Source organism: Hetaerina americana, unplaced genomic scaffold (assembly GCF_022747635.1).
Source record: "Hetaerina americana unplaced genomic scaffold, ioHetAmer1.1.p SCAF_10, whole genome shotgun sequence".
Lineage (NCBI taxonomy): Eukaryota > Metazoa > Arthropoda > Insecta > Odonata > Calopterygidae > Hetaerina > Hetaerina americana.
Genome location: NW_027286070.1, coordinates 20,227,634 through 20,471,022, shown reverse-complemented (window position 1 = coordinate 20,471,022; position 243,389 = coordinate 20,227,634). Strand labels below are relative to the sequence as shown.

The window sequence follows — 243,389 nt, the reverse complement described above, 5'->3', positions numbered from 1 at the left end:
CACTCGACAATGAGATAAAAAGGGCATTAAGGTAGATGATATTAAATGAAGCTGTGACGGTAGATGACAATCCTGCGGAACTATTAAAAGGTTTAGGAAAATGTGGGAGGAAGAGGCTATATGGAGTGATTTGTAGTATCTATGAGGAATAAATCTGGCCGGAAGATTTTTTGAGATCATTTTTAGTGCCTATTCCGAAAAAGGTAAAGGCTACATCATGTGAGGACTTAAGGTCAATACGTTTGATATCCCACGCAGCTAAAGCTGTTCTCAGGATCATCAACAAAAGGATAGAGAGTAAGGTAAATGATTACTTAGGGGATGTTCAGTTTGGGTTTAGGAAAGGGAGAGGCACGCGTGATGCCATTCCAGTAAATCGAGAGGAATATAGAATATAATCAGAACGTATTTGCTTGTTTCGTAGATTTTGAAAAAGGGTTTGATAGAGTGAATTGGGAAAAACTAATGTGTATATTGAAGAAAATGGGAATAAATTAAGGGACAGGAGGCTAATGTATATGGCTCAGACTGCGCAGGTGCGAGTTGGGAACGGAGAGTCCGGATGGGCAGTGTTAGAAAGAGGTGTAAGGTAGGGTTGTCCGTTATCACTAGTGCTGTTCAACCTATATGTGGAGGAAATGATTGAAGAGGCATAGGAAGAATTGGGAGAAGGAATGAAAGTCGGTGGGGAATTAGTAAAATCAGTTATGTTTGCTGATGTCCTAGCTCTAGTTTGTCAGTCAGCCAAGGGGTTGCAAGCATTGCTGAATTAATTGGAAACTCAGTGCGATAGATATGGGATGAGAATCAATATTAATAAAATAAAGGTTATGTAATTTTCCAGGAGAAAAGGCGAAGCTAACATTGAAATACGAAGGTAAAAACTAGAGCAGGTAGAACAGTTTACGTATCTCGGTAGTGTTTTGTATTTGCATGGTCAAAGTAGTAAGGACGTAAGGAGAAGAATTGCGCTAGGCAAGGAGGCTTTTACAAGGAGGAGGGAGTTGATGACAGGGACGTTGAGTAAAGATATTAAGAGAAGACCCGTAAAAACTTTGATATGGAGCGTAGCTATGTACGGCGCGGAAACGTGGTAATTGAAGCAGATGGATGGACGTAGACTGGAGGCTTTTGAAATGTGGGTTGTGGAGAAGGTTGGAGAAGGTGAAGTGGGCAGAAAGGAAAACGAATGAGGAAGTGTTAAGTATGTTGAGAGAGGAGAGAGGGTTATTTGGAGAAATAATGAAGCAGAAAAAATGGATGAAAATCATATTGATCGGTAGTATAATGCTGAAGACTGTAATAGAGGGCAGAATGTTAGGCAAACGGAGAAAGGGCAGGTACAGGATTGGTATGTTGGACGGGATGTAGGGAGGAAGGAAGTACTCAGAGATGGAGAGGGACTTCATGAAGAGTGGGTTGCTGGATTGTGTTTGTTAGGAGTCACAAAATATTTATTTGGTAGTTATGTCCATCCAAAACCTACCTTAACCGATATATATATATATATATATATATATATATATATATATATATATATATATATATATACACAAACACACACATCACACATTCAGACACGAAAAACCGCGAAATGGCAAACAAATATTCATTCACATGAGCATTCACAAGGAAAAGAGATGGAAACACACTCAGGAGCGGTGGGGAAAAATATTTATTATTTATAGTGAAGAAATTAAGTATGTGCTAGCTTGCACATGACCAAATAGAAAAATGCAATACATGGCGACACCTTAGTTCCAATCACATTTGATTGATAGACAAGAAGTGCATTAAGGGAAAAGAAATTCAATAAGGCCGTTGGGTTAGATAACACTCCCGTGGAACTGCTTAATCGTTTCGGAAAACATGGGAGAGTTTTTATGGGTAAATCGTAGGAGCATTCATGAAGGCAGGAAGATTTCATCAGCGTTAGTTCTACCTTGAAAAAGGGAAAGGCAGTCTTATTTGGGAGTTATAGAACAATTAATTTGAATCCGCACGCAGCTAAAGTGATTCACAGGATTATACACAAGAGAATTGAGAGTCGGAAAAATAATTACTTAGGCAATGATCGGTTTGAATTGAGGAAGGGGAGAAGTACGCGTGTTTACGTGGCAGTAATCATATCACTAATAAAGAAAAATATAGAATAAAATTATGGTGTTTGTCTGTCTATTAGATTTTTAGAAAGGATTCGAGGGAGGATTAGAGAAAGGCAAGCGAGGAAGGGATAGGAAAAACAATTGCATATTCTACGGAAAGAAGGGAGAAAGAAAGGATACGGAATTTATGAAGAGTTAATTGTAATGCCGGATGTCAGGTTGTGTTTTGTCAGAAGATACAGAGAAATGTTTCGTTGATCAGTATTTACCCGTTCAAATCTAACAATAATGGAGACTAACAAATAATAATAATAAAAACAACATAAAAATGTCATTCTAAGATGATATCGTACCCCTAATTATAATGACACAACCATGTTATATATATTAATGAACAAAACTCGACCGACAGCTTGCATTGTTCAGAATATTTAAGTGCTTTGAATGAAATGAAACTTTCATGTTTTCAAGAAATAACGCAAATGTTTACTTTATAATAATTTTCCATTTTTTCTCAAATATATATGAGGACCGCAGTTTACGGTATGCTTATAATTAACAAATACTTTACAAATGTTTTGTGATAAACGCGTCATTTGACACATAAATGTCATATCAATATACTTTTTTCTATCATTATGTATTACAATGAAATAATATCAGAGTATAAAAATCTTTCGCCATGACCAGGACTTTTCGGATAACTCCATTAAACGTTACTGCTGCGGCATCTCTCGCAGTTTTTTGGAATTAATAATTATGCATTGAAATGAAATGAAATTACTGACCTCGTAATTCCACACTATTTACTTAAAAACAAGACTCAGGTTTTGACGTTGAAAGTAATCATTAGGGCTGATGATGACGCTCAACGTCGAAACCTGGATCGTGTTTTTAAATAAAGTGTGTGAAATTTCAAAGCCAATTTTTTCATTTCATTTCGATATGTTAGGCAAATTCCATGAAGTTGCGCCGGAGACGACAAAAAATAATAATGTAGTTTTGTTGAAATGTTTTTGCACCTTACTTTTACTAATGCAATTCTTATTATTTCCTTGAAGACAGAAATATTTCTACGATTGACTTTGGTCGGAAAATTTACAATCAAACAAATTATTCACGGATTATGACATCATTTATGAAAACAGACACCTTTCCCGAAGTTAAATCATAATACAAAATATATTGACAGAATTGCAAACAAACATCTAATGACGAAGAGCAACGGGAAATCATGTAGCAGTAAATGACATCAGTCGGGGGTGAAAACTAAATAATATTACATTCTGGTTAAAGATTAGAATACAGGTAGGCTTTCATGACAGCTTAAAATCTGGTAGAAGGTGTCAAGTCCGTAGAGGAAAATTATGGAACACAAGCAGAAGTTTAGTGAGGTCAAAATGGCAGATTTATAATAATTGTTAGAGACCATTCATATATAATTTTAGTGAGGAGACTATCTATGATGATTAAGGGACTACAATAGATATCCTGAAGTGCTCAGAGCATAGAAGGACAAACTGTGTACCTCGGAGATAGGAAAAGGGTAAATGGACAAACACATAGGACCTGGAAAACAAAATTGCAATGACATAAATTTTATTTTTTTAATTAAAAAACGATTTTACTGCCCACAAGTTAATTTTATTCAAACCACATAACGGATTTTTACGTTAAACGTCCTTTTCAAAAGAGATGAACTCAAAAATGGCGTTTTGTGGTTTATATAAAATGAAGCTGTGGATAGTACGAATAAAAATGTTTCCAACTTCTTAAAAATGTCGAAATTTTCCCACAAAATTATGCTGACACCAATGAAATAAATATAAATGGATAGCTTCACCGATAATTATATAAATACCATGTTCTTTACATTTAGCGCAGTTCCATGTGGCTTTTAAATTTTCTAAATGTTAGGATTCAATTATTTGATAACATTGTGAACATACTCAAAGACCAAATAAAGTTTTCACAAAATTTTTCACTTTCTCATCTTACTCAATCATTTCCTTATGTTTCAGTACCCTCTTTTCAACGCTGCTTCGAATTTTAGTAATTAATAAACAGAGGCTTTTAAAAACTTACAATTAAGGTGTTTCATCGTACGATCACTAAAATGAGTGTCACCACTGAACAGAGATCAGTTTCCAAAGTATGAAATGGCATTCAATAAGAACTTCCAGTTTATAAAGATAAACTTATGACTCTGAGTTTTAAAACTGGGGCATTGACATTATATTTTGTCGCCACTCTTTTCGTTGTCACCCCCCCCGTTCATAAACTCGCTGTCCCACATTATCATTCAACAATCGATCACCACCCCCATCCCAAATAAGTTCCCAATAATTCAGAGAGAGAGAGCGCCGATAAGTCCACTACCAAGTTATTACAGCGAGTCCTATCGTTTCATTGGGTATTTTATTTGAGGAAATGTCCGCAACACGGAAGTAGGCTTTTGGGCTTTCGCTATTGATTTTTCCACGTTTCCCGTTCCACATAAAATTCATCCCTTATACCAAAACCTAAATATAGAATACTATCAGCGAACATAACAAAAATACTCCCAATGAGAGGAAAAGGGTAGTTCTCCTACGCTTTACGTCAGTTGCTAAATTTTCAAAAATGGCTGCTTCGACACCAACGGCAGTGAAATTCAAGCGATATACTGCTTATATCATTACGGTTTTAAAGAGAATTTCAGCCAGAGTATTTCTTGATAGCTCAAACTTAGTTCTTCCCACCGGGCAAGTTTACAGTATTGAATGCATAAATCCTTTCTTCCGCTCAAAATATGCCAAAGAGATCATTTTGATAATACTTCTTTCACATTTGCACAATACCAGAGCTTCGTTGGTGGTCCGAAGGAGTTTCAAATTACAATTAGCTCCTCTTACAAATTAATTCAATATCACTTACAATATCAATATTAATTTTCCTACCCCCTATAAATATTAATAATGCTACTAAGAACCCCCTGTCGGATCCACTCGTCCAAATGAATATGATCCTATGGTGTTTATTCACATATTCAAAGAAATTCAATATCATCAATCACCCCATTAGTATTAGTATTATTATTATTACTAGAAGTAAGCTAATTTCATTTATTTATTATTGGTAGTTAGCCCCGATTAAGGCAGATTTTGGATGACCGAACAACGACAAATACCTCAGCCTCTCCTAACAAAACACAACATGTCATCCAAAACTACAATAAACCCCTCTTCATCTCCGTACACTTCCTTCATCCCTTCCAGCATGTCTGCCCTTTTCCTCTCCCTACCTCGTTAGCTCAAGGTTTTCCTCTCTATTACAGTCTACCACATCCCACCGCTAAAATGCTCTGCATTCACCTTTCATGTCTCCTTTGGATCTCTGCCAACAATTCTCCCTCTTTTCTCACCAAGCCTAGCTCTTCGTTTGCTTTCTTTTTTTTCATTTCATCTCACCCATGCTTCTCCACAGAGACATATTTCAAAAGCGTATAATCTTAGCCTCTCGTCCTGTTTCAACGACCATACCATAGTAACTATAGTTATGTTTAAGATATAATTTTCACACGGCCTGATGTCATCATTTCAGAACCTTGTCGACTCAGACATTTAAGTTATCCTTTACTAATTACCTTTCAGACTTCGTACTGAGCGGTCTTCCAAAACACCATGTTAATTCTCGTGATCTGATACTACCGATGAAGCAAAACATGTTCAAGTGCGAAAAATTCGTCAATTGGCAGCCGCATCTAGAGTAGCGAGAAACTCACCTGTTCCTGAGCGTTGGAGGACCTTCCGGGGCTTCTTTGTAAACTGAAATATGCGCTCCCGCGGTGGGCATCAGAGGAGACTCGCTCCGGTTGATGGAGTAGTTACCGCGGGACATCGCTGACCCTGAGCTAATGGACCCTGTTCCAGCCAGGATCCAATCCACATCGGCACCTGTTTGAGAAGCATTTTTGACGTCAAACGAATCATCGAACCTTTTTCTTAACTGATAATTCCCTTAGTTTCAACTAGGGCATACGGCACCACTTCCATAGTTTTGTCGATGCAGACCAAAGCCAGTTATTAATATTATTTTTTTAACAGACAAGAAAATGGCAGAAAATAGACTCGGTTACAAGTATAACGAAATTAATAAATTATGCACAATTATTGCTGTGATTATATTACTTTAATAAAACTTTTGACTAGTTTTGCAACATTTAATTAACCAAACTTTGCACAATGTATCAGTTTAAAAACATGAAAGGGTTGCATAAAGGCCGAAGGACATTACGTGATTCACAAAGGTACAGTAGTACCTTTATTCCATCTATTTAAGCAAGAACATTCGAAATCGATTAGAAAACTAGTTGAATTATTTACAAATATGAAGACAGCATAGAACATAGAAGATAAGAAACACATGGTTGAATTTTAAATATCTTGGTCTGCATGCTGATGAATAACTGGGAGCTTTATCAACCATTGCAAGCAAATTTAATTCACCAGTTAATAAAAATTTGAGGTTAGATAAAAATTGAATCGAACAATTGCCGAAAATAGCATTTAAAATGATATTGTTAAGAAATATTTCCTACACATGCATGCTTTTATCTCCTACGGTCATCAGTGATACTATCAGACCCCTTTCAAGAATTAATAGATACAAAATGAATACAGTGAAAGGTCACAAATCACGAATCTATCTTTCGAATACTTTTCTTGGCTCAAACCTTCCCATTCAGCCACATTACTCCTTTACAATTTCAACGTTACAACACACATCATCAAGATAATGGGCAGCGATAACATTTAATAGCAGTACATAATACGTCAGCACCTGCAAATTGTGAGTCATATTCCTTAAATATTATTTTTCTCTCACATGCTTAAAAATTGTCAGATATATTTGAAATTCTTTTGTGGCCATTGTGATTAAAATGTGATTAATCCGAAAGATATAATAAGACCAATGAATTTTATCGCGTAAATAATTATAAATAGTAAGCAATTTAAATTCTCATGAAATGAGTTATACTTTATGAGTGATAGTGAGCATAATATTAATATTTAATCCATTCATTTTAGGTATGTAGGAGTCTCTACACTATTTAAGATGATGAGGGCAAAAAATAGGAACTTTACATTTCCACAGTAACTTTATTGTGAAAATGTAAAGTTTCTTTTTTACCTTCATCGTATAGGAATTCCACAAAGTTAAACCTGAAACTATTTAAGATGTTAATATAAATTACTGACACCGTTGAGCATACTATCATATGGAGACAATGTGATAGTGAGAACACAGAGTGATTAACTTTCAACGCTTGAATAATAGACTGGCTGTCAACTGACCTCAAGTCAATTTCTTCATTTATAACTTGGGCGTGTGACAGCTACCATTTGGACACCACAGGCATTTACTATGTCAACGATTCATTGGCTGACAGTTATATCAATAAAAAGTATTCATGTGCCAAGATATGCGTAAAGAGGATAATCAAATGCTAGCATTTTGATCACTTAGTGGGCTTCTTAACAAGATAAATTTTTGTTTGCAGGAAATATGTATTTTCTCCGAAAAGAGTCCAGTGACTAATCACGAATCAAAGTTAGTCAAATTTTCAGAGATTAAATTCGAGGTGCGCATCAGTATAGACTTCTTTACAGAAACGATACGCCTTTCAGGCACAAAGTGTCTCTGTGCCTGAAGGTATTAATGCCTGAAAGTAGTTCAGTGCATTGAAAGTTTTCCTTGACTGAAAATATCAGCACAGATTTGGAAATGTGTTTTTATCCCAATGGAGTGATACCAACAAATGGAAACCCAATGAAAACACAATAATTGACCCGGAGATCAGTTTGATAGGCGATGGTATAGAGGGTAAAATTACTAATCTCGTGCTAGTCATTACAAGGCGTGAGAATTTACACATCATTGTGGGGGAGTAATTCATTATCCTGTTCCGCCTGCGACTTCCCAGCGAGATCAATCCTGTGAGAAGTCCCACATGGATGTGTCAAGGGTGGATGTGAGGGTGCTCAGTGGTACACTACGGAATTGAACCCGGGTCATCAGCTCAGTAACCGAACCCTCAACCCACTGAACTATCACGCTATCGAAAACAGCATATCTAATATTAGGTATTGATTATTCTCTTTGCAAATGCATTGGCTTAAGATATCTTCTATTAATATCGCTGGAGTTATCAATCCCTAATGTAAGTTCGCAACACCAAAGAGCCCACCTGTCGGAGTACCCGGCATCCCCCTCGAAGCAGTCGGGGGTATCTGGAGGGCGTAGAGGATCAGTCCGTCCGTGGTGACCACTGGCAGTCTCCGCCTTGATAGCCTGGCGGCCACTCCCAGCTCCATTGCCCTCCGTGCCTTCCGCGACCTCAGCCTCTCGGTCGCCAGCGACAGAGGCAGTGCCTCCTGAGCCACGAACTGTGCCAGGACGGCCATACATTCCAGGGCGGCCTGCCGCACCCTCCTCTTCGGGTCAGCCAGAGCGGGTGCGGTGCGGCGGGCCACGTCCAGCGCGTCGAAGTCTCCGCTCGGGAAGGCAAGTAGGGCGTGTAGCGTCAGCACCAGGGCGCTCTCCCGGACGCGATGTCCCGGAGCCCTCGGCGCGACGGCGAGGGTGAGCAGGGGTGGGAGGACCGTCCTGGGGCCCGCGGCTCTCATGAGGGCCTTGGCGGCGGACGCGGCGGCGGCCCTTATTGCCACGTGTGTATGCGCCGCTCGCCGGCAGAGAGAGGCCGTCAGCCTCCGTAGGATGGCAGGGGACGATAGTTTGGGCCGCAGGGCCGGGGCGGAGGAGACGTTACGAACGGCTCCGAGGGCAGCCGTCACGACCGGAATGCTCCTGTCCTCCAGCAGTGGCTCGATGAAGAGAAGGAACTCCGGGAGGTGGTGGTACAGCATGCCGGACACGGCAGGGTCGCGGAGGGCGGTCTTCAGGATGTTGGTACCGCGGCCTCTGGCCTGCCAATCCTCCTAGACGCAACGGATGCGCAATACATATAGTACGGGCCACAACGGTGATAAGTTTTTAAATATATCTGAGCTCGAGAAGAAATACAAATGAGATACTTCGAAGCTTGCAGAATGGTTCGACATTATAGATCACCCGGCATTATGGTGACTGTAAAAATTGCTATTCTGATAAATTGAAAAATGATGGTTTACAATGGCAAATTGGATGTGATATCCATACTGAAATCAAATAAAACGCTAATCAGAAGAGCATCTTTTGATTTTTTGTACAGTAGTTTATATCTTTTGATGACATTTAATGTAATTCTATAGTATACTCTTAAACATAAAATCCCATGTCTGTTTTTCACTGATAAAATTGAAATAAATTAACTTATGTAGCACTAAAATTGTTGACAGTTTTCGTAATTTTTAAATTGATAGAGGCAGTTAAAATGTTTCAAATAATAATATAAGTCAGGTGCAGTAAAAAATATTTCATAAAACTTTTGGATTCACTCTGTGAGCTAAGCATTTCCTCTTCATGTAAACATGTATACACGCAAATTCACTATGCCAATGAACATGAAAAGTGAAGCGCCCAAAGTATTCATTGAATGTATTTCATTTGCCCTTTATTTTGTCCCAAATATGTTGTACCAAGGTATAGATACACCGAGGAGTGATTTAATTACTTGATGGTCTCATTCAAACTACATCGCCCAATTAAAAAGGAAAATCCAATCAGAACAATGGAGGAATTGAAATTTTCAGTCAGAGGTATAATTTATGAGCCAGAGGTATAATATATTTTACTTCCTACAATATTATTTAATGAAAACAAAAGAGTAATATTCTACACCCAATAGCCTCATCTAATGTTTTAAACTATTACCATTGGTAGATAAATTTTAAAAACACCCTTACGACATTAGAAGTAGTAAAGTATTACCCTCTTGATAAACTTGATAAAGATCTTACTTATCTTGAAGAAAGACTCGACATAAAAAGCCATTCAATTGAATTGCAGTGAATAAAATTAAATTTATTGTTTCAATTATGAAATTCTGCAATACGAAGGATGAATTAAGTACCCACTCATTTCTCTCAAACCGTAAATATCACTCTCAGTCATAAACAATCATTTACTTAGAATGTTAAAATTGTATTAACTCTTGCATGTCAAATGTTCGCTTTAGGATTTCTTAGGTTGATAGACTTAATATAACATGACGCACTGACCTTTTCTCTTTGCGTGAATTCAGACTGGTGGGAAACTATTGTTTTGATATCACGCAATATTTTAAGGAGTTGGTTTAATAAATGCAGCTTTCAGTAGAAGCGCCCAATAAAAAGGTAACTTAAAATTTCTTTGGTCATGGTCAACTTTCTGAATTCAACATTTTCAGGTAAGAATACAACGGAACTTTACATGAGTAAAATATTCGAATTCACTCATACACAACTTTATATTTTTTGCAAAACCGTCTTATAAATAGACCAAAATTTTAAATCCTTGGATAATTAAATGCATGTCATATTTTCTTGGCCATATTGTACCCCAATTTGTGTGTGTATGAATAAAATTAATGTTTCCGAACTGCTCGCATGTTTGGGTTTACAGGAGACTCCTATAAGAATACTTTATATTGCGTAATCTTTCGGAGGACGACAAATATATCGTCCTGTGAATAAAGATTCCAAATTAAATAAGCAACGTATTTTTCTAAAATATTCTAATTTTAACTTCTGAATAATTTCTATAGATGATGTGAATAATTGCTCTTGGAGAAAAGTAATGATACCATTTCACGTTATAGCGTGTATTTTTTTTAAATATTAAAGTGATCCAATAGCATGTCCTTGAATCTACAGAATAAACTCTCATAGGGATTCGTTGATATAAAAACTGCCATCAGAGGATGTTGGAACAGGAGGCTAGATAATGGCTTCAGTAGACAGAAACCATATGTTTTGGAATCAACGAATGCATTTCGTTACTTTCATAGCCAACCTCTTCATCTCTGACTAAATTAACTTAGCTGGCTGATAAACATGAAATATTTCCAAAGCTAGATTTGCTTTCCGGGTTACGGTATAATTATAATTTATTTATAATTTTAACCCATAATCGCAATGAAAATGCGTGGCGGAAAATATGACCTATACGATTTTACAGATAGCAGATTTGATAATTCGATGAGGCAGAATAGCAACGTTGAATGGCAATATTTATAGCATAAATAAATGAAAAACAATTATCAAGAAATGTATAGCAAAATTTATAAAAGAAAACTTAACCTTGGCAAAATATGTTCACAATCAACCCAAAGGATTAAAAAAATCATAGGTGAAATTAATAAAAATGTTCAGGCCAAGCAAATAATCAGTTTTGGTGGCACATATGGTATTTTAGAATGACAAGGAAGCAGACATTTTCCGTAAGTTAAATGTCTTTGAATTCGAACCACTGCATGAGAAACCAAAAACCTTCGTCTGATAAAAAGAAGACGTGACGTAGCCAACCCGGAAGAAAGTTTGGAGCTGTATCACGAATAAACAGGAAGTTGCGGAGATCGTAAAATTGGTCGCGGAGCGTGAAAAATAAAACCAACCCCTCGACGGGGGAAATTTCTGTCTCCGAATACATTCGATTGCAAGGAATTCCTCCGACAATTGAGAGGGTGACGAAATTGAAACGCTATGAACAATCCCCATTCACGCGTGTAAAAAGTGCCAGTGGGGATCTCTCTGCACGCCTTGCTGAGATCTCAGAAGCCACTTATCTGGGAGGTGGGGAGGGCCCGCTATGGCACGCTACGGGCTAAACAGAAATTCCCAAAAATTCCCACCCATCTCATCTTTCCAGGCCATCAATTGATTTTATGGAAATGCGGAACCGCGACGCGGGTGTGGCTACGAACCCTACTCCCCCCCCCCTCTATCCCCCTCCCCCCTTTCCCCCAAGCCGAACGGAAAAGACATTGCCGCTTGCAAGGGAAGGCTGTGGGAACAGGCGAACGGCGACGCGAGGTTAGGATCAAGAGTGGAATTTTTTTTTAAATCGCCATCACTTATGAGCGAAGCAAAATTCTGCGGATGGAACTGTCAGCGACCTTCTATTGAAAATAAAATCCTGTGCCCATTTATATTGATATGATATATGATGAAAGTGATACCTAACTCAGAATAATAGTCCTGTGTTATAAAGTAGATAAAGTAGTATGTGTGTGTGTGTGAAACACCGGTGGGTCCCGTTCCTCCAATAAATTACAAACGTGGGACGGATGAAATGGCTCGACTGCGCAATCAATTTTGATAAAATAAACATTTATCATTTCTCCATTTAATGACACTATGCAAATTTCAAAACAATATGAAAACTGTATTGATATTAATTGAAAATAGTCAAAATAAAACGACTTAATTTAATTTAAAAATTAATCGGTTGATGTGAAGGAAACACTCGAGAAATTATAACACGAAATCAATTAGCACCGAATATTTGATAAAGCATACAAATAAACAGTCATCTAAGGAAAAAATAGCAAAAAACAAAGACACTTCCATTTATTTGTACAAAAATAATTCCCAGAAGTTAGATGAGAAAGGGTAACTAGATCCGTGTATGATATTTTGGTTAGAGCTGAGGGATCCAATTGAGAAGCAAATGCTATCATTTAAGGCGAACGTTTGATCCTGGGAAGAGAACCATTATCACATGTGACATCCAAATGACATTTTAAAGTAAGATAAATCATTTGACCAATTAAATAACTTATGAATTCTGCTTAAATTGAACATCAGATTGTAATAAATTTTGTATCCTGAAATTAAATGTCTTTTCTTTGTAATATCGGTAGCTAAAATGTCAATTCAAAAGATTAATGATTAGGTTCGTTATCGCGTTAATTAATTTCACGGTCGTCACGGCTGATTCGCGCAATAATGATCGATTGCAAATTGACACCGGCTAGATGGAACGAAGTTATAGTTGATATTTGAGATTTATAGTAATATCGTTTACAAATTCCACTCAATTGCTGTTTTTCAGATTCCAGGCGAAAGCGAGGCGATTCCGGGAGAGCTCTCGGGAAAACACCACGAGTAAGCGTATGAGCTGGAGAGAAGGTGAAAGGGGTAGGGGATTGGAGATAGAGAGACAGAAGGGGTGTACATGTATCTAAGGAAGTTATGCAGGAGTTCAAAGCACAGAAGGTTTTGAGAAAGGACAGTTAATTTTCGTTCCCAATTTCAGGGAAAAGGGTACTATGGGAGCACAAGCGGCCGTAACATTCCTGAGCTAAATTATGTTAGAAACCTTCCTCCATAAACTGTAAATTATAATCTTCAATGCTACCCTACGCCTCCTAATAAAAATTATCCGTCCTTAACTCATATCTTTTTAACGTTTTACTAATCAAGATAATAAATAAAATTAATTATATCGGTTAATGGCCTCGCTAAAAAAATATATGCTAATTTCCTTTCAATCCAAGTTCATTAAACAGATTAACAGCATCTGGCGTCCCTTGGTGAGGATTTCTTCATGTTAAATAAGAATACAACACTCACTTTGTTTCCCACAATACTTAAAATTTTGCTCGACGCAAAATCTTCAGGCTACCTGATGACGTTGTGTCGCTATGAAACCTACAGGTTTGTAGATTGAACAAAACTGTAGATTGAACAAAATTCAAATAACTCTGGAAAATCGACTGAGTTTCTTGCTTATTTAATTAAACAGGGTTGAGTATAAATGAATAAATAAACTTAGCAACCATGAAAAACTATTATTTTCGCATATGAATTCTTCCAAAAAATGACAAATCTTATAATATAAGATTTCTTATTCTTCTATATATATATACTATAAAACTTCTCTTCTTAAGATAAGAAGAGAAGTTTTGGTATAAAACATAACCCTCCACAATGGAAAACAGAATTAAAGAAAGCTCAATTTTAACACAATTAAAATGTAAAATTTGCATTAACCAAAAACGAATACTACGAGAAGTTCTTCAGCAAAATAGATTCCAGGATTAACTCAATGAACAATACATATTAACAATTTCAAATGTACTACTTGGGACACCCAACCATCATTTACTCGGCTGTCCATTCCTCATATTATTTATAAACAGTATGCCTTAACATTCAAGGCAGGCCATTTTGCGTAACTGAGTAGAAAATAAATGGCCGTGAAAACTAAAGTTGATGGGGGTGCAAATTAAGAATACCGTAGGCATTTTAAGCGAACTGACAGAAATATTTGAATTTGGTCTTGGTGGGCTAAGAATCACAACATTGCTGTTTCTTGCTCTAATGATAAACCTTGGAAAGTATCGGCGCACCTTTGATACTAATTGATATCTAATTAATTAATTATAAAGTATGATAATCAATGATGATCAACCCTTCTAGGAGAGGAAAACTAGAACAGGTGAGGCATTTCAATCAACTTCTAATAGTTTAGGACCAACATAAACCCAAAGTATTGAGGACTTAAGAAGAAGAACTGCGGTACACAAAGATGTTTTCAGAAGGAGGATGGAACTGATGGCAGGGACGTTCATAGGAGATGTTAAGAGATCTTCATTGAAAATTTAAATACAGAGTGTGGTTTTTATGGCGCGGAAACATGATCATTGAAGCAAGATGATGGCCCTCAGGTTGGAGGATTTTTTTGGATGTGGGTATGGAGACGGATGGAGAAGATAAGATGGAAGACAAACCATCTTACCACATCGTTTTGTGGCACACAAAAATAAAGGTACAGGCAACGGTGGAGAAAGAGATAGTACTACTGAAATAAGCCCAAAGAGGCAGGAAAGGTGAATGCACAGCATATTGATAGGTGACAGTTAGTGTCTTCATTTCAAAGATTTCGAAGTTCCTCTCATCTCCAGTTACATCAGAATTACACGTATTTCATTCGTGGATAACTGTCAGAAATATTAATGTTCTTTATATCTTCTACTGTTAGCTATGTTTGAATAATGAGTTCATAATACCTTCCAATTCAATCGAAAAAAATGATGTGCTTAATTTTAAGTTTACGACTCCCTGTCAAATATATGTTTCCATAGTTACATTTCAATGGAACAACATACGGCAATATATGTACAATGGATTCAACTCTTTAATTTTAAAACTGAAATCATTATGAATTAATCCAGATCATTCAAACGAAAAAGCAAGCGGTGAACAACTGGTTCAAAAAGAATTCAAATCACCTTGATGCCTAATAAACCAATGCTCAATCGAGAAGAGAGTTCCAGTGAAGTGCTTAAAAGGATAGCGGCGGATTTGTTGGGACATGGGAGCCGTATATCTTCAAGGTAAACTCCTGCATGGCGAGGTCGCGAGGATCGGGGGGATGGGGGAAGTGCGGTCATCTCGGAGGGGTGGAAGGAGGGGACGGGCGGAAGTAGCCATACGATCGCGAGGGTTAGTTGTATTCACCGCCGAGGTTCATTAGCACCCGGGAGACACGGAAGAAAGGGGAGGGGGAGAAGAAGGGGCGTGGGAGGGAGAGGGAGGATATGGAGGAAGGAATCAGCCGTCAGTGCACGGTCGCGGAAGCACGCCGAAAACTCCAAGCTTCTGGACTCCGGCTGACCCGCTCGCCACTGTTCTCCTCCTCTCGTTTACGGACATACGTAGGTCTAGGAAACCAAAGCAATGCTTCCATCTGCATTATATGTTGTTTTCACTTTGGAATATTCTCGAATTACATTTTTTTAACTAAGTAATGAGCACTTTTCTCTATTTTGGGCAACGCAGTCTCCAGACACTTCAGTGTGTCCCAGCCAGTTACTAGGATTCCGTGGTTTCTTTAGGCGATACAGCAGCGGTTTTTGAAGCATTTCAAAGAAACATTATTAATGATTGAATTATAATCTACCACTAACTAGTGAGAATACCGTTGGAATTGGGTGATCCACCGGAGCCAGGTCCAAAACTATTGTATTTCACTGTATTAATGAACAAAAAGACGCGTAACTGCTTCTACAACTAGGGAAAGAACTTAATGTACCAATGTACTACCCCGGTGGTGTATTGGGGGTTTTAACCTTTGACTTCGGTAGGGAGCTGGCTCTGTCCGCTTTTCATATCCTATATGTGTGATTCGCTCTTTATTATAGGATACGACTGAAAAACTTGTTTAGCTTAGAATACTTCCTCTTCTGGGTTTATGAAAACTTGAAGAAGTAAATTGTTGTCTTATTTTTAATTTAAATACACATAGCATTTTCCGTGCCATGCTACGTTCAATAAGAGCGGTCACTTAAAAAGGATTGGGAGGATTGAAGTAGGAGGGCTTGCACGTAATTGCACGATCCGACAATAGTAAACTATATATCATCTCCAGGAACTAAAGTATGACTCAACCCAGTACCTGTATGACTCAATTTTTTTCAATTTATCCATTTTATTGCAATTTTAAAAGCGTTTTATATTTAAAAGGCCAGCTGTATTTTATTGCAACTTTCAAATATCCTTCAATTGCAAGCAAAAAATAGTATTTATTGAATGAACTCTCTTATTTTTAAGGAGTAATTGCAAAATAATTGATTTAAAAAATCCAATTTCGTTACTACAATTCGTTTATAATAAGAGTTTATTGATCAAATCCTTTTGAATTTTCAGAAGTTAATTCATAACTTTTAATAAAATTACTTATATAGCAGTATTCAAAATATTCTCAATTTGAAAGTTTGACAATCTTAGCACCTCTATGTACAGAAAAATAAACGGAAAGTAAAATATGAACGGAAAGATACGCAGAAAAACGCGTTGGTAGGTATCTTTACAATAATAACGTATAACGCATTAACTTGCAACGTTTTTTTTTAATTTCCAGTACTCGTTTAACAATACCAAGAGAGAACGCAATATTTAGAACAATAAATGTCGCATTTCCAAAGAAAAATGGTTTTAAAATTTCCACATTTTCCTAATCAACGGATCAGCCGCCATTCATTGTCAACATCTTCTATAAATGAATTTAATAAAGGTACCTTTCATATATGACTCACCATACTAGTTGTTAAAATTGATAGTTTAAAAAAACTCGTTTGTTGTCGAAATATTGGAGTCAATATTTCCAACTTTGAGTTGCAATGCTGTTGGTATGCAATTTAACTTTTCATGAACCTGATATGAACACGAGAGGCTAAGGCTTCTATTAAGAATCTTTTGGTTTGCAAGTTTAGAATGAAATGGTGTCATTGTCCAATGCTGCACTTATGACACATATCTTAATAATATCAGCGCTTATGAAGAAATTCAAACACAGTCGACTCCATTTCACTCGACGCCAGCCGAAAGAAAAGTTATGCAATGGACACCCAGGATTACGAGCCACTTCATGCAATTCCAGGGAGGAAATTCGTCTTTTTTTCTGCTCCACGTTTGCCTTGTCATTTGGGCTTCCTGGGCATAAAAAATTTGCATACTCCCCATTACAAGTTAACCGCAAAGAAAAAGTCCCAGAACGATTCTTTATCTTCTCTTTCGTCGTCCATCTCCCTTTCTCCCGCACTTTCCCCTTTCCCTACCGCTGCCTTCTTCTCCAATCTTCCGTCTACATTCTTAGTTCCCGCACCTTTTGCAACTTTTTTCGCTCCATCTGGATGTTTCTCTCTCCTTCAATTTGCTCGTCCAAACTTTTCACGGTGTCGCCCCCCCTTAAACCGATTCCACCCACCCCATCACGCCTCGCGACCTCTCTTAACCTCTCGCCGTCCACTCCTCAACAGCGGCAGCGAACACAATCGAAGAGGGAAGTGGTGGGGAGGGAGTGGCTGAGGTCTAAGGAGGATAATGGGTAAGAAGGTGGGAACTCTCCCCCTTCTCCTGCCCTCCCCTCCGCAGTAGTACGATAAAGGGAGGTAAACGCAAAGAGAAGGGGGAGAGCGAGAAAGAGAGGGACACACTTCCGCGTTGGCCGAGTGGCCGACCGCCGGTCGATTCTCGAATGTGGGCCAGGGAGGCGCCAGTCCAGAGAGCCAAACCCCCCCCCATACACACAAACACACACCACCGCGCCTATGTTAAGCCCCCCCGCGGGACCGATTCAACCAGCCGCTGAGGGCCGAAACCCCACTTCCCCCCCATGTAACCCACCCCCTTTATCAAGCCGCCCACTTTGCGCGTCACGCAATCCGCACGGCTCGTGGACAGAAACCTTCCCCCAAACGAAGGGAGCACCGTCACCCCCTTCTTCTACTAATACCACCCCTTTCTCTCTCTCTCTCTCCCTGGACAGCTGAGCAACCGAAATCGCCGCCGGCTCCGTATGCTAACGCTTCCTCCTCCCCTCCCACGTGGAGTCCCAGCGGGTGATTGTTTGAGCGAGGGTCGGGGAGTATCGATGGGGGCGTTGGGAGGTGGAAGTGGTATAGGAATTGATGGCACGACAATGGTTATGGAGTTTTTCAGATTCCGATCCTCACTCTTTCGTAGACAGAATATTAATCACGCGAGCAATAACAGCTCCTCCTATTCCACCCCTCAACCCTCTCCCCCGTGTTACCGCCCACTCACCCGATCCCCGCCTCGAAATCCCGAAATCCAGCCGATTTCTTTCCCTCGACTTTTTTTGAGACCAGCTGACGCACCATGCCAACTCCACACTTCACTTCCTCCACAATGCTCTCCACCCACCCCTTGTCATTTTCCCTCGAGTCGATGGCGTTATGAGAAAGGAATTTGATATTAGCATTTCATCCCCCTCCAGTGCTTCTACGTATAGTGTCCTAGTGGGTTAGAACGAGAGTTATGATGTGTTTACAGTGTTCGTCCTCCGCACCTTACCCCCCTCCGTTCTACCCCTCCCCTCTCTCTTTCTCCACTCCCGTTCAATCCTCCCCAAGGAACTCGACTCGCATGACTGGACGATATTCCTCACTTTCCCGTCTCTGTTTGCCGAGCCATGATTTTTTTACTGATTTTGTGTGTGTGTGTGTACATAAGAATGTTTATTTTCCTTTCGTTTTTCATGAAGGATGCTTTTGTCCCCGAATCTTTACCCTTTCTTGAATCAGTGTCACATAACTCATTCAAGCGTTAAAAAAACTCAGGGCTAATCTACTCCGTTGACGGAACAATATGAATAGTGGCTTGCGTAACTACATCGTTCGATAATCAAACCTAAATACCGGCTACTGAAGTGTCAGTAAACTTTATCGGGTAATGGGAGACCTAAATGGAATTCGGAAGTAGTAGTAGTTTTGAGGGGGGGCGACCGACAGCTAAGGTCATTTGCGCCATAGGGGATGGATAGGAAAGGATGAAGGGTGGAGAGAAACCCGGCGTCGGCATTAGCCTACTCTTTACGAAAGGCGCCAAGGGGTCCACAGTTTAACGTCCCATCCGACGGACGGCGTACTCACTCAAAGTGCCCTCCACAAAGCACCTCAAGTAGGGATCGAGATACCTCTGAAAAATATTCAACACCACCGGGATTTGAACCCGCGCCCTCAGGGTGGGAAGCCAGTACGTTAGCCCCCGCACCATCTCGATCCCCTGGAATTCGGAGCTGGAAAAAAATTTCAATTCAGGGACTCTATCAATAGATGGGTAAATATTCCTAAGTTGACAATATCACCAGAACAATAATTGACGTTCTATACATTGCATGCAGTGTTGATAGATTAACTATGTGAAACCAACACTTCAAAATACACTCGTACTTACATTCAATTCCTATGTTAAAAGTAGGATGTGTTATCATAGCACCATGCATATACTATATGAATGCATTAATAGATAGCTACAGAAAATTATTTCAATAACAACTAGATATGGAATCTGCTCTAAATCATATAATTATACGTCTAGATCCACTTATATCTAAACAGTCTGTAATCACTTTGAGTTTAGTGAGGTAAGAAATAATGGAAACAATTATCTCAAAATGGTTCCAATATTTCCGCAATTGTCTTCCAAAATTCAGAAAAGTGATGACTAAGCCATATGGAAGTCTATGTCAATTACAATTTCGCTATAATATTCCATGATTGAAAAACATATATTTGTATTTTGTGATTTTTCCTACCTTTATGATTAAGTATTCAAAAATTATAACCTTTCTATGAATATGAACTCTTTCGCGGTAACTCGACAGCGTTTCTAGCTACCATAAAGGCAATGAGCATTATTTTATTGTTATCGATAGTTATCGAAGGACTAGGGCCAGTACTCGAATTCACGAGATCCCTTTTTAAATCTACTCCAGCAAAATGCATTAAGCATGAAACCCATACTTGTTGTTTGGGAAATAACAAATTTGTTGTTTCCAAGATCTCATTTCATGAGATAAGGTCAAAATTTACTTAAAGGCATAAAATAATATAAGAAGTAAAATTGCAATTCATTTATATCTACATGTGACCTTTTTTGCGCCATGCAGAGAATTTTTCTCAAGAAATACATTTGGTCAAAAATAAAATGCGAATTTACCACTTATTTCTCTAAAGCTGCTTCTGTTGTGGTACATGTATCTATTGTTAGACCATGAAAATTATCTGCTGCAATACACTTACCCATTGCTAGACCAATAAAATGATCGTTTCTCATTTAAAGTGTATTTTATATTGAGTATTTAACATGCACTAATTTGAGTGAGACCCATACATTCAAGATACGAGGGTCGTATATTCAGGAGTGCTCCTCCCTGCCTCATTTTAAACCGCATTATTTTCACTCAAGGAAGATAAAAGGCTTGTATATGCTACTAACATGGTCGAAATTGTCTTTTTTGTGACTTAACCCTTCTTTAACTTTGTTGCGCTCTTTTTTTTAATATGCACAACACGGAATTGGTTCCTGCGGGAGCTGGAGAGAGATATTTTGAATAACCCATTGACCCGGTGATTGGTCGTGCACAACGTCAAGAGGGTTTATATCTAATCTTTAAATCGCATCTTACCAACATGACGTCACACTTTAACATCCCATGAAAAACCTCGAAAGAAGTAATACTCTCGAGAAAGGCAAAATTTTGACATTTTGATAAAAATTAACGGTGCACGAGTGCAGATATTTGAATGTATTTTCAAAATGTGCATGTAATTCAAAATTGTAAAAAGGCAGCAACAAAAATTTGCAGATTAATATTTTTTCGAATAGATTTCTTTTTCTGCTGATTTTTAGCACATGCTTCAAATTAACAGTAATTAGTTCCTTTCGAAAATAATGTATAGAAATATTAACTTCATCCTGGTATATAAATGTGCCACGTGGACCTAACCAAACAAATGCACATCGTAGAGCGAGAGATTTGAGAGGAATGGACTGACCGACTCACGAAATTCTCATCACAAGAGAAAAATACATAGTTCCGTATCTGACGGAATAAGATAAAGAAAACAAAGCCTGAATGTGGAGGAGGCAAAATTAATGTAAAGAGATAGAATATTCGGGCGTATATTAGTGAAAGGGAGTATTTTACCTCAGTAAGATCAAATTTTAAGCTTTCTCATTTCGTTATCTCCGGCGTAACCTTATGAAATTTGCATAACAAATTGAAATGAAATGAAAGAATTGACTTTGTGATTCCACACACTTTGTTAAAAAAACCAGGTTCAAACATTGAACCTGATGATGACGTTTAACGTCGTAACCTGGCTCGCGTTTTTAAATAAAGTGTGTGGAATTACGAAGTCAATAATTTCATTTCATTTCAATATCTTTCTCGTTTTGCCTGACCCGAAAGGATACGGCGTGATGCATATGTATACACGAAAACTACAGTTGAAATATATACACTCCTACATCTACCTGCGGTAACTCTTAAGATTAAGAGCACATAGGAGCCATTAAAATATTAATTCTAATCACGGTGCCTACAGTTCAGTAAAATGAGTTATAGGAAACTTTGATAAGCTTTCAGAGCGTTTTTTGATACTATTTGGAGGAAAGAGCTTGCATTTAATCTACTGAGTTTTTATAACTATTCAAGCTAAAGACTTGGATTTTATTTTATTGTATTAGAGTTAAATCAAATTTTTACGAGTAAAAATGAAATAGCTAAAATATACAGCAAATAAAATCAATTCTAAATTTGGATTGCCGAAGTTCCCATTCCCGGAACCACATAAGGCCGAAAAACACAAAGAGAAATTTACATCTATGAAATACCTTTTAAAATATTTGTTAAATTATATTTTGGTCTTTGTAGGAGAGAGATATATAGTGAATTAGACGATAATAGTAGTGGAACGGTAAGTGAAAATTTTAAATAACCGGCCATATTTTATGTTCGCCTCTTTCAATCCAAATGGACTATACCTTTTTGCAGTTTTCCATGTAACAAAAACCAAATTTTGCAAATACCCTTTATTTTTTTACTCTTTAAAGTAGGTTGTTCAACATTACCTCTAAGTAGGACTGATTTTATTTTAGAATCCTTAAGAAGGTACATGTAATTAAAATCTTTACATTTATCCTAATTTGATTTTTATCGCACCACATTTCAGATGATAACATTAATCCAATGTTTGGAGGTATATAAGTTCCCAAAGAGTAAATATATCAGCAAATAATAATATAAGCAAGGTCTGTAAATTATATGCACTATGAATCTTGTGGTTCCTATCTTATAAATCACTGCTGTGCCCGAGTGCACAAAATTAAAAGAAATGTGCATGGGTTATGACAATCAAATCACTGTTATTTTACTTCCATTTTTAATATGAGGTGATTTTCCATTAACCTATGAATGTCTAATTAGGTTAAAAGGCTAAACTAAGATAATTATTCTTCTAAACCTCGTATGCATACTAGATACCTCAAGCAACCATGTAAAAATTGACATCTTCAATGCAAAAAGAGCAAATATTCTTGTAAATTCAAATTATTATGATTTCCTTATCATTTTTTGAGTAATGGTAGGATGAATAGGCAAATATTATTTAAATTGCAATTTTATTTCGATACATCGATCTGTAGAAGTACATCGACAATACTCTCAACGGCAATGAGTCATTGAATCACCGCGAAAGAAAGACATCACTGAAAGACTAATTCATATTTTGAACTTTTTATTTGCCGATTTGACTGAAACGGGGTGCGCAAAATTTTCCCAAGGTTGAACATCGACTAAATTCATGACGCATGCTGTGACGAACAAAAAACCTTGGTCAAATTTTTAATCCGTATCTCGCGAAGTGAATCGGGTATCAATTACGTGTTCCTACGGTATGTCATAAAGATATCTTCTAGAGACGTTTAATAAAATATCTATCAATGATTTTTTTTTAAATTTATGTATCTCCTGCCGTTTCGATAATAGTCGGAACCAATCTCACAAAAAAGGGCTTATCTCAGTTCATGTCGTTCTTTATTCCACCATCTTAAAGGCCGTATTTTTTCCTCTCTACACTCTTCCAAGGTAAGAGACGAGGCATACAGATTGCGGGTGGCTTTTTGATGGGCCTGTCGGCTCACTCGGCTATTAGTCAAAATAAAAGCTAATTGGCTAATTGACTCCCGCGTCTCACTATAACTGCCAAATGCTTTAATAGGAGATACTCTCAGGTCAATTAACAATAATTGTGAAGAATAAGTACAAATTATCTTTTATTAAATTTCAATAAAAATCCTTTTCTTTATTAAACATTCCTTTGTAAAAAATCGCGATTTCGCAATTGAACGCGAAAAATTCACATTCAAAACAACACAAAAGAAAAAATTATGCTCAATCCAGAGTTATTTTCCCTATTATTACATTTTCAATCATGATGCATTATTTTATATGCCTTTAGCATGTCTTGAATACTCGTGTTGGTCCTTGAAAAATATCACGACACATTTCATTTTGGCCCAGGGTATAAAAATTTACATCTATGGTTAGAAAGACCCTGATCATTAAAGAAAATATCACTACTGTGCATTTGAATAACAGCGGACCGCCTTTTACAAACATTTATGATTCACTTGATAAAGATACTTTGTGATCTTAGAGTAAATGCTCTGTTCCTCAAAATATTGTGGATAAAATTCTTTGATTCAATCGCTCGGAACACAGCTGTATGGCATTACCATAATTAAATATTCTTCCCACAATATGGAAAAAGCGTTCGTATAATGCAAAGTCTCCAACATTTAATTCGCTTCAAGTAAAATTATGAAGAGTCACTCTAACTAGTCTTCGCAGTAATTGACATCTCCGGAATCTCAGAACAGAATCACTATTTCCTAAAACCTATGAGTTGCCTGGCGTAATTATTTTGTGCTATCATAAAATTAATGAACAATAAGGAAATCACAGTTAAATTTTAAGATTTGATACGCCATTTAAAACGTGAGTGTCCAGATATAATTCCATAAGGCGGTGAGTACTCCGATATTACCCCAATGCGTTGGTGTGTTAAGCTCATATCAATTTCAGTACCCCAATCTTCGACTGGCTGGTTTTACGATAAGCTCCTTTGTGTTTTACATTAAGATCATAAAACTTAGGGCTTGTTACACTGCATTTTTTCCAACCCATATTTCCAGTCTCAATTACCCTTCATACAGTATGACTCTGACTGTGAAAATAAATGCTGCTTATTATTTTCAATGCATGGTGGATACACTCAACTCCCTCGTCAGTTAAATGAAATCGATTATCCTTGATTAAACTGACATTCCCCCAAAAACCCGTGTTCCAAACAAAGGTTTTAAAAGCTCCTCTTTATTTAAAAAACATAAAAAAATTCAAAGAACTTCAGTTCAATATTGAGTTTAAACATCCTGCAATTGGATACAAAATTATGATTTAGGGGAATCTTGACGATATTTTCTCGTAACTAATGGCAGAATTTCTACAAAAAAGCTATTATATTGAGCATAGTCGAGCAATGTAATGAGAAATCTATATTTAAAATTTCTGGTACAATTCAGTTAAAAATATTTCTTGGTCATTGAAATTCGTTTAAAAAAAACTCAATGGTGGAATTCCTGATGAGGGTATATTATTTAGGTTTCATTTTTAATGTATCAGTGCTTCTGAAAAAATTCAGCTGAATTCACCGAACACAGGAAGGGGTAAGACTAAATGCTACAAAAAAGTCCAAAACTCTGGTGCAGTCACTGAACAAATTTCGAGGAATCGAGCGTAGGTCACGCTAATGAACTTCAGATGATAATATCTTCCTCTCCTTGGTGAAATCGATTTTTCACTCGAGAATTTAGCAAAATAAGGACGTCTGTTGTACAGATTTTACTTATAATTTTATTCCATAAATTTTTAGGCATATTGGAAAAGACCCTAATGCCATTGTATAATTAATATTCAATAAAAGCCTTAATACATTACTAAACTCTCAGTCCAATTACTCTCTACTTTTCAAAATAATTTTACTTTAAACTCAATTGATGATTTAATTAATCAAAGTGATAGGAGTAGGTCGGAATAGATACTTATCATCGTATACCACTAATAAATGGCGATTGCCACCGTTACTACCTTTTAAATTAGGGACGCTCCTAACAAAACCACCTGATATTTTCGTATCGTATCTTTAATTAACTTTTATAAACCACAATTGTCAACCAGAAAGTTCATTTGATAAGTGAGGGCAGAGTTCCCCAAGTACTTAGTCCGACGGCGTTTGAAATTCACACATCACGGTTGGAGAGGGACAACTCCTTTCCATGTGTCGTCTATGGTTTCCCAGCAAGATTTGGTACACGGAAAACTAAATTTTGGGAGAAGCTTAGGGTACCCAAAGGCGTTCCTGGGAACGAACCTGGGCCCTTCGATCTGTAATCATATGCTCTACTCAGTGCACTAATACACATTAAGTTTCCCCATTAACTTTTATAACCTTGTAAAATTTCAATTAATTATTATTTTGCACTAATAATTTTTTATTGGGCCAGAAGACAAAATTCCTACAAAATTTTACCTTATGTCACTTATAATTTACGGTATGTTTACATTACAACTGTAAAACTTTTACTTGAGTAACCTTTATTATATTCAAACTAGGGTTTGTATACGTCATAGGAAATTAGTGACGATGAAGGACCAAAGATTATATGCGTTTAAAACATGTATTTAAAAAATATTCTTAGGGTTCAAAAATACATAGCTCAACTTCTGAAAACTAATAGTAATATCAGTCACATTCATAGCAAACTTCGTCGATCTTAATGGAGATCAATAACTCTATTTTTATAATAGAGTAAACAATTTGTAGCAACACTCACACCTTAAATGACTGTCTAAAATATACACTCTGCTCTGATAAAATGTGAATACCAAAAACCCCTTGGAAAAACAGAACTCTCCCTCCTTCCACCGAGTATACTCCATGCCCCAGTGCCCGTGCTCGATAAACTCCGCAGTGTAATCTACTCTCCTGGTCAAATTGAGTAGTTTCAGGGGTAATGGGGTGGAAATCGAACACAATGAATAGTGGCACTTTTCTACTGAATAGCCAGTGGAAAAGTGCCATTATAAGTTATTCATACTCCTCTAATATACGAAAAATCTTTTCTCAAGGAATTGAGCCTAATGTAAAAAAGAACATCTTCCTCTCAACCCTTCAATATGCTTTAAAAGTTCCTCAATCCAAATAGGTATTCTAAATTCTAACAGCGGTTTGACCTTCCCTCTCGTGATCATAACTATACAACATACGTCACCAGACTACTCCGCTCGTATTTGAGAAATTTAATTTACGTAAATTTTCAATTACATCCTATGCCTCTTCATCTTGATGGGGACTACATGATTTTTCACTTACTCTGCATGCTGCATAATAATCACTTTTCTACCCCATGTGTTTCCCTGCCCACTCACACTTCCCATATCTACATATATCATATCGTTTCCCATAACTTCGTCGGTCACTAAAAACTCTTTTTAAATCATAAAAACTGCACCAGAGTTGTAATAAAGACTCATGAGCCAGGATATATGCGGCGTTCAAACCTACAGAGATGAACAAATAGAGTAATTTTAGGCATGATGTGGTGGAATTCGGCCATAATAAAGAACAGATAGTAGACATTTTCCATTAGATAAGATATTTTGTACGACCGGATGTCGATTGTTTTCGATACATTATCGAAAACTATCGAAATAACATATCAATTGGAAAATTCCGTCCTTACTACAGAGATTAATACTATTCATTATATTTCGCATCTTATTAACACTCTTTTCCTTACCCTCCTGCCTTCTGAATCCTTTTTCTAACTTCTCGCATCCCGTTCCAATTTCTTTCTGTCAGCTAAGGCTGACGGTAGCTACCGAAACAATAATGTTTTATATTTTTCAGAACCAGTCGAGTAAAAACTGACAAAATGCTCAAAAAACATAATTTTCTATTAGAAATTCAGGCAATACTTAAAAATATTTGTTCATCATAAACCATTAACATGGGTATCAACCAGAAGGTCGGTTTTAAAAGTGTTGCTAGAGTTCAGCCAATACAACGATGAGCTCAACGGCGTGTGAAATTTACACATCATGGTAGGACGGCCGGATCCTTTTCCTATGCACCTATGGTGTCCCAAGAAGTTCTGGTACCCAAACAAATAACCAGCTTCAGTGAAGCTAAGGGTATCGAGAGAGGTGTGCCCGGGAATCGTATTCGGACCCTCAGGTCATGGCTCCAATCCTCTACCCCTAGAATACCACGTCCTTTTATTCATTTTAAAACGCCAAAATTATTCAAATTCGTTGACTTTGAAGCCTCCGTTTGGCCTTGTCTCTCTTACGAGTAGCTTATGAAATATATAAGTTCTTAATCTTGCAAAAGTTTCCCGTGATATTCAATAATCCTATCTGTAACCCAACTGCTGGCCTTCAGCAGGGCATACCGGTATAGGGACCGGTCCGCGGATCCGCCAAACGTGAGCTGTGGAGAGGGTGAAGGGCAGATCGCAAAGAATAAAAAGAGGGTGGGGGGTAAGTGGTGCTGCTTGCGTGAGTTGAGAGCTCGAAGCGCGTGTGAGCGTGGTATGTTCTTGGAAAGAAGGGGAGAAACGAGGTCAAAACTACTAACTTTAAAACCAAGGCGTTTGTGGGGAGAAATCAGAAGGTACGGATATGTCACCGTAGAGAGGATTTAAAGTTTGAGTAATCCATAAAAGCTTGAGCACATTTTCACCGTTTGTGCTCTCCACGCCGACCAATTCAAACTTCATAAGTTTCTATTTACTATCATCTGCGAGTGAAATGTGGGTTGCCTCCCTTCCAGGATGTGGCAATTTTCAAGAAATTTTCGAGAAATTTTCAAGAAATTTTCGAGAACTTTTCTAGAAATTTTCGACAAATTTACAAGAAAGAGTTATTTCTCCACAGTGGATCAAGGAAAACAATCATCTCGAATGATAATTTCCACCAACTTTGATTTTTATAATGAATCAATAATACTATATCATGTTTTGGATGCTGTGAAGACAAAATATAATTGTTAAAATACGTCAGCCCTTCTTTTTAAATACTCGGTTATTCTTACTGCAAAATGAAATTACTAAAAATCGTCATATTTTCCTTTAAATTTCTCAATAATTATTATGAATTAACATCATTGACGCTCTACTACATTCTACGTATGTTAAATTGCCACGGAGTACTAATTTAGTCCTAAAAATGTCGGAAAATAACGACGCGTACCCAACTTGCTTCTGCAGATCCTCAATATTTTCTTCTACCCTTCACCTATTTTAAATTTACTTTCTTTTACTCCCCTTTTTCCCGTAAATATATCTTTTAAAAATTATATATATTTTATACAAAAATGTTTTGTTTCCTACAGTGAATTAACTGCTTACGTTAATCTTATTTTCCGTTTAGTTGAGATAATTTACTATAATTCGTACTCAGCGCTTACAGCGGATCAAATGCCGTAAGGGGGGGGAGGTTCGTAAATCAGGAAAGCTTTTGTTGACAGAAGAGATATTTTCCAAATTTAAATCATAAGTTAGTTTAGGATTTCTTGTAAAATGTTTTACAGAGAAATATCTATTTTTCACTTTGAAAATTGGTAGTGAAAGAAGTAATTTCTCTGTCCTTTAAAACCAATAAAATGTTAAACTCATCTTTAACTTCTATGATATCTGTTTTTAGAGTTGTTCCTATTCGCTTTACTACAGTTAACCTGTAACCATGTAATGATTTAAATGTTATAATACTTCATCTTTACACTTATTGTAATTTTAATTCTAAACGTTTAGATTTTATCTTTTTATATCATTGAATTTACATGATATTCTGTCGGTCTGCAAAACGTGGTAAAGCGTTACTTTTTATTTACTCCATACTGTGGCAGAACTAAAATATTTATAGCATTAAATCATGGTACAGACTTTGTACGATAATGAGTTAAATTATCGTTATTTATTCACCGGAGATTTAATTAATTATACTTATTAATGAAAATAATAGGATATCAATCTCTTTAGTACCTCAGCGATATAATAAGAAAAAACTAGAAGTTAAAGGGAAAATACTATTAATATATTTTTGAAGCAATTATTGTACATGTCTATTGCCTTTTACCACAACAATTCCTTTAAAGCTTTATTAAAAACAGTATTGAAGTAGACAATGTCAAAAAACCCAAAGCTTGAATGTCTTGAATGAATAAAAGATTCAAAATTTGAAGAAATGCGAAATCAAACTGGGTATTTCAACTATATTTCCATTAAAACTTAATGCACATCTCTGGCATTAATAAAACCAACGTGATGGTATTTGCAGGAACAAAAGCGGGCATATAAAATTATGCAAAAAATCGAAATAAGATGGAAGCTAGGCACTGATAATTTAAAAGAACTGAGATTTATCACCTACACGGAAATTATCTAACATTATTTTCACGCGATTTAGGAAGAAAGCACTTTGATGAATTAGCCCAAGTGAACATTATCTGAACTAGATTAGGAAAATAAATTTTTCTCAACTTCTGAAATTTGTACCGGCTCAGGTAATAACTAAATGATTATTAATTAAGAAATATCTAGATTAACGCACCTTAACGCTAAACAAACAAGTCCACCATCACCACCTTCTCTTCTGCTAAAAGTATCCATATCCTATCGCTACCCAGAAAAACAGATATCATCCCCATTTATCCTCTTCCTTCCCCCATCCTCTCCCGTCTTAAAAACTTCTTTCTTTCACCCATATTTGATGCAGAACATTTCCTAAAGTAGGAAATGTTCTGCATCAAACGGTGTTATAACGTGATTCATTGTAGAGAATTTATAATTTAAATGATTCTACATTACATTTGTCTGTTTTTAATTAACGTCCTTCAACAAAGACGTTAATAATATAATTCTATCAAGTGCTGTGATCAAAATTGCCTATTCCAATAAGATTGCCAAGTATTTTACAGTCCAGGAAAAGTTTTCGAAAGCTCAACAACAAAATCTTCGATTAGAGGGCATGACATAATTTATCTACTGAAACCTGATTGCTTATCAAAGTTAATCACCAAATACGAGTAAGAATATGTATCTGTTGCATAGATGCGCTAATCTCAGGCACCGTCAGGGACTATCTTCCAACGGGCAATCGAGCCCTGACGAGGTTAATTACTTTCTCATTCCATCGATACTGAGTGGAACCTGTAAAACGTTCTGAAATTAAATCTATGAATAGTGAATTTTGTCTATTCTATTTTTATAAGCATTCCGGGCAATTTACTTCCAATAAATAGTCTTATTTGTTTTTGATTTATTTTCTTCACCGTTTTTTAATGTTTTTGAAATATCATTCATCTCCATTAATTATTCGTATGCTTTGGACATGGCCACGCGCCGACTAACGAACAGGAACTCAAAAGGGGCAAGAAAGCATTGCACAGTGCGGAGCATTTTGGTTGGGGATGGAAAGTTGTAGACTATGACAGAGGTGAGAGCATTATTAAAACGAGGTAGGAGAGGAAAAGAATAGGCACGTTAGAAGGAATGAATAGATGTAGAAAATATGCGCAATTGAAGAACAGTTTAGTCTAGTGTGGTGGTTGATGGGATGTCTAGTTTGATGAAGTCAAGAAATGTAGTGGTTTTTGACCTATGTTCAACCCAAAACCTACCATAAACGGTAGTGAGCAAAATAATAGCATGCAAATAAAACTTATGAAATAACAATAATAAAAACTTCGTTGCAATTTTTCACAATTAAAACTTTATTTCGACCATGGTTTCGACACACTGTTCATCATCACCTGATGATATGTTTATACAGTGTATCGAAACCATGGTCGAAATAAAGTTTTAATTGTGGAAAATTGCAACGAAGTTTTATTTATGTCTCGATTCCACAACATCATGTCAGACTCTTCACTTTTCGTTATGAAATATCATTGACACTTCATAAGGAGTAACGAAAAATTCATTAATATATTCATTAAATTTCATCGTGCTTCGTGTCTTCTCTGACAAATTAACTACATGCATTCTTATATATCCAGAAAGATTTATGCAAGAAAATTAATGAAAATAATATTGTTTTGCATCATGAAAGAATATTTCCTATTTTAAAGTAATTTTTCATGCTATGACTTGTATTGATTAAAAATTTTTTCACAGTTTTTCGTTTGAAAATATACGTTCCTCCACTTCCGGAATGAGATCAATGTTCCAAATCGATAATTGAATTCCACTTATCGTTTTCATAAAGTTTGTAAGTCACCAGACGCTTTCAACCGGAGAAATATTATGTTTTGTTTGCCAAGAAACGCAAGCAAGGAATGGGAGGAGGAAGCGATAATGAATCAAGAGGAATTTTGACTTTGCTAAATCTCCTTCTAGAGGCAGCGCGACCATTGGGATTAATGGCTCTTAAATATTCCCTCTCCTCCGACTGCCCGTTCCCTTCCGCCTGCGTCTTTGGTCACCCAAACTTTTCCGGTTTCCTGAATCATTTTCGAAGATAAGAAAACTCAATTCAAATCAATATTTTACCTACATAGACGGAAAGAAAATGTTATCAAATACAAACTTTTGACCCAGTCTACGGGCGATAGCAGAAATAACGTATTTTGTCTCAAAAACAAGTATCTTTACCAACTCTTTAAGAAAACCACTTCATGCTCACATATTACAGTAAAAAAAGGGTCACCCAAAAATTTGCCTCGCGTTCTGTTTCGGGAGAATACAATTTAACACAATTTATCGTGAACATAGTTTACACACATGCACTGAAAACTCTGCGTCTGAAAACAGGTTTCATGGCGTATTACTCTGAATGTGAATAGTTTACACACATGCACTGAAAACAGGTTTCATGGCTTATTACTCCGAATGTGAATTGCTTTACACATTCAAGGGTGGCATCATAACATAGGATGTAACATGATAATTTTAACGCCAAATGTGATTCGAAGATACGAGACATGGTTTCACATATAGTCATTTTCTACTCCATACGTTCAAACAGGATCATAGATTTAAACACCATCAAGATGCATGTAATTTTATAGTTTTTTTGAGATATTATATTCATTATATCCTTATAATACCAGAAATAAATATTTGCTGCTCAATTATTCGAAGTAAAAAGGTCAGCCTAATAAGGTACAATATTTAAATATCTTATATTCTTTGAATTCACTACAAATAATTCACGACTCCTAAGGTATCACGTAGAGATTTTTCAATTTTTTCTGGTCTATTCCATTTGAGTATTGGAGAAATAATATTGTAGCTAAATACAAGAGGGCAAGGTAATAGATAGCACAGTTTTATTTTACTGATGAATAAATGATGAAGTGTTTGCATTAAATCTTAGCTCTTTTCCCCGAAAACAACCTCGAAAGCTTAAACGGCAATCATTGGGAGCTATTCTAAATAATATTTTTTTAAAACACTGTAAACTAATGGAAATTTAAATTCTGACATTAATTTTACTGCCTTTGCGTAAATCTTTACTATATTACCGAAGAGATAGCAGCACTGAAGAGTCATCATCAAATTTGATATTACAAAATTGGATTTCCATTGTCAATTGTATCGTTTTATGGAGAATGACAGCAAAATATTCGTACCTTTTCTAAGTTAATGTAGTTGAATTTCCGAGATCACTTGAATTTGCAGTGTAGCTGGTAGTTAGTGTAGTTTTTCTGTTAGCAATAATAGCACCGATGTGGTTTTACATTGATGAGAGAGGCAATAAAGAGCGACCGAAAAAATGAAGTGAAAATTTGGATAAATAGCTCTTCGTAAAGTTATCTTTCAATACTAGTTTATTTTCCTGTTCTGTGACATCGGCGAAGATCAATTTATGTGAATTAAGTTAACTTTTTTTTTTGGAAAAAATTAACAAATTAATTTGATGACCATGCATTCTCAATCTTGCTCTTGGGAAAAATTGTCATCTTTCCCTCTCCAGCTGGTTATGCCGCTAAGCGTACAGCGCCACGGTAGCGTTGTATTCTTTGAGGCTTCTTCATTAATCGCTCCGGGCAACTCATTCATTTACTTTCCCCCTTCGCTCCACGCGGAACTGGTTAATCACCACTCCCATCCTTCCGCCCGCATCTTAATGAATCCACCGCGCATCTCTTCCCCTTCTCCTTTTTCCTCCTCCACCCCCCCCCCACCCCCAACCTCCACTATCTCTCTCCTTCCATCTATGGAATCCCAAGGTCAATGGATACTTAACGAAATGCAGGAAAAAATCCCAGCGCGGATGCCGAACCCGGAAGCCCCCCCGATTCCCTAGGTAACCCCTCCCTTAAACAGTCCCCTTTGGCCAACCATAAAACCACGTACGAAATGTATTGATTCTCTTTCTTTCCCCACAAAATAATTCAGTTTCCCCGTAGTTGAACAAGCAGTTATCGTTGCTCTAACTCAATTCCAATAGTTTTGTAAAGGTATTTTCCGGTTGATTACTTCCACGGTTCGATTTGTACTGTCTCAAGGTATCGTTCCACCATCAAGAATAATATCGAACTCGTTTGGGAATTTTTTTTCTCCCCTTCGCAGACCTAAGCAGAAAAAAATATCAAAAATCCCCAATATTCCCAAGCATTTTAGACAAATTTAAAATCATTATAATGTAAATTACGTCAACTACGATTTCCGATTTCGATGCAATTTAACTGGAATCCATTTATTTATAAAAGAAATGCTAAATTTATAAATGCGTTAAAAAGCTGTAATTTAGCACGTAGAACCTTAACACGTTAATACTGAACTCAGAAAGACCTTATATGCTTGATATTTTGCTGAAATCTAATTTATTTAAAAAAATTTAATATTCAATTAATTTCTATTAACGATAAAGAAAACTATTTTTCTCTTTCCTAAAAGCGCAAAGCAAGCTAGTTTACGTTTCTCGAAAAATTAGAGCTGTGAGTCAAATTGTCGTACTAAAGTGAAATACATTTCCTCCACCTGAATACCAATTGGACATTTATACAAGTTTTAAGAGTTAGATGAACATAATTAGTGGCATAAATATTAACATCAGTATAAAAATTACATCAACGGCCACTAGTTCCGTGCTGAAATGGACATAATTCTACTTGAAATGCATGAATACAATGTAGTTTCATTTGCCCTTGATCCAGTTGGAATGAAAAGTAAACATGGATACGGTCGTACACGTTCATGTACATAAGCACACTGGAAATAGTGCAGAAGAAGAAATAATAAGAAAATAAAATAGGCACAGTAAAAAATTCCTCCAAACAGTAAAGAAACTCATAGCTTCAGCGTTTATAGAATTACTTGCATGGGAAATAGGCCACGAGAAGCCTAGGATTCAGGAAAAATACAACCAGCCCATTAAAATAAAATACGATCACACTGTTGCTGCCCATTGGTTGCCACTGACATCCAAAATGCATGCAAACGTGAAGACCTTGGAAGTTTATTGCTTTGACGGACCCATACTAGCCCATTTCCAGCGGTGCAATTACGAAATAAAGATAGCCAAAACTCATGACCATAAGAACGTTATGAATTTCCTTCCCATGCGTGTATATCTCAGATTCAAAGTTTGGGAAGCGGTCTCTCAATCAATAGATATGTGTTTTCAAAGAAGGTGTTTACTTTTTTCATTTGGAAATAAGTATTTCAAGTAGACATGTAAGGCTCAAAAGGCATCATGGTCGCCAACCCAAAAATAATTGTGTCTAAATTATTTCGGCCATGGACGTAGTTCTACGGCTGAAATAGCAAGTAATTTTGAATAGCAAGTTGGAATATTACCACCTTAACTGTCAAAATAGAGGAAATTCAAGCGATACAGAGAATGCCAAAGTTGGACCCATAGCAATCGTTTCATACACGTGAAACGTTTTTAGTTAAGTTTTTAGAGCTTTTAACCAATCTTTACTAACAGCTGCCATTTATATATTTGTATTTGAGTTCAGGTTTCTTCAAATTTCAAATCAAAGATTATTGCCGACACATTATCAATGTTTTTAACAACTAAATACATGACCATGACCATGATGGATTTAACAGATGGGCTGAGGATGCGATAAACATGTAAAGTATCAAATGCTCTTTAGTATACTAAGCCTGAGTAGCAACCGCAGATATAACAATTAAAGAAAACAAAAAGTTATGACCGATTGGTAAATTTCAATTGATCTTTTATTTTTCTAGGCCTTGTTATTATTTAATTTCTACTTATTGCTGCAAGTTCGATGACTAATACATTACTCTTAAGTTAAAGCGACATATATGATAAATCATTTTTTTATTTATTTTATAAACTAATTAAATTGAAACCCAAAAGACACAAACAAAACTTGGTTCGATTTTTTAAATTTCATCTGATGAATCCAATAAATTTTCATGCATGAATTCAATAATTTAAGAAGACATGGTACAAGCTCAAATTTTCTAAGAATACCATATATAAAACGTTTTTTATCCAAATAGGTACACTATACTTACTTATACTTATTGTCTTAATTTTACCTAATACAAGTTATGGTGATTTTTATATTTATGTTATTTAGTGTTTTAAAAACCCAAAACAAACTGAAATCAGTACACGAAAAATCATCATCACTAGTAGAATATAAACCTAACTACTACTGAAGTGATTTCTTAAATCGAAAGACACATGACCTTTCTCAGTGGTTCCTTCAGCTATTCCCAGAGGTTTATAATACGTTGGACAGCTTTATGTCACTAATTTTATTTATAAATACTCGAGTTTAATCTTTCAACTCTCCCATGAGACCAATAATTTCCACAAGAGAAACATTCAGTATAAAATCGAAAATATTGCCTTCATAGCACAAAATTCCCTCAGCAGTCCGCAATCGACCCATGCGAATATCAGTGCTACGTTGTAAAAATGTCACCTCGTTGAAGCAAAAGTCTACGGGCGTAATATCCTGAGCGTCTTGTATATCAGTCCAATCTCCCCTACTCTCTCCCTACTCTCCTCCACCAGCACCCTTTAACACCCCGCGCGGGGCAGTCCCCCGCCCACCCACTCAAACTCTCAGCCTCTCACTCAACTCCCATTAAACCCTAAGCCTCTTGGATCGAAGCCTTCTGTCCGCCCTGCTCTCCCCCGCCCACCCCAGACGGCACACGCGATTCCTTCTCGCCCGGCCTCGCCAGTAATTCCCTTCGGTACTGTGCCCCAGCCGCCCGGTGTCCGCCCGCGAGAGTCCCTAAAAGGTGGGGGGGGGGGGGTTGAGGGAAAGAGAGAGGGGGCTGGAGGGAGATAGGAAGTCACGCCAGAGTCGCCCTACCCCTCCAATTTCCCACTCCGCCTTTTCTTCACCTTTTTGCGTCACCACCGCTTTCCAGCAAGAGGTCAGCGTGACAACAATCTAACTCGGGCAATACACCTCGTATCTCTCTCCCTATCTCTCTCTTTCTCTATCCTCACGCCATAATTGCAAGGTGTAAACCCTGTGTTCTTGCCACATCTCCCCTTCTCATTCCTAGGCAACGACGTGTGCTCCGCTAAGAGGCGTCAAATGGGAGCGCCACTTCCTTGGACCGAAAAGGGGAAGACGCAAACTTTTCGTTTCGTTTGGAGTGAAGTCATGGCGGAGGAGTTACTAAATCGAGTGTCTCAAGAGATAAAGACAGGAACAAATGACGAGAGAGCGACTGCAGTCGTCATTCTTGGTAAACAACGGAGCTTTGAAGGAAAATTATCCTATCTGGGAACATACCTCCATGAGAAACTGTTTGGCTCTTTAAGGGAACTGTCTTGATCTGACAAGAATATGTGGATGGTGTGGATTTACTTTCGTGGTTTTTCAAAGGCGATCTGAGTGCTTCTTCCTCAAATTCAACCAATAAAATGATTTGGTGCAAAACCGAAGGAGATATTCGATAGGAAATATTCGATAGTAGAACTTTATCAAGCGTTTCTGGAGCTCATTGTTCCGTCACACATGTGACATACTCATATTTTAGATCTCTTACATCTGATGAAAATGTTTTAACACATTAAGGTTTAGTGAACTCTACAAGGTATATTTTCTTATTCTTTGGAATTTAACTTATTTATTTATCAGAGTTTTTTAAAGACTAATGCTCGAGAAATTATTTTTATTAGCACCAAGTAATGAAGGAATTCATGTTTGGGGTCTGTTTCAATTATACCAATGGAATGGTTTTACTAATATTTCGCAAGAATGATTACAGATTACGGTCAAAGAACAAGAAAAATGTCTATCATACCACGATTACTCTAGTATTAAAGTACATACCAGAAGATACTAGTTATTTTAGCATTAACACTCGGGAAAATATTTTTAAACGTTTTAAAATATTTAAAATAATATCCCGAGAAAATTTAAATAAAGTATTTCAATTGATTTATTTTCATTTCTAGTGTTGAGAAAACAAAAATGCTTTGAAAAATAATATGGAAATATCATAGTAATTTAAAAACTGATTTATATTTTTCTTAAGCTTTAAAATTATCATGGAAAAGAAATTACGAAATTTAATGTGAAAATAGTGTCCTTCCTTGCGAAATATTACCAATATCCCAATAATAAAAAGGTTATTTGAGAAAATAAGGCCTAAGAGTTGTGTTAGAAAGTCGTTCCTCGAGAATACAAAATTTAGCAACGCATTAAAATAAGGTAAATGACAAACTGGAAAAACTTAGGAAGCCGAGAATATATTTCCCAACAAATTTGGTTGAAATTAGAAGCATTTGATGCAATTGAAGACCTTGTGTAATTGAATTTGTAGTTTTCTTCGAAGTATGGCTGATACTGTTATATATATTCGGGTCTGCGAAATATAGAACTTCAAACTATTCAGTTTATGAAAAATTATGGTAATCCTAAGATGCATTCCTTCTAATTATAAACATTGAGAGGAGGATTTTCGCAATTTTCACATTAATCTTTTTCATCATAAAATGTACAGTATCCTCATGTATCTAAGATTTTTCATATAACAAATATAATATTCCTTCTAAGTACTCTAAATCTTATTTAATGCTTAAACAAGTGCAGGGAAATAAATGTGAACGAAAAATATTTTATTTTAATTGTATACTAATTACTGCATGATCATTCTCCCATACTAGGCAAACGAACTTACGTTGAAACTGACGTAATGGTAACACTGAATGAATATGATTTTATCACGAGAGACCTACGTCATCATTTCCTTGACAGCAAGGAGATGATGACGTAGGTGTGTAAATATCTGCATTCGATCGATAAAACCAATTAAGGATCGGATGGGATTCTCCAGGGAGACACCAAAGGGTCTAGGTATTTACATAATTACACTGCTTTAAAATTACTTATTATTTTATTTACTCATCTCATAAATTAACGCTCAGATATGTATAAACAATCGTACAGTATACCTATCAAATTCCATTTCTAGTACGATGCCACATAACGTAATTTCTCTGGTAACGTTAAAGAGCAATCTCTGTTGTTTTGAATTCCACTTTCATAATGTCCTCAGATACTGTAAAACGGGTTATGAACTGTTTAATTACTCAATTATGACAGATTGCAAGAAAATGAATGCCTTTTTATTCGATTTACAGCCTGCTGTCTAAAAGTATTTATTGCTGGGCAGACTTCTCACGCCACTCTCTCATTTTTTCCACAGATTCTATGCCAGAACAGCGGTCGGCAAAAAGCAGCATGCACCCGGGCACGTCCTTGGGAAATACCGTGAAAAGGAGTTCGTCATATATCCTTTTCGTCAATAAAAAAATAATGTTTTTTGCGGGTGGAAAACGTATCTTGAATGCCTCAAAAGGTCAAACACGCAAAACGACTGCTGTAATACAAGACAATTAAATATCTATAGCTACGTCAGCACTCGATCTTGAGTCTCGAAAAATTTAACTCTCTTATCGCGGATAAATGCGTAATTTTTACTCTTATTAAATGGAGCGCATGCAATATTTCTTTTCGCAAAATCGAAAAAAATTGTTATCAAACGTGATGCACAAATCGACCGATTAGTGACAAATCTGCGGCCTTGATTTATTTCGACCATAATAATATATCTATGATTCATAATGTAAATTAAATGCTAACTGAACACCAACGTGATTAATTACACATTAAAAATGAATCCTCTGTAATAAATAGCATATATTTTTGCCGTAAGAGTAATGAATTGGTGACTCTCAATTGCGCGTATATTGTAAATGCTATTCACGCTATTAATTAAATTTTTAAGCTTTTCAGGATGCTATTCGGGTATTCAGGATAGACTTGCCATAAAATTGGTAGTGTCAATCCAATAGCTCAAAAAAATTCCATCTTTAATACGGAATTTTTGAGACTTCACAATGGTTGGTAGGCATATTTGACTGGTAATACCGGCTTATTATTGCATCGGTATAGCAAAATGACCAAGCCATGATAATTTTTTTTATATTTTCAAATATTTTCAGATATTTCAAATAACAGTGAATGACAAAAAATCAAATTAAGAATCATACCACTTATCCCAATTATGTTAATGAAAAATATAAATATTCTGATTATAAACGAGCATTACCAATTGGAAGGACATAAATAATTAATATATTTGTTCCAATGATATTTAAAATATACCATGTATCACATACAAAAGAATACATTGCACCGGAGTTCAATTGAGCAACGTATATGGAATATTTGGATTAAGTTCAAGGCAAGACATTAGATTGTTCAATGACTGCCTTATTTTATTCCAGCATAAAATTTGTCTCAAAGTGTCAGCTTTTAAGAATAATTAATTTTCTATTCCGAATTCCCTCTCATAGATAATCATTTGCATCACTTCGTCCGAACAAGTGTCGTTAAAAAAATAAATTTTTATTAAAAAAATACAGTTAACTGATTATATCGATTTAACACAAATAATCGGAATGAGAATTATAGTATAGCGGGATTCCCCGGTGACTCAATTATATCAAGACATCAATGAATCAGTAGGAAGTAACTGGGATAAGAGCTTAGATCTAAAGATCCTCCCTTAAGGCATCAAAATTAAACTATATTTTATTCTTGTTTCCCATAATACTATAATCACCCTAAACATTTGGATCTCTGAATATTGTTTGGTGTTATTATATTTTTTATAGAAATAAAAACATTTTTGAAGCTCAATGCTCCTTTTCAGAGAAACGACGATGATTTGTGCTCTCCTCATCTAACGCAAAGCTACTCTTGGCGTCCATTTCAGTTTCGGTCGTAGATGTTGCGCTTTCATGTAATGAATGATATTTCTTGGATTGTGCCAATAACAACTCGATTGATCTTTTTTAGTAATACAAAATAAATGTCTTCACGCTTAAAGACTATTTTGACATGCACAACTATGAATACAAATAATCACATTTGTAAGCTATGCTGAATAAAAATACAAATTCGCTTCCGCGTCTTAGGTGTAACAATAAATTTTACTTTGAATTTTAATTAAAATTAAAATTAAAGCATGATAATTTTAATTTCCAAAACGCACTTCCAGATAATGTCAAAATTTACCGCCCGGAAAAATATTAGAAAACTTTGCGTTGAACGAACACACTTTCGATAGGTTAAAAATCTCATTTAATTAAAGATATTTTTTTCTCACAGTTCTTTGAATTTCTATCATTTTCAATTTACTTCGATGCATAGTTTTATTTTTCTATGCATCTGATTGGAGGATACTTTTCTAAAATTATGTTCTCTTTGCATAAATTCAATAATGGATCTCAAACTTTATCATGAGCATTGTAAATTTTCAATTGACAATATTATTTTTCAATTTTAATTTTAATTTTAATTCAATGACAAATTTATTACTTTTGTCAAACATATTAATTTTTAAGGTTTGTAATACCACCACCAGACCTCTTTTTCTGTTGATTACAATAATAGACATGCATCATACGATGTCTAGAGATGTATTCGTCCCTTCAAGATATTTATGAATAACTGTTTACCTCTTCAATGACGCATTGTTACTTTTGAATATGTGGGGTGTAAAATAAACTTGTGAAATAGTAATTCAAAGATTATAGACGTGAATGCCAATTCTTAGCAAAATATTACGAAATTTAATTCTTTCCTGAGACTCCATTACTAAGTATTTTTACATTGAACTTAAAATTAAACCTCTTGGCTCGTCCACATAGAACTATGTGGGAATGCCAAGTGGTTTAATTTTAAGTTAAATATGAAGAATTTCCACCAAGTGACGCCAGAAACTGTTTTATTTTTTTTATTTTGGTAGGAATAATAATTTTTCATACAGTTCTAGGCCTCAGAATACAGCCACTTCCGTGTCTTTGTTCTGTCAACTCAAGAGACTCGTGAAAGAGAATCACCAATGCTCTTAGACTATTGAGGATTGTTTAAAATGCTTTTTTAGCGATGACCGAGCGATTCAATGGGAGAAGTTGCCGCTGTAACGGTGAAAGTCAAGTCCTACTGACTCAACGAAGCATCAATGTCTTCCTTCACGTGCTTTAATGTAAGCTTTCCCTTTCCTAAGATTTTTTTCTCTTCTTCACTCCGCTGATGGCATATTATATGTGCACCTGTGCACGTCAATTCCACTTCACTTTGTCACCCCGAAGGTCGCAGCAAGTTCTCTTCAAAAACGCACCGTGTAAGAACCATTTATCGATTTGCTCTAATTCGAATTTTCAACGAACCCTCTTCTATGCATATAAGCACTACATCACTGTCACGATCTCCCAAGAGACCACTACAATGATCCTCTTGAAACCAATTAATCAGCAAGGTTGAAAGTTTCAAAGAATCTCAAGGATGTAAAGCAAAAATAAGCCATCACTTTTGCGATTCAGAATGAAAACTGAAAAATGATTCGACACTTTTTGAGCTGTGATGGATATCGTGAACGAGTTTGCACGCATTGAAGTACGCATTAAGTATTTCCTCGATTTTGTGACTGAGTAACATATTTCCTTCTGAGCGGCACTTGATGAAGTTGATGGAAAATGGCGTTTCTTTTCGAAACTCAATCGCTTTAGCAACATAATACACACTTGGTAGGTACCATACTTTTTAGTTTCAAAACGTCGCTGCACCTGAACATTCCAAATATGGTTAAATCGGTAGCATTTTTGGGAGTTGCGAATTTAGTTTTCATTTTGTCATGTGTCCTTTTACAACTTAAATGATCAGAGAATAGGAGAGAATTGCATTTTAAAAAGAGAGGTTATGGGAAGTTAGAGCAATAAATCACTAGGATATTTTTAAAGCACAACCTACGCAGAAAAAAGTTCATATATTGGACTTGTTGCCGGTTGTGGTTGCACCTCACTGATTTCTACAGTCTGGTAAATTTTAATATTTAGGGTAAATATAATAATGGTAACTCTTTTGCTTATATGGCCTGTGTTTTTTTAAGTATTCCAAAGTAGCTGGATAGATTCTGGGGGTGTCTGGCATCACCTTGGTTTGAATCCGGCACACCTAATGTATACACCTTATGAAAAAATATCAATGAACTCAATTAATGTTCCTAATGATGAACGATGTCTACATGTATGATAAAAAAAGGCTCTATAGGAAGACTTTTGCATGACCTAACCTCAGGCCTGAATTCACGTTTCTGGACAGTTCAAAATGAATTTATGGAAATTACTTCTCCCGCAAGAATTTTTATGCCCTCGCCATAATGGGCCAAAGGACCAAACGCCAAAGGGATGGCCGAAACCCTATAAGCACGGACGAGAGGGAAGTCGTCCTTGCCCTACATTGCATTTATAAACGCAGAAATAGATGTCGAAGATGAAGAGAGGGCAAGGTGATACATTTGTCCTTGTGTGCAAACACGGCATATCCAAGGGGGAGAGGGTCGGTGGCAAAAAAAATGCGGGCATAAGGGGTGAGAGAAGACGCAAGAAAACAGATTTTGATGAGGTGGAGAGGGAGAACCAGATCAATTTGAGCATTCCGCAGCGCCTACAAATGTGTAAAACTCGATGTCATCCACCATCAACTATATAGCGTGTTTTCATAAAACCGACAGGGCATCATTAAATCCAATATAATGATAAATAAGAAAATCCCTACTAAGCATCGATGGGCTAAATTGGATCGATGCAATCTGAGATTTTACCGCGAACGCTTGTTTCACCGATGTACCATTTGCTGCAAGAGCATGGCACTTATTATTACAAGCCTTATGATAGTAACGGTGAAATTTCGCCCTTGGGTCCGGGTAGGCTTAGCTGGCACCTTAGAAATTTCCAGATATTGGCGCCGGAGTTTCCCTATACAAGATGGGACGAGCTTCTTTCCCTCCTTGACCTGAGGACGCCATCAGGATGGCTGGCGAAACTGTTGTGAATTTAAACGACATTCGCGGACGCAGCCCGAAAAAATTTGGAAATCATATGTATATAATATACATAAAGTTAATATGTTTAGTAATATATTTGTAAGTAGCAATGTAAACATAATTTGTTTATTGATATAAATGAACGTTTTATGTTAATTTAGACAATTTATTATTTTATATTTGAAATTAAACTGTGCGTGCTAGTACGCTATACAGAAACTAGCTATAAGGCTATATAATATTTAAAAATCTTTATGCATTAAAATCTGTAGCAATACAGTGACTGTTCATATAGTTTCTTAATACTCATTGTTTGATTAAATGTACCACATTTTTTTTATTTTCATTTCCCGTTTTCATCCTTTCCTATCACCGTTTAATATAATCTCATTAACAAACCAAACTAATAGTATTAAATCATTTTCAACTTGAAAATGGTGTAGTACACCGATACTAGTCGTTGCTAAAAAATCTAAAAAGTGGAAAATTGAAAGTTTTTTCTCCGTGTCTGTCATTAACTACGCTTACATTTATTCAGATTTAAAATTGGGATATATCATTTATACGTGTACATACATACATATTATATATATATATATATATATATATATATATATATATAAGTACACGTATAAATGTTATATCCACGTGTACATATATATATAAATAAATATATAATATTATAAATATAATATCATGCATATAATGAATTAAAAATTATCTCTGGGATTTAAAATTAAGGTAGGTGGACATAGATTACTTTTGAGTCTGACTCATCATGATTTCTACAAAAACATGTATAACAGTAGTACAAGCCATACCAATAGACAATGCTATAGACCGATAGACAATGGTGTGTCGTTTTTTTCATGAAAACACTACCCTTTCAGAAACGTGTCATGATTTTTGTGCCTTAGCTTTTATATTTATGAGTTCTTTAGCTACTGTTTGCTATTTTTCCAGATATTTTCTCTTAAATATTTATCAAAGATGAAACTAAACGTATCGATTAACCTTGACGTAGGTTGTTACTTTTTTATTTCATTAATTCACCCTTATCTTTGAAAACAAATATGATATATATCAAAAACACTGAAAGTAAACTAATTTTGAACTCAAATGTCGTTGTATTATTTTTCAATCCTTATTTTTCTTCTACGGACATATTTATTCACCCATTTATCTTAAGGGTCCTTTTCCTCCAACTTACTTAACATAAACTGATACTAAAAACCAATTCATAAAATTTTAATTAATCAAAAAGCCATTTGGATAAGAATGAATCACTACACATGGTGATTCAGGGACAACACTTCACTGGTAATAACTTTTTCATTGGAAATTGTAGAATTTTCGAGTGCTCCCAAATTCTTAAAAGATTTCTTTGACTACATCAAGCTTTTAAAAATTTATAACTCAGTGGGAATTTATATTTACTTTAAAATATATATAAATAATGAGATTTCACTGCTCTATAAATTATAAAATAAGTGCAAACACTATGCCCAAAGTCTGAAATATTTCAAACCACTGATGTTCCTCCATAAAGATTCAATTGTAAAAATATTTTTTGAGAATTGAAAATTAGTATTTCGTTCAAATATAATAAATAATAATAACAAGCAACCAATTATAGCATTTTATTATTAATATAAATGGTTAAAACAAACATTTTAAATTTAATTAATGCAGAAAGCAGAAATAAGTTTTAAAATTCTGTCATCAATGATGTTACACAAATAATGAAATATTAATGCTAAAAACTGGGAGGCAAACAACGAAATTAAAAAGCAGGCTTAATGGCTTATGGAAAATAATAATTAAAACTAATGATTTCAGGCACGTATGATCAATGCAGAAGCAGAAAGTGTGAATAATGTAGATTTAGCTGCTAAGGGAACTGAAAAAAGTGTTTCTATTGAGTAGAAAACATCCTTATTGCATTTATGAAATCATGAATCTGTCAGAAATGCAGTAGTATATAATGTGTGGTAATTAATACCGCATTAGTATGCCACGTTATTACAAATAAAATGGGGAATATTTTAAGGGTGATCTTCAATGAATAGTAGATGGTACCTTTGAACGAAGGCATTTGATTAATGCGTCACTTTCCTAAACACCAAAATCCAATTCATGATTTCAATTTCAAGCAAAAATTACTACATTTATTCGTCCAACCAATTCAGGGGATTTCAATGCCAAATTTTTGCCGTTTGACTTCTACTTTCCCGGTGATAAAACGCTTTTCATTGTTGACTTCAAAATCTTCTGATCCCAATTGCCATTTGAAAAAAAAGAGAAAAAATCATCAATTTGATCGATGGAACGTACCTCTATCGTCGTCATCGGTTCCATGGGCACTAATTCTGTTCGATAGTAGTGATTGATGAGGACTACAACCTTCACTGGGGTGTCGTGCGAATTAGATTATCGGGATGACAAGTTGGTGCCTAACAAGTTGGCTGGTTCTGACATAATAAACCTACTTGGAAGGTTTTCACCAACGACTGTTAGACGTCACAGATTGAGCTTTTTCTTTCCTCTTGCCGGTTTGCGGTCGCTAAGCAATATTATGCCAATTCCGAGGCAAAAGGATGTTAAAATTATCTTAGAAATGGGGAAAAATAGACGAAGTTACTAAGTTTCTGCAAAAGAAACACCTTTAAAAATACTTAACAATCTTCCAATACAAAATCAATCCGTGTTTATTAAAATAGTCTCTTTATATAACGTCATGAACTTTATTGGAGGAAACGTGTCTAAAGATAGGCTCACCTTAATATAATTTTGAATTAAGACTCTATAATTGTAATTATAATCCCCTGTAAACCTATTCTCATGTTCGTTCATCCGATTTCCATCCCCTGAATAATCTTAATGAGAAGTTTAAAATCAACACGGAATACGTCATGAACAGCGATCTTATTCGTGGATTCAAATGCTATAACTTGAAAACTCACCAATTACGGAACGGTTCTGTAAAATATTCATTCAGACAAGGGCAATATTCTAACACCAAGCAAATTCACAAGACCGTGATTCATTTGAAAAATTGTCAAAATAAAAATTTGTAAATCCACTTGAAAAATAAACTTTATTTCGATCCATATTTCACTGCGGTGCAGCATCATGAAGGCAAGCCAAATGCCTATATCGGTCTGACGATACCGCACTGCAATGAAGTTTATTTTTCATGTGGATTAACAAACCTTTATTTTGTCACCTTTCCTCATTGAACAATTCCACAAAGTTTCGCTTGAAATGATTAATTATATAATGTTCCGTTTGCACAAATATTTCTCTCAAATGTTTATATTTCTTACTTTTGCAAGCTACCTTAGGACAATTAGTAACCGTACGTGATATTGGGATACATTTAATGATTCGTAATTCAATAATTAATGCTTCTTTATGAGGAAAACCATTTTTCTCGTTTCAAAAATTTCACGCAATGAGATCTTTTATTGAAAATAAAATAATGCTCTTAAATTCTGTCTATTAAAAATCCGCAATATCCTCTCTTTTACCTCCATCAATTTTGCGGGAGCATTCACCTCAACCGACGAGTCTGATTCAAATACAAATTTCCTTTCTTCATTACTTCTAGCACTAGATTGCATTGCTTTTATGATCTATTTCCGGCCACAAAGTAGAATAGCAGCGCGAGTCTTTGGATGAAATAGAGCAATTTAAGTTTGAATGAGTTTCTGCTAGATTGATATGAATAATTTCAATTTTCTTTCCCCTCCATTTGATACCTCTCATTCACGGATTTTCAAGATTTCAAGCTTATAATCGAAAATCTTATCCAATTGTCCCGAAGAATTTTCCAGCAACTTTTTCCCTCGACGGTTGGAATGTATTTATCCTGACTGACCCGCTCTCCTACTCCCTCTCCCTTCTCTCAAGAGGTCAAACAGGGACTGCCCAAGATTTTCACAGTCATGGGATTTCCTTATTTATCTTCACATTCGCTAGAATAAATCTGAGAGAGTGTACGAATGAAGTAATACTCGTAATATCAAGTTAGCATTGTAATAATAGCCTTGCTTATTCACAGTCGTGTATGTTCTATATATTTTCAAAATTCCTCCAAAAAATTAGTAGATCAGCATCAGCTAATCCTTTTAAACAGATAACCATTTCCAGAAACTATCAATTAATTTTACCCCAGTATCAACTTTCAAAAATAATTTTATTTCTGAAATCATCAAATATATAGGCAATAGTTTCATCTATTTTTTCTAACACAGTAGTCTTTGTCATCCAAAAATTTATCATATCAAATATAAATTAATAAATGTATTATTATACAATAATACATTTATAATATACTTAACTCTCTACCAAAAAATATGATAAAATAATTTATTTCAAAAAGATTACTTTATAACAACTTCATTATGAACCTTTATGTTTTTCAGGTCGGTCTATTTTTATGATATTCTCATACTTTTTAGCTTAGGAAGTCTTTTCCTGAAAAAAACTAAATTTTATCAACTAAATATAATCAAACACATGCGAAATATTCAGCATATATGATAGATTCAAATTTCTTGCAGTCTCTCTTATATCACAAGCTTAATTAAGTAGATAATACCCAGTCTTTTATGGACTTGAACCATGGTTTCCGTTAATATTGAAGTATTTACAAATAATGCATCAGCATGTATTATTTAATTAAGAACGTGGTGTTTCAGTGCATAGCGCGTGGGACTAATGGGGTCCGGGTTCAATCTCCGGGAATGCCTCTGAGCACACTCAGCTTCATCCAAGATGTGTGATTTTTCGAGTACCAGATCTTCCTGGGAAACCATAGATTGTTCACGGAAAGGGCTTACCACCTCCGATAATATGTGACTTTTACACATTATAGTAAGGTTTTTAACATCTTGGATTCAGTATTAGTAGATTACTACCATAACCTATCAGAACAGCCTTTGGGTTGATAACTGTGGTGATATTCAATTAAAAGGTATTCTCATGTAGAATAAAACTTATACTAATTTAAAAGTTAATCAAAGACGCTCATGCCGAAACTTTCAAATCGAAATATTTATGTCGTTAGTAACCCAAAAATTTGCCTCCCTTCAATGTGATGCGTGATTTTCAGGATATCTTTTACACCCCCATCACAGATGAGCGCAAAAAAAATCTGCCATAGGAAAAAATCAACCCCCTCTAGCCATTAATTCAGAGTTTTCCCACCCATAGCAAGGGTCTCGACCTCGGCTTCCTTCCTTCCTCTCGCCTCCACCATTTAAACCGTACCACAGCCACGTCCAACCTCTCTACCCTCTCGAGCACCGTTGCTACCCGGCCATTCATATTCCTCCCTGCTCCCACTCCCGCCCCCTATCACGGCTGCTCTCACAACCCCCCCCCAACTAACCCCTCCGTCTCCTCGTCTTTGAAACATCCGTTCCCCCGCAATTCACCGAAATTCTTAACCTCGCCTTTCCCTCTCTCTCCCCACCTTCCCGTTTTCTCCCCGCGCCTCACCCCATAGACCTGGCCTCAAGCAATTCGCTTTCTCCCCATCCCTCCGACACCCTCAGTTCCTGCGGCGTCAGACACGACCAAGGCCCATCGGGGTGACCTTGAAATTCCCCACGAAACACAAACACACGCATACACACACACACACACACTGGCGAGCAAATGCTTGCATTTACACACACAAAACTTCCCCCTTAGAAAAAAATCCTCACCCCTAACCCCGACCCCACATTTCACCTCCCCTCCGAGAGAAAAATATCGATTGGTCTCACTACGCCGCGGCAACACAATGCATCTCCCCTTCCCCCCCGCACAATTCCAATTATGAATTTCCCCTCCTCCACGCTCACTCTCGTCAATTCCTCACACATACTCATTTATCTACACTTTCTTTCTCCTTTTTCACTTCCCCTAGTCCAAAAAATCACCTCCGATCATCCCAAGCAACCCAATTCCCCTCCCCTTCCCCCCCACGAGGAACTTCCCCCCAAACATCCTCCTCGACCTTTGTTCTCCACTACTTAACGCCCTCCACCATCCAACATCGTCAATCTCGCCCCCTCACGTCCATTATCCTCATCTACTCCCAACATGCCCGGACGGTGATTAAACAAATCGCTTTGCCCTTTCATCTCAACCCTCGGTGGCATTCACTTTCGCTTCCCCTCGGGAAATAAATGCAAGAATTGCTGTGCAAAGTGGTAGGAATATTGTGAACTTCCTATCCCCCTCCTATCGTAAACGTTTCGGTAAAATGGATATTTCAATATACCTGTATTTGCTCTCCTCTGTATTTTATTGATTCAAATAATTCATCATTACAAACACATACTTAAAAAGCCTGTAAATAAGCCATAAAATCAAGTAATTTCACCAGATGTTTGTTATGTTGTGCGCGCCTAAGTCCATTTTTGATTAATTATGTATGTTAAAAGTAAATAAACAAAAAAATGTTCGTATTTTTCTGCTTTTTTGCAATTTTATGAAACAATTAGCACAAATTTTCTTTATTTTCTCTATGAACTTTTTCTCTCTTCGCTGCAGTTTCCTTATGGCATCTTTTTCTGAAAAATTGCACGGTTGTATACGCAGCATATTTATAAATTGCATTTATCGCTCGTTTTTAATAAAATGATAGGAAGAAAAACTTAAGTTTCCTTTTCACGATCTATTAAATACCGTAATTAACATCCTTCAAGCTCGGGTGGGATAGATTTTTTCATCCCTAAAAAATGAACTCTATAAAAAAAAATATAAGTAACATCATATCGAATTCTCCACTATTAAGAACCTATTCCCTTCTTTCGGTTTTCAAGGAGGCGATCTGGTGGTTTTTCGTCTCCCAAGCTAACACGTCAAGTTTATTAGGACAGACAATGATTATTAACCTCGAGGAGAACCCGTTACCTCTATCGCACTGCAGTCATGAAATTCCAAACGTTTTAAGCATACTAGTGCACGAAAATGAGTATAATATGCATGAAATTTTTTCATGACCTTATAAACCCGTAATGACATTTTTCGTAAAAAAAAGACTATCAAATGAAAAAAGCCAAAGGTTTGACGTAAAACGCTGTTTTAAAGGAGAGTGAAATAGGCTTATTATCAAGTGAATATCCAGCCCTCTCTCGATCTAATAAAATATTCTCGTAAAGGGTTTAATTCTACCCCTAATCAATAGGAAAGAATTTGATGGATATTTTTTTAAGTATCCGAATATTAACATCTTGTCGTTAAAAAGGTGCCGCCGAAAACTTTTTTCTTAATGAGCAAAAAGTGCAATTCAACGTATTTTCAAAAGTGAAATAATGATTTTTTATTGTAAAATAAATTTAGTTTACTTTCATTTGATTATTTTACAAAAAATATTTTATTCGATGGTGAAAGTAAGAGTGTAACGCTCTATTCATAGAATTAATAAAAACCAATTGTTTTTGCCCACCTACGATGCGCACATTATAATTAACTAAACGTTTTGATATTTTTACAGATTATAGGGTTTCCATTTCAAAGATAATCATTATCAAACTAAATTTCCAGGCATAAATCCTCAGTATCTCGCATCTCAGGATTATTTGTAAGAAACTTTCACTTATGAATTTAAGAAAAATTTATTTTCATTGTTCATTCATCCCAAGTAATTAAATAAAATGAGAATATTTTCACTTCACGGAAATAAAAGTCCATAGTCAGTATTATGCATTGTGTAAAGTTTTGGGTGAAGTATGTGTCCTTACTGATTCAACCTGAATACTCTGCTTACAAAATACAGGCATATTAAGGATGCTTACTGTTAATTTAACTTTTGAAAAGATTTTCAGGCATGGATGATAATTTTTCAATGACATGGGATAATAGAAACGATTGTAATAACAAAAAAGTGTTTTACTAATTATAATTTTACCCAGTGTGCGTTTTAAATCCTTGCAGATATATTTTCGTAATTGTCAATACTCTAAATACATAGAACCGCACTATTAAAGTTAGCTAATATAAGTAAGAATATCATTTCATCATTAATCATTATCCGAGTAAAAAGTTGCGCAAAATTGGAAAAACGATATTTATTTTCTTCTTCTATGAAGTACCATTTACTCTTCCAGAATTATTTTCTTCATTGTGTTATCGAATATTTCTAATGAAGTGCTATTTACTAATTTGAAAATAAGTTATGTAAAAACCTAAACTGATAAGTCTATTAAGTACGTGTGGTGTGTAATTACAATGGTCTATCAAAAATAGCATACTCCTACGCATTTATGATTTTCAATTGAAAATTTTGTTATTCGATGTTGAAGGAACGAGAACCACATAAACTTGCAACAAATGATAAAAAATAATTATCAAAATTTATCAGTTGGAAATAATTATTTTATTTTATGCACGTCAAATTCACCCAGTGGTGAGTCATTGTCCCTTCAAAGCCCACCCCCTTCCTTCCTCCGTCCCATGCCCCTGACCGCCTCGCAACACCCCTCACACCGAGGCAGTGCTCCGCTAGGAACAGGAAAGGCGAAATGCAAACGAAACCTATCTCGATTGAGAGTTGAGATATGAGTTGATCACGTGACGGTCCCTTGAATCCCCTGAACCTTTGATTGTTAGAAACGAAGCGAAAGGAAGAAAAAAATCAGAGCATGCTCAAGGACATCGGGAGACCTCGAACAATTTATCAGTGCGAAATTTTAATAATCATTTCTTCACATTTCCAAACTAGATACAACAATCGATCTCCCATAAATTTCGCAGCCACCTTTTTTTAATTTATATACGATTGAACATTTGGGTTTTATAATGACACAGTCTGAAATCTACATTGAAATAGCAAACAACCTCATTATCAAAGGTCATCTTTGGCAGTGTTGTATTTTGCGTTTGATTAAGAGACAAAGTGTGATGGAAAGATGATAAAAAATGAACCAGCATTATTTTTTATAAATAATACCCTTGGTTTGATCACTGCGTGTGATTAATCACACCCAGAGTTCACTCGTTAATAGCGCCATCTTTAAGCTCACATAAATTACTCCTTTGTCGATGAAAGGATAACGGTATAATTTGAAAAAATATGGTGCTTCAAAATTGCCAAATAACTATTGAACTTTTAATTCTCGTAAAAATAATCATTTCTCCCTCCATAGGCAATTAATTTTATTACAATCAAAAACTGCACTGGAAATATGGGAAAACCTGGGAATAAACCGACCTCGTGGTTTTCAAATTAAAATTACTAATTTTATTTGAGGATAAAAACTCAGTAATACGTCCATCCGCACTTTCAATTGTTAACTCGTAATACTGTCAATATATCTTTAAAGGTTTAGAATCTCCGTGTATCGCGGGATACCCGGTGATTGCGAGTTCGATTCCCACCTAGGTGGGTTTATTTCAACTTAGAACTTTGGTGTTTATTATTATTTTCAACTTTAAATATCTTATTTAAATGCCAAAATTTACGGATTAATGAAAAATTAATATTAATTTATGATCTATTATATCTGTTTGTTTATAATTCAACTAATTATAGCATTTTCATTTTTTATGACTCGAATTAGTTCAAATAACGTCTTTAAATTACTCAAATTTAGAAATCAAGACATATTTTGTAATTGCATAATCAGCATCTAACCAAAATATTCTACCCTTTCGTATATATACGCTCTCAATATCTGTCAAACATAGAATAATATTATTTAAAAACAATGTAAACCAAATATATTTCATTAATAGTAAATTGGGCAAGATAAAATATTTTTAATTCTTCAAATCAAGGTGAAACTGTTAGACTAGAGACATGAACTTATTAAAATGTAAAATTTTAGAAGTTATTTTTCCTATTTTTATTTTACATGTATTTTAATACAGATTCCTAATACTCCTTGGAGGTTAATCCAGACCATTGATTTTTTTTTGTTTTTACTGTAAGCCCCACCTTAATTCATAAGGTCTAAAGGAATGACATAGTCGAAAGATCCGTGATTCAAACTCGCGTCAAGGAAACTTTTTTACGCTTGTGATCTCCTCGATTCCCCCTTCCCCCAATTCCTGTGTTTGTCTTTTATATGTATTCCTAACCCGTTTCCTTATATCTTCAAGTATATGTGAATGAATATATAAATATATATATATAATTATTGTTAAATACTTGATAAACTATACGAGCATAACTCGTATATGTATAGTTTATCAATGTATTTGCCCATCAAACTGTGTGTGTCAATATACATATATATATACATATATACTCGTATATGTGTAGTTTATCAATGTATTTGCCCATCAAACTGTGTGTGTCAATATATTAATATATATATACATATATATACATACATATGTACGCATACATATATATATATACATATACAAACACAGGTACACCTATACACTAGCTGACTGTAGATGTTTGCATCAAAGGCATTAATTATTCCGCGGCAATCAAATGTCTGCGAAAATCGAGACAGGAGTGAAGCTTGATCACGCAATGCACTCTGAGGATCACTAGAACAGGCTGAAGTGTAAATCCATATTATCGCGAAACATTAAAGCACTGCTTTCGAGAGTGCATTACTCACTATATTGAAGGGTGGGAAAATTATAATCACCGCCATTAGCTGCCAAAACAATAGTAATATCCCAAGGAACAAAAACATAATTAAATCCTATTTTAGTATTACGAATATGTAACTGTTTATAAATATTATCGGTTAAATAAAATATAGGTTAAACACAAATAGGTTCGAATAGTTTTTGGGTAAAATATTCGAACTTAACGCAATTTACACGTATTATCACTATCTACAGTGATCTAAGTAGCTATCTGCCCGATATTCCCTATCAAAATATAATTAAAATTATTATAGTTAGAAAAAGTGTGTTTTTTCAATATCTAAAACTATATCAAAAATTTTTAAGACCAAAACACTTAATGAGACGGCTCGGGTAGCGAACTGTTTCTTGGAAAGATTGGGGGAAAGAATAAATGTATATTCAATGTATTTACGTAGGGTGCGTGTCTATGTTCTAATATAATACTTTCTACAGCTACAGAATTATAAAGTGTCATTAATTCGTAAAGCACTTAACACTATATCAAGACCCACCATGGCAATGTTTAATAATTTCCACTATCATGCTAAGTCAGCCTAAGAATGATTCATCTCATATCCAGACACAGCACTTCATTCTCAAGACACTTCCATTGGAATCAAACGATTTCTCTTATTTTTTCTTCGGGTCATTATCGATTTTCAGGGTGAATGACGTGAAAGCGCGCCATTACTATTCTTAGTTTGCGATTTCAAATCCTTTTCGCCTGAACGCTTCACCAAACTTAAGAAAACATAGGAATGACGCAAATAAATTGCGTATTTATGACGCTTAAACCATCCATGTCCATCGCAATATGACTGAAAATTGGGAACCTAATTTCACCATACACATCCTCAGCATCAAATATGTGGAAGCAGTTGATAAAACTGATCTCTCTCACAGTACACATTTTACGAAAAAGAAAATGTCCTTGACATCTAAAATGGAGCGTTAACACCAAAACTTCTCCAATATGCTGCCCCCCTCAGAACAACTCAATAACCTCTCAGTACTTTCAACCAAAAAAACCCTGATTTTTATTGATCTCCCTATTCTCCTGAAGAGGCATGCAATTCCCCTACTTAATCTCGTAATTGTACGCATCAAAGTGTTTTATCACACTTATGTCATTATATATAGATATAAATATATATATATATATATATATATATATATATATATGTTGGAAAGATACAAAGTTTGTATAAAAAGTATCGGGAAATATTTTGGGAAAAATGGATTTATTTCATATATTGCTTCAGTGCCTCAAAATTCTTTAAAGCACATCGCTTGACGTCAACTCACTCTTTCCAGCAGATTTACCACGACTTGATGGATCCCCGGGAGGCTGATTCCGGAAGAAACTTCCGAAATCCGCCTACCAGGAAGCCTTCTAGTACGTGTGGGAACTTAAGGGTACGCGTGCAAGTTTCTTTGACGGTACTTAGGGTCCCATGGTGGTGCCTTTTGAGGGAGGATTTCTATTTCGGGAATAGGAAATTGTCTTCTAGTGCCAATTCAGAACTGTAAGGGTGTAGGGGAATCGTCGCGATGTCGTCGCAGAAGGATTTCGCAAGCAGACACTCGACTCTGCTCTTGGTTGTCCGTCGAGACCTTCGGGACGAGTTTAGTGCAGACGTTTCGTATCGCCAAATTTACAGTGATAATGGTGTGCACAGTCATTTTATGAATGCCAATACGATCCGCGATCATGCGTACACTTAATCGACGGTCTGAATTCAGCTCTTTACGTACACGTCAGGAAAAAATGCCACCGATACTGTTTATACAAACCTAGTATGTACTGAGAGTACTTAATAATCACAGTAATATGCCATAATTTTTATGATTTTAGTAATACTTGCCGCAGCAAACAATATTAGAATGAAGAACTCTTCATTTCCTGGATATAACTTCCTCCGTTTCCGAGTTTTTAAGCGACCGACGATCGTGTGAAACAAGTTTTCGCCATTACTCTTCGTCCCCCGACCATTCCAAGGAAATAAAAACCATTCCCTTCCCCCTCCTTCCCATCCCTCCAGTCCTCTTCACCCTCTCCCCCTGAATATCCAGTCAGGCTTCCCCGTCGTAGGAAGCCGCTTCGGGCGGCAGAGGATGCGCCAACCGAGTCCAGTGCGAAAATTGTTCGATTGGAAGAGGAGGTTAACGACCCTTGGGAGCGAGGGGGTGAGTCCCCCCTTTCTCTCTCTCTCTCTCTATCTCTGAGCTCCCTCCATCCCATTCCCTCCGTCCTCACCAACACACACCTACCCTCACCCCTCCTCCCTATGTCTTTGCATCAGAGTCCCTCTCGTGCACTGTCCGCCTAACATCATCCTCCTCCTCCTCTTTATGTGCTTGTGCATAACCGGGGTTAATCAGATGCGTATCGACCAACGAAATGCACCACGTGTAGCGTGGCTGCAGAAAGTTGTCCCGTTCGAATAAAGAGCATCGAAAGTTTGATCACGTTCGCTGTTATTACTTAAAACACATGACGTTTATTTATAAATTTAAATATAAAATCTACACAATGAATTTGACTAAAGGGTTAGTCGATGGAATACGTTGGTCTCGGCTTCAATTTTGGTGTGTACCGCGCGACGCTATTGCATTCATGAAATAATTATCTTCCGTGTTTTATTTATAAAAGCTCTTTATTTCAATCCCCTGTTTTAATTTGAATAATAGTGGGGGGGAGTGGATGAGGGAGAGAGAGAAATAATTAGGTATGTTAGCTGGCAGCCGTTTTAAATGAAAGCCAATCGATCGTATTCCAAAAGTAATTGGCCATCCCTGATTTTAACAACATAGTAAAATTAATCTTCGGCCGAATAATTGGCCTGTGTTTTGTCATGTTTGGAATTTAAAATAATTATATGCTTTCTTTAGTAAAAAATATTGTAAAATTTTGTTAAGAGCCGACAGTTTCGATGCGAGCAGCTAAAAACATGCAAAAGCGTTTTGGACAAACATTCTCCAACAAATTAATCTTTATTGCTGGAGGCTAAAAACTTATTTCATAACATTTTCTATTGAAATGTAGAAATATTGTTCTACTATGTATCGTCTGGAAAGAATATTAGATAAAATGAAATCCATTTCTTTTTTTACACTATTCGTACCGATGGAAAGGTTAAAAAGTCAAAATCTATTAAACTATGTCGCTAAATAAGTAACTGCAACCATTTTGTTTACTCTATTTATATTTTTTCCTTCAAGTAAAAAGAAATTTCTCTAATATCCCCTCAATCGCTCATTTTTATTTTGTAAACATTCAAATCTAAGCAGTTTCTAAACTTAACAAGTAACATTAAATCTGGAGGTGTGAGAACCTAAGCTATGAAAGGTAGAGGAGAAAATATTTTAACAATTTAAGAAAGGTTATTAATTTTTTTAACTGGAATATGTTAGTTTGGTCTCAAACTGCATGAAATACAGACACATACTCAAAGATTGGGTCGAGACTTCTAATATTTTGAGATGAAGGCATGCCAAACTTGCTGGAGGTTTTATACAAAAAACAGCAAAGTTTACGCAATTTCACCCACAACTTAACATAAAGCCGAGGTATAGTAAGCAGGAAAAATATATTCCTAGCTCTGCAACGCTACTTATTACATTAAAAAACACCGTAAAGAGTTTCATTAAATTTATAATTATGACATATGAGTATTAGTGTAAAACTGGATTTAATTTGCAGACACATCCGGCAAAGTTTGGTCGCTGAATCATAATTATCGAGGAGGCTGTGAAGATAAATCCTAAATTTTTGTCTATTTGTTATGAATTTTCCAAATAGTTTGGAATTCAAAATTTCCATTTTGTTTGAAATGTTAGATGGCTACTCTGTACAACAAACATTTCCTCCCGATCCTCCTCTCTATACTACCCCGTCTGTCTATCATCTCCGTATTGCCGCGGCCCTGCCGTACGCCTTATTGGTACGGCTAAGCCTAATTTAGTACCAAAACGATTTGCTGTACATTACTTATTCCGCTAAAAATATTACCATTGCAATGACTCGATTTCAGACGGTCTACCTCTGAAGTGGCGTTCATGCTATGTTTCATTCATCTCCTTTCTACTTGCCACGCAGTGCAATAGAGGAAAAATGATAGCTCTGTTTAACTATTCGACCCACTTTCCACAACTTCGAATACATTCTTGTTCATCGTTCATTACTGGATTTTTTCATTTATTCCCACCGGAAAAATTAGATGGACTTAAGTTAACGTCTACAATATCTATTATATGTATAATCTAGCACCCATTAATAGCCTATAAGTGATGTGGCCAAGTACAGAAGCATTTTAATTTCAAAATATTTGAAAGGGCATTTAATGTGATTTTATTTGAGGTCGCAGGTCTACATTGGAGACGTGGTGGCCTAGAGGGCACTGACTTAGTCCCGCTTCAATTCCCGGGCAAAACCTTCGAATCCGCCCCCATGCAAAATACCAAAGAGAAGCAATTTCCTTTTTTGACTAGCGAATCGTGGGAATCCTGGGTGTTGCGGAGGTCATTAAACTGGCCTCGCTACCAATAATGGGTATATTTTACAAGTCGTATGACTTCATTATGTGGTAAGATTAATTTTGCCTTACCATCCTCACCCATTATCAAAACCAATCCTATGGGTTGATTGCTATGGATAGATGGAGTAGAGGCCTCCATTATTGATTCATATGCGTCTTTCGATTAACGATTTTTTATCATATTCATACTACTTCATTTTTCTCCCTTGCTCTATGGGTGTTTGAAATTAGCGTTAAGGAACATCATAGGTTTAATTAATGCTACCCTTCAGTATCGTCCCACGAACCAGAAGGTAGAGTCCATTTAACGGTAGGGGATAAAGCACTAGGTGCACAATAAATGTATTCGTTCAGTAAACTTGGGGCGTGCTTTAACAGATTAAATATCGGACGGAACACCAAGGGTCGATATTTAAACATCTAACGATCATGTGAGGTAATTGGTCGAGTTGAAGAAATACTTTGCTTCAATATGTAAATGATTGAATCTCGTAGCGAATGATTATCAATGCTCCATCAATTATCAAATTCTGTGGCAATCGAACTGGATCTTGATCTGATCGAATTTTATGCAGACAACGATCATAATACATTTTTATATAAATCGGCGAGGGAGATTATGTTCAAATGATTCTATCAGTCCGATAAGTTAAATTTTGATCCTGGAAGAAATGAAGAAAGGGAGAAATGAAGAGAACTTTGTGCCTAGTATTTGTGCTAAATTTAGGGCAACTTTGCGAAAGGAGCCAATAGACCGAAAATTAAATTGCCCAACATCATTCTGTACTCGTTGGACTTCCCCAACATCCCACTTGTTATCTCAACGAAATCAATGCCATTGTTCCACTCCATGAAAATATTGTCTCAACTGAAATCCATTTGTTTTTTTACCATAATCAATTTGACCATTGCAATTATCTTAATGCGAAACATTAAATTGGACCATAATTTAATAATTTCGCTAGGTTGCCATTTATTAAAGCAAGAAATGTTTCGATTTAACCATACTTCATGGACGTGAAATGCAGAAAAAGACGCAATTAATAAAATAATAAAAATGTTAAATGCAATGTTAATCACGTAAAAAAGACATTTTTTGTGGTCTTTTGACAGTAATTAGGTATTTTAAAATCCAAATTGGTTGTAAGGGCTGCATGACATTGGAGGGCTCGCCGTTTCATTTCCTACGCATTCTCATGAGGATTCTGTTTTCTTTTCTCTTGGGAGCAAAGGGGATACATTATGGCGCTTCGAAAAGATTTTTTGGACTTTTTTACGTGTAGAGATATGTACGTGTGTTTCAATGCTTAAGACTGCACCTCACCTTAAAAAAACATAGTGGGTACATCTCTGATTGGATGTCGGAAAAATGGTAACGTTGGTTTACAATAAATATTGAATTGATTTGAAGGAATTTCACGAGTTGAATTCATTAAGTTTTTTTCAAAGGTGTCCGATATTTATTAGGATATGAAAAGTTTCTTCGCGGTTGCCTTCCCAAATTTTGATATAAAATTATACTCCTTTTCTTCACTCTTCTTTCAATTGTATTCTCACCTCAAACACAGCCGATTCAATCCCTCTTCCACTTTCTCTATCCCCTCCCTTGGGTCTGCCTTTGATTTCCGTATTCACTCATCCCTCGAGGAGAGTTGAGATGGTGGGATATCCTCAAGCCATGGTTTTAAGTAAGACTATAGCGATGACGCCCGTAAACGTTTGGAATCACGCACTCATCTGTTATCCGCCACCCGGTTTGGAAAAAGCGGCGGAATGGCGACCTCAGTCGAACATGATTTTCGTTACTCTGACTGTTTACAAATACGATTGAGTCTTTAAATTAACAAATTTTGAGAAATTCCAAATTCTTTTGAGTTAGGAAGGCAAAGCAAAAATGAAAAATGTTGCATTTAAAAATTTCTGTAAAAATTACTATTTGGTCTTTCAGCCATAATTTATTCGACATCTAGTTTCAATAGGTCACGTTATCCCGTTTTAAAGACGTAAAGTGTCCTACCTCGAATCGATCCCCACAGTTTGGGACATAATTAAGTTTTATAGGTGTAAAATCAAGCATCAAAACATTTTTTCCAATGCTAAAATTTTATTCAGGTGGCTATGTGACATTTCCCGCCTATCTTCCTAATTTTTAACTTTGATGCCACCTGAAATTGTCTGTCAGTTGAATTAGGGACTCACAGTTTCCTAAAAGACAAGATAAAGAAATGGGAACGAGCGGGAAATATTTGTTATTTATTAACCATTTTGGGTATCTTAATTAAATTTTTTGTTTTTCTATTTCGTTTAAAATATTTTACATATTCCTTGATCGATTTTCTCCACGTGTGAGCTTAAGTATTTTGAACAAAATTTTAATTATTTACCTAAATTATATCCTGTCATTAAATCTTAATTCCTTTTCTTTTGACCTCCCTTGACATCGACACATGTGATACTATTACTTGTATACAACTACTGTGTATAATTTTATGGTTCCATGGGCTCCAATGCTTTCCTACACAATTTTTCGTTCATAATGTTTCCGCTGATAACCAGCATAGGGTTATCAACTCAAATAGGAACTAAATTTTCGCTTAGGTGGGTTTGCTAAAATTAAAATTGTCATAGTAATGAAGCGATATTAACTAAGACATCAACTATTTTTCATTAGGTAATAAAATTATGAATACGCATTTATATTGGAAAAAATGTTTTATTACCAGAGACTTTCCTGAGGAAACAATTGTTAATGAAATTAATATGCAATTTAACGTCATTACCGGTAGTAAAATATTCTAGTAAAAATATGTTGGCTATATACCCGCGGGTTAAATACCATATCATCGATAATGGGTACAAGATGGCTGCTTTTTAAGTTTTAGGCTGCATTGGAATTTACTAATTAATAATTATTGGCTATTCATTTATTTTTAAAGCAATGAAACACATGGTCATTTTTTCCCGATCATCAATATTAAAGTTTGACCGTTAATTTTTTTTTGTTTTCTGTTACATGTTCTGATATAAATAATAAATGAAACATCTCAATTCCAGCACATTTACAAAATTTTCGACCATTATATAAATAGAGACGGAGGCAGCTACCCTTAGCTTCTGCGGATTCGATTTCAACGTAATATCCTCTTTGCTAACGCTAACGCTCATCGTGCACTCGTAATGTCAATTACCTCCAATCTGTGTTGCTGTTGATGATAAAACCAATATAAGGCCAGGAGAAAAGAATTGTACAAAAACAAATATAAAATATTTAATGGTTTGGAATCAGAGGCTGATCCTGGTAGAAAAGAGGATTTTGTATTAGGAAAGAGAATGACGTGCTTCACTGCGACGGAGGGAGTTATTTTGAATCTAATTATATCCTGATCCCGTCAGCTCAAGTCAAGGCTCAGCTCGAGGGCGTATCTATTTGCATAATGCTCGATCCCCGATTCTAATAATATGCATAAAAGATAAAATATTAATCAACAAATCAATTTTGAGAATTATTACAGCTATTTTTTCAATACAAAAAAATTAAGTAAATTGGCACTTTCGTGTTTTAAACTTATGGATGGCTACTGCAAGGAGGATTACTCGCACTAAACAATATTTGTTGCGATTTCATCAAAATTTAAAATATCCACAAAAAGAAAGGTGACAAGCATAATTGGAGTATTAATGAGTATATTGTGGTTAAGAGATACTGAAACTGTCATCAAAAAATATAGTTTGATATTTCGTATGCATCAAAAGTACTACAAAGCTTTACGATATTTTACCAGATGTCAGCAGTCTCTTAGCATTGAAGCTGAGGGTTAGTGCACGAAAATATTGACAAGTATTTGCTTACATTATTAATACGACAAGGATCCCAACATTCAGTTTTCGCAAACACAAGACCAATGAATATTAATTGACATAATATATCTTCTACTGCCAATTAGCCTGTAGTAAATAGTCTAGCCAGTTTTTTAGCATTAGCCAAAACGTATGTTAACTGGAGCGATGTCCTTGCTTTGTTTGTATTTAGCATAGTTAGGAATTAAATGGAAAACGCTAAAATTATGAATAAGGAAATTGCTGAAAAAATATGAAATTATTATAATTTCACCTGTGCATTATTAAGGCGAAATATTCTGTGGTTGTTGATTTAAACATATATCGCTTAAGATGTCAATGTAAAACAGTCAAACCGTATATTCTGTCGAGGTTTTATTGCTTTCGTGAATCTCGGACACATGGATAGATACTTTTTAGCATTCAAATATTCGCACGCATACTGCTAGCCTGAGCAATTTTATAATAACCCCGGAAGTAAAATATACTTGATAAGAACTTATCGTAGGTCCCAGCGTGATAAAACATACTTCACCTCACGCCGTATCTTCCAGCAATAAATAGCAGATATCCATTTCCAGATATCCAATTTCATACTATATTCTCGCCTATGCACCACACGGAGGGGCGTGGTAGTCCAGTTGTTAGACACTGTTACAATGACCGTAGGAACTGGGTTCGATCCCGTATGTAGCCATCTGGGTAATCTCAGTTTCAAACGAGTGGTGTGATTTTTTCGGGTGCCAGATCTTCCTCGAAAAAAGCAGACGATACAGGGGAAAGGTCTGGCCACCCCCTCTCCCAAATCACTGATGCACAGTTGGCCTTAGTAATGTGTGAGCTCTATCGTTTTCTATCAAACCAACCTTCGAGTTGATGCCTGTGGTTTGGTTTACGTACCACAACGCACTATCGTCCGCACGATTTTGGATGGCATTACATTCCCCATATGGAGCAGTATAGTTTTTCTCAAATCAGAGAGAAAAATATTGGCTTTCGATTGAGAATCCTGAGAGAGTTTCTATTGGACACAACCTTCGATTCATGTATAAAACTCTTAATTATCGAATAAATCACGCGAAACATTCACCTCATCACAGTATTCATGCAAAACTTTACATTAATGCACTTGCGCATTTGCCCACGCAACTAATATTTACTCTTTATTTTTCCTTCGGTAACTCCACTCATTTTCATTTAAGATAAAATCAATTTTCCTTATACTTCCAATAATAGGGATCAAATTTTTTTTAAGGCACGAAAAATGACCGGGAGCGCCGAGCATCGAGAACATGTCCTTAGCATGAGATAAAGTGACTGTTAGGAATGAGGTCAGTCGCGGGATTTCCATGAATAATCCGAATCGATACTAGCGGCTAGCGGCTTAACTTTTTAAATTGTTCCTCCGTATCGATATCAACGGATTCACGATAATAAACATAATGCCTCTCAGGAAGAACAGAAAATAACTTTCCATGGCGTTTACGGCACGCTTTATCCTTCCTTCCCCTATATAACGTTTGTGATGCAGATAACTTGTAGAGCATTCGTTAAATACGATCTTATTTTTCTATAACATCCACATTATAGTTTCTCAGTTTTTATATTTATTTATTTCCTAAGACCTATGATTGGTCATTGATATTACCTATGATTGGTCAGCTACAAGTGATTTATCTATGGTCTAATAAGCTACAATACTAGGATGTATGTAACCAAACGATTTTGAGCATTAAAATATAATTTTGTTTCTCTCTACTAATGCGCTCTAATTTTCTACACACAATAAATAAATGCAAATTTTCTGATGGATTTTTACATAAAAATAATATCCTCGGTTGCAATTTAATTTAAAATACAATTATTTGACGAGTTTGTACATATTACATATATAACATGATTTACCAATTATTTTTATTTGAAAAATAAATAGAAATTTGGTTCAAAGGATCCAAGTTCAATAGAATCACTAACAATCTCTGAGATTAATAATGGATCACAAACCTGATAAAAACTTACGAGTTATAAAATTTTATGCACCACTTAGGAAAGAAAAATTAGTTTTGGAATTTATCATCTCAGCATAAATTTCGTCAGAATGCCAAGTCACCTCATTTGCCAAACTTATACATTCACGTACACTTAAGTTTTCGACAGTTACTATAAAAATAAATACTGATCAGATATTTTTAAAAATAAATATTTTAGTCACAGCGTCTTGTGTTTTCAAATCTTGTTGTAGTGTGAATCTAAAATTTATATTCAGTATTGATCTAACATATCTATAATGCGGATAATAGGGTTTCTAGGGATTTCCAATGATGTTTCACCAATTTCCAATGATGTCTAATCATGGCAAATCAGATAAAATGGCACATATTAAACCATGCAGAATATACCCCTACTTTGTCTCTCTCAGAAAACTAGTAAGCGGCCCAGGAAAATTCAGTATAGTTGCTACTAACCTCTCTATATCCAATGTACATTATGCACATAAATAAAAAAATGAAAGTAAATACATGTACACATAATTAAATGGGTTCCCAGATAATGGTATACTAGCGTTGCTAAATTAAGGAAATGCGAAGCCATTCCTTAAAAACTGGATTGTATTGAAGAGAAGCTGGAGTAATACTTCTACCACTACATTTAAAACTAATGAAATCGCCGCAAAAATTACTCGTGGAAAAAATCAATCCCTCTAAATGTTTATCTCCGCCATATTTTGAAATAAAAAATAATAATAAACTTTATCAAGGTCCGAGTATGATATGAAAAAACCTTAAGAACGAGAAAGAAACTCAGCGTCAACTTTCGCTCGCTGACTTCTCGAATTTCCGCTTTTCTTTTTATAATCGCCAAAAAAAACTCCATGAACGTGAAACAAATAGCCCTCAGGCAACTTTAGGGCGAAATGATATGACGTAAGATAAACATCTCCCACACAACAAGAGAACGGGGTATCAATTTAGTCAATATTTACGTTAAGGACGTCAGATGGAAATGGTTGCTAGCGAAAAGTTGAAACGGTGGCTTTCTGAAAACATATACCTTCAGTCGCTTTATAATACATTTAAAATCACTGTATCTAATCTATGCGATAGTGCTTGATTCATTATGGTCTTCGTGTCTTTCAGTTTCAGCGTAGTTCAGACTAACTGGTTGTACAACGGACTGGTTACCGTAGGCGTAAATTGTTCAAAGCTACAAAATAAAGGACGTCGATGGTGCACAAAAAATAAGAACATAACCGATAGAAAAATGGATGCTTAAAAAATACATTATTAAAACAAAATGAATCAGTTGGAATGACTAATATGCGTGTGGTCATCTGCTACTCGTATTATCGATTTACAACACTGACAGTCCCGAGGGAATATTAAGCACACGTTCATTCACACACAAGCTAGCTAGTCGAGTGGCGCTTTCCCAAGCGGCTGCGCATTGCCATCCACAGCAGCAAACTAGCAAATTTAAAAATGCCTACTGCGCAAGAGCCGCGAGGCATCATATCGCAAAGCCAAATTCCAAAAGTTCTGTGCATATTTGAAGAGCATATAATTATGATCAAACCAACCGCCAAAAACTGTTAGAATTTTAATTTTTAAGCATAATCTAATTGCTGAACGTAGAATAAAATATTGGACCAGAAATATTTTATTAAAAATTCAAATTATTTCAACCAAGGAAGAAAGGTACAAAATTTTTGTTGAAATTCCTACATTTGTTATCTAAAACTTTGTCTTACGACAAAATGGGTATGCCAAGTGGGAATTCAGACACAAATTAATTATCCTCTAAATGGTCACTGGCTTTTAAGAAAATTGTTCGATAGTTAGTTCCGAACTTATTTCGCATTCAAATTGCAGAAAAATGAGAAGTAGAGAAAATAGCCACATTACAAAATATATCCCCTCCTTCTTTTGCCAAAAAAAATATTACTCTTTTCTCTGTTTAACATATGAGCAATTAATATCTCGAAATAGTGTAGAACGAGTGCTATTTTATACATATAAGATTCACGAATATGAAATAAATTATTTTAAAAAATTAACCGACATGTTTATTTTTTGCGCGCCAACAACTCAACAACAAATTCCCTAAGAAATAACTCCATCAGTATGTCTTAGCAAGCATTAAAAACGCGGAGAGTATAAACCAAGGGTACGCGGAACATTCACCAACTATTACTTCTCCCACCTTATTCCGTATGTCCACAAGTATCTGTTTGTCGACGATGCCGAGGTCCTCCCAGCTGTGCACCCGACTCGACGACATGGGCAATACAATGGGCAACTCCTGCTTCATTTCCGGCACCGCCGCATTCTGCGCCCCCTCGCCTCCGCCGACCACCTTCACCACAAGCTCCACCTCTGTCCCTTCCGCCTCCAACTTCACCTGCGCCGAGTCCTCGGTGGTCACCTCGACCCTCGTCCCCTCCCTCTCCACTTCCACCACTGAGCCTACTGTGGCAACCTCCTCGGCCACCTCCGCCTCATCCTCTGCCGCTGGAGGTTCTGGAGCAGATGGAGGCGGGGGAGCAGGGTTCCCATGCTTCGACTTCCCCTGTTCCCCCCCACCGTCGCCTCCGGTCTTTTGCTGGCGCTTCGAGGGATCCACCCTAACAGGTATATGGCTGACGAATGGCCCGCTTCCCGTTTGCTTCATCGATTGGTTCTCGGTGGCCTTGGACTGTTTCTGGTTAGGAGATGCCTCCTGATCCTCGGAGGAATTAGTCATGGACTCGTCCTCCTTCTTCTTGGGCACGTCCGGAGTCTCCGCGGAACTGTCCGGCGTCTGCAGAACCATCTCCCCGCCAAATCTCACCCTTCTACCGGCACTGGCCCTCCCAACTTCCCTTATTTTCCCCATTCCTTCCTCCTCGGAGGAATCTAGCACCCTTATGGCGACGTCTGGGTCAAATTCTTCATCCACCAGCGCTCGCCTGCCTCCCCCTCCCCTGCAGCGTCCGTGGATCCTTCCAGGATCCCCATCTTTGGAGGCTACGTCGGCTTCCTCGAGGATGGTCATCGTGATGGCGGTGGCCTCGCTGAACTGTATCTCCGTCTCCAGGAGGACCCTCCCGGCGACCGCAGGGGCGTGCTGCGGGGGAGGCGAGGTGGTTCCCGCCTCGTTCCCTTCCTCACCCCTACCCCCGCTGCCCTCCACGCCCGAGTCCTCGTCGTCCTCCAGCTCACCACCCTCTTCGTCGGTCACGTTCCCTGCTTCACCCTTACCGACGTTCTCCACAGAAGCCTTATCGTTCTCGCTGGTAGAGGGATCGTCTTCCTCCCTCTCCGGGACCTTTAGAAGGGCCTCCGCCTTGCTGGCATCGGCCCCCTTCTCAGACACGCTATGCTCCTCAGTCCTCGTCTCTGCACTTGCCGGGCGGGAACCATTGGCCGAGTCTATCTCCTCCTCCTCGGCCACCGCCTCCACTTTTACGGCACTGGCGGAACCCTTGTTGGACTGCTTCCCGGATTTGACGACGGCGGGGCCCGAGGCCGCAGTCGGCTGAGTCTTTCCTTCCTTCGACGGCTTTCCCTGACCGCTAGCGTTGTTGGTAACACCGGGCTCGATTTTCACCCTCTTGGTGTCCTGTCCCTCAACCTCCTTCAGTATCCCATTGGCCAGCATCTCCTTCACCCTTGCCCTCGTCTCGGCACTCGAGTCTTCATTGTCAGTCCTCATGTCGTGGGCTCTGAACAGGGCCCTGAAGTCCCTCCTGTACTTCGGGGGGAACCCAACGAGGAAACGGTCAAATTGTCCCTCTCCGACCAGCGAACGGATCTTTGACAGCGTGTCCAAGGCCTCCTCGTGGAACGCCGAATGGATGACCTTCCTCGCCAGGGCCGATACCAGTCGACTCATCCCTTGGTGGGGAAGACGGGGCGACAACAGCGCCGGGATTCCCAATATGACCCCCATTGCCACATCGGAATCCGTCCCATCCAATCCGTGGAGCACCAGTGCGTCGACGACGAGATCCGGGTCCTCGGAGGCCACCAGGAGGGCCCTGAGTGCATCCAGCGCGGCCCGCCTCACGGCAGCCGAGGGGTGACCCAAACAGTTGACAGTCGCGGGGAGCAAGAGCGGGGAGCCCAATGCGGCGGATACGTCCGCGGCAGGCAAGATGGGCGCTATGTCCGCCAGGACCCTCAGGGCGTGCTGCCTCACCTCCCATTCTGGGTATCCCATCCTCGAGGACAGCTCCCTGAAGAGGGCATTCCTGTCCAGGCCACCGGGTAACCTCCTCATCTTCAACACCTGCTCCCATAGTGAAGTAAGTTCTATCGGTCTCCCGTCGCCGAAGTTGTCGAATCGGTAGGGTTCGTTGGCGAAGCACGTCCTCACCTCGAAAGCGGGGGACTTCTTCACGTCAGAGGAACGCGAGTAAGCCCTCGGTCCCTCAGCCATGTCCCTCGGTAGGGAGCCGCTCCGGCTCCCCTTTTTACTGGTTCAACCTCGCGGCGAGTTGAGCGTGGCCTCACACGCGACGGTCGCCTGTTTCTCCGAACGGCGTGCCTCTCTATCTCTCCCTCTCTGTTCCCCGTCCCTCCACAACACAACAAAGCGGGCGTCTGAGCTATGGAGCGCCAGAATGAACCGACTTCCAAGGGTTATGGGGTGGAGGGTCGGAGGAGGTGTTTTAGGGGGTAGGGAGAGAGAGAGACAGAGGGAGAAAGAAAAGGAGGAAGGGGTAGTGTTGTGGAGTGCACGTGGGTAGGTCTCCTTCGACCAATCCGAGTGCCGCATCGACCGTCGGGACTCGGACCGGCACGTAGGTAGGTAGCATTGGGTCATTGAGGGTGGTTGGGGTGGGGAGCGTGCGAAGGTAAGATTCCCATTCTACATTTCTCTTTCTTTCCCTCTTACTCTCCCCCTCCTTCAACTTTCCTCAGGTATAAATGTGGGCGACATCGATACAATGGACTTTGCGATTTATCCTCTCATTGTTATTTATCCCTTTTATTCATTTTTAAATTATATAGCGACATACCACGCTTTGTATTTTTTCGCGTAATGCAAGATTGTATGGACACATTTTTGATTTTTAACCTCAATGTGTTTTTACTAATCTCTCGTTACATGTATTCATGTAAAACAAGAATATCGACGAAGTGTTTCTCCTCAGAATGCAAAATTAACTTAAAAATACCTTCCGCGGCCATAATATTGACATATCTCTTATTACTTTAATAAATAAATATATAACAAATTTAATAGTGATAAGTTAAGCGACAAATGTTATTACGAAGCAAAAATATGACACCAAACACCTGCTATATTCCTAGGAAGTGATAATTGTACACCAAATCAGAAGGCCATTCAGCAGGTAAACAGGTAAATTTTGAAATTTTCCTATTCATAATTTCCCTACCTCCGAAGAGTCGTTAGCTAAGAATACACATTATTAATTCATGATTAATTAATGTATCATTATATTTGCCGGAAGCCTGCGAAATTCATACTAATGCATTAAGTTATGATTAAAGCCAAATTTGCGAATTCCGGCTTTAATATTATAAAATAATCAACGCCTTGAGATTTGACGGTGGTTTAGAAATTCCAAAACTACTTAAATTTTAACCGGAAATTCACTTTGTAACTATTGTTTTAGCTAAATGTTACTGATCTAGTTATGAATATTTCACTCTCCTCGGCATACGCAAGAAAAAAGAGAGGCACTCATTTAATCCCTCTTAATTTGATGTATCGATGTTTTTACCAACACCACCAACTATGACCAAGGCGCGAATCGGGAGGTGAAGGTGGTGGACAGTCAGCCTTGCTTGTGCGTGTTCAACGGAATGTTCGGCAAACGGCGCAGCCGGCGGAGATCAATGGTGTTCTTCCGGCGCCTTCTTTCGAGGCAGCAGCAAATCGCCGAGGGCAATCTTCTCATGCATCAGCGCCACTGGAATGTTTTCATGTAGCGAGGGAATGGGAGATAGAGTTACTATCAGGAAAGTTTTCGAACCTTTTCCTCAACAGCCTTTGACTATCGATAACGTCAACTTTAGGACCCAAAAAGATATTCTAGCTTTTAAAGCAACTATCCATCAATGATTGGTCAATCGAACGGTATGATAATGATAGCATTCCAACCCTTTTTTTTAAATCTCCCCATTTCTTTGGTAATTTTTTTAATGCAGACATAAATTCAAAAGGTATTTCAGGCCATTGTTCCTATCCTGGCAAATCGAATGTCCCTGGAATCGTAGACGCTACTTAAACCCTTTTGGTGGCATGGAGAAAAGTACACAAACTGATTTTCACGCAAGTCTGCGCGATATTTCATCACGAGGGAAGCGATTGGTGAGAAAATTAAAATTTGGCTATTTGGCCATAATTCACTCCAAGTCTCAAAGCTATAGGTCGATTTTATTGCAATTTAAAAGAGTAAAGTAAAATTCCCTACCAGGAATTTCTTATTGATCCACGAGATATTCATATTGAGACGAATTTATTTCCATTTTTTTCTCTGAATTCGATGACGGGCGATTTATTTATTTTATTCCGGTGGGTATAGGATACTGTCCACCCACCCTCCGGATTTCTAACTTTTGTACCGCCTGGGATTGGGTCGAATGAGAAAATATCAGTTTCAATTACTAGGGAAAGACGAATGGAAACTAGTCACAAATGTTTGTTATTTAAGCAAAAAGATTGTTTGTTTTTTTCCAAGTAGAATACATTAAACGGAATAGTTACTGCGAAAAATACTTTCTGCGTGTATTAACAATATTAGCATCTAATAGATAAAGTTCAGACACAAGAAGGTAATTCGCTAAAAAATCATATATGGATTCTACTACCCGAAGCCTGTGAGACAGGGATGATGGCATGAGAGTACTCGTAGAAGATAACTGCAAGGGATAGAAATGTGCTGCTAGTGCATAATTATTGATTGGATGAATAGAATAACAAATAAAGAAGTATTTCGCAGAGAGCCTAAAGATAATCCTACAAAGGGAACTTAGAAAAAGAAGAGAAAACCTAATTGAACAAATGCTGACGGCAGATATTTTCCTGAACAATTAAAAAATCATACCCAAAGGTCGCTTTGATCGGTAGTGGTAGACTTCACCTAGTACTAATCTCAGCTATAACATATTCACACATCATAGTTGGATGTGGCAGTTTCAACCCATGTGCCGCCTTTGGTTTCCCAGGAAGTTCTGGTATCCGAAAAATCACACATATACCTGAAGGTATCCAGATGTGTGCTAGAGGATCAAACCCAGACTCTCCGGTAAAAGTTCAAAACTAATACTGGGGACGCCCACATCCAGAGGATATAATCGTGTGTGTTTCTGAAAGGAAACCTTTGATAGTTATGGGGGATTGGAATTTGATGGGTGTGTGTGTGTATATATATATATATATATATATATATATATATATATATATATATATATATATATATATATATAGGGACCTGATATAGAGTAGGATGCTGGATTTTGTGTTTTGTTAGGAGTCACAAAATGTTTTATTTAGTAGCTGTGTCCATCCAAAAACCTACCTTAACCGGTAGATTACCTTATAATAATAATAATATATATATGTATATAATTATATATGTGGGTGTGTATGTATGTGTAGATATATATGTATATACAGACATACACATTTATATAACTGCAGAATATCTATGTATATATATACATAGCTATATGGAGAGAGCAAGAGCCATTTCGACGATAACGTGTTAAGTTCCACACAAAAAATTGTGAATAATGCATTGACTGGGGTGGTTATGTCGTGAGCTTTCGTCCAAATTTTCCTTCTTTTGTCGTTCTTTCAAGAGAGAAAGCAACTCAAAAGGAGCATTCGACACTCACTAAATTTTGTTGCAGTCACCATCATACTTAATGGTATTGGCAAAGAGAAGTGCCACAACGAGCGAATGTTTTCCATTCTCACTCAAGAGGAAAGATGAAGTTAAACTCAAAATGTGCGACGCGTCCCACCTGTACCCTAGCAGCTACGTCTCACGTAGTCACCGGAAACGTTCAAGAGCAACAGGTATCGAAAGTTAACACCACTGATTCTATCTTTTAATGATTACCTCTTTGAATTGAACATTGGAGGGCTATAGAACAATTATTTTATTTCGTACAGCTCGCTAATGAGGCAATTAGGATTATTAACAAGATCATCGACAGGATAGCTAATAAATTTTCGAGTGATGATCGGTTTAGATTTAAAAAAAAGGGAGCTAAGAGTGTAGCCATAGTATTAATGAGTTCACTAATGGAAAGAATCATCGAGTAAAATCATGATATATTTCTTTGTTTCGTAGATTGATGGGAGTAACTGTATGGTAAAGACCTTAGGCCATCAATCTTAGACAGAAATAGAATATGGCGTAGATGATGTAGGCTTATGTGCAGGTATATTTGATAGTGAGATAGAAAGGGCATTAAGGGAATTAATGGTAGAAAAAAGTCCCGCGGAACAACTAAAGAGTATAGGAAGTCGTAGGGGGAAGAGTTATTATGGACTAATTCGTATTATTTACAGAATATCTGAGCATAAACGAACAGGATTTCAGCTGAGGGTACTTTTAAATGGGAAAGTCTATTAAATGAATGAAAAACTCCAATAGCCGTAAACAGTTTACCTTTCTAAACAAAGTACAAATGAGATTAGTTGGCAAACGCCACAAGTCAGGAAGGGGTAAAAAGGAAAGGGATAAGAAAGGTGAATACGAATACGCGTATTTCGGCCACAAAGTAGCCCTCTTCAACGTACTGAAGGGTAATCGTCACGACAACACAAGTCGAAGTGAGTCTATGTTGTGGTCACAGCACTTTTCCCTTTGCCGAATATTTAGGATACACAAATCTTTAAATTCGAAGGCCCGCACAGATTCGACTACTCGGATACAGAGATCTGGATCAACCAGGTAAACCACGTGTTCAGATTGATTTTTGGACATTAGTTCGTTTTTCTTATCCGGATAGAATAAATCTGATATTTTAGGCCCTATAACTCAGAGTGCCTATATTTGAAGCTATGAATATAATATCATCAACACAAATCGAATTTAATATAATAGGTTTACAACGCATATTTGAAAAGTGACGACGTCTCATAAAAAACACTTTAGAGATACCATTAGTGAAGACTCAAATAAAAATGACTGACGGAATCTTTAACGTGAAGCGTAACAGTACAGCTGGGAAACTTGATTATTGAAGCAGGAAGATAATCTTAAATTGGAGAATTTTGAGATGGTTAGAAGAGGTTAAGAAAAGGTGAAATGAATGTAAAAAAAAACAAACCAAATTTTAGGCGAGGTAGGAGGAGAGAGAAGGTAGTTGGGAGATATTATAAAAAAAGGCAAAATAGGTTATATTTAGTGGTCTTGGAATGTCGGAGACTGGAATATGAGGCGACGGGAAACTGCCGCGTACAGAAGATAGTATGAGATTAGACATAAGGAATCCATTGAAAAGCATGCATAATATACACTTTTCTACGGATACGAGACGTGGGTGATAGGAGTAGGCGGGAAAAGAAGTTTGAAGGTGAAGAAAATGTGGCTCAACAGACGATTGATGAAAATAAAATGGTTAGTCAGAGTAACAAATGAAGACATATAGAATTTTTGGTGAAGAGCGGTCTATGGTGGGTACTTAGAAGAAGAAGTGAGTAACTGATTGGAAATATCCTGAGGAATGAGAGTTAACTGAAGATCATGACTGAAGGAAACATAAGATGGGATCAATTGCAGAAGAAGGCTGAGGATTAACTTATAAAAGGCGATAGAAAATGTTTGCGCTAAGAGCTATGAGGCGATGAAATGATCGACAGATAATAGGAGAGTCTGCAAAGCTGCAACTACCCAATCCCCGGATCGACAACCCATAATGATGATGATGAGAAGGAGACTGTCGCTAGGATGCTCAATGGTACGCCTGTACACTCCAGTCATATGGGTATGCCGTTGTGAACAGGCCGTTGCACAACAGTGCAGCTGTACCGTTACTTGATGATAGGTAGGTTTATAAGTAGATTATAGAGAAATGATGGATTAAAACGAGCAACGGTAGGGGGCGGAGACCATTGTATGTCGCATGCGGTAGTGGAATTTCACCTTCTTACTTTTCAAATTGTAGTTTCCACGTTATTGGATAAATATTTAATACATTCTAAGGTGGATGTGTTTATCAGTGGATATTATATTTATTTGTATGCGTGTAAGCTAAAAAAGATTTTTGCATGAATGTATACACCAATATGGGTGTAGGTTTGCATAAATATGTTGATATTTGCATGTGATTTTGTTCTCTTTTGCAGGTGGCGACCTAACACCCCCCGCCACAAGCCCTATGTAGGGGTATTATGTAGATGCCATTAACGGAAGTCGTCTAAGGGTCAAACAATTTAACAGACAGACGGAGTATTGCCCAAGAGGTTATCTCCAAACTGAATACAATAAGAGATCCGAAATACCTAACTGGGCTACCATTGAAGAGCACTGCAGGTTTATATTCGACCGATGTTTTGTACTAAAAGTAAAAATTATTTTTTTGAAAATCCGGTAATCAAAGGTCAGAGCGAAAAAATCTACGCGGTAAGCATTTCAACCCGTTCTGTTTAGGAGTCCTGTGAAATGAGCCATACTGAACAAGTATTGTCGAATGACAACTCACGCGGTATCATTTGTGCACGTGAAACTACAATTTCACGAAGGCCAAGTGCGGATTAATTCTACAATTGCCCTTTTCTTCCAACCTCCGTCGGCATTTGTTCATTACGCTCGCGTGACGAGATGGCGAAGAGTTCGGAGAGTCGGAGGCGTTGAGGGCTTGAAAATGCACCCGTGTTGTGGGTGGGAAGGATATGTATTTCAAAGGAGGTGCCGCATCGTGGGGAGGGATTGCGGGCGTACAGGTAGAATGCGTCTCGCCCCGACGAAATTCCACGGTGTTAAGGACACGAGCCGCCGGCAAATCGTAGGACTACTTGTATCGCATCTCTTTGATTTGACTTAATCACCATGGCGAACGCATATTTTTTTCCCTCTAGCATTGCACGTCAAAATTATAAGGGTGGAACGTGTGCGACCCGAACAACGGGCGGCGACACCCTTCCTTGTAAGTTCCTCGTGTTTCAGAATGTTCACTTCCCGATTTCAGGCATTGCTAAGCGCCTCCTCAAATTTTATAAGTGACCTCAGTGCGTTTCGAATCTTTTTCTCAGATTTTCTACCATAATATTAAAATTTTCATCCGTATGGACGCATTTTTTGGCATATATCTATGAAGAATATGTTTAGTATTTGAAATATCTTAACTCCACTTTTGCGGAAAATAAGTGGAATCAACGACTAAGCAGGATTTATGCATTCAGGAGGAAATTTTTGCGTTTTGATAACATTTGGGAGACCGGGTTTACGATAATGCTGTCCCAAAATTTCCAATTCATTGTAATCAATTTGAAATACTCCAATGTTTCTAAATGCATGTTTTGAGACTAGAACTAATAAATAAATATGAATATTGTTTCTCTTAGTAGCAGCGTTGTTTGCTGAATGAGTTTCTGTTAGATGATACAGCCGTACAGAAAAATCCACAGTTTCCCATACGATTTGCTTAGTGCACTGCACTTTGTATGAAAATGCTAATCGTGTACTGTTCTCCCTTTATTGTGATCTAACTTTTTGCTTAATAATTTCGTAAAGACTTTCATTATCATTTAACCGCTCGTTTATCAAATGAAAAACATTTCAAAACTTAAAATAATCGAGTTTTATAAGCTGAAAATCAGGAATGCATTCAAACGCTTATGATCCTAAATATTTGTTTGATATGAATTTATCATTTCAAAAGCTGAGAAAACGTTTTTAGAGTCCAACTTTTTGCAATAATAACTGCATAAACCATTGTCGAGGTAGCGTGTATGCATTTTAATTAGTAAGCTTTGAACAAACATCATGACGTATTAAACGTATTTCTAGATGTATTGCGGAAATTATGCTCACGATATTGGATCATAAAAGTGAGTGGAACCACTATCACGAACTTTTAATCTCTGCAGAGATACTTCCATAACTCGTAAGTAATGCACTCACATATTGCACTACGTATGTCAAATTTACAGAAGCAATAATGATTAAAGTTTAATTTACATAAATGATTGCACATACCCCAATTAAAATTTTAGTATTTCTAATTGAAATTTTCCGGAATTTATAATTTTTACATCAAGATGGAACTTGATTATCATCATTATTCAAATTTTTAAATAGGTTACGAGTCTTGATTGGTGATAAAGAAGCAATTTATGTATTGTGTCCAATGTACTCATCTCAATCCAAAATACTCACCCCAAAGATAACGTTTTGATCCCTCATCATCGGCAAAACAAATATTGACTGCTAGCTGAGAGAACTAACTTGTCTTCCTAAGTTTCCTCGAGCCATTCTCAAGCTTCGCGAGAGGCACGTCAAGTTGTCCGATTTCGAGGAGAGCGTCTGAAATTTTCTGCCCTTCTTCGGTGATAAGAGATGGCATTCGTTCGTAGGTAAATCCTTACCCTTTTTTAGTTCTTTAGTCATTAATTATTCATTATTATCCGATATCAATGTTCGAATAGTGTTGCATATCGAGACGTCCGCAAGTAAAAAAAAATGTAAATATCCAAGGCCTGCCTGAATTCCAACTAACACTGCTGTATTCAAATCATCATTTCTCGAAACCCTCTGTCATAATATACATATAGCTCACACAAGTTGCTTCTAAAAAACTAGCATTTCAGATAAAATTGGCTGAGAATAAGGGACTGAGTGAATGAAAAATTTCGTATCGGCATACATTTTCACATCTATGTTGACATGCAAGTTTTTCCTCTAATATGGCTATATTTTTATCAGAATAAGGTCAAAAATACCGAAATATATTGTAGTGTTCAAATATATAGCATGCCCAAAATGGTTCCAGTCGACTTTAGTTTCAATTTTAATACCATAATACCGTTCCACTGCCCAAAGATCATGGACATCTGATGTGCATTGCCTCCTAATTACGCGCACCATGCGGCGTGAAAAATTAGTTGAAGTTAGCCAAGAAAATTTCAAAGCTTAATTAAAAAACAGCGCTATTTTTTGTCAATTATGATCAATCAAGGTTCTTTAAAGAAATTAGTAGGCGTAGATTTCTTGAACAAGAACCGTGGTACAATTTTCTATAGATATTAAATTAATACTGTGTTGACTACAGCGAGATTGCAATTATGATTAATAATATGATTTTTAATTATGTATGGGTGAAACTTCTAATTTACCCTGGAAGCCGGCAAGATGGAGTGCGACGGAAAGAAGGGGTTGTGATAGAGTTTGATAGGGGTAATTTGCAAAACGAAAATTGAAAATAATCGTGAGAGTTTTCATTATAACACCCTATAAATTGAATTATTAATCGAAATTTTCAATGAAGGTGCAAGAAATTCCAAATCCCAAGAAGACCATCATGACGAGATGCAAAACGATTTCACGTTATCAAGATAATTAATCAGTGGGAGCATTAATAGATAAACGTTTTTGAAACTTTATCAGTAAAATAACTAAAGAGCACTGAAATGATTCCCCCTCGGTGAATCAAAATCGAGGGCACTTAATTTGTGAAAATTCACATGGAGAAATGTATCATACTCATCATTTTTTAATTGATATATTTTCACCAAATTATCGAATTTGGAAAAAATCAAAATACCGTAAAATCTTCATGAAGTTTTGTGCTCAATCTCTCCGAAGAGATTGACAACAACGCGTAATAAAAAACAGACGAACAGTCTCTCTGAAAACACCGCAACGCCCCAGGCAATCATTCACTGCCACGTGAAAAAAAAACGAAATACATGCCAAAACCTTTCCAAAACTCTCTCGTTAAAAAAAAAAGAAACATTCAGTCTTATCGCTGAAGAGCTCGTTTGTTTCGTTCCATAGTAAATTGTGTTTATTCGTCGATCCGAAGAGTGATTTGTATCAATGGACGCAGACGGGAGACTAATCTGCACACGGTCCAAAAATGTAGCAAGGCCACGCGGTAAGAGTCTAAAAAACAACACACTCCGCCATCAAATGTCAATGAATTCATTGATATAAAAACCTTAAAATACTTAATGTCGCAGGGGAATAAGTCGCAAATTATAACTGTATCCATAACTTTAACTGCCATAAATGCATGAATGGAGGAAATACGAGTGAAGTTTCACGCTAAGAATCACCAATGCATAGTGGCAGTTACAATGAGGAGTATATGGCGTTCAGATTTCAATAAAGCAGCTCACCTATATCATATCCTGCAGTTCATCGTAATACTCGTGCGAGTACAATAATCATGAGTGAAACCTACAGGGGTCATCATGAATATAGTAAGATATTCCTAGTACCTGCAGTAGTTATTAGAGGAGATGACCGACAGCTGTAGCTGTTTTCCATTAAGGAGAGGTGGGTCATTTGATCCGGGTGGGATATCAGGGAATAAGGAATGGGTGGATGAGAAAAGTGCGTCGGGATCAGCCCACTCGTAACGGAAGACGTCAAGGAGGCACAATATTTAACGTCCCTTTTCCGGCGGAGAGGGTACTCTACTTGAAGTGATTATACCAAGTAAAATTAAAGACCAACATCCTGGTTTTTACAAGGATTATATTGATATGGTCGCTATGCATCAATAGCATGTCTAACCTTACCACTTCAGCCGCATATGTCACAAATATGATTTGCAAGATGGTCTTCTAATTTTAATGTTATCACTTTGAGTTTGAGTTTTACCCACATGATCTCCCTTGGTCCATGTGGGAAATCACCGTGAATTCATCTCATCAAGACCCTACATGCTAGGCAACTGGTCAAGGAAGAATGGAATGACACGTTAATCCTTGACGTTCCTTTCTCCTTAATTATTCCATGACGCTCTTAATTTTGTACCGTTCGAATGCGAAAAAGGCCGTCTAAAATTCCGCTTTTATATATAGCGATTTCCCCAGTGGTGACATTTCTGTCAGATAAACGTAAACACTTCTGATGCACCGATTGATTATAGAACAATAGACGTCACTCGAGAGGGGAGTCACGGTTCACGCTCACATACCCGCGTCACAATCAGAGCGCGCCGGTTTCATCCACGTTACCTTGGATTTCGATTCCGAACCTCAGCTAACAATAACGGCCGATGGGCCGGAGTCAGACAAGTGGAGGTGACCAGGGTACGCTCGATTTTCTCTAGTCTCCAATACTAAATCAATACTAAGGGCATAAGGACTATTTCAAATAAGGATGCCTCTTCAATCACCCAAATTTTTGTTTACCAGATCGACAGTACCTAAGTCTCGACCATGGCTATGCTATATGAAGAATACTCACTTTAGTATTTCTCAAGTCTCCTTGTGGTCGCAGTCTCTCTTAATTTTCGTTGCCAGCTATCAGAATTTAAATCCTATATTTTTGGAGAAGAGGATCCGTAAACAAATTCCAAAGGGGTTATCTAAATAAACAAGAAAGATGCCACAGTGTCAACAGCTTTTATTGTATCAAGCCAATTCTTATATAACTGCTGGAATTTAATTATTTTAATCTTAAATATAAGGGTATTAACGCTCGGGTAACTCCGTGTTTATGTACCCGCAAGACTGACCGTGACTTGGGGACAATTATGCCTTTGAAAAGCGTTGAGTTTCAAATGTATTATTCGTTGTATCAATCGTTAATTTTGATTTTTTCATTTCCTGAGGCTACAGTCGGGATAGTACAATCGAGTAACACTCGAGAAATGAGAGGATAGGAAAATGTTTAAAGACATCGGAGTGATATTTTCTTGTCTGTAGTTCTGACACAACGTCTTGTTTGTGACATGTGTTTGCAGAGAAAATTACGTGGAAAAGCCATTTAGAGTGAGAAATTCTTTTCTTTTTTCCTAAAATTTGTCTAATGACTACTCTACACAATTTACACACAATTGGAATTTTTTCAAGCTTAAAACCAATAAGCTGAGGATCAAACAGTAAATTCAATAGGTTACCCATATAAGTATGGGCATCTCCGGGTAATGCCACAACCATATGCCATGTCAAATCATGAAAGCCCTTGAAAAACACCCAGCTTAAAAATTTACATTTTGAGTATGAGCTACCAAAACTCAGTCATTCATTGAAGGTCGCCGAGGCTAGTTATAATAATTGCCAGTCAAGAAAGCCGGTCACGTTACTTCGAAAATGTCTCGATAGCTTTCATTTAAGCATCAAAATATATTCTCACACATCTTGAAGGAAGTGTAAATTTGAGAATCATTTGCACAACTTCATTTCATGAACCTGTCTGTCAAGTCTCTTTTGACGCTTATGTTCTTACCCATATAATTGGCTTTCTTTTGGAATTTTCCCCCTCCTGCAAAAGTCAATGGGACACGTAAATTTATACTCTAATTAAAATTTAATTTCTCACAGGACCAATGAACTTCGGATCAATACACATGGATAATAAGTGCCTTGTGAGCAATTTCCTATTAAGTCGCCTGTGTGCTATTGCTTTCAATATAATATCGTTATAAAGCATGATTATCAAAATACCTTGTGATTCAAATGTTGATAATCCGAATGAAGGAAATATTAATGCAATTCGTCATCAACTTAAACTTGAACTTTTCTCCAAACTTATAACCATGGCAATTGAGAGAAAAAAGGACTTGTATTTAGGAATGATAAGAGCGAAGAGGTATTTTCTGGGAGATATTTTCAACATTTTCAAGTAAGGAAGAAGGTGAGAGGTACGAGACAACAAACCATTGCTGATAAGCTATTCCGCGTTATCTTATCGGTGAAACAACGGAACGATTCATTGCGTATAGAACTACAGTAAAGGACAGTCATCCATTCACATGGGAGCCCGTTGAGAATAAAAGTGATTTCATTGAGTTAAGTGCATTTACGATTTCGATATGATCCCTGAAAGTAAAAATCCTTGATCGGCACGACCCTACACTCGAAGCTCCGAGAGGTACGTGGACAATTTCACCAATGCTCTCATTTTGAAAACTTAATGCTTGCCTGGAAATGTTTCGATACCTATACATATATTCACAGCAAAGATAATTGCTTGTTTTTCTTGTTGCGAATGTTTTTTTTAATCGCACATTTAAAATTAATGAAAATAGAAAAAAATAAACCTTTTGGGAGTAAATCTTTATCAAAAGTATTTAGTGCATTGTTAAATATTCAATTTAACTTGGTATTTTCATTTTCAAACTGTCAATTATATATTTTTATATTTCATCGAATCGCAATACAAATTTTCTCATGACGGGTAATTAAGTTAAGTATGCATTTCGTAATTCAATCAAGACATCTAAAAGAAATTGGCCCCTGGGTGACATCATGAGTAAAATCAAATATCTGTAATTGAGTATCTAAATGTTACAGGAAATAAATCATGAAATTAAAATCAGCCTTTGCAAATAAAACAATAAGCAAACTGGATCTCTTTGACTAATTTGATTTTGAAAAGAGCCAGTTTCACAGGCAATTGTTATCCGTATTTTTTTAAATCTTATAACTGGAAAAAAATGAGCTTGATATTTTAAAAAATTACATGATGTCATTTAAATAATAGTAAAAGCTATCTCCCTTCCCTCTATATCAGACCACTTTCTACTTCGTCACGTTTCTCAAAGTTAAGAGTCAATTTACAATCTTTCTGAAAACAGTCGTAAATGTAATATAAAACTTTCTAAATTTAATTTCAATGGCTATAGACAAGTCATAAGCGTTCCATTTGATTGAATGGCATTGTAAAGTTTTATATCGTTAATCTGCAGAGATATAAAATGAGCTCTAGAATAGAGAAGCAGGAATCTGATAATGAATTTGCACATATAGTAGTTTGCATTTTTCAAATTATGTCACTATTTTATTGCCTGGCGTCATTTCAATCCGCTTCACCGAATTTTAGAATTAAAAATCGATATAACCTTAGTAAATCACAGGGTTTCACATAAGTGTTGTTCAACCAATGTATTGGCTAGTAGAGTCTGGTAGCAAGCGCTGTCGCTAGCCATCTCTGCTGATTTCAATCATAGTCAACAAAAGGTTCATATTTTGTCTAAAATAGGTGGATTACTTTCGATGGTAAATTTTTATTTACTTCTGGAGAGAGGAATTGCGAAACAAATACTTATAATTTACGTGCCATGGAGAATACGTATTGCATGAGATAACAATCTACTCTTTTTTCCTTTCTTGTTATGACTAAATGAGACGAAACGAGAAGACTAGACCTTTCAATATTCTATCAATTTACATTTAATAAAAGAGTTATAATCTAAGATTTACATGATAAACACGGTTATTAGTGAATCAGATAAAGTCTCATTTTTTTTAAAGCTGAGGAAAGTAATTTTAGTTACATTTTCAATCAACCCAATAATTAAGATGAGAACGATTTTTAAGTGGTAATCATATGTTATGATATGTTGCTCACCATATGTAATATGTTTTCAAATTTTAAATTTTAAAAACGAGGACACATAAAGCAAAAGCCCAGCATAAATAACATTTAACAACGTTCCAAAATTAAACAGGAAATGAATCAATTTGATTAACTACAAAGATGTTACGCCGAAAGTATAAAATATTATGAAGACTTTTTCATCTGTCGCATGGCAGAAAGCCTCTCGTCACGTTAAGCTTGTGAGAATAGTCCTCATATTTCCTTTTTTTAAGGTAATCTATTGTTTGAAGTAGGTTTCGTATGGACACAGACTAACGGTCACTAAGTTTCTAAGCCTCGCCTAAAGAGATAAAACTAAGTAGTAATCTACGCTACATCAAACCATTTATCATTTCTGCATATTTTCTATCTGCTTTCATTCCGTCCAAAATTCATATCCTTTTCCTCCCCATATCTCTCCTACTACACGTTCTCCCTTCTACCGCGGTCTTCAATACTCCACTTACTGTCAATCAAAAAGCTGTTTATCTACTTTCCTTGCTCCTTTGGATTTCTCCCAATTATCTTCCTTCCACCATACCTAGCAATTTGTTTGTTTTCCTTTCCTTCGAGTTTACATTTTCCATCTTCCTCCACAGTAACATCTCAGAAGTATCCACTATACAACTATCATCTTGCCTCCGTGACCAATACTCCTTGCCGTAGAAAACTACACTCCACATCAACGTTTTGGCTAACCCTTTCCTAACATCCTTACAAAACTTCCCTCTCATCAAATCCCGCCCCCTTTTAAACCTTTCCGTGCCTAACGTAACCCTGCGAATCGCAATACAGATTTTCTAGTTTGTGGCACACGATCCAAAACTCTTCGAAGATAGGTAAACCATTCATTCTATATGCTCTAGTTTAACTTTCAGGTTTACTTGTATTCTCCCTCTTTCTCGAAAATCTCATAACCTTTGTTTTTTCTTATTCCGTACCCATTCGAATAAGGACAGAATACCCGTTTACTCATTTCATTCCATAGGGCATTAATTCCCGAAACAAGTGATTGGGAAGAGGGCGTCTCTCTTTTTCATGACAATTTGGTTTTCGTCAAGCATTGCTTTCAAATTCCCACATTAGTCCGAATGGTAATCAAGCGGTCGTGATTTCACTCGCTCCGCTTCCTCTTATTGTCCCACGCGCTCTTTTGTTTTTTTAACCCATTTCTCTCTCTCTCTCTTTCTCTCTCCCTCTTCTGCTCGCTAGCGTGGTCTCCCGAGCGTAGAACTCGCTCGAGCGGTAAGTCGGGTTCCCAGCCTCCCCCACCCGCAAACTCGTTAGCATGTGTGTGTGTACGTAAAACGCTCTGCCTTCTTCGCCGGCTCTTGAGGCCGCTGCCCTTGGAGGTTTCGGAAGCCCAGCGGTTGGCGGGGGTGAAGTTTGGAGAATGTAGTAAATCAAGTAGGTACAGAAAAGTCGGGATAATTTCGTCCTAATGTGCAAATCTAAGAGGTGAAATCTTGGTAAAGGGTGAGAAGGTGATAAATATTCAGAGTGCCAGTCTGGATATTCAGTTACCACCCTATTACAGAAAAATCGAGTGATCGCGAGGAGTACAAATTTTGGATGCGATGTATCGCTATCGATCAAAAAGGATACGATTCCAAACCCGGCTGAAAATGCGAGGCTGTGTGCTTATTAGTGCGAGCGCTCATAAGATAAAATTTATTCTATCTAAGCAATTTTGCCATTAGTTCCTATTCAAATGACTGCTCATAATCTCCCTAGTGAATCTTGTATAATTCTAATCCTCATAGTACAATAAAACTTTTAAATTTTGGCATCTTCATCCTTAGACTCAATTTAAACGTTTTGATTCAAGTAAATTTGAAATAATTTTTAGACTTTGGATTAGTACCTACAATGCCTAATGGGTGATATAATAGATATATAAAGTAGCAAACGTAAAGCTTAAAGAGCAATATTCTAAAGCATATTTTCTGATTATCCATGACCTTTAATGATTACGTGTGTGATGAATATATCTCCATCAGAAATTCATGGCTCATTTTATTCTTTCGATTTCTCCAGTAAACCTGAAAGACATGCTTGTTAGAATTAAATCCTTTCGTGTGATTTATTTGAACGCTATTAATGTCATTCAAAATGGAAACTTTTTGTTCAATACCAGTGATCGCCGTGGTTATCATTCTGGCGATCGGTAAAGGTATTCTAACCGTAAATGTTTTCTTTTTTCAACAAATATATCGTTTGGAAACAACTAATGTTGATAGCCGCCGTAAAAATTATTAACAAATTAATTTGTAATTATCAATATTGATGAATATTTTCTTTTGAAGCTAAAAATAATTTGCATTCTCCAGCAGGGCGATACATATATTGCATGAATGACACGCTACATTAACTTCCTTGGACCTGCTTATCTTGATGTATTTTGAATAACTGACATATTCATACCAGATCATGAAGCCTAGTGACATCCTTCAACGAAAAAGATGGTTCTTCCCAAATTCCAACCCTGTTCCAGTGGATCTCTTTTCAAGGAAATTTGAACGACACTATAAATTGTGGAAACGTAGTGAAAAAAGTCGATTAATAAAATATTCAACACATATCAGCGGTCATATGGAGACAGAAATGGGTGGAGACTTGTCATTTAAAATCAAAAGTGTACATATGTTTGTTGAGCCGACCATGATCGACTTGCGTATGTTTAGGCTTGAAATGATGGAATTGGAACATTAATTAATGGCCTAATAGCAACATGTTTCCAATACTTGGTATCTAAAGATGATGCAGTATATCAAAACTTGGTCGGTGATAGTAAAAATATTAAATAATGGAAAATTCGTCACTCACTCAATGTTCCATCACTAGAGTGAACAGAATGAATAGAGCTCCCGCTACGTTATCAGAACCTTGGATGGCCTGCCCAGTCAATGTTGCGGTTGAATGGAGAGGCAGTGGAGGCTTATTCATCAATATTATTCTGAATAATGACAGAGACGAAAACTCTTGCAATTTTCCATTTAATAAAGGTTAATTTTTGACCAGCTTCGATTTCCTTCATCATTTTCAAGTCTTCAAGGACTTGAAGATGACGTGGTGCATCGAAACTAGTCGAAAATAAATCTTTATTAATTGGAAAATTGCAAGAGGTTTCGTCTCTGCTGTTATGGAATAGTTCCACCAAATCAAACCTGAATCTGTAAAGTATATTATTCTGCCTAGGAAAAGTACTCCAGTAAGTAAAACCAGCCGCTCCATATTCCGCATCCCTTTCACGTGGATATGTACTCCTACCATCGGTGGAAGAGGGAAGGAATGGACTTGGAAGAAAATGGACTATCAAAAAGATTAGTGGGCATGGTAGGCTAGTAAGGTAGAGTATTCGGCTCCTCATCTCAGGACCATGCTTCGAGACCCAGTGACCGTGGATACCCATATTGTGATTTTTATGGTGCCAGATCTGGGAAACCGCTGGCGGTAAGGGACGAAGAACCACCCTTCCCTCATGCGTGGAACGAAATTTCCGTAAGGTTAAGTACTACGCGGAACCCTACCCTCAGCTATCAGACCATCGTTTCAACACTATTGTTTTCTGAGAAAAAAATAGTTAAAATATTTACTCATGCCAATCCGACCTTGAGATTGTACGTTCGATAACCATGCAATGTTTTCCTAGCTCACGATGTTAATTGGCCTCATAAATTAGAACCCTAAAGTCATTTTTACATTTGATATTACTACCCTACGAGTTAGATGAGTATAACCAGGATACCATTGGGCCCATAATCCATAAATATAACCAACTGATTTCAATGCAACAGTTTCAGAGTGTAAAAATCATTCGCCTTGACTGGGATCCCAGTCAAGGCGAATGATTTTTACACTCTGAAAGTGTTACATTGAAATGCACATTAGCGGATGACTCCGTTAAAAGTTACTGTTGCGGCATCTTCCGCAGTTTCTTTGGAATTTGTCAAAGTGAAAACACCATAAGTGTTTAAAGTTGGCTTTAACCTCGTGGACTGTGGCGCCTTGCGCACGACTACGAATGCCTGTGACATTGTATGTACGGTATTTCGTCACAACATCTAGTTCCTTTAAAAGCCCCAAAATTTCAGAGTTTAAGAGGACGCCTCGGTAGCTTAAGTGGCTAAAGCACTCGACCGGATATTGAAGGATCTGGGTTCGTATCCCAGTCAAGGCGAATGATTTTTACACTCTGAAACTGTTTCATTGAAATGCACATTAGCGGATGACTCCGTTAAAAGTTACTGCTGCGACATCTCCCGCAGTTTCTTTGGAATAACCAACTGAATTCTTACGAGAGGAATTATAATGCTAAATTATCCTCCGGCCAGCAGCACAATCAGAAATACATTCCAAAGAAACTGCGGGAGATGCCGCAACAGTAACTTTTAACGGAGTCATCCGCTAATGTGCATTTTAATGCAACAATTTCAGAGCGTAAAAATCATTCGCCTTGACTGGGACTCGAACCCAGATCCCTCAATATCCGGTCGAGTGCTTTAGCCACTTAAGCTACCGAGGCGTCCTCTTAAACTCTGAAATTTTGGGGCTTTTAAAGGAACTAGATGTTATGACGAAATACCGTACATACAATGTCACATGCATTCATTAATGTAGAAATACATTAATTCGTATCCAAACAGATTTGCATCGGCATATCCAATATCCAATTACTCGTATGTTGGGAAAATCCATATTTGAACTTCGAATTTGATCCTCTTTGTAGTTGGTATACTCAACAAAGGACTACATTCGAGTGAACCAGGCAGAGAAATGAGAGGAAAGCATCCTTGGATCTCCTCTCTTCAAAGCAAAGGAAAATTCATTCACTCCAAGGGTGGAAAATTAAATTAAGCGATTTCCCGAACCATCGAAAAGGAGACGGCACGTATCGAATTCACCCGAGTGGATCAATGAATGGACTGTTGAGAGAGTTCGACGCTTGTTTTGCTGGCGTTATACGTAGAACTCGCCCACCATTGAGAATCGCGAGTTCATCTCGGCCCTGCTACCCCCTTCTGCACACCAAACTTCCCCCAATTCCGACTCCTAAATCCTAGAATGACAAAGAGAGGAATCAAAACAGAGGTGTGGCAGCGCTCGAACTGATCCCGTGGCGGTGGAGGAAGGAGAGAGAGGGAGAGCGTGCGGAGGGAGAGGGTCAGTGGCCCGCGCCGTCCTCAGCTCGGGAGTTAGGAACCCATCCCAACCCCACCCTCCCCTTCCATCTTGCCTCTTAGGTCTTCCCACCCCGCCCTCCCATGCACCCCCCCCCCCGCCCACCTCCTCCCTCCGGAGACCTCCACGCCTCCACCTTCCACCCCTCCATCGCCCCTCTCGGCCCGCAAGTCCCGACTCCCTCACGTTGAAGTCTCTCCCGCCAGTCGCACGGTACGCACAGTTGAGTCAAACCTTTACTCCCGTTTCGTCCTCCGGATTTGACCGGGAAGAGATCTCTCGCCCATTATTGACTATGCTCTGAAGAATGGGAAGAAAACCGTCAGGGACCCGAGATACAGTGCAAAGGGAAAGTCAGGAGGTGAGTTTCCTTTTTACGTCTTTGATTCGATCCAGGAATGATTCGAGTGGGGGTAAATCCAAGAGCAGTCGATGAAAATCGCAATATCACGGCGTAGAAATCACAGTACCGATATTCGTAACCTCAATGAACTTTGGACTTAAATTTCTTCAATCATTAGAATGAATCTTTAGCAATATCCTTTTAAATTACATCCAAATAAGCCCTGTGATTAATATTTACGAGCGAGAACCACAATACCACCTTAGTTCTGAGGAGAAAAAACGCTCCTTGGGTGAAATTTTAGCTCACAGGTAATTTTTTTCAGAATTCGAATTAAAATATCTAAGAATTCTCTTCAGTATTTTGTTTGTTTTTTTTCTGAGTGTTGATAATTCAATTAATGGTGAACACGGTTATATGATACGTAAACTGCTTGTTGATTGTATTGACCGGGAATATTTTTTTGGATTGTCGAAAATCTACAAATTTCCATTTCATTTTATTCGCACTAGCCGGTACAGTGGTCTGCTTGTCCACCGAACTGGTTTTTTGCACTATTGGGCCTTGTCAACCGGCTTCGCCTCCTCGACTGGCTTCCCTCCCGATTTAAATCCCCACTTCTTGAGGAGGCGTGCGTTGCTCGTCCAAGGTCTCCAAAGGGTGACTTCGCCGGAAAGAAAACGCAACAGTCGGGAAACTCTCTCGAGTCAGTTATGAGATTCGACAGGTAATAGGGGGGAGAAGATACCGCTTTACACGATTTTCCTTAGAGTGGGCGTAACAGGAGACTCGTTGCGTTAGATCAGCTGGCGGTTGATTGGTATGCGCGTACTTGCATGGTGTCCTGAGAGAGTAAGATTCATAGGAGAAAATGTCGGCGATTGCTTGGTCAGCCAAACTAAGCCAAGAGAAACGCTAAAGCGAGATTCCGTAACATTCATTCCTAACCAGTGAAAAAACGTGATTGAGTCACTAATGAACTCTGTGAAAATGCTTGGTGCCGTTGTGAAAGGCCTTATCTAATATGTGACAATCTCAGCATTACATGGTTAGCGCTTTATCGAAATACTTTTCAATTTTTTTGATCAATTACATACTCCTAAACCAGCAAGGGGCGGCATGGTAACCTAATAAATGCGTTCAACTGCTGTCGAAATATCCCATTTTAAAATTAGGGTGATGACTCTGCCTCAAAGTTAGTGAAGTTTTGTGCATAAAAAGTTTTTTGAAACTGAAGGCGTGTGTGAAGGAGAATCCGCTACCATGCAAATTCGTGAATTTGAGACATTACATGTCTTAGTGACACAAATGCAACTATCATTTAATAAACATCTCCCTTTTAAAAACTGGTTTTGAAACCAATCAAATATATTTTGTAAATGTAAAACTACATAAAATCCTCTAATATCACTGACCAAGAAAAACGATGTAAAAATATATTTGTAACGCATTACATTTCCGTACTACAATTAACACAATAATTAGATTCCTGCAGTCAGATAGGTTAAATATTTTCAGTCAAATCTGTGTATCGATTTAAACAATCATATCGTATGTTTTAGCATAAAATGCAATTCCGTTACCTTTTTCCTAAGAGCTCTGAGCCCTTCACGTTGATTTTCAGAAAGTCATTCATTCATGCACGTTCACAATGTTTAAGTTTTATAACATCTATTGCTCTCCAGACATCTACGGTACCTGACCTTACCCTGTAAATCTCGAAAGGCACTCTTGGCTGCCTTGTGATTAGATTTCCCTGGGGTTTGGCCAACTGAGTTTCGCACTGCACTGGAATATGGAAACTATCTATAAGTGAAATGTTTACTATTTTGGTTTGCAACAAGATTTGGCGCTGTCCTTACAAATAAAGGAGTAAACACGAAAACTGAGACACGGTGGGAAATTTTTACCTGTGTTTTCGTGGTGTGCAAGTTGGGTCTACGTAGATTTACTCTCTCTACTACGTAGATTACTTTCTAGCATTATACTCTGCCCAAAGGAAAAATCACGAATCACTTACGGTACCTCAATAGTATCAGGTAGGAAAGCTATGAATGATGATGCCGAAAGTGTTACGTGTTACCCTTCTTCTAATTTAAAGTAAGGGTTAACATCGACGTTAAAGGATGCATTTATTTGACCATTATTCTAAACTTTTAAACTTCTATTAACTCTTAAATCAAGATCGGCGTGGACTGATGAGAGGCCTGTACAGATCTACGACTAGATGTTTTTTCGCAAGGTGATGATGGGAGCGAGCAGAGACTTAGGGGACCTCTTATGCTGGGGGCGTAGGAGGAACCGGGGTCTCTGCACCCTGCTGGCCGCTGCCTCCGCCACGGCTTGCTGCCTGCTCTTCCTGACGGCAGTCTCCGTGCCTACTACCTGGGACACACCGGGGGAGCAGATTGTGGATCCCGTTAAAGTCAACGCGTGGAACGATGTGGAAACGCGGCACAGAATGGTGGGCCTAATTAGCGCCATCTCCCTACTTATTTCATGCATGTCTTCTTACGAAACATACCATATTACCTATTCTACTCTTCTCAGGCGCGAAGAAAAATCTTTCCGACTGCCCTTAGCCTAACGAAGCGGAAGCCATTTAGTTTTGGCTTATTGACCCAAGTAAAGAGTATTTTTAATGAAACCAAGTCCACTTTGTGTTACTGTTTTGGATATTATATTTCGTCATGGTACAATAAAGGTGTAAGGACCGTTTGGAGTCCCTTATACTTAGCTAGTTTTTAGGATTGCTTGAGGAAGGCAATTTCCGGATAATGGAAAACGAGCCTTAGGTCTACGTATTACATTATATTAGAATCATTACAATCCACTCAAACAAATGGATCTCATTTATATCACAACATACAAGGTTTAATGACACATTTAAAAATGCATAGTTAGTTACTTATTTACCATTTTTACACCATCTAAATATATTGACTAGTATAGGTAGTTCAACAAAATATTATAAACAATCAGAAGTCATGGATTGCATAGCGTATTCTATAGGTAATTGGCGACATGAACATTTTGTTTCAGTAGTATTTCCTTCGGACATATCATTACTTACTTAGACATACTATGTGTGTACCTATCAATTAGGTTTCTCAAAGAAAACGTAAGGATTCCAAACTCACGTATCTGAAATATATCTATAAACTTCCCTCTCATGATTACTGGTACTTCTCGATGTGTATTACAAATAAAAAAGTAAAAAGAAATTATACAGTTTGTTACATTTCCTTGGATTCTATTGCATTAACATTAAATTTCGATAACCAATCTGTGGTAATCCAAACAAATGAAATTTAACGCCAATAATAGCTGTTACTGAGCTGATAATCAAATTATAACGAGTTTAGCGACTTCATTTTGTTAAATTGAATGTCGGGCGATTAAGCTGAAAAGAGACAAGAAACATTAATTTCACTAAACGTTGAGCGTATGCAAAAATAAAACTGTCTACCAGGTAACTTTGGACTGACGATGTCTGAATGTTTGCAAAGTAAAGAAGAAGAACTTTAGCGTTTTGGCATCATAGACTAAAATAGAGATATCTGGGAGATGAAGAGAATGAATCACATTCACTTTCAATGGATGTACGGATGTAGCTAGTTTGTTAAATACGGAAGAAAGTTGATCGGCGATGTGGAAGGCGAGGCATGAGAATCAGCATTTGCGATAACTAGCCTCATGAATAGAGATGTCACGGGAGGATGGCAGGAAAAGAGAAAGGTGGAAAAAATAGAATAGATGACAAAATATGCGTGAATACAGGGTGAGAGTTGGCGCACTGAATTGTGAACTATGGCTTTTATTTGCTTGGCACATTCCAAATATTTCGCAATATTGATGCAAATAAAAAATAATAAAAAAGCGACAAATATCCATTGAAAATATCGCTTAATTGTTTATTATTCTGGGTGAAGATGGAGTCATTTTTTTCAATTTTACTCGCTTATAATTTTTATTTTGAACTATTTCTACTTGTAATGAGGAGTGATTTCATGACCAATTCTTGATTTCTCCAATAATGAAACATAGTACCTTACAATAAGTATAAGAAAGTGTATTTCCGTATCTGTTCTACTTACTGCGCTCGGAGAAAATTAATGCATTGAGTTGCACCAAATTTCTGCAGTCATCATTATTCAAATTAGGAGAAATGGCAAGGCTTAAATATAAAATCTATATAATTTCCATTAGCAAACGCCATCTTCTCAAATCAAAAAACAGGAGCTATTATGGGTCACTATTACGATATACCATATGCACTTCACAATAAATGAGTGTTATCATAATGCAGGTGGAAAAACTTTTAATCTGTAATGGACGTAACTGAATTGAAATCAATGAAACGAACAATGTCGGGCGTTAATTAGTGGTATTTTTTTATTAATAAAAAAGAAAATAAAAACACTTTGCTAAGCCCTAATAATTGCTAATAATGATTTATAATGGCTAGATCTGAATATGAAAAAAGCGAGCTTCGATAAAACATAACCATATCCTAAAGGTATATAATATTTCTTCATAAACCCTATACTATCACAATTACGTAAAAATGGGCACGTATTTTTTTAACACGGTATAGAATATTTCGGTGGACGACAAAATTCAATAAAAATGCGCTAATACAGTAATTAGAAATACACTCATTCGTACCTACGTGCTGATTGCAAAGGGAGTATTTTTCTACAGGCCACAAATACCGTGAATTATGTTTAAAAAATTATTATCAACCCTCTAAACAAAAAATCTTGGTCACTTTCTCTAGTACTACCAATTCCTATCAGAACGGAAGGTGGTCTGAAGATTTTTTTATGGACTGCGGGTTTCGACCTCGAACTGGGTCACTTTTGTTTCCGGGTTGGGGACACACGGAACAATGAAATCTTGATAAGAATAAACGTTTCTTTTTAATGCGGTGTATCTAAAACGTGAAAAATATGACGCAATCCAAAATTGCTGCTTTTACCTATTGATTTTTCTTCAATAAATTAAATAAAAACTTATCGTGGCGCAAAATCCTTTCAATTTTAAATCGAAATTTGTGTGCCCATAGAGGTTAAAGAATTACGTTCATGTCAGAATGCGGATTTTCCTCTCTTAAACTTCCGGAAAAAGTGGGTCGCCGTTGTATTTGCAACATGTGAATTTTATGTTTGGCTATCTCTCCAGCCAATGACCGCCAGCTTGAAGAACGATATGATTAGAATTTTTCTAATTTTCTCAAAACGGTACAGGAGGACCTCCAGTGCTAAAAAAAATGAATCGAAAATTTTCTACATAACTCTAGGAAACAACCGCTCCGGATATATTTTTTAGTCACTCACATTGTCGAAAGAGCGAAATTCCCATTATGGATATTTTTCAAATGCCGCCCCAGAAATCAGGCATCATTTTAAATTCCATGTTAACGTATTGAACCGTGTCCGGATAGAGGTACATATTTATCTCCATCGTTTGAAAAAGTGAGCTCATCAACCCATTACATACGTTGCTCGTAGCAAAACGATTACCTACTTAATTCTCCACACCAAAATAAATCATTTCTACACGTAAATGATTATCAGAGGAAACCATCAAAGATTCACTAAATTTCACTATCAAATCCGGGATCTCTCGACCAACGGTGAAGTAGACAACCTATTCAGACATCAGACCGTCATTGATTTTTCTCAACTCGCGTGATTAGTTTCATGTAAAGTCTCATGCATGGTAGAGGTAATATGTAAGTCCAATATGCCAAATTCTAAAAGACGGAGATCCACTTACCAACTAACGCTGCGGCAGTGTTTCGTTTTGATATCGTTCACTAATAGAATGAACCTTGAAGCAATGCCTTCCACTTACGAGTGCATACATATTTGGAAAGAGCTTGAGCTGAACAAAACCAAAAGTTGTAGCGAACACGAGCATTCATAACTTTCACGGTCAGTATGAGACCGTGGGAAACGCAAAGCTTCAATTTACGACGGGAAGTGAGGTTAGGGAAGAAGGTATTTGTTATATGAAACCAAGGCCTTGAATGAGTCCATACTAAAACAATTTGCAGTATTAACGGTAATATCCTAGTTTTAATATGTATGTAGATACTAGAAATGAATAACTATCAGGTAATGAAAACAGAGGCGGAAAATGAGTGAATGTTTCGAACCACAAATCGTCAATAAAGTATTTAATGTTGCCAGTGAAAATGTGCCCAGATAACAGAATAAACTCCTTAATTTGACGGGTAAATTTAAAAAAAATCAATCAAGATAATTAGAAAAGGTTTTAATTTCTGAAAACTAAATTCAATGTCATTTTTTTAATTATGTTTAAAAAATTGTTTCATCCTAATGAAGATTTTGGTGAGCGATGCACGTATTGAGTCGTTCGAAAAGGTTTTCCAAAAGTCTTTTCAGCATATCTGGCGTTATTCCAGCAATGACGTCTGTAATATTCTCCTTAAGAGCTTATAAGGTCTTAGGTCGATTTTTGTAAACCTCAGCTTTGAGATATTCCCAAAGAAAAAAATCACATGGGCTCAAACCAGGGAGCGAGGGGAGCATGGAACATCCCCTCATAAGGAGATCAAACGCCCGGGAAATTGTTTTTGCCGGATTTCGCGTGAACGACGGGCGGTATGAGCCGTGGTTACCACCCTGCTGAAACCAAAAGGCTTTTGTGTCATATTATGTACTACACTCTTCCATTTTGTGAAGGAAAAGTTCTCCAGCATCTCACTATAGTGCGCAGAGCTCACAGTAACAGTTGAACCTCAAGATTCAAAACACTAAGGCCCAATAATGCCTATGGAGGACACAGCGCACCAAACTGTCACTTTGATGCAATGAAGAGGTCTTGGATGAAGTTCGCGAGGGTCGTCAGTCGCCCAATTACGAAAATTTTGCTTATTTACTGAGCCGGAGAGGTGAAAATGCGCTTCATCGCTAGACCACAGTGCCCTCTGCGTCGCCACCACACTATTACTGTTCTTAAAGAACGTTTCTACGATAAAGCCTCGATGCTCATCAGACCATTGCATAATAATCTAAAAAAGGCGTAATTTTAAACAGCTGACGTCACTGCTCTTACTCAGCTAATTTACCTGCGCGCTCTTCAGTTATTTTGTTAAACTAGAGAGTTCATTTTGCTTCACCCTGTACGAGGGATTAAAATACGCCTTACTTAGCGTGTCTGTCAAAATTCCCTCGATTATTGATTTTTAAGTAAGCATAGGATTATGAACGTTCATTCAGGAGGCTAGAGAAGGTAGGCGAGGACTGAATTTATAAACTTCAATAATACTTCATCCAAGAAGCTGAAAATATCGCATCTGTTATCGCCGCACAAGCAAGTAAAATCGGTAGATACAGGATACAGAACACAATAAATTGCAGATGGTTGAATTAGCATACAAGAAATAACATCATTTGACTATTGCTTCAATGAAGCATATTCTTCAGGTGTTGAGAAAATTTTGAAATGTATACCCATTGGCTTTTTTATATGTCCAGAATGTCAGTAACACTCAATTCATCCAAATTGACGAGTGGCATGGCCCAGATAACTTAATTAGAAATGAACCGCATGTACTTAAATAGACGATTTCTTATCAATATTTAACCAGTTAAGGTAACAGTGATCAATCAGGATTGCATGATAATAAAAAATGATTCCTTGTGAAGTATATAAGTGAAAAAATTGCTAGGATCTACTGATCTGCTGGACATGAAATTTACTCAATTTCGGTTTGTTGAATTGTGAAATGTTCGCAATTTTTTTTGTCAACAAATTGGCATGAGCGTGATTCTTTTGGGTCATATATACTCTCCAGGCCATTCCATTTCGGGGGAGTCAAAGATTCTTCATTTAAGTTACCTCAGTTAACTTATTCCCCTTTACTAATATCTTCAATTCTACCCTTTCATTGAATGTTTCATTCGCCTATGCCACATTAATGGGTTGTTTCAAACAGTAACTTCTGTTCTAGAGAATTTTAGTATATTGGGAGCCTATTCGTTTATTTCCGCTCATTCATTCAATCAATTTTTGATGCGCCCTTTCCTCTCAAACCAAAACTTTTCCCTCATGCATGTTTGGTGACTCAATTGTTATCCATTCTCTCACAGAGACCAAGTTAGCGCAGCCAACTCTTTTCCTACTCATCCAGTATCGGTGCACTCAATGCACTTGAGTTCAAGATGCAATCATGTTGTTTTTCATTCCACCTAATTTTAAGAGTCACCCACTTATCCTGTTTTTACCACAGACACTCCTCAAGTACCCCATATTAAAAGTATTTATCTGATAGCCATGCTCTGGCACACCCACGATTCACTTACATCCAACAATGTTAGGAGTACACTTCAGAAGCGACCATTCTTGCTTTCATGTCGGGCATTCATTTCTTTCACACACAAAACATGTTCCTGAAAGCCTCTCTGCTGGGATTCCCTTATTTTTTTAATTTTTCATATATCCTACCATCTTACACAAACATTCCGCCATATTAAAGAAACTTTGCTCAATTATTTCTTTACACAGATGATTTTTAGAAGCATACTTCTTAAGATCGCGAGTCTAAATCGCCCTTGACGGAACAGTTTATTTCAGTGCAATGCAGCGAACCATGCTAAACGAACAGGAAAACCTATTTGAGTCACCAAGGGATAGAGAATATAATAAAGTACGTAGCAGTAGTATGCAATCTACCAATGTTCCAAGGATATACGGTCGAATCCCCGACCCTCACCCACACTATCTAAGATGAAGCCTATCTTTCAATCGTCCACCTTTATGGGGTGGCTTCTCGGGTAAGTGAGATCCGAAACCCCCAACCCAGAGTAGGTCGGTTCAACCCTTTGGATCCAGCCTTCGAAATCAAAGGTGGGTCACACAAAGTAACCTTCCCCGATCCCTTCTCACTAAATGACCTTCCCTTCCTTCCCTAACAATCCCTAATCCCCGCTCCCCGCCGACCCACTCCTGCGGCTAGCTAGGACAGCCTGAGGACTAACCGAACGCGTCTCCTTCAGACACGATACTATCACCTCTTAATTTCCAATGTCAACCGTTTTAGCCACCGCATGAGCCCTATGTGGAATCATATTTCATTAACCGGCAATAAATCAACACTTTGGTATATGGCACTTCAATGCTGAAACAGCTAATTTCATCAGTCCTTTTGGCATCCTTATAATTCAGTTGCGAAATTTAATTGCCGTCACGACCGCTCAGTTTATATGTCGTCCGTCCTCGGACTGTCGCTGATAGCCTCTAGGTGGTTAGATGGGGGGTGAGGCCCGAGATTCCGCCCAGATTAGTCGAAACTAAACGTGAAAATCCCAAACTGCCCCTCACGATGCCTTATAGAATTGCCAACTAAATTGTAGGTTGTAGAATTATCCATATGAAAAAAATGCGATCGCTAAAGTTTGACTGCATTAGGTGTTGACACTCTTACATGCACAACCAGAGCCCCCAATTTGGATATGAGACCTAAAAATTAAAATCTTCCTATATTAATCTTGATCAAGTTCAAGTACATATTCGAACATAATATTTTGGGATATTTTTAATCACCATTTTTAAAATCAATCTATATGGGATCACAAGTTCCTGAAAATAATCGATATCTCTCGAATTTCGAAAACTTGGGAGGTTAGAACACCATAGTGGTATTCGAACCTCCAAGTTTTCGACCCTCCGATCAAATATCTCGATCCTCAGAATTTCCTTAAAACAACTTGGAGGTAGATTCTATATTTCTAGATTTTAAAAAAGCAGAATAACCCCTAAAAGGCTGGCCCCGACTTACTATGGTAGATCAGATCACCAACGTAAAATCAGGCAGATTTTAAAATTTCGTTTTTTCCTCGTATCATTAGAGATCAAAATGGATATGACAGCAATCACGTAGGAGATAATTATAATTGGTAGTATATGTATATATATAAAAAAATATTGATATCCTTCATTTTATTCTTTTTATTCAATGGACTCATCTTTTAACAGTTATACAGCATGATGTGAATGTATATATCCTGTTATTGAATATTGTTGCATGTGAGTGCTTTCTTTCGTGTGATTAAGGACTGTCGAGTGTATGAACAAACTAATATTTATGTAGAGGTAACATGATTTGGTTTTGCATATGATTTTATTCCATTTTACTGGTGGTGGCCTAAAATCCCCCGCCACACGCCTTAGCGGCGGCTTGCGGGGTATTGTGTAGATGTATATATGGCTTGCACTCCCGTAAGATGTAAATGCGCCGACGTATCTCCTTTCCCTTGGCATATTCTATGCCCTCCCCTTCTCTTTCCCCTTATAAGTCTCCCGCTCCTGTCGAAGAAATTCCCCTGAAAACCTATCGCTCTTTTTCAACAGCCTTTCTTCCATTCGGATATATTATAAGGATTTGACCTATTTAAGAGCCTGAGAAAAAGAGCATCGCTTTTGTCTTGGAATATAAAATGCCTAGAGGATTTGCGGAGTCGAGACGATCTTCCTTTACTTGTTCTTACACGGCATCAATGTTTTCTGGCACAACAACTGATTTTGGACGACCTTCACGACTTTCGTCGCTTAGCGAACGGCGGCCATGATAGAATTCGTTATACCAGCGTTTCACAGTGGCAAAGGATGGGGCTTTGTCGCCAAAAGTGGAAGTAAGTTGATCGATACACTCCCGTCTTGATAATCCACGTCGAAAGTCATAAAAAATCATCACACGAAACTGGTTACGAATTAACTCCATTTTTCGCTGAGACAAAATTTTCAAGTCACTGTAAACAACACAATTTACGATCAAATGACAAAATTTTCTGAAGAAAGTTAACGTGAAAAGGGTCAAAACTTCCGATGGAAGCGTCGGATGGCGTTTGGAGCACTTAGTGTTGCCAAGGCTCAAAATATAAATAGCAGCTCTCTTACAGACCGCCTTGCACATCATACAAAGTGTAATGGCTGTTGCGAAGGACTCTAGATACTATGAGTTATTTGTGTCAATGAAGAACAGCACGTAATTTTCTATTTTATAAATGAGAAAGATTTCTTTTCGTTATGTATTCGGTAGAAAATTGGACAAACATGATGACTCCAGTTATGGAATAGTGTATACAATAAAATTTTCACGTGATACAGTTTTTAAAAAGAATCCCATTTGGATAATCGTCTGAGTGCTCTTCACTTTAATTATAGGAGAGCACTCTTATCGCTATATGCGCAATTTGTCAATCGGAATATCATTTCAACAGCCTATCCTTCGATAATTTAACGTGATCGTTAGAGTTGGAGACATCCGTAGATACTAACAGAATTCCTGTCAAAATCAGAAGCTAATAAAATGCAGTAATCAATCAAAACATTATTGTGATCATTGAGGACAGAGTTCACCTTGCCTTAGACCCTACATGGCTTCTGAAATTCACACATTATTTTCATCGCTGTTATCAGTATTTCAATCCTAGGATTAATTTACAGCAGCCCTTTATTCTTCTCCGTTCAGTATAAATCCCACACACACTAATAATTTTTCTGTTTTATATCATTCTTGAATTATAATTTGTACGTGTCTCTTGGTCTTCTTTCCTTTCCTTCCTTCCCTTCATCTTTATTATGTTCCTAACTCATCAATTGTGCATCAAGAAATCTAGTTCTTCTCTTTCTTTGTTACCTTTCCTCTCCTGCTCATCTATACATATACTTCCTCGTTCTTCACTTTTTTATCAATTTAATCTTCGGTATTTCCTTCACTTAAAGTTAAGGACGTCAATATCTTCCTCCCGGCCATCTCGTTTCCCGAGAAGATACATGGTTCATAAAATCACCCAGCTCGGCTAAATATGAGTCCAGATTCACCCGAATCTGAACCCAGAACTCTTTCCGAGTAGTGGTCGAGCGTCTTATTCACTGAATAATACCATGGCCCCAAATTTACCAACTAAATCTTTCTACTGAATATCATTATTTGGCAGTTTATCATTCAAGGGCGGTTTTGGATGGACACAGGCTTAACATGGCCACATTCCTTGGCTTCACGCAACAAGACACAATCAAGCACCCCTAACTAGAATAAACTATTCACCATTCCACAGACATTCTATTTCCATATTTTCTATCCAACATTCCCATATTATGCTTCTCCTTACATCTCTTGCCAAACATTTCCCCGTCAGTCTCCGGTAATTCATCGGCAATCAAAATATGCTGCACCCATCATTCCTGCCTCCTTAAGAATTTTTAAGTAAACCCTTTCTTTCCTACCTCATCTTGCCTAGAATTTCATATGTTTTCCTTTGAGTCCATTTTAGCTTTTCCATACTCCTCCATACCTCATATATCTCAAAAACCTACAATACACGCCTTTTATCTTGCTATTGCGACCAAGTTTCCGCACCGTACCAACCTATAAATGTATACTTGGATGTTTATATGGCGGCATAATGATTATGATGATTGCTTATTTTGTTTGCTTTTTCATATTCTCTCTTCCGTCTGATGATCTCCACCAGAGAGAAGCAAGACTGGACAACGACAAACGCCTTAGGCAAGTGGAAGAGGTCTGCAGGAGGCACAACCTTGGACTCTATCGTCAGTCAGCCGGGACCTCCAGCATCAAGCATCCTCCGACGCCGCAGTACTCTGTCTTTTACATAGACAAGTCAGTGTTTAAAAATAATAACGCTAAATTATCTAATAAATTAAAATATATCTACCATGTGAAATAATATAAACTATAAATATGGTTTATCCCATGCAAATATTTGTTGATTTACGCAATATCAGAAATCACGGAGATGTATTTAAATGTTAAACCTCGAACAAGCCATTATCTTCTGCCTCTTTTACCTAAAATAATTATCATACCTTGCGGTACACAACTCCATAGGTGCCTTCCTGGTATTTGAAACCAAACTTTCTTTTTTTTTGCTTCTGGTTTGGTTTTCCTTCGGCAAGTGCTCTGAAATGTATGCGAAAAAATCCCGATGATAATTATTATTATTATTATAGCTGCGCGCTCGAAGAAAAGAGATAATTACACTTTTCATGGAATGTCTTGACTTTGTTCCGAAATGAACGCATTTTTCAGCAAGTTTTAAGATGCTTCCAAGTTTGTCGAGGCAAAATCCTGATGACTGCAAATTAAAAAGTCCTATTCAAAGCTATCTTTCCTAAATAGTTTAGAGAGTGGATCATCCATCTATTTTTAAGCTTTTCCAGTACTTAGAATTCAGGAGTGAACGTTACATATTTTGAAATTTAAAAAAAACATCCCTAAAATTTTAAATTTGTATTGAAAAATCTGGAAATTTGCATGTATAACAGAAACTAAGAAGTTCCACAGTAAATATTTATTGACGACCATGGTTTCGCAACTGATGATGTCACACTGGCGAAATCATAATCGTCAATAAATATTAATTGTGGAAAATAGTGTTATATCTGGATATTCATTGAAACTTTCAAAATAACATTCACTCTCACTCTCTCTATCTACATGTTTATGACATTCTTAAGGTAATCTACCGGCTGAGGTAAGTTGTGGATGGACACAACTACCAAATAACATTTTGTTTCTCCTAGCGAAAAAATCCCAACATCCTACTCCACAACAAGTCCCCCTTTACCTCTGTGTATTTAGTTCCTCCCTTCATCCCTTCCAACATTCCAATCCTATTCTTGCCCTTTCCTCGTTTGCCTAACATTCTCCCCTCTATTACAGTCTTTAATATCCCACTGCTGAACGCCCTTCATCCATTTTTCCTGCCTCCTTATTATTTCTCCCAGCAATCTCTCTCCTCGCCCACCATTCCTAGCACTTCCTCATTTGTTTTCCTTTCGGTCCATTTCACTTTCTCCATTCTTCTTCACATCCACATTTCAAAAGCCTCCAATTTATTTCTATCCCCCTGATTCAGTGACCACGTTTCCTTGCCGTACACTCCTACTACGCTCCATACCAAAGTTTTTACGAGCCTTTTCTTAACACCCTTACTCAACGTCCCTGTCATCAACTCCCTCCTCCTTGTGAAAGCCTCTTTGCCTAGCGCAATTCTTCTCCTTACGTCCCTACCACTTTGACCGTGTTGGTCTAAAACACTTCCGGGATACGTAAACTGTTCTACCTGCTCTAGTTTTTGCCCTCCTATTTTAATGTTAACCTTAGCCTTTCTCTTTCTCAAAAATCGCATAACTTTTGTTTTATTTATATTGATTCTCATCCCATATCTATAGCACTGAATTTCCAATTCACTCAGCAATGCTTGCAACCCCTTGGCTGACTAACAAACTAAAGCTTGGTCATCAGCAAACCTAACTGAATTTACGAATTCCCCGCCCACTTTCATTCCTACCTCCAGTTTTTCCCATGCCTCTTTGATCATTTCCTCTGCATACAGGTTGAACAGCAACGGTGATAATAGACAACCGTGCCTTACACCTCTTCCTATCACTGCCCATCCAGACTCTCCGTTTCCCACAAGACGCTTAACCTTACGTTAACCACTGAACGGCTGCCAAAGAAAAATAACCTTAACAAGCGCTGATGATCCCTAACAGAATGTATAATTTTTTTAACATCAAGAGCTCAATCAATAGCGTCGAAACTAGTCGTACCTGAAATAAAGTGGTGGATTGGAACAAAGTTTTTCTTTTTCATTTATTAAAATGAACTTCCACAAAGTTGAGGCTGAAACTATTGAGATAAGAGCTCAATTATTAAAAATACTGACACAATTCATCCAGATTCACGATTCTGAAACAAATAGCCGCACAAGGGCAAGCAAACTCCCGAAAATGGAAAATGGCAGCGTGGAGTTCACAGAAGTTAAAAAAATTGAAATAACAAACTGAGTATCAGCGGGAGTGCAAAGTCAGATTGTTGCCTTGACGTTTCATAACTTACGGTACGTACTCAACTTGAAACTCCTCGCACTTTTTAATTTATGACACCATATTGGCATTATTACAATATCCATATGACAGATGACGCTAGTGATCGATGCATTACCAAAGTTGGAATAATGCTGGAATGCTTACCACTCAGGCCGTGGTAGCTAAGAATAGCTGTCGTCGTCTCTAATTATTTATTCCTTGAAGTACAAAACGATGAATAATTAGGCACTTGTAAGAACCCTTTCCTATTTTAGTTTATTGTCAATGTGTTTCGTGTTAAATAGGCATAAAATAAAATGTCTTGCGTAATGGCCAGAATACCTACAATCCCCCGAATCGATATATTTTGCATGCGAGGCAAATATTGACAAGGGTTATGTTCCTTTAATGGGATAACGGTTCGTGCTACGTAATTTTTAAATATATTCTTATCATGAGTTATTTATGCATCGAATATCAATAAGGTGGCTCAAGGTGTCGCCAATAGAAAAATATAAGAGGCCCAGACGGAGTGAAATCGGGCAGGGTCAACAGAATTTCGATGCATATTCAATGCGTTTGGAATGTCTTAACAATCATTCAAAGTTATTAATTCGTACCTAAATACATGGGACAATGCAAGTGCAATGTGTAGCAATGGATGAACATATTTCGGGATAACTTTTAATAATTGGCGTACGATCTCTTCGGTTCTCAGGCCCCACAAAATATCTTGGTGCCCCATCTACAAAGCTGCCTCATCGACGTGGCTGTACAACTTCCTCATCTTAGGTGGAGTACCAGAGGCGTCTTTGCAGGCGCCGAAAGAGCAGCTGAGTGTGCTTGCCCGCAGAATTTTTCCGGAGCCAGAGTTCAAAGAAGCTGAAGAGGTGAGGGAGGAATCGATATGGATAATTTTCACTTAGACTGTTTTCTTTGTCTTCCACTCAAATAACAACAGATACGACACGTATGGCTCTGAGATCGCTATAGGGTTAGCGATCATGGCTGGTGAGAACCCTAAATTTAAATGTATCCTCCGAATTTTTTGGGGCTTTAGATTGACATCCCTGATTTGACGCACAAAACACTCATTAGAAAAGTCCAAAGGGCCGTTTATTTCAATGATCTATTTCAATTCCTAAAGTAGCTATGGCTAATACCAGAGTCGTGACGACTGGAACATAAATTTGGAATGCTGATTTTTTTTATGTTCTTACCATAATGAAGACAAATAAAAAGGGAGAGCAAAATAATAATTTGCCATAAAGTCTCGATTCTCTATCGAAAGTATTTCAATCAAAGACTTTTCCAATATTGACACGTCAGTTTTAATAAATCTGGCCTCCTTTCCTGGATGGCGTGACTGCTGACTGGGAACGGCTATTGACTGGAAGCTTAAAAAAGGTAATTGTTGTCCAATGATAGAGCGAAGAAAGCGCGCAATCAATTTCGAATGACGTCGTGGGAAGGATTCTAAACTGTGCAATTACTCAGATTAGTCAGATCATGAACTAATGTATTCATATCGAACGTCGGTGATCTTTAAAAAAAAATTCAGCCACCGTCCATATCGATTACCAAAGCAGGGAGGAACCAGAGAGTGAGATGTACAGGATATAGGATAGCAGATATATAAAATCGTCCATCCCCTTCATTCTTAGCTACATCCCAAAGCAAACTCACTTAATTCTAACATATGTGAGTGGGATTGGGAGTATACGGGACTTTTGGGATCATGAGTTGTTTTAAAGAAAACTGTGGAAGCAAGGATATTTTTTTAGTTTAAATGTAGGCCCTGCTAAACAACTTTACTCCTAAAAGTCATAGAATAGATTCCTTAATTCACGAAGTTAGATTGATTGCCAAATTGAATCGCGCAAAGCGTAGAGAAGCTAGATTTGTAAAACGTTGTTTTGATAAACTTAGTAGCGTATCCAAAATATTAGAGCAGCTAGGCTGGGAATCACTCACGGAGCTTAAGTTAAATTACTGATTAAAGCTCTTGCATTATTAGAAGGATGTTTAGCAGTAATGTTGAAAATGTATTATTACCCCCATCGTACTACGGTAGGAGAGATCTTGTCAATAAAATTAGAGACATCAAGGGTAGAAAACATAGATTTAAGATGTCATTTTTTTCAACGAACGATAAGGGATTAGAATAACTTCGTCCGACCGCGGTAGGGTCATATTCGGGTCAAAATTAGTCTAGTGTGTATTCACCCCCTGCCACAAACCCTAGCGGTGGCTTGCAGAATACTAAAATATCAAATAACTTTTTTATATTTTTGTCTCCCTGACTTGTCTGGTGACTAATAAAGGTAACCCTAAGGGTCCAATTCCCCCCTTGAAAATTAGAGCAGAGTCAATTCTGGTGACTTGCCCCTGGGAAACCTGATGACAAGTCAAGAGTACCTAATCTCGATCTCAGGGAAAACACGGGCTTACGGACATGTCCGGAAGTAAGAAAAAGTGAAAATAGCATGCTATCGATTTTGAGGAAATGTTATTCATACAACCGAATTCGATTTCCAAATACTGAATTTAAAATTTTCAAAAAACTTCCGAAATTCTTTAATCTTCACGCGTCATGGCAACCAACTTTTCAGGGTAAAAATTTAATTAACTTCGTCCAATCAAATAATATCATTTGAATGCCCTTTCGGCTAGAATTAGTAATACCTCATCCATATCGCTTTCAGTCATAACGTGACACTTTACGTCTTTGTCCCTCTGAGATCCGATAACTATCTAATCACTCTCTCTTTTTTTCCCATCCAGGCCTTTCGTAGCACATTCAAATTCATGGTCGTCCGCCACCCTTTCGAGAGGTTGCTGTCAGCATACAGGGACAAACTTGAGAATTCCAAGGTGGGCCTTGAGCACGGAGTGCTCCACTTCTACCGGAAATACGGACGCCACATAGTCTCCAAGTACAGGTTCAACCGGACGCTGCCGAGGGACACGAAAGTGGACGAGAATGAGGAGAGGATCGAACCCACGTTCCGAGAGTTCGTGAGATATCTGATCGACGAGGATCCGACGCGCGCTGACGACCACTGGATACCTTACTACCTCTTCTGCACGCCATGTCTTCTCCGCTATGACGCCATAGCCAAAGTGAGTGAGAAATCTCCTTGGGCCATTAAGTAAATCAGGCGTCGATTTTATGTAGAATGGACTCGAAAATAGTCGAACCTCGACAGAGGTGGAACTGCGACGTCACAGTCTTGACAAATCTAGATCAGTGTAAGTAAAAATCGCAACTGAACCAAGATTTGACGTTTAAATCTTCGTCGACGTCGAGATTCGATAATCTCACATCTTTCCTTAATTAATTCCTACGATTTTATTAAAATGGACAGAAAAGTGTCTAATGGTCAGTCTCCGATCACCTGATTCTCATCCAATCACCCTAATCCAATCACAAATTATATATTTTTCTTCTGCTTAGCCAGGCGCTTTCAAATTCAGCCAAGAAGTTATTCGTTAGACACATCTACAGTAAATTAATAAAACAGCAACCAGTGTACACATTGCATAGCAACCACCTAATACGTTGGCAATGGTGTTTCAATGCCTTTTATTTTCACGGTGAAGAAGTAATTTCTAAATATATCGCTCGAAAATTAACCTGATTAATATTGTAACCTCTTCATCAATCTAGATTTTTAGACTTGACACTTAAATATCCATAATGCCATGCATCCATAAGTGATCAACTGCGATCCGCGACTTAATCCTATTTCCGAATCCGTTGGCCTCAAGGAAAGCCATCTTCACTTGCTCATAAATGTGAAAATGTTTATTCCACTCTTAAGCCAAAGCAACAAGTAATTAATAGATGAAATATGAATTTTCTACAGGCATATATGGGCACATTCTTCAACACACTGGCATATTAAAATTTTAATTTTTGGAATTGGTTCGAACCCAGAATTTTTTTACCTTCAATAGACCGTCAGTCGACACAGAAAATTCAATACTAGAATTAGATCAGCAAATAAAAGGTTTTTCATCCCAACGCAATTATCGCGACGTTATAATCTGTGGAGATTTTAATGTCCCATCTATTGACTGGAGCATATTTAGTTTTAAAACGGGCGGTAAAGACAAAGATTTCTGCGCATCGCTATTGATCTCTTTTACGTCGAACTCATTCAATCAATTTGTCACTTCACCAACTAGGGATGATAATATTCTGGATTTGTGGGACTATATGGGGACTATAATGGCCTAAAGTGCGCGCTATAGAATCAATTAGCTAGTTTTAAGAAATACAGTAATCACCGAAAAACTGAGGATACGTGGGATCACTTCCTTGAGATAACGCTCTCAGTAGTCAACAAGTTCATTCTTAGTAAATTTGGAAAAGATAACACGGAAACTAGATGGTGCAACGCGGGTGTTAGAAAGGCATTACGACGTCTAAGGCTATGGCACGCCAAGGTGAAAAATATTATGGATGATACCTCCAGCGACATAAAGAATGAGATCACTTGTGAAAATAAGATATCTAGGGCGAATGCCAAGAATAAATTTCGGAAAGCGTTAAGGTAATTCAAAATGAAAAGGTAAGCGGAAAATTTGAAAGAGAATCCAAAAGCATTTTGGTCATGTGTCAGAGAAGCTCAGGGAAATAAGTCAACTGTTAATTCACTCAAAAATAATAACGGAGAAAGAGTAACCAGCAGTTTGGAAAACGCCAACTTATTAAATTCCTTCTTTCAAAGCGTCTTCACTTCGGGAGACACCTCGCTAATCAGGAGTTATCAATGAAAAATTAGCACGGTTTCCGAAAATGTGGATTTTTTGAGACAAAAGTTGCACTTTTTTCATGATATTCTTCTTTGGGTGAGAGCAATGTTCCAGTGGACGTGGTTTTTCTCAATTTTTTTAGAAAACCTTCGATAAAGTACTTCATAGTAAACTACTCGCAAGGCTAGAAGCATATGGTGTAGAGAAAAATATCCAGGGTGGGATTAAGACTTTTTGAATGGTCAGGTCAGGTAAATAGCATGTGTTAAAGAAATGAATTTTTTTACAATTTTTAAATAGGATATTACACCTAACATATAATTGAGACGCTCATGAGCGAAGGGAAAAGTGGAATTTTGATATACGAGTAGGAGTATGGAATACTAAAATTGTCAAAATTCAGCTGGACGAATAAAATGATATAAGTGATTTAAAAAATTGACAGAAATGAAGAGGTATATGTTAATAGTAAATGAATCCATTGATTTAAGAAGAGGGAAAACAGAAGACTTTGACGAATTTATCTAGCCAACGGTGCATTCTGCAGTAAAAAAACTAGTATTAATCTAGTTATTGAGGCCCACTGTTACCTCTGTACTGATTCGTCCTCTCTTCTTTCTCATTAGGTGGAAACAATGCAGAGGGACCAGGAATACATAATACGTTCGTCCGGCTTGCTGGGTGAGAAGGGCATCCAACCTCGCTGGCGACACCAGACGCGGGGAGGGAGAAGTGCTGGCAGCAAGGCCAAAGCCTACTTCTCGCAGTTGACCGCACATGAGGTTATGGCCCTATACAACAAATACAGTCTGGACTTCGAACTTTTTGGTTACAATCCTGCGGAATACTTGCGCTACGCGAGTGGCGAGTGAGCACAATGCGAGGACAAAGATGAAGGAATGAATTGAGTGAAACATGGAATCAGTCGGATCCCGTGTGAGTGGCGAGAGTGAATTTTCTGGAACCGCCAGTTTAGATTGAAGACAGGAAATAGCCAAGAAGGCAATAATCGGAAATAACTGTTGCAGTTTAATGGATTGTGAAGGGAAATGAAAACTTTCCCGGCGCACCGATTAGAAATGAATTTCTAATTTCCATGTGTCATGTTTTTTCACCACACTCCTCACCTTAGTCGATGGCAAATAGCGAAGTTTTGCAATCCCTAGATATGTGGATTACCCATTAAAAGGATTTCAGTTATCACGCAAAAAAACTGTAATCAATGGGATGGAAGATATCTTTCTTCTGTGGTAACATAAAAAAACACCAAGATCTTCGTAAAAATAAGTGAAAATATTGGCATTTATTACTCTACCTAGAAGCATCCCAGAGGTATATATCCTCTATAAAAAAAGATGTTTTTCTGAGTTTAACAGGAATGTCGTTTATGAAAAGTGATTGTAAAAACAATAACGTTAGCAGGATGCGGATAAGAATTAATTTATTCCAAGGCATTATTCTCAGTTCGCTGACAAGGGTGCAGCTCCCCAAGTGACACACATCTATGACAAACTAAAAGTACCTTTTTGAAATCTTAGATAAGTATGTACTCGTACCACTCCGTTCGTTCAACAGGACGTTGAACTAAGGACTCCTCGATAACCAGAGCTGAAGTTGATTTTCTCCACCTTTCTTATTCTTCCTTAAATCTCACCCACCCTCCACGACAAATTACTAATGCTAAATTTATTTCAGGAAAGACGCATTGTTTTGAAAATAAATATAAATTGTCTCTTAAAAAGGTTCTTATGAAAGGTGAGCCAAAGCAATAAATTATTATAACAACACACATTATTTGTGATAGCTTCAATTGCAAGCTTTACAGTAAGACAATCAACCATGATTATTCTGCGAACATGAATACATTAAATTCACATAGAATTTATTTATTATCCACTGATAAGCCCGTCCATAATCTCAACCTCCACGGTATACACAATAAGAATATTATCTGTTGTTTCTTCTGATGACGCCATATGACAACCTCGAACTATATTCTTTAACTAATCCTCCGGTTATGCAGGGAGTTATTTGATTTTGCTGCACCAATGACGGAATTGGTGTTGCAGCAAACAAAACTGCTTTTGCATGCTAACTTGGTTCACTATGATTCTAGATTCTAGACGAAATAATGACAATATATCCCAAAAGTAATCAGAGGAGAAGAGTGGAGCCCATCTACTAATTGAACAGAAGAAAAGTGCACAAATAGCTCCAATTGAAAAAAACATTAAAGTGTGATGTAGATACAGCATTTCCTGTGAGAAGATGCTTGGCCACAGTTTACAGCAGCTGCAGAGGTTTATGGAAATCTTTGCAAAATTTAATTCAACTTTTCTATCACAAATACTCATGATACCCAGCCAAAAATCTACTATAGAATGATCGCCCAGGTTTTCAAAAGGTCGACAAAAAAGGGCAGTCAAGGTCTTTTTTACTCAATGACCCCCTTTTGTAGGAAATACTAAAGGAAGTATTAGCAAAAGGTGACGAGGTCTGTTAAAAAAGTATCACGACTTTTGTGTTTTTTCTAAAAGTATTTATTTATTCATGAATATCTATTTTGTCCACTTCAAAGTAATCCCTATTAGATGTTATACACTTGTGCCAACGTTTTTTTCCAATCCTCTAAGCACTTCAGAGAATCATTTTTGTGATATTGTTCAGCTCCTCCTTTGATGCAGTCTTTATCTTGTCAATCGTAGCGTAGTGTCGTTCTTTCAATGGCCTCTTCAGTTTCTGTAACAAGAAAAAGTCACTGGGGGCCAGATCTGGGGAATACGGTGGCTGTGGCATCATTCGTAGGTTGTTTTTGGCCAAAAATTCGCGCACAAGTAACAATGAGTGAGCAGGGGCGTTGTCATGGTGCAAGAGCAAATTTTTGTTCTTCCACAAATCCGGGCGTTTGTGGCGGATTGCTTCGTGCAAATGCGCATAACTTGCAGGTAATATTCCTTATTTACCGTTCTACCCTGTGGCAAGAACTCATGATGCACCACGCCCATGCAATCAAAGAATACTGTTACCAAAACTTTCACATTCGACGGAACTTGGCGCGCTTTTTTCGGTCTTGGCTCGTGCTGCAGCTTCCATTGGGATGATTGAGTTTGGGAGTTTCCACATCATAACCATAAACCCATGATTTGTCACCAGTTATGACCCTCTGGAGCAAATTTGGGTCGTCGCGTGCACAATAATTGAATTACCGCATTAGCAGTTCAAGCATTGCTGTTTTTGTTCGAAATTGAGCGATTTTGGTGAGAATTTCGCGGCGACCCGTGTCATGCCAAAATCATTGGTAAAAATCGAGTGGCAAGAGCCAATCGATATGTTTAGGTTCTCAGCAACTTCTCTAACAGTGATTCGATGATTGTCCAGCACTATTTTCTTCGCTTCATCAATGTTTTCGTCTGTCGTTGATGTGCTCGGGTGTTCGGCACGCTCTTCGTCGTTCACGTCTCCTCGGCCCACTGAGAACATTTTCTACCACCGATAAACGTTGCTTCGGTCCAAGGTAGCTTCTCCATATACCACAGTCAACATTCGGAATGCGTCCGTGCACTTCATTTGGTTTTTCACGCAAAATTTGATTCAGATTCTTTGATCCATTTTTTGGGAAAGGCAAAAATCGAAGACAAGCCAAAACACGTCCAAGCAAAACAGTTGTCAACGATTAACTGAACATTCAAAATGCCGAACTTTTCGGCATAAGTGAGAGACATAAGTACCAACATCACGCCACAAAAAAAATCGAAAATCAAATACATGTAACTCGCGAAAATTCAAAATTCGCGATACTTTTTGAACAGACCTCGTACATTATTACGAATGAATTATTTGGTTGATGATGTCCATCCAAAGCCTATCTTAACCAGTGGATTACGTATAATGACATGAATATGAACCAAATCAGTTCTGGTCGGCCTAAGGGTGTCAAATGTTATAGGCGACTAACGTCATCAATAAAGAATTATGGTCGCACTTTTTTCATAGCACCCTATTCTTCTATTATTATTTAATTTAGACATTAATAATTAATCTTAAAAACATTAGCACTTCAATTATCAAGTAGATACTATTTACATTAACGACATTGACTCTATAGTCACTAGCAAGTTACGATTTGCTGACAATGAAGTGGTTTACAATGACATCCGTAATCCTAAGGACATCTTTATCAGATGACCTAAATGCTATATAATGCTGGTGTGACAATTGGCAATTAGGATTAAACTTAAAAAAGTGCTTCATGATAAATTTTTGGAAAAAGAATGATTGCCTCCCCAATGCCCACTGCATTGGGGATGGAATTGCTTCGGGAACACGAAAATAATATGTGCTGACTCCATTAATACCTAAGTGTTACCCTCACTCACCACTTCTCCTGGATGAAACACACAGGGAATATGTGGACAATCTAACAATAAATTAGGATTTATTAGAAGAGACCTTGATTAATGAGATGAAAAGGTCAAAGAGAAATGTTATCTGTTGTTGGTTAGGTCTCATGTAGAATATGCTGATAGTATATGGGATCCTCGCAAAGTTGGATTAATTGCTGCGTTTGGCACAGCGGAGCAAAATTTGGGAAAGGTTGTTATGATAAACTTAGTGGCGTATCCATAATATTAGAGCAGCTAGGCTGGGAATCACTAACGGAAGGAACGTTGAATTACAGATTAAATCCCTCGCATAAATTGGGAGTCTATTTTAAAGTGATGTTGAAAATATCATATTCACCCCATCGCAATATAGTAGGAGGGATCATGTCAATCAAATAAGAGACAGCAAGTGTAGAACACATAGATTTAAGATGTCATTTTTTCTAACGAACGATAACTGACTAGAATAACTTTGTCCGACCATGGTATGGTCATGTTCGGGTAAAATTATTCTAGCATGCATTCACCACCTACCACACACCCTAGTGGTGGCTTGCAGGGTACTAAAATAACTAAATATCACCATACTGTGTACATCCCTGGTGGCACAATTAGCTATCAGGGCTATACAAATTATGGGTGATATTAATTATTTTCTTCTAATTCATGTCTCTTGATACCAAACACCAAAGGTTGCATCAGAAATAATAAAAATTCATTAAAAGTTATTGCACTAAAGATACATTCAAAATGCAAAAAGAAACAGGTTTCTTTTTTTACTGTCAATTTAATTCACTCAGAAAAAAGTACACATTTCACATCACAGGGGGATAGTGTTATTCTGAAAACAATATAGAACAGCAGCAAAAGCGTGCACTTTAATGCAAGGGAAGTTATAGCCACTAAAATATACAAATTTTCTGAATTATATTTTTTGTGACATTAGACATGTGAAAAAGCCTGATTGGAAAAAAACTTGTCTGTGATAAAATTTCATTAATTTTAATAGAAACTGACAACATTGAATAAATAGACATATACAATATGAAGTCATTGAATATAACCAAGAAATAAAAATTTCCATAAATATTAATATGCTAAATGAAACAATTACAATCTTTAAAGGTAAATCTTTTGCCTTTTGGCTCAAGATCAATTTTTTAATTTTTTTCTGGTGAATATTCCTATCATGTGGTTACTGACCGCTTAAAGCTATTCATGCCTTTTAAATAGTTAAATACTTTTAACAACATCAGCAAGGGATGGTATCCAATTCTGACTAATTTTGCTTCACTGGTAAGTCTATTATCTCAACATCACTTAGACTAAACCATTGGCAGAGGAGAACGATAACATTACAGAGCAAGTCAGTAGATACACTTCAAGAAATACTTCCCCTACACTGGCTGTTTCTTGGTAATGTTGTAATTTCACAATATATATTTCTCATGCATATATAACTGATTCTGTGAACAAGATGCACACAGTTCACATTTCAAACTTGAAAATTTTAACTGGTCTCATATCCCACCCATTCCTCAATATCATATACCTCTTACAGACATTAGTCATCAGTTGTAACCCTGACTGATTTGCATCTAAAATATTAACAGAGTTCAACCCTTATAGTCGTAAATCAAAATCAATGTGTTTCCATTACATCAATAACTTAAAATATTCCATTTACATGAATAATAGCTTATATGTCCCTCCATTTCAGTTCTTCTACTAATGGAGGAAAATGTTTCAAGCTTGTCCTGTTGGAAGTTATACATCACAAAGAAAATTAGAAGTTTGAGAAATCTATTTCATGACTTTTATTGATATGATCTAGCTTTCAACACCTTATGTCATCTTTGGTCTAAACATTCAGATTACATCTAAAGGTCAAAACCTAAATTACATCAATAAAAATCATTAAGTTGATTTCACAAAGTTTTTTCTATTTCCCTCCCCATGCTTTTAGCTGGAAGAGAGTCATTCAGGTCGCAAGAAATTAATATAACCTTCATCCAAGTTCCCTAGGAATTTTCAGATGGAAGAGAAACATTCCGCACTAATACTGCACAAATTCACCTTGAAAGACTATTGATTAGAGTATTGGTTAAAGAGTATTGATTTTTTCCATTTGAAACATCTTAAATTATGCTGAATGGACTTGGGCCCCTTCAAATTTTAAAACGAATCTGGTTGTTAATTTTGAAAGTGGCCTAACTCCATTCTTGATAAAAAGCCGCATATTATTCACTTTACAATTGTTATTATTTCAATAGGGACCATAAATTTAACACCTTTAGATACACTTAAGCAGTATGACTCATTAGCATCCTGTATGTATATTTTTAATTGCATTGAAACTCAAACTCTAATTAATAACACAAATCACTGGTTAACAAGTTTCTGTGCCAGCTATCTTTTTTAGCAAAAAATGATGCATTTACAAAGTGCAAATGATTTCATGCAGTGATAGTAAATAAATTTCACCGAAACTCATTGTTTAGTTTGGGGGTCTGAGGAAACAAATACATCCAACCACAAAGTTATTCCTGACTAAAATAATAATACCATTCTGTGGACAACAGTATGAAACACCGCTCATTCTGATTAAAATTCAAGAGAATTAATACTTCCAGTGCTTCAACTATAGCACTTACAGCTACTAAGGTTGGTATCATATGGATGCATCCTAAAATTTTAAATATGGCATTACATGCCTTTGATTTAAGTGTGTCTTCTTGTGGAAGAGGATTTATACAATATGCATTATTGAGGTCTTATTTTTATCCAAATTATATTTATTGGCATACATTTTTTTGCTCATGTAAACCATAGCTGATCTAAAAGTGTAAATACAAGAAATCACATTAACTACCCCTCATTATTTCTGGTATAATTTGAGACGAAAATATCAAAATTTCCTGGTCAAAGCACCCACCAAACTAAATTACCTATACCTCATACAGAGGAGTACCATTTGAAATTTTCACAACCCTATCACAACGCAAAACCTGCACAAAAAAAGTTGAACTGAGTTCTGAATTTATAGTAAGGCCATTCTGCTAGCACAGTTATGCTATGTCAGATCACCATTATAATACGTTGGGTCATTTACAAAAATTACTTAAATCACCCTGTCTGTCACCATTGTGTGATAACTTCAATAGACACCCTTTCCCTTCGTGTACCATTGCAGAGGCAGCGTCAAGGGCACGTGACCAGTGTTTTTGAAAAACTTGAATAAATGGCAACAAGACTCCAGAAAATCATTTGTAACACATAACAAATCACTAAATTTGGCATAAAAATTCAATAAAATGACACACTTTTCAATCCCATTGTGATGATTATACAAGTATCCCATTGTGATGATTGTATTATGACTTTTAGAAGCCATAGTACAATCATCGTAATGATCATCATGACATGATATGATGATCAGAAGAACTCACACCAGTTTACAAAATTGTTCGGCAAAAGAAAATGTTCAAAAGAAATTCTCAATTGAAGATTCCATAGACTTCAATGAACATGATCACAGGAAATTGCATATTAAACACCCCAATGCTTTTCTAATTCAAAACATTTCCACATTTCGAATTAAATGAAAATATGAAAAGTATTTAATAATACAGTATCAAAGCTATTCCGGAATTTCTAATGGAATGCATTGCATCAGTTTCCAACTGGCATATTACTGCTCATGAAATATTAATTTTATATTTGATGCTCAAGCACATTTGTAGCATTATATATCACAGCCCATTAGTTAGAGGGTTCCATTGTAGAAAATAATTTGGAAAATTTCTTTTACTAGGACCATTACCGCCCCCATGCCTATGCTACTACTGTGATTGATTTTCATATCTTTTCTTCTATGTCTATCTTCAAGCAAAAAACTTGAGACTTGCATAAAAGTTTTAAAATGAAGCTTCCCAAATTAGCATGGTATAAAAATCTTCATAAAAATTGGCACTACAGGACCTGGTAAGTAAAATACTGCCAAACAAAAACGCAATGCATGACAAGATTTTAAAAAAGTTTAATTTCAAACGGGATAAAGTAGCTTAAAAATAATACTCAAAAGGCAAGAGATTTGTTTATTCAAAACAATTACTGAATAAAAATTGAATACAAGTAAAGTACACATTTGTACTCAATATTAATAAATGTATGTTACCAACCATGGAACTTATAAAATATAATTCCAGCATTATCTTTTTTGCATTATTTGTGCCATCTGTGCAAATATGCAACAGAAAACATAATAATAATGTACATTTTTTTAATTAGGAACAATTTAAACTATTTCTGAACAACTAGGAGACCTATGAAAAATATTCTTTATTATTCATGTTATACTAGGTATTTTTTTCATGAGTGTGTTAGAAATACACAATTGAAAGAGACTAGGTGAAAAGTGCAGAAGCAAGTAAACTTGTCACTTTCACACGGTAGAGGATAAGCATTGTAATAATAAATATCAACAGAGTTAGTTCATCATTTGATCCACAGTAGGTTTTCATAAAATTCAGGATTTTAGAAAACTTTTAAACCCCTATGTACACATAACTCTACTATAAATTAACTGAATACTGTCCAATCAAGTCATGCATAAGAGTAATATCCTTTTCAAGGATGGAAATACAAAATTAAAAAATTATAACATGCTCCACCTCACACTGTTATAAAGGTAAAAAATATGTATACCAAAATTTTCCTGAGAGGAAAAAATTTACATGGAATGCAAAGCACTACCTTCCATTCAATGACCAACACTTTGTGTCCATTCCAATAGTTTCCATCACCAGAAATAGCAGCTTGACCCATTTTTTTTTAGATTAAAACGAACTACAGAAACACAAGCAATGAGTTTCTCATCTCTGATTTAAGAATGTTTTTAAGCCTGACTTTCATGATGCTTTAAATAAAACTGCTTGATATTATAAATGGAAGCATCTCTTAACCATACAATTGAGGAAAAAGGAGGTGTATCCTAGAGGCTGAAATTAGGATCTCACGAGAGGATGAAATCATGGTACATAATATTGAAAATAATGAACACAACACTTTCTACGCTCTATTCTGACTAATACAGAAACTGAAGAATTTTAATTGTGAAAAAAATTGTCACAGACATATTTCCCCACCAGATTTCCTTCATTATTATAATGTCAAGTGTAGTTGATATATTACTCTAGGCATCTCCCGTCCTTAAATCTGACTTAATATTTGAATATGCCATGAGCCAGTAACTTTTTTTTTTAAACATAAGTCATGGCACACATTAATATTTTATTTCCTTGCTTACTTTAGATTCATCACCAATTAATATTTTACTACCAGTGAACTATTTTTATCAAACTTTACTTTATTTAACTGTTTTTTATTAATGAATTATTTGATTAATGTCACCACTGAACATACTCTGGCATAAATTTATACATCACCGTAAAGTGAGCATTAATTTTGGTTCCCATCATCAGTCTCGCCAAGAAATATTGTGAAGAACCATAAGATTGAAGAGGGGTGGTAAAAAATTCTGCTCTAAAAAGCTAGCTTCATGTGACTAAAAGATGCTCCATAAATAACGATGGAAAACATAAGACTTACTAAAGCATTTATATTACCTTTACATTGGTTACATGGTTTGTTTGGTAAGATATACCTAATGTTATATCTGTGCTTAGAGCATAAAAATACCTGATTTCACTCTTGATAAAAGTCATTAAAAGTAGTCAAAAATGTGTAGTAGAATTCAACATTGCTTACCCCAACAGAATGCAATGGAGCTTTATTAACAAAGGTATCACTTTGAACCAAATAAATCCTCGTAAGTGACTCTTAACCTTCCAATAACATCATTTAATGATTCATAAACATAATGGCCTTTTATAACATTTTCATGATACACTGGACTCATTCAAAAGGCAAAAGAATAACAAATGAGCATATGGACGCTGAAGCTTGGCATTCATGTGAAAAATAATTAATTCTTTTGATGATAAAAATAAAATCTATAAAGGAATGAAATTAAATTTTAACCCATGCAATCAACATTAACAATGGCAAGCAATATGCCTCCTCCTGACCTAGATGCAACGAAAAGGTAACTCTCAAATATGTTTACGAGTGATATTTTTTGCATAGGGTTTTTTCAAACTAAAATCACCATTGGCAGTCAGTAAGCTTATACAATTAAAGCAACGTCACCAATTTAATTTCCAACAAAACACCTACACTTCTTAAAACCAGTCAATTTTTCACCAGGATACATTAAATGGAACCTTTTTAACATTGACTGATTGATTTTAACCTCTTGCGAGAACCATCATGAATTAAAAAATAGCAGTTTATAGTAAAATTCTCTTTCCAAATTTTTTTTTAAAAAACAAACAGCTAAGCACATTAAAACAATAAAATTTTTGAATTACCTCCAAACAAACATGTTCACATTCTTAATGCAAAATTTTCAAGTTACTTAAATACTATAAATTTGCATAAATCCATGGGCCCCTTAAGCTCAAAAGGTGATGACATTTTTCATTTTGCATATGAAAATATCAAATACCTCATCAAAAGTGCATCTCCTGAGAAATAACTTTCTATTTCAGTCTATATTTGCCAAACGGCAAACACAGGACTAGAAAATAACAAGTCATTTTTGAATCAACACCACTGTGATGTGATTTATGCTTAAAGGAAAAATAATTTCAATAGGAAAATTCCCACCTTTGGAACGTTTCAGTCTTTGAGCATTACCAAGGAATAATGCACCAAAGATGTCTCATAGAGGAAGACGCTAGTCCAAATTGTGGTCAACAATATTGACTAGATAAAAACTTGCCATCCACACAATGAAATTGTTTGCCAATTATGTAAAAAAAATGGCAACAGAAGGTCATGTCAATATTACCTGAGAGGATACTCATTCTGCTATACTGATTGTATCAATTTTTCAGTTGATGGATCAGTGCCACTAGACTTGACTTGGTTTACAACAGGGTTTTGGGAATACAAAATCACAGCATAGGATACTATTGTTATGGCCACCACAGTATTAAAATAAATAGGAATCCCAAATATGGCCCAACATATAGCAGCAGTAAACATCAATTCCAAAGCACTTGCAAAAGTTTTCAATATAGAATTCAAATTCTTTAGGAAGAAACTAGTAATGATACCAATAGCGGCATTGTTAATCATTATCAACAGTACTTTGTATTGCATTAATGACTTCAAGGCATCAGTAGAAAATGATTCAACAAAATTACCTTGTATAAGAAGGATTCCAGCATTACATATAATGGAATCAATATACATGAATACATTTTGAAGAAATATGTTTACTTCTGCCTCTCCTTTGAGAAGATATTCGTTGTACACCCCTGCCAAGCAGGAACAAACAGTCTGTAAATAACAAAATACATGAAAGTTGTTTTTAGCAAAACCAACTATAACAAAACCCTGGAATTGATTGTTTTCATAGGTCTTTTGGTGATAACAATCATCACTTTTTATAAATTTCAATATTCCAAAGCAGACAAAAGTTTATGAACAAGATTACACAAAAAATATTCCAAAACATCCAGAGTCTCTGGAAATGAAATAATACTAAGTCACTGTACAAACAAAACAGAATAATTATGGGCTGCAATAGAAAGTCATTACATTAGCAGAATTTAATTGTTAATCTAAATAATAAAAGTTTTCCTGAGCACTTCTTTTTGGTAAGTTCTGACGTTATCACATTTGGTTTTCTCTTTCTGATAAAAAACAATCCTAAAGAATAACCTGAAATCCCATAATTAATAAGTAATTAAGACAACATTCTACCCTTCCCTATCTCCCACTACTATTTGGAAATTTCCTTCTCTGACTCCCACCTCCCCTATGAGCTTCAGTTTCAGGGAATTTGCTCCCTTCCTTTACAAATTTGGGTATGGGCAATACATACAAATAGCTTAATTAAGAAAATTAGTGGAAATATAAAAAAGCTAAATTTAAAGCATGGTGAAAAAATATTATTGTCAAACATGTACTCTAACAAATTTTCCTCCCCATAGTATATTTGTCTTCCCAAGTTCCTTCAGCCATCTGGGAAAGAATCAATATGGTTTTTGCCAGGCTTTGCCTTTTAGTAAAACCAAGCTCAAGTTACAGGAAATGGTTTCCGGTTTGACTTCAAAGAACTGCTTGATTATTGTCCTTAGCAAGTCCACATCAAAATCTTAAATAAGTGACACAACAGTGAAACCTGGGTCTTGAAATAAAGATTTTAATGTCAAATCCGAACATATTTTGAGTTCTTTCAATCAAGCACAAGTACATGTGGACTTTGTTTGATAGTTCCTAAATTTTTGGTTTTGGAACCGGTTTGGATTTCTTCCACTGGAAGTGCTGTTTCTGAGTTAACTCAAAGAGTTAGGACACTTTTTCTCCTGATTTAACCTTTGCATTTAATACTGCATGTAATTCTAGTATTGGCCATTTCTATGTATTCTCCAGGATAACTAAGCCTTTTGAAAGTTAAAGCCAGTATTATGATTCACGTGACAGTTTAGTGGTGAATTAGCATTCCCATGGTGTCTCTCTTCCAGCTAAATTGCGGCTGGATAAAAAAAGGTCATTAGCATTCCCATGGTGTCTCTCTTCCAGCTAAATTGCGGCTGGATAAAAAAAGGTCATTAGAGTTAATTATTTGTTATTGCATGACCAAAACTTCCCCATTAGTCATTTCGATTAGGCATGTCTTCCAATGGAGCTACATGCCAGATGTCTAAGCAACAAGACTTAGTATCATGTGTTGGTGCTGAATCCTAATTAAATAGAATATTCATTATAGTGAGTGCTTATGTGTTATCCTGATAGAATAGGACCTTCAGAGTCACTGGAGTACATTTACTTACTAAAATAAATGTTTTTTGAGCACAGGTAGAGAGCGTTCCATAAGAGCCCAAGTAAAAAGCACCAACTTAATGGGAAAAATATGCACCAAGTAACTCAGGAAGTCCACTTTTTAATCATCCCAGTTAATAAAACATACTTCCGAGTTGCTGAATCGACATTTTCATGGTATCTGGAATAAAGTCACCCTGAGTTCAGAACCACCAAAAGTCACAGACACAAAACAAATAAGTCCCCACTCCCACTGGGTCACAGGCCAAAATTTCTAAATTGAGCCATAATTTAGATTCATATTTTGAGAACTTCTAAGAAACGCTGGGGGCTACCACCGCAGTAACATTCATGGAGTCATCCACTATTGCTCATAACATTGCAACAATATCAAAGTTTAAAAAGATAAGTTGAATGATTTTTACACTTCGAAATGATTGCATTGTTATTTGTAAAGATTTAATTCAAAGGTATTCATTTTTTTCTTGGCACCTTACAGCTGTCTTTTGGCAATTTTCATCAAAAAAATACATTTTTCTCCACCGATATATTTTTTAAATTCGAGATAATAACTAATTTTTCATTGCGATCTGAAAGGGTTGTTTTTCAATTGTATTTAAATAAAACGACGTAATTCATATGCAAAGCCGCTTTTGTATCAAATCGTGGACAAGAATTTTATTAAATAAATGCGCTCGTCGTATTTGCCTACGAAAATGGCCCAAATGAAATCGGCTAAAACGCATGAATTCCTACGAACGTTGACAGAATTTTTGTGGCTATATAATAGATGTAATGCTATATATTAGAAGTAATATTTTAATACGTACAATAGTTATAAGTGACCATGAAATATAGTTGTTTCAAATGTAAGCTGATCGTGGCTCACAAAGAGTCTAACTATCACTTGCTTCACGGCTCAAAACACGGCCTTTTTTCGCGACGTCACGTAGACGGAATGTTTCGACCGGCACGTACGAAGACCTTCAATTACAGTTATTAAGATTTATCCTCTCCTTTCGGCGCCGAATACCTAACCCATAATGCCATACTCCTTTCCTTCTGCCGGAGAAAGGAGCACGCGGTCTGAGAGTCCCGTCCTCCTTTTGTGGATATTTTCCATTTTACCCGCACTAAAAACCAAGTTTCCACCAGGTTTGATTCATTCTACCAGCTTAAATAGCTGTATAAGCACAGCCTACTTGTACACTGTGGAATAGGCTGAGAGGAAGAATTTTCAAAATAAAATGCTGGGACAAACGATACTATACAAAATATTTCTTCATGATAAACGATATTTTTTTCAAAATGACCTTATGGAAGAAGGCATGGCACTTAGAAAAAGCTTTCGACCGCGTGAAATCTACAATCGAAGCGGGATCCGAACCTGCGTTATTCGGGTTGACCGTACATGCATGCCACGCATAGGCTAAAACATTTTTTAAGCTACCTTAAATAGTTAATATTCAGTAACTTCACCACCAGGCTAACCAGTTCAGGGCCTAAGTCACTTTCTTGCTATACATTCAATTTCTTTTGCGATTACTTTACTCTGCTAAACGTCCTGCGCATGGTTGCCAAAACCGGCTCATATAACTTAAAAGGCTTAATCGATTTTAGGCATTCAGTGACACGGATTGGAACTCGAGACCAAGAGATACGCACAACGCGTATAAGTATTATCATAAAACGTCTTACCGTGCAAATGATAACGTTGGAAGCGATTCGGGTGTAAAAGAAATCAGTAATGCTTTCTACCTCTCTAAACTTAATATTTACCAGACAAATGGACACGCTAATTGAATAATCTTCCGGTGACAATAGTCGGAAGTAATTTAGTCACTCGTACAACAATAAATTGCAAAACTTTTTCTTTCACTCTTATACTGCGAGTAAATGAGTTGATTGTCACCGATTGAACATTTCCTGTGTCTTGGAATACTTCGAACAGTTTTCTTTCAAAAAATTCTAACCAAATCGCGAAGAGAACAAAACATGTTCAGGTAAAAATTAAAATTTTCGAAGTTAATGAGCGCTCAATTTCACTCTTGAGGAAAGCTCTGAAGTCTCATGCGGGTTAGAAAAAGCAAATACAAGTAAAATGACCATTAAAAATTATATGTTCGTGCATATACACTTCGAGGCCAACCAAATATCGAACCTTTGGATAACTTATTTTGGTTTAGTACAACGAAGTAACACACATGGGATGGACTGAAAATGTTTCATGCGTAGAAATTTTCACAACGCTCGAACTTGCCAATGACTATCACAATGCTAGGAGCATGACGTGAGCAAACTAATCAAGTCGATCAACTCTTATTAAACCTCAACCACCTGGGGAGAGAAATCTTCACAGTATCTAGAAAGCCAATATTCTCGAAATAAAGCATAAATAACTTGAAGGTCGACGTACAGAAACGAAGTCGAAAACTTACGCTAACAGTTAGTCACTAACGGATACGTGCGACAAGAAGTTCAGCTTTTGTTCTATGGCAAAAGAGCGAATTCAACTCCAACACGATGTTGTTTATCACCGCGACAATTTGTTTTTCATTTCAAACACCTAATCCTCTGACGAGCCCAGAGAAATGTTCCTCTCAGACTATGTAAACAGTCTCCTCCTTGTCCTCACAGCTGAGCAAACTATGCCACCAACCAAGCAAACCCGTAGTGTTGCCACACGTCAAAGTATATCAAGACAATTTACAAATGCACCTCGCTACAGAGAACTGGCCTTTTTTCAGGTTGTCACGTATTTAGCATCCAATCACGGTCTGATCTGTAAACTTCACCCCGATTATTTTTTTAAAGGTTGCAAAGTACCTTCAAGTTAATCCATTCACCACAAAGTTATTTCGTATTATTAAAATTTATTATAGTTCTCTATCACTTTCCTCATCTCAAGGGCCTGGGTTGGAACCACGGCGGTGGCCGGATTCATCAGTGGTATACCGATTTGTGCTTGGGGTTCAATAAGAGGTTACACATGTGAGCAGCGCTGCATGTGGAGTAACTATAAACTCAGAAATAAAAGGAGAGGTTATACGAATGGGAGCAAACTGCCAGCCACTATTTCACATCAATCTGTTAGAAGTTGAATGGCATATCGTGAAACCTGATTGACACAAATATATACAATTGAATCATAAAGGACGCCGATACGAGGAATAAAAAATGTTCAATACGAAATGCCAACGAAATAGTGCTTCTAAAAATTAGCAACACTTCGATTATGTTCATTGGGTGAGAAGTAGAAAAATTTGGTTGGACTAAGCGGAGACAGACGACAGCCATTAATATAACCTGAGAGCATAGTTTAGCAAGGATTAAACTGCTAAGAATTTAGTGTAAAAAATATCGGTTATGGATCTGGAGAATATTGAGGAATGGAAAAAACTTTCAAGGTATCTCAGCAGAATTCCAATGAAAGCACTTAGGACTTGACAAAGAAAACTTTAGTTGAAGAATTAAGGAAATACAATAGGAACGGCCTAATAATGCTACCACTGGTAACTTTTACAGTCCTCTCAGAAAAAAAATCAAAGCCCCACCAGCCATAGAGATATTCAAGTAAATTGGAAGCAATAACATTTTTTGAAGACAGTAAGAACGTATTCAGAGCTATATCGTTATGCGGTCGAAAGGATCATGAAAATTAGATCAGAGATAGAGATTGTATAATGAACCGTATATGCTTCATATGTCATTTTTTCACAAACAATAAAGGTCAACAGAGGTCTTCATTAAGTACGAGCAGGCTCTTTTCCATAATAACTTCACGTCGCCGTATAAATAAATGCCGTGCTTTTCGTGTGTTCCACGAAAATGCACCGATTATTTAAAATGACGTTTATCAAATAGCGATCAGTATATTTATAAAAAATGTGACTACATTATACTTGTATCCTGATGTTTCGAAGGGCGCAGAGAACCCCGGGAGGGGAATGGAAAAGTTTACCGTGTTTAAAACAAAGATGAAACCTTCGTCTACGCTAATCCGTAATGTATATTGGTACTGTTTAACAAGGCATTAATGCTGGTCATATTAAAGCTCATGACATTATGCACTCTGTGCTAATATTGCAACGGAAAAATGTCTTTCTTTCCGAATCCCCGCGACCCTATACTTTAAACTGAAGAGTACTCGCTACTCCTCTTCCGTCCCAAGTTTCGAAACTCAGCTAAGTTAAGAGCTAATACGTTTGGTGTATTGTTAAGTTTGGTGTAAGAGTTTGTGTTCTTGGAAGAGTCACCTCTGGGAATTTTCGCTTCTGGGTATCTCCTAGGTCAGTGGAACGGTAGCGCTGCTAATGTAATCGCTATTGGACGCGAAGTAGTAGGAGTACCGACATTAACGCTTTTACGATAATTCTAAAAGTATCACCCACTTAAATTATAAAAATGCACGTTATTCATTTATCTTCTTTCTATACGATGTCTCCGACGTTGGCAGATGAACCCAACGAAAATAATTGTCCACAATGCTTCCAAAAATATTAGGCTATCAACCTACTGAGCTATGTAACTTTCCCCTATCGTTGAATCACCCTTTCCATCGCCCATGGTAATACTACCAATAAGATTTTAATTTCTACGTTTTCCCTAGAATAAGGCACACTCCTCAATAAATCAATATAATATTCAGGCCGGTCGGGTTAATGACTCGTATTTCCCGTTTTTTTCACACGACTGCCGTGAAAGTTGCCGAACGGAAATATTTTATAAAATAAAATCATCTCGACCACTTTAATAATATTATGAGAGACCTCCTGTCCCTAAACTCCTATCGTCTGCTTAAAATTTATTATAGGTAATCTACCGGTTAGGGTAGGTTTTGGATGGGCACAACAACCAAATAATTCTGTTTCTCCAAACAATACACAACCCAACATCCTTCTGTACAGCAAACCCCTCTTCATCTCCGTATACTTCCCTCCTCTCTTCATTCCATCCAACATCCCTAGCCTGTATTCCTGCCTCGTTTGGCTAACCCTCTCCCCCCCTGACTCTCCTCTATCACAGTCTTCAACATCCCACTGCCAATCAATTTGCTTTGCATCCTATTTTTTACGCTAGGTTTAAAATATAAACAAATAATCAAATAAACAACGTAAATAGAAATTGCTTCCGTTACTTTTTTTTTCTTTTTACTTACACAGCCCACTGCATTGCCACTACAAGTGCAACTGTTGAATACACAAAAGTGTGATTGCCAATTTACATTATTCGACATAAACAGAATGTAATAAGAAAGAACGAAATGAAGGAGGTGTGTGGAAAACAAAGCCGTTGCAATTAAAATTTTAAAAATATCCATTAAAGAATACCACAAACTTTGGAAACAAAAGATTAAGCACAGGCAAGGAAGGAAAATGTTATGGAGGTCAGTTCTTTCCTAGATGATTGCAGTTGGGCACTGCAGATGTTCGCTAACGATATGCCAAGGGAAAGAAATCGTTTTAACCTGCCTGGATCATTTTATGGCGCTTAAACCAGTTTATGACTATCTGCGATAAATAGAAGAAAGAATCGGCTGTTAAATTACATCATTCTTCAGCATCCGCAAAAGCAGCTAGAATTGATGCAAAGTCGTAAATTACGTCATCATTTGGAACAATAATGCTAAAATAGATGCTATAAAAGAAGATGGTAAGTTGTCGTGCGCCCAGGACCAAACCTAGCTGTAGTTTTTTCACGCCCAATTTCCACATATTCCGAGAGCCGAGTGGGACAAACAGATTACACAATGCAATTCCCTCTTCTCCCAGGGAGGTCAAAAATAAGTATTTAATTAAGTCTACACTTTATATCTCGGAATTCTGATAGTAACAGATGGTGTTCAAACCGGTCTTTTACTGATTCGATTGCATCGAATCTGCTGAGGAGCCCACTGTCTTGTTATTATCAGCATTGGCTAGTAAACTTGGTTAAAATCCTCATATTTATATGGAAGTATTTCTCGCCGAAGATCATCGATTAAAATGCCCGTTAACTTCACTATCCTCCTAAAAAATTTTCGAAAAATTTCAGTTTGCCGACGAACGAAAAGACGTAGCGCTATTTTTATTACGGTGTGTAATCACACCCTATCGGTGGCTTGCAAGTTCCTATGCACATATTATCCAATCACGGGGCTCACGCGTCACCCATCTTCGCCCCTTTGGCCCAGGAGTATTCTTTTCCGCACCTCATCAATTTTACCTGGCGTGTCCTAAAAAAGTCCTTCTTCCCCTCGCACTTCTCTTCTTATCTAACATTCCCTCTTCGGCCAGTCTTGAAAACCGTATTTTCTCTCAAAATCACCAACAATCCACTTTTTCTGCCTCCAAGTATCTCGCCCGGCTTTAGTTGCTTTTCAAACCCATCCTAGAATCCTTCGTTCACCTCCCTCACTCTATCCAGTCAACCTTTTCCATCCACACACTAAATTACGCTCATCGTCTTTCCTCAAATTCTAAGTTCGTTACACCCTACATGGACTTCCAATATTTTATTCTGTAACTTCCCGTAGTCTTCGAATCTTTCCTCATACCGAACGCTTCTTTAATTTCCATTGTACTCCCCGATTATACCAGATTCTTCCTGAAAACCTCTCCCCGGCCGCCCCCTACCATCTTCCCGTCAACGCTCAGCCACTTCCATTCCTGGAACCCTCCCTGTCCTCAACAGTCACGTTCTCGACCCCCAAATCCTCTTGCAAATGATGAATACGGAGGGAGTTGCTTGAATTTGCGCTTGATTATGGATAGGCAAACGGATAAAAATCCTTTGATTAGTTTTTGCAAATGCTTTTGAATGAGTCACCTTAAATTCGCGTTAACATCGTTTCCCAATTATTCTTGTATGTGAGCAAACATGCATAAACCTAACTACCGCGATGAACAACATTGCGCTGTCTCGGAATCAGTTTCTAAAACCAATCATTTTATTCATTACAAGCGTGATATATCAAAAATGTTTCATATCTAAATCAGGGCATCACACAGCGTTTATTGGAGCCTCCAATTCCTTTCAGGATAGTATTTATTTTCCTTGAGCTGTACATTCTTCCCTAATACGAGTACAAGCGAGAGTACAATCCCGAAACTACACACATTGTAGTATAGTAGTTCTACTGCTCACAACGACCCACGTTTCAAACAGAAATTGTTGCCAACCGTGATAATCTGACAGCATAATTTCTTCGTCTTCGCCATAGAGACTGGGAGATATATACCTTGATAGGTTCCTAGCTAGTTCACCGTATGGACGCGAAAGGAATAATCTACGCAAGAAAATGGCAGAATCAACGATTATGAAAATGAAGCTCTCCCCCACAGTTAAAAGAAACAAATAAGTGAATGTTCCGGGTGGTTAAGAATTCCTGAGGAAAATTAGATAAGAAACCCGTCTGAAAGTAATTTTCTTTTAAGCTTGCTAGCCACGCTCTAAGCTTGAGATAAGAGTACGTAAACATCATCTGAGACGCAGGAAATCCAAGGACAATAGGCTTTCGGAGAAACGAAGAATTTTCTGCTATCATCTTTTTCCAAACCTCACGTAATTGTTTATGGAACAAAAATGAAAATGTAAGCTTTTAAATGGAAACAAATATTCTTGGGCCTTCCCATGATTGACCATACGTATTAAACCTGGTTAACCATTTCAAAAGTCAAATAAATAATTACGAGAATTCTTTTTCTTTAATAACTTGGCGTAAAAGAACAATTTCACGGTGCAGAAAAATCAAATAATTAATTATTCCTTAACAACTAGATAAGTAAATTCTGTAGTAATAATGACAATCGATCAGTATCATTCACGTAATTATGGTACCTTTATATTACGGGACGAAATACAGAAAAATTATTCTAGCGTGACAGGACATGCTTTTGGCATACACCCAGGGGAATCACTCTGTTGCCTACGTGCAAGGATGATGTATTCGTGAATCAACAAATATGAACAAATCTTAATTGGTTAAAATTGACAAATGTTAAAAAGTAATTAAAAAGACCAGAGTATGGCCTAATTCAATCGGAATACCTTCAATTGTGTTAATATTTAAAATTTGCAACCGAATCATCAAACATCAGTCCAAAGATTCCTTGATGTAGTACCTGATTTAGCATTAACTCCCTCAGTAATGCTAGTTTGCTGTGAAATGCCATAGCTAAAACTTCAAGCAAAATCTATCATGCGGCATTAACTTCTGCATTACATAGGTAGTGTTCACAATATGACTGCTTATTTCCAGTGCTTACATGCTTAGGAACGAATTTTGGACTAAACACTAAACTCCTATTTGTGATTATTTTGTTCTAAATTTTTCTAATAAAGACATAGCTTTCAACATAATACGCAGAATTGGTTTGTGAACAAAAAATAAAAAGAGTTGAGCACAATTCTTAACACAGATATATTATCATCTCTCGTTTACCTTTATGTGCACTGCAAAAAAAAATCCTAATTCACTTAAATTTCTAAGGTTTGTATCTAGATAATGTCCATAGAATGAATACTGTCAGGCAGACTATGGATAAAGGTTGATTTTCTTTGTTCCCTATGAATATTTCTGTTCTGTTTACACTGTTCACTAAATAGACATCATTAAAATCTATCTGGGTGAAGGTAATGTAACACTGAAAGGTGGAAAAGAAAAGAGGAAGAAGGAGACAATGATAATGTATATTATCTAACACTCGAAAGAACACCTTCTGATATCAGATGAAGACTAATAGCAAGTTTCTTGAAGCATACATACGTGTTATGAGAGTAGGTGAAAGCAAACATGTCTCGAATGACAAAAGGTAAGTTTTACTCACGTCAGGAGTTGTAAGGGCAAAACTAATTCTGGACTGAGAGCTAATGCAAAAAGATTTGAGTGGCACTATTGTGCAACATCTTATATCGGTTCTTTCAGCTCAAGCAACTAGGGTACATGGCAGAAAACATAATATGCACATCTTTCACTATTAAAGAAATACCTATTAAATATTTAGATGTACATTATATGAAAGCATGGTATTGGTATGAAGTGGGGACTACCCTACCCTCAATGGTAGAAAAATTACCCTAACCAGTAGAATACCAATAATAATAACAGCGGGGACAAGAAAACATGAGAGACAGTTTCAGATATTACATAGTGGATTTCTTTCCTCTCAAAAGGATTAAAAGAAAAAATATCAATTAAAAGAGTACAGTGAAGATGCACAATGCTTGATGGCATACAATATTTACCTTCATTTCAGAGGGGTACACACAAAAGAAAAATTTTAACAATCCAAATGAATCCATGAGAAACATTAAAGTAAATTTTTTTAAACGAATAATACCACTCAGTAAAAAGAGCACACACCGTTTTGTTATGATCACATGCAATTAAACATGATCAAGTTCATTTAATATATCCCTAACACCTCTTTTGACATCACATAAGTGAGCAACATGATATTCACGTCACATAATAGCAATGGGCTTAATAATAATAATTCCAACTACAAGTCTTCAATTGAATAATAAATACTATATAAGTAAATTGGTGCCTAAATAGGTAGCATTGACCATCAGGGGTAAAAATAACATTCTTTATTAAACGTAAAACCGTGGAGTTCAAACCTTCATATAATAAACGTGGGTGATTATTTGAACCATCATATTGGAAAAAAACGTTGTCTTATATGCCGTCAAATACAGTACATGTTTACATGATGGTATTCTCAAAATAGAGATGAACAATTAGATTAAAAGTGGAAATTGAGGCATTACTTTCTTTCAAAAATTTTAAGATGAGAAAATAGCTAAGCATCCTGAAACAAGTCTACATGTATCATCATCCATGCATTACGGACAGAGACATTTTTAAAGACATTGCACGTCTTGATAAACTATACATTTGTCCAATAAAAAATATGAAACATTAATAGTGCCATCAACTAAATATAAGTAAAAAACTTGGAAAAAAAGCTAACAAAGTATACCCAAGCTGCTAAATCATTCTTTATGCTTGATTATACCAACTAACCACAGTAATCAACACTAAGTTCAGTCACGTAGGTAAGGGCATACCTCACCTCATACTAATCCCTAGCACACAAAATTTACACATTTTCTGGGTTCGTATGTTGACTGAAATTTTCCAGGAAGACCTGGTGCCCAAAATATCACTCAGGAGGGTGAATTTCGGATGGTGCCCAGGCATTGATTGGATTTAAAGCCAGTCCCTCCTCGTCAATAATCCAGCACCCTACTACCCACTAGGTTGCCATGCTCCCAGTTTAAGAATACTATTTCTTAATGATTCTCCTGAATGAAAAAGCTCATTTATCCTATCCAGTAGAGCATTATGCATCATAAATTTATTAACTGTATTAAGAACATTGATATTTAAAATTATAGCATGGAGTATTGACAAACAGCTGTAATTTTGAATTAATAAATACTATATAGTATGTCCCAATTATCACATTTCATCACCTCCCTTTTTTTAACTCTACCGAAATTATTCTTATACATACTATGTCCCATGTATAATCATTGCCCCAAAAGATTAATTTTATTCAAACTAATTAGTAGTGTGCTACAATGCGTAATTAAGATAATTGAAAAATTGCTCACCTGCACAAATATAAGAAAGGCATTGATGTTCAAATAAAAGTTAGAAAATGGTGAAGGGGTTTTTTCACTACTGGAAAACAATGAAAAATCAACTTGTTTTATCATGCATCCTGCAGTGAGGAGTATCAATGATACCCATTGCTTTCCGCTCAATTTCCTCTTGAAAATTAACTGAAAGAAATTACCATTCAATTATCAAAACTCGGTTGACTGAATAATATCGAGTTATACCACCGTAATTGTAGGCCTTACCTGATATACAACTCCAGTAACTACAACTCTAAACTGAAGTAATAAATAATAAGAGGTAGGGTCGAAGGCCGCCAAGTTTACAAAGGCAAGGTTATTGTACAGACAATATAGCAGGGCAGGAACAAAGTATAACATAAGTACTGAAATTATAAAAGTTTGATAATAGATTTATATCAATTTTAAACAGTATATAGCTATAGTGACAGTAAAATGTTCATTCCATGAGATAACATGAGCCACCAGTAAAACGAGTAATATTGGCAATACATACCCTTTAAATTGGATTTAACTTCATAAATCAGCGATGTGAATGGTAAACTGGCAAAAGAGTTACATTGAAATTAACCGTCAAATGAAAAATTTTCTTTAATCTTAAAATTCAATTGGCAATGGTTATTTTTCTTGGTACATTTCTTCAATCAAACATCTCTGTTATTTCATATGCACCGGGAATGACTTTAATAAACATAAATGAAATGGAAGCGAACATATGCTTTATTATTCACTTGATGTTATGTGCGTTCACAACGAGATGACTGAAAAAATATTTCAGATTCTGTAAAATGTAAGTAAAAACATTGTTCACCACTCTTACTACTAAATGTCAATCAAAGGCTACGAAGTATTTATCTTTGGGAAAGAATGCTAATAGCCAGTAATAGCACCAGAAATCTAGTTATATGAAGCCAAACAGCCACCATAAATTAATATGAAAATAATAATGGAATGTATGAATGAAAAACTTGATCACACTTACTCTTTGCAATACAGTGCCGAGGAGACAACTAATTTCAGTACTTCCGTCATTAAAACAACTGTTACTGTGTTATAATTATAAGCGCTATTTTGTTCTTGAGATCCTTTAACCAATACACCTGTTACGAACATACAATTTATATTTAAAGCCTGCACCTCAGTAGAAGACGATATTGTGCCAGCAAGGACAATATATTACGTATAATATCTCACCTTGGTTTATAAATAGTGCCATGTAAGATACAAAAACCACAACACTGCATTTTGTAGGAAACAATTCCTTCCAGTTTATACTTGATCCCAACATTTTACTATACCTTAGCTAACAAAAATGTTGCATTCACACAAATTCCTCGATGAACTGAGTCACTGTTTATATAAAGACGTCTTTAAAAAATTAAAATGACCACTAAGCATTGCTGTGGATTTTCTTCAGGCTCTTGAGGAACAAATATTATCAGCCGCCCTTATCTCATTTCACACAAGCGCTTTTAAGTTACATTACAGAGAACAAAAGAGAGTAAGAGTGCGTTGCGACATCTCAGAGAAACCATGACAACAGCGAGATGCCAGTGTCTAACAGTTTTCACAAACCAATACCTAATACAAAATAAAAGTCCATTAATGGTAGTTAAATTAAATATTTTCTTTCCCTCAGTCTAACAAGTAATGCCATGACTCTTTTCTTGAAAAAGTAGTTTTGTACGAACATTCTGTACGCATTCCGATGCCAGTTTAACCACACACGTAGAAATTTTTCTGCGGATTTGCCTTATGTTTAAGTCTTCAGGAATTGGGAAAAGTATCCCGATACGCTTCCCTATTAACATTGTATAATTATAAAAGGCAAAATGTTTATTTCTTTTAAATTTCACTATTTTATACGTTATTACAGTTTTTAAATGCTGCACTCATTTTCAATCGATAAACCTATTTTAAGACCATTAGAATGGAAGGCGCGGGGGCGGTCATTCCCCCTGGCAGATTTTCTCATGGTGGCGCCTTTTCAATTTTTTTTATATTTGTTCGTTACGCAAAACTGCTGAAATTCGCCCAATACCTTTGCCGCATCCATCCGTCGGCAAGAATCCGACTCCTATGGTGGCAAGATATTTCAGCCAATTAATAATTAGCAGGAAAAAATCCTGCATCTTATTTGATTTCATTCGCCGGTTCAAATTCTAGTTTGCCCAAGCAAAGATCCGCAGCACTATGTGGATCATGAATGATTAAGAGCAAAAAACGGAAATCAAGCGGAGAGGAGTACTTTCATGTATCCTTAGGTGATCATTTGATCTACATTTTGCTATATTTCTACTGGGACCATTGAAATAATCCTATCCAACGGCACTCTACCAAAGCCAATCAATCCCTACTTGATTTTTTTAGACGATTTGATTGAAAAAATGCGGTAAATTTTATGAGTATGGAATAAAGTTTTATCGCGATAGTCCAGGGGTACAGCGTTGGTCTACTAACCGGAGGGCCTGGATTCGATTCCCGGCCAGGCCTCTCTGGGCACCTGCAGTTCCACAACTCCCTCCATTACTTCTTGTTCGCCATATCTCACCGTTTTGTAAGTTGCACTGTCTATTAAAGTTTTCAATTTTCCCATAGCCTGATGGTCACCTTATCACTGACAAACACCGGAAAATTCTTATTTTGCACTACCAGCTTATACTGGCAAATTCATGTGGAATTTATTTGGCATGTAAGGTTTCAATTTTTTTTCTCTTCCATTGTTGACCCTCTAATGCCATTTGATTGACTGCATGGTATAACAGCTAATCCATATATGGAGATAAAATGTGGATATTCATAGAATCCTGAAGGTGGGTATTATACATTTTTTAAAAGTCAGTTAGTTACTGCATATGGTAAACTAAAGAAGTTCAGTAGCCTTACTGAACCTGGCTAATGGCAGTAGCTTCACTGAATCTGGTGGATTACGGCAGAATTCAGCAGCTCTAATGAACCTGAATGGCTACATAGTGAACAGAAACTGAACAGAACCCAGGAGGATGTTCCAAAAAGCAGGTTGGTTACTGAAATTGGTAGGCAAAATTTCCAGTGGGGCTAATACCATTTGAAACTTCTGTGAGCAGAGAATGGGTATCTAAAATGTAGAAAAGGATGCCTGAAATTTGTTTGGACATGATCATTATCAGCTTAATTCTCACCATAGAAGAAATTAGGCATCAATAATATATTTTTTTAATTTAAAAACCTGCTCACTAGGGTATTCATTGGATTATCTTGAGAGTAACTTTTGATTATGCAAATACCATTTCAACCTGATCATTGACTTTGGATATTCATCATGAAAAGGAAAACCACACTTATAACTCCACCAGGGCATGGTTAAAAATCCACAATAATATAGTTTTACGCCAATTTATATGCATTAAGTTGTGCCAAGAGGGCATTATGTCCATACGATTTTATGGGGCAATATATGAGGATATTAGGCATCAATAAAACATGAGATTTGAGATGTTCATGTTATTGTTTCAAGGTGTTTTGACAGTGGTGCCACTGATTTCTAAGCCACTTGACACTCAATGCACATGTGTCTGTTAATAATAATGCTTACTAAATAGTAGCTGGCAACTCTAGGTCAAATTTCATAAGAAAACTAGACCTGATGCTGCAGTCCAGCAGAAATACTAGGATTTTCAGTATTAACTAATTTGAACTCTATATCTGATTTATATTGAGACTTCTAAGGAACCTCTTATTCTCACAGCTTTACAAAGGCTTCTGTTTGTTTTCTCCTTATTTTTTCTGATGTCACCTTTTTGATTACATAGGGAAATCTAAGGAGTCTATATTTATGTCCTATTACCAGTTCCTACAAACCTATCCAATAAAATATGACAATAAAGGATGACAGTTGTCATAAAGGAATAAAATATTTGACAGGGAAAAGTATTTCATGCTATCTCATAACTTTGTCTATCCATCATATGTCTTTCCTACTTGTCAACAAAAGTTCCTCCCTGACTTAGGTAATCAGAAAAGCCATTTTGCACAATTTGCATTAATATTGTTCACTCACACCAATATCTACAGACAAGATTTCTGGCCACTTTAAGTAGTTGCACTATTTGTATATTTACTCACTAACAAAAATCCCATTTTGTCTATCATGACTGTAAACATGTACACCCTTCCATACTTCATATGTTCACAAAAAGGACGTGGTAAATATGATTTTGTAACTCATGAGAACATCCTTAACTGTTTTTCTAATAATTAGTACGCATTAAATTTCTAAAATTCATCAACACAGCAGGTACAGCCGATGTTCATGGGTTTGTACCAAACACTTATGTAACTATGAGCATCTATTCTTTTATGTATCTTAACTGAGCCTGTGTCTTTGCTCCTCATTGACGTGCCTTATATCATGTACATACTTCACCCACCTGGTATTTTTGTATTGTGATCTCTGGGCAAATAAAAGGTAATAATAATAATAATTAATATTAACAACAATGAAGTCACAACCTAGTTTCCATCTCTCCGTAAACTGAGACAATTAAACAATGAATGTCAATACTAATAGCTATGTGCTAGCAACTGGCTGGCACTGGCATAGGGCTGAGCCTACAGAAATATGTTGAATCATCAACCTTCGAGTTGAGACTAGCATGCATACATAACTATGCTGTTATTCTTCTTTCGTTAGTCAGTACAACTTACTTGAAATATACTATGTGTTAATCTCTCTAACAAGGGAGAGCAGCAACATGATAGTATTGATCAATTCTATATTTGATAACAGCAGTCAACAGTTGGATAAGTGTAGTCTGGAAGGACATGTGAGCAAAAATGCAGGGCTTGTTCTTGGGTTCTTTTTATTCTATAATTCATAAGAATGAATATTAACTTCACATATCTTAATGATCCACAAACAGTAGGTACACGAAATTGTCAAGATACAATTTAGAGATTCAAAAAGAACAATTTTGGAATGTTTCTCCAGAGGGTAAGGCATTTAATTTGTAATGCCAAGTCATTGTTAAATAATTTGTAAATTCATTCTGCTTACAGCTCTAAGTTGCTGAACTCAAAATAATCTACATTTTAAACACTGCTCTACATCTGCTAATAATTCTTCTCTGGAAGCAAGAAATAAGTTGTGTAATTCAACCAAAATAATGGCACCTAACTTTTTTTCATAGTTCAAAAAGTCTTAATAAATACATATATACACACATGAAATGATTATTTTACAAAAATCGAAACAGTACCCAGTATTCACAACCATATATACAAATGGCTCAATTGTTCTTTCACACAAATTTTAAACAGGGATTATTCATAATTGTTCACAACTTATCATCATATACCCACATTCTTCATGGCACAATTAAAACACAATAGTTAACAACTATTAAAATAGAAGTGTACTTATACAAACAATACTTTCATCAAGACCTGCAGGAAAAACAAAACAATGGTGAACTCCACACTGATAGTTGTGCATACTTGAGACAGTGGGTCAAATATAAACTTTATTTCAAATGATCAACCAAGTTTTAAGTGATGACACCATAACAAAACTTTTTATTAACTTCAACTTTTGGTTTCTTTGAGGCTTTCCAATATTAAAGTTGTTACTAGCTTTGTTGCCTCTGCTGCTTCAGGAATAAATATTCTGAAAGGAATGAAAGTAAAGCACAGTTCAATGAAAATCATTAACACAATTGCAAATACCTATACAAACCTTATGCTGCAAAAGTCAAAACCTTACCTGTCCATATCCATTACATTTAACTCATCTCCCTCACGGGTACCATAGTTGAACGTAATGACCTTTGGGTTTTTTTTCCTTGAAGTGATCTTCACAATTGCAGAAAGGGGCCTTTTCACAACAACATGTGCATAACCTTCCCTAGATGGGATTTCTCTTAGAAGAAATATATGACTTTCTGAGACAAGTAAGTAGCTGGAATTAAGATATAATCTGTTTCATTCATTTTGTACTTCAAAAACTGATATCATGATGTTCAAACAATATGTACTGCACACATTACAAGAGAATACTTTCAAATTTTCAAAATCACAATGTAATTTTCATTCACCAAATAATACCTCCATAGGTATACATTTAAAACATATCTAATATTTGACACTAATTACCTTACACAAAAAACAGGGAAAGTAAAATTAGTTCACAAAAAAAAAAAAGTCATTTAAAATTGATATATCTACCTACCTGTCATACATGCGCTTGTTAAGCTTTACTTCTTTGCATCGAAATGACTCAACAATTTCTGGTTTTTTAAGCCATGCTTGTATTGATGTCACCTCTTGCCTCTCATCTTCCTCTGGGCTTTCAGTATTGGATCCATCTGAAAAAATACAAATTTACCTAATTTAGAATAAAAAATATTTGCATATCATGACCAGGAGTAATTTTCATTGCTGGCAAAGTCAACATTTTATGTTTCTTTCTTATTCAAAATCTTTTCCGCTTGCATATTGTTAGATGGGCAAAATGTTAATCAATGGCAATAAAGCAAAACGCAGCACTAATCACAATAGAGTAAAAACACATAGCCTCCATTGACTATTCATTGCTCAATAAAACCTCACCAAAATAAACATAACAGTTTCAGGTTTAACTATGTGGAATTCCTCCACGATGAGGGTAAAAAAGAAACTTTACACTTCCACAATAAAGCTTACTTTCTTTAGTGTGGAAGTGTGAAGTTTCTTTTTTAACCCTCACCAAAATAGTTTAAATGATCCACATGCGACATTCCCAAATGATCCACTTCTGTTACAAGGCAAGTAATCAAGCCATGAGATACCATAAAATTTCCTTATTAGTGTAATTTAACTTCCGTTTTGATAAATACGCTATGTTCTACAAAATAAATCATTTCATAATTTGAGGCTCAAAGTCATGAGAGAGAACAACAGTATCTCTATTAGATTAATATTATAATTATTAAACCAAATAATTTTGTTCACATCAAATTTGTTGCAAGATTATTTCAAAATGCAGAAAATTTTATTGGGTAAAGATTACCACAAAGATTCATGATTATTTTTCTTAAGCATAAAAGTGTGATTCTATTAATCAAACTGCACAAATGGTTAAACGTTTTCAAAAATGCAAACTCTAAATACATTTTTTAAATAAATAAAACTCATCTATACCATGACATTACAAAAAAACATTAGTCAGAGTTTGACTAGTTTGTATAATAGGGTTCAATAAATATCAAGGAGAATATAAGAAGGATTTAATTCTCATTTCAGTTTTGGTTCTTGGAGCATGTCCTTCTTTACTTTTGGCAATGCAACTATTTTCTGCAGAAGATAAGATGATAATGTAGAAGATACGCAAGTTCCATAGAATCAGTTTGAAAATATTATGACTCAAAAAAAGCAAAATACAGCCATAACCTCACCATGGTAATTGATACCAGAATCATGGTTTTCATTACCCATGCGAGAATTATTAACTTTCTCGTGAATAACTTTAATTTATTTACAGTCATCTATCTAAGGACCACTGTTTACAGTCATATATGTAAGGAACACTGGCTCACCTCTACTAATGAAACATACAAAACTCCCGTCATCAGCTATAATGACAAATAAAAAATGGATGTTAACGGAAGTCAATACCTGAACATGAGGCATGCCCATTGTCAAATCATGGGAGTATTTCAAGGGAAATATAATGTGAGAAAAAGCCACAGTGAAAGCTGTGGAAATGCAACGACTGCTGAAATCAACTATCCATGCTATTAGCCTTGGGGATTCATATGATATAGATACTACTACTAGGAGGCACACCGCTACACACAGTCTCAGCTATTACCATTAAATGATTGTCATCCCCAAAGGTTATTTACGTATTCTAATTTAACATATATTATTTCAACCAGTGAAAACAAAAAAAAGTCATGAGGTTTTCAAGAATGAGAAAAACTAAGTTAATTACTATACAAATAGGAACTAAAGCAATTGGAACAGTTTACCTATCTCAGAAGTGTTCTCGATCAAAATGGTCAAAGTAGAAAAGACATAAGCAGAATCGCATTAAGAAAATAAGCTTTCAAGAGGAGGAAGGAATTGCTGACAGGGATGCTGAATAAGGATGTTCCTAAGAGTCTAGTTAAAACTTTGATATGGAGCATAGTTATGCATGGCGTGGAAACATGTTCATTGAAGCAGGATGATAGGCATAACATACTATACATCTAAATAATAAAACAAACATACAATACTACTTACAACAGCATCATTAGTCCAATAAAAGGTGACTTTCACACTTTGGTCTATGGGACTATACGAGGTGTTTTAAAGTTCTAAGGCCACCCAACTTTTTTTATCAGGACTGGGAGTGGATAGAACAATGCAGTTGACATTCTAAAATACGTGGAGACTCTTTCTGAGCACAAGAGATTGACAATTGCAGCTTAAAATGCACAGTTTTGCATAACTACTCAAAGAGCAAGAAGCATTTCTGATACTTAAAATGGTGTCTTCAAAATTAAAAGAACAGTATGAGATCATCCGTTTTCCCGTCTAGTAGTTGATACATCATCAAAATTCATCACCAATTGAGTGAGACATGTGTTCATCTACATCTACATAATACCCCAAAAGCTGCTGCTAGGGAATGTGGAAGGGGGTGTTACATCACCACTCGTAAAAGAGAACAAAACCATATGCAAAATCAACACATTCATGCAAACCTCCACCCACAGTGGCACATACATTCATGCAAAAACCCTTTTAACTTACACACATGCAAATACATATACTATCAACTAACAAACAAATGCACCTTAGTATGTAGTAAGAATATATCCAATAACGTGCAAGCTAGAATTTAAAAAGGAAGAAGGCAAAAAATTCCACTACCACAAGGACATGCAACATACAATGGTCTCCTCCCCCAAGGACACAGGTAGGGAATGTGACACAACTCTGCAGCGAGCCAGAGGGTCCCCCCCCACAGAGAGAGACGACGTATGGAAGGGGTAACTTAAAAACAGACAAAGCAGAGCAAGCTAGACTGTAACGAGCACTACATTTTTAATGGCATTCTAATTCAGTTATGCGGGAAGGGTTTTCACAACAAAGCACATGAGGCTAGTGAAAGTACATGCAATTGAGTAAAACTTATTAATTATTCCCTAGATGCTGAGGGTGGCGAGTGGAATTTTTGCTATCTAATATTGCTACCCCATATTATCCGTGGTAAGGAGTCCTTGAGTTAGCTAGTTCTGGCATCTATTTCCCAAATTTTATATACATGATCCAAGCGACCAATGTATGTTGGAGTGCGAATAATTTGTGAGACCTCAGCACTGAAACATTCAGATCTGAATTTCTTTAGTAAGTTCAACCTAGCATTGAATCGTCTTTCTCCTAATGATTCCCACCCAACACCAGAAGCATTTCAGTGACACTTTTTGTTTTATCGTGAGTTTTATTAAAAACTCTTATGATAAAGCCTGGGGTTGAACCTCAATTTCCCAAATGAGGCCTTGCTCAGGAGGATCCCATACACTAGATACATATCTTTAAATGAGGCATTACAAGAGCCTGGTGACAACATTCCTTGACCTAGGAGTCATTTCTGCTTACAATGAGTCTAATAAATCCCAAGTGTTATACATGCATTCCCACAGATTTTACGTACATGGGTCCCCCAAACTTATGTTGCCCCAAGTTGTTATGGATGTGCATTTGTGGGGCTGACTAATTAAAGAAAGCCAAACTGCATGTGACAAAACCCTAGGAGCCTCAACCATGGGCTAGTTTTTCCAGTGGACAAAAGGGATCCCAACAGAAGCATCCTTGGGAGGCCTTGAAATCCTGACAACAGGGTTACGAAAAATGTGCACATTTACAGGAAGGTAATGTTGAGAAGAAACAAAATTTTCAACTCTCTGGTGTAAGTAAATTATCAGAAAATATTCAGACACCTTAGAAACTGACTACACCTTGTAAATGTTAAGTGTATATATTGTTGATTATGCATATACTATTATGAATAACATCTGTATATTCTGAAACTGTAAAAGTAATAGTTGAAACAAATATAAACGTCCCCAGATTTAGACAACAATTAATCAAAAGCATAAAAATAAATATTAATACAGACTTGTGCAGATCATCCGCTAATTAAACATAGTTATTTAATCAAATGGCAAAGTTAAGTTACATATTATTTTACAACTGAAATGAATAAAAACAAATAAATGAGAGTTCAACAAACTTGAACCCTTCATTGAGCTAATTAAGGGAAACAAATGTCACTTGTTCTAGAGTGGAGGGTGCAAATATTAGTGAAACTATCATTTTAAGCATGAGCATGCGAGATAAAACATTCAAAAGGATACTTCAAATTCAGTTTTGATAATAGTTCTCCTTTTTCCTCAAGAAATTTCTTTTCTGATTTGTAAAAAATGTTTATAGGAGCCTGTTAAGTTGTAATTATACAACAGAGCATGAAATGACAGATGAATACTACAAATTTTACATGGAAAAAGTATATGAAACAAAGATCCTAATTACTTCTGAATTGCAGGATAATGTGAAAACATTTGATCAATGTTTAATACGTAAATGGATAGAAAATGAATTGCTATTTAAACTGGATTTCAAAATTTTATTATTTCAATATATATACTCTGTGTAACATTATTAAAATTCATTACCCTTAACAAAATGTAACCAAAGTAGGTAGCACCTCAAAAGAAAAAAATGTTTTCCAAGTAACAGTCATTACAATATAATGGCATCCCTAAAAGAAAATATTCTTCACAATAAAACCCCAAAATGGCAAGTACAGCATAAGAGTGTCCATAAAATGAACATGATTATTTTCACCCTCCATATAATAATAATGGCATACAAGAAATTAAAATTTCAATTGTTTTTGTTAAACTTCCCTCAAGAGTTTGTAAAACAATGCCTATGTTTTCTATCATAATAGAAAAGACAACTAGTCTACCTTTTTCCTCGAGCAATTCCTTAGCAAAGCATCATCATATCTCCCTTTCATGATTCAGACACTTTGAAGTATAAATAAAAATACATAAATAGCATAGCCCATAACAGAAGAGACCCTAAGAATGACTTTCCTCCCAAAATTCATTTTCATTCGGTAACAAATAAAATTGAGCATTATTTAAATGGCATATAAACCTTCAACAAACAAACAATCCATTGGTATACTTTAACTGGCTTGTTGTTTTCATCTGGAGGAAATGTGAGCAAATATAAAGTATGTGATGATTTTGGAATGTTGGGAAATGACAGTTGATACAACTGAATTGGGAATGACCTTCCTACCCATAGTTTATGCATTCAGCCTCATTTCACAAGATTCCAAAAAAAATGAGTGGATTTATAATCGATGGCATAAAAGATAATGTGCTGCTAATTCCTTTTCTTCTAAACTTATATAAGTTCAGCACAAGCACCAAAGTAAAATGATGCATTGACACTGGAAATAGAATTGTGATATTCTTCTCCTTATTTGTCACGCAAAAATCTACAAATAAACAATTTAAGTACATTATAATCAGTAAAATGCAAATACTGCATTTATATATAAATATATGTACAGGCTGTTCAATAGATTAACTGCCCAAAAACTTTACACAAGTGGGTCACAAAATGGATAACTTCTAGTGTAATACCTTCTTTTGCCTATTACTGACTGAGTAAAACTCTACAGTAACTTAGTAACTTCCAGTTACTAATGGCTTTCCTCTTAGAACCAAAAAAAAATATTTATAAATAAATGGTGGCAGATCCAGAAGCTAATATTGGAGAAGGGATGTTATCTTGCATATTTTTAAGTGAAATAGACGATGCAAGCTATTGGCTAAAAGGTTTTTAGAAGAATAAATATCCTGTGCTAATGTCTAAATTAAAGAAAACTAACTCCTATATCAATATTTTGGTCAACACGGACTTCCCACCTCCTCACTCCATGATGAGGTGGGAAGAGTGAAAGTGAAACTGATCATGGTGAAGACAACTGTCACTAAGTATGAACGGTGATCAAATGAATCACATCAATCAAATACTCACTTGAACACCATCCACACTTAGGGACAGTTGTCTCCTCCATGATTGGTTCCATTTGAACACCTCTCTCTCGACCCTAAGGATGGTCACCACGTTGGCCAAAATATCAACACAGAAGTCATGGTTTCTTTAATTTAGATATTGATTTAGGATATTAATTCTTCTAAAAACTTGATTTTTCACCTCAAAGTCCTACTCCTATCACTATATATCGTACAAATTTCCAATAAATGAGTAATGACACATCTTCATACCTAGGGGTTTGGTACTGAGATTTCCCCATTTCATCCTCCAATAGCAGATTAAATAAATCAATCAAACCCTTGTAAATACAAGCGGAACATCTTATTATTCCCTTTCACCTCTTTCAAAGTTTGTATATGTACTCGAAGCCCAATCGCCAGGTCCAAGTTTCAATTTGGATAAATTATCATAAATTCAATAAACCCATTTTGCTCCATCAAATACTACTGAATAAATACTTCAATTCATATTTTCCCACCAGAGGTTTCAAAGAGCAAGTTAAAACTCCTGCAAATAACTTACTACGCATTATATTCCCTGTTTGAGCGGTTAGCAGTGTGCGGGACGGTAGACACTGTATTGATTCATATATTTGACACAAAATTAACCTCTAACCTATCGTTTCCCTTTATCTTCATTGCCAACAAATGCATATTGTGCTGAAGCAAAAATAAGTTATGTTACTAGCTCTCGTTAATTTTAGAAACAAATCCTATGTCTCAGAGTACAAAAAAGAGGCTGAAAGCAACCCACTAGCTACTTGCAAGCTGAGAGTTGAGTTGCCATTGACAATACCACCTGATCTCATTTTTCACAAAAATTGGGACAATATCCACATTGCCTTCTCCTCTCCTAGATCTACCACAAGACAATATAAAACCTAGGACTAGAAAACAACAAAAAATCATTATGAGCACCCACTACAGAATGGCATAGAAACCGAATATTTTCCACAAATTCCTCCTGCACACTGAACAGTCTACCATAAAATGGTACCAATAAACTTTATATAAATAGCATAACTTAAGTGATGGATACCAAGGAATCCAAGATATAGTGTAAATACATACAAATCACAAATATGGAAAACATCAATCCATATGCACAACATGAAAATGCATTTGGGAACCTTAGTTTGTAGAGTTGAACTGGTTTGATTTAATTTGTATAACAACAACACTGGCAGTAACACACCTTCACAGTCGAGGCATATGAAAAATCACATAGATGGACTTATAATTCCTCTTTTGATTTCTGTGAAAACATCAAAGTGATGTAACCATATAAATAATATCTTTCAACAAATCTACAAAATAATTCTCAAATATTTTTTTCTAAAATTCACCAAGCAATAAGAATACAGTCCATCACTTTTCTTAGTGACAAATCTAACTACACAGTCAATACCAGGCAAACACTTTGCATGTAAAGGTAACATTTATTACCCCTCATTCTTCTAAACAAAACTAAATTCAGCAAAGATTACCGTGTACACTGAAAATCAGGTACATCAAAAGATTTTTTCCTATCAGTTTACACTGAATATCATGCACTGGGGTTTTTAGAAAGAACTATCATTATTTTTGAGCAGCATTAAGAATGCAAATCAAAAGCAAATACCATTGAAACTAATACACTAACTGCTATAGTTTAACCACAAAATTGACAGCTGCCACTACTTATAAATAAAGAGTATAATGTATCTATAACAATCACAGAATGGAGTATGAACACAAGCATTATAAGTTTCTAACTTACAGCACACGATAAGCAATAGAATTACAAAAAAAGCCCTTACTATAAACAATGTACCATAAACATATGGAAAAAAATATCATAGGTAAAAAGTAATTCTATTGCACTGCATAAAGCTCACGAGCATTAAACTGCTCTCAATATTTAATGTATAAACCCCTATTTGTGGCCTCAGGTAACATGAATTCACTTCTTTCTCTGTCCCATAAAAATCACCTCTGGCCATTGATAAAACAATTCTCCTCATGACCAAAAACAAGTCATTTCTTAATTTTCCATAGGCTGAGTTTCCTTCCTGAAATTTTGAAAGAAAGTTGCCATTCAGAAAAATATCTCTTTACGAATACATCCATCCCACATAATCTTAACTCCACATCAAGATTTTAACAAGATAATGACATTTCAAGTTGAATCTGCAGAGATGGCTGAATAATATATTTAACCCCGGCTCAACCAACAAGAGCAAACATAGAGGCACAAAGATAGTTTTATGAGACAGAAATAAAGCATTTGTGAGTTCATTCAACAAAATTATATTATTATAAGACTATTTCAACTAAATACATGAAAACAGCAATAAATAGAAGCTTCACATTGATTTTAAAGGTAACATTTTAACTATAGTGAAGCTTTCCTGGGCTTCCCACTGAGTTAGGTTGTCAGCCACCGGCATTCCAACTTTGTCAAAATCCTCAGGACACAGCCGGAATAAGTCATCAAAACATTGGCAACTGATACCCTGACCCAGAGGAAACCCTGTAAAGACTTCACCACAGTCAGGCAATAGCAAACCACCAAATCTGACAACATTTGAACTCTCTAACTGCTTTACAGTAATATCAGAAGTCATCATAACAATAATTGAATTTTTTAAATTTCTTGCATCAACAGATATTCTGTTTTTAATGTATCTTCCGTCTTCATCTCACGCATTACAAATCAAGCAATACAAGTACTTGTTTAACATAAGCACTCAATGAAAACAAAGAAATATTTTCCTAGGCAAGTGAAAGGATTACAGGGACTGATTATAATAGTGAGCAAAGATTAAGTTATTCAACAATCACTTGTAAAAGAGCTTCAGGAGAGCTCAGTTCAACTCAATGTACCTAATTACCTTCTGCAAAAAGTCTTCTTATGCTACAAGGAACTCAATTCAAGTTTCATTTTCCAAGCCCAGTAAAGATTATCAATCAGTCAGGCATTCATAAAACAAGGGATGAAAGACCCAAAAAAAAGGCTATGTTCATTGCATGAAGGTATGGAGCCATGATGGAGGGTGTTGGTTTCATGTTTGTGGGACCTTTAAATTTTTATTAAAACTTAGTAATAATGAACACGCAGGTAAAAACCACATTAGAATCAAACCCCACAACATTCTTTGAAAGCATTCTAAAGCAAACACAAAGTCTGTTTCATCGCTTATAATTCATAAAGAAGCAGAACTACTTCACCTTCATATGCATTAAACAATTTTACACACACTCAAGTCAGACAATAAAGCAGAGGATTTGAAAATGAGTGAACAAGAAATCTCACATTCTTAATTAACTGAAAAATTTATCACACACAATTACAAATTCATGTTAAAGTGGAACAAACATGCCAGGAAAATCAAGCTCATCTGCATTATTTGTGTCATTAATTGTTGATTCCCACTCTTCCTTGCAGATCATATTGCTCTGTTTGCAGTTGTTGGGTAGAAACTAGGTGATTTTTTCTTACAATAATAGTATGAAATTACAAGGGTTATTCGGGAAGAAAGGTCAGAATCACTGTAGCTAATCGAATGTCAAGCAAACATTGAAACTTGCATGTGCACCAATTCCCAGCATGCCTTACAAGTTAAACGATGCCATTTGCATAGGTATTGTGGCAATGTGCTGTTTATAGTGACAGTTCAAAATGTTTCAAGCAATCGATCAGCCCACCAACAGTGAAATACGTTCAATGATTCATTTCTTTGACAGCAAAGAACGTTCCAGCAGCGGGAATTCTTTAACAGAGAAGTGGAGTGTATTGCTCCAATGAAATGAATGACAGCAAAGTATGTACGTGGGGGAGAGTTTTCAAGGATGGATATGAAAATGTCCATGATGAACCTCAATCAGGCCAACCATCAATGATCACAGAGGATTTTGTCAATTCCATGGATGGAAAAACTTGTGAGGATCAGATTGACCACCCACCATAGTGTGCAGACTTGACAAAATCTTATTTTTACTAGTCCATCTAAAGGAGTTTCCTGGTGGCAAGGGCTTCACCACAGATGAAAAGATGAAAGAAGCAGTTAAAGACTGCCTATCCTGACAGGCGGTACACTTCCATGACTTTGGCATACAAGAGCTTGTAGCACATAATGACAATGTTTAAACAAAAATGGAGACTAGGTAGAAAAATACGGAAAGATGTCAGGAATTAAATAAAAAATATTTTTTGAAATAATTTGTGATGGTTTATTTTCTGTAACAAATCGGACCTTACTTTCCAAATAACCCTTGTATCCTTTCTTTCCCATACATCTACGACTAAAGACTACATTTTACAAGACAATGCATGCACTTAGTTTCAAATGCAGATTTAAAAGTAGTAAATAAAATTTTCTAAAATAAAACTATGTTACGATAAAAGAGCTACCAAAGTTAACAAATCATCAAATAGAGAAATTCATTCAATGAATTATTTAATTAATTATTACTATGTTAACCTACCATTGAAGATAGGTTTAGGATGGACATACAAACATAAGAACCATCACATAACAAGATACAAGGAGATACCCGATACTATAACAAACCCAACTTTTTAATATCCAGGTTAATATAGAAACAATAGCACACAAATAGTATGTCACACAGTTGATCTAGTTAAGTCAAATGTGTACCTATTTTTTGTCACTGGGAGTGTACACACATTACTGCAAATCTTGCATATATTCCACGACCTCGGATTGCCTAATGAATTTTTTAAGCTTTTCCTACATATTTTTGTGAATTCTAGCAGAAGTCACCCCAGGAAATCCATAAAACCTGATCTTCATTATTATTTTTTTGAAATTCAAATGCATATTAATATTCTGAATTTTGTCAAAACCCACTAAAAGCCAGCTATGTTAGTAGGTTTCAGCTATCTGCAGAATATATGTACTCAATTCCAGCGATTAATCAATATTTCAAATGTTGATAAATATATCATGCACATAGTGTCATGTGTGAGGCTAATCCCAGAACTACCCAACCCAACAAAGCCCAATCCCTGGTTTTGGTAACTGACATTTGAAAAGAATGAATAAAATACCCTTCTTATCCCTAAGGCCCACCCTTGGTAACTGAAATTGTTCCATGCATTGGCTGAAACGCAAAGACTTGTCTGGTTGCTTGAGACCCTGCTTCTTCTACAAAAATATCCTGTTGATAGAGATGGCTTTCAGGAGCTGCTGTGTCATTGTTAGAGAAATTATTGGTCAAACTTTTCTGTCCATAACAGACAATCATCACAAACACAATGTTAGTTGCGATAGGGTGGACAAAAATATCCCTATTAGTAATGCAGCAACTCCAAAAAGCTCCAGACATCTGCCATAAATATTCCAAAAACCTTCATTTAAAAATATCCTGAGTTGCATGACCTAATATGCTTCACATCAAAGTCCAGGTCAAGCAGATATAATTGGAAAGGCTATCTGGAATCTCTTCCATGTCACTCTTGATATCTAACTAGCAAACTGTCCTCTGTCAAGGATTAACTAAAGAGAATATTAACCATTTCCTTTTCTTTCCACTAAAGCAGACATTTCACCAGAGTAATCAACCCTCAAGCTGGTTTGATAGTTGAGGATACATTTCACATGGTACTGAGCCCTATGGCATTAGATTTTCACACCTCAAAGTAAGAGGTAAGGAAGCAGTTTCTTTCCATAGGGAGATCTAGTAACCTGTAAATCACACACCTTGGGTAAAACTGAGGGCGCCAAGAGCCACCAGTATTGAACCCAGCCCCTACAGTCAATAGTCAAACACCCTACACCCAAGACTCCCATGGTCATGGGACAGAGTGGTAGCCTGGTAAATGGGGCATTTTAGCTAAAGGCAATGTGGCCTTGGGTGCTAATCTCAGATGATGCTTTGCCCATATACTGATCTTAAGAGACTAGCAGTGCAATTTTGAGGTTATTAGAAATTTGGGAGTAACCAAATGGTGGCACAAGGAAGGTGCTCCTATCCTGAATGTGATAATTTCACACACCTTAGGGCTTGGTTAAGGATGGGCTTTACCCTAGCCTAGAAAAATGAAAACCAACCTTTGGCATTGATTATCATGCTGAAGAAACTACATTTGCCTAATAATTCAAATAACATTATACTCAGGTACATAATATTTAAATTTATGCCATATTTCCCATTTGGAGAATCATAGGGCGTTTTAATTTGAGATACTGTTGAAAAGTTCACTGACTGTAGCAATTAATGAGCAATCAAAAGAGGTTGGCCAGTACACAACTAGTAGTCAATGTCCACAGGCCTAAGGAGTCAGCATACCAATTGGAATCATACCAAATTTTGGCTATACCATTTTGGTTCACGCTTTTCTAACCCCATGCTATCCTGTGATCCTGTGATGGCTGTCAAAAAATACCAATATGGGTACATCAAGTTTAGCCTGTATATTAGGATATTGGGCATTATTCTGAATACTTTTGGAAGTCAATTTTTAAGCTGTACGTAGTGTTTAAATTGGAACTCTCTTTTCAATGGTGGTCAAATATTAGGCGAAGATTAAGAGCGATTAATTGGGTAGACGAGGTGGATAACAAAAGACCAGTAGAATTTGTGAAAATATCAACAAAATAGAGAAATTATTAGTGAGGACAATCACCTAGTTGACCATGAAATCCACAACATGTTTGGAATCAGTTATGGACCCTAGCAGGTGATCCTCATGGACAATTTGAACATGTATCAAATCACAGCAATTTTTTTACCTGGTTTCAAAGACCAGAAGAGAAGTATTGACACCTTAATGAATACCAGGAACTTTAAAAAATTGGAAATGGGAGTCTAACTTTCACCTTAAGGATGATAACAGGCAACAAAATTCACTAGTAACTTTACCATATTCCCAAAAATGACACTGATACGAAAGGGGCAATGCAAAAGGATTTCATGAGGAATCACAAATGGCTCACTCTTTCAACAAGACAATTCATCATCAGACAAAGATCATTAGGCACATGGCACAAGTGCTGAGATCATTCCATAATGTCATGCGGGGCTTACTTCAAAAGTGATTTCACAACGACTACATGTAAATTAAGTCTCAAATTTTTTTTGTGGGCACTCTATGGGATTTTTTCATTGGCATCTTTTATTTCAATCTTCCTGAGTCTTGATCTTACCCCAAGGCATAGATTAATTATATCTATAGTGGATTTTAGTCAGTTAATCGACATCACGCATTTGCTCATAACTTCTCAAGAAACACTAAATTGCCAGTTAATCTGTTTGTGTAGTCAATAGCTAACGTGAAATACCAATGGAAATTATATGAACAGTAGCAGTATCACTTCCACATCACTAGAAGCTTGAATTGCTATACCTATTGCTATATTGCTATTGCTAATGAAGTTTTATTTTTTTGGATGAATTATATATCTTTTGGTGCACAATGGCATGTCATTCAACTGAATGTGGAGCTCCCTTGCAGCCAGTTCCAGTCTTAATAAGTGCTTGCCATCTGGGTACAAAGATTTTGATTTACCTAACCTTCATTTCTGATCAGTGGGTTTGGTAAATGAAAGAGAGAGGTTGTTACAATTTAGATACAGAGCTCTTGGCTGGAGGTTGGAACTAGGATTGGAGGCCCCCTGATGTAGGGAAAGCTAGAGATTGAGGTTACAATCATCCACAGAACAGGAGTAAACAATAAGAACAATTCATCAAGTTCCTACAATCATTTCATAGGCTCTTTAAGATTACAACTGAAGTGATTCCAAGTGAATTCACAGAATTATTTATCAGAATACCCCTTGTGGTCTTTTTACAGGGTGCAGAGCAGGGAGAGAGAGGATCACTCCAATTACTTTTGTTCAAAGCTTCATGCCTACCCTTATATCATGCTGGTGGTAAAATGGTGGATGAAAAAATTCATATGCTCAAAAAATGAATATAAAAGAGAACCTGCAATACATACTGTATGATAAAGGATAATGAATATTTTGATGATATGACCCAGTCAGACTATGCAATCCGACGATGCCTGGGTTCACCTGAGGTAGGGTAAAGGCATAGCCATAGGGGAAATATGGCAACATTCAAGTTATCTTTCCACAGTTCCTCTATATTCTCAGTCATCTATGCTATGCCTTCACCAAATGAATGCATTTAACCTCTAAGGATCCTTTTACCTCCCCGGACCATCACTCTCCCCATTTCTTCAGGACAAACAAAGATCTCTCATCTCTGGCAAGTAGATCACCAACCCCACTCCACACCCCTTATTCTACACTTGCTTCTCCAAAATATATTGCAGACTTTATTCCATGGGTCCAACCCTCGGCCCAAATGATTAGTTAGGAGGGCACCAAATCATATCCAATGACTCCCAGAATGCCCCAGAATGGAGGGGAGTCGGAACAGTACAGGTTGATCAGGAGACACAAAATTATGCTCGTAACATGATTTAAGCAAGCACTTCACAGGCATAGAGGGAAAACTATTAATGTTAAAAGTTGACCTGGTGGAAATTATGTGAAAACTTTCAGTTTAATTTGTTATTAAATATTTTTTAATAGCTTAGGAAAAATAATATCTTTGCTTTCTACAAAATACATTATTTTGTAGAAAGCAAAGATATTATTTTTCCTAAGTTAAAAATGGAATTCTACAAAGTTAAGGCCTCAACCATTCAGTGCATTTTTTAATAGGATGTAACTTTATACCATTAGATGTATTTTCATCTAAATTCAGGAGAATTTATACTGTCATTATTTTTATTACCCCTAAGATGCATACTTTTTCCAATCTTGGAATGCAACCCATTCATTTACATACGAATAATGATTCTTCCAATGTGGATTCACACAACTTGACATACACATGGAATATAATCCCCACTCTGGGAAGTTTTACTGTAGTTAAAATTTAGTAACAGGCAGTGTGATTACAAGTCTATATTTTTAAATGACACCATTTCAGACGTAACGTGGTAGAAATCCTTCAAGACGAAGGAAGACATTTTGCTTTTCCACATAGAATTTTTTTATTAAAACCTAGGTTTCATTACAGTGTAACAACCTGAATATGTTATGCTGTAACGAAACTTAGGTCATAATAAAAAAATTCTACGTGGAAATGCTAAGTGTCTTCTTTTACCCAACAATTTTAAATAACAACCAAAAAGAATAATGTTTTTTAAGGTTGAAGCACAAAAATATTTATAAGAATTATTTTATATTTCATAACATCACATATTTGACTTCCTTTTTGGGAACTTTAATGAAAGCACTTCTTCTCTTCTAGGGTCAACAAATGCAAAAATGTGGTGGATATACATAAGTACACATAAATAGGTAAACCTACCTCCTTCATGATCATCATCAATGCTGAACACTGGAGCCATATTGCGGTATCGTTTGCCAACTTTATCATTCCTGCTCACATGCCTCTCCACAGATTGGTTGCCATTTGGATTCACAATATAATCCATGAGTTTCTCCTTAACCTCTGCTGATTTGCTTTTCATAACAGCACTAGAAGACAAAAATGCCAATTAACGCTCAAACAAATTTCATAATTATTCCTGAATCAAATATTAATTAAACAATGTCGCATTTCATCATAAAGTTTAAGCTTAGGGGAATTCCTAGTTACGTTCCTGAAAATATATGGACTACATAGTTATATGAAATGCAAAACCACATACTGGCAAAGCAGAATGCATTCCTTGGGTTATTAAAAAAAAGTCAAAAACTACTTGAAGTAATAATTTTTTTAATTACAGTAACGCAGTCATTTAAAAAACTCACTGCTTGAAAAAAATAATAAGCAATAGAATTTTTTTGTTTTAAAGTCAATTTTAGTCGCAGTCATTAGGGAGGCGACGAATAGCTGGGGTCATTTATGCCATTAGGAATAGGACGGTCATCTGGTAGATGCAAGAAGTTCGGGGAAAGAAAGAAGGGTAGAAAGGAACCTGGTGCCTGCATTAGCCTAATCTTAATGAAAGGCACCAAGAGGTCCACAGTTCAACCTTCCATCTGACAGGCAGTGTGCTCAATTCAAGAGCTCTCCATAAGGCACATCAAATAGGGATTGGGAAACAACTAAAAAAATCCTGACACCTCCAGGATTCAAACCCAGGGCCTTGGTGTGGGAAGCCAGTACAGCAGACATCACTATCCTGATCACCTTAAAGGCCAGTTTTGTTTTTTATACATAATATAATGATGTTATTTGAAATTAGAGTCATAAAAAATTCTAACCCCAGAATTACATACAAATTATAAACATTCTTATTAATTATTTCAATAATTATTATCAGAGAGAACAAATTATTAAGGATTATGTAAATTAATATAATTACACTATTGTCAATATTAAACTTTTATTTAAGATAATAGTTCAACATTGTGGTAGTATTGTGGCAGCAGGTATAATCATGCACTCAAGGTTAAATTTGTTCCCCATTCTTTCATCCATGTTCTTTAAACCATACATTGATTATTCGGATAAATATTGTAGTTTCAAAGTTGTTTAAATTTGTTTGGTAAATACAAAGTCATAACATTGCCCTTGAGTTTTCCCATACCTGATCCAGCTGTATGAAGTTTTCCATCAAAATTACAAATTAAAGAATACATAATTTAACAAGAATATGTAACACTGCAAGAGGAGATAATTTCAAGATTATTCCTTTGTTCTTCCTTTGCAGAAACAGAAAAGAAAAATTTTAACAAACCTGAAAGATGCAATAGGCTACCATCAATTAGTGATTTTGTCCATAGCTTTGGTATTGAATAGAAAAAGCCATAGAGATACATGCTCCGTTATGAAAGTAATGTGCATTATTTGACTATGCCACCACTATCCATGGCAGCATGCTAAAGCTGGTTGGAAAATGCAGTGGGGAGTCTGCCCTTCCAACACAGCTGGTTGTCAATGTGCTCCCAGCAGTCTGAGCGGAAAGATGTGCCTCCACGTGAAGTGTGTTTGACTTTTTAACACTGCGCGATGGAGTATTAGCTTGAACAGTGACACGCTATCAAGTTTTGCATGCAGCTTGGAAAGAATGCGACCAAAACATTCCAGATACTACAAGAGACCATCAAGGATGACTGCATTTCAAGGTCACAGTCCAGGAGGTGGCACAAGGTGTTCAAAGAGAGCCCGGAGGAGGTAGCTGACAAAGCCCATTCTGGATGCCCTACAATGGCCAGAACTGACATGAACATTAATCATGTCAAGAAGTTTTGCATTTTGAACCTTGATTGAGCATGCAGCAAATTGCTGATACCCTAGATATGTCCACAATTTCGATACATGGGATAGTGACAGAGGGTCTGGAAATTTGTAAGGTCTGCACGAAGCTTGTGACAAAAGTGTTGCCAAACAACCTTCATTGTTACCAACTTCCTGTCCTGGAGCACCATCTTGGTGGTCCCCCAGCCCCCTTTAAGTCCTGACTCGGCTCCGTACAACTTTTTATTGTTCCCCTGACAGAAGAGAGAGCTGAAAGGAAAGCATTGGGAGACTGTGGAAAACATCTATAAGCATGTTACAACGTTCCTGAGAGCCATTCCTGCCGAGGAGTTTCAGGGTGCTTTCTAGGCATGGCAGACACCTCAGCGCAAGTATACTGATACAGGGGGAGAGTATTTTGAAGAATTTGAACATTTGTTCAAGTACGATCAATAAATCTATTTGTCCCAGAGAAACAAACAAAATCACATGCATTACTTTCATAATGGACCATGCAGAGCGATGTGCTTCCCATAGGAGTTTTTATATTGCACTTTCTTGAAAAGGGAACTGCGAGAAGAGGATGAATATATGCTAATAAATACATTGCATTGTAAAATTATTGGCAATTGATCATCCAAAAAGTATTGTAGCTATGTAGATATCGTATTCTGATATATCCAGAGGGTTTCCAGTTCAAATACTAGGAGATGCTTTTAGACAACTTGCATAAAATTACAAGAAATACAATTTTCTGAGAACTAGAACTTTGTAGAAATCACAGAGGGAAGGGAACTGGCCCTCACATCATGATTTTGGCAATTGCACAAACCTTAGGATTGATTTCCGATGTGCTCTACCATCGCCTATGAAAAAAAACAAAACTCTAGGCTAATTACTCCGTTCATTATCAATTTTCCAGATTATCATATTCAGCTTTCATATCTAGAATAGAAATAATGAACTACTTTTAAGGAAGGAAGAAATTGCCAAATACTAATAGAGCTGCAATAGTAGTTATGATATGTTAATTACTATGGTTTTATGTACTTGGAATAATTTTTGCAGATTACAGTCTTCAGCAGCAACATAAAACTTGATATGGAACAATGAAAGAATATATTAGTAACACAAAAAATACCTTATCTTTCCAAAGAGATCTTGAGAACTTGAGCTAGGGCGAATGGTCTCGGATTCTTCATCAATACTTCCAGGCATACAAACCAGACAGGATTGAGGGTTATGCTCTTGTAAGCTGGTACCTACATCATCTGCCAGGTAATCATGTATTGCTGTAAATAATAAAACACAAATTACACTGGGTTACAAATTAAATTTTCAATCATTAGATCAAAAACACTAATTTCCAATAAGATGACAGTTTTATGTACCAAGCAATAAGCAACAATAGGCAATCTTTCCTTCTTGATAAGCAAACTGAACAGAGGAATTTATCAAAAGTTGCAATGAGTACATCACAGTAAATGGGGCACAATGGCGATCTAGATGGTGCGGTGGCTATCGTACTGGCTTCCTACCCTGAGGGCCCAGGTTCAAATCCCGGTGGTGTTGAATATTTTTCAGTGGTATCTCGATCCCTACTTGAGGTGCTTTGTGGAGGGCACTTCGAGTGAGTACGCCGCCCGTCAGAAAGGACGTAAAGATGCAGATCCCTTCAAGCCTTTCGTAAAGAGTAGGCTAATGCCGACACTGGGTTTCTCTTCCTTCATCCTTTCCTGTCCATCCCCTATGGCACAAATGACCTCAGCTGTCAGTCACCTTCCCTAAATACTACTAGGGGGCATAATGACAAAAAGCATGATTTTCCCACCCCTATTTCTGCACTAAGTCAACCTTCACTTTGACACTGTCTAGATCATTCTGCCAATGTATATTATAATTTTTAGAGTGAAATAAAGTTTTGCTTGTTTTTGTGTGCAACATTACAGAATTCTGCAACCTAATGCTTCTTGGCTTTTCATTTTAATTACCATTCCCAGTTAAACATGATTTTCACCAAGCTAACTGTAAGAATAGAATATTCCCATATAGTTTCAACCAAAAATATTTATTTATCATTAATCCAAGAACAGTCATTATTTGGCTTTTATATTGGACTTATAACTATAATATACATAGCAAAAGAAACAATTAGAAACACCAAAGCCCTAGGTGGAGAAAAACCCACCTTGGATGGATCTATCTCATTAGAAATTGATCAAAAAACAAAATACTGCTGCCAATGATATTATCTATGAACAAAATCCCCACTACAGATTTATTGATAGGTGGTACTAAAGACAGTAAATATGTAATTTAGAGGACATTTATTCCATTTGATATAATGGGAGACTAAAATCACTTTAAAGAAAAGTATTTTAGTTACAGACAATAGGGTAGATAAAGCACTATTACAATTACTATTCTCTTAACATCGTAAGTGACATCATAAACTTAACTAGAGCAAAGCATTTTTTTTCTACTTTGCTATTCTGAATATGAATTTTAATTATTATTTTTCTTTTCTCAAGTGTATATTGTCAATTATTTTTGCCAAAAATACTATTAAATAAGAATATCCAGTGGAACTGTTGAGTATCATTGGTCTTCTGTATAAAAATTCAATGATTGCACCACACCAATCACAGTAGTTAGGGAGATATTAATGAACATTTATTATTAGCCGTAAATAGACAAATTGGTTGGGGTAATGAGGCTATAACATCATTAATTAAGAGAAGAAGTGACCCTGACTTGCTCAACCAAAAGGATAAACCAAACCTTAAAAGCAATAAATTACTGCACAGGATTATGAGAATAAAAAGAAAGGAATCAAATAAAAACAATGTGTGAAAACTAACTACATACTGAGAAATAAGTAAAGGGAAACTCAATTTCTGTCTTGAATGTTTTGCTGTTTATGATAAATAAAAATTTTCAAATAACAATCTGAAAAGTGGAACGCATTTATATTGATATGATGAGGTAACTTTAAGAAATAATTATTGCCAGATAGAAGTAAAAAGAGTAGGTAATGAAGAGGAGCAACCTAGAGAGTAACTTCAAGATGTAACCTTCTAATGAAATAAGGACAATTTGCACTTTTCCACAGTTTATTCAACGTACGACGCGTTTCAACTCACAAAGTCATCATCAGGTACAAGACATGTACCATGGTACAGTCTTGTACCTGATGATGACTCTGTGAGTTGAAACGCGTCGTACATTAAATAAACTGTGGAAAAGTGCAAATTGTCCTTATTTCATTATGATGAACTTCCACGACCTCAAGCCTGAATCTGTTGAACTAATGTAACCTTCTTTAAAAAATTTCACTTTATGATTAAATTCCATTCAACCTGTGTACAACATAGTACCAGTCTTCTGGCATTACATGTCTCCTCTAAGAAAAATTGTAGAGCAGTCTATTTGGATTCTCGGCCAGGATATAAATCTTAATAGGGGCCAAAGAGGGCCTGTTAAACTATGGCCTACTTGAGCAGTATGTAAACAGATATTTAAAAAAATTTTAAAGCCAAAATCTAAACCAAGTAAATTACCTTGATATCCACCAGTAACCATTGCCACATAATGCGTATGCTTTTGAAGGAAACTAGCAACCACCATGTGAGTATACTGGTCCTCCTCCTCTCGCCCTGATCCTAGGAAGCATAAGTGTTCACCACCTGCAGCAGATCGAGCTGCCAATGATTGCCTCTGCGCAGACAACAAGCCCTGTACAGCTGTTGAAAATGCAGCAGGTTCCTGAAGCATCTAATGATGATAAAAATAAAATGAGAGGATTCATTAAAAAGGTGCACTCTATCCATAATAGCATTACCATTTCACTGTCATCAATTTAGTATTTGTTCCACCTGGCAGTCATAAAGCAATTTAAGCAGATATCGAACTGAATGCCACATTGGCATGAAATTATTATTAACGATGTCACGTGACTTAAAGTGACAGTGATAGTTAAGAGACATGGAGGTTTAGGGATGGCATTAACTGGTTGGCGAATGTTCTGGAGCTAATATTTAGGCTGTTTCTCCGGCAACATGTGATATTTCATTCTTTCAAAGCTACAGATATATGATATTATAAAGACGATGCATATGAAAAACAGGAAAGTGTTTAAGGGAGACAAATGCCATCTCCTATGACCACATGAATTCACTTGTATCATTTGAATACAAGCTGTGGTCCATCCTCACACTAACCAATCAATCCTAAGATTTTATGAAGTTTTTAATACTTCCACAAATAATAATAATAATAATATTTATTCGTCCAAGAGACACAGTGCATAGTAAAAATACTGGCAAGTGCATAGGATTTGTCAAGTACAAGATTTACAAAAATAGAAATTATTACAAAAATAAGAAATATTACAAAATTAGAAAATGCTACAAATTTATAAATTAGGCCTCAGGTATTCTTTTACACTATAATAACACTTTTCAATGAGCAATTCTCGAACCATTTTCTTAAACACAGGTACACGTCCTTCTCTTTTTATACATTCCGGTAGATTATTAATATTGACTTAATTACACACAATCTTCATTGGTTTACATGTGCATATATTGCCATGATTCATAGGGCAGAGAAAATTCCCTCCTTCAATATTTCAAGACAAGGAATTATAATTTTCAAAAGAGAGAAACCATATTAGCAACTACTTCGAAAACAATTTGATTATAAATAATGCAAGCTGTGAAATCAGTTGTGATCTAAAGAACTGTGGCGAGAAACGCAGCATTGGTGGTAGCACAGACTTAACCAAGGGGTACCAATGCTTTACAAATTCTCCAGCAGGTAGCAAACTGAACGGTGTTATCAACTGGACTACCTGTCTAGCTAGCATCAAAAACCTCCATATCAAAAGTTTAATTATAAATCAAGCTCCCCAAATTAGCACTTGCCATTGATTCAAGGAATTCAAACTCTCATTACCTATGTATCTCACCACAACTATTCTGGCATTTAATTTTATTTTCATAATTTAATAGCTATCAAGTTGAGAGCCATTTAGGAATGTTCTGAGTAAAGCAAGCAATACATTGCTACGTGGTATTAAGTTTGTCTTGCAGTACACTGGCTATTGGATAAGAAAAAACTTAAATATCTTACCGACTATAACAACAGAAGAGTAAAATGCCCGCATCAAATTCCTTTCAACCCTTCTTTCTTGACATTTAAGTCTAATGTTAACAATAACCAAACCATTAGAAAGAAACAGTAGAAAAGGTGACCCACTATGAGTAATGCCATTATCTGAAATTGGTCATAATGCAGTGGAAATTCTGTTGAATTTTTGAAGTGCGGTAAACCTTGCAAATCTAGACTCCTACATAATCCACACAGCCCAGACATGTAGTGTGGGTGGCTTATTAAGGGGCCATAGGAGACACCGCTGCAGTACTCTATGGCTATACTTTTCTTGGAAGTTCTCATGGATTTAGTTGAAAATGATACTTCAACAACTCATTTACATACCAGACGTAATTTTGAAAATGTGAATAAATTATTGCAGCATGAAAGATAGTTCATACAGTCAACTAAACTTCACACATATTTCAGACACAAAAGATGTATTTTAAATAGATGGCTAATTCTTTACATGCTGGATCATGACTCTACATATATGAACTTATTAATTATGGGATCTTCTGGCACAATAACTAAAGCAACTTTGTGCTATGTCATCAAACAAGCATGGCAGTGAATGAAAACATAGAAATGTATTCATCTGATAATCTTCTCATGATATTAGATGCATAGGTTTCTATAGGCAGTTTGGTATCACTTAAAACACAAATCTGAAAAGGAAGATTCAGATAAATCTATGTGCTCTTAGGTTTGAATTATATTTTCAATTAATGGAGAGACAGATTTGGATAATTATAAAAATATCAGTAAATGAAATATGAGATGCATAAAAAATCACTTGGTATAGGAATGAGTGGCAGTCACATACCAATTATGGCATGAAAAACTCCTTAAACACTTACTTACAGAGAACTTTATATCATGTAGTGGTTTGTTGTGGCAGTTTTAGGGGTGCCTTAATATTTGCAATACAAGCATGCCATAAGAGCTGATTTGGATGCTGTTGAACCAGTTACAGAAAAATTAAAAGTATCAATGACTGAATATGATATAAAGTTCTACGATATAATGCAACTAGACAGGATCAGTATTTAGAAATTGATAAAAATAGGTACATTTTACAAGCGAAGAAAAAAAACAACCGAAGAGTCTGATAAGTAATGAACCTCTCTGTTTCTTAAAATAATTCGGCAAATTTAGTGTGTACCATATTTGCAAGGAGGAACTAATACCATAAAAATTTCATTTCTTAAGTTATGAAATATCAAACTGATGCTCTGAGAATTCCTAATTAAGAAATAAAAGTGATTTTATGTAAGCACTTGAGATACATGAAACTTCAAAATCTATCATTTCCTTCAAATAATTCATTGTAAAAATATAAATAAATGCTCTCACATAGATACTCACTGGTCAACAGCTGATTAACTCTGTTCAATAGGACTAATCTGCAAAAGCCTGGCTTAACTAAAATCCAGTGGAATTCAAGAATCACCAATCAAATCATGTTGCCACATAAACCAACATCTAGTGTAATATTCTTTTTAACATTTTAGCAACATCAACAAACTATATGGATAAGTATATTTAAACAGTGGATGATAACGTTAGAGCATGCCAGAGAAATGCAGCAAATGGGTGTTGCATCATTATAACCAAATATTACAAAAGAAGCTTGTACCATTTTTATGAGATTTAACTCTCATTTATTTAAATTAAACGTAATTGATTATTTAGCATAATAAATGGCAATATATGAGATACAAACACCGAATACTGATTACCAATGTTTTGTTTGAAGTTTGATATGAATAATTACCAACTTAATTTTCTGGGAATATTGGCAATTTATTTTTCTTCTATTACCTATTTATGAAGTTTTTTTATGTTTGGGGGCTCCACATCAAGTCATAACAATTCCTCACAATTAGGCTTAAGACATGGAAAGTCTACAGAGCAAGCTGTTGAATATTTCTCAAAAAAAATACTGTGTGCTTTTGAAGATGGGCTGCAGTTATCTCTCTCATTGTTTGAGCTCTCCTCAGCATTTGATTGCATAGCTCACCAAATCCTCCTTCAAAAACTGCAATGTTATGTCACCCAGGGCTCTGAACTAAAATTCATGACTTCATATTTAAAGAACTATAAACAAATGGTACAAGTAACTGGCTGTAAGTCAAAATTTTTCTGAGTAAAAAAAGGTGGGCCCCAGGGGTCTATGTTTGGTCCTCTGTTATTCCTGCTGCTGATCAATGACTTATCAAGTAGCATACCTGCTGATTGTATCCAGAATGCTAATGACACATTTTTTTTATGATTGTGGAACCAAGACATTTTTTTGCCTTTCATTGTGTAGATGGATTATTCTCATTAAAAAAATAAATAAAATAAAGACACTACTTTTATCAATAAATGTAATAATCCTGAAAATGCATATGAAGAACTGAAAGACGTACAACAAGCTAGTGACTGGTTCTCAGCTAATAAACTATTTTTAAATTGAGAAAAAACACAATATTTTATTAGTAACCTTAGAATTGCTGGAAAAGGTCAAAGCTCTGTCAATCTCCTAGGGTTTATTTATCGACTCTATAATCTTTCCTGGGAAAGTCATGTAACTGCTATCTCCAATCAACTTTCCAAGAATCTCTTCCTAATCAGGAAACGTAAGCTTAAGCAACAAAAATATTAATCACTCAGATGTCAATGTCAATAAACCAATGTTCTAGGAACTTCAAAAGATAAGGTAGAAAAACTTTTGAATCTGGGCAACATTCATCCTAACTTGACAATTGACACAATGGCGACAGTGGGATTAAGTTCTTCCTTTGTCTCCAAATATAACTTTGTCCTATCAGCCGGTAGATCAAGGAGTAATTATTGCTTGCAGGAGGTTGCACATGCAAAAGTTTTTTAATTAAATTTTAAAAGGACTAGATAGAATAGAGGAGGGGACAGGGAGCAATAATGAAAATTTTAAAAAACTGTAATTAGAGTATGTGTACTTCAACTGCCCTGATTGTTGGAAGAAGGTGACACAATTCACTACTGAAAATGAATGGAAAAAGATGTTGTATGAAGAGATGGTTGACTTTTACTTCACAGGATTTGAACTTGTAGATAAACAGGAATTTGTACATTCTACAGGGGAAATAATTTTAACAATGAAACATCTTAAGGACTGTCTTTATGCAGATAAGGTGATCCAGAGTCAGTACTTAATGTACAGTGGAATTGAATATTCGGAATCCAAAGAGAAGCTTTGAAAGCTAAGAAATCAGGTACAATAGAGCCTGGATACTATCATATATTTTACAGATGAACCATTCAATACAGATGTACGAAGTCTTTTAAAAAATTATCGCGAATTTTGAATTTTTGCTGGTTACCTATATTTGATTTTTGATTTTTTTGTGGCATTATGTTGGTACTTCTATCTCTCACTAATGCTGCAAAGTTCGGCCATTTTGAATGTTCAGTTAATTGCTGACAGCTGTTTTGCTTGGACGTGCTTTGGCTTGTCTTCGATTTTTGCCTGTTCCAAAAAATGGATCAAAGAATCTATATCAAATTTTGTGTGAAAAACCACATTAAGTGCACGGATGCATTCCGAATGTTGACTGCGGCATATGGAGAAGCTACCTTGGACTGAAGCAACATTTATCGGAGATACAAAATGTTCTCAGAGGGCCGAGAAGTTGTGAACGATGAAGTGCGTGCCAGATGCCCAAGCATGTCAACAATAGATGAAAACATTGATGAAGTGAAGAAAATACTACTGGCCACTCGTCAAATCACCGATGGAGAAGTTACCTAAACATATCATTTGGCTCGTGCCATTTGATTTTTACCAATGATTTGGGCCTGCCACAGGTCGCCGCGAAATTCGTACCGAAGTTGCTCAATTTTGACCAAAAACAGCTACGCATTAACATTGCTAACGACTCTGTCTGCGACGACCCAAATTTGCTTCAGAGGCCATAACTGGTGACCAATCATGGGTTTATGGCTATGACGTGGAAACTAAAGCTCAATCATCCCAATAGAAGCTGCAGCATGACCCAAGACCAAAAAAGCATGCCAAGTTTGGTCGAATGTGAAAGTTTTGCTCAGAGTTTGGTTCGATTGCAGGGGCATGGTGCATCATGAGTTCTTGCCACAGGGTAGAATGGTAAATAAGGAATATTACCTGCAAGTTATGCGCGAAGCAATCCGCCACAAATGTCCGGATTTGTGGAAGAACAAAAATTGGCTCTTGTACCATGACAACGCCCCTGCTCACATATGGACGAATTTTTGCACACTTGTGGACGAATTTTTGGCCAAAAACAACACACTAATGATGGCACAGCCACCGTATTCCCCAGTGACTTTTTCTTGTTCCCGAAACTGAAGAGGCACATAAAAAGATGACGCTACACTATGATAGACGAGATAAAAACTACATCAAAGGAGCTGAACAAGATCACAAAAAATGATTTATTAAGTGCTTCGAGGGGGATCGAGATGGTGCGGGGGCTAACGTACTGGCTTTCCACCCTGAAGGCGCGGGTTCAAATCCCAGCGTTGTTGAATATTTTTCAGAGGTATCTCGATCCCTACTTGAGGTGCTATGTGGAGGGCACTTTGAGTGAGTACGCCATCCGTCGGATAGGACGCTAAACTGCGGACCCCTTGGCACCTTTCGTAAAGAGTAGGCTTTATGCCAACGCCGGGTTTCTCTCCACCCTTCATCCTTTCCTGTCCATCCCCTACGGCGCAAATGACCTTAGCTGTAGGTTGCCTCCCCTAAAAACAACTACTACTTGAAGTGCTTCGAGGATTGGAAAAAACGTTGGCACAAGTGTATAATATCTAATGGGGATTACTTTGAAGGGGACAAAATAGATATTCATGAATAAATAATTTTTGAAAACACACAAAATTCGCGATACTTTTTGAACAGACCTCGTAACACAATATTATGGTCACAGGAGGATTTCTATCTAACTCCTAAGAAAATAATTAAAATTTTCCATGTGTGGCTTTAAATCAATTACTTTTTTCCATTTTGGTTCCAATTCCACCTTTTCTGTCTTCAAATTTCCATGAAAATGTCCTCCTTTCATCTGCAAGTCAGCAAACTTCCACACACCATTATTCCTTTCTCTTGTCGAAAATATTTTCTCTCTCATACAAGCATGTCATGTAGTTTGATAAAATTAATTTCAAAATTCACAATCATTTCATAGTCAACATTTTGAGAACTCAACCATACTGTAAAAATGATAATATGAAGAAACCATTAAGTGAAACACACACATTAAAGATAAAAGTGCTTATATCACAGGAAATCCATGGTTTTAGTAGCTCATAGATTTTGAAAATATGAGATAAAAGGATTCATCAATAGAAATGGAAAGATTTGGCGATCAAAAGCAGAGATGCTCAAGCAATTAAATTTGGCAATGAAATGTTATTTTGCCAAATTGGCAGAAGCAGCACACCAGTACTCTTCATAATTTCTCCTAATAAGTTGGTCATTATTGCATATTTTCATCATTTGATGATTATTGGAATTGTTAAGATTCCAGCACATTAACCTGAACTGCACAGAATTATGATTTTATATTTCTGGTTGGAGCAATATTTCCAAAATTGAAACAAATAACACACCAACCATCAGTTGACTTTAGTTTAGCAACATATTTTACATAAATACTGAATCATGCTGCTTCATCAAGATTGAAAAGTAATACAAACACATGAAATTAAAAAGAAGCTATAAAGTTTGTGAAAAGTAGATGTGGATTCATGAAGCTTTCAAATAAAATGAAAATCCACCTTTTTTATGCGAGCACAACAGGAAATAAATTCTACGGAGTAACTATGAACACCGGTTTTTTGATAGCACATTTGTCCTGAACAACTGATACTACTTCTATTCATTATTTTATGACATGCCAGTGATCGATGGAATTAGCTCAACCCCAAAATAAGCTTTTAAATTATTTTTACCAAAGTAACTTTGAAATTTTCCCTGGTTGCCACGAAGACATGAATTTGAGGTTTTTCTATAACTTCAAATGCTCCAAAAACCAGCCTTTCATTGTTCTGGGGAATTGGTGGCCAGTCAAGATTAGATGGAAAAACCTGTCATTCCACACTGCGGGAGCTTATCTTATCTCTTTTTAAAAAACTAGTCTTGACGCACTGGCAGTAATGCAGGAAGGAAATCCTTATCATCTAATGACAACCATGAAACTAAATCACCCCAAGCAAGCTGATATTTTCCAATATGAATGGAATAATGAATAACAGAAATTTCAATATGCAACACTAATAATATTAATAATAATACATTTTATTTGCCCAGCGATCAAGTAGTTACAACTGTTTCACTTGATATAAGACACGTCAGGGGAAAGTAACAAAATACACACTGCGCATGTATTTAAATGGACACAAAAAACTTAGTAAAAATAATCTTCAGGTGTTAGGAAAAGTAGAGAAAAGTTGACTTTCATCCATAAAATGAGTGAAATCTATGAGTAGGTGCATGTGCAAACTTATAAAATAACTCAAAACTTCACAAATTTGAAGACTCAAATCAGAAAAGCTGTGAGAAAACTATTTTTGCACAAAATACACCAAGAATATAATTTTAGCAAGCATAAAGGTGGAGTTATGTAGTGTAATGATAGAGCCTGAACTATGATGAATTGCCCCCTTAGCTATTTTCCTTGGCCCAGAAGCAGATGAGTAAACATCAGAAGAATGACATCTTCCCAAGAACCTTCCGAGAGTTGTTGAGATAACAGATGATCTAGAGCTTACACACCTTTTCTGTGACAATTTCATTGGAAAAAAGTATATGATACACGGTTTATGGTGGAAAAGAAAATACTTTGTTCTTTCACAGATATTTTATTATTCACGACCTAAGTTTCAACTAACAAATTCATCATCAGGACTTTGTAAGTCGAAAACTAGGTCATGAATAATAATATATACACAGAAGAACAAAGTCTTTTCTTTTCCAATATGAATCGCTTCCACAAAGTAATGCCTCAAACCATTCATGGTTTATGGAGTATTTCCGCTGAGAAATCATGAAAAGGTGAGTTCTAATATTCATTACACACCCTGAGATATGATCTAAACAGTTTCAATGTCTAAACAAAATAATGAAAAACGTACAAAAGATATCGAAAGGAAAATATGTCATGCCAAAAAGAGAAAATTATATCATCGGAAGTATATCGATAAATGGAAACAAACTCATTTACATAAAATAAAAAAAGTCAATAAAATTCTCTTACTAGATTACAGTCCAAATGAAATGCTGTTGGCAAGTGACCAGAATTATACTGTTCAGCTGGCCTGCAATCAACAAGAAAGAATCTCACTCCTTCCAGACTATCAGAGTCATGTGTGGACTCTGCATTTGCAACCAGTTCTTCTGCTGATACTGGAAGGCATAAGGCTTGAGAAACGGTTACTGCTTCGGCATCAGTAGCCCCATGAGCATTAGAGCCAAACATGAAGTCAGCCAAATCCTAGAACAAAAAATTTTTGTCAAAAAACAATATCAGGAAATGAGACTGCTTCTGACATTTGAATAAAAATTTTCAAAATTATTTTTTAATAATGGTTCCATGCTTAAAATTAATCATTTAACAAGTAATGTCTGCAAGAACATTTGTTTAAATCACTGATAAGTTAAGAATGATTGATTCCTTAGATATTAATGCAAATCTTTGCAAATAGGCAAACCATGTAGCTGACTGAAGTATGTTCTGTAAGAGAATTAAATTATATTTTATACCGAGCACGATTACACAGAGAGAAATCAACAGAAATGTTCATAATAAACACGCATTTTCACAATTTTTTTGAATGCATGAAGGCCAATAATTATTATTTTGAGAATCTTTTTAACTTAGCAGACGTATCACTGACTATGCTGAATAAATCTCCATCAAATCAATACAAGGGAAAAAATTTTAAGTGAACAATTTCCCTCCAATCATAGATTCAAGTCTACAATAGCATTAATGATCAAGTAATAACATCAAAATAATCATTACAACTTTTGTTTAAGCTGTAGATTTTTAGCAACAAAAAACAATTTCTACTCATTAAAACCTAGGTATATAAGACTCCTAGAGAGCAATCATTAAGCTATTAATATGCTCATAGGATAGAACATGTCAAACATTATTGCATATATTTATATTTTACTTAGCGTTATTCACTAAATAAACTTAATACAAACTTGCAAAATTAGGGCATGAAATATAGCGAAACTGCAGGATTCAGGGTTAAATGGGGTATGGTATCAGACGGAGCTAATTTTATTTTGTCTGCACAAATAAATATCAATTACTAACTACAAAAAGTCAGACTTAAAGTTCATTCAATTTATACATGTAGATTTTAATCTTTTTTCATTGCAGCTGCACATAATAATCATGAATTGCAAATAGTGGTAAGCCCAATCCCAAAGTTTTATTATATTAGTTATATTTCAACATCAATTATAACGCAGGGCTGAGCTTCCAATGAAAATTTCAGCAATCTTACATCAAACGTCTAATCCAAATGTAATTTCCCGAATAGGGTGAAAAATTTTACATAAAGCCGAATAGAAAACCTTGGTTAAAATTATACACTGTACTAATGGACAAACTAAGTTATCAATGAAGTAGAAAATAAATGAATCAAAATGGTATGCAGTTTTGTAATATATTGCAGAAAGAACATAGTGTCATCATAATTAAAAATTCAATAAAGCCGTTATCAATGAATCTGATGCAGGTTACTTAGTCATTAAAAGGATTTATTTAAAATTTACTCAGGCAGGCGCAGCCAAGAAAAATGTCCATACATTTTCAATTAATCCTAGATAACATGGCAACAACAACCAGTATCTTCTACTTAACCCAATATTTTTACTGTTATTCAGAACTGATTTCATTTCATTGACTTATGTTAGATTCACTTAACAATATCTCACCTTCCTAAAAGAATTCGGGGTCTTCAGTGCATGATATTGAGCTAAGGAACAGAAGTCTGTCACGTCATCAGCAACAAGAGCACAAGGCATTGAAACCAAAGCATTTACTATACTTTCCTTGTTCTCATTTTTCATATCCATTATTTGTTCTCTGAAATATATTTAAAATAATTAATTAATCGATATGGATCACATTTTACAATAAAATAGCAATCACTACTAAAAATCTCTTTACCTGGCATTCACCATCATGACGAGGGCGAGGAAAAATACAAAAAATGGATCTGATTTCTGGAAGTACAAATCCCACATAGCAAAAATTGCATTTAGGTTGCATGTCGCAGCAAAGAGGGACTGAAACTGAAAACGAAGTCAGAACTTGTGCCGATAACTTTATGCAAAATTAAATTAAAAATTAAATAGAGAAAATTATCTTACCCAAGTCATACAATAAAGATCTGGACTAATTTTTTTGGTATCTAAAAATGAGCACAGTTGTGGATCATGATAGAGAAGAAGAAGACGGAATAAATGGAATGGAATGCCATTCTTTGTACAGCACCTATAATAAAATTCGGAATAAAACTATCAACATTTACGTCGGGTGCGCTGAAATTCATTTTCAATCACAAGTTAGGAATTATTGAATAGATACCTTGGAATGAATCGATTGATGATGGCTTGAAACAAATTGTATGTTTCAGTTCTTTGAAGCTTCAAGGCAATCAGTGGAAGAAGAATTTCTATCCATCCATTGCGCCTTTCATACTTTAACTTGGTTGATTTGCAGTAGAATGTTAATATTGACTCAAGATCGGATATCACAGATACTTTGTCTTCATCATCATTTCCAAGTTTATCTTCAAAAAAATAAAACGTTAAAGTTTTCTCAAATGGAAGCACTAATGTGTAAAAAGACAACGAATGAAAAGCAGTTGACATACCAACAAATTTTTGGCAATCTTCACGCAAAATCTTCTGCTCAGGTAGGTCAAATATATCATCGAAAACGACGGAATTATATTTTTTATCTTGAAGGTCAAAACACATTTGCCATACATCAGCTCTTAGAGAATCCGGTATCTTTTTTCCTTTCCATTTGGTGAAGATGTCTGCTGGTGAACAGTCCCCAAGAAGAGCAGTCTCAAGCTCTGAAGCCCTTTAGAAGAGTCAAATAAATAAATCAATAACTACTAAAACCAAACATTATTGGTCATATTTAATAGTAATATGAATGAGCAACGTGTCAGTTACTCGAGTAACTTTCACTGCACCTTCAACCTATGTAAACAATGACGTCTCCTAGCTACGAATATTGGTAGAAATGGGAGAGTGAATGGTAACATATGGGAAGAGTTGTATAACACCCAGCAAGTATTGTCAGAAGCGTTTATATTTTAACCGAGGTACGTAAAATTCTAGTAAAATGTACACGAAACATAAACAAACAAAAGTAACACGTCAGTGATATGATTACAACTCTTCACCGTCCTCCTGGGGCTATGTCGCGAGCATAGAGGCAAATACTGACCAATGACATATCAAATATTTTATTCCGCGATAAATCCTCCAGAAAAATGTAACTAAACCCAAAAATTAAACCTTACATAATTAGATGTAACACGGGATACAACTACTCTAAAATGGCGTAGTCAGCTGAGTTAGACACATTGGAGCTGAAATCTAACAATCTAAAACTAGCATTTACAAAAATGTTTGTAACACTCTACATTTAACTTTAGACAAAAGTAAAGTAGAGTACTTCACTATACCATAAATTTTCGTCTTCCTCTACTGCCATCTTGCCATTTTGACGCAGTACTAACTTTTTCCTCACAGATGGCGAACCCAATGAAAGAAGGAACCCGGCGCGCGCGGCGCGTGTGGAAAATCAGTGGAGTAGTGGAGGGGCAGGCCGTGAAATGTTATCCGTCATGGCGGCTACCAGCAGATCTGGTGTGGATGGTCATTCGTGGTCGAAATGGCAAATAGCATTAGTGGTGGGAGCTCCCGTTGCCATTGGTTTGGGCTACTGGTACTTGAGGAATACTGGATCTTCTTCTGACAGGCAAAAATGTCAGTTAACTGGGAAAAAGAAGACAAGTGTACAATCTGTTCAGACTACTAACAACGGAATAACACGAGGAGCGGATGACGTTCATTCCACAAATTCGTCTGTTGAAGCGGTAAAAGTATGCTCAAATATTTTTTAATACTCTTTTCATTTTTGCTTTCCTGGCTGGACTCGGAAGTAATTACTGTTCACCGTTGCCAACTAATATTTTGCTTGTGTTATTAGAGCGCTTTCGAGCAGTCCCAAGACTTTAAAAAGGAAGGGAATAGACATTTTAAAGACGGTAAATATTCGGATGCGATTAGGTGCTACAATGCAGCAATAGATGCTTGCCCAAAGGAAAAAGTGTATGATTTGTCAACTTTTTATCAAAACAGAGCAGCCGCGTACGAGCAACTGGTTAGTGCTGTTAAATTTCTGTATTTATTTTTTAAGTTAAAGACTTGATATATAAGACTTGTTCTTGGCACAAGTATGATGAATTTCGTTCATGGATAAATTTTCTTTGAACAGAAAGATTACGAATCGTCAAAGGATGATTGCACCAAAGCCCTCGAGTTAAATCCGACGTATGTGAAAGCATTACATAGGCGAGCAAAAGCTTATGAATCCACTAATGATTTGAAAAGATGTTTGGAGGATGTAACGGCAGCATGTCTGCTAGACCATTTTCAAAACCAAGCGGCAATAGCTATGGCTGATAGAGTGCTAAGAGAATTAGGTAACATTATTGCTATTAATATTCCATCACCAATTTAGAATTTTCATGTTCAACTCTGTACTTATATTCTATTCGTTTCAAATGAAAAAAATGGTCGTTTTATCATCATGTGCACCTTCGTATTTCCATTCGCTTCCTTAATGTGAATATAATGTATGCCTTCTTCCTCTCCTCAGGGCACCAGCATGCCAAGGATGCCATGGCCAAGAGAGGCCCTGTAATACCTTCAAAGCATTTCGTTAAGACCTATTTCAGTTCCTTTCATAATGATCCACTTTCCTCTTACCTCTCACAGAAAAGTGAATCAGATCCTGTCTTGAATGGAGAATCCGAATCTAAGAGGTTTGTATTGCATTTACATGTATAGCAATGGACACCTTGTTGAATTAGTCTAATTGCTCCCATCTCCAGCTTAATTTTAGGTAGTGCTGAGTATTAATAATGTTATAATCATCAGCAAATTAATTAGTAACATTTGTTCACCAACTATTATTTTTCATGTAGTTCATCTGAAACCAGTGCCTTTTAATCATAGTTTTTCCTAGCGCTGCAATTTGAAAACATTTCTCAAATTCAGTTAGGAAAATAAACCATAAAAGAAATGACCCCAGATTATGCTCATTTTGTTACACGATTAGATTTCCCCCATAGCAATGGTTTACCTTGATCAGTTATTGAATGACATATACTCACTGCAAAGCCTGTATCTTGTTGAAATAAGCCACAAAAGTAATATTCATTTTTCAACCAATACTTTTCTTCAGTGCTTAGAGTGCTGACCATTGTTGATGAATATCATCATCCCATGTGTGTCAAAACTTTCCACAAGCAATAGACAAATTTTATTGTAGACCTCTACTTTTACGTTTCAAAATAATGATCTTTTGAAAAACGTAAATAACAACGCAGGTTTTGCAGGTGCACAGTGCCAAGCAAGCCTCCCCAATGGAAGTGGTAGGGATGACTAAGGCATTAGTCATGTATGTATGTATGTGTATAAGTATGATGAGAAAAGAGATGTATGATATGCCTGAATTTTCTCCTGGGCCGTGATTCAAAACTGTGCAGCAGAAAAGCAAATCCTTGATCCTAACTGAGACTCCTTTCTCTAAACTATAAATTAATCAAAATTTCATGCAGTTTGCTCATTTAGGTCTTTGTGATCACATTAAATGTTTTAACTTTCATCACTTGTCTAAGTAATTAGTTAGAGAACCTTTCTTATCTATATAATTGCTCTTAGAGAACTTTAAAATTAACTTGTAATTTTGAGAAATGGGCATATTTTCAGCATTATCTCACTCACATTTAGTCGTTATCACCTACAATTACAACATAGTCATGGACTTAGTTTATTTAAGTCACTTCTGAAATTGGGTTGTTAATGCCTTACAATGAATTCAGTTTAGCATTGAATACTGTAATATTGAGATGATTTCATCTCACAGTTGTGGTAAATGCATGACCTTTACTTTTTAGTAGGTGTTTTACTTTAACTCTGCTCCTTTACTAATCAATAATTAATTGGTCAGGCATGAGCTTTGTTAGAGCAGTTTATTTCTACAATTAAAATAGCCGACTTTGAGAGTTCTCTATAACCAGCCAATTGTCACTAAAACCTTGATATCAATTAAATTGTTTCCCAGTGCCAAGGAGGAGTTAGTCAAACAAGTGTTTGCAGATTCCTTCACTGGCTACACCAAGTAGTTATCATTTTGCTGGACAAAATACCTGAAAAGAAGTAAAGCATTGCCTCCAAAATTCAGTGTCATTCTATTGCATTTAAAATTACTTAATTTGTGTGCAAGTGAAAGAAGAGTTGTAATTATCTTGAAATATTCTTTAAATTGCATGTTATGATATTCTTATCACAGATAAATATGTATGCTTATATCTAGAATATAGAATCAATCAATCAATTCTTCCAAATAATGAATGACCCATCTACAAGTTCACCGGGGAATGCCCAACCTGTAGTTATTTTGTTGACATTCAATTAGAGGATTCTATTAAAACTTAAACTCTAATAAGTTTTGTGCTTTAAATTTACATATCTGTATTTGTTTTGCATATATGTTGGCTGCCTCTCAAATATCATGATGGAATTTTTATAATCTCATACCATATCCAAAGCTGGAACCTCTTCTCATTACTTGAGCACTCTACCATACCTCGATTAGCTTATCTCAATCAAATTCTAGAATTAATTTCTTACAGCAAATTTCTCCCGGCAGTTTTTACTAAAGAGTACAATGAATTTCATTTGCACTGAATTTTGTTAAGTTTTATGTAGTCAAATTCTTTTCCTGTTGATAGAAGACTGGAAAATAGTTTTTGCAAATTTAGAATTGGCATTCACCTAATAGATTTTGCCAATGTTGCACTAACAGTAATTGAGGGTAAAAAAGAAACTTAACACTTCCACAATAAAGATTTAATATTTCACCATAATAGTGAAATATTAAATCTTTATTGTGGAAGTGTAAAGTTTATTTTTTACCCTCATAATGAAAGAATTCCACATAGTTTAACCTGAAACTGTTATGTTCAACAGTAATTATTTAATTTTGCATGTTCCTATGTAGCTACCTAATTATAATATTTAACTTTATTATCTAATTATAATTAGGAAGTTTTTGTCTTTTCTTGGTTATGTGTCTATTCCAATCCAACGATTGATTACCTATTACATGTTTACTTTGAATACTTATAAATTTCATGTCAATTGTACTTGAAATGACCATCCGTCTATATAATGTTTCACTTTTGCAGTGGATTTTTGATGGCAAATGAAGCCTTCCAGGCTCAAAGGTATGAAGATATCATACCAGCATGTACACAGGAAATAGATTCAGAGGAGTCAAAGCATAAATTAGAAGCCATGTCCTTAAGAGCCACATTTCTCCTTTTGAGAGGAGAATATAGTCTAGCACTTAAAGATTTGGAAAAAGTGATTGAAAATGAGGATGCTGATGCTAAGGTTGGTTTAACCCTGCATTGACACTATTTAGTTATTGAAATGTTATGGTGTAGTAAGCTTGGCTTTGTCAAATTATTTGTGCATAACTTACAAAATTTAAAACACTGGTGATGGAAAAAATAAAAACTTGTTGGTGTTATTTGTCATGTAAAAATTGTGAAGGTAAAAAAATTAAATGTTAAATTCTCAATGTATGATACACAGGTTTGCTTAATTTCTGTTGTTCTTTTTCACAGGATTAAATTCAGGCTAACCATAAGTAACTTGGTTACTAAAGAGATTATTTTTCACTTTTATTTGATTTATTTTTATCTTTCATGTGACCTAATGCGCCACTATTGTTGTTTCCTTCATTTTAAATTTAGCGCTACATGGTGGTGATTCGAAAGCCTTTATTGCCATACTTAGTAATGAAAAAACATAATGAGACCTAAAATTTGTTGCTATTCTTCTTTTACTTCATACTCGCTGAATGGGCTGTTGGCAAGAAATAAAATCATAAAAGTAGTTCCCCTTTTTTATGCATTCCTGAGTGATACACTAGATATTATGTGAATATAAGAATAATACTGTAATCTACTTCAGAGAAAAATCAGTGTATAAGTGAGTACCTTGTTAGCTTAACAGGCTAAAGCACTTGGCTTGGCATCTTGGGATCCAGGTCCAAATCCCGGTCAATGGGAATGATTGAAACACTTTGAGTTTGTTACAATGTAATGTACATTAGTGGGTGACTTGATTAGAAAGTAAGTCATGGCACCTTCTGCAGTTTCTTTGAATATGCTATTAAATGGTTGGTGAGCATTTCACAAATTTGGGAGCAAACATCTCGGTTATTAAGGAATCCACATCATTTTGACTGCATAGGAAATTTCATGTGTGATTTTATGGGACCGTGCTATCATTCTGCCATTTAAGAGTGAAGTTAGTGAGAGTTTACTAATGTTCATGTCAGTGTAAATGGGTTGATGCATAAAGCTGATTTTTAAGTCAAAAGCCCAAGGGTGACATCAATTTTAGCTGTGTGACTTGACATGCTTCTTAGTATGTCATCTTCTTCCGGCAAGTTTCACATCTGTTTCAGGGAACATCCTCAAGCTATGTTAATGTTTTCTTTTATGGACACAAATATTGTCTATAACACTTGAATTATGTAAACTTACTGAAATAATAAGTTCATTCTCACTTATTCTGTGAGAATGAACGTATTATTATAGGTTTTAATTTAATTCTCATCTACACGCTTTCATTTGCAGGCTCTCTTTTGTTTAGATGTAAAAACCCTCCTTGCTGTAGTAATATTGTTGGTTTCTTTCCCATTGCAGTAAAGGGGTTTCATATTTCAATAACATCATTGCTTGAATTGTCACTTTCAGTTAAGGGTCAATGCACTAATCAAAAGAGCATCACTCCACATGCAGATGGATAATGCTGCAAATGCAATTGAAGACTTCAATAGAGCTGCTGAGCTTGGACCAAATATCTCAGATGTGTATCATCATCGTGGCCAGGTGAGTATCATTTTTTTGTACTCGACCATTTATGGTAGAAAATTGAATGGATGCAGGATATATATGTATAATGGTACAACAATACATTTCCTTGCCTTTCCCAACAAAATACAACCAGTTATTCAGCACTACATTAAATCCCAATTCTGCATATTTCCATCCTATATGTCTATCCTATTTCTACCTCTACCTTTTGCATTACGTTCTCCCCTCTATCACAGTTATCAACATCCCATTACCCATCAAAATGCTCTGCATCCATCTTTCTTGCCTCCTTTTCATTTCTCCCAACAATCACCTCTTCATCCACCAAGCCTAGCACTTCCTGCTATGTTTTCCTCTCCATCCATTTCACCTTCTCCAGCCTCCTGTACCCCCTCATTACATAAGTCTCCAATCTAAATATATCCTCCTGCTTCAGTGACCATGTTTCCATGATGTACATAACTCTGCTCCTTATCAAAGTTGACAAACTTTCTTAATATCCTTACTCAACGTCCCCGTCATCAATTCCCTCCTCCATATGAAATATTCTTTTCCTAATGCAATTTCCAATTTAAAGGTCCAGAACGCTTCCTAAATAGGTAAACTGTTTCACCTTCTTTCGTTTCTGAACTCTTATTTCAATATTTAACTGTTCCTTATTTCTGGGAAACTGCTCAACCTGTTTTGTTTACATTTATTTTCATCCCATACCTACCATATTGACTTACTACTTTACAATGGCATATATATTTTATATGGGTTTTTTATAAATTATATACTTGGTGAGAAAAGATAAATAAGGGAAAATGAAACTTGATTACTATTAATTCAGAAGCTTTCCTTATCCTATGTTTTTTTTATGCTGGTAGAAATTTTTCACTGCAAATTATCATCTGGGGCGACATCTCCCTGTTTAAACATTTATTAAATTATAGGCAGTGGTGATAACTATTTGTTAAATAAAAAAGTGACCATCTATTAATATCACCTAAATTAGGTTAGGAATTAAGTTCCTTGATAGCATTGAATTTAAACACATTTTTAAGTAATAATCATACCTAAATATGTTATATGTTGGAGTCCCCTTTCATCTCCCTCATTCACTCCAGTTTACTGTGAGCAATCATATTGTTCTCTTCAAGTCATTTATGTCCTACCAGTATTTAAGCTGCCTCAATAATTTTGATGTAGAATGGGAAGAATGGTGACTACAGTCAAACAATTTTGGACTGAAATGATAATAAAAATAGGATTAGGATTAGCCTTATGGTTGTAAAGCAATATTTTTTTTTTCAGGTTTACTTATTGATGGACAAAGCTGCTGAGGCGCAGACAGACTTCAAGAAATCTGTAGAATTAAGTCCGGAATTTCCAATTGCGTATGTGCAGAAGTGTTATGCTGACTATCGTTATGCATGTGTAGAACAAAATATAGAGAAAGCAAAGAAGGCAATTGAAGAGTTTGAAGAAGCTATTCGTAAATTTCCTAAGTGCTCTGAATGCTGCACGTTGTATGCCCAGGTAAGGACAATTTTTTTGATCAAGAGATTTATTTGTTTTTTGCATTACTGGCAGTATCAAAATTAACAATGTATTTGCTCTTGTTTAGGTGCTAAATGAGCAACAAGAATATGAAAAGGCTGACAGTTATTACCAGAAAGGTATCGAAATTGATCCAGATAATGCTGCACTCTTGGTCCATAGAGGTAGGTGACTTAGAAATGAAGCATGATAACATTCATTGAGGTGCATTCAGATGGTCATTTTATTGTTGAATGAAATTTAAGTTCTCATCAAAGCCACTTGCCCAGAAAGGATAAGGATTTGCGGGTTCCTTTAAAGTGCCAAATGGCATTTATTATAAACCTCTTTTTTTCCTTAATCACACTATAAGCAGATGGAAGGAGTAATTAAGGGAAATCTGTAATTTCATATTGTATTCATGATAGCCAAATTTATTGAATCTTTATTTTATGTACTATATCACTAATTGAGTTAATTTTTAGAATATACATATTTTTGTGTATTCCTAAAACCGTATGGTATATTTGTGAAGTTTCTCATTGATTCATTTCTACTTTACTATACATGGGAATTATCCAAATTATTAAAGGTCTTCTGCAACTGAATTGGAAAGGTGATATCGACAAAGCAATTTACTATATCAAAAAAGCCCTTGAGATGGATGACAAGTGTGAGTTTGCCTATGAAACCTTGGGAACAATTGAAGTTCAAAGGTATTGGTATAAATTAATTATTGACTTTGTCAAAAAATTTGTTAAATATTTTAGGTCCTGATGTAATATTTATGCATTGTTTTCAGGGGAAACTTCCTGGCTGGTGCAGAGCTTTTTGACAAAGCAATTCAGCTTGTGAAGACCGATGTGGAGATGTCTCATTTATTTTCTCTGAAGGATGCGGCCAAAGCTCAAGCAGTTGTGGTTGAAAAGTACAAAATTCCATTATCTGATAAGGAGTAGCTTCAGTGAAAGTTACAAAATGTCATAAAATATTTTCATTAAACCAGCAGAATGCTTGCATGAAGTCTCGTAATCCACACTTAATTGTGGGGTGTCAAGATTGGAGCTAGAGAAATGTTTTGAATGGAAATTCACATGGTTGGTGAGAAGTGTTCATTATGGTTGTTGTTTGTAAGTATAAATTTTGAGTATTAAAAGAAGAAATGATTTTAATCAGAATTACATAAATTAATGAACCTTATGACTTCCAAGTCCAGTTTCTCAACATGTACTCTCTAATCCAGTGACATTTTGGTGTTTGTTATGTCCTTTGGTAATGGCAGTGAAAGTGGAATATTTATTTATACACATTATGTATGTTATTGTAAATATTGTAGTAGTCTTCTTAATATAAATTCCTGTTTAGAGCATTTGTTTTTGTGTGCTCTCAATAATGTTTTGATGGTGAAGACATTTCTCGGAACCTATTATGAGAATGACAGTTAAGACCATGCCAAAGGATATTTTAAAAATGTTCACGTTGCTACACTGTCAAAAGACTATTTGTCACTATCAAGCAGTGGATGTGACTTTTTAGCATGCAATAAAACATCTGCCAAATTCACGACTGACATAACTGGAAACAAGCTTTTAAAGATATGCAGTTAATTTTCTGCGTGTAAGTCCAAGGTCGTTGTATAGATAAAATGGCTCTTATGCAGAAGTTGAACTAAGTCTGCCATGATAAATATGCTTCTCATAAAGAAGGGCCTTATCACAATATGCATTGAAGATTGCATTTCTTAGCTTTGTATTTTGGCCTCAGTGACTGCCAGCTGTGTATTTGTCTTGAGTCTGTCAAGCATTATGTAAATAGAATTTTTAAATAAAATCAATTATTCAGTTATCAATTTTTTGAATTTTGGTCAGATTATGTTTACTTAACCTCAGGTAGGTGTACAAGTGAAGTCTTCGATAAGAATGGTTACAGATGGGGAAAAAATGGAATACAGAACAAGGGCTTAAAGAAATTTGCAAAACCTGGAGAAAGTGAAGTCATTTCATGGAACTTGTTCAAATACTGATGGTTCAAAATCACTGTATTAGTACCAGTTACTAGGTTATTTACAATGCTGAAATGTGCGATGTGCACCTCATGCTCAGATGTTGCAATGAAAACTCCATTATTAGTAGGTTCACAAAATCTGTATGGATATGTGGTGGATAGAATGAAAGATTATTTATAAAGCCTTGACCAAGAAAAACCATTAATAATTCTGAAAGCAGAAAGTGAAATTGAGGATGACCAATGGAGAAATTACTGAAGGGAGAGATTTTAATGCACAGTAAATTGATAAATCACAACTCAACAATGCTGTTTATAACAATAGTGCTCTAAAGTAAAACTGAACGAACATCCAAATCAATTAATAGAATGTCAATGTTATGGAAAAGGTCTTTGTGCTGCTTTACATGATTGTTTTCTATGCAAATAAGTTAAAATTTAGGGGAAAGAGAAAATAAATATGTACATTATTAGACTGGGCAATAATTAGGGGAGCGGGATGGTGCAGTGGCTAATGCACAGGCATCCCACCAAGATGGCCCGGGTTTAAATCCCAGTGGCAGCAGATATTTTTCAGTTGTATCTTGATCCCTACTTGAGGTTCTTCGTGGAGAGCACTTGGAGTGAGTACAATATCTGTCGGATGAGGCATTAAACTACAGACCCCTTGGTGCCTTTTGACAAAAGAAGGCTAATGCTGACACCGGCTGTCGGTCGCCTCCCATAAAATTACTACTACTGGGAAATAATTGGATTTCATGAGGCATTTTTGGAGTTGGCCCCTACAATCAATTAATGAATACATATAATAATGATTTTTATCTCTTACTAGTTTTGTTAATAAAAGAATCTTCTGGTGTATTTGTTAAAAATACTCAATTCTAAAATGTCTAGTTTGATTAAGTTAAAGAATCGGAAAAACCTCCAAGGATTATGAAACTTAATTTTATATGAATGGTTAATGAAATATATTTTTTTACGTGTTTATCTGGTTGTTTGTCATCATTGTTAAGCATTTAAAAGTAGCAAACTATGACACCCAAAAATTTTATTAAAATAATTACCATGCTGGGTGGACATTGTTTCAACTTCAAGGTAACATTTCTCCTTCCCTTGACTGTTCAAATAATTTAAGCCCTGCCAATATGATAGTCCTTCTAGAGACAAATGGCTCTTTTAACGAAAAAAATCCTATTTGTTAAATGTTTCACTAAAAGTTGAATTGTTTTTCTTTTCAAACTTTTCTTAATAAAGTTCTTCATAATAGAAAAATTTTAGCGTTGTCAGTATTTTTTAATGTCCCTTATTTTTTCTCTAGATGTAAGAGGTCTGTCTGGAAACTATCCAGCCATGCAATATTTTGAGATGAACAGCAAGGCCTTAGTGCAATTCGAAATACTGCCCTTGGGACCTCTCATACATCTCATAAAAATCCACATCCTTTTTTGGAATGCTCATCAGTTTCCTTGTTTCATTCTGCTTTTAAATTAATCAATATTTTATGGAAATTAAAATAGTTTCACAGGTATTCATCATCGTTCATATTATCATTGAGAATCTAAAACCATGCATCTTCAAGATTATTATAATCAGAAGTTAACAATTCCATTATACACTTCTCTTAATTTATCCCTTTAGCAAAGAGCGGTATGAAAACTGCGTCATGAGTTGGTCACTACCATCTTGGAATATTGAATTGGTCACCAACTCCTGGGGGAAGTGTGAAGAGAGTAAATATACAATAAGAGGAAAAATATATTGATACAGTCAGGCCTGGTGAAGAGGGGAACTTTCATCCCAGAAATAAAAGGTTTTACTCCAACAATGCTGCTCACAAAAAATCCTGTAATGAACTAAGTTGCCCTAATTTATCGAATGTGATTGGAGATGTAGCATGAATGAATCAATTCACATCAATAATTCTAAATGAACTTCATTGGACAGTTACGCATAATTTATTTGTCAAATGAAAGAGAAATTGTGTACATTCTCCAAAAACATGACAAAATAAGGTTTTAGTAAATAAAAAACAATGTGGACAATTATTGGAGTAATAAAGAAAACAAAGAGCATGTTTCTACTTTAGAATAGCTGAATGAAAGACTACGTAAACAAATTAAAATAAATGAGGCAAGAGGAAAAAAGAAAATTCCCTGACTGTATGATGTGCAGGGAGGCCCCTGAGACATGGATTACTGCAATCACACATACCATTTACAGTTCAAGATGAAATGGTCAGTTACATTGGATGGGATTGAGGTTCGAATTAAAGTAGGAATAGAGCTTAGTAAGACTGTTTCAAAATAATTACTTCACTAAATCAAGTAATGGCTGTGCAATTTTTCATCCAATTTCAATGATGAAAAATCCCATAACCAATAAACGTTTTTCTTTGTAAAAACCACTTCATTGACATATCAGATTTTCTATCTATAACCAATTGTTATCATTGGTAAAAGTGCTGTAAGATCCAATGGAGTTATACATTTCAGAAATTAATCACGAAATAATGTGGAGAGAAGCATCGGGAAAACCAAGTCAACTTTTTAAATGGTGGGAATAAATTACATATGAAGCAACACAGTATTAAAATGGTTATGTACACTACATATTTATAAATAATTAGGGCTCCTGGAAGAGAATTCAAAATAATTATAGCCATTTGCTTGCAGGATATGGATGCATGCTTGGTAAACTTAAGGAGTCTTTGACGAAAGAGTATTAATATGAATTGGGGTGTTGAGTTTAGAACCTAAAGGATGGAAAATATGTTGGTAGATCAGAGCTGGAGATTAAAGAAAATGATTTAGATTAGATATAGAGAGACTGGAAGCTGGTGTAAGAAATTCAAGTAAGGCATAAGAAGTGAATCGAGCATAGATTGAGTTAACAATATTTGAATTAAGAATTCCATCTTGCATTTAAAGGGAGAGAAAAGTATTTGGTACCACAATACACCATTGTCAAAAGCCAAAATAGGAATTTACATGGAAGAAAAAGGATTTGAACTGCTATCAAATAAAGTTTCAGCTGTGCCATAGTTTTCAAGGACCAACTTATGCGTAGAGTCAGTAGTTGTGGAACCCAGTATGCTGATGCCTTTGACACAAACAGTTCTTATTGAATAATTTTCCCCACTCATTACTATGATGTCTCATTCATGATCATTTGGATGGTTAATCTTTCATCTAATATGATAAAGTCCTCCAATTTCTTCACTGTGACAGCATCAGTGCTTAACGATTTGGAAATTGTGTGTGATAGATATGGTATGAGAATGTATGTAAATAAAAAAGGATGGAAAAAACTAGAACTAAATTGGAAGTTTACCTATTGCAGAAGTGCTTTGAACCAAAATGGTTTAAGTAATAGGAACATAATAAGAATAATTTGGCTTTATTCTGGTAAGATTGAGACTGTGGCAGTCCCTTCTTACATCTAACCCATGAGTGGAGTAGGATGGCACAAGGCAAAGAAGCTTTCACAGGGAGAGAATCGATAACAGAGATGTTGAGCAAGGATGTTTATAAAAGACTTGTTAGAACTTTGATATGGAGCATATTTATGCACAGAAACATGGTATTTGAAGCAGGATTATAGACATAAATTGGAGGCTTTTGAAATATGGGTGTGGAGAAGGTGAACTGGACAGAATGGAAAACAAATGAAGTGCTAGGTAAAGTGGGGGAGAAGAGGAGATTGATGGGAGAAAGGAAAACGAGATGCAAAGCATATTGATTGGCAATGGGATGCTGAAAACTGTGATATAGGGGAGTGTGTTAGCCAAATGTGGAAGGGGTAGGAATAGGATAGGGATGATGTACTGAATGGATGGAGGAAGGAAGTATATGGGGATGAAGAGGGACTTGGCTGTAGAGTAGGATGTCAGGATGTTTGGCTTGGAGAGACAAAAGAAGGGTGTGTTTATTTGGTTGTGGTGTCCATCCAAAACCTACCTTAACCAGTAGATTACGTATAATCTTTGGATTGATAAAATTTTAAAAATCTTTGTTAGACCATTATATACATCTAAATGACAACAGAAATTATTTCTTTTTCTTCTGAATAAATTACTTGTAAACAGGCCACAAAAAATGAATTAAATATGAAGAGTACTTCATAATATCGCAGGTGTGAAAGATTTGAAAGTTATCATAGCATGGGCGCACTCAAAAATACTCTTTTGGGTTTTCAATAGCTATATATTTAATCATCTCACCATAGAATCTCAATGACATCTTTTCATCTAAGACTGAAAAAAAATTACGATATTGAACACGTTCATCAAAGAATAACATATAATGCTAGGTGGCATAATTACTGAAATCATTTATTACCACCAAGGCTATTCATTTCAGACAATTCTGCAACAGAACACTCCTCCCAGTAAATATTAAGATGTCAATGATCTTATGATCAATTGTAATAGCATCTATTAAAATACTCTGATCAAAAAAGATTTAATATTTCACGACCATGTTTTCAATGCTGTGCAACATCAAAACCATGGTGGCAAAATTTTAAAATCTTTATGGTGGCAAAATAATTAAATCTTTATGGTGGAAGTGTTGTTTCTTTCTACCCTCATACTGAAGGAATTCAACAAAGTTAAACCTGAAACTGTTATGTTTACTCTCATCAAGTTGATGGCATTGATGATGGCATTGATGATCTCATCAACATGATGACCAAGAATTCCTTAAACTTGCCAATCAAAATTTAAAACAAATATTTCCAACATATTTAATACATTAAAAGTTTTGAAGCATATACAATAAGTCTCCATACATACTGAAAAAGATGTCCTTATTTACCTAACAAACCCAATTCTATGAAATGAATGAACTTATTGCATCCACAGTAGACACCAAGTCATTAAACCCATTTCCTCCACAAGGAAGCTGTTAGGCATAGCTTTTCTTAAATGACAGAGCAAAAAATTTTTTTTTACAATATAATGATTACAGAAACAGTATTACATCACACAAACAGATAACAGATTGGAACAGTAAATAAGAGAGGCCAGCTCAAAATAAACTTTAGTATTTCACCATGAATGAAAACATATCATTTATTAAATGTTACATTTAGAGGCCAGCTCAAAAGAAGACTTCAGTATGGCTGATATCACCATGACTGAAAGCATAACATTTAATAAATGTTTATTGCCTTCTTTTCAATTTCTTCAAGGGAACTATGTAAGTGAAGTGCATCTCACAAAATTAGATTATATGTTACAAAGAGAAACAACTGAGTGCAGACTTCTCAAAGCACCAATGTTTGAATCTGGAGAAAATTATTCATCAAGAATAAATAATCATAACAGCACCAAGATTTTAAATAAAAATAGGTGGGGAAACTTCAGAGATATGCAATGACCAATGTCATTTATCTTAATGCTAGAATCTTGATTTAATTTTTGTTAAGAAGTTTATCATCCCTGTAACTCTTTTAAATGTTAAAAATAATTTATAATAACTTTTTTAGGATAGTTTTAGTAATGGTCGTTTGCATCACAGATGTTTAGCAACTACATTCCTCAAAGTTGGAAATGTGGCAGCATGATAATTATGCATGTACTTTTTCAATAAATTGTTAGTTAAGAAAAAAAGAACATCATCATCTACAATCATCAAGAATGGCATATTGGGATGGACCTCACATGAAGTAGAAAGTATTTTGACTGAGAATTCACATAAATAACAGACATACAACGTTTACTGCCACAAATAATCACAAAGGTAAAATGTACAATTAGTGGCAAAAATAACAGCCTGCCACTGTTAAATATTGAGGGCAAGGAAGTGATACTACCATGGACGATATAAAATCATAAAGGTATTGCTACCATTCTAAACTGCTTACCCGACAAAGGGCATGAGACTATGAAATTAAAAAAATACATGAGGTGTTATTGGCAACAGTCTTTTGAGGGCAAGGGAGTGACACGACTAAGGGACATATGAAACCATAAAGGTACTCCTACCACTCTAAATACATATCCATTCAAGTGTACACACAATGCTACCAAATTAATAACAAAATACATGAGGTGTTATTGGCAACAGAAATAATACAATAAATTCAGCTTTCCTATTAACAAAGTGAATTAGCTTGCACTAATCAGATTTCATGCTAACAAAGCAATGAATCGAGTATTAGTATGTTATTTCACACCTACCATTTTGTATTATTTATACTGTCATAATAGTCATACCACAAGAACATTCATTTTGTCAATTCATACACACAATTTTTTATATGGCAATTAGAAGTTCTAACGTCGTGTTTGTCATCAAGATGAAGCTTATAAAGTCTCAAATTTACCAAAGAAAATAAGACAATAGCGGCAGTAACAAATGGTAAGACAGACCTACAATAAATGAATGCATTTGTGCAAATTGCCCTCAAATTTTACCAAAAATGTCATATAAAAAGCCACAATGAATATGATGAGTAGCAAGCATTAATCTCGTCATTTAACAGTGATGAATGATCATTTTCTTTTTTTTAAACTTGAACACTTCATTAACAATAAATAAGAATTGGCAGAAATTCATATCCCAAAGAACATATGGCAGCACAATCATTTTTCACGGTTTTCATGGCTACATTTACCCGTACTAATGAATACAAAGTTATAAGCAGATAAAGAGGGGATGTATGAAAATAGACATCTGGGATAGCATGTTAGGAATATAGTTGAGAGAAGGAGAAGGCTCCACAGACACTTAGGTGGATTCAATTTTTCAGAAAAAAAATATCTTAAGGAACAGCAATTCTGGAAGTAATTTTGACTCACACCCTTACTCTTATTCACAAGTGTGCAGTTAGGTTAAGCATGATCGCCATTTAAATTTCATCAAATTATAACGTCTTGGGGGAGAGTTAAGTTTTTCTGATGTCCATTTATTACTCACATGGGAAAAATATTTGCACCCAAAATAGGGTGGTATGAACAATCATGGGAATGTCAGGATCCACTTAAAAGTATTAAACTCAAGTGTCCACCACATTTGATTACTTTGTCAAAATACTTTTAAAATACAAACCCAAAATGATAGATGAGCAGGACTATCGTTTGGGAAATTGAGACTTTAAAGGGAGAATAAAGAGAGAAGACTTATTGAGAAATGAACATACATACGCACACCAGCTGAAAAAGTACTTTTTGGAATTTATACCTGTCGATTGGTAAACATGTCATGATATATTACGCATACACACATATTTTTATAACATTTTTTTATCCTTGCATTTTTCATTTTTTTGTTACCAGAAAGGAACATTTTTTTGCATTTTCTTTTACTATTGACTTAATTCATTCCTCATCGGACATCTGTGATATTTGTCTTGGATCCAAAGATTCGAACCAATTGCTCCTCATAGTCGCCGATGTTACGTTTCATTATCTGCATACATGGGCCTAGCAGGCGTTCAAATGCTTCCACATCTAGAACTGAAACAAAAATTGATACACATTTATTAAAGACTAATCACCTAGATAAGATAAATACAGACCATTTCATCCAAAATTGAAACAAAACAAGCAACAATAATCCTAGTGAAACAATGAATTTATTAAACCACAAATTAAAGAAGAACTTGGTGAGAGGTTCAAATTACATAAAAATTATCATACCTGACAGCATTTAAGACAACTTTTTTTCCCAAATTAAGGTTAAAAAATCACCTATATTATGTATGAACTGGGGATGCAGTAGTTTCGGGGTAGAATGTTGGACTACAGACCAGAGGGCCTGGGTTCAATTCCTGGGCATGCCTCTAAGGGAACCCTCGGATCCAACCTAGCTATGTGATTTTTTGTGCACCAGATCTTCCTGGGAAACCATATCTGGCACAAGGAAAGGAATTGTCCTGCATACCCTGATGTGTGAATTTTATATCCCACTAGGCTTACTATAGGGTTAACTCTATCGACACCTAGCAAACAGACCTTTGGATTGATTGCTGTGTTTATGGTGTTTTTTACAAGAGAGGATTTGAACTCAATGGGTTATGGTCCAACACTGAATGTTATTTTTACCCCAGATGGTTGGTGCTACCTACTTAGGCCCCATTATATTTAGGTAAATATATTTGCTTATCTTTACTTATTATTCAATTGAATAATATTGCCATTTGGATTGTTATTTATCAAAATCAGTATTTCAACCCTGGGATTGGTTTACTACAGCCCTCCATTCTATTCTATTTTATGTCACTTCCCTCAATCCTTGATACCTTCTCTGTTTTACATCCTTCTTAATTTGCCCTATGTACATGTCTCTTACTCTTCCCTGTGGAATCTTCCATTCTATTTTTCCTTCTAATATATTCCTTATCAATCCATTGCGCATCAAAGCATCTCCAATCCATCTATTTCTTCTTTGCTGTAGAGCATTCCTATCCTCTTCTGCTCTTCTATATACTTCCTCGTTCCTTACTTTGTCTGTCCATTCAATCTTCAGCATTCTCCTCCAGCACCACATTTCAAAGGCTTCTATTCTTCATTGGTCCACTTTTCTAATGTTCAAAGTCTTGGAACCATAGTGCCATGATTCACGCGAAAGTCTTGACAAATTGCTTCCTTTTTTCCAGCCATAGGTTTTTCGAACATAGTAATTGCCTTTTCTTCATGAATGCGTTCTCAGCTTGGGCTACTCTTCGCTTGAAATTGGTCAAACTTCTTCCACTCCATGTTATGCTGCTGCCAAGGTAGATGAAGGATTCCACTTGCTCTAATTTCACCCCTCGAATTGTAATAATACCGGCATTCAGCTTCTTTCTTCCAAACACAAGGATTTTAGTTTTTTTGTTGATGTTCATATTATAATCCCCCATACTTGGTCCATAGCACTTAGAGCTGCTTGCAGGCTTTCTCTGGTTCCCGCCACTGCTGCGATGTCATCTACAAACTGGAGGGAATTGATTTCTTCTCCATTTACCTTGACTCCTTTGATACCCTTTCTTCCATTGCCTCTTTCAGGTATACCTTGAATATTGCTGGCGAGAGGTTGCATCCTTGTCTTACTTCTTTGTTTATTTTGGCTTCTATTGTTCTTCCATTTTTCATTTGCATTGTTTTAACCTGATTCTTGCCGAGGTTATGGATAATTCTTCTGCTGTTGTAGTCCAATCCAAGGGCTTCTAATATCTTGAACATCATTATTATTTGATGTTATTATTAAGCTCATCGTTTTTATATGACATGGATACTGTTTTGCTTACTTCAGATATATGGAAAAAGGTAAAAGCTAGATGTGGAATGAACCTGACCACATTTTCTCGGAACTGATCATAATAAAACAGCATGTGCTCTTCTTACTGAGTGAAATGATTTATTTTCAAAAGATTATCCTATCAAATAACCCATGTTTTCCCATGGATGTTGTATGTGCCCTACCGCCTAGGGTGCATCTTATATGCTGTCAAATATGGTATGTTTCAACGGAATGGCAAACTTGGCCTACAGTTTGAATGCGTATTTCTCCAAAGCATTGCATTTTAATATCAATAACTATCATTTTTGGGGTACTCCTGCCGTGAGTGATTTCAAAATAATATTTTTTTGCTTGGTGTGCTAAGTGTAAATACAATGGTGATAATCAGTACATTTAGTCATTTATAACCAATCATTATTCTAATAAATTATTTGAATTTACGAAATCTGAATTTCTAGGAGCAAGGTTTACCTTATCAATGGAAAGGAAACATTGATGCACATATCTGTATTCTGGATACCACGAGTTATGAATCATTGGCAAGATTTTGCCCAAGCTCACTCTCATGGAACAATGCATGTAACCAGATCTATTACAATTCAGATCTTAATGATATAGTATTATGCCTGCAAAAATTTCTGACACTAGGAGAAATTAGGGCCTGAGCTGCTACTGACTGCACCAAAATAACATACCAATCGACTAAGTGAGCTCTGTGATTCAGAGAACAAGAGTTGGTAAATAAAGTGGGAACTGTGATTAAAAGAATTCCTCTAGCAAAAGCATGCCAACCAAAGTATGTTTGAAGGAAGTCTGTTGCAATATAACAGAAAAGCAGAGCCTCGAAATAATTAGCAAGCAGAGATTCAACCTAAATAAACAAGTACCCACATTGCAATGCCCTTACTGTTACTGAAACTGATTTCCTGGTTGTATATTCAGGATAAGCAGAAATCATTTTGTTTACCAGAATTCAAAATGCTGCACAGAAATAAAGAAACATTGAAAACGAGGCAATTTTTTCTACAGGTGAATTAACCAGTTTCCTAGAAAATACATATTAATGACAATGCCTAATGACTCACTTCACACAAGATATAAGGTATCTATTTTATACTCATACTTCAAAATGATCATGAATTCAGGGCTCAAATCTTTTCTCTGAATAAAGCTCATTTTATTTCTAGATTTAAATAAAAGGCAAATTCCTTATTCATTGACCTCATCAGGAGTAATACAGTTTCATACTTGGATGATACTCAATACAAGAAAATTAAGAAGCATGGAAATGGTACACTGTAAGCTACAACAATGTTACCTCCAATGCCATTGTTTTCCTGTAATGACATCGGCTTCTCCACTAAGCAAAGCATGACAAAAAAACTGCTAAATCGATGCAAGTCCATGGAAATACAACAGAAATAATTACTTTACAATCTTTGATTATGATGAAATTTGGTATCTTGATAGTGCCAGCCAGCCAACCAGAAGGCTTTAAAAGTTTTCCTATTTATTTACTTCAAGAGGGATTTTTGCTTTTGAAGTTAAATTGCTTATTGACTGTCCAAAATTAAACATTATAATTGCTATTTTTTGTATACTTGGGCATAAAATTTAACAAGGGCTTTGAGTACGAGGTTAATTTGTTCCTATGACAGTAATGCACATGCTGCATAAAAGGAGAAAATAGGGACTATGGCAACGGATATTCTAAATACTATAACAAGCTAAAATTTCCTCAAAGTTAGTACACATAGACAAAGTTGTTTCCTTTGGCCTATAAATGATCCATGCAGGGCAGGTTTTAAAAACAGACACACACTAAATCAGGAAGTCCCTTTAAAGTACAAATGCTCTCATCTTCTTCATCAAAGGAGCCCAAGAGCTAAGGGTCTTGTACTTATTATTCATAAACCAATTTTCAATGCTGTTGGAATATCGGCCTAAACAGGCATATAGATGACAGATCAATTACTTTATCTATGGTAGACGTGAGTAGACTTAAGGGCAAGTTTTCTCAGTAGGATTGAAACACCTTGTAGTAGGGAAAATGGAGATATGGATGTCAGATAGGGGAAGGAGAAGAAAATAGGGGAAGGAAATTGAGGTGAGAGAGAAGGGTCAATTTAGGGAGGTGGGGTAGCTAGTTTTTTTTCCATTGCTACTCGTAGTTTCGTGAGAAGTTCTGGTACCTGAAAATAATGTACGGCTTTGCATGTTGCTATGAGTAAACAGAGGGCCTCATTTGGATTTGAACTATGATTGTCTGGTTACAAGCCAAATACTCTTAAAATGATCTATTGGTTAAATAAAAAATTTTAAAATACTTACATGCTAGTTTGATATTCCCACAAGCATAAGCACTGGCTGCCCTGGGTTTGTGAGTGACCAGAGCTAACTCCCCAAAGTATCCTCCCTTTTCAATTCTGCTAATCTGAAAAATAGACCATACAATTTACAAATACAAAACAACATTGAACTAAAAATGCACATAAATGAAATCTCAGAAATCAAAATGAATGATGAAGAGCTAGAAAGTTTTATTGTTTCGGACTTCCAACTAACAATCAACTCAGTTTAAATTACAAACAGCCTTTAACAATCTAAGCTATAACATTTAACTGACAACTGCCTCCAGCTTCCCTCTTAATGCCATCATTCTAATCAGAAGACAGAGAGAGAGAGACAAAGTTACCTTCCCCAACAGGAAGACAAAGCCACTCACTAATTAGATGGCAGAGGAATAAAATTAAATATTCCCCACAGTGACAAAAATCACAAATACAAAGGACCTGAGGAAAAATTAAATGTTAGGACACTATACACAATTATCTAGAGAAAAAAATGCTTAGGATCACAACTTAATCTAAATCAGCAGCCATTGCCTTAAACTGAAAATCTGAATACAACTTTTTACAATGGAGGTTCAATTAGAGCAAGGCGTGCATTGGAGAATATATTATTATCCTCTCAAGCACATCTCAAAATGACAGTAATGAAATTAAGTAGAGGATTATTGATCTAAAACTATAGCTGCAAAAAAAATTCAAACCACAAAGTATAATTGGCAGCCTGCAACGCATCATGTAATTAACATCATAAACCTTTCATGCACAGGCAGCCTGTAGTCATCCAAAAACAATACTACGGTAACTTATGGTTATGAAGTAACAACACTATATTAAAAAAGTCACTTGTAGAAGATACCAACTCATGGAATTTCATATTGGCGTTAAGAGAAATGCCCACCAAAAGAGAAAATGCAGTATTATTTACTAGCAGCAGTCTATTGTGTTATCGTACATTTTTGAAGGACCCTAGCATTACACTCTTCTTCAATCCGCATTAACTAACATGACACAAAATACAATTCCACCCTATACTACATATTACCTAAAATTATTATAATTCCTTTTCTTTTTACCTCCCTACCTCAAGTCCTCAAATTTCTCTCCTCTATTAAAGTCATCAGAATCAAATTGTCTCTCTACATCACCTGCACCCACTTGGTCTGCCTTCTTCATATTCCTCAGAAAAACCTTCTCTCGTCCACTACCAATGTTTCCTTTTCCATCCATTTTATTTCTTCCATTCTTCTCCATACCCCGGTGACATACCATTTTGGTTGATGACAGGGTAGTTTTACATAGATGCAGATCTCAAAAGCCTCCAATCTATGCTTATACTTTAGCCTCAATGAACAAGTTTACAAGCCACACAAAACTATCATCATATTCAAGTTTCAACTAGTTTTTTTCTTTATATATCTTTACGTCAAGGTGCCAATCATCACATTCTTATCTCTTAATAAATTCTTCTTTACCTAATGCAATTCTTATATTACTGTCGCAATCATTCTGCCCATTTTCCTACAAAACACTTTCTAAATAGGTGAACTGTACTACATGTTCAAGTTCATGTTCCCTTAATTTTAGGTTTACCTTAAGTCTTCTTATTTCCGGAGTACCTGAATACCTTCATTTTCATATGATTCATTCTCATCTTATATTACACTGATTCTTCAATGTAATGATTACTTAGCACAATGTGACCTTCTGGTGGCGTAGCTACATTAGGCTTTATAAATTTACAAATCGAACTGATTGGTAGAGTTCCCCACCTAATGTCATTATTACATACAGCCTTTCCCATTCCTTTCACAATTGTACAATTTCCCCAGCATAAATATTGAACAGAGCAGGTATTAGTAGACATAATTGTCCTAATTTCCTGCCTAACACTGTCCATTCTAACTCTGCAATTTCTATCTGCACTTGTGCACCCTCATACATTTACAAGGTCCACTCAAGCCATTCATCCCTATCTTCTGCAAATTGTTCATTAAATTTGTAGTTTACTCAGTTGAATGCCTTCTCAAAATCTACGAAAGATATAAATATATATATATCTTAGCAAACATTGCATACACCAGATAAAGATTTGGATCCAAAAACCATTACAAAATTTCAAAAACATCTTGGATATTGATATTTCCATCAGCAAGTAACACTCATTACAAGGATTTTGGTTTGAGCAAAAATGCTTAACTCTCTCAATATGCATAGGAGTATGTCATATCAGGATAATACTGAGCACTGAGACCAATAGAACCTTCACACTTCCTCCCCCTCCATTCAGTATTAATTTAAATTCTCCACTACAATAATTTATATCAATGAAAGAAACTAGGCACATAAATAATCATAGAATACAAACAACACAAATTTCTCTTTTAGAGCATTGAAAATCCAGATTATCATGATGGACTGTGCGCACGTAATGTAAATTAACACTTTGCAGACCATTTTATACATTATTCCAGTTCTTAAAGAGCCACAGTCAACAACACTTAACAATTATGTTACCTCAACTTCTTCCTTATTATCATTGCTGATTGTGATGCACACTTTCCCTTCTTTCACAAAGTACATCCCATCTGCTGAGTCTCCCTGAACAATTATACGCTCTCCATCCATGAATGAACGAGGGACAAGAGCATCTGCAAGGTTCATTCGCTCATAGGGCTTTAGAAAAGAGAAACAACATAAATTAGCAATAAGAACTTTTCAAATAACAAAAAAAAGATATTTTAACACTGAATTAGGTTTCCAGGGTTTAATATTAATGTAATAATTTTGGCAGTCATCAGTTTTCAGAAACTCTCCACCCAAAGGAGGTACCACCACTCATAATTTTAAGAAAACTTTTAATATGAGGGATGCTCAAAAAGTAAGAGTACTGAATTTTTCTGACAAATACTGCATAACAGGAATAACAAATATAACAAAGCAAGAAATAAGAAGCATGACATCACATTGTACCAGCCTAACAAATAATAAGTCGTCATTCCAAGAAAATTCAATACATAATTTCCACATGAGCTTACCTCAAGAGTCTTAAGCATTGGTACACTCTCAATTAGTGACTCATACATTCGCCTTTTACGGAAGGCACTCTTCAGCAAAATACGACGGAAGGTCAACCGGTCCATCGCCCACAGAGACCCATCCTCAGCGGCTTGAATGGTAGCAGCACGGGGCATGTTGTACATAAGTGCAAGCTCTCCAAAACTTCCACAGCCTTCATATTTGTGCACTTGTCTAGGGGCTTTCTCCCCCGGTAATTCAACAAAAGTGATGTACACCCCACTATTAGAGAAAAATAGATATCATTATTAGGACTATCAAGAGACGTATACAATTAATTTATAATGCAACCTTGAGGAAGGAAATTTATCCTAGACAAGAAAAAGTCCTACAAAAGAGAGTTATCATATTCCAATTGATGATATTATTGTTTCAGCACAGCGATCTAGAAAGTACATACATTCATAGTCCAAAAATTATTGCTGCATAAATAACTCTTTTTAGCAAATCCAGAAAATTTGGGCAATAGAGAGACATTTAAATATATGAGTCACTTGAATAAATTAATCTGATTTTCCATGATTTAAATTCCTTAAAAAATCTGGACGAGATTATGATGTATTTTATCATGTAAAAAGTGAAGTGAACTATAAGTTCATGCTTGTACAGGGTGTGGCAGGACAAAATTCAACTTGTAATTCTCACAATTTTATACTACGGATCTCGCTATTGGCACCAAAATAAGTTTGACGTACGTGCTGATCAGTCGTAACCTCAAAATGGTCACAATGCTGAGAACAAGTGCAGAGTATAACCAAAGAGCTGCAATTATTGAAAGTGTACACATTGGTCAGTCAGCAACAGAAATTATTTGGTTCTCAAATTTTCATAAATGTTCGAATTTTATTCAGTTGGGTACCCCAGATCAGCAGTTTAAGATGCCTCACCAAGTATAATGAGTTGGAAAAGTCTGACAATGGCTTTACAACACCAGCGAGGAAAACTCACTCAAGGGATGATGCTCAAAAGGGTCACTAATAAGTCCAGACATCCAAACGTTGCATCATTGACAGCCATTATTGAAACAATATTCATCAATATGGGCCATAAAGCATTAAAACGGGCCTGATAATGCTTCACACCAAGAATTGAGGCTATCATTCAAGCAAGCGAGGGATAAATTGAATAAATACGATATTTATAATCATACAAACAATTTAGCACAAAAACTGTTGCAAACACTTTTTGTGCTAAATTACCGATTACAGAACAACAGAACTCTGTAAGCATTAATTCTTTGCCATTTTCATGAAAACCGAGCTGACATCTCTACCATCTATTCTACTTTCTGGTTTTTCACAGAATATCAAAGACTACTTTCCAGTCCTTATTGGTCAAGGTACACACATACACATTGATGGTAGTGTTGGTATAGGAAATTAATGTGTTTGATATTCCATTTTAAACCTTGTATATGAATAGAACAGCTTTCCAAACATTAGAATTGGTTTCTGTTCCAACACTGTTTATGCTACTGATCCTACAGATCCAATGGTCGAAGAGTACTTTTGGTCCCCACTAGCCCTGTTTGGTTAAGGATTGGTCGGTCTTTTCCATTCCAGGGGCAAGGAGACATTAATTCATCATACTCCATTGAAAAAATTTTCATTTATTTTCTTACATTATTTCATTGAAGAATTCACCATTGGTTTTATTCTTGGGTAGGGTTTATGCTATGGTAACATTTCAACCGCCATTAACTGCAGTGACCATGTGTTCCGTGATCACAACTAAAAATTACAAAAGAAAACTAACACCATTTATTCTGAAGCTAATCTGCCATTAATATTTGAAAGTTTTAAAACGGTTAATTACTTAAATTAATGTAAATATATCAAATAAGCAAATTAATATATATATATTATATATATATATATATATATATATATATATATATATATATATATATATATATATATATATATATATATATATATCAAATAGCAAAGTGAGCATTTCCATTACTTCACAAGTTTGAGATCAATTACACAGATAATTGTTGTGATGTAATTAGAATATTATTTCATATTTAACTGAAATCTATTCTAATTTGGGGGGACTAATGATTCAAATGGATTCTCACCGATGATCAAAGAAAAGGAGGGGAAATATTCCATGCCAGTTATATTCCCATTGCCCCAACTAGACTGGATTTCATCTAATCTGCACCACTTCTGACCCCATATAGTCTTGATTAGCAAGGGTTAACAGATCTTACCTTTCTATTACATAGAAGTTGTCCCCATCATCTCCTTGCTTGATGACATACTCCCCAGGCTTGACCTTCCTCTCAAACATTGCATCCAAAACCTCCTGCATTTGTTCCTAGAGCAAGATAAAAAATAGTCAGCATTAATAAAAACCCAAATTTAAATGTACTAGCAAGGTAATTAATTCACATTCATTCACAACCAAGCAAACACACCGGTTAATTAAAGTTTGCTTTCAACTTAATATAGCAAGCCTTAATCAAACATACACAATTTTCCATTCCTACATTTGCAAATTATTTACATCACAACATAACTAGCTCACTTGTCTAAGAACTCATTAGTAATTAAAATATGCAGAGCACATTTTTTCAAAAATCAAGAAGCTCCCTCTTGGCTAATGCTAACAGTGGGTGATATTTCAAGCTGCTACTTATGGTAGCATTAAACTCCCCAACTGTTTCGCTAACACCAGAGGGAGGCATTTATGGAAACTGACATTCACACCATAGATGCAAGATGAGTGGCGCACTTAATTATAGATTTTAGACCACACCTTGGCAACTAGTGTTGTGGTTTAGGGTGGACACAATTCATCCACATCCACAAAGGCTCTTTCTAACTCTTAGCTCTCAAAATGGTCGAAAATTCAATAGTTTAATATTTATTAAAAATTCATAGCGTTAATTTTCTTTTCTGATTGGCTTGTGCACATCCCTTGGTCCACCATTGGCCATTTTCTTTAACTATACTCTCTACCTTTTAGTTTTGATGTTGTATCATTTTCTCAATAGCTTCCAAGTCCGTTGAACAATTATTTCAGCAGGTTTACGTATTTTTTTAACCATGAAATTACAGAGGGCTTTAACACCTTGAACATACGTATTTACCTATATACACTTGGTCAAATAAAATTGTCAAAAAACATTGTAAAATATATTGGCAACTTTAAGATACCTCCTCATGTTGTAATATTAAAAACATATACAGTAGTTATAGATAAGAGGGAGTCAAATTTAGTGAAGCAGCACTTTCTCCATCTTTGTCACATGCTTGTAACGGCTAATAGGGGCAATCGATCTACATCCATGTCTATAATTTTGCTATTGATAACGCAGCATTGTTTTTTTTCCAGTGGGCCAAAGTTCCCTGCGACAAGTTTGATTAGGATCCCTCTCAACTTTCGCAATCTAGGTACCTGCTATTTCATCAGTTTGTGGCTCTATTTAAGCAGATGAAAAATTTACTTCATTACTGTGGTAGCAGTGTTAACACAAAGGAGTCAATGGTACTCAACAGACGAAGGCCCTCTTTAACAATGAAGGAAGGCTTTCTTTGTGTGGACTTCCTTTGAAAAGGGGAGCCTTAAAACTCTTAAACAAAAATTCTTTTTCAATTCTCACCTATGCCCTAGTAAAGGTTCCCTTCATAGGAATGGTTTTGGGTATGGGTCTGAGCCTTATGGAGCACTTAAGCAGGAATTTCATTCCTTTCATCAAAAAATCTCTTAACCAGTTGATAGCGGAGCACGATAAGCCAGAAGGGGCAAAATATATAAAGAGGGTTCGATTGTTAACATTATAGAAAGTGTTACCCAAATAGTAGGACATTCCAAATGCATCTACCATTCAGTCAAGTCCATTTATTATAGGTTCAACAACTTTGTAAATAGCACCTTCAGTGCCATTCTCCTTAGTAAACCCAAATTGTAAGGATAATATAATAAAGTTTAACCACCAATGAAAGATAGGAATTAGTGATATATGCCGTTTCGAATAACTTGGGAAAATAGAAAGAAAAGGGGTAGGTCTAAAATGACCTAGATCAAGTTAATTACCAGTTCTGTTATAGGTTGGGACTTCAGCGTGCTAGAGAAAAAATCAGAGACATGGGTTTCATTAATGAAATGAACCAGAGGGTGAAGAATATATAATTTGACATTTTTCACAACTGAAATAGGAATGCCATAAAATAGAGCTGAATCTTTCAAGCTGACTTTTCGCAATATTTGCAGAATTTGATCAAGATCTGTAGGAATAGGAAAACTGAATTTTCAATATAACAGTGTTTACATTGATCAAGGTTCACAGGTTCATGTTCACTCACAAGAAGTACAATCTGATCATATTAATATTGAAGGCCTTGAATATTTATGTCCATTTAATTAGCATTTGAGTGTTGATCTGTGACTAGTCAGGAGTCATAGTTGGAGCCATAACACACATCAAGGGAAACTTCTTGAATACCAAGGTATTTGTCATCAATCTTTAGAACTGGCTCATTCTGGATATCAGGCCACATTGTGGAGAACTGCACTGGCAATGATGACCTGCTGGGCAGTTGTTAGCTTTGTCCTGAGCTTCACTAAGACATTGAAACTTATGCTTCCACATTTAAATCAGAAAATTCGTAATTCCAGACATACCTAACCAAAACAAAACCTAGGTTTTGACATAGAACATCATCAGGTGGTTCTCACTGAAGCAAACTTTGTATAATTACCTTCAGAGTGGAGGAGCAGGGGAGATGGCCAGAATAGGAGAAGGAAGGGTGGAGGTGTAAACAAGGTTAAAATATAGTTGGAAAGGGAGGCACAGATTTTGGTGTCAATCGTAGGCTGTTAATGAGGGTTTCTTTGGGAGGGGAATACCCCTTGTGGGGAGCACTGGACATGAAAGGGTGGTGCATCTAGGAAAGAGGGATAGAAAATTCATTACCAAGTTAATCCTTGCAAGAGACACATTTTTAAAATTTTTGATTGCTCCAAAGCAACAAGGCAATGGCCTTTATCCCAAAGTCACTTTTGTGATCACATTTGACAATGTGCTTCGCATAGAGGGATTTCAAGTGCTTCCCACAAGGGGTATGTCCCTCCTAACAAACCCTCATCAAGAGCCAAAAATTGACGCATATATCTGTAATTCCGTTTTCCTCCCATCATCATTTTAACCTTTTCTACCCCCTCTCCCCACCCTGAAGGTATATGTACAAATTTGGTCTCTGTTGTGCCACCTCACGTTGACATCCAACATCAAAGTCTAGGTTGAGTTTTAATAAAATGAGTGCGGAATTACTAAGTTACTTATTTAAATATGTTGAGTAAATGCCATGAAATTATGCCAGAGACAGCAAATTTCTGCTTCCATATTCCAAAAACACTTTCAATGATAGTCCTGGTCTTGATGTTCAAAGAGTTGTACCTAAAAGAACAGTCATACTATCATTAATACCATTGTAACTACAGCAAATTTAATTCATCTAAATTAAGGATTCAACAGAATAGAATAATTCAATTTTTTTAATCCCCTATTATGTTATGCAGCAGATAGTATTATTTACTTAAGTGTCAACTAGAATTCCAAAAGAGTATTTCAAAATACATACCATCCTCTATCTTAGTTTCTTCATATTTCACTTTGAACTCACCGCCTTTCAGAACCAGTCATAAGATTTCTGATTGGTGGATATGTATATGGGAATAGTGGATAACCACTATCTCCCAGAAGCAATCCTTTAATTTTCCACCTTTGCTCGATGTCCATAATTTCCATGGATTCACGGTGGCCCAACCACCACCTGAAATCATTAATTTTGGTAACAGCCAAGAAACAAAAATACAAAAATGTCAATATGAAGGTAAAGGCATTTGTAAGTTGAAAAAAAAGGATTATTTTAAATTAAAAATTGTACTTTATTATAGAGCTATTCTATGAACCTACCAGGTGATAGTTTGGTAATTGCAAAAACATGCCACTTGTAAAACAGTGAAAACCTTATTACAATTTTACTACACAACATGAAATGTCTACATACTAATGAACAATTCCCAACTGATTACATTTGAAATGGCATAATAAGGATGCAATTTCTTCCCTGATTTTATTGAACTATATAATCAAAAGCTTCAATTTTACGGCCTAAATTTTATGGTTTTAATTTAATGAATAAATACTCATCACAAGTAAAAAATGTATTTTTTCAATAAAATAATATGAAACTTATTTAGTTAGCCAAAATGCTAATTATTTTTAAGCCATGAATATGGGAAAGCATAGCCAAAGCACCTCATGTACATAACAGTACAAGTACTGATGGGTACATGCATACTATCATCCTAATAACCAAATTTTAAAATTAATACAGTTAAGCTAATAAATTCCAAATAAAATGAAAAGTGCTGCTATACTAACCAATGAGGGATCAGCCACAAGTGATAACATGAGGAATATCTACTGCTTCACTGGCTACAAATTCAAATGCACGGCAATGTTAAATATAGGAAATTATTGAGCCACTGTTGTTTCAAATTTTGAGTTAGTATCAATTAAAATGAATTATTTATAAAGTCGAACAGATTTAGCGTGCTGTCATATATGTTGATCATTCACCTTGGATTGGCACATAACTTGTTAAGTGAAGCAAAAATTCAAAATAATTATCATAACTACTGGAATAAATTCATACATTACTGGACATTGATGAAGAACCATCCCTTACTCTTACTGTACAACCACACATGGTCAACCAATCAACCCTGTTTCTAGTTTATCCTCTTCAGGTTTGCTTGCATTGCCTGAAAATTATGAAGTAGATATTTGCTTGCAACTACTTTTTCAGTCACCAACCTTTAAGATGTGGGAGACAGTTATCAGCAGCAAAGTCAGCAAGTTGGCGCATTTTATCTGTTAAGAGTGAAAAAGATTACATTGTAAAAAAACTCACAATGGGGAGGTTTTATAATATTCTATTCAATTTGCAACACATGTTTGTCAAGGAATCAAGAACTAAAATACCAAAAAATACATTATGGCTATACATGCCGCCATTGAGTAAATGTTACCAACTAAAAACCAAGCCCAAATATAAAACAGTATTCACAGAGAATACAAAAAATGCCATGGATAAAACTTAAACAGTATTGCCTTATGTTAGAATCTTTTAACTACAGTGAAAAGAATTTCAATGGTCTCTGAAAATTGTTTTTTTTACTCATTTCCACAGCAGTATTATCATGAAAAACTTTTATCAATGAGAGTGCAAGAAACAACACTTCATTTATGACAAAAGTAACTTACCTGAAAGCTGAGGGGAGCAAAGAATTTCAGGACAGCTGAAAGTTTCATCAGGGGTGGAATTGGCGAACTTCGATTGTTGACATTTGCCAGAGGATGCATGGGTAAAATAATTTCCGCCAGTGTCTTCTTCGAAGAACGAAATCTTTTGAAGAAACCACTGTCCAAATAACACTCAATAGGGTTTTGCGCAACCCTTATACATCGAGGAATCATATATTGTATGGATCATCAAATATCCAATAGATGAATTCATCATTAAAGTCACAAATGATCATTATCTACCATTTTTTATAATATATCCAAAGGAAAAGGAATCTGTAAACAAAGGTCAGCCCAGAGCTTACTGTGATTTAGCAGCTAAACAAAGGAAGCCAGCCATGAGAGGCAAAGAAGGCTTTTTCCACTAATAGCAGGAAGGATGGCTTGTCCAGAGGTTTTGGCATGATCACAGCAAACGAAGGTGAAGTCAACTTTCAATATGCGACCCTATGTGGTATGAGCCTCAATATTAAGTCCCATACTATTTCTCTTATACACAAATCACCTTCCATCACTTTATAGTTTGGGTGATTTTACAATAAATGCAGAAAAAACAAATCTAAATTTATGTCACAATAACAATGAAAATATTTATCCTCCTTCAATATGACACTGATTCAATAGTTTCCCCAGGTATTCCACAAACAATGTACGGTGGAACCTCACTTAATGAGCATAATATGTTCCAGAATCTTACTTATAATGTGAACCACTCCCTAAGCAAAACGATTTTTGCAGTGAAGGCTTCTGCGAAGTGTGGCAAATGAGGATTCAAATCTTCTGGGATTCCTCCCATGTTAATTACCTGAAGATGCAGACTACACCAGCAAAGAAACCGCTGTCCTAGAAAATGGATACATATGGAAGAAATCCCAGAATATTTGAATCTTCAATGAACCAACCTGAAATGCAGATTCAATTTGCAGGAAACAAATCACTATCAACCTTCTCTTCTGCACTTAACACTTCATTGAAGGCTCACAGAATTTCTGAGTGGTGAACAAACAGCAGTTTAATTTTGAAATCACTGCTTGCATTGGCATTAAATAGAAGTGTAACATGATCTCCCATAGACTTGTGGCCAGGAAATGCTTTGCTGCTTCTTTCATTCTCCTCTGCTGTTACATAGGTTTGTTTCAGTGTTCTTTTTCCAGAAGAGACTCATTTCATCACAATTAAAAATAAGTCGCACCAGTTTGCCTTAGAATCTAAGAGCTTCTTGAAGTCCCCAATGAAGTTCTCTGCTGCCTATGTGCCCAAGCTTGCTGCTTCAACATGCTTCACAACATTGGATGCTTAAATACTTCTTCTGCAGTCATTAATGATCCTGGCGTTTTCTTAATGAGATCGGCAAAACTAATGACTTCTCACAAATGATACTCTCATTAATAGTGTCTCCTTGCAATTGCTTTTCATTAATTCATACATGAAGCAACCTCACAACATCATTGAAAATATGTAATTATTGCATATATATTCTTTTCAGCCCAATATAAAGCATCTACCTCCTTGATCTTGTCCTTGTTCTAGAGGATAGTTCAAATGGTTGACGTAGACCAATTGTATGAGAGTGCCATATCTGCCATGCTCACACCTAGTCCTTACTTTTCAATGATTTTCCTTTTCACTTTTACAGTTATTTTAATTCTATTATGGCTGTCTTCTTGCAGCCTTTTCTTTGCAGATAAATTATCAAGGGTCATCACTCTTCGCATTAAAAACTCTAAAATAATATTTCTGAACACAGGTTTGGAAAAATGTGTGATAAAAAGCAATATTCAGATACTAGCGGTATATGGGCTACACACAGACATGCAGCAGGTATACAATCAAAAGGAGATACCCTCACCTCATCACATGAAACATCACTCATTGATTAAGTCTTTTTTGGAAATATAACTTTCTTGTTATGAGAATTACTTATTCTGTGAGGTGCTTATTAAGCAAGGTTCCACTCTAATTAACAACCAAGAAAAAATAAACACTTATTTCTTCCCATTTCATAAGGGGCTATTGTCTAGACCTCTTGAAAATTCATGACAAACAATAAGAAGGATCCACTGTTTCGAAGTTCCTGTGGGTTCATATTGATGAATATTTGGACTGAGAATTCCATATTGACCATATCTGTTGCAAGGTTGCTATCTCCTGAGAACCTTTTTACATCATATAGCTTGGGTCAATCCCATGCCAACTAAGTGAGCCTTTTGGTGGTCTGGAGCATCATTTATTCCCTTATCAATTCTGAAAGCCCACATACCTGGTACTTCTTTAACACCCTAGTTGATATGAGCAGATTTTAATGATCCATGAGTATCCAAATGGTGCGGTGGCTAACATACTGGCTTCCCACCCAGAGGACCCTGGTTTGAATCCTGATGGGGCAATTTTTTTCAGTGGTATCCTGATCCCTACTTGAGATGCTTTGTAGAGGGCACTTTCAGGGAGTGCCCCATCTGCCCGAAACGACATTAAGCTGCAGACCCTGAGGCACCTTTCGTAAAGAGTGGGCTAATCGACACCAGGTTTATTTTCACCCTTCATCCTTTCCTGGCTATCCCTAATGGAGCTAATGACCCCAGCTGACGGTCATCTCACCTACTACTAAATGTTGATAGCTAGAATTACTAAGGAAATAGGTGATGCTCCCCCTAAAACTACTAATACTTAATGTTCCATCCTTTCACAACCCTGGTGATTATCTTATTCTACTCCATCTCATCCATGCACCAGCAGCCAACAAATCACTATCAGTGGTGGGATGGTCACCTAAGTTCTACCATACCCCGAAATATGTAATGCTACATGCTATCTAATATGGCATTGCTATTATTGGTATTCTATCATTAAGATTGGCTGTGGATGTACAATTAAACATTTCCCTGCCTTTACTAACAAAACAAAAAACCTGCAATCAGACTACGTAATATGCCCCTCTTCAATTCTGCAACTTCCTTCCTTCATAATGTCCAACATGCCTATCCTTTTCCTCCCCTTCCCTAGCACTCTCCACACACTATCACAGTAGTCTTCAACAAACCATCACCAATCAAAATCCTCTGTATCCAACTTTCCTACCTCCTTTGGACTACTACTAACAATTCCCTTTCCTCCCATTCCATGACATCGAGATTGTAACCTTTAAGGAGCATCATATGGCATTATTGACTATTTACTATAGCAAAATGTGGTTTTAAATGCAAATTTCATTGGAAACTTCCAGTCCAGATCCATGTGATTACCCTTCGTTCAAATGAAACTAACGTATGCTTTTAAAAATTAATTTAATAAAATGCTGCTCCATAAAAGCTAATAGGGTTCATATCTCTATAAGTTGCAAATTATTATGCCTGTGATATGTCTATGTATCATTTTTGTATTATCTGCAAAGTCTGTTCGGCAATGTTTTTTATGTTAAAACATTTTTTTTTCATTATCCTATGGTACCAAGTTGAATGAAATGTTCCAGAAGTATGAAAAATTAAAATTATATTACATATTACCAATATCATTTTATTACCAAAATCATTTCATTCAGTAGCAATATAATATTATAATGAAATGAAGTCTATATTTTAGGCATTTATTCAAAGGTTTCTATTTTCTTAATAACTCATTACATACGTGGAGCCCAGTGTTCTATTCTAGTATTTTAGTATGCAGTTCCTCTAATGGCTGCAGCATAATTAATTGCCTTGTTTAGACTTTTTTGGAGAACACAAGCCAACTAAGCTCAAAATGGGGGACTCACATACGTAAAGTCTACGGTCAAGCATATAAAAAATTGGGATTTATTAGACGCAATGTCGGCAAAAGTAACTCAAAGGTCAAGGAACATTGCTACCACACTCTTGTAAGGTCTCACTTAGAATATGCATGTAGCATATGGGATCCGAGTGAAAAAGGCCTCATTTGGGAAATTGAGAAGGTTCAATAATGCCCGGCAGCCCATTTCGTTAAAAATTCTTACGATAAAATAAAAAGCGTCACCGAAATGCTTACGGAGTTGGGGTGGGAATCATTAGAAGAGAGACGATTCAATGCAAGATTGAAACTATTAAATAAATTCAGATCTGCAAGTTTCAGCAACGAGGTCTCGCGAATTATTCGAACTCCTACATACATTGGCTGCTGGGATCATGCATATAAAATTTGGGAAATAGATGCCAGAACTAGCCGACTCAAGGACTCCTCCTTCCCACGGACAATACAGGATAGCAACTGCAGGGTTATAGATAGCAAAAATTCCACTTGCCACCCTCAGCGTCTAGGGAATAATTAGTTTGACTTAAATGCATGCTCTTTCACTAACCTCAGTGTTTTGTTATCATAACTCATTCTTTCCGAATGACCTCATTAGTGTTCCGTTCATCTATTTTTAAGTCTCTCTTTCAATCCCTTGTCCCTCTCTGCGGGGGGAATTTCCTGCTACCTTGGGTCACATTTCCTGCCTTTCACAGTCCCCTCGGGGGGTAAAGTGTTCTGTGTTGCATGTTCATGTGGGGGTGGAGTTTTGCATTCTTGCTTGTTGTGTCCTGGCTTGTATGTTGTTCGATGGCTTTTGTGCTGAATCCTGGGGTTCAGTTGTTTGTTGGTTTATGGTACACGTGTTTGCATGAGTGTTGGATGAAGGGATTTTTGCATGAGTGTGGGCGCTGCTGAGGGTGTAATTTTCCATGTTGTTGTTTTGCAAGTGGTATTGTTCCTCTTTACCGTTGGTGACCTAACACCCCCCGCCACACGCTCTTGCAGTGGCTTGTGGGGTATTATGTAGACATAGAAAATACATTCTGACTTTATTTCCTCGGTTTTAATCAGTGCTTTGAAGGTAAGAAAATATTATAATGCAGCAAAAATTATTCTATGCTTGGCACTCATCACAAATTTCAAAAGATATTTAAAATAAATATAAATCTACATGGGACTGTCATATAATTAACGCAGTGTCAATTGCAGCATTCCGCACCCTTTTTTTGTTTTGCTTTCAAGCTTTCCCTTCCATCCCTCTCTGTGAGGGTGATGCCTCACACAAGCCGCTGCCAACAGTAGGTGTCACATTTTCTACTTGTGGCTTTGAGGGTGAAAACCACGAGTTGCATGTCTGTGAATTAATAGAACTTTCCCCTTCTGCATGACTTGTCTTGGTGAGGTGGAGGTCTGCTGCATAAATGGTTGTGGTTCATTTTTATAACAAATGATTATTTTATTGGATGAAATCAACAATTTTTATGAATTAGGTCTTCCTCCAGCAAGTATATATTTGTACCCTATATGAGGTTTCAAGGAAAATTTTTTTCCCTTCCTTTCCCATACCCTTCCTTATCTCTGACAAATACCACCTGGCGCTTGCACTACCTGCCACACACCTTTTTGGTGGTTCTCAGGGTAATCATTTAGATACAGATCTGTTTGAAACTACCAGCAATATCTTACGGCGCCGCGACCGTTGCGCCATGAAATGGTCCAAGAAACACGTAAGCTAGACTTAAAGTTGAAATAACGTTAAAGGTGTTGCTGAAAATTCGGTCTCGGCTGGTTACTAGCTAAATACGTGCATGGTTGATGTACGGTTGACAAAAGAAACACGTTTTCTTTCAATACATGCCATTGGTTGAAATTAGATCCATGTGATTTAAAAAGAGCGGGCGCGGATTATTAATGCTCATTGAATTCCTAGATTTTTATCTATATTCATAGCTTCACTTCTGCCTCTTTCCTCACATTTACCACGTATTTTATAATTAGCATTTTAATATCAAGGATGGCTTATTGCATGTAATATATCCACATATCAAGTATGTAACAAGAGGTCTCCGGAATTACTTTGTTAAGTATTATCATTGTCCGTTCATATCCATTTTCGTCTGCAAACACCACTCATATCACAAGGCATCAGATTTTCACGTAGCCGATGCCAAAATGGCATCTTTTAGCAAATATCAATGGGGCAAAAGTTAGCAAATAACTTTACCATTAATTAGTTCTAGATAGAAGGTGCAACATTTAAATGTAATATAAAATAAGAAGGATATCCCATAAGACGGATTTCATTCACTCACAGAGCAGTCTTTCCATGCAATTGTTAAATATTATTAAAGTTAATTCTATTGTTAAATAATATTTAAAGATAGGTATCAAGGAACCAAGAAATTGTTACCTCGTCTAGTTCTCGGAAGAGTAATATATTTTTTACGGCATCGGCAAGCCTTAGACGTTGTTCATCCGATTTGGGATACACAGCCTGAAAATTTAATAATAATATAATGATCAGCATATATGTGAACATTAACAATAAAGATACACATAGGTGATATAGCAAAAACACTCACTTTTTGGGCTTCCTCGTCATCTTCTTCGGGATCGTATGTTTCCGCAAACACAGACTTTCTTCGTGTAGCAAAACGAGCAACCGGAGGCTCTAGAAAGAAAAGAACAGGACAATGAAAATTAACGACCTACTCTACTAAACCTTCAGAAAACAATGACCCAGTTTGATTGTAAAATCAACTGTTTTATTACCATCTTCTTCTTCGGAGTCTGTATACCCTTGAGGAGAAGTAAGAGCACTACCAATCCTTACACCAGGAATAACTGTAGTGTGACGCTTGTCTCGAAGCTTGGTAAAAAAATCAACCGCATAGTCCATCAAATCAACGGGTTGTTCTTGTACGTAGTTAACAATAAACTCAACCAATATATCCCTCAATTCGTTAGGAACGACATGTCTTCCGAGAGATGATCGACTCATTTCTGAGTTTACAGGTTCTCCCACCTAATACTGAATAACTGTATCCGAGCTGGATGGAGCCGAACTAAAACGAACTGTAATTGGAGAGGCTACAAACCCTTTCTCGGATAATGATACTCCACTTTCACAGCTGTCGTTCAGAATTTTATAAACTATTCTTCCTTAAATTCTCATTGAACAATCGATATGGTTGTGGTCCTAATTTATTCTCCGAGACGTTAACGACAATACCCTTAACACCATCTGCTGTGTACTTTCTTAAGGTTGAGAGTGATGTCATCAATTCTAAGCTCAACTTGTTTGCACTCCTCCAATCACAGAGCGTGAAAATCGAGCCTCGTTGCCAAGTCTCGTGTCAAACATTATTAATAACAAACGACTCTCGAATGAGCGCTTTTTCCCCATCAAGACCGGAGAAATACTCTTGGGAAATTCAGTTGGAATTTGTTGCACATACGAGTAACCAAATAGCATTGTCGTGGGAAGCTGAAAATAGGTATGACATTTAATTTGAGTGATCGATTTCATTATTTTATTCCGTCTTTATCTAATTGTAAGAATGAACTTTAAGTGTGTTGAAGAAATTGATTATTTAGTCAAAGACATATCGTGTTTCATATTATTGTATTTTGGGTTCAACCGTTCAGCTATCAGTAATTCTTCTTTTCAAAGTAATCGTTCAACTCATAGGCATGCCATGTGCTTTTACGGACCTGTTTAAAAACAAATTTTGGATGCTTCTCCCTGGAATAAGGATGTCTCGTCGCATAGTGGTGATATTCGACTCGTCGATTACTTTGTTTTAGTCGTGAAATGTAGTTGAAGGTTTCTATACGTAGTGTTTAGATTACTCTTGACACATATTTGTGATGGATTACGTACTGTATGTAACTTTTTCTAGAGGCCAATTCCTTAGGAAAAATAATTTTTCTGGATCGTGTGAAAAATGTGGAGATTGCAACAAAAGTGCTATTTCTTTGTTGTAAGAATGAATGTTACATTGATTGAATTAGGATACTTTCCGTAGTGATCTGGTATCTCTTAATTAGAGGTTCATGCTGATTGTCATTCCAAGCTTTAAATATAACAAACAAATAATTTATCTTGGGGTGAAAGTTGGAAATCATTTTTTTCCTTGAATTTTCTTGGGAAATTTTCCAGAAGGAAATACAATAATTCTGTAGTATGTAGCATTCTTGCAGCCGCTGAAATAGTGGAGTAAATATACACCTATTTAGTACAATATTATAATACATTGTTTTGGTATCACGTCCATTACTAATACACCAGTTTCACTACTACTATCAGTTGGGAGGAAAAAAATGTGTGGCCATGAGTTAAGGTGGGAGTGAATTATTCGGAAGAAAATGTGGATAGTGAGAAGAGGGAGTCTCAATTTGATTAAAATTCTTCAAAAAGGCGGAACGTTTGTGGTTAATAATATCACAGTATGTAGGTAAGTACAGAAATACGCAACTGGGAGGAATCCAGGGTGCATCATTACAGTTGAAATTAGCAGGAGGCACGGATGGGTTTAAATTAAGGGAATCCTACATCACTATTCGTAGATCGACAACCGAAGTGAGGGTTAGATGAATATACTGTCCGTACACATGACGGAATCGGTATAATACATGTGCGCTTACAAAACCTCGTCAGAATATCTAATGTGTGAAACATTCGCGGAAATTAAATTATCATTGTCATATGTAATACATGATAGCATGAATAAATGGCAAACCACAGTATACTTAACAAAAATAAATGCTGGAGTCGTCCAAATGATTTAAACGTTAATCCCGAGAAGAAGACGTGAACAATTACTTTCATACTCAATCCGTAATCAATGGCACTTCATTTAAAACTGCCAGTTATTACCTTCGACAAATATACTGATGGAGACCGGTGTAATGAACTGTCGTGTGCTTTGATATTTATTATTAAGGCATAGAATATCCACGACAACATCGTGTATTTTGGAGCAATATGCAGAAAACATTGATATCTCGTGAATGAGAACTTGTAGTAAGAGGTTTTGTTAAGTAGTAGTGGCATGGTTTCCTTAAGGCGCGAGTGGAGAAAGATACGAAAGTGGGCAACCATCAGAAAAGCTGGCAACTGTGCGAGGTAATCCTGAGTGACGTCACCCTAACCTAAAGGACACCTAGTATAAAAGATGGCGGAAGTGAGTTAAGGGGAGCCGCTAAAGAATGATCCACAGATGCTGGCCTGGAATTAAAAGAGAAAGATTTGAACAGAATTCATGGAAACTTGGTGAAAGCTCCAATGCGAAAAACCTAAACATTGAAAGGTCTGAAATCAAGTCGATCATGTGTTGGTTAAAAATTATTCGATAAACACACACTCAATGTAATGATATAATTGGAAATGCTTTGAGAAATTAACAGGGTCCCCTTTGCGATATATATTCAAATACATTTAATGAAATCAACTGCATTAAGCTGTCACTACTTCATATTGTGAGAAAACGACAAAAAGATCACATTTGCCAGCTGGTGATGAAACTAGTGGTAGGGCTTCGGCAGAACGGGAATCAACCCTCGCGGACCCGCTATTTACTCCGACACTTTCTAATCAAGCTATTTTAAATAATCGGTTAAAATATGAAATTATGTTTTCCTAAAATGCGTTGTACCCGCGATTATAACCATCAGTAACTAGAAAGTTATGTGATCCCTTCCTATGGCGTAATCCCGGAGATTCGGTATTTTGTTCGCTGCTCGATTATGAGAATTTTGAAGAGGCATTGGGAATTTTAACTCTATTTAAATGGGTAATATTTCGAAAGATGTCGAAAAATCAAAATCTTACCTGGAATGTTTGTAAAATTTCTACAGCATGGCAATTCAATGACAACCATTTCATTTGATGAAATTCTAATTAATAATCAACGTATTCTCATTAAACACTATATGGAAAATAACTACTCCTAATGGTAACTTGAATTATGTCAACTTCAGAATGAAACTGCAACAAACTGCATTGTTAGGGTTTCATTTGTTTTTAATTTCGATAATTTGCAATGAAATATAACTGAAAATGTCAACTGCAGTATCTTATTCATGCAATCAAAGTTTTTCAGGCGTCAATTAATGAGCAAGACTATCAAAACCGTAAATCTTATTATGGCAATGAATATACCAGAATGGCGTGACCATCTATCAAATTACAATTTACTGATCAAATTTGTTCTTCAAAATTACTTTATCTTCGTAACTAATATAGCAATAATGCATGTGTGGATGAAGATACTTCAGTCGTGTTTTAGAAAATGAAAAATATTTATTTTAATCCAGGGTGTTTCGAAGAGTGACTTTTTCTTAATTGATAATTCCATTTCTCGTTGATGTTTATTTTATAACGAGAACACCTCTACCGCTCTTTTCTAGATTTAAATTTACAAAATGGCATTAAAACGATTCCTGTGCACCAACCCGACTAATAAATTGAGTAAAATTAAGGGTACTAATGATGCTAGTTTCCTAATGGGACAGAATCGGGAATTAGGCTTAAAGTATGAGTAAGTGAATTAAATATAATAGCGCAATTGAAAGAATACATATTAGAGTTCGGTAAAATAATTGATTTCCATCTCGCCATGATTGATTTTGTAACTTTCGTGTATTAAACGTATTTCAATGCTAATATTAGGAACCAGTAGGCTTCATTCACCATCATTCCTTGCTCTTGGCAACTTTTATAGGACAATAGCCTCTATGAAAGAGAGGGTTCACTATGACGTCAGTAAGACGAAGGTTATTCAATACCGTATTTATTTCGTAGGTTCGGACTTTTGAATGGCATGTCATTATATTCATACGAGGGATTTTTTACACTTTTTCGTTTCCGAGCATTACACCCTTCCAACAGCTTCAGCAAAAAGCAATTTCGCTCGAAGCTGAAAGAAAGGTCATCGATAACGGAAGCGTTACTTTTATTCCTTGTGCAGACAGCACAAATTCGTGAACCAGAAGAAGTGGGGAAGCAATACCTGTCGCTTATAAGTTGGCTTCAGTAACTCGACCATCGCAAAGTGTGTGAAATTCCCCTGATGAGAAGAATTTTCCCCAACAGGTCAAAGGCACGAAATCGGCTCTTGAAATTGGATTTTTTAAATCCGTCATTTTTTCTTACGATATCGACAATCAAAGCTCACCTAAGGTCGACAGCTAGGAGTTTAGAGAGGGTTAATCGTTCAGAAACTTGGTGAAACGCTATATCTCCCTCAAAACTCACTCATCCCCCACAAAAAGTGGGCCTTAAGGGCCCACCTTTTCGTCCAGATCCTCGAAAGCACCACAGCTTCGCTAATTAACTTCGCATTTACTCGTACATGGACAGCTTTGGGACCGCTAAACAGCCCTCTTATAACGAGAAGGGTAAGGATGAATCGCCTTGACTACCCAAGTATGTCACATGTCCTGTCTATGATCTCGAGAGTGTTGTTCAATAATCACTTGAGCCTGAAGAGCTTAGCCTTGGACCCGTTTGGCAGATTCACTGGCACGATTATCGACCGTACCTTTTCACTCAGGAAAATAGTTTTAAAAGAGAAAAAATCTCTTAGGTAAGACATCTACTTTAAACAAGCTTTGGGCACATTTAACCACCTACAACACATGATTCAATGAAGAAGATAGCATAAATATGTATTACCCAATATTCCACGGAAGATTGGCATTTTTGAAAACTGATGTCTGATAAGCGAGGACCAAAATACTCGAATCGGCATGGGACTTGAAATGCTAGATTCCTCAATTCAAAAGAGAAGGTATAGATATTGACGCATAATATTCTGATGCCGGAGTCCGACTAGTTAAATTAATCGATGTGGCCTAATTACACCATGACCTCTTACCAGCTAACACGAACGGCACGGGATCGAGTCCCTAACGCAGGGATGGCGAACCTTTCGGCGATTGAGTGTGAACGTTTATGTACGTAATAAGAGTATACTCTTGACTCGCGTGCCAACCCACCGAGTGATCAACGTGGAATCGCCCGTAGCACCCTCCCAGCTCTTCGTGCCACTTCGGACACGCGTGCCATAGGTTCGCCACCTCCGCCCTAAGGCAAAAGGCCAGGAGTGGCCGAGTTATCCAGTTAAGTGTCGCATTCGCCAACCGCCACGAAGGTCACTGGTTCGAGCTACCCAACCGAAACCAATCTTACGGTTTATAATAAATTATGCCATCAGTGCGATGTCAAGGTAGTGGTAGACAGATAAATAATAATTATACAACAACGTTCATTATTGAATGCAGTTTGCATATATCGTGCTCATTCAACCGTCTGATCTCTCAACCTCAAAAAAATGCTTAGAATGCGAATAAATCTTTCCTTGCCGTTGACGTGGAGCTATGAATTTGGACAAATGGTGGTTCACTGGTGCGAGATAAAACAAACATAGAATCATTCCGTACAGGTGAACCTAACAGATAAAAGAATCGGTAATATTGAACAACCGTTTAACTTAGAATGGTTTCATCAATGGTACTCACAATCCAAAGATACGAATGAAAAAAATGTCATTTAAGTGCAGTCGGAATTTACCTCTAATATTAAGTCGCGAATCGAATGTATAATTATAGTAATTCCTAATCGTGGTCAATTATCGCTAAGGGAAATCGGAAAATAGCCAATCAGTTCTTAAAGACGTTACAAAATTATATCAATCACTAAGCATGAACAAGAGTCATCATCATGCTTACAATAACCTAGACTGTAGACCTAATAACTTAATGTTAAATTTCCCTCCTCGCCAACATAAATAGACCAATTCGTGAGAATTTTAATGAATAACTTCAACAAAAAGGCGAAAACTTGATTGCTGTGTATTAAAGAGAACAAACCCCCTGCTGGATCTTAACTTAAAACCTTCGTGGACTCTCCAACGACGTAAGACATTTAAGTTCCGACCAAAGTAGTTGAGTGGAGAACACGCTCGCCTGTTCAACCCAAAGGTTTGCGGGTTCGAGTCCCGCCTATGGAATGTGCGTTGCCAACTCCATTGGTTGGGACAGCCGATGGGCTACCAGGAGTGTCAGGTAAGGATCCCAGAAACAGATAGGCCACCGGTTACGTCCGGAGAGCAAAATCGAAGATAGGGCATGGCCATGGTAACGAAATTCGCGATGTTCAAAGATTACAGTAAAATTATTTTGCGAATTTAATGTTCGTATTGAGGAATATGAAAAGTGCAGACCCCATTTTAATGTTGATATATATAAAATCTTTACCAACAGTCGAATGTTTCGTTTGCATGGATATTACATTTGCATAAAATTTGAATGTATGTATACGAAGCTGGGATTTAAGGGGGACTTTGTCATTAAAAGATTAGATTCAAAGAATCGAGAGGTCTCTTTAACTATATCAATAGAATGAATACCTTCTCCTCCCGAAGAAGATAATGGGCATCTCCTTATCTTGGATCGCCACAAGCAGATCAATCGCTGCGGAGGTCACCAGCGTCGGAAGAAACCATGACATATGGAAGAATCATAAGCGAACATGCGCATTTGAGTAAAAATCGTTTAGCTTACCTGAAAGCGAAAAAATATCATCTGGGCCTAAAAACTCAGAGTATCTAAGTTTCTAGTTTCACGTGTCAGAACCGAGGCTGCTCCAGCTGGGAGTTAGTAACCTGGGGGAGCTCCGAAGTAAGCAGCATAGGACCTAGGTGTAGTTTAAGTGTTTAGAGCTTGAAATTCAATGCATAAAAAAATGTTTATCCCCCATTCCTCTGGTACGGGAGGTAGGGTGGGTGAATTAATACCATTCCACCCGGTACGCCTTAACGCCCCACGACGCGTCTTATACAAAACATTGGATGACTTATGAAGTAGTGCTATCCAGTTTTTTCGCAAAACATAACATCGAACAGGGGTTACATTTGGTCAAGGAAGTAATTTTAGGGACATACATACACATTTACGCAAGGCATGATTCCGTAAATAATGGTATAGGATTAAATGTGGAATCCTCAGTAGTACCGACCAAAACCGACTGAATGATCCTCCAGAATTAAAGATATTAATTAATAAGATAGTAGGGGCTGGCATTACAGTCTCTAGTATTCACTCAAAATGCTTGACAATTCAACAATGCTCACGACAAAAATGGCGTTCTGGATGGTATTTTTTGTAAAAGTGTGATGTACGTTAACTCTCTTCCCCTTAGTAATTTTAGCTGTTTTTTCTTTGATTGGCGCTTAAGGGCATCGCCGAATTTTACGATAATGATAATATTATCATATTTACTGAAACTTGTCAGCTTTACAAGCACCTGCTTCAAATAAGCCACCTTTTAAATTTCACCGGTAACATTCGAGTATTTACGATTGAAAACAAAGAAAAATGATTCACTCCAAATCGGAAACCATATGTTACGGACAATCGTATCCATAATTCCGCGGAGATAAAACCTTTACTTCAAATGGTGTCCTCCATTAAGTTTAAAGAAAGTGCGTTAGAGTTTTGCGTTAGAATGGAACTCCCCGTCATCCACGGGACACCACAAATTAATTTAGAAATTCTCAAGTTAGCGTTGCTTATTATACTTACCGCTAACATTCTCCGTTTCCAGGTATCATTCACGGTACCTCTCAGAGATTTTGTTAACTCATGTCGAAGAGAAGTTTTCGGGTGAACGTTTTGGTAAATAACATGTAATATACATTTATATTCCTTGATATTTTGATAAAAAAATGTCAACAATAGATCACACTGAATTTATACTACTCCAAAAATTATCAATGCCATCAACGTAATACCTTCGCTGTGTTTAGGTAACATTGAGCTTAATAATTTAATTGATAATACAGGGCATGCGTTTGCCGCCGAGAGAATCGACTCCGAGCGATGGAAACTTGGAAGCGGACTTGCTGGAAGTTCCCATGTTCAGAGCGGTTCATGCAACCTGTGGCTGCAAGCGCACTCAGAGAAAACCTTAACTGGCTACGTTCCCATTCATCCGTTACTCGACCGTCTCCATGGGAATGCTGGATTGGCAAGTTTTCTTCTTCCGAATAGCGTTCTAACATTGCGTTCGTTGCTGCGTTTCATACGGTGCATACCTGCAACAGGAGACATGCATACTTATGATTCTCCCAATTTCCATCCACCACTGTTTCCGCGAGTAAGGTAAGAGAAACTAAACCACAGGATTGGCTGAGAAGTGCGCTGCCTTTTAACAACCCTCATCCGAAATCAAGTCGCAACATCTTTCAAGGGGATCGGGATGGTGCGGTGGCACTGGCTTCCCACTGCGAGTGCCCGGGTCCGAATCCTGGAGTTGGCAGATATTTTTCAGTGGTAGCCCGATCCCTGCTTGAGGTGCTTTGTGGAAAGCACTTACAGTGAGTACGCCGTCCGTCGAATGGGACGTCAAACTGTGGAACCCTTAGCACCTTTCGTTAAGAGTAGGTTAATGCCGATGACGGGTTTCTCTCAACCCTTCCTCCTTTCCCATCCACTCCTAATGACGCAAATGACCTTAGCTGTCGTTCGTCTCCCCTAAAATCTACTTCTACTAACATCTTTTAAACGTAATATGCTCACTCTTTAAAGCTTTCCAAAATCAAAATTCATCTTCGTTACACATTGCGCATAAATCAGAAAATGAAATAATATCACAGCTATGGGATGGCCGCCAGAGTTTGCTTGAGTATTAACCAAACGGGCCTTAACTGTTCATGTCAATCTCCCAACTAGCGGGTGGGAAAAGTTTTCGTTATTTTGAGAATTCACTCTTTCTCATGTTAGCGGACGTTTTAATATCTCCCTGCCGAGCCTTAAAGTTTCTAATGATAGATCTAATTAAAGCGCTGCTTTATTACTTGAACTACCAATTCGTTTCAGCTTTTCGGTTTCCGAAATTGTAAGCTGATCGTCGCGTACCTTGGCGATTCCGCGCGGAGAGTTGGAGGCTGTCTGAGTGTACATACAGCCTACTCACCAAAGAGGGTTTGAAAAAATTATTTTAATACTCGGTACGCCTGTATTGTTACTCGCCCGGCTTTTGACATGTGGGTCACGCGAATGTACGGGCTGCAATTCCGGGCTGCAATTGCTGCAGCCCGGAAGCCATTTTCATCACATTATTCCATCCCCTCTTCTTTTGGGACATAATCACCAGTCATCAATCCTAAGACTGGTTCTACTGCGCATCTGTCTCTTTTCATTCTAGTGACAAGTAACCCACTCACGTCTCATACGAAGTCTCTACGACGTCGTATCATTATTCGTTTGCGTACCTCATCCGCAATCTTCCTCTGAAGTTATTCCTATTCACTGCCATTAGTAGCAGTTTAGCAGATGAGTATACGAAAGCAGTATTTTTCTATTTCTTCCTTTGAAATATCTGTATTGTAGAATAGGTATGCATTTCTGATATTGTATTTATTTATGTACACTTGAATTAATGACATCAACTATTCTTAACTTTTGTCATTAATAAACATAAGTCCTCGGTCACTCTACCAGATGAATTACATATTTTTCACCGAAATTGCAACTAACAATTTCTCCGTTAGCTCCCCGACCGACAGAATCCAACGTTGCTGTCACTTACATCTGCCACTTAATTCAATAGACATTTTCAACCCATGAATGAAAAATAATACAAATTTATTGGTGGTATTTATGACATGTGGTGTTTATCACATTGCCTTAATGCGATCACCAATTTTGCGAGGGAGGAAATAGTGTTTAAATCACATCTACTAAGAGTGCTGGCACCCGAATGAAAATTGTGTCATTTTGAGACTTTAAATGAGGTTACAAAAGAATTAGAGTGAATTTCCTTTGTATTCAATCATAAAAGTATTATAAAATCAATATTTTATCATGACTCCTCGAAAATGTCATTCTCAAGAAATAAAATTATTACAGTGGCGGGAGGAGTGGGGTGAGCAGTTAACCGCTGGTCAGACTGAAAATGGAATCTGTCACCGAGTTCGCCAGATACGTTTACTCTGGTTGTTACCCTAATCGATGTGAAGGTAGTATTCCAATATTTATTAATTTTCTACCGAACGGAAATGAAATAATAAAATGTGAGAAACCCTTAAAAGGTATACCTGTTTTCAAAACACTCTCAGGTCATTAAAAGGGGATATTCTATAATTCTAATTACGTGAATGGGTATTGTAGCCCGAAATTGAGAACCTCTAGCCGCCCAAGACGTAAGCGGCTATCTTCTTCGCGGGCTCTCTCTTGTCATCTTCGAGACGAGTGAGTCAGCTGGATCGGTTGGGATACCAAACTCTTTATAGGCTATACTTCCTGCCAATTACCGAGATAACTTGGTCCTTTTCAACCCTTGAAACTGCTCCTGCTTCTCGGTCAATAGAACATGAATGCGACTTCCAACGGATTTGGGATCCCAGCCAGTAAATGCAGTTATTGATTGACCAGGACATCACCACACAAAACCAGACTCGTCCTTGTAGTTCAATTCTTTGCCCCCCTCCCCCAATTCCTTCGTCCAAAATTAGACTCAATCAATACGTTGAAAGTAATATTTTCTAAGTTACAGTTAATTGAATAGAATCTGACTTCCGCTGCGAATAGGCTCCGAGTTGCGAATTTTCGACTTCATCGAGGCGACTATATTTTTGAAATGGCAAACTTAATAGCATCCAGCAGGAAACTCGAATATGTGTCTACGTCCAAATTACGTTCCCAGATAACGATAGGAAAGTAATTGATCACAGGACTGGAATAAAATGGAAAGCCCATTTCAAGATGGGATCGTTTCAATTCGTATGCCAAACGAAAGGAAAACTGAAGAAATTTTATCAGAAATCGCGAGAGAGCTGTGTCCTTCTCAACATGGACATTTTACCCCTGCAATTTCCTTTATTTCATAGCAATTACTTATATCTATTACACTTTATGGATAATTAACAGGAGCTGGAGGAAATATGATATCAATTTTTCTATTTAATTCTTCTTTGGACAACTATTCACTATTACCAAGATAAAATTACGACTTTTCATTTCTTTATTATTGGCCTCTTTAACTTGTGAGACTTTTTAATGTTTGTTTGTACAAGTTTTCCAACAAAACAATGAGAAATATTACAATGATCAAAACTTGCTTGCTGCAAGCATGCGCGAGATACATTTAACCTCGGTATCCAATCCTTTTGGGGAAAAGCAGAACATGGAAGGTATGCTGAAGGAAACATACTACAACTGAGTTTGAAATCGACCTTATCGCGAACAAAATAGAAAGGTAAGAACGTGTTTTCTGTGGTATAATTTGAATAATACTCCTCACTCTTCAGAACGAATATAAATAAATATGAAGTGAAACGGAAGGAAATGAAAACAAACAATGAAGTTGTAGACATGATGAGGGAAGAGAAAAGGCTATTGGGAGATTTTCGGAGAATGCAGGACAAGTGGATTCAGGAGATAACGAAATGTAACGAGATGTTGAAGGCGACAATTAGTCCCTCGAATACTAGGGAAGCGAGGTAGAGGGAGAAAGAGGAGTCCTTTTGGTTGAAATCAAGGGAGATTGAAAGTATGAAGAACGAGTCATTGTAATCTGCGGTATTTGGTTTATAAGGATAAGTTGTGTCATGTAAGTTAGGACGTAAGGAGTAGAGCAGTGTGTAGTGTCAAGCCGATCAAAAACCCTACCCGTTACCTAATCCGTTTGGCTTAATACTTAAAAATATAATGTACTTTTATTTAACTTGTACGTTAACGATCAATTCACATTTTCTCATTTGCTACAGTTTTAATCGGAGAACGCAAGCAGAGATTGCGGAATGGGGCCAGTTTCGACTGAAAAGAGGCATTCGGGTCTCCGCATGGCGATGATCAATGGTGAAAGTGGAAGGAGCAGGTAAAAGATTACGTTTTTCAAGTGGTCCACGCCCGAAGGTACTCACCGCACAATGACCTTGCTCGCGGAAGAGGGGCTTTAAAATGATAGCTCGTCGGCTTTTTATGCTTACAAAGCTATCAGTAAATGGTAAAAAAACAGAGCATCATTTCCATGCGTATAGAAAGTCTTCTTACCATTTAGGAAAATAAGATTCTTATCATTGTCATACGTCACTAAGATACGAGATTCCCGTGCGAAAGAAGTGCTTAAAAACCTTGTGTAACCATACTTACAATGAGCAACTAAGGTGACGGAAAAGTTTCGCAATCTGAATAAAATATTGATCGATTTCTTGGTAGTCAGTCACGGCAAGTTTATAATGCCTTTTGTTAATGAGTGAAAGTAATACTTTTTATTGATACCTTTGCGAACGTAAGAAAACGTCTAATTACCATTATTAAGCCCCATACTATGAAAATCATTGCTGCGGCGAGTAACTCTTTCGTACATAGAGGCGGGTTGATGACACAAGGAAGAAATAGGGTATCGATGAAAAGTAACCACATGACCACAGCTGTTATTCTCTCTGATAAAACCATGGATGTCGCAAAACAACGCCGAAGAGCTCGCAACAAAGATCCCTTTGCTGTCGTTCAAATAAACAGAACAATCAGGGTAATTCCATCGGAACCTCAAAGATACCAATGGTCTTAGAGTATTGTGGTCATAGTTTGCATAGCCTATGTATGCGATCGGTTTTATTTCCGTCACTCGAATGTGCCTTTTATTTAAATACTGCTCTATTAACTAAGAGCATGGAATCCGGTCACCGACTTGAGGTCCCAGTTTCATATCCGGATAACTCAGGACAAACTAATTGTCAGCTTTACCAAATCTCTATGCTTTTTACCTAGGAAGCCTCAGGACGACTCAGGGAAGGGATACGTCCTACGCTTTACACGTGCAATTATTTCACACTCATAACTTAAACTGGTGAATATAAGCTACCAGCATCACCTACAATTTTATGGATTATTTCGCGCCGAATTAGACCATTGTCAGTGTCCAGGTCAAGTCATTTAACCACTGAATAGGGGATCTCATGTTTCATTTTGGTTTCTGATGGGTGTCGTTGTAAGTTATATAAATTAATCGAAAACGTTTTAGAAAACAGTTGATATGACCTGGTACCGACTCGTTTAACCTGACATGTATGGAGTCATTAATACATATTTTTGAGGTGAATTGGTACCCAGATTATTCTATTAGTTCTTTGCATACCTCCTCAATCCTAATAATTTAGTGTCAACCACCATCAATTTTCAATGGAATAAACTTTGACGCCCCGAACACGTATATTTTACTACGTATTTCGTTGCACTCTCACTACATATATAGCATTCATAATTGTATCCAACTCAACGTTCCCTTCTCATTGCCAGACTTATTCTCTCCAGTTCCCGTTGCTGCTTTAAAGCAGTTTGTGGCCAGGGTCGATATTAAGGGAGTGCGAAGAATTATTCATTTGTAAACGAATGGAATATGAAATGGTGCTCCATTAATAATTAGAGATTAAATCCGAACGATTTGTTCTTGTAAGGCTACTTGATTAGCCATTTATCGGCTTGTTACAGTTTGTTGATTATTAAAGTTCAAACTAATGATTCAAATAATCATTAGTTTTAATTTGAAGAATTAATGAAATACATTTACTGTAAAATGGTACAATACTTAACAAATACCCTCTATATCGTATTTTACTTCCAAAATATTTTTTTACAGATAGGTTGCAAAACCTCAGTCATGACTTGACCGAAAGTTATCATGTAAAAACCTAATTATTTTATGAGAATATAGTAAAAAATTATATATATATATATTGCATCCATGTTGTAAATTAATAGTTTTAAAATGCCAATGTCGAGGTTGATACCGTAGCAGCAAAACACATTTTTAAGTGGCTAATTTTGTGAATAAAATGGACGAAATCAGATATTGGTACTGTGGGTATGTTTTTACTGTATGCGTTCACTTCATGGCTTCTATCCACACCGGGGTCACTACTACTTCGGGAATGTAGTGTTAACTGCGATGGTGGTCGTATTCCTCCATCTCTGCGTGATATGGCTGTTACGATGGTCGAGTTCTTGATCAAATATGATATTTAATACACATATGTTAGCTTGAATAGCGATTTCATCAATTATGAATATGTTCTATAGAAAAATTTTTTGTGCAGTACATGGAACATTAATTATTAGAGTAAGTTTTAGTGCAAATTACATATTTTCATATATTGAAAACAATTCGTGGAGCTAATTTTTGTGTGCATGTGTTTTTCCTTTTCGTGGATTATCTGAAGTTGATTGTTGACAGAAATTACGCTTCTATTTGCTTTACGGTAGTGTAAAGACACTATTTACCGTTTTATACTGTATATCCTAATTAAGACAATAATAGTATATTTTTGCTAACTAAAACAACCAAAATACCCTAGGTTTAGTCGCTACTTTTAAACGTCCGTACACTGTACTCGTGCACCGAGAGAACAACCGTTAGACGATTATATCTCGCTCGTTTGGCACTATTTTCCTTAAAAATCTACAAATGGTGTTATTAGCTTTTCTACTTCCGTACTCGTTCTTCCCCATTTTCACACAAATTCCTCCAACGTACATCTCAGCGTTGTGCCTCGCCGCGCATATAATAATGATCGATGTACGCGTTCATGGGTTCGTTGCTTGGATAAACGTGATATTAAATTTGTAAAGCCACCTGGAATTAATTAAAGAATTAATTTCAATTATGTGCATTCATCCAAAATGAGAATCTTGAGTCTGTTTCATTAAGTTTCACCCTTCGTAAATTTGTGGCTTCCGTTTATTTTTCATTTAAGTTTATATGCACTAGTTAGGAAATCGATAAACCTGGCGTAAAGTCATTTGCTTCTTCCGTTCGTGCGGAGTGAGCAAGGAGGTAGTGGTCGCATCGCCCGTGTATCTCTCCAAAGCATCCGAAATAGCGCGAAGGCACCCTGCCTGGCGACGTCAATATTTCCACCCAAGTCCCGGGCGTGCTGAAGTCCTGCTCACGTACCAGCAATACGAGTATCTTCACGTATACTAACCGAATTCTAAGTAAATATTTAAGTTAGTCTATATATTATGCAATCTCATCAGTAAAGTTCAATGATTCCCTTGGAGTCATAATTTGTTTGGTATACCAGACACGTTTGAGTTTTGTATTATGTCCTGTATACGTCCGCAGCACGGCCAATCGATTGGCAGCGGAAATTCTTCAGGCATCTTTTTAGCGAGAAGCGTTTGACTTCTTTATTTTAAGCCAAGTCTTTAGTGGCAGAACAGAGAACACTTCCTGGCCCAACAAACTTATATTTTTTTAAGTACTATTACATTCACCTTAAGTCATTTTATCCTAATATAACTCGCCCATTACAACCCCAAATGAATTATTTTCCAAGGCGTTTCCATTTCCAGAATTATTTCGCATGTACTACAATTGCTGTATCCGCGAATTTCAACTGTGACTTGCGAGTTTTCACTGGCTGAAGCCGCATGTCAAACCCACATTGTGTCCACCTGTAGAGTTATTTCCATGTTCGCGTCTGCGCGATAAAATCACGTCTTTAAGTTAACATGTATGATGCTCCATAACTGGACACAGGATAATTTGATGAAATATTTTGGAATGGAAATAGTTTCAGGTAGGTACTAATCAGATTCATATTGTTCATCTGCAATCGTATGCCATTCACCATCGTGACTAGTCTACCAAAACCGCAGTAATCAACACGAAGGCTGGCATGATAGGTGAGGAACTTAAGGTAGACCTCAGCTAACAATTAGCCCAACGTGTGAAATTCGCAGATGGAAGGGGGGGGGGCAATTCCTTTGCTCATGGTTTACCAGAGAGCTTCTACACCCGAAAGACCACACAGCTTGAGTGAATTCCTGGGTTGTGAAGTGACCCGAATCAAACTCGGGTAGTAGTAGTATTTAGGGGAGGCGACCGACTCTTGAGGTCATTTGCGCCATTTTTCAAAAATGAAAATGATTACGCAAGTATTCTCGCGTAAGAATTCGACACGAAAACATTCTACTGTAATCATTAACCGATTTGTCAATCTTTAATCCATGGATACGATATGATTAGATCAAAATTCTCGAACTCTGGTCCGATTCCAAGGAAAACCTTTAACTTCTGTTGCGATTATAGTCACGGATTTAGCGTGCTCCTGTCAGTCGCCCCTTGCATAAACTTAAAATGCATCTACAATTCGTTTCCGGCTGCAGATTTAGATGTCTCTAACGATACTGCCCGCGCTGTCTTGGCCTAAAAAATATTTTTGCGAAATCAGACACCAGTTAAAGTCGTAGCAATGGGTGATATTTGAAGATCGTCTTGCATCTTCAGGTAGTTAGTTTCGTATGACCTACCTATGTCATGTGGGGCTAAAATTATCACCCGCGTCAGCGTTTGTCAAATGAATTGCATTTATGAAGTATATATGCGTCCAAAGGCAAAATGCAGGATTCCCATGTAATATATCGACTCTTTTTTATCATTCATATTTATTTGTAACAGAACGGGAATCTCTTCTTTGTATCCGATTCGATAATTAGATCCTGCCCAGGGATTACATATAACAACTTCCAGGTAAGAAAATATGTTCTGAGAAGGTACTACATGAACGTATATTCCAAGCGTAATTTTAAACCATTTGAAACGAGGTAAAACCCGATTGAAATTTGCTGTTTCCTCCAGTTATTTATTTCAAGATTTTGGGGCGGCACAAATTGTCCAATTGGCTGGTTTAAGATGTAGAGTCACATCAAACCCGTGGGAATTATTAGCAAGCACTTGAAATTTAATTACTCTTCATACTCTGCTGATAGAAAAATTCTTGGCCCTTGATGATATCATTTACATGGACGGAAACATCAAGAAAATAATAATTATTGCAGTGGCAAGACAATATGTGCAAATACTACCACAGAAACATACCACACGTATTACATACAAAGACAGATGAGAGACAAAGGAACTCTAATATCAAAGAGGGCACAGGAAGCTAAAGGAGGAGGAAAAATCGAAAAAATATCCTACGACGAGACAATTTAGAGAGTGAAGTGAATGAGTTGGACACTGGGGACCTTTAGAGAACCAAAACCGACAAGAATTTAGGCCCCAAAAACGACCATTTCATCAAGCTGCACCTAGCACGATTGAGCGAAATTGCAGGCTCTGTCTATTTATCCCATCAGGTCAAGTTAATGAATTCACCCCTAGTAATGATCATTTCCAATTCGGACAAAAAATATTGACACGCAACGCTCGAGGAATGACGGTCGGGCTCGACTTGATGCCTCCACTCCGTCTACTATATGAGTTCAGGGCAATTCCTGTGGGTATGCTGCAAATTACACTCGAGTGATGCCAATAATTTATTAACGTCAGTTTTTTTTCGGATTTCATCAGATACGCTGAAATGCCAGTTAAAGGAGCATCGTCAATGAGTTCCTTGCACTAAAAAACTGGCAACACGCCGGCATGATCGCCACACGAAATCTGCGACCGCTCTCAGAAAGGATCCAAGTACTCGATCGTCCAATCATGCACATCCACCCCGTAGAAAGTTAAAAAGAATCCCTGCCCACTCTAATAAATAACCCGCTGGCATTATCTCTCAATAACACGTCAAAGCCGCTGGGCAGTTATACATATATGTTGAACTCAGATATCTTACAAAATTTTGACTCTGTGATGAGGTATTTTACATTTGATGAGCATAATGTGGACAAAAATGAGGCGCGCGCCACCTTTAAAAACATGACTTTCCATATTACCCCACAGAACCCCGGACGGTATTGATTTCAACCAGACGGGCGTCGCGCAAAGAAAACTCTAGAACCGGGACCGCATCTAGGGTATGCCGGGACCTGGGAAAATATTATTTTTGGTATTCTCAGCTAAATCAAAAATATAACTAATAGTAAGTTGACATGAAATAGATCGATTCATTCCAAAAGACATGGCATGACGAGGAGAGCAAAAGGACGATGCAATCAATCATTGCACACGCACGGTATTTCGCATCCAATCGGCGGAAGTGCATGGTATTTAGCTTTCAATCAATGCTCAAGAGATGTCTTTTTCGGTACGGGATACCTGCATACCCTGGGTCAAAGGTGGGTACTGGCCCAACCTAGGATTACCTGAGAACCTCTGATGTGACTGGTACCGAGATTTTCGTCCCGTGGTATCAACTGAACCAAGGAAATATTTCTGGCAACAGTACATTCCCGCATACTAGCTATATATGCTAGGTAATTGAAAATTAACGAATATCTAATCATTCCCGATGGTCAATGAGAACATTTATCCGCCTGCACGTGAATATCGCGGGGGCTATTACAAACAGGGGTCACTCCACCGGGCGGAGTTTTATACCGCCCGACGGTTCCCGCGTAGGGCATGTTACTAGTGTGGGGACGGAGGTTTCACCTTTCATAGCAGGTTGCTGCATAAATAATGCCAATAAATTTTTCAAAGTTTTTTCACAAAGTCAACAAAACTTTACATGAGAGATTCCATTAAATAACAAATGAATAAGATGAGTGAAATGAACACCAACAGGGACTAAAATAGAAATTTAAGGTAGAATACAGAAAAAGGTTACACAATAAGTACAAAGAGTCCACATGAAGGAATCTTATGGATGATAGCAGAATATAGTCATAATATAAGGGGTAATAGTCAGTTATGATATCATGCAGAATAATGAAACTAAAAATTAAAGACAAAAATGGACTGAGGACACCCGCAGAGATGTTGAGGAAATATGGCAAAGCAAAACTGAAAAAGCTTCCTTGAAAATGTGGGAAGTCAATTCATAAAGAGAAAGAAAACTGGTAATAATTGGTGAAGATGAATTTGCATTGTGACGGTAAGGATGAATTGTAGCTGGGATAATTAAGAATATGATATCCCGGAAAAAGACCAAAACAGTTGCAGATAAAGAAATTAAACAAACCATTAAAAAAAACAGATCAAGTCCTTATGTAGTAAATGCAAAATGAAGCAAAAGGGACAGATCTAAAAAAATACTTTGGGTCAATGAAGCACTTCATGCCAATAGTAGATGTCAACATGTGAAGGAATCAGCATAGACATGAAACATTTCACGTAAGCCTATGCATGATGCCTTATTGTGGCACTGTAGGAAGTAAGCTGGGCCATTCTAGAAAAATAGAATTTGAATGTGATGGTGCCTGTTTGAAGGTACTTTGGACAAGTATATGTACAATGAAGATTTTTTGGTTAAAGAGAGGCAAAAGTTTAAGCATAGAAAATAAGATAACCTTGGGTGGTATTAATGGATAGCAAAAAACAAAGTTACTGGTGCATACTATTGGAATTACACTGAGAACTCCTTACAAGATGACATATGTCACTCAATGACTCTACTTAGTGAGACAATGATTCTCCTAATCCAAATATTGACTCTTTATGTCACAATTTTCCACCTCTATCACAAACAATGACGCATTCAAATAATGTCTGACTTAGGCATGGTATCCACATAATAGTCGAATTTGTCTGTATGCTAAAAACTTGGTCTTATTCAGCCTTATCTTCTCAATAGAAAAATTTTAATAATCTCCCTTTTGGTCTTCAATCATGCGGATAATTTGGCATTGCATTAAAAATACTTGGGGGTCAATAGTCATTCTATTAACTTCAGTTTTAAAATAAAATATTTTGTGATGTCACAGTCATACCTTTCTTTCTTCCAGATAACTTTAATGCACCCTCAATGTTTATAAATTGTTTCTGTATACTTTTCCATTACTAAGTCACTACTATAATCTTCATCAAAGCAGAGTATTTACAAACATTTATGTATGATCTTTGAATCTTATTAACTTTAGTCTTCGGCTTATCCAATATCTTTGCAAAAAATAATGAGTACCAACTATTCAAAATTATCAATAGAAACATATTAATAAAGGTCCTGTGGTGTAGTTCTTACGAGATATTGTTGAAGAACCAATGTTGCCTCTTGTACTTCATCTGTTTCACATTTTATGCAAAATAATAGTGTTGGACACCCTACTACCATCAATTTTAATACACCAGCTTAAGACCAATCATTAAAATAAATTCCAGCCTTATTGAAATTACAGCCAGACTTGAAGTTTTAAAGGCAGGATAGGTGATCAGGGTATAACTGCACGCGAAAACTCATTTTTAATCACCCAAGGGTGAGATTCATTTCTAGTACTATGACGGAACCGGGTGGAGAACTCAGCAGGATGTAAGCAGTTCATAACAACCCTCTATGTTCAGAAGTTATTTTAATCAGATATAAGAGGTTTGCAGCAGGTGATTTGTACACTTGACATTGATCCTTTGACATGCCCTGCCAAAGAAGAGCTTGCCTATGGTGCAGAAATGTAGAACTTCCTATGAGCTAATCTTGATTACTACAAAGTCTTCACTTAAACATCTCTGATGAATAACTGGGACAATAAAACTATAATTTTCTTTCTCTTATTTATATTAATTGCCTTGAAATTAATGTCAAGCAGGTTTAAAGAATAACAACAGCTATCATGAAATGGCAACATAATTCTTAAGTACAAAGAAAGTTTTGAGTAAGAAATTTTTAATCAAGAGATCTCAAAATAATTGGAACCCATAACACTATAACTAATTAAATTCAGTGTTAAGTAGGTTTATAACAAGAAATAAACTATACTGAGCATCCATGTCCCAACCTTAATACGTTTAAGTGAATAGTGCCTACTTAGGTAATTACTGCCTATTTGCACAAGAGATTATTTTCCAAAAATTCCTTTCACCGTGTGTGTTCACTGAATTTGCATCCCTAGTAGTTTTAGGGGAGGCGACCAACATCTAAGATCATTTTCACCGTTAAGGATGGATGGGAAAGGAAGGATGAGAGAAACCATGCGTCGGCATTACCCTAGTCTTAATGAAAGGTGCCAAGAGGTCCACAGTTTTATGTCCCATCCGACAGATGTCGTGCTCTCCACGAAGCACCTCAAGTAGAGATCGAAATACCTCTGACAAATATCTGCCGCCCCCAGGATTCGAACCAGGGCCCTCTTGGTGAAATCAGTACGCCCATGTAATTAAAATGCACTTACATGATGTACCACATCTCGTATGCAAACTTCAATGTTTCACAAATGGCCAGACTTTCATAGCTGAAATATATATATATAGCTGGAACAGACAAAGTGTTCCTGACGATAGGAGAACCATTGATGATGACTGATCACTGCATTGTGCTCAGTTATGTTCATCTCCAATTTTAACTCTACTTAGTGGGTTTTTGGAGAACCTCCACAAAATCTAATGATTAAATCCACACAGTAATATAGGAAGGGAGAAAAACTTATTTATTGATAGTTATCACTCAAACATCGATAGTAAGTCTTCTAGTTAAAGTCAATGTCCTGATGAAGAACTAATTCATGAAACTTGGCATCAACAGCATGCCTTTGAGCAAGTAACTATTTTAATTTGCTGCGACAGATTTTGATGTCATTGTAAGATGGTAGTAGTATATAATTTCAGGTAATTAGCATGGGGCTAAGGAATGTCATGGATTTAGACGGAAACCTGTAATGCATTATTAAAGGGGGATAAGCATAACATGGACCAAATATTTTGTCATTGTAGAACAAAGTGTTTATATTATACTCATAATATCATTAGTTCTGATTTTTTAATTTTTCCATTATGTGAACGGTTATATCATATAAAAAGACTCAAATAGTCAATGTTCACTTCTACCAATTATCCTATCAATGTTACATAACCAGGGAAATATTTAGGACTCGCTGTTACTTAAAGAACGTTTTTTCCAAACTTGGAATTTTTACTTTATTAATATAATGGGATTAAAACCACAAATACAAGAGGTTGACAGCAAACCCCAAGCTAATTTAAAATACTATTTATTTGTAGTTTCATAAGCAAGGGCCCAATTACCCTAGATAACATTTCTTCCAAATTCAATCTGGGCCATAATTCTTGTGCTTTGGTGTGTTTAATTTCTTGCTTCCCTTGTCTGCCTTAATAAGACTTGGATGTGGTGATAATCGTCAATAGGAAGCCTTATATCCTCATTATAATATTACACACACACAAATGGTATGCTTAAAAATTTGTAAGTTGAGATCAAATAAACAAGTAACTTTGTAGTCATAACTTTGTGGGAAAGAAATATATTTGTAAATGAAAATTCTTTTCATGTGTAAAAATAACTTCCATTCACATGATTAAAGGGTCAAAGACTGAATTTGAAGTAAGTTTCATGAGAAATGAAATTAGATATATTTAGTTTTTATCATTAACATAGCTGATAATGCTTCAAAAACTGATGCTTAATGGTTTGTCAAAGCTATTGCTTGTGATATCTCAATGCTGATGCAGGAAGTTTGCTTTGATGTGCTGTTATCTGAATAAACAAATCAACCAAGTGAATTAAGAAGTTGCCAAATTTGTTTAATTTTGCTAATCTACATTACTTATTTTAAAAATAACTAATACAAATTAGTGCTGAAGGTTTTGTCAAGGCAGACAACTTTTGAGTTAAGAAAGGATAACTACTTAAATTTCTCAAAAGCAAGTTATAGGTTTTGTTAAATATATATAATCTACCAAGCTTACGTCCTTGTGGCAGCCAAAGAAAATTGGACAAACCATTGTGTACATTCTCCATGCGCAGTAAAAGGGAAAAGTATTTTCATGGCAAAGTTATTACACAGAACTTTTAAGGAAATGTTTCCAAATCCTCAACAAAAGCACTATTTCCCTAAAGTTTTTGGCCCCCTAGTTATCTTCCAGCATGTTATAGGTTTATGGTAGCCAAAGCTTGATCAACATGGGCACCAGTAACTGCATCAATTTTATTAAGAGAAAAATCTTAAGGGTAAAACTTTCACACAAATTACCATTTTGTCCTTTTATGAGGACCATCTATTCCACCACAAATACCATTCAAACAGTAGGAACGATAAACAAGAACTTTTTATGAAGGTGGCACCACCTAACTTAAAAATTTATGAAGGGGGAGATAACTGATTAACTTTTACAATTACATAACACCTCGCAAGGTTGGTTGAGAGGAGTTAGAGAACCAGCCATTTAGGCATGAATATGCACTTTGAAAAAATGTTTGCACACTTGCCCACCAGCAACCTGAATAATTTGATATATTTTAGGGGACTGTGTATCAGATGAGGGAAGAAAGTAAATGAATCTGCCAGGGATGGTGTTAATTATTTTACTTTTGTAATACAACCAGCCAAGTTCCCTTGGGAAGAAATTAACTTAAGCTCTTCACGAGGTCTGTCTACTTGCTCTCTTAATGAACCAGGGTTATTATAACATATCAATTTCCTTTAAACACCTTCCATTTTCATAATTAAACTATAGGAAAAAGTTATTATTACCATTGGGAAAATTACAGTGGTACTTAAAACACTACTCGCAGCGATTATTTTATATTGCAATGTACCACAAACAAGTTAATGCAAGCAGTAATTGAATATGTCAAATTTCCTCAAAGGCATGAACTTAACAACGATGCCATTTCCACAAGCATGCACCACTTGAATTCTATTACTGCGGCACATAAGCACGTTATGCATTAAACCACCTATAGCATATTATTGTTACTTTAAATCTAATGTGCAATGAATAGCATCTTTTCATTTCATTAAACAAGGAATACCCTTCGGACATATTTTCGGGCGAATTATCCAAGGCACCTTCCTAACCACAAATGGAGCTTTCTTTTAAGGAAATCTCTCATGATTATTTTGTCATCGGCAAATATTTAAATGCAAATTAAAAACGTCAGTTTACCTTTACAACTCATTTCTTCCAGAATCTGAGGATTGATTGCTTTCCTATAAGATTGAACGCCAAATCAATGCTACCCAGAAAGAGAAAAGATTTATAAAAAAACTTCAGAACAAACTGAAATATGATAACTTCAATATTATTCAATTTCACAAAGAAAAACTTACAATATCCATGAGAAATGCACCAATATTAGTCAATACTCGACCCTTAACAACCACATGAAAGCAAATCCCAGGACACTGAAAATTTATCTAAATAAAAACAAATGACTACTGGCTTTTACGTTAAATTTTATTTTTAAGCATATACCTCTACTTCCTTAAGCCTCCATTATTTTCAGGATCTTGTACACCTAGGTGTGCATGCGTAAGTATGTGATTGCCATAAGAAAATAAATACTTTCTAAAATGGAATGAGCCTTATTAAAAAGTTTTCATATAGATTGATGTTGACATTCTTTTGCCCTATTACTCTCGATGAGCACTTGCCCAGTTTGTACTTCAAAATCTTACCTATAGTGATCAATTACTTAAAAGAAATAGGCCAAATGTGCAGAGACCTTAACTGTTTCAGTATAGTGGTACAGCAACCCTTAAGTGAGAATGAACAAGATAAGTGATCAGTTGAACACATATCCCTGGATAAATAAAATCTGGATGTAAATTCAGGTATAAAAATTTCCTGCAACTACTACATAAGTTTATAAAATCATCACAGCCTGAAAGTTAGGGAATCCGTATTTACTTTGGTTTGATGTGGTGAAGGTAAAATGTTACAACTGAAAAATATAAACATTTTCAGCATGTAATATGTATCTGTGAACCTTCCCAGATGTGTTATCATCTACAAGGACCATAAGTTAAATTTTCATTTTTATTGTAAAAATATAATAAATTATTATACAACCAGGAATCCATTGAAAAAACAGATTTCCTTCGTACAAAAGTACTGTTGATACCAAAGAATACATTACTTAACATGTTGAGATCAAGAACCTATCCACAACGTAGAAATCTCTCAGCCATCGGCACACACGAATGGCTGTAGCATGAACACTGGAAAAGTAAAGTTCAAACATGAAATTTTAAATAATAGGAAGAATATGATATCAACTACCTAATTAGCAATTAAAATACCTGTCTTTAATGGACCAGAAGGTAAGTCAAAGAGCACGAAATGCAGAGAATCTTGTCAGAATAACGCTTGAAGGTAACTGGTAACCACTGGATGGGGAAAAAATAAGCACACGAAAGAAAAGAGTCTCTCACACAACAGCTTCTCTGCAGTACATATTAACCCGAAAGGCAAGCATAATTGACCCCTAAAGAAATGATAGCTACAATTTCACTACAGGCAAAAAAAGCTCAAGAAACTTCACATGAAATGAGTGCACCGCAACATAAAAGGCATGCATAAAATGAAAAGCCAATCATCTATTTCAGCTCAAAGCAACAGTTACAGATGACCTTTTAGTGAAAATAAAAATGCTATTTTTCTCCATGAAAACAAGTGAATATGCTTACAATAAGATTTAAGGACGACAAAATTAGAGAAAATACATCACAATTCACCAGTGTGCCCTTTATTATTATAAGGAGAATGAATTTTAAATGGTTAACCCACATTGTTAACTAGTAGTGGCATTCAAATGATAAAGAGCACATTTTACCCACTAGACCCCAAATGCTCAACAAGTATACAATAAATCTCCCACAAAGTATGGAAGGAAAGAGGTGGACAATTTAAATTGAACAAGTAATTGTTCTGTGCACCACACACAACTAACTCTCACTTGATCCACAAAGAACAAACCCATCCTTTTTGCCAATCCCTTTCATTGTGGTCCACCCACTCCACGTTCCCACTTCATATGCAATAATTACTTTGGCTCATTGGTCAACATCCTTACTTTGGAGCAACAAATTTTGAAGCAGCAATTAATTACAGACTTAAAGAATATCACTATTACAAACTCAAAGGTAGTAAAATATTAACAAGGTATTACTTTGAAGGTTGGCAACACTAACTGGGGCTTTCCCTTTAATGAATTCTCATTTTGGCATACCCTTGTTCTAACTCAAAAGGTTTCGCTCAGAAAAGGCCATTAGAAAAATCATATGTTGCAACTTCTAATTATATGTAGAATTTTGACAAGTTGGTATGCTTGATTTCATCCCTTTTTCATTAACACTCTTTATGAACCACAAATGTGATGACTGTGTAATGTATAACAAGGATGTCCAAAGACCCTTATAGCATTGCCTAGATGTACATACTTCCCTTAGTATAGTACTAGTGACACCCAAATACCTAACTTATAATTTCTACATAAGCTACATTGAACTAATAATCTGAGAAAAGAGGGCCATCACGTTACCTTGAACATCTTAAGGTCTGATACTCCAAGAGATTATAAGGTTAAGGCCTCATGCGCCAAGAGTCGATATTGACACTTCCTTTAATGCATGAAATCCATACTGAAGGGCCAAATTAACTTGTCACTAATGTGCATAAAACTTACGAATATTACCATAAATGCTGCAATTCCTTACGTCTTTCTTCGGCGATTTTCTACTTCTGCTCTGTCTTTCACCACTGTCAGTTGCTTATAAGATTAATCACCTGCAATAACTAGAAATCAAACCCTGCAGAGCACAATGGAGAGAGGACTTAAACATCTTTACTAACGCAATGTAATGTTTCATGAATTTTTCACTAGAAATAATTACATTCCACTCAATGTATGCATTCAGCTAAAACAAAATAAGCCTGTATCGATATACCTTCATCAAAACAATGTAACGGAAACTTAATTTGTATAAAATACAGGTGAATCACTAATGCTAACAAATGTGCTCAAATGCAAACCTTAGGAAGAAGGGACCAGAGGAAGAACAATGGGGCTAAACAAGGAAGCACTGAAACCTTTCAAAAATCTAAATCTTTCAAAATTATAACAATATTACAGAAGGTAACGCTAATTTCATTAACACTCATCAATTCTCAAATAAATTTGGCTGACGTTTAGTCATTAAAATACTCGGTAAATGCATAGCTTCCTTCCTCTCCCCATACAACTAACGAGTGAAAACATTAAATAGAATAAAACCTTTCCTATATAGCTTTTTAATGACATAAAGTAGGCTACATATACAAATCTTATGCATAGCTAGCCTCAGGCGGTCATAACATAGCACTGTTCAGACACGAAAAGTAACAATAAAAAACATACACATACACGCATTAATTGTATCATCTTTGCATACAAATTTTGACACAGGTCATATGACGATTAAACACTCTTTGACACTAAAACTCCTACATGGCCATTGACTTCAATAAGTGAAATTGGTCAAATCCGTTACGTTCGAGACATCACAAAACACTAAAAGAGTTTGATATATATATAAATATATCTTATATAATAAACTGTGTGTAAATATAAAGAATGCAGCCCTTGGACATCCTGGTGAAGACTTCCTTGTCCCTGCCTGGCCCACCCGCTTCTTGCTACTGCCTCTCGGGTGTTGCGGAGTGGGACACAAACCCCCCTGTCCCTGCACGCGCCTTCACCCAAAAACCCAACCCTCCCACCCCGCCCACCTGCCTCCCCCTTGGCTAGCCCGGGGCGCAGAAGGGACTGTGTGAAGAGAGCTGCCACCATTGATGATGTCCCTATCCTGCATGCCTAGCCAAAGCAACCAACCTGCCTGCCTTCCTCCCCATTCTGACCTACAAACACACCTATATGGCAAGTTAAAAAATTGAGGAAACAGCATTAGTGTAGATATAAATTGCCCTGAATACACTAAATTCAGCACTGCCTGAAATTTTTTTTTTCAACGTTCAATCAAATCATGAAACAAATATGAAAACAATTACCAATTTAAAATGGACAATGTCTCACCTGACTGAAGTCCAAGATGCATGTGGAAATAAAACTTCACTTCACTCTTCAGTACCTACGGCCACCACCACCACCACCATAGCCTCCAGGTCCGCCGTAACCACCCCCTGATCCACCTGTAAAAATTGTGAAGTTAAATGAGAGAATGTTCAGGAGATTTGGAAATTTTTAATTGGCATCAAATCAAACAACCAACCTCCATAGGGAGCAGAACGTCCTCCAGAATTGTAGCTGCTTTTCACTGGACCACCACCATAGCTCTGCTGATAGCCACCACCTCTGTCATCATCATCATCCCAATTTGATCCTTCAAAATAAAATTACATAACTTAATCCAACTGACAACAATTTTAAATCAAAGGAAAGGTAAAAAATTTGAGAAAAGAAATTGAAATGACCAGTATGGAGTGTACATAAATGCTGAGCCCTGGATATTCAGGTTATTAAATCTTAGTTAACATCAAATAATTGCATCATGTCTTCATCGAAACCAGTAAACACGTCAGTCTCAACCTTTATTCCCAATGAGGAAATAAACAGTACAACAAAAGGCATTTCTTTTGTTCAGGAAGTATTAACATTAAGAAATTACTCAGCTATTTAAAATCCAAATCCCCACTCGCAGTAAATACCTGCACCTTAACGACAGCCGACTCATAAAAGCAACCTATAGTTTGGAGTGGTCTTTACATATCTCATATTAGTGATGCAAAATTACAAAGTCCTATGATTTACAAAATTTCATTTTTTTTCTATATGGCCCACTAGCTGTTCCCCTGAGCATAATGTCAGGGCTGTAAGAAAAACCTCATAACCTTATCTTAAAACCTAATACCTCATCAACTTATTCGCAAAATGTCGTGCCATTTAGCAAATTCTTGCAAGGTGAAGAAATTCAATTTTTTACACAAATAGTGTAAACAATTATATTACTACAAAACTTACTCTACCAACGTTTGTTGGGAAATCTCATGAATAGCACATTTTATAATACCAAGCTGGTGAATTACTGGCACAGGTAATCTATAATGGTGACAAACTGGTCAGATCAAATGCTAGGCTGCAGACCATATCCCACCTGCTTAAGGTGTGCACTTCAAATAAATGAATGTGGACCATATGGACACTGAATGATGATTTCAAATTTGGTGCTTAAATCGTACATTCACATAACATAGTGGTGGACTCATTGAAAAAGCCCAGGCCATGTCCAAATTCCCCGATGGTCTGAAAATTCCCAAGACATTATGTTTTAATCAGCATGTTCTTATTTCCTGTTTTGCTGGCAGCTAGACAGCATACTTTCCTTGAAGACCAATGAAATATTCAAATACACCATATTTCTATAGGGTCTAAGAAAAAGATGCATATTCCCTTTGAAGCACATCATGATCAGTCTCTGGAAAGACATTTAGCTGAACTGGAGCGACCACAGGCAAGAGAGTCACGACAGGACAATCCAATATACTCAAAAGCCATAAATCAGAGCTGTAAAACACATGATAACACTGGTAGTGAGAAGCAAATACACTTACCACCACCACCACCACCACCTCCCCAGCTTCCTCCACCACCTCCAGAGCTCCAGCCAGAACCTCCACCACTGCTTTCCCATGGATCACCATTATAGCTGCCTGATGATGCTCGAGCCGGCCCACCTCCACGGTATCCAGAAAATCTGTCACTTCCTGCAAAAACAACACACCAATACAATTAGCATAAGCATTATTATTAAGTTTAGTATTTAGTATCCCCTAACTTTTCTGCTTTCTTTCTTCCCAAGTTTCCACTTGGGCTCAATGACAATGGTTAAGTGATGCAGCGACTAGAGAAAATATAAGGCCAACCACTGCCATTCATGTGGTACACTACTGCTGATTTCATATTTTTTAATTCTGATGATATATGAAATTTCAAGCATGTTTGTACTTCCCAATTTTACAAAAACAGTTGTCCACTTACATTTCAATGATTTTTTTCCTAGTTTATGCAACTCCTTTATCTTATAAATGATAAAACACCTTGTAGTTCTAGTATTTCGTCTTACTACTTTCAATATTGTGGTCAACATGACCAGAAAAATTCTCATGCGTGGCCCATTGACATGTAAATATTGTGCTATGTACTTCTCTATAAACTTAACTATTTCTTAATATTAGATCGTAGATTTCTACAGCGCTCAGATGAATGACTCTCCATTCTTGAAATGCTACCCAATAGGTCGTTTTTCTTTAGTGGAGAGTCATCCATTACCTTATATATTTTAACGCATAGCTTTCTTGAGAAATGAGATTTAAAATGCAAATTTTCGAAAAAACATAGTTCTGTGAAGGTATCATGATTGCTTCTCAAAATCTTAATTAGATACAATATTAGACCTTCGGAATGAAAGGGATCAACTGCAATTTACACAGCCAGGGAGCTGCGGTGTAGCCCTTGGAAAAGTTATCAAGACCATTATTTTTAATTACTTACTACTAATACATGCCGCAATTGGTGCTATGCCAATAACAAAATCAATGAAAGGAATGAGAAAAATTCACAAGAAAATCCAAGTTAAAGAACATGTAGCTTTTAAAATTGCAATTTTGCAATACTTATGCTTTAATCGGCCAAATGCCAGAATGGTTATGGAGTGATGTGTCCCAAGGGTCTACCAACCAAAATGTTCCCAAGCCCAATGGTTAAATAAAAACTTTAAAAATTGAGAATAAACAAAAATAGTCTATGTAGAGACTTATGACAGACAAATATACATGGAATGCAACCATTAAATTTACTCCACTGAGCTTTAAGATCCAGGTTTCCTACTTTCATTGCTAATTCATAGGAAGTTTCAGTCAAACAGTGATCAGTTTGTCGTCTTTGAATCGCTGATTTTAATACCAATAAATTAATATACACGCAGGTGGCTATATAATTGCACAAGCTACTCACCTCCCCATCCAGAGCTGCCACCACCCCTGCTACCTCCCCAATCCCCATCAGTGTCTGCGTCACGGTAGGAGTCGCCCCTGCTTCCGTATCCACTGCTTCCACCTCGGCTGCTGTACGCCCCTCGTCCACCACCATAACCACCCCCACCACTACTCCCTCCTCTGCCACCATATCCACGACCACCGCTATACTCACGCTCCCTATCACGAGAGCCTCCACCGATACGGCCCCCCTCCTGTAGAGTTGCCATCTCAGCACGGCTTAGTGCCTTCTTAACATCCACGTGCCTCCCACCGATTATGTGATTTTTACTTACTGGAATTGAATTGTTCCAATTTTTACCACAATTGCATATAATTGGAAATCCTGTAAAGGCTTAAACACCAGTGTTGAAATATGGATAGTAATATTTTAATTGACTTACAAACGACTTTGTCCACTGAATCATGATCTTCGAATTCAATAAAGGCAAATCCACGTCTCTTTCCAGTGTCCTTATTCACCACAATATTTACTGATGTAACCTTCCCAAAGCCAGTAAAATAACTCTTGAGGTCTGCCTCTTCAATATCATCCTTCAAGCCGCCTACAAAAAGCTTCTTAACCGTTACACCCGCTTCTGGCCTGCCAATGTCCTGCAAAATTAGGAAGTTACACAACACCTCATTCAATAATAGAGCTAAAATTACATGGCACCTAATTTTTTGTTGACTACCATATATCCAGTAAAAACTACTTTGATAATGAGTAAACAGCGGCAAAAACTACTGTAATTGTAAAAATTTAGTCAGGGTAGCTCAAAGATAAATTAGTGAAGATTCTCATAACGTCTCTACATTACAAATCATAATATATTCCCTTCAAGTAAAATTGTGCAAAGTAAAACATTCCTGAATGCAGAAGATACACACATCACATTTTTGCATTTTTTTTACCTCTCTAGGCACAGCTCTTTTGGGTTCAACTTCACGCCCATCAACTTTGTGAGGCCGTGCAGCTTGAGCAGCGTCCACCATATGCGCACGAGAGTATGTAATGAATCCAAAACCCCTGGACCTGCAAGAAAATATTCATGCCGGTTCGTCAAACATAGGCGGTGGCTCGTGAAAACTGGTCGGCCATTTTGTAAAGTACCCAAGACACGACGCCGGCAAGTCGCCATATTTAAAATTATCGGCAAATTCATACAAACCTCTTAGTTTTTGGGTCTTTCATTACGACCACGTCCACTATTTTCCCCCATTTTTCGAAATGCCTTTTCAGCGATTCGTCCGTTGTTCTGTAGTCAAGTCCACCGATAAACAATTTTCTGTATTGCTCCGGTTCAGTCGGCTTATCATCATGAGCGTTTCCACCCTCGCGGGTGTCTTCATCACTCTGGAAGGAATAACATCCCAGTTTACTAACTAATAACTTAGTATGAAAGGTGTAAAACTGACGCCACATAATATTGATTGATCCAGTCAATCTCATTAATAAAGTTAAGAAAATAATTGACTTGCATGATAAAACCAATAAAAAACACAGAATCGGCATGAAAACAGCTACTGATAGAACTACTATACGTACAAAACATTTTACTTACCGCACGTTCACTCATGTTTTCACTGTCCACGAGAAGAGTGACAACGAAGAGAGCCCAGGAGATATTAATTTACGTGCCTCTACAAGAGTTACTGTAGCTGGCAGCAAAATCGCGTCTAACCCTTCTCAAAAGCAACACTGTAACGCGCCGCAACGCTGCCAAATTTCTCTTGATTTTTCTCAACGGCCCACGAATTTGAAGGGTCGATTTGGTTCCGGCATTGACCGCCTAATGTTGATAATGGCGGGTGTCGCCCGGTAAAATTTAAATTTGGCATATTTTCACCATAATGAACGAGCATTAGAAGACTGCGAGAGGTTAATTTTCGAAATGCCGCGAAAAATATATTTGGTGATCTATTTTTCATGGGATTGCTTAAGGAGTCTCGCACGAGGGCAGAAAATGCTAGGATTTGTACTTATGATATATAGCGTGTATTCAAATAGTTTTCCCCATTGTGAATTTCCAATGATACACTTTAAAGACTAAGGATGGCCAAAGAAAAGTTCAAAATTCAAATAAAGAAGCCATTTGACAAAGCTTAATCTACAAAATTAATAATCCTACAGGACCTTCATTTGAATGCCAATGGTTTTCAGGCACAATGTGTTGACTCTGCCAAAAATTTTTGATCGACTCAGTCCTACTACTTTTGCAACAGACCTTATGGATCCAATATGAATATTACGTTTGGAACAATACTAATGGTGCAGCCAAAAGGCTAGACTACTAAACTAGTCCATTCATATCAGGGTAATTCACTAGTCACTGTTAGCTTGTGGCAACTCTCAGACCACAACCTCCAATTTTAACGATGTAACATTTTATGCACTTGAAAACCACAGATGATACGGTTAATTGTGAATTTTCACAAGGAGCTTAGTACAAGGCAATTTCTCTTCTCAACAAAGAAATTTAGCATGACATGCCCGTAAGCTTGTTAGTATTGTTATAGGCCATCAATAGACTAACACCACCATTGATCCTAATCTCCTTGGCCATACAACCAAGGTCATATTCAAACACCCCTCATATTCCCTTTCAGGATAGGTGAAGTTAAAATGGTCTCATTGTAACTGAGGTAGCTAACTCTCTTACATACCTTTGTTTTTTCCTTCTTTCACCTACATCACATAATTTTTCAGGCATGCTCTTCAGTTAGTCTCTCCTAATTCAACTGACCTTATTGTACTCTTTTCTCACAAACCATCCAAAGTCCTTATCATAATCCAACCTCTCAAAATGACCAAACTATATAAATAATACTCATTTAATATTACTGGTAATGTTCTATTTATATTGAACAAATCAATGATAATTTTTTAAACTTTGAAATCACCAAAGCATACTAGTGGCTACCTGGAATATTTCCTGTACAGTAAGGGTATGACACCAATGTTTTACGGTCTTTCTTCTCAAATGACAAGTCTAATTTTAAGATCACGCTATGCAGTACTTCTTTTACACAAATGGTGTAACCAAAATTCTTTCCTACTCGATGCTGAGAAATCAAATTTGATTTAATACACAAATTAAAATCTTCAACAGCCATCTTTAGTTAGATTCAATACTGAACCTGCCATACAAAATGCTAGTTTTATGAGTGTCCCTGAAAACAGTGACTTAGGATCTTTGAATATTCAAAAATATAGTCACAATAATAAATTCCACAGTATGAGCAGTTCTGTAGGTTTTCTGATAAAAGCCAATGAGAATTTAACTTTCAATCTCACCTTTTATGGAAAGTCTCATTCACAGGTTATTTTCAGCATTTTTTGGGCTAATTGCCCCATACTAATTTTATATTATAAGTAGAAATGTATTTTTGGTGATGTTTGAAGAATCTCTCAATGTTAACTTCTTTCTACAAAACTGCATTTATTTACCTCTTTCAACAATGAACATGTATGCTAGGAATTGTTC

At 36.4% G+C, this 243,389-nt stretch overlaps 7 protein-coding genes and 1 long non-coding RNA gene across 12 annotated transcripts; 2 read left to right on the top strand and 6 right to left on the bottom strand.

Moving 5' to 3' along the window:
- Window positions 1-66,879: 66,879 nt before the first annotated feature.
- On the bottom strand, window positions 66,880-68,454 carry LOC139700281 (neurofilament medium polypeptide-like). Its single transcript, XM_071598916.1, has one exon. It carries the CDS (start codon window positions 68,452-68,454, stop codon window positions 66,880-66,882), a length of 1,575 nt encoding a protein of 524 aa, XP_071455017.1.
- A 32,773-nt stretch (window positions 68,455-101,227) lies between these two features.
- On the top strand, window positions 101,228-109,291 carry LOC139700278 (carbohydrate sulfotransferase 11-like). The gene is made up of 4 exons (XM_071598914.1): window positions 101,228-101,445; window positions 104,377-104,548; window positions 106,443-106,781; window positions 109,046-109,291. The coding sequence occupies exons 1-4, from the start codon at window positions 101,228-101,230 to the stop codon at window positions 109,289-109,291; spliced, it is 975 nt and encodes a 324-aa protein (XP_071455015.1).
- Window positions 109,292-116,347: 7,056 nt separating this feature from the next.
- Window positions 116,348-133,801, bottom strand: senju (UDP-galactose transporter senju). Its single transcript, XM_071598438.1, has 6 exons — window positions 133,520-133,801; window positions 133,308-133,425; window positions 132,822-132,868; window positions 132,551-132,690; window positions 132,299-132,469; window positions 116,348-120,208 (listed from the first exon to the last, which is right to left on the bottom strand). The coding sequence occupies exons 1-6, from the start codon at window positions 133,611-133,613 to the stop codon at window positions 119,735-119,737; spliced, it is 1,044 nt and encodes a 347-aa protein (XP_071454539.1). The 5' UTR covers window positions 133,614-133,801; the 3' UTR covers window positions 116,348-119,734.
- Window positions 133,802-137,155: 3,354 nt separating this feature from the next.
- TBC1D23 (TBC1 domain family member 23) lies at window positions 137,156-171,568 on the bottom strand. Of its 2 annotated transcripts, none has more exons than XM_071598436.1 (13): window positions 171,502-171,568; window positions 170,674-170,888; window positions 170,385-170,589; window positions 170,168-170,291; window positions 169,965-170,089; window positions 169,730-169,880; window positions 168,033-168,269; window positions 159,180-159,393; window positions 156,761-156,911; window positions 153,742-153,911; window positions 138,531-138,666; window positions 138,066-138,260; window positions 137,156-137,969 (listed from the first exon to the last, which is right to left on the bottom strand). In XM_071598436.1, exons 1-13 carry the CDS (start codon window positions 171,528-171,530, stop codon window positions 137,888-137,890), a joined length of 2,034 nt encoding a protein of 677 aa, XP_071454537.1. In that variant the 5' UTR covers window positions 171,531-171,568; the 3' UTR covers window positions 137,156-137,887. The 2 variants fall into 2 exon arrangements, with proteins under 2 accessions (XP_071454537.1, XP_071454538.1); XM_071598437.1 differs by lacking the exon at window positions 171,502-171,568 and adding an exon at window positions 171,337-171,432.
- Window positions 171,569-171,643: 75 nt separating this feature from the next.
- Window positions 171,644-180,366, top strand: Tom70 (translocase of outer membrane 70). Its single transcript, XM_071598434.1, has 10 exons — window positions 171,644-171,921; window positions 172,029-172,202; window positions 172,317-172,524; window positions 172,701-172,866; window positions 175,297-175,504; window positions 176,881-177,015; window positions 178,297-178,521; window positions 178,610-178,706; window positions 179,114-179,237; window positions 179,324-180,366. Exons 1-10 carry the CDS (start codon window positions 171,652-171,654, stop codon window positions 179,478-179,480), a joined length of 1,764 nt encoding a protein of 587 aa, XP_071454535.1. The 5' UTR covers window positions 171,644-171,651; the 3' UTR covers window positions 179,481-180,366.
- Window positions 180,367-185,254: 4,888 nt separating this feature from the next.
- On the bottom strand, window positions 185,255-209,504 carry Pka-R2 (cAMP-dependent protein kinase type II regulatory subunit). The gene is made up of 8 exons (XM_071598433.1): window positions 209,019-209,504; window positions 208,829-208,917; window positions 208,657-208,740; window positions 197,394-197,500; window positions 195,136-195,397; window positions 194,615-194,773; window positions 192,081-192,183; window positions 185,255-187,984 (listed from the first exon to the last, which is right to left on the bottom strand). The coding sequence occupies exons 1-8, from the start codon at window positions 209,245-209,247 to the stop codon at window positions 187,854-187,856; spliced, it is 1,164 nt and encodes a 387-aa protein (XP_071454534.1). The 5' UTR covers window positions 209,248-209,504; the 3' UTR covers window positions 185,255-187,853.
- LOC139698327 (uncharacterized) lies at window positions 200,399-202,117 on the bottom strand. Its single transcript, XR_011702891.1, has 3 exons — window positions 202,011-202,117; window positions 200,770-200,961; window positions 200,399-200,585 (listed from the first exon to the last, which is right to left on the bottom strand). It is a non-coding gene; the product is annotated as an uncharacterized lncRNA (long non-coding RNA).
- A 7,692-nt stretch (window positions 209,505-217,196) lies between the features above and the next one.
- LOC139700005 (heterogeneous nuclear ribonucleoprotein A1, A2/B1 homolog) lies at window positions 217,197-241,603 on the bottom strand. Of its 4 annotated transcripts, XR_011703652.1 has the most exons (10): window positions 241,467-241,603; window positions 241,074-241,258; window positions 240,817-240,937; window positions 240,306-240,516; window positions 239,882-240,196; window positions 238,480-238,632; window positions 237,141-237,251; window positions 236,945-237,060; window positions 234,174-234,260; window positions 233,913-234,092 (listed from the first exon to the last, which is right to left on the bottom strand). XR_011703652.1 is itself a non-coding variant. In XM_071598431.1 (9 exons), exons 1-8 carry the CDS (start codon window positions 241,479-241,481, stop codon window positions 236,993-236,995), a joined length of 1,179 nt encoding a protein of 392 aa, XP_071454532.1. In that variant the 5' UTR covers window positions 241,482-241,603; the 3' UTR covers window positions 217,197-217,345; window positions 236,945-236,992. The 4 variants fall into 4 exon arrangements, 3 of the variants coding, with proteins under 3 accessions (XP_071454532.1, XP_071454531.1, XP_071454533.1); XM_071598431.1 differs by lacking the exons at window positions 233,913-234,092; window positions 234,174-234,260 and adding an exon at window positions 217,197-217,345; XM_071598430.1 differs by lacking the exons at window positions 233,913-234,092; window positions 234,174-234,260 and adding an exon at window positions 236,618-236,781.
- Between the last annotated feature and the right edge of the window lie 1,786 nt (window positions 241,604-243,389).

Excerpts from the sequence above, each read along its gene's own strand:
- TBC1D23 (XM_071598436.1), bottom strand. The coding sequence starts at position 171,530 with ATGGCAGTAGAGGAAGACGAAAATTTATG. Across the intron at positions 168,270-169,729 it reads CCCCGAATTCTTTTAGGAAG|GATTTGGCTGACTTCATGTT; the intron begins GTGAGATATTGT and ends TTTTTGTTCTAG. Across the intron at positions 153,912-156,760 it reads GATCTCTTTGGAAAGATAAG|TGCTGTTATGAAAAGCAAAT; the intron begins GTATTTTTTGTG and ends TTTGTCTTCTAG.
- LOC139700005 (XM_071598431.1), bottom strand. Across the intron at positions 240,938-241,073 it reads AAAGACCCAAAAACTAAGAG|GTCCAGGGGTTTTGGATTCA; the intron begins GTTTGTATGAAT and ends ATTTTCTTGCAG. Across the intron at positions 240,197-240,305 it reads TTCAGTGGACAAAGTCGTTT|TAAGTAAAAATCACATAATC; the intron begins GTAAGTCAATTA and ends ATTCAATTCCAG.
- Tom70 (XM_071598434.1), top strand. The coding sequence starts at position 171,652 with ATGTTATCCGTCATGGCGGCTACCAGCAGATCTGGTGTGGATGGTCAT. Across the intron at positions 172,203-172,316 it reads CAGCCGCGTACGAGCAACTG|AAAGATTACGAATCGTCAAA; the intron begins GTTAGTGCTGTT and ends TTCTTTGAACAG. Across the intron at positions 179,238-179,323 it reads GGAACAATTGAAGTTCAAAG|GGGAAACTTCCTGGCTGGTG; the intron begins GTATTGGTATAA and ends CATTGTTTTCAG.
- senju (XM_071598438.1), bottom strand. The coding sequence starts at position 133,613 with ATGTTGGGATCAAGTATAAACTGGAAGGAATTGTTTCCTACAAAATGC. Across the intron at positions 132,869-133,307 it reads TCGGCACTGTATTGCAAAGA|TTTACCATTCACATCGCTGA; the intron begins GTAAGTGTGATC and ends CTCTTTTGCCAG. Across the intron at positions 132,470-132,550 it reads TTACTGGAGTTGTATATCAG|TTAATTTTCAAGAGGAAATT; the intron begins GTAAGGCCTACA and ends AATTTCTTTCAG.
- Pka-R2 (XM_071598433.1), bottom strand. The coding sequence starts at position 209,247 with ATGAGTCGATCATCTCTCGGAAGACATGTCGTTCCTAACGAATTGAGG. Across the intron at positions 195,398-197,393 it reads AACTTCTATGTAATAGAAAG|TGGGGTGTACATCACTTTTG; the intron begins GTAAGATCTGTT and ends TTTCTCTAATAG. Across the intron at positions 187,985-192,080 it reads TGGGAATATCAAACTAGCAT|TTCTAGATGTGGAAGCATTT; the intron begins GTAAGTATTTTA and ends TTTTTGTTTCAG.
- LOC139700278 (XM_071598914.1), top strand. The coding sequence starts at position 101,228 with ATGATTATGATGATTGCTTATTTTGTTTGCTTTTTCATATTCTCTCTT. Across the intron at positions 101,446-104,376 it reads TCTGTCTTTTACATAGACAA|GCCCCACAAAATATCTTGGT; the intron begins GTCAGTGTTTAA and ends TTCGGTTCTCAG. Across the intron at positions 106,782-109,045 it reads GCTATGACGCCATAGCCAAA|GTGGAAACAATGCAGAGGGA; the intron begins GTGAGTGAGAAA and ends CTTTCTCATTAG.
- LOC139700281 (XM_071598916.1), bottom strand. The coding sequence starts at position 68,454 with ATGAGGACTGACAATGAAGACTCGAGTGCCGAGACGAGGGCAAGGGTG.